This window comes from Platichthys flesus, chromosome 16 (assembly GCF_949316205.1).
Source record: "Platichthys flesus chromosome 16, fPlaFle2.1, whole genome shotgun sequence".
Taxonomy (NCBI): domain Eukaryota; kingdom Metazoa; phylum Chordata; class Actinopteri; order Pleuronectiformes; family Pleuronectidae; genus Platichthys; species Platichthys flesus.
The window spans coordinates 5,422,498-5,695,819 of record NC_084960.1 but is presented as its reverse complement, the minus strand read 5'-3'; the positions used below and the strand labels follow the sequence as shown (position 1 = coordinate 5,695,819).

The following is a 273,322-nucleotide window of genomic DNA, read 5'->3' as shown; positions in this document are numbered from 1 at the left end:
AATTTCTTCAAAATAAAACAAAACTACAAAGTGCTATAATTAAGTGCCATTTAAGTGCTACTAGAAGTCTTAGTTTCAAAGAGTTGTAAGTTTTTTTTTTCTTTTTCATTCATTCAAGGTAAAGACGGAAAAGGTATGTTTTTAGTTTTCGGCGGAAGATGTGTAAACTTTCAGATGTCCGGATGTCAATGGGGAGCTCCTTCAACCATTTAGGACTGTAAGTTGACAAAAATCTTAACTTTTCTCAATAAATGAAATGTATCATATCTGCTGATACAAAGCATGAGGAAGAAAAACTGAAGTTTTTTCTGAGATGTTTGACTTTCATGTTTTTCAGAGTAAAACCAAATTATGATACATATAGTTTATGCAATTTATCATAACAGAGTGAAAATTACTCTTTGCAGCCGAGTGTTGTTGTGAACTTTACGCCATCATTACCACATAGTGGTTGTTGAATTATGCACTTGTTAGAGCTCAGTCTGCATTACATCTTGCATCAATGAAAGTGACTTCTCTCTTATTGATTTTCACAATCAAATGTCATCTTTATTTAAACAATTAAATTATATAAATCCATTTAGAATATTCATTGACAGCCCTAATGTCTAATAAATATGGAAAATGTTGTTATTGTTTTTCCTTCTTTCTTGATAACAGTGCCTATGTGCCTCAGTTAAGTTTTTGTATTGCTATATATCACTGTGGCTACTCCCGTAGTTACACAGCTGTATATACTCATACAAAAACCTCTTCCTGATGGTGCATGCCCAGTATCTGTATTGGTTGCATTTATCTAGCTTCAGTATTAAAAATATGGAATCTTGAACATTGTTTTTACTTTTGTTTACTTCGCCAAGGAAGTCATGTTTTCATCCTTGTTTGTTGGCTTGTTTATTTATAAGTAGACAAGATAAAAAAACTAAACACTGAATAGATTTCCATGAAACTTTGTATAAGGAAGAACATGGACCAAGAAAGAAAGCATTACATTTTGGGGTATGTGCTATGTGCTCTAGCTTTTTTTTGTTTTATTTATTTTAAATCACATTTAAAAAACGCTGTTTTTTTATAATGTCCTTGTAGTATATTCCTGTAGCTAATAGATATCCATAGCACAGTTACAAACCATAAATGGTATGTTAATATCCAGCTAATGAATTTCTCTAGCATAGGTATAGATCATAATGACATGTTAATATCTTAAAGCGCCTTGAATCTTATATTCAGACCATTAAGTGTTATCTCTAGATGTGTTCAGTGTGTTTTTCCTTGTCTGAACTATCCTTGAACTGCCTATGGAATAATAAGAGCAGTATATAAGTTCTTGCCTTGCAGAGTCAAGTCAGATTTTCACTTATTTGCTTGTGTGTTATCTCCGAGTTTTCTAGAAACTCGTCCTGACCTGTAATACTCTTGTGTAATAAACATTATACTTGTAAGTACTTGGTCCGCGTCTCCTCTCTTCAAAACACCGACTTCGAAAAGACTCTAAGGCTGGAAAGATACGACATCCTCTTACAACCTTTATGTGAGAACACATTACTGTCAATCTTTCGTCTTCCCACGACGTGTTTTGTGAGACACAGACTGAACAGGCCTGCTAACTGAATTGTTTTGTATTTCAGCATCATACACAGTATTTTTTCTCTCATAGGAAGGAAGTTTGTGTAATGGGATGTATCACTGTGGCCATAGTTGTTGTACACAGTGATATCAACCTCTACAAAAACACATACACAGTGGTACATGTAGAAACTATGACACATATACTTTAATTTTATCCACAGATACCCTCGAACCATTCAATTACATAACTCTAAAGTTTTTCGGCATTATATCAGAATGTTATTATCACTGTTCAGTGAAATAACACACAGAACACCAAGTTATTCAACTTCAACATATCAGGGCTGGGCGATTAAAAAATATCGCTAAATATGGCTTTATACGTTCCACCAATAGAAATCAGTCTTTTAACGATACAAACTAAATAAAGATATGACATTTTTATTGATACATATCCTTATCGATTGATATGAAAACTTTTACATTGATATAATATATGGCCGTTCCACTCAGCCCTCATACATATCCATACTTTATTTGATTTCATAACAAAGACAGCCCATGTTTACTTTGGCTAACTATAAAAGGATGATTGCACAACCAACTTTGTATTGTAGGAACAGTAATTTTACAATTACAAATACAAGCTTTGATAATTACCCGATCATCTCATCAGTCATTTACTGGGGTATGTTGCTCACTAGATGATTTACAGCAGGAATATGCATATGTTTTACAGCATTATTTATTCCTGTATTTATATTTTAGGGCATTTTTTTATTGATCCTTCCCACCACTGACATAAAGCTATTTGGAAATATCATCTCCGAATTGAATCTTGAATGGAAGAAAGGCTTGAGGTACATTTTTTCTCCTCACAGAGAGGACAGTGCAGATATGAACCTCTAGATGGCAGCACAGACACAGTTATTTTATGCACTCCTGTACATTTGCAGAATGAACCTGGAAAGCAGAGCTGCTGCTCCGTCTCAAACACTAAGCAGATTGTAAATGAATGAAACGCATTTGATGTAGACCGGCATAATTCTTGTCCTAAAAGCTTAACAGTTAAATCATCTCTAAATATCTTGTCTCAACTGCTCATGACCTTGTTTGAAAACACAGTTATAAGGCCTTGTTGTCGTGGTTTGGTTTTCTCCGCAGACATGCGAAGGTGTGAGTGTATGTTTTAATTCTTTATCAGTCTCAGAGCTGAGTAGGGGACATTTCGAGACTAGTCTTACCTTGCTAGATAACACTAACTGTACTTCAGACAGATTCTCTGCAGCAGACTTTAGGAAACGTTTCAGTCAAGTCATCATGAAACTCAGAAGCAAATATCTTCATCTTCCTTGTTTTCTACTTGGTCAGGATCGAACGGCCTTTAGTGTCGAATGGCAAATGCCATATCTATGGCTTTTGACTGTTTGGAACGAAATCATGAAGACAACAACAAAAAATGGCCTGTAATTAATTTTGGTATACTATACATATTTATAAAGCCTGTAAAAAGGTGTGTAAAGTGTGTTAAGGACGTAATGATTGTGAGAAAACAGATGTTCCTGAGATCACATTGCTACTTGTGGTCTGTGGAGATTTTTGTTCAGCAGCTCCACTGTCCTCAGTCACTGTGGCTCTCGAGCACAGTAGTAAACAGCAGCATCTTCTGCTTTCAGACTCTCGACCTGAAGGAACTGAGTGCTGCTGGAAACATCCTCAGTCATGATGAAACGGTTCTGAAAGGAGCTGCCATAGCTGGCAGAGTTTGAACCTGCGTTCATCTGCCCGATCCACACCAAAGCTTCCCCCGGCCTCTGCCGTATCCAGTGTATATAGTACTTTGTCATGTCGAAACTCAGACATGACACATGACATCTTCACCGTCCCTCCAGGTGTTTTCACCTGCGATGGAGACTGGTCCATTTTGATCTCACTCCAAACTCCTGTAAGTGAACAAATGATGAACATTATCCAGCAAACCTGTAAACCACACGTTAGAAAAGTTACAAAATAAGTAAAACAGGATTGATTTTCTCACCATGAACAGTAACTACAAATAATAAACCCCAGACAAGTTTGTTTTCCATTCTCTGACAGACACTGTAGTTCTTTGACTGGTGATTAAAGTTGTGTATCAGCCGGTCTGTGTGTTCTGACAGTTGCTGGTTTTTATAAGGAGGGAAGAGTTTGCATAGACCTCCCTCTACAGGTCTGAGAGGGAACTTGAAACTGTTTTTTTTCATAAACCACAACAGCAGAGGAATATGTAAAAAACTGAGGTTCTGCTGTAACAATAATCTCAATCAAAGTCAAATAGATCAAATGAGTGGAATCAATGCACAGTCTCTTTGTCAGCAGTATGGCAAGTTGAACCTACTCTCTGTTTCTATACGTGACTGTATGCAGCTCCAGTTTTCATGATTCAGCCTGTTGGTCAGTCGACAGACAGGAAATGAAGTGAGTCTGCTGTAGCCTCTTTTTACCAGACCATCATTTAAGGTGGGCTAACTGATTCAGGGGAACAACTGTTGATATAACGAACAGAATCAGCCGTGTCACTGTCTGACTGTTTGTTTCTTCAGGGGAAGACAGTCAGACTGTTCTGTTTCTGCTGCACCACCAGTGTTCCTGACTGGTTGCTGCCCGCTCTAGGGATGTTATGCACTGGTGTGTGGATGCCCCAGCCCGCAGCACGGTCCACATGGCTTCTCCCAGTGGTCTCTCCACTGTTGAAACGACTCACTGATGCTCATGTCGGTCTTTGACCTTTCATTATTTGCATTATTTGCATTTCCAGCGGCTAACAATAGTTGTTACGTTCTGAAACAGTTGTGGCGCCATACAGTATGTTATTCACGGCCTCTTTAGCAGGTCGCCCTCCCATCCCTCGATAGTAGAAGGCAGAGGAACGATTACATTTTCTCGTTTGAGATGTTACAGGTGACGTTTCCACATGTTTTAATCAAAAATTGGAGATGAGATGATTATTCTCACAGGGAAGACATCGTGGGCGATTCTCCAGTTCACCTCTGCTGCAGGACAAATCCCATTTAGAAACCTGGTTAGCATGATGTGCATATAAAGGCCCTGGTTGGCCGGCAGGGACATTCTTCTTCACCATTGAGCCGCCTGACTATAATGTAGTATCCGACACATTTCACTTTTTAGTTTTGTTTTTGTAATTCATACCTGAAGGTTTTTTTTATTATCAGGGAATATCAGATGTGTAAAAGAAAAATGCTGTAGGATTTTGTTCAGCTGATGAACTAACTCCAGTCACTGTGACTCTCTCTAGCACAATAATAAACACCAAAATCTTCTGTTTTCAGACTGTTCATCTGCAGATACAACTGCTTTTTAGCTGTTGTCTCTGGACAAGCTGAACCGGCCTCAGACTGACTGAATGTAATAGATATTGCTACTGCCATCATTGATAGTAGCAACCCACTCTAGGCCTTTTTCAGCAGCCTGCCTGATCCAAGCGTCCCAGCAATCACCATTAAACCCAGAATATGTGCAGGTCAGTGTGTCTCCAGGCCCTTTAACCGCAGGTCAAGACTCAGTCTTAGCATTAACTCCTCCTCCTGGAAGAGAAATGCTAAAACCTGAAAGAAATGTTTCATGTAAATATATTTATGTGTGTGTGTGTGTGTGTGTTTTTTATATATATATACACTGTGAATTCAGATTATTACAAGTGGTATAAATAGTTCCTCTTTACAGTAACAGTGAACTGGTGTGAAATCACCAGTAGTCTTTGGGCTCCTCCTCTGGTGGCTTCGTGTAACTAGTGTTCAGGCACTGAGGGGTGTTTGTTCAGGTCGGCTGATGGTTTGTATCATTGTGTGTCTCTGGCACAGTAATACACAGCAGTGTCTCCAGGCTGCATGTTCTGTCCCTTTAGAGTCACTGTTTTTCAGGAAGTGTCTACGTCGATACTGAACTTGTTCTTAAGTGAATCTTTATAGTATTCGTGCCCTGCAACATGCTTCATCCCAATCCACTCCAGTCCTTTTCCTGCAGGCTGTCTGATCCAAGCTGTACCGTAGCTGCTAAGAGAATAAGAGACCTGGCAGCTGATGGTCAGAGTTTGACCTGGCTGCACAGTCACAGAGGCTGGCTGCGTCAAAGTGTCACACTTCACATCTGTTAAAAGAAGAATGTTTTGTCATAAATCATTAAGTTGTCCTACAATATAAAAAGTGGTGACTCTACGACAAATCCAGGGAGACTCACATGATCCAGCTGCCAACAGCAGCAGCACAGCTACAGGAAACATGGTTAATGGTGAATCTGACGTGCCGTCAACTCCCCTGTCAGTCTGTTGGGAAGTTTTTATAGTTGAGTAACAAGGAAGGTCTCTGAGTTTGCATAGAATCAAATATAAAAATCCTCAGTGATGGTGTCACTGGGGGTTATAGAATAGAATAGGCTGCTCAGTGTTACTAGATCAGCTCTGAGACAACATGTCAGGGAATCACCTCTGCTTACTATAAAATATGATGTAATTTGATTTCATTTTTTATTAATTCAGACACTTTAAAATCACATTGTAAGGCTGATTAAACAGTTAGCTTAGCTTTAAAGTAAACAATTAAGGACCATATTTATTGTTGTTATATTTCAGATTTGTACCTCATGAAACTGTATGATTTGATTTGGACAAATTTACCATTATCAGTATGAATACAGATTCTAGGGCCATTGCTACGCGCAATCCCGTCCTTGTATAATATGAAGTGATAATTTTGTCTCCTGTGTTCTGGGGAGGAACTCAAACTGAGCATTGACCTACAGGCCAAGGTCCCTCTTCACCAGCCCTGTTTGTGATTCACATGAGGTCAAGATGCAGCCAGGGGGAGGACTGTGTCCAGTTTGGGGGACTCAGAACTCCCTCTTTGCTATTTGCAGATGATCTGGTTCTGTTCACTTCATCAGATTGTGACATGCATGTGGTCTGGGATGGATTGCAGCTGTGATGACTGTCAGCACTGTTACGTGCTGTGTTTTGTCTCTCTCCCCCTCTCTCGTCTCCTCCAGGTGGGAGCTCCAGAAGCAACTCCACTGGCACAGCTGAGGCCACTTTGGCATCAGGGTGTGGCCAATAAAGACCCTCAGCTGTGCCAGAGAGTGTGGCAGCAGTTCTTGAGCAGACGTAGTGAGGAGACGGGCTGTGTTGACGGGCTGTACTGAATCAGATGTGTGGGCCTGCTGTGTGCTTTGTAGTACCGTATTGTAGTATTGGTTGTTGGTTGGTGTTTTGTTTTTCCCCTTCCGGTGTAGGAAGGATGATTTCTGTTAACTGAAAGATTGTTAATGAATAATTATTTCCTTGTTAACCCTAAATTTTCTGGCTTCCTTGTTTAGTGCCCGGTTTTATTTTCTAATCGTTTGTCCCTGTACCCTAGATAGCTTGGGGGACGTAACAAGCACCTTTATCTCTGAGGCCATGGTTCTCTGCTCGAAAACAACAGATTAATTTTTTGGGTTGGGATGGAGATTCTACACCAAATGAAAGAGTTTTATTACCTCTGGGTCTTTTTAATGAATAAGGTAGAATTCAGCAGGAGACTGACCGTTTAGAGCAATGTTTGAGGCTGAAATAAGTTTTCCTAATCCACTGTTGACTTATTTGCAACTTTTAGGACTCACTTCTGCAACATTTCCGTACATGACTCTCTAGCCTGTGTCAGAATGGATGGAAGTGTTTAGCTGCCACGACAGAACAATAAAAACACGTGTATCAAAGACCTGAACATGTTATTGTTATAAAAATATGTTTTTAATGTTATTTTTGCAACTTTCATCAGATAAAAAGGTACTCTTCTATTCATAAGAATGTTCTGTTATTGTCTAACATTGTAAAAATGTTTCACATCATGATGGCATAACTTGTATAATAGAATATAAGTTTGTGCAGAAAGGGGATGAATGGATGGATAAAGCTCATTTCATGACTTGATCAAGTTCTGCAACATTCTTGGTTTTAAGACATGGAGATTCTGCTGGTCTTGAGCAAAGTGGGTGATTTCTTGACATGTTATGCAGAAGGAATGAGTGAACTGATGAAAAGAGTTCCTGCAGTTATGAAACAGACTGATTCCTCTTTACTGTAACAGTGAACTGGTCTAAAATCACCAGCAGTCTTTGGGCTCCTCCTCTGGTGGCTTCATGTAACTAGTGTTCAGGCACTGAGGGGTTTTTGTTCAGGTCGGCTGATGGTTTGTATCATTGTGTGTCTCTGGCACAGTAATACACAGCAGTGTCTCCAGGCTGCACGTTCTGTCCCTTTAGAGTCGCTGTGTTGCTGGAAGTGTCTAATTCGATACTGAACCTGTTCTTTAGTGAATCTTTATAGTATGTGCTCCCTCCATCACGCCTGCTTCCAATCCACTCCAGTCCTTTTCCTGCAGGCTGTCTGATCCAAGCTGTGTAGTAGCTGCTAACAGAATAAGAGACCTGGCAGCTGATGGTCAGAGTTTGACCTGGCTGCACAGTCACAGAGGCTGGCTGCGTCAAAGTTTCACACTTCACATCTGTTAAAAGAAGAATGTTTTGTCATAAATCATTAAGTTGTCCTGCAAAAGAAAAAGTGGTGACTCTATGTCAAATCCAGGGAGACTCACATGATCCAGCTGCCAACAGCAGCAGCACAGCTACAGGAAACATGGTTAATGGTGAATCTGACGTGCCGTCAACTCCCCTGTCAGTCTGTTGGGAAGTTTTTATAGTTGAGTAACAAGGAAGGTCTCTGAGTTTGCATAGAATCAAATATACGAATCATCAGTGATGGTGTCAGTGGTGGTAATATAATAGAATAGGCTGCTCAGTGTTATTAGATCAACTCTGGGAAAACATGTCAGGGAATCTCCTCTGCTTAATATAAAATATGATGTGTTTGATATCATTATTTACTCAATTTTAACATGTTGAAATCACATTTTAAGGCTTATTAAACCGTTAGCTTTGCTTTAACAGTAAACAATTAAGGCACACATATAATGTTGTGACATTTCAGAAATGCAATGATCTCATTATCAATGGGAATACAGATTCTAGGGCCATTGCTACGACCAATCCCTACCTTGTATAATATGAAGAAATAATTGTGTCTTCTCTGTTCTGGGAGGAACTCAAACTAAGCATTGACCTACAGGCCAAGGTCTCTCTTCACCAGGCCTGTTTTTGATTCACATGAGTTCCAGATGCAGCCAGGGGGATGAGGTCCAAAAATCTTTAAAGTTGTGCTCATTTATTTCATTAAGGGAATTTTCAAATCTTATCTCATGTACAACTGACTTCTCCTGCAGTGTTTGTAACTGTTAGTTGACTTAACCATAGTATTTTATTGAATCGTGAAAAATGATTATTTATTACCTTTTCCCTTGTATTACTGTATATATATGCATATTTATTTAATTCTTATTCTTTATTTTTTTATTTCAATGTATTAACTCTTCATTGTACCCTCGGCAACATTGTAAATGAGGGTCTTATTCCTCAATGGGTTTTCCGAGGCTTAAATAAATAAAAAAGCCAAACATGAGTTCAAGATACAGCCGTGGGGTGGGGACTGTGTCCAGTTTGGGGGACTCAGAACTTCCTCTTTGCTGTTTGCAGATGATGTGGTTCTGTTCACTTCATCAGATTGTGACCTGCATGTGTTCTGGGAAGGATCGCAGCTGGGATGATGGACAGCACCTTTAACTCTGAGGCCATGGTTCTCTGCTAGAAAACAACAGATTCATTCTTTGGGTTGAGACGGAGATTCTTAACCAAATGGAGCTCAGCGTAAGTTCAATAAGGAAGACTTAAAACCCCATTCAGATCAGCTGACTGCGGGCGGTCCTAAATATCGGGAATGCCCATGGGAGGGCTTAACCTGTATGATGTCAGCTGATCTCGGGTGTTCCCAATCATCTAATCAGGCCAAGCTGTTTCCTTCAGCCAGTCAAACAGCAGCTGTCAAACTTTAAAAATCCCTTCTCTTCTCTTCCTCAGCAGTTTCAATGCAGTGACTCGCACAACCCCTCCTCCACCCCAATCTCGTCCAGTCCTGATAAGAACATTCATCACCTCTTCCGGATCCCGATGACAACCGATCACGGACTAAGGTGGCAGCTGACTGCCTGACAACAGACTTGTTACTCGTGGCATCCATTGCACTTCTGTCCATCCTGGAAGAGGGATCCCTCGCATGCGGCTCTTCCTGAGGTTTCTACGTTTTTCCCTCAGGAAGGGTTTTTTCGTAGTTTTTCCTTACTCTTGTGAGGGTTAAGGACAGAGGATGTCACACTTAGGAAGTCCAATAGGACAATGCTCATATATGGACCATCTAAACAAACGATTGACCAATGAACCACCACCAGTGTCTAGACCCCTGGGGGGTATTCCTGTACGACGTTCTGCTCCACCCCCTTCTAATCCTGATGACATCACACAGGGGTCTAAAATGCGAAAGACTATAAATATTCGCATTCTCTGTGCCCTATAAAAATAAAATAAAATAGTTAAATTGAAAACCAAGTCTCTCCTGATTGAAATGAAGGAGTTTAATTATCTCTGGGTCTTTTTGATTGAGTAAGGTAGAATTCAGAAGGAGACTCTCTAGTTTAAAGTCTAACATTGTAAAAAAGGGGATAAATGGATGGATGAAGCTAATTTACATGATTTGATCAAGTACTGCAACATTCTTTGTTTTAAGTCGTGGAGATTCTGCTGCTCTTGAGCAAGGTGGGTGATTTCTTGAAACGTTATGCAGGAGGAATGAGTGAATTGATGAAAAGAGTTCCTCTAATTATAAAAACCTTCATGAAACGGACTGATTCCTCTTTACAGTAACAGTGAACTGGTATGAAATCACCAGTAGTCTTTGGGCTCCTCCTCTGGTGGCTTCGTGTAACTAGTGTTCAGGCACTGAGGGGTTTTTGTGCAGGTCGGCTGATGGTTTGTATCATTGTGTGTCTCTGGCACAGTAATACACAGCAGTGTCTCCAGGCTGCACATTCTGTCCCTTTAGAGTCACTGTGTTGCTGGAAGTGTCTAATTCGATACTGAACTTGTTCTTTAGTGAATCTTTATAGTATGAACTTGATGTGTCTTTCATCCCAATCCACTCCAGTCCTTTTCCTGCAGGCTGTCTGATCCAAGCTGTCCAGTAGCCAAGAGAATAAGAGACCTGGCAGCTGATGGTCAGAGTTTGACCTGGCTGCACAGTCACAGAGGCTGGCTGCGTCAAAGTTTCACACTTCACATCTGTTAAAAGAAGAATGTTTTGTCATAAATCATTAAGTTGTCCTGTAAAAGAAAAAAGTGGTGACTCTATGACAGATCCAGGGAGACTCACATGATCCAGTTGCCAACAGCAGCAGCACAGCTACAGGAAACATGGTTAATGGTGAATCTGACGTGCCGTCAACTCCCCTGTCAGTCTGTTGGGAAGTTTTTATAGTTGAGTAACAAGGAAGGTCTCTGATTTTGCATAGAATCAAATATACGAATCATCAGTTAAAGTTAAAGTTAAAGTAGCTTTATTGTCAATTTCTTACATGTTCAGAACATACAAGGAATCGATACAACGTTTCCCACTCTCCCACAGTGAGACATATAAAGTGCACAGGCTCAACAGATAACACAAGACATTTCCTAATACTAAGTAAACATACAGAATTTTTTAAGTACGGCAGCATAAGGTTCTCTAAAAGTGTAAACGTAGTGATTTAAGTGATAAAGTGCAAACAGTACAAGAGACAGTTTGTTGCAGAAGTAAACATACAGAATTTTTGTACAGCAGCATAAGGTTCTCTAAAAGTGTAAACGTAGTGATTTAATTCATAAAGTGCAAACAGTACAAGAAGTACAAGAGAGTACTGAGTGTTTTTAGTTTTTTTGGGGGGGGATTTAAACCTCCAGTCAGACTAGAGGTATGGCTGGGGGGAGTGAGGGGAGAGAATTTAGCTTCCTGACAGCTTGGTGTATGAAACTATTTCCGAGTCTGGTGGTGAGGCAACGGAGGCTCCTGTACCTTCTTCCAGAGGGTAGGAGGCTGAACAGCCCGTGTGCGGGGTGGCTGGTGTCGCTCACGATCGAGGTGGCTTTCCGGGTGAGGCGGGTGTTGTAAGTGTCTTGCACGGAAGGGAGTGGGGCACCAATGATCTTACCAGCTGTGTTGACTATGCGTTGCAGTCTCTTCCTGCTGTGTGCAGTGCAGCTACTGCCCCACACAGTGATGCAGCTGGACAGGATGCTTTCAATGGTGCCCTGGTAGAATGTTTTCAGGATGGGTATGGGAGCTCTCGCTTTCTTGAGTTTGCTGAGGAAGTAGAGCGTCGCTGGGCTTTCTTCACCAGTGATGCAGAGTTGGTGGCCCAGGAGAGGAGGATGGTGTCACTGGGGGAAATAGAATAGAATAGGCTGCTCAGTGTTATTAGATCAACTATGGGAAAGCATGTCAGGGAATCTCCTCTGCTTTCTATAAAATATGATGTAATTTTGATCTAATTATTTACTCAATTTTAGCACGTTGAAATCACATTGTAAGGCTGATTAAACCGATAGTTCTGCTTTAACAGTAAACAATTAAAGCGCATATGTATTGTTTTGACATTTCAAAAATGTAATGATCACATTATCAATTGGAATACAGATTCTAGGGCCATTTCTATTAGCAATGCTGTCCTTTTATAATATCAAGTCATAATTGTTTCGTCTGTGTTCTGATGGGGGGAACTCAAACTGAGCATTGACCCACAGGCCAAGCTCCCTCGTCTCCAGCTCTGTGTTGGGACTGCGTATTTGTGAACATCACAAAGAGGCGTGAAAATCGACCGGGAACACAAGTTTCAACCACTATTGGTCACTCTGGGCCCCATGATCCATGAAGTCACCAGGCCACTATAAGTCAAGTCCACCATCTCTTCTGTCTTTGTCTGTGCAGCCCTCCTAGAGGAGAAGTGAGGCTGTCCAGCTCACTTGCTCATTCAGCTCCAGTCAACTCTCCGAGAGGAGCCCACCTTTCTTTCTGCTCAACTTCAATGGAGGAGAGGTGCAGCTTGCAGGTCACCTCACCAAGGAAACCTCCTCCCAATCCTAGCTCTACCAACCTTCAAGCAGGCCTGACTGGAGCAGACTATTAAAACCTTCCGAAAGGCAGCGACGCATAAGCCTGCCTGAGAACTTCAAACAGCACAAGAGCTGCATCGCACAACAGAAACACAACAGAAGCCTGCTTCAAAATATATTAAATGTTTTTTTATATGTTTACAATTTTAATTGGAGTTATTTTTAGATATTTATACCTTTTATTGTAGCTTACAACATGGGGGGGATCTTCAACGTTTTTCAGTGTTGGAACAGGAGGATATTTAAACACTCAATAAGTGACACAGGGACAGATGCAATGCTTTGTGTACAGCTCTGTGGCTTCCTGTGTTACTGTGGCTCTCGAGCACAATAATAAACAGCAGAGTCTTCAGTCGTCAGGCTGCTCATGTGCAGATACACCTGGTCCATGTCGTTATTTTGAACATTTTGAAGCGATTCTTGACAGATGCTGAATAATATTTAGAGCTAACTGAGGGAGCAGAAATGAAGGCAACCCACTCCAGGCCTTTACCTTCAGCTTGTCTGATCCAGCAGATAGCAGCAGAGTCATCAGATATCCCTGCATATGTACACGTCAGTTTGTGGGATTCTCCGGGCCGCTTCACCGCCGGTTCAGATTCAGTCAGAGTCTGACTGCAAACACCTGAGGAGAAAATCAGTTTGGTTATAGAACAGAGCCGAACATGAGCCTGGACGACAAAAAGGAAGAGAGCAGAGGTTTGGAATTCACCAGAAATGGCTGACAGCAGCAGAAATGGAGCGACGCCGGCGAGCTAGTTCTGGCAGGCAACTCGAGCTGCGCAGCTTCAATCACTTGACATACATCATATGACTAACACCGTGTGACATACATCATGTGACATACATCATGTGACATATTTCACTTGCCACAACCACCGACTTCATTAGGCGGTCTATATAAGCAGAGGGAATTCCCGTCACTCTCCCTGCTTCCTAACTGCTATTCAGTACAGCAGACAATTGCCTCAGCCCTCCACCACCCCAGCATCCACCTGTAGGCTCCAACGGGGGGGTTACAGTATTAGCTCATCACTCCCATCATTCCCGTGTAATCATTTGGTGAGTGATTAAGTTGGAGCCTGGACGCCAAACACTAAACTTGTTCTACTGTTGAATAAACATTCGAACGTGAGTTGTCTGACTGAAATGTGAGACATTTAGTTAAAGTCATCATGGTCGTTTGTTGAACGTCTGGTTGGTGGTTTGGTTTGTCATCAGGTTGAAGGGAGATTAATACAGATGGAGGAGCTCATGATTTGCATTGACTCCTCCTCACAATGATGAAATGGTATCGATCAACTGAAGGGATTTCATCTCATTTCTTATTTTACTCGTTAGAAGTTTTTGTTCATTATATTATGATGTTAGTCACAATGATTTATATAAATATATTAACATGTTTGGGTATACAAAAGGGTATATAAATATATATATGTAATATTGTCTCTGTTAGGACCAAATGAAAGTCAATTTTGGTTATTTATCATCAATTGTAATTTTTTCCTCTCATAAATCACTGAAACTTTATTTTCTTTATTAACTTTTTATCAGTTTTGTAAAAAAAAACTCTCAGCATGACAAATGTATTTGAGACCATTAGAATCACAATTTCTTGTATTTTTTCGTATTATTTATCATACACTAAAATGATACACACTGACATGACATTCTCTGTGATGTCAGAGTATTAAAAGTGGTATCAATATTTACTGCTAAATGACGTTATGACCCATGTCTGATTCCTCTTTACAGTAACAGTGAACTGGTCTGAAATCACCAGTAGTCATCGGGCTCCTCCTCTGGTGGCTTCATGTAACTAGTGTTCAGGCACTGAGGGGTTTTTGTTCAGGTCGGCTGATGGTTTGTATCATTGTGTGTCTCTGGCACAGTAATACACAGCAGTGTCTCCAGGCTGCATGTTCTGTCCCTTTAGAGTCACTGTTTTGCTGGAAGTGTCTGAGTCGATGCTGAACTTGTTCTTTAGTGAATCTTTATAGTATGTGTTCGACCTATATTTGCTCCCAATCCACTCCAGTCCTTTTCCTGAAGGCTGTCTGATCCAAGCTGTGTAGTAGCTGTCAACAGCATAAGAGACCTGGCAGCTGATGGTCAGAGTTTGACCTGGCTGCACAGTCACAGAGGCTGGCTGCGTCAAAGTTTCACACTTCACATCTGTTAAAAGAAGAATGTTTTGTCATAAATCATTAAGTTTTCCTGCAAAGGAAAAAGTGGTGACTCTATGACAAATCCAGGGAGACTCACATGATCCAGCTGCCAACAGCAGCAGCACAGCTACAGGAAACATGGTTAATGGTGAATCTGACGTGCCGTCAACTCCCCTGTCAGTCTGTTGGGAAGTTTTTATAGTTGAGTAACAAGGAAGGTCTCTGAGTTTGCATAGAATCAAATATACGCTGCTCAGTGTTATTAGATCAACTCTGTGAAAACTTGACAGGGAATCCCTTCTGCTTACTATAAATGATGATGTAGTTTGATCTCATTATTTTCTCAAGTTTAACACAATAAAAATCACATTGTAAGGCTGATTAAACCGTCAGCTTTGCATTTACAGTAAACAATTAAGGCACATATGTATTGTTGTGACTTTTCAGAAATGCAATAATTATTGATTGAGACAAATTTACCATTATCATTGGGAATACAGATTCTAGGGCCCTTGCTTCGAGAAATACCGTCCTTGTATAATATGAAGTGATAATTGTGTCTTCTGTGTTCTGGGAGGAACTCAAACTGAGCATTGACCTACAGGCCAAGGTCCCTCTTTACCAGCCCTGTTTGTGATTCACATGAGTTCAAGATGCATTCAGGAGGAGGACTGTGTCCAGTTTGGGGGACTCAGAACTTCCTCTTTGCTATTTGCAGATGATATGGTTCTGTTCACTTCATCAGATTGTGACCTGCATGTGTTCTGGGATGGATTGCAGCTGGGAAGACGGCCAACACCTTTAGCTCTGAGGCCATGGTTCTCTGCTAGAAAACAACAAAATCATTCTTTGGTTTAGGCGGGGATTCTAGACCAAATGCAAGAGTTTAATTACCTCTGGGTCTTTTTAATGAGTAAGGTAGAATTCAGCAGGAGACTGACCATTTAGAGCAATGTTGAAGGGTGAAATAACTTTTCCTCAACCACTGTTGACTTATTTGCAACTTTTAGGACTCACTCCTGCAACATTTCCATACATGACTCTAAAGCATGTGTCAGAATGAATTGAAGTGATTAGCTGACAAGACAGAAAAACACGTATCAAAGACCTGAACATGTTGTTATAAAAATGATATTAATGTTATTTTACAGATAATTGGTACTCTTCTTTTCATAAGAATGTTCTGTTATTGTCTAACATTGTAAAAATGTTTCACATCATGATGGCATAACTTATATAATAGAATATAAGTTTGTGCAGAAAGGGGATAAATGGATGGATGAAGCTCATTTACATGACTTGCTCAAGTTCTGCAACATTCTTGGTTTTAAGACGTAGAGATTCTGCTGCTCTTGAGCAAGGTGGTTGATTTCTTGACATGTTATGCTGGAAGAATGAGTGAAGTAATGAAAAGAGTTCCTGCAGTTATAAAACCTACATGAAACGGACTGATTCCTCTTTACAGTAACAGTGAACTGGTCTGAAATCAGCAGTAGTCTTTGGGCTCCTCCTCTGGTGGCTTCATATAACTAGTGTTCAGGCACTGAGGGGTTATTGTTCAGGTCGGCTGATGGTTTGTATCATTGTGTTTCTCTGGCACAGTAATACACAGCAGTGTCTCCAGGCTGCACGTTCTGTCCCTTTAGAGTCACTGTTTTGCTGGAAGTGTCTAATGCGATACTGAACTTGTTCTTTAGTGAATCTTTATAGTATGTGCTGTGTCCATTATGACCACTTCCAATCCACTCCAGTCCTTTTCCTGCAGGCTGTCTGATCCAATGTGTGCGGTAGCTGCTGAGAGAATAAGAGACCTGGCAGCTGATGATCAGAGGTTGACCTGGCTGCACAGTCACAGAGGCTGGCTGCGTCAAAGTTTCACACTTCACATCTGTTAAAAGAAGAATGTTTTGTCATAAATCATTAAGTTGTCCTGCAAAAGAAAAAGTGGTGACTCTACGACAAATCCAGGGAGACTCACATGATCCAGCTGCCAACAGCAGCAGCACAGCTACAGGAAACATGGTTAATGATGAATCTGACATGCCGTCAACTCCCCTGTCAGTCTGTTGGGAAGTTTTTATAGTTGAGTAACAAGGAAGGTCTCTGAGTTTGCATAGAATCAAATATACGTTTCATCAGTGATGGTGTCACTGGGGGTAATAGAATAGAATAGGCTGCTCAGTATCATTAGATCAGCTCTGAGAATACATGTCAGGGAATCACCTCTGCTTTCTTTAAAATATGATGTAATTTTAATCTAATTATTTACTCAATTTTAGCACGTTGAAATCACATTGTAAGGCTGATTGAACCGTTAGTTCTGCTTTAACAGTTAACAATTAAAGCGCATATGTATTGTTTTGACATTTCAAAAATGTAATGATCTCATTATCAATTGGAATACAGATTCTACGGCCATTTCTATTAGCACTGCCGTCCTTGTATAATATCAAGTCATAATTGTTTCGTCTGTGTTCTGACGGGGGGAACTCTAACTGAGCATTGACCTACAGGCCAAGTTCCCTTCTCTCCAGCTCTCTGTTGGGACTGCGTATTTGTGAACATCACAAAGAGGCGTGAAAATCGACCGGGAACACAAGTTTCAACTACTAGTGGTCACTCTGGGCCCCATGATCCATGAAGTCCCCAGGCCACTATGAGCCAAGTCCACCCTCTCTTCTGTCTCTTTCCATGCAGCCCTTCTAGAGGAGAAGTGAGGCTGTCCAGCTCACTTGCTCTTTCAACTCCAGTCAACTCTCCGAGAGGAGCTCACCTCTCTTTGTGCTCAACTTCAATGAAGGAGAGGTGCAGCTTGCAGGTCACCTCACCAAGGAAACCTCCTCCCAATCCAAGCTCTACCAACCTTCAAGCAGGCCTGACTGGAGCAGACTGTTAAAACCTTCTGAAAGGCAGCGACGCATAAGAATGCCTGAGAACTTCAAACAGCACAAGAGCTGCAACGCACAACAGAACCACAACAGGAGCCGCAACCCAGCAAGACAACTTCACTGGACTTCAAATTGCATATCAACCTTTTTTTCCCTTTCCATGGACGGGTAACATAACTGGGCTTAATAAATATACTCGATGAAGCAAAGATTGTTTATTAGATTCCGTGTGTTGTTTGTTAGTTTGATTTGTGTTGCTGTGATATTTTGGTTTGACGATAATTGAAAGTTAATGTAAGTTTTGCTCTTCACAGTCATGCATCTAGTAACTTTCTCTAATTTGACACCAACACACACACCGACGCATATCTCCTCACACATCTCTCTGACCCCTGCTACATGTCATAAACATACTAGGGGGGATGGTTTATTGCCCTCATAGGGGCCACCTGCCATTTTGGAAGCAAACTCACTCACACCGACACACAAAGGCATGCATACCCACAAACACATATTTGTATAGTAAGTACACCTTTTTTATTCGTGGATTCATCATTTATAATCTTCATAATAATTTTTGTCCCCCAAATGTTGCCTTAATGAATGTTGCATGAATTTGAGTTTGCCAACCTCTACACTGTCAAGAACTCTATCATTCAACTTTACTAACTATATATATGGTAATTTTGGTTGTAGTTATTTATTTTAATTGTTAATCAGAGTTCCAAATATGTTGTTAGTACTTTTGAGAATTAATCAATAAATTTGGCGGCAAGTTATGCAGGAGGAATGAGTGGTCTGATGAAAAGAGTTCCTGCAGTTATAAAACCTTCATGAAACGGACTGATTCCTCTTCACAGTAACAGTGAACTGGTCTGAAATCACCAGTAGTCTTTGGGCTCCTCCTCTGGTGGCTTCATGTAACTAGTGTTCAGGCACTGAGGGGTTTTTGTTCAGGTCGGCTGATGGTTTGTATCATTGTGTGTCTCTGGCACAGTAATACACAGCAGTGTCTCCAGGCTGCATGTTCTGTCCCTTTAGAGTCACTGTGTTGCTGGAAGTGGCTAATTCAATACTGAACTTGTTCTTTAATGAATCTTTATAGTATGAAGCTGATGTATGTTTCATTCCAATCCACTCCAGTCCTTTTCCTGCAGGCTGTCTGATCCAAGCTGTGTAGTAGCCAAGAGAATAAGAGACCTGGCAGCTGATGGTCAGAGTTTGACCTGGCTGCACAGTCACAGAGGCTGGCTGCGTCAAAGTTTCACACTTCACATCTGTTAAAAGAAGAATGTTTTGTCATAAATCATGAAGTTTTCCTGCAAAAGAAAAAGTGGTGACTCTATGACAAATCCAGGGAGACTCACATGATCCAGCTGCCAACAGCAGCAGCACAGCTACAGGAAACATGGTTAATGGTGAATCTGACGTGCCGTCAACTCCCCTGTCAGTCTGTTGGGAAGTTTTTATAGTTGAGTAAAAAGGAAGGTCTCTGAGTTTGCATAGAATCAAATATACAAATCATCAGTGATTGTGTCACTGGGGGTAATAGAATAGAATAGGCAGCTCAGTGTCATTAGATCAGCTCTAGGAAAACATGATGGGGAATCACCTCTGCTTTCTTTAAAATATGATATACAGGTCCAATCAAAAGTTTGGACACTCCTTCTCATTCAATGGTTTTTCTTTATTTTTATTTCTTTCTACATTGCAGATTATTATTGAAGACATCCAAACTATGAATGAACACATGTGGAATTATGTGGTAATCAAACACAAATGCTCAAAAAAACAGAATATGTTTTATATTTTAGATTCTTCAGAGTAGTCACCTTCTGCTTCGATCACAGCTTTGCACACACTTGGATTCTCTTAATCAGCTTCATGAGGGAGTCACTTGGAATGCTTCTCCAACATTCTTGATGTGGTCCCAGAGGTGCTGAGCACTTGTTGGCTGCTTTGCCTTCACTCTGTGGTCCAACTCAACCCAGATCATCTCATTAACGTTTAGGTCGGTTGGTTGTGGAGGCCAGGTCCTCTGACGCAGCACTCCATCACTCTCCTTCTTGGTCGCATGAGCCTTTCATAGCCTGTGATGTGTTTGGGGTCATTGTCCTGTTGAAATGCAAATGCTGGTCCCATTAAGAGCAAACCAGATGGTATGCCATGTTGTTGCAGAATGCTGTGGTAGCCATACTGGTTAATTATGCCTTGAATTTGGAGTTAATCTCCAACATTATCACCAGCAAATCCCCCCCACATCATCCCACCTCCAGCTCCATGTTTCAAGGTGGGAACCACAGACGTAGAGACCATCCGCTCAACTTTTGTGCGTCTTACAAAGACATGGTGGTTGGAAACAAAAATATCAAATTTTTAGTCATCAGAACAAAGTAAAGATTTCCACTGGTTTAATGTCCATTCCTTGTGTTTCTTGGCCCAAACAAGTCGGTTCTTCTTGTTGTTCTTCCTCAGTAGTGGCTTCTTTGCCGCGATTTGACCATGAAGGCCTGATTCACGCAGTTTCCCCTGGACAGCTGATGTTGAGATGTGTCTGCTACTTGAACTCTGTGAAGCATTTATATTGCCTCAGATCTGTGGTGTTGTTAATTTGCAGTTTCTGAGGCTTGTAACTCTAATGAACGTATCCTCAACAACAGGAATAGTTCTTTATCTTCCCGTCCTGGGGCGATCCTCATGAGAGCCAGTTTCATCATACAGAATGATGGTTTTCGCAACCGGACTTGAAGATACATACACAGTTCTTGAAATGTTCCGGCTATACTGACCTTCCTGTATTAATGTCATGATGGAGTGTCATTTTTCTTAGTTAGTTGAGTTTTTCTAACCATAATATGGATTAGAACTGTAGCTGAATAGGCCTTTTCACTGTATAGAACATGTGCACCAATCCTGCCTTTGTACAACACATCTGATGGTCTCAAAGACATTAAGAAGGCAAGAAATTCCACAAAGGAACTCTTGACAAGGCAAACCTGTTAATTGAAAACCATTCCAGGTGACTACCTCATGAAGCTGGTTGAAAAAAGGCCAAGAGTGAGCAAAGCTGTCATCAAAGCAAAAGTTGGCTACTTTGAGGAATCTAAAATATAATACATATTCTGGTTTGTTTAATACTTTTTTGTTCACCATATTATTCTGTATGTGTTCCTTCATAGTTTTGATCACTTCAATATTAATCTGCAATGTAGAAATAAAGAAAAATGAGGAGAAACCATTGAATGAGAAGGTGTGTCCAAACTTTTGACTGGTACTGAACACATGATATTGTGTCTGTTGTTTAAAATGAAAGTAAATATTTTTTTCTTCTCAAAAATCACTGAAACTTTTTTATCTTTATTAACTTTGATATCAGTTTTGTAAAAAAAGATCTCAGCATAACAAATGTATTTTGAGGCCATCAGAATCACAATTTCTTGTATATTTTTTAACGTTTATCATAGAGTCAAATCATACACACTGACAAGTCAGTCACTTTGATGTCGGAGTATTAAAAGTGGTGTTAACAGTTGCTGTTAAATGACGTTATGACTTATGTTTGATTGCTCTTTACAGTAACAGGGAACTGGTCTGAAATCACCAGTAGTCTTTGGGCTCCTCCTCTGGTGGCTTCATGTAACTAGTGTTCAGGCACTGAGGGGTTTTTGTTCAGGTCGGCTGATGGTTTGTATCATTGTGTGTCTCTGGCACAGTAATACACAGCAGTGTCTCCAGGCTGCACGTTCTGTCCCTTTAGAGTCACTGTTTTGCTGGAAGTGTCTAATTCGATACTGAACTTGTTCTTTAGTGAATCTTTATAGTATTTGCTCTGTCCATCACGTCCCATTCCAATCCACTCCAGTCCTTTTCCTGCAGGCTGTCTGATCCAATGTGTCCAGTAGCTGGTGATAGAATAAGAGACCTGGCAGCTGATGGTCAGAGGTTGACCTGGCTGCACAGTCACAGAGGCTGGCTGCGTCAAAGTTTCACACTTCACATCTGTTAAAAGAAGAATGTTTTGTCATAAATCATTAAGTTGTCCTGCAAAAGAAAAAAGTGGTGACTCTATGACAAATCCAGGGAGACTCACATGATCCAGCTGCCAACAGCAGCAGCACAGCTACAGGAAACATGGTTAATGGTGAATCTGACGTGCCGTCAACTCCCCTGTCAGTCTGTTGGGAAGTTTTTATAGTTGAGTAACAAGGAAGGTCTCTGAGTTTGCATAGAATCATATATGCGAATCATCAGTGATGGTGTCACTGGGGGTAATAGAATAGAATAGACTGCTCAGTGTTATTAGATCAGCTCTGGTAAAACATGACAGGGAATGACCTCTGCTTACTTTAAAATATGATGTAATTCGATCTCATTATTTTATTCAATTTTAACACTTTGAAATCCCATTCTAAGGCTGATTAAACCCTTAGCTTTGCTTTCACAATACATAATTAAGGTGCATATGTAGTATTGTGACATATCACATTTTTAGGGGAGAGCGGGGTAATGTTGGACATTTTTTACATTTGCTCCCCTCTAGGCGAGCTAAAATGATATATCAGTAAAATTGACACATTTCCCATTAATTCAGGATGTTTTCTAGCAATGGAAAAGATCAGAATGTCTTCAGGACAAAGGGCAGTGAAAATATGATTGTTTTAGAAATAGTGGTCTTGTTTCCCACTTTACCCCAGCTACGGGGTAAAGTGGTCCACTTACTTTTTCAACTTTAAACTACCATAACAACACATGCTGTAATAGTTAAAATCCCGACAGCTAGATTGACAACCACTATTATCGGACTAGTAACAGAATCATGTCGATTGGTCAATTAAGCACATTTATGATTATTATGATTCATGTGATCTCTTGCACACCCTAGCTTACCTGCACATTGTTTCTCTGTCCAATTGGCAGGGACAGGGATATTGTTTTTCTCTGCGTATTCAAATGCCAAGTCACGGCACTTAACTGGAGCAAGGCCATGGAACTGGTCAGCTAGTTGTTTCAAGTGTTTGGCAAGCTCCTCCTCCATCTCATCTGTGAATATTCTCTTTACCTCAGCTACTGCACCCCAGGCTACTGATTTTACTTCCCACTTCTCTTTTTTCATTATGAATCTTTTGAGGGTTGTCTTATCAATATTTCTATCACTTCCAGCTTTTCTTAAGGACTTCTTTTCTTGCATGACCTCAGCGGCTGCACTCTCCATCTCTGCGAGGGGTGTTTGGCCCCAGGTTGTCTTCCTGGTGTATAGTTTCTTGGCATGATGGCTTTTCTACAATGTTTATGACATTAGAAATAAAACATATATAATGTAATATAACACTAAAATATGTTTAAGACTAAACTTAGCTTGTGCTTCATGGTGCTTCACAGCATTTGTCCCATTTTACCCCACAGCCACCATTTTAGAAAAAACAACATCTCTTAGCAATTCAGGCTCATCTTCAGCTAGCATCAATCACATGGATTTATATGTTCGAAGTTCACCAACATGTATGATATAAGTTTTTCTACCTCATTCTATTTGTTTTGACAAAACAGTTGAATAAGTTCAAAGCAAGAAAATTTACTTTTACATGCAAAAAACATACTTTCCACAGCACCAGCACCAACTTCTCCTTCGTAGCAAGGGGGAAATGGGAGGGGCTTGAAAACATAATGATCAAATGACCACAAATGTGTTCTGTTGCCTAAATACAGGGGGTATCTCACATTACCCGATGTCTGACATTATCCCGCTCTCCACTACCAGATGAAATGCTATCATTTGATTTGGACAAATTTACCTTTATCGATGGGAATACAGATTTTAGGGCCATTGCTATGAGCAATCCCGTCCTGGTATAATATTAAGTGATAATTGTGTCTCCTGTGTTCTGGGGAGGAACTCAAACTGAGCATTGACCTACAGTCCAAGGTTCCTCTTCACCAGCCCTGTTTGTGATTCACATGAGTTCAGGATGCAGCCAGGGGGAGGACTGTGTCCAGTTTGGGGGACTCAGAACTTCCTCTTTGCTATTTTCAGATGATGTGGTTCTGTTTGCTTCATCAGATTGTGACCTGCATGTGTTCTGGGATGGATTGCAAATGGGATGACGGAAAGCACCTTCAAATCTGAGGACATGGCTCTCTGCTAGAAAACAACGGATAAATTATTTGGTTTGGGATGGAGATTCTTCACAAAATGAAGGAGTTTTATTATCTCTGGGTCTTGCTGATGAGTAAGGTACAATTCAGCAGTAGACTGACCGTTTAGAGCAATGTTGGAGGCTGAAATAACTTTTCCTCATCAACTGCTGACTTATTTGCAACTTTCAGGACTCACTCCTGCAACATTTCCATACAGGACTCTCTAGCATGTGTCAGAATGCATTGAAGTGTTTAGCTGTCATCCCAGAAAAAGAAAAACACATGTATCATAAAGACTTGAATAGTTTAATGTTATAAAAATATGTTTTTCATGTTATTGTAGCAATTTTCATCAGATGACATGGAACTATTCTTGTCATTAGAATGTTCTGTCTATCGTCTAAAATTGTAAAAACGTTTCACATCTTGATGCCATTTTTTATAGAATAGAATTTAAGTGTGCGCAGAAAGGGGATAAATGGATGGATAAAGCTAAATTTAGATGATTTGATCAAGCTCTGCAACATTCTTTGTTTTAAGTTGTGTATATTCTGCTGCTCTTGAGCAAGGTGGGTGATTTCTTGACATGTTATGCAGGAGGAATGAGTGAACTGATGAAAACAGTTCCTGCAGTTATAAAACCTTCATGAAACTGACTGATTCCTCTTTACAGTAACAGTGAACTGGTCTGAAATCACCAGTAGTCTTTGGGCTCCTCCTCTGGTGGCTTCATGTAACTAGTGTTCAGGCACTGAGGGGTTTTTGTTCAGGTCGGCTGATGGTTTGTATCATTGTGTGTCTCTGGCACAGTAATACACAGCAGTGTCTCCAGGCTGCACGTTCTGTCCCTTAAGAGTCACTGTTTTGCTGGAAGAGGCTAATTCAATACTGAACTTGTGCTTTAGTGAATCTTTAAAGTATGTGGTCCCATGACTATCTTTCATTCCAATCCACTCCAGTCCTTTTCCTGCAGGCTGTCTGATCCAAGCTGTGTAGCTGGTGAGAGAATAAGAGACCTGGCAGATGATGGTCAGAGTTTGACCTGGCTGCACAGTCACAGAGGCTGGCTGCGTCAAAGTTTCACACTTCACATCTGTTAAAAGAAGAATGTTTTGTCATAAATCATTAAGTTGTCCTGCAAAAGAAAAAGTGGTGACTCTATGACAAATCCAGGGAGACTCACATGATCCAGCTGCCAACAGCAGCAGCACAGCTACAGGAAACATGGTTAATGGTGAATCTGACGTGCCGTCAACTCCCCTGTCAGTCTGTTGGGAAGTTTTTATAGTTGAGTAACAAGGAAGGTCTCTGAGTTTGCATAGAATCAAATACACAAATAATCAGTGATGGTGTCACTGGGGGTAATATAATAGAATAGGCTGCTCAGTGTTATAACATCAGCTCTGGAAAAAATGTCAGGGAATCATCTCTGCTTACTATAATCTGTGATGTATTTGATTTCATGTTTTACTAAATTCAGACACGTTGAGATCACATTGTGAGGCTGATTAAACCGTGAATTTAGCTTTTAAAGTAAGCATTTAAGGCAAATATGTATTGTTTTGACATATCACATTTGTACCTGGTAAAATGTGATGATTATTTGATTGGGACAAGTTGACCATTATCAATGGGAATACAGATTATAGGGCCCATTGCTACAATAAATCCCGTCCTTGTATAATATGAAGTGATAATTGTGTCTTCTGTGTTCTGGGAGGAACTCAAACTGAGCATTGACCTAAAGGTCAAGGTCCCTCTTCACCAGCCCTGTTTGTAATTCACATGAGTTCCAGATGCAGCTAGGGGGATGAGGTCCAAAAATCTTTAAAGTTGTGCTCATTTATTTCATTAAGGGAATTCCCGAATCTTATCTCAGTGTACAACTGACTTCTCCTGCAGTGATTGTAACTGTTAGTTGACTTAACCATAGTGTTTTATTGAATCGTGAAAAATGATTGTTTATTATCTTTTCCCTTGTATTACTGTATGTTTATATATTTGCATATTTATTTAATTCTTTTCTTTTTTTTTTATTTCAATGTATTAACTCTTCATTGTACACTCGGCAACATTGTAAATGAGGGTCTTATTCCTCAATGTGTTTTCCGAGGCTTAATAAATAAAAAATCAAAACATGAGTTCAAGATGCAGCCAGGGGGAGGACTGTGTCCAGATTGGGAGACTCAGAACTTCCTCTTTGCTATTTGCAGATGGAATGGTTCTGTTCGCTTCATCAGATTGTGACCTGCATGTGTTCTGGGAAGGATTGCAAATGTGATGACGGTCAGCAACTTTAACTCTGAGGCTTTGATTCTTTGCTAGAAAACAACAAATTCATTGTTTGGGTTGAGACGGAGGTTCTTCACCAAATGAAGGAGTTTAATTATCTCTGACCGTTTAGAGCAATGTTGGAGGCTGATATATTCTTCCTTATTAATGCTGACTTATCTGCAACTTTTATGACTCACCCCTGCAACAATTCCATACATGACTCTCTAGCATGAGTCAGAATGCATAGAAGTTATTGGCTGCCACACCAGAAAAAGAAAAACATGTGTATCATAAAGACTTGAACACCTGAATGTTATAAAATATGTTTTTCATGTTATTGTAGCAACTTATATCATATAAAAATAAAATGTTCTTGTCATTAGAATGTACTGTTTATCGTCATTCCAAAAACTTTTCACATCTTGACGCCATAACTTATAGAATAGAATTAAGTGTGTGCAGAACGGGGATAATTTGTTGGCAAAAGCTAATTTTCATGATTTGATCAAGTTCTGCAACATTCATGGTTTTAAGACGTGGAGATTCTGCTGCTCTTGATCAAGGTGGGTGATTTCTTGACATGTTATGCAGGAGGAATGAGTGAACTGATGAAAAGAGTTCCTGCAGTTATAAAACCTTCATGAAAAGGACTGATTCCTCTTTACAGTAACGCTGAACTGGTCTGAAATCAGCAGTAGTCTTTGGGCTCCTCCTCTGGTGGCTTCATGTAACTAGTGTTCAGGCACTGAGGGGTTTTTGTTCAGGTCGACTGATGGTTTGTATCATTGTGTGTCTCTGGCACAGTAATACACAGCAGTGTCTCCAGGCTGCACGTTCTGTCCCTTTAGAGTCACTGTTTTGCTGGAAGTGGCTAATTCGATACTGAACTTGTTCTTTAGTGAATCTTTATAGTATGTGGTCGATCCAGCACCACTTCCAATCCACTCCAGTCCTTTTCCTGCAGGCTGTCTGATCCAAGCTGTCCAGTAGCTGCCAAGAGAATAAGAGACCTGGCAGCTGATGGTCAGAGGTTGACCTGGCTGCACAGTCACAGAGGCTGGCTGCGTCAAAGTTTCACACTTCACATCTGTTAAAAGAAGAATGTTTTGTCATAAGTCATTAAGTTGTCCTGCAAAAGAAAAGTTGTGACTCTATGACAAATCCAGGGAGACTCACATGATCCAGCTGCCAACAGCAGCAGCACAGCTACAGGAAACATGGTTAATGGTGAATCTGACGTGCCGTCAACTCCCCTGTCAGTCTGTTGGGAAGTTTTTATAGTTGAGTAACAAGGAAGGTCTCTGAGTTTGCATAGAATCAAATATACAAATCATCAGTGATGGTGTCACTGGGGGTAATAGAATAGAATAGGCTGTTCAGTGTTATTAGATCAGCTCTGGGAAAACATGAACGGGAATCACCTCTGCTTTCTATAAAATATTATGTATTTTGATTTCATTATTTACTCAATTTTAACACGTTTATTTAGTCATTTTTTATTATTTTATCTGTAAGCCATGGTTTACACATATCTCTCAATCTGATCAAGTCAAAGAAAAACTCATACTTTAGGTACCTTTTTTTCTTCGTATTTATTTTGTTGTATTGACTCAGCAACCATCTTTTCTTCAGATCATAATGTTGAATAAAACTGTTCAATCCTAAGCTTAGTTTAAAAAGCAGTATCAAATTCATAAATCCCAAATGTAGTCAGTGTTTTCTTATCTGTTTGAAATTTAAATTGGAGGTATTTTTTTAGATAATGATACTTTTTATTGTAGCTTAGGACATGTGTGGGGGGGGGGGGGGAGGCTTCAACGATTTTCAGTGTTGGAAGAGGAGGATATTTAAACACTCAATGAGTGACAGAGGAACAGATGCAATGCTTTGTGTACAGCTCTGTGGCTTCCTGTGTTACTGTGGCTCTCGAGCACAATAATAAACAGCAGAGTCTTCAGTCGTCAGGCTGCTCATGTGCAGATACACCTGGTCCATGTCGTTGTTTCTGGAAATTGTGAAGCGATTCTTGACAGATGCTGAATAATATTTAGAGCTGCCTGACGGAGCAGAAATGAAGGCAACCCCCTCCAGGCCTTTTCCTTCAGCTTGTCTGATCCAGCTGATATGAGCTGAGTCATCAGATATCCCTGCATATGTACACGTCAGTTTGTGGGATTCTCCGGGCCGCTTCACCGCCGGTTCAGATTCAGTCAGAGTCTGACTGCAAACACCTGAGGAGAAAATCAGTTTGGTTATAGAACAGAGCCGAACATGAGCCTGGACGACAAAAAGGAAGAGTGCAGAGGTTTGGAATTCATCAGAAATGGCTGACAGCAGCAGAAATGTGAAAAATTTAGTTAAAGTCATCATGGTCGTTTGTTGAACGTCTGGTTGGTGGTTTGGTTTGTCATCAGATTGAAGGGAGATTAATACAGAAGGAGGAGCTCATGATTTACATTGACTCCTCCTCACAACGATGAAACTGTATCGATCAACTGAAGGGATTTTATCTCATTTCTTATTTTACTCGATTTAACTTTTTCTTCATTATATTCTGATGTTAGTTACAAAATAATTCATAAAAATATATTAAAAAATTTCAGTTTGATACATGAATATAAAACACAAAATTACATCCATATATATATTTATACACTACCGTTCAAAAGTTTGGGGTCACTTCGAAATTTCTGTATTTTTCAAAGAAAAGCACTGTTTTTTTCATTGAAAATAATATTAAATTAATCAGAAACACAGAAAAGACAAGTGGGAGGTCCAGGTGCACGACTCAGGAAGAAGACAAGTATATAAGAGTCTCTAGTTTGAGAAATAGACGCCTCACAAGTCCTCAACTGGCAGCTTCTTGAAATGGTACCCGCAAAACGCCAGTGTCAACATCTACAGTGAAGAGGCGACTCCAGGATGCTGGCCTTCTAGGCAGAGTGGTAAAGAAAAAAAATCCATATCTTAGACTGGCCAATAAAAAGAAAAGATTGATATGGGCAAAAGAATACAGACAGTGGACAGAGGAAGATTGGAAAAAAGTGTTATGGACAGACGATTCAAAGTTTGAGGTGTATGGATCAAACAGAAGAACATTTGTGAGACGCAGAACAGGTGAAAAGATACTGGAAGACTGCCTGACGCCATCTGTCCAGCATGGTGGAGGTCATGTGATGGTCTGGGGCTGCTTTGGTGCTGGTAGAGTGGGAGATTTGTACAAGGTAAAAGGGATTTTAATTAAGGAAGGCTATCACTCCATTTTGAAAAGCCATGCCATACCCTGTGGACAGAGCTTGATTGGAGCCAATTTCCTCCTACAACAGGAAAATGACCCAACGCACACCTGCAAATAATGCAAGAACTATTTAGGGAAGAAGCAGGCAACTGGTAAGCTGTCTGTAATGGAGTGGCCAGCTCAGTCACCAAATTTCAACCCTATTGAGCTGCAGTTATAAAACCTTCATTTAACGGACTGATTCCTCTTTACAGTAACAGTGAACTGGTCTGAAATCAGCAGTAGTCTTTGGGCTCCTCCTCTGGTGACTTCATGTAACTACTGTTCAGGCACTGAGGGGTTTTTGTTCAGGTCGGCTGATGGTTTGTATCATTGTGTGTCTCTGGCACAGTAATACACAGCAGTGTCTCCAGGCTGCATGTTCTGCCCCTTTAGAGTCACTGTGTTGCTGGAAGTGGCTAATTCCATATTGAACTTGTTCTTTAGTGAATCTTTATAGTATTTGGTTGATCCACTACGTTCCATTCCAATCCACTCCAGTCCTTTTCCTGCAGGCTGTCTGATCCAAGCTGTGTACCAGCTGCTGATGGAATAAGAGACCTGGCAGCTGATGGTCAGAGTTTGACCTGGCTGCACAGTCACAGAGGCTGGCTGCGTCAAAGTTTCACACTTCACATCTGTTAAAAGAAGAATGTTTTGCCATAAATCATTACATTGTCCTGCAAAAGAAAAAGTGGTGACTCTATGACAAATCCAGGGAGACTCACATGATCCAGCTGCCAACAGCAGCAGCACAGCTACAGGAAACATGGTTAATGGTGAATCTGACGTGCCGTCAACTCCCCTGTCAGTCTGTTGGGAAGTTTTTATAGTTGAGTAACAAGGAAGGTCTCTGAGTTTGCATAGAATCAAATATACAAATCATCAGTGATGGTGTCAGTGGGGGTAATAGAATAGAATAGGCTGCTCAGTGTTTTTAGATCAGCTCTGAGAAAACATGTCAGGGAATCACCTCTGCTTACTATAAAATATGATGTGTTTTGATTTATTTATTTACTCAATTTTAGCACTTTGAAATCACATTATAAGGCTGATTAAATCTTTAGTTTAGCTTTAACAGTAAACAATTAAGGCACATTTGTATTGTTTTGACATTTCAAAAATGTAATGATCACATTATCAATGGGAAAACAGATTCTAGGGCCATTTCTATTAGCAATGCCGTCCTTGTATAATATCAAGTCATAATTGTTTTGTCTGTGTTCTGATGGGGGGGGAATTCAAACTGAGCATTGACCTACAGGCCAAGTTCCCTCGTCTCCACCTCTGTGTTTGGACTGCGTATTTGTGAACATCAAATAGAAATGTCAAAACCATCCGAGAACACAAGTTTCAACCACTATTGGTCACTCTGGGCCACATGACCCATGAGGTCACAGGGCCACTATATGCCAAGTCCACCCTCTCTTCTGTCTCTTTCCAGATTAAGACTAAGATACGTTTATTTATACCAAACACATGCGCAACACACTCATGCAATGGTAGGTAAATTTATCCTCTGCATTTAACCCATCTGGTGCAGGACACACAGAGCAGTGAGCGACCATGTACGGCGCTCAGGGAGCAGATGTTTGGGGAGTAAGGTGCCTTGCTCAGGGGCACCAGACAGGGTAGGGACAATCCTCTTGGATTTTTGGGCAGATCAATCCAGGTTTGTCTTTTGTTTTCTCGCCGTGGAGTCGAACCAGAGACGAAACCAGAAACCTTCTCTGCCCATAGTCCAAGTTTCTGCCACTAGACCACCGCCTCTCCTTTTCCATGCAGCCCTCCTAGAGGACAAGTGACAGTGTCCAGCTCACTTGCTCTTTCAACTCCACTCAACTCTCCGAGAGGAGCCCAGCTTTCTTTCTGCTCAAATTCAATGGAGGAGAGGTGCAGCTTGCAGGTCACCTCATCAAGGAAACCTCCTCCCAATCCAAGCTCTACCAACCTTCAAGCAGGCCTACTGGAGAAGACTGTTAAAACCTTCTGAAAGGCAGCAACGCATAAGCCTGCCTGAGAACTTCAAACAGCACAAGAGCTGCATCGTACAGCAGAACCACAACAGGAGCCACAACCCAGCAAGACAACTTCACTGGACTTCAAATTGCATATCAACCTTTTTTTCCCTTTCCATGGACGGGTAACATAACTGGGCTTAATAAATATACTAGATGAAGCAAAGATTGTTTATTAGATTCCGTGCGTTGTTTGTTAGTTTGATTTGTGTTGCTGTGATATTTTGGTTTGACGATAATTGAAGTTAATGTTAGTTTTTCTCTTCACAGTCTTGTTCTGCATGCATCTAGTAACTTCCTTTAATTTGGCACCAACACACACACAGACACATATCACCACACACATCTCTCTGACCCCCGCTACATGTCATAAACATACTAGGGGCGATGGTTATTGCCCTCATAGGGGCCACCTGCCATTTTGGAAGAAAACTCACTCACACCGACACACAAAGGCATGCTTACCCACAAACACATATTTGTATAGTAAGTACACCTTTTTTATTTGTGTATTCATAATTTATAATCTTCATAATAATTGTGTTTTTCACAAATGTTGCCTTAATGAATGTTGCATGAGTTTGAGTTTGCCAACCTCTACACTGTCAGAACTCTATCATTCAACATTGCTAACTATATATATGGTAATTTTGGTTGTAGTTATTTATTTTAATTGTTAATCAGAGTTCCAAATATGTTGTTAGTACTTTTGAGAATTAATCAATAAATTGGGTGGCAAGTTACGCAGGAGGAATGAGTCAACTGATGAAAAGAGTTCCTGCAGTTATAAAACCTTCATGAAACTGACTGATTCCTCTTTACAGTAACAGTGAACTGGTCTGAAATCACCAGTAGTCTTTGGGCTCCTCCTCTGGTGGCTTCATGTAACTAGTGTTCAGGCACTGAGGGGTTTTTGTTCAGGTCGGCTGATGGTTTGTATCATTGTGTGTCTCTGGCACAGTAATACACAGCAGTGTCTCCAGGCTGCATGTTCTGTCCCTTTAGAGTCACTGTATTGCTGGAAGTGGCTAATTCCATATTGAACTTGTTCTTTAGTGAATCTTTATAGTACGAAGCTCCTGTATATTTTCTCCCAATCCACTCCAGTCCTTTTCCTGCAGGCTGTCTGATCCAAGCTGTGTAGTAGCTGCTAACAGAATAAGAGACCTGGCAGCTGATGGTCAGAGTTTGACCTGGATGCACAGTCACAGAGGCTGGCTGCGTCAAAGTTTCACACTTCACATCTGTTAAAAGAAGAATGTTTTGTCATAAATCATTAAGTTGTCCTGCAAAGGAAAAAGTGGAGACTCTATGACAAATCCAGGGAGACTCACATGATCCAGCTGCCAACAGCAGCAGCACAGCTACAGGAAACATGGTTAATGGTGAATCTGACGTGCCGTCAACTCCCCTGTCAGTCTGTTGGGAAGTTTTTATAGTTGAGTAACAAGGAAGGTCTCTGAGTTTGCATAGAATCAAATATACGAATCATCAGTGATGGTGTCACTGGGGATAATAGAATAGAATAGGGTGCTCAGTGTTATTAGATCAGCTCTGGGAAAACATGACAGGGAATCACCTCTGCTTTCTATAAAATATGATGTGTTTTAAAGCCCTATTATTTACTCAATTTTAGCACGTTGAAATCACATTGTAAGGCTGATTCAACCATTAGCTTTGCTTTCACAGTAAACAGTTAACTGTAAGCAATTTCGTTTGTAAGTGTACACTGAACAAACTGACACTGTGTGGTAGTAAAATGAACGTATTAGATTAACTGTCACATTTTCTACATAGTTTTATTAAATAGATTTTGTGTTTGTTCACTGTAAGGTCTTCATTGTGACCCTGGTTTTAAAAAGTCTCTGTCTGTCATGTTTTTACAAGAGGGACTTTAACATATTCACATTTCACTTTATAGTTCACTACTAAGAGATGACCCTGCCTTTAAGCTCGTGCATGCTGGAAAACATTCCTGGATGTATAATATGTCCATGGATATGCTCAAGTGCTGAAGAGATCATTTGGAAAAGATGAAAATGAATGAATGGATCTTTTAGATGATGATTTTGTATCACAAATATGTGGTGATGTTTTTTTGACATGAGGAGGTGTGAGTGTATGTTTTATTTCTTTATCAGTCTCAGAGCTGAATAGGGGACATTTCGAGTCTACTCTTACCTTTCTAGATAATACTAACTGTACTTCAGACAGATTCTCAGCAGCAGACTTTAGGACCTTTTCAGTCAGGTCATCATGAAACTCAGAAGCAAAGATCTTCATCTGCCTTCTTCATGTTCAACAAAGAATGAAACATGAACTCGTTGATTAGATTTCTACTTGGTCAGGATCAATTGGCATTTAGAGTAGAACGACAAATGCCATATTTATGACTTTTGACTGTTTGGAACAAAGTCATGAAGTCAACAACAAAAAATGAACTACACTTCATTTTGATGTTCTATATATATTTAAACTTCTGTAAAAATGTGTGTAACGTGTGTTAGGGACTTAATGATTGTGAGAAAACAGATGTTACTGAGATCATATTGCTACTTGTGGTCCGTGGAGGTTTTTGTTCTGCAGCTCCACTGTCCTCAGTCACTGTGGGTCTCGAGCACAGTAGTAAACAGCAGCATCTTCTGCTTTCAGACTCTCGACCTGAAGGAACTGAGTGCTGCTGGAAACATCCTCAGTCATGATGAAACGGTTTTGAAAGGAGCTGCCATAGGTGGCAGAGTTTGAACCTGTGTTCATCCACCCGTTCCACTCCAAAGCTTCCCCCGGCCTCTGCCGTATCCAGTGTATATTGTAGGAAGTCATGGAGTACCCAGATATGACACATGACATCTTCACCGTCCCTCCAGGTGTTTTCACCTGCGATGGAGACTGGTCCAGTTTTATCTCACTCCAAACTCCTGTAAGTGAACAAATGATGAACATTATCTAGCAAACCTGTAAACCACACGTTAGAAAAGTTACAAAATAAGTAAAACAGGATTGATTTTCTCACCATGAACAGTAACTACAAATAATAAAACACTGACAAGTGTGTTTTCCATTCTCTCACAGTCACTGTAGTTCTTTGACAGGTGATTAAAGTTGTGTATCAGCCGGTCTGTGTGTTCTGACATTTACCGGTGTTATAAGGAGGCAAGAGTTTGCATAGACCTCCCTCTACAGGTCTGACAGGGAACTTGAAACTGTTTTTTTCCCATAAACCACAACAGCAGAGGAACATGTAAAATACTGAAGTCCTGCTGTAACAAAAATCTCAATCAAATTAAAATAGATCAAATGAAATGGTATCAATGCACAGTCTCTTTGTTAGCAGTATATGGCTAGTTGAACCTACTCTCTGTTTCTATACGTGACTGTATGCAGCTCCAGTTTTCATGATTCAGCCTGTTGGTCAGTCGACAGACAGGAAATTAAGTGAGTCTGCTGTAGCCTCTTTTTACCAGACCATCATTTACGGTGGGCTAACTGCTTCAGGGGAACAACTGTTGATATAACAAACAGAATCAGCCGTGTCACTCTCTGACTGTCTGTTTCTTCAGGGGAAGACAGTCAGACTGTTCTGTTTCTGCTGCACCACCAGTGTTCCTGACTGGTTGCTGCCCGCTCTAGGGATGTTATGCACTGGTGTGTGGATGCCCCAGCCCGCAGCACGGTCCACATGGCTTCTCCCAGTGGTCTCTCCACTGTTGAAACAGCTCACTGATGCTCATGTCGGTCTTTGACCTTTCATTATTTGCATTATTTGCATTTCCAGCGGCTAACAATAGTTGTTACGTTCTGAAACAGTTGTGGCGCCATACAGTATGTTATTCACGGCCACTTTAGCAGGTCGCCCTCCCATCCCTCGATTGTAGAAGGCAGAGGAACGATTACATTTTCTCGTTTGAGATGTTACAGGTGACGTTTCCACATGTTTTAATCAAAAATTGGAGATGAGATGATTATTCTCACAGGGAAGACATCGTGGGCGATTCTCCAGTTCACCTCTGCTGCAGGACAAATCCCATTTAGAAACCTGGTTAGCATGATGTGCATATAAAGGCCCTGGTTGGCCGGCAGGGACATTCTTCTTCACCATTGAGCCGCCTGACTATAATGTACTATCCGACACATTTCACTTTTTAGTTTTGTTTTTGTAATTCATACCTTAAGGTTTTTTTTATTATCAGGGAATATCAGATGTGTAAAAGACAAATGCTGTAGGATTTTGTTCAGCTGATGAACTAACTCCAGTCACTGTGACTCTCTCTAGCACAATAATAAACACCAAAATCTTCTGTTTTCAGACTGTTCATCTGCAGATACACCTGCTTTTTAGCTGTTGTCTCTGGACAACCTGAACCGGCCTCAGACTGACTGAATGTAATAGATATTGCAACTGCCATCATTGATAGTAGCAACCCACTCTAGGCCTTTTTCAGCAGCCTGCCTGATCCAAGCGTCCCAGCAATCACCATTAAACCCAGAATATGTGCAGGTCAGTGTGTCTCCAGGCCCTTTAACCGCAGGTCAAGACTCAGTCTTAGCATTAACTCCTCCTCCTGGAAGAGAAATGCTAAAACCTGAAAGAAATGTTTCATATAAATATATTTATGTGTGTGTGTGTGTGTGTGTTTTTATATATATATATATATATATACACTGTGAATTCAGATTATTACAAGTGGTATAAATAGTTCCTCTTTACAGTAACAGTGAACTGGTGTGAAATCACCAGTAGTCTTTGGGCTCCTCCTCTGGTGGCTTCGTGTAACTAGTGTTCAGGCACTGAGGGGTTTTTGTTCAGGTCGGCTGATGGTTTGTATCATTGTGTGTCTCTGGCACAGTAATACACAGCAGTGTCTCCAGGCTGCACGTTCTGTCCCTTTAGAGTCACTGTTTTGCTGGAAGTGTCTACGTCGATACTGAACTTGTTCTTAAGTGAATCTTTATAGTATTCGTGCCCTGCACCATGCTTCATCCCAATCCACTCCAGTCCTTTTCCTGCAGGCTGTCTGATCCAAGCTGTGTAGTAGCTGCTGAGAGAATAAGAGACCTGGCAGCTGATGGTCAGAGTTTGACCTGGCTGCACAGTCACAGAGGCTGGCTGCGTCAAAGTGTCACACTTCACATCTGTTAAAAGAAGAATGTTTTGTCATAAATCATTAAGTTGTCCTACAATATAAAAAGTGGTGACTCTACGACAAATCCGGGGAGACTCACATGATCCAGCTGCCAACAGCAGCAGCACAGCTACAGGAAACATGGTTAATGGTGAATCTGACGTGCCGTCAACTCCCCTGTCAGTCTGTTGGGAAGTTTTTATAGTTGAGTAACAAGGAAGCTCTCTGAGTTTGCATAGAATCAAATATAAAAATCCTCAGTGATGGTGTCACTGGGGGTAATAGAATAGAATAGGCTGCTCAGTGTTACTAGATCAGCTCTGAGACAACATGTCAGGGAATCACCTCTGCTTACTATAAAATATGATGTAATTTGATTTCATTTTTTTATTAATTCAGACACTTTAAAATCACATTGTAAGGCTGATTAAACAGTTAGCTTAGCTTTAAAGTAAACAATTAAGGACCATATTTATTGTTGTTATATTTCAGATTTGTACCTCATGAAACTGTATGATTTGATTTGGACAAATTTACCATTATCAGTATGAATACAGATTCTAGGGCCATTGCTACGTGCAATCCCGTCCTTGTATAATATGAAGTGATAATTTTGTCTCCTGTGTTCTGGGGAGGAACTCAAACTGAGCATTGACCTACAGGCCAAGGTCACTCTTCACCAGCCCTGTTTGTGATTCTCATGAGTTCAAGATGCAGCCAAGAGGAGGACTGTGTCCAGTTTGGGAGACTCAGAACTCCCTCTTTGCTATTTGCAGATGATATGGTTCTGTTCACTTCATCAGATTGTGACATGCATGTGGTCTGGGATGGATTGCTGCTGTGACGACGGTCAGCAGTGTTACGTGCTGTGTTTTGTCTCTCTCCCCCTCTCTCTTCTCCTCCAGGTGAGAGCTCCAGATGCACCTCCACTGGCACAGCTGAGGCCACTCTGGCATCAGGTTGTGGCCAATAAAGACCCTCAGCTGTGCCAGAGAGTGTGGCAGCAGTTCGGGAGCAGACGTAGTGAGGAGACGGGCTGTGTTGACGGGCTGTACGGAATTGGGCGTGCTGTGTGCTGTGTGCTTTGTAGTACCGTATTGTAGTATTGGTTGTTGGTTGGTGTTTTGTTTTTCCCCTTCCGGTGTAGGAAGGATGATTTCTGTTAACTGAAAGATTGTTAATGAATAATTATTTCCTTGTTAACCCTAAATTTTCTGGCTTCCTTGTTTAGTGCCCGGTTTTATTTTCTAATTGTTTGTCCCTGTACCCTAGATAGCTTGGGGGACGTAACAAGCACCTTTATCTCTGAGGCCATGGTTCTCTGCTAGAAAACAACAAAATCATTCTTTGGTTTGGGACGGAGATTCTACACCAAATGAAAGAGTTTTATTACCTCTGGGTCTTTTTAATGAATAAGGTAGAATTCAGCAGGAGACTGACCGTTTAGAGCAATGTTTGAGGCTGAAATAAGTTTTTTCCTAATCCACTGTTGACTTATTTGCAACTTTTAGGACTCACTTCTGCAACATTTCCGTACATGACTCTCTAGCCTGTGTCAGAATGGATGGAAGTGTTTAGCTGCCACGACAGAACAATAAAAACACGTGTATCAAAGAACTGAACATGTTATTGTTATAAAAATATGTTTTTAATGTTACTTTTGCAACTTTCATCAGATAAAAAGGTACTCTTCTATTCATAAGAATGTTCTGTTATTGTCTAACATTGTAAAAATGTTTCACATCATGATGGCATAACTTGTATAATAGAATATAAGTTTGTGCAGAAAGGGGATGAATGGATGGATGAAGCTCATTTCATGACTTGATCAAGTTCTGCAACATTCTTGGTTTTAAGACATGGAGATTCTGCTGGTCTTGAGCAAAGTGGGTGATTTCTTGACATGTTATGCAGAAGGAATGAGTGAACTGATGAAAAGAGTTCCTGCAGTTATGAAACGGACTGATTCCTCTTTACTGTAACAGTGAACTGGTCTAAAATCACCAGTAGTCTTTGGGCTCCTCCTCTGGTGGCTTCATGTAACTAGTGTTCAGGCACTGAGGGGTTATTGTTCAGGTCGGCTGATGGTTTGTATCAATGTGTGTCTCCTGCACAGTAATACACAGCAGTGTCTCCAGGCTGCACGTTCTGTCCCTTTAGAGTCGCTGTGTTGCTGGAAGCTACTAATTCGATACTGAACTTGTTCTTTAATGAATCTTTATAGTATGTGCTGTATCCACCACCACTTCTTCCAATCCACTCCAGTCCTTTTCCTGCAGGCTGTCTGATCCAAGCTGTAGGGTAGCCGCTGCTAACAGAATAAGAGACCTGGCAGCTGATGGTCAGAGTTTGACCTGGCTGCACAGTCACAGAGGCTGGCTGCGTCAAAGTTTCACACTTCACATCTGTTAAAAGAAGAATGTTTTGTCATAAATCATTAAGTTGTCCTGCAAAAGAAAAGTGGTGACTCTATGACAAATCCAGGGAGACTCACATGATCCAGCTGCCAACAGCAGCAGCACAGCTGCAGGAAACATGGTTAATGGTGAATCTGACGTACCGTCAACTCCCCTGTCAGTCTGTTGGGAAGTTTTTATAGTTGAGTAACAAGGAAGGTCTCTGAGTTTGCATAGAATCAAATATACGAATCATAAGTGATGGTGTCACTGGGGGTATTAGAATAGGCTGCTCAGTGTTATTAGATCAGCTCTGGAAAACATGCCAGCGAATCACCTCTGCTAACTAAAAAGTATGATGTTTTTTGATTTCATTTTTTATTAATTCAGACACTTTAAAATCACATTGTAAGGCTGATTAAACAGTTAGCTTTGCTTTTACAGTAAACAATCAAGGACCATATTTATTGTTGTTATATTTCAGATTTGTACCTGATGAAACTGTATGATTTGATTTGGACAAATTTACCATTATCAGTAGGAATACAGATTCTAGGGCCATTGCTTTGAGCAATCCCGTCCTTGTATAATATGAAGTGATATTTGTGTCTCCTGTGTTCTGGGGAGGAACTCAAACTGAGCATTGACCTACAGGCCAAGGTCCCTCTTCACCTCTCCTGTTTGTGATTCACATGAGTTCAAGATGCAGCCAGGGGGAGGACTGTGTCCAGTTTGGGGGACTCAGATCTTCCTCTTTGCTATTTTCAGATGATGTGGTTCTGTTAACTTCATCAGATTGTGACATGCATGTGGTCTGGGATGGATTGCAGCTGTGATGACGGTCAGCACTGTTACGTGCTGTGTTTTGTCTCTCTCCCCCTCTCTCGTCTCCTCCAGGTGAGAGCTCCGGAAGCACCTCCACTGGCACAGCTGAGGCCACTCTGGCATCAGGGTGTGGCCAATAAAGACCCTCAGCTGTGCCAGAGAGCGAGGCAGCATTTCGGAAGCAGCCGTGTGGGCGTGCTGTGTGCTTTGTAGTACCGTATTGTAGTATTGGTTGTTGGTTAGTGTCTTGTTTTTCCCCTTCCAGTGTAGGAAGGGTGATTTCTGTTAACTGAAAGATTATTTAATACATTTTTATTTCCTTGTTATCCCTACATTTTCTGGCTTCCTTGTTTAGTGCCCGCTTTTATTTTCTAATTGTTTGTCCCTGTACCCTAGATAGCTTGGGGGAGGTAACAGGCACCTTTAGCTCTGAGGCCATGGTTCTCTGCTAGAAAACAACAAAATCATTCTTTGGTTTGGGACGGAGATTCTAAACCAAATGCAAGAGTTTAATTACCTCTGGGTCTTTTTAATGAGTAAGGTAGAATTCAGCAGGAGACTGACCATTTAGAGCAATGTTGAAGGCTGAAATAACTTTTCCTCATCCACTGTTGACTTATTTGCAACTTTTAGGACTCGCTCCTGCAACATTTCCATACGTGACTCTGAAGCATGTGTCAGAATGCATTGAAGTGATTAGCTGACACGACAGAAAAACACGTATCAAAGACCTGAACATGTTGTTATAAAAATGATTTTAATGTTATTTTACAGATAATTGGTACTCTTCTTTTCATAAGAATGTTCTGTTATTGTCTAACATTGTAAAAATGTTTCACATCATGTTGGTATAACTTATATAATAGAATATAAGTTTGTGCAGAAAAGGGATAAATGGATGGATGAAGCTCATTTACATAACTTGCTCAAGTTCTGCAACATTCTTGGTTTTAAGACGTAGAGATTCTGCTGCTCTTGAGCAAGGTGGTTGATTTCTTGACATGTTATGCAGGAGGAATGAGTGAAGTAATGAAAAGAGTTCCTGCAGTTATGAAACGGACTGATTCCTCTTTACTGTAACAGTGAACTGGTCTAAAATCACCAGCAGTCTTTGGGCTCCTCCTCTGGTGGCTTCATATAACTAGTGTTCAGGCACTGAGGGGTTTTTGTTCAGGTCGGCTGATGGTTTGTATCATTGTGTGTCTCTGGCACAGTAATACACAGCAGTGTCTCCAGGCTGCAAGTTCTGTCCCTTTAGAGTCACTGTTTTGCTGGAAGTGTCTAATTCGATACTGAACTTGTTCTTCAGTGAATCTTTATAGTATGTGCTGTGTCCATTATGAAAACTTCCAATCCACTCCAGTCCTTTTCCTGCAGGCTGTCTGATCCAATGTGTGCGGTAGCTGCTGAGAGAATAAGAGACCTGGCAGCTGATGATCAGAGGTTGACCTGGCTGCACAGTCACAGAGGCTGGCTGTGTCAAAGTTTCACACTTCACATCTGTTAAAAGAAGAATGTTTTGTCATAAATCATTAAGTTGTCCTGCAAAAGAAAAAGTGGTGACTCTATGTCAAATCCAGGGAGACTCACATGATCCAGCTGCCAACAGCAGCAGCACAGCTACAGGAAACATGGTTAATGGTGAATCTGACGTGCCGTCAACTCCCCTGTCAGTCTGTTGGGAAGTTTTTATAGTTGAGTAACAAGGAAGGTCTCTGAGTTTGCATAGAATCAAATATACGTTTCATCAGTGATGGTGTCACTGGGGGTAATAGAATAGAATAGTCTGCTCAGTGTTATTAGATCAGCTCTGAGAATACATGTCAGGGAATCACCTCTGCTTTCTTTAAAATATGATGTAATTTTAATCTAATTATTTACTCAATTTTAGCACGTTGAAATCACATTGTAAGGCTGATTGAACCGTTAGTTCTGCTTTAACAGTTAACAATTAAAGCGCATATGTATTGTTTTGACATTTCAAAAATGTAATGATCTCATTATCAATTGGAATACAGATTCTACGGCCATTTCTATTAGCAGTGCCGTCCTTGTATAATATCAAGTCATAATTGTTTCGTCTGTGTTCTGACGGGGGGAACTCTAACTGAGCATTGACCTACAGGCCAAGCTCCCTCGTCTCCAGCTCTGTGTTGGGACTGCGTATTTGTGAACATCACAAAGAGGCGTGAAAATCGACCGGGAACACAAGTTTCAACTACTAGTGGTCACTCTGGGCCCCATGATCCATGAAGTCCCTTGGCCACTATATGTCAAGTCCACCATCTCTTCTGTCTCTTTCCATGCAGCCCTTCTAGAGGAGAAGTGAGGCTGTCCAGGTCACTTGCTCTTTCAACTCCAGTCAACTCTCCGAGAGGAGCTCACCTCACTTTGTGCTCAACTTCAATGAAGGAGAGGTGCAGCTTGCAGGTCACCTCACCAAGGAAACCTCCTCTCAATCCAAGCTCTACCAACCTTCAAGCAGGCCTGACTGGAGCAGACTGTTAAAACCTTCTGAAAGGCAGCGACGCATGAGAATGCCTGAGAACTTCAAACAGCACAAGAGCTGCATCGCACAACAGAACCACAACAGGAGCCGCAACTCGGCAAGACAACTTCACTGGACTTCAAATTGCATATCAACCTTTTTTCCCTTTTCATGGACGGGTAACATAACTGGGCTTAATAAATATACTCGATGAAGCAAAGGTTTTTTTATTAGATTCCATTTGTTGTTTGTTAGTTTGATTTGTGTTGCTGTGATATTTTGGTTTGACGATAATTGAAAGTTAATGTTAGTTACGCTCTTCACAGTCTTGTTCTGCATGCATCTAGTAACTTTCTCTAATTTGACACCAACACACACACCGACGCATATCTCCTCACACATCTCTCTGACCCTCGCTACATGTCATAAACAAACTAGGGGGAATGGTTTATTGCCCTCATAGGGGCCACCTGCCATTTTGGAAGCAAACTCACTCACACCGACACACAAAGGCATGCATACCCACAAACACATATTTGTATAGTAATTACACCTTTTTTATTCGTGGATTCATGATTTATAATCTTCATAATAATTTTTTTCCCCCAAATGTTGCCTTAATGAATGTTGCATGAATTTGAGTTTGCCAACCTCTACACTGTCAATAACTCTATCATTCAACTTTACTAACTATATATATGGTAAATTTGGTTGTAGTTATTTATTTTAATTGTTAATCAGAGTTCCAAATATGTTGTTAGTACTTTTGAGAATTAATCAATAAATTTGGCGGCAAGTTATGCAGGAGGAATGAGTGAACTGATGAAAAGAGTTCCTGCAGTTATAAAACCTTCATGAAACGGACTGATTCCTCTTTACAGTAACAGTGAACTGGTCTGAAATCACCAGTAGTCTTTGGGCTCCTCCTCTGGTGGCTTCATGTAACTAGTGTTCAGGCACTGAGGGGTTTTTGTTCAGGTCGGCTGATGGTTTGTATCATTGTGTGTCTCTGGCACAGTAATACACAGCAGTGTCTCCAGGCTGCACGTTCTGTCCCTTTAGAGTCACTGTGTTGCTGGAAGTGTCTAATTCGATACTGAACTTGTTCTTTAGTGAATCTTTATAGTTTGTGCTCCCTCCAGCTCTTCTTCCAATCCACTCCAGTCCTTTCCCTGCTGGCTGTCTGATCCAATGTGTCCAGTAGCTGCTGAGAGAATAAGAGACCTGGCAGCTGATGGTCAGAGTTTGACCTGGCTGCACAGTCACAGAGGCTGGCTGTGTCAAAGTTTGACACTTCACATCTGTTAAAAGAAGAATGTTTTGTCATAAATCATTAAGTTGTCCTGCAAAAGAAAAAGTGGTGACTCTATGACAAATCCAGGGAGACTCACATGATCCAGCTGCCAACAGCAGCAGCACAGCTACAGGAAACATGGTTAATGGTGAATCTGACGTGCCGTCAACTCCCCTGTCAGTCTGTTGGGAAGTTTTTATAGTTGAGTAACAAGGAAGGTCTCTGAGTTTGCATAGAATCAAATAAACAAATCATCAGTGATGGTGTCACTGGGGGTATTAGAATAGAATAGGCTGCTCAGTGTTATTAGATCAGCTCTGGGAAAACATGACAGGGAATCACCTCTGTTTACTATAAAATATGATGTATTTTTATCTAATTATTTGCTTAATTTTAACACATTGAAATCCCATCGTAAGGCAGATTAAACCATTAGCTTTGCTTTAACAGTAAACAGTTAAGGCACATATGTATTGTTGTGACGTTTCAGAAATGCAATGATTCCATTATCAATGGAATGGTTATACAGATTCTAGGCCCATTGTTACGTGAAATCCTGTCCTTGTATAATATGAAATGATAATTGTGTCTTCTGTGTTCTGGGAGGAAATTAAACTGAGCATTGACCTACAGGCCAAGGTCCCTCTTCACTAGCCCTGTGTTGGGACCATGTATTTGTGAACTACAGTTCGGCCTACATGTGTAGTCAGAAGCCTAAAGCACATGTTCTTTGTTCTGGAGAAACCAGAGCAACCAGAACTCAGTCTCCCATGTTGCTTCAACGTCATACAGAGGTGTGAAAACCGACTGGGAACACAAGTTTCAACCACTTTTGGTAACTCTGGGCCCCATGATCCATGAGGTCATTTGGCCACTATAAGTCAAGTCCCCCCTTTTTTTTTCTCTTTCTACACAACCCTTTTAGAGGAGAAGTGAGGCTGTCCAGCTCATTTGCTCTTTCATCTCAACTCAACTCTCCAAGAAGAGCCCACCTCTTTTTCTGCTCAACTTCAATGGAGGAGAGGTGCAGCTTGCAGGTCACCTCACCAAGGAAAACTCCTCCCAATCCAAGCTCTACCAACCTCAAGCCGGCCTGACTGGAGCAGACTGTTAAAACCTTCTGAAAGGCAGCGACGCATTAGCCTGCCTGAGAACTTCAAACAGCACAAGAGCTGCATCGTACAGCAGAACCACAACAGAAGCCGCTACCAAGCAAGATTACTTCACTAGACAAGGAACAGCATGTCTTATCTTTCAAGCAGCAGTGTCTTGTCGAAGTCGGTGTTTGAAGAGAGGAGACGCGGACCCAGAACTTGCAGCATAACAGAATTTATTACACAGAAGTTTCACAGGTCAGACGGGCACCATGAGAAATCACAAAGGCCAGATAGTGAAAATCTGACTTGCAGGGATCGGACACACAATATATATAGGGACGTTGGTTCCGCCCTGGACTTCAGGTAAAACACATCCCACATGGGATTTCTGACTAAATAAGGGCACGTTTTTGTGTCTGAAGATGAAGACACATTGGTCAAGAACACTCCCTCTGCATCCATCCACCAGCTGGTCCGAGACAACTCCCTAGGCCAAAGGATATCCCCAAAAAGGTAGAGAGGACTCTCTGAGAATGTCTGAGTGTCCAGAAGATAGGCATCATAAATGTAAGCCTGTCATTATGTGTTCTAAGCACATACCAACATGTTTTACTCTAACGAATACACGACAAGCACATCAACCTTATTTCCCATTTCATGATTGAGTAAAACAACTGGGCTTAGTAATTATACTAGGCTAAGCAAACACTGTTTATTCGATTTTGTGTGATGTTTATTAGTTGGATTGTGTTGCTGTGATATTTTTGTTAAAAATTATTTTAAAAGTTAATGTTAGTTCTGTCAGACAACTCATGTTTGATCATGTAATACATTTATTACAACAGATTTAGTGTTTGGCGTCTAGGGTCCAACTTAATCACTCCCCCATATGATTACACAGGAATGATGGGAGTGATGATCTAATACTTGTAACCCCCCGTTGGAGCCTACAGGTGGATCCTGGGCCTACAGGTGGATGCTGGGGTGGTGGAGGGACTGAAGCAACAGGTAGCAATACTGCAGCAGCAGTGCGAGCAAGAGGGGTTGATGGGAAATGTCTCTCTGGTTAAATAGACCACCTGATAAGGTGGGTGTGTATTATAGATGGTTGTGGAGATTGAGGTATGTCACATGATGTATGTCACGTGATGTATGTCACGTGATTGGCGCAGCGCAGCTCGAGTTGCCTGCCAGAACTAGCTCGCAGGCGTCGCCATATTTATGCTTTCACAGTCTTTCTCTGCATGCATCTAGTAATTTTCTCTAATTTGGCACCAACACACACACACATATCTCCACACACATCTCCCTGAACACCCATACATGTTGTAAACATACATTTTTATATAGTAAGTAGACCTCTTGTAATTTGTGTATTCATACTTTATCATCTTCATAATATATGTTTTATTTCACAAATTATGTTTTAGTGAATGTTGTATAAGTGTGACTTTTTCAAGCCTCTACACTGTCAAGAACTCTATATCCTTCAACTTAGCTGACTATCTATATGGTAATTTTGGTTAAAGTTACTAATTTAATTGTTAATCAGAGTTCCAAATTTGTAGTTAGTACGTTCATGTGACTTAATCAATAAATCTGCTGTCTTTACCCTTCCTTTGAAGGTTGGTGCCCCGAAGTAACTTTAATCAATTAAAGTTATTATTGAAGATTCATATTTTGAACATGAATATATAATATTTTTTCTCACAACCAAATTTATTGAATGCCGAAACGTAAACTATTTATTGGTGTCACGTTTTATGCATTATTGCACGACAGTAGAATTCAGAAGGAGGCTCTCTAGTTTATCGTCAAACATCGTAAAAACGTTTCACGTCATGATGCCATAATTTATATAACAGAATATAAGTGTGTGCAGAAAGGGGATAAATGGATGGGTAAAGCTCATTTAAATGATTTGATCTAGTTCTGTAACGTTCCAGGTTTTAAGACGTGGAGATTCTGCTGCTCTTGAGCAAAGTGGTTGATTTCTTGACATGTTATGCAGGATGAATGAGTGAACTGATGAAAAGAGTTCCTGCAGTTATAAAACCTTCATGAAACGGACTGATTCCTCTTTACAGTAACAGTGAACAGGTCTGAAATCACCAGTAGTCTTTGAGCTCCTCCTCTGGTGGCTTCATGTAACTAGTGTTCAGGCACTGAGGGGTTTTTGTTCAGGTCGGCTGATGGTTTGTATCATTGTGTTTCTCTGGCACAGTAATACACAGCAGTGTCTCCAGGCTGCACGTTCTGTCCCTTTAGAGTCACTGTGTTGCTGGAAGTGGCTAATTCGATACTGAACTTGTTCTTTAGTGAATCTTTATAGTATGAATCTCCTGTATATTTCATCCCAATCCACTCCAGTCCTTTTCCTGCAGGCTGTCTGATCCAAGCTGTGCGGTAGCTGCCAACAGAATAAGAGACCTGGCAGCTGATGGTCAGAGTTTGACCTGGCTGCACAGTCACAGAGGCTGGTTGCGTCAAAGTTTCACACTTCACATCTGTTAAAAGAAGAATGTTTTGTCATAAATCATTAAGTTGTCCTGCAAAAGAAAAAGTGGTGACTCTATGACAAATCCAGGGAGACTCACATGATCCAGCTGCCAACAGCAGCAGCACAACTACAGGAAACATGGTTAATGGTGAATCTGACGTGCCGTCAACTCCCCTGTCAGTCTGTTGGGAAGTTTTTATAGTTGAGTAACATGGAAGGTCTCTGAGTTTGCATAGAATCAAATATACAAATCATCAGTGATGGTGTCACTGGGGGTAATAGAATAGAATAGGCTGTTCAGTGTTATTAGATCAGCTCTGGGAAAACATGAACGGGAATCACCTCTGCTTTCTATAAAATATTATGTATTTTGATTTCATTATTTACTCAATTTTAACACGTTTATTTAGTCATTTTTTATTATTTTATCTGTAAGCCATGGTTTACACATATCTCTCAATCTGATCAAGTCAAAGAAAAACTCATACTTTAGGTACCTTTTTTTCTTTGTCTTTATTTTGTTGAATTGACTCAGCAACCATCTTTTCTTCAGATCATAATGTTGAATAAAACTGTTCAATCCTAAGCTTAGTTTAAAAAGCAGTATCAAATTCATAAATCCCAAATGTAGTCAGTGTTTTCTTATCTGTTTGAAATTTAAATTGGAGGTATTTTTTTAGATAATGACACTTTGTATTGTAGCTTAGGACATGTGGGGGGGGGGGGGGGGGGAGGCTTCAACGATTTTCAGTGTTGGAAGAGGAGGATATTTAAACACTCAATGAGTGACAGAGGAACAGATGCAATGCTTTGTGTACAGCTCTGTGGCTTCCTGTGTTACTGTGGCTCTCGAGCACAATAATAAACAGCAGAGTCTTCAGTCGTCAGGCTGCTCATGTGCAGATACACCTGGTCCATGTCGTTGTTTCTGGAAATTGTGAAGCGATTCTTCACAGATGCTGAATAATATTTAGAGCTGCCTGACGGAGCAGAAATGAAGGCAACCCCCTCCAGGCCTTTTCCTTCAGCTTGTCTGATCCAGCTGATATGAGCTGAGTCATCAGATATCCCTGCATATGTACACGTCAGTTTGTGGGATTCTCCGGGCCGCTTCACCGCCGGTTCAGATTCAGTCAGAGTCTGACTGCAAACACCTGAGGAGAAAATCAGTTTGGTTATAGAACAGAGCCGAACATGAGCCTGGACGACAAAAAGGAAGAGTGCAGAGGTTTGGAATTCACCAGAAATGGCTGACAGCAGCAGAAATGTGAAAAATTTAGTTAAAGTCATCATGGTCGTTTGTTGAACGTCTGGTTGGTGGTTTGGTTTGTCATCAGATTGAAGGGAGATTAATACAGATGGAGGAGCTCATGATTTACATTGACTCCTCCTCACAACGATGAAACTGTATCTATCAACTGAAGGGATTTTATCTAATTTCTTATTTTACTCGTTTTAACTTTTTCTTCATTATATTCTGATGTTAGTTACAAAATAATTCATAAAAATATATTAAAAAATTTCAGTTTGATACATGAATATAAAACACAAAATTACATCCATATATATATTTATACACTACCGTTCAAAAGTTTGGGGTAACTTCGAAATTTCTGTATTTTTCAAAGAAAAGCACTGTTTTTTTCATTGAAAATAATATTAAATTAATCAGAAACACAGAAAAGACAAGTGGGAGGTCCAGGTGCACAACTCAGGAAGAAGACAAGTATATAAGAGTCTCTAGTTTGAGAAATAGACGCCTCACAAGTCCTCAACTGGCAGCTTCTTGAAATGGTACCCGCAAAACGCCAGTGTCAACGTCTACAGTGAAGAGGCGACTCCAGGTTGCTGGCCTTCTAGGCAGAGTGGTAAAGAAAATAAATCCATATCTGAGACTGGCCAATAAAAAGAAAAGATTGATATGGGCAAAAGAATACAGACAGTGGACAGAGGAAGATTGGAAAAAGTTTGAGGTGTATGGATCAAACAGAAGAACATTTGTGAGACGCAGAACAGGTGAAAAGATTCTGGAAGACTGCCTGACGCCATCTGTCCAGCATGGTGGAGGTCATGTGATGGTCTGGGGCTGCTTTGGTGCTGGTAGAGTGGGAGATTTGTACAAGGTAAAAGGGATTTTAATTAAGGAAGGCTATCACTCCATTTTGAAAAGCCATGCCATACCCTGTGGACAGAGCTTGATTGGAGCCAATTTCCTCCTACAACAGGAAAATGACCCAACGCACACCTGCAAATAATGCAAGAACTATTTAGGGAAGAAGCAGGCAACTGGTAAGCTGTCTGTAATGGAGTGGCCAGCTCAGTCACCAAATTTCAACCCTATTGAGCTGCAGTTATAAAACCTTCATGAAACGGACTGATTCCTTTTTACAGTAACAGTGAACTGGTCTGAAATCAGCAGTAGTCTTTGGGCTCCTCCTCTGGTGACTTCATGTAACTAGTGTTCAGGCACTGAGGGGTTTTTGTTCAGGTCGGCTGATGGTTTGTATCATTGTGTGTCTCTGGCACAGTAATACACAGCAGTGTCTCCAGGCTGCATGTTCTGTCCCTTTAGAGTCACTGTGTTGCTGGAAGTGGCTAATTCCATATTGAACTTGTTCTTTAGTGAATCTTTATAGTATTTGCTTTGTCCACTACGTTCCATTCCAATCCACTCCAATCCTTTTCCTGCAGGCTGTCTGATCCAAGCTGTGTACCAGCTGCTGATGGAATAAGAGACCTGGCAGCTGATGGTCAGAGTTTGACCTGGCTGCACAGTCACAGAGGCTGGCTGCGTCAAAGTTTCACACTTCACATCTGTTAAAAGAAGAATGTTTTGTAATGAATCATTAAGTTGTCCTGCAAAAGAAAAATTGGTGACTCTATGACAAATCCAGGGAGACTCACATGATCCAGCTGCCAACAGCAGCAGCACAGCTACAGGAAACATGGTTAATGGTGAATCTGACGTGCCGTCAACTCCCCTGTCAGTTTTTTGGGGAGTTTTTATAGTTGAGTAACAAGGAAGGTCTCTGAGTTTGCATAGAATCAAATATACGAATCCTCAGTGATGGTGTCACTGAGGATTGTATATTTAGGCTGCTCAGTGTTATTAGATCATCTCTGTGAAAACATGACAGGGAATCACCTCTGCTTACTATAAAATATGATTTTTTTTATCTCATTATTTACTCAATTTGAACACATTTATTTATTCATTTTTATTTTTAATTTTTTTAGTGGAAGAGACAGTGACTACAGTCTGGAACTGGAGGAAAGTAGTGGATTCACATTTCTGGTCATGTTGTGAGAGCCCTATAACCACTCATCTATATATTTTTCATTTAAAATCTAGCACCAATGGTCATTTATGCAGAAAGCCATGGGTTACACATATCTCTTAATCTGATCAAGTCAAAGAAAAGTCTCAGAGTTCAGTTTCCCTTTTTTATTCGTCTTTTTTTAATGATATTTACTCAGCAACCATCTTTTCTTCAGATCACATTGTTGAATAGAACTGTAAAATCATGACCTTAGTTTAAGAAGCAGTATTCAATTCATAAATCCAAAATATATTCAATGTTTTTTTATATGTTAAAATTTTTAATTGAAGTCATTTTTAGATATTGATACTGTTTATTGTAGCTTACGACATGGGGGGGGAGCTTTAACAATTTTCAGTGTTGGAAGAGGAGGATATTTAAACACTCAATAAGTGACACAGTGACAGATGCAATGCTTTGTGTACAGCTCTGTGGCTTCCTGTGTTACTGTGGCTCTCGAGCACAATAATAAACAGCAGAGTCTTCAGTCGTCAGGCTGCTCATGTGCAGATACACCTGGTCCATGTCGTTGTTTCTGGAAATTGTGAAGCGATTCTTGACAGATGCTGAATAATATTTATTGGTTCCTGACGGAGCAGAAATGAAGGCAACCCACTCCAGGCCTTTTCCTTCAGCTTGTCTGATCCAGCTGATAGCAGCAGAGTTATCAGATATCCCTGCATATGTACACGTCAGTTTGTGGGATTCTCCGGGCCACTTCACCGCCGGTTCAGATTCAGTCAGAGTCTGACTGCAAACAGCTGAGGAGAAAATCAATTTGGTTATAGAACAGAGCCGAACATGAGCCTGGACGACAAAAAGGAAGAGAGCAGAGGTTTGGAATTCACCAGAAATGGCTGACAGCAGCAGAAATGTGAGACATTTAGTTAAAGTCATCATGGTCGTTTGTTGAACGTCTGGTTGGTGGTTTGGTTTGTCATCAGGTTGAAGGGAGATTAATACAGATGGAGGAGCTCATGATTTGCATTGACTCCTCCTCACAATGATGAAATTGTATCGATCAACTGAAGGGATTTCATCTCATTTCTTATTTGACTCGATTTAACTTTTTGTTTATTATATTACAATGTTAGTTACAAAATGTTTAATATAAATATATATTCACATGTGTGGGTGTGTTTATATACCTGATTTAAAATATATGTAAATTTGTCTCTTTTAGAACCAATTGAAGTATGGTTATTTGTCATGAATTGTATTTATTTTTTCTTCTCATAAATCACTGAAACTTTATTATCTTTGTTTAATCGCATATCAGTATCGTAGAAATATTAATCTCGGAGTAACTAATGGAACTTGAGACAATCAGAAAAACAATTTCTTCAATTTTTTTCATTATTTATCATAAACTAAAATTATACTCACTGACATGTCAGTCACTATGATGACTAGATATTAAAAGTGGAATAAATAGTTACTGTTAAATGACCTTAAGACCCATGTCTGATTCCTCATTACAGTAACAGTGAACTGGTCTGAAGTCACCAGTAGTCTTTGGGCTCCTCCTCTGGTGGCTTCATGTAACTAGTGTTCAGGCACTGAGGGTTTTTTGTTCAGGTCGGCTGATGGTTTGTATCATTGTGTGTCTCTAGCACAGTAATACACAGCAGTGTCTCCAGGCTGCACGGTCTGTCCCTTTAGAGTCACTGTTTTGCTGGAAGTGTCTAATTCGATATTGAACTTGTTCTTTAATGAATCTTTATAGTATGAACCTCCTGTATGTTTCATTCCAATCCACTCCAGTCCTTTTCCTGCAGGCTGTCTGATCCAAGCTGTGTTGTAGCTGCTGAGAGAATAAGAGACCTGGCAGCTGATGGTCAGAGTTTGACCTGGCTGCACAGTCACAGAGGCTGGCTGCGTCAAAGTTTCACACTTCACATCTGTTAAAAGAGGAATGTTTTGTCATAAATCATCAAGTTGTCCTGCAAAAGAAAAAGTGGTGACTCTATGACAAATCCAGGGAGACTCACATGATCCAGCTGCCAACAGCAGCAGCACAGCTACAGGAAACATGGTTAATGGTGAATCTGACGTGCCGTCAACTCCCCTGTCAGTCTGTTGGGAAGTTTTTATAGTTGAGTAACAAGGAAGGTCTCTGAGTTTGCATAGAATCAAATATACGAATCATCAGTGATGGTGTCACTGGGGCTAATAGAATAGAATAGGCCGCTCAATGTTATATGATCAGCTCTGTGAAAACATGACAGGGAATCACCTCTGCTTACTATGAAATATGATGTAGTTTGATCTCATTCTTTTCTCAAGTTTAACCCATTGAAATCACATTGTAAGGCTGATTAAACCGTCAGCTTTGCATTTACAGTAAACAATTAAGGCATATATGTATTGTTGTGACTTTTCAGAAATGCAATAATTATTAATTGAGACAAATTTACCATTATCAGTGGGAATACAGATTCTAGGGCCATTGCTTCGAACAATCCCGTCCCTGTATAATATGAAGTGATAATTGTGTCTCCTGTGTTCTGGGGAGGAACTCAAACTGAGCATTGACCTACAGGCCAAGGTCCCTCTTCACCAGCCCTGTTTGTGATTCACATGAGTTCAAGATGCAGCCAGGAGGAGGACTGTGTCCAGTTTGGGAGACTCAGAACTTCCTCTTTGCTATTTGCAGATGATGTTGTTCTGTTCACTTCATCAGATTGTGACCTGCATGTATTCTGGGATGGATTGCAGCTGTGATGACGGTCAGCACCTTTAACTCTGAGGAAATGGTTCTCTGCTAGAAAACCACGAAATCCTTCTTTGGGTTGGGACGGAGATTCTACACCAAATGAAGAAGTTTAATTATCTCTGGGTCTTTTTAATTAGTAAGGTTGAATTCAGAAGGAGACTCTCTAGTTTTAAGTCTAAAATTGTAAAAACGTTTCACATAATGATGCCATAACCTATATAACAGAATATAAGTGTGTGCCGAAAGGGGATAAATGGATGGATAAAGCTCATATACATGATTTGATCACGTTTGGCAACATTCTTGGTTTTAAGAGGTGGAGGTTCTGCTGCTCTTGAGCAAGGTGGGTGATTTCTTGACATGTTTCTTGACGACATAATTTCCCTTCGGGGATGAATAAAGTAATCTATCTATCTATCTATCTTATGCAGGAGGAATAATTGAATTGATAAAAAGAGTTCCTGCAGTTTTAAAACCTTCATGAAAGGGACTGATTCCTCTTTACAGTGAACTGGTCTGAAATCAGCAGTAGTCTTTGGGCTCCTCCTCTGGTGGCTTTGTGTAACTAGTTTTCAGGCACTGAGGGGTTTTTGTTCAGGTCGGCTGATGGTTTGTATCATTGTGTGTCTCTAGCACAGTAATACACAGCAGTGTCTCCAGGCTGCACGGTCTGTCCCTTTAGAGTCACTGTTTTGCTGGAAGTGTCTAATTCGATATTGAACTTGTTCTTTAATGAATCTTTATAGTATGAACCTCCTGTATGTTTCATTCCAATCCACTCCAGTCCTTTTCCTGCAGGCTGTCTGATCCAAGCTGTGTTGTAGCTGCTGAGAGAATAAGAGACCTGGCAGCTGATGGTCAGAGTTTGACCTGGCTGCACAGTCACAGAGGCTGGCTGCGTCAAAGTTTCACACTTCACATCTGTTAAAAGAGGAATGTTTTGTCATAAATCATCAAGTTGTCCTGCAAAAGAAAAAGTGGTGACTCTATGACAAATCCAGGGAGACTCACATGATCCAGCTGCCAACAGCAGCAGCACAGCTACAGGAAACATGGTTAATGGTGAATCTGACGTGCCGTCAACTCCCCTGTCAGTCTGTTGGGATGTTTTTATAGTTGAGTAACAAGGAAGGTCTCTGAGTTTGCATAGAATCAAATATACGAATCATCAGTGATGGTGTCACTGGGGCTAATAGAATAGAATAGGCCGCTCAATGTTATATGATCAGCTCTGTGAAAACATGACAGGGAATCACCTCTGCTTACTATGAAATATGATGTAGTTTGATCTCATTCTTTTCTCAAGTTTAACCCATTGAAATCACATTGTAAGGCTGATTAAACCGTCAGCTTTGCATTTACAGTAAACAATTAAGGCATATATGTATTGTTGTGACTTTTCAGAAATGCAATAATTATTAATTGAGACAAATTTACCATTATCATTGGGAATACAGATTCTAGGGCCCTTGCTTCGAGAAATACCGTCCTTGTATAATATGAAGTGATAATTGTGTCTCCTGTGTTCTGGGGAGGAACTCAAACTGAGCATTGACCTACAGGCCAAGGTCCCTCTTCACCAGCCCTGTTTGTGATTCACATGAGTTCAAGATGCAGCCAGGAGGAGGACTGTGTCCAGTTTGGGAGACTCAGAACTTCCTCTTTGCTATTTGCAGATGATGTTGTTCTGTTCACTTCATCAGATTGTGACCTGCATGTATTCTGGGATGGATTGCAGCTGTGATGACGGTCAGCACCTTTAACTCTGAGGAAATGGTTCTCTGCTAGAAAACCACGAAATCCTTCTTTGGGTTGGGACGGAGATTCTACACCAAATGAAGAAGTTTAATTATCTCTGGGTCTTTTTAATTAGTAAGGTTGAATTCAGAAGGAGACTCTCTAGTTTTAAGTCTAAAATTGTAACGTTTCACATAATGATGCCATAACCTATATAACAGAATATAAGTGTGTGCCGAAAGGGGATAAATGGATGGATAAAGCTCATATACATGATTTGATCACGTTTGGCAACATTCTTGGTTTTAAGAGGTGGAGGTTCTGCTGCTCTTGAGCAAGGTGGGTGATTTCTTGACATGTTTCTTGACGACATAATTTCCCTTCGGGGATGAATAAAGTAATCTATCTATCTATCTATCTTATGCAGGAGGAATAATTGAATTGATAAAAAGAGTTCCTGCAGTTTTAAAACCTTCATGAAAGGGACTGATTCCTCTTTACAGTGAACTGGTCTGAAATCACCAGTAGTCTTTGGGCTCCTCCTCTGGTGGCTTTGTGTAACTAGTTTTCAGGCACTGAGGGGTTTTTGTTCAGGTCGGCTGATGGTTTGTATCATTGTGTGTCTCTGGCACAGTAATACACAGCAGTGTCTCCAGGCTGCACGGTCTGTCCCTTTAGAGTTACTGTGTTGCTGGAAGTATCTTCGTCGATACTGAACTTGTTCTTTAATGAATCTTTATAGTATGTTGTCGATCCAGCCCTGCTTCCAATCCACTCCAGTCCTTTTCCTGCAGGCTGTCTGATCCAAGCTGTGTAGTAGCTGCCAACAGTATAAGAGACCTGGCAGCTGATGGTCAGAGTTTGACCTGGCTGCACAGTCACAGAGGCTGGCTGCGTCAAAGTTTCACACCTCACATCTGTCAAAAGAAGAATGTTTGGTCATAAATCATCAAGTTGTCCAGCAAAAGAAAAAGTGGTGACTCTATGACAAATCCAGGGAGACTCACATGATCCAGCTGCCAACAGCAGCAGCACAGCTACAGGAAACATGGTTAATGGTGAATCTGACGTGCCGTCAACTCCCCTGTCAGTCTGTTGGGAAGTTTTTATAGTTGAGTAACAAGGAAGGTCTCTGAGTTTGCATAGAATCAAATATACGAATCATCAGTGATGGTGTCACCGGGGGTAAAAGAATAGAATAGGCTGCTCAGTGTTATTAGATCAGCTCTGTGAAAACATGACAGGGAATCACCTCTGCTTACTATAAAATATGATGTGTTTTGATCTAATTATTTGCTCAATTTTAACACATTGAAATCCCATCGTAAGGCAGATTAAACCATTAGCTTTGCTTTAACAGTAAACAGTTAAGGCACATATGTGTTGTTGTGCCGTTTCAGAAATGCAATGATTCCATCATCAATGGAATGGTTATACAGATTCTAGGGCCATTGCTATGTGAAATCCTGTCCTTGTATAATATGAAATGATAATTGTGTCTTCTGTGTTCTGGGAGGAAATTAAACTGAGCATTGACCTACAGGCCAAGGTCCCTCTTCACCAGCCCTGTGTTGGCACCATGTAATTGTGAACTACAGTTCGGCCTACATGTGTAGTCAAAAGCTTAGAGCACATGTTCTTTGTTCTGGAGAAACCAGAGCAGCCAGAACTCGGTCTCCCAGGGTGGTTCAACGTCATACAGAGGTGTGAAAACCGACTGGGAACACAAGTTTCAACCACTATTGGTAACTCTGGGCCCCATGATCCATGAGGTCATTTGGTCACTATAAGTCAAGTCCCCCCTTTTTTTTTCTCTCTTTCTACGCAAGCCTCCTAGAGGAGAAGTGAGGCTGTCCAGCTCATTTGCTCTTTCATCTCAACTCAGCTCTCCAAGAAGAGCCCACCTCTTTTTCTCCTCAACTTCAAAGGAGGAGAGGTGCAGCTTGCAGCTCACCTCACCGTGGAAAACTCCTCCCAATCCAAGCTCTACCAACCTCAAGCCGGCCTGACTGGAGCAGACTGTTAAAACCTTCTGAAAGGCAGCGACGCATAAGCTTGCCTGAGAACTTCAAACAGCACAAGAGCTGCATCGCACAACAGAACCACAACAGGAGCTGCAACCAAGCAAGATTACTTCACTAGACTTAGAACAGCATGTCGTATCTTTCAAGCAGCAGTGTCTTGTCAAAGTCGGTGTTTGAAGAGAGGAGACGCGGACCCAGAACTTGCAGCATAACAGAATTTATTACACAGAAGTTTCACAGGTCAGACGGGCACCATGGTATGCCCGGAGAAATCACAAAGGCCAGATAGTGAAAATCTGACTTGCAGGGGTCGGACACACAATATATATAGGGATGTTGGTTCCGCCCTGGACTTCAGGTAAAACACATCCCACATGGGATTTGGACTAAATAAGGGCGCGTTTTTGTGTCTGAAGATGAAGACACATTGGTCAAGAACACTCCCTCTGCATCCATCCACCAGCTGGTCCGAGAAAACTCCCTAGGTCAAAGGTTATCCCCAAAAAGGTAGAGAGGACTCTCTGAGAATGTCTGAGTGTCCAGAAGATAGGCATCATAAATGTAAGCCATTATTTTTGTTTCAAATTATTTTAAAAGTTAATGTTAGTTATGCTTTTCACAGTCTTTCTCTGCATGCATCTAGTAATTTTCTCTAATTTGGCACAAACACACACACACACATATCTCCACACACATCTCCCTGAACACCCATACATGTTGTAAACATACATTTTTATATAGTAAGTAGACCTTTTGTAATTTGTGTATTCATACTTTATCATCTTCATAATATGTTTTATTTCACAAATTATGTTTTAATGAATGTTGCATGAGTGTGACTTTTGGTAAGAGGTGCAGACTAGTGTGTGGATCCAATTGCACGACTCGGAGACACAAGAAGGTGCAGTTAACCAACTTTACTGTTGAATGGCAGTACAAGTTAAGGCAGTCCAAACACGGGTACAATAATCCAACAGGAGGCAGGCAGTGGCAGAGTTCGTAATCCGTTAATTCAGCAGAGAGCAGAAACCGGCAGAGTTCGTGATAGTTTCGGTCCAAGGTCGGTACACGGGCAGGCAGTCGATCAAAAGGCAGAGTATCCGGCAGGGAAAAGGAAGAGATGTAACTCGTTAAGCAGGCAGTGATCGGTAACAGGAAGGCTATCAGAAGTAAATGCTGGAACGCTAGGAACATGTAGAAACAAAGACGAACTGGCAACGCAACACAAGAACACACAGACTAAATACACCGGGTGATGAGGACCAGGTGCAAACAATCTGGGAGGAGCTGACAATCACCCAGGTGGAACACACACACGAGGGAGGGAGTAAGGAATCTGAAACGAGAGGAGAGGTGAGTAAACAATAACACACAACAGAAGAATAAGTTATAAATATCCAGCCAACTTAACTTAATAATCAGGGCTGGACATAACACTTTTTCCAGCCTCTACACTGTCAAGAACTCTATATCCTTCAACTTAGCTGACTATCTATATGGTAATTTTGGTTAAAGTTACTAATTGAATTGTTAATCAGAGTTCCAAATTGTAGTTAGAACGTTCATGTGACTTAATCAATAAATCTGCTGTCTTTACCCTTCCTTTGAAGGTTGGTGCCCCGAAGTAACTTTAATCAATTAAAGTTATTATTGAAGATTCATATTTTGAACATGAATATTTAATATTTTTTCTTATAACCAAATTTATTGAATGCCGAAACGTAAACTATTTAATGGTGTCACGTTTTATGCATTATTGCACAACAGTAGAATTCAGAAGGAGGCTCTCTAGTTTATCGTCTAACATCGTAAAAACGTTTCAAGTCATGATGCCATAATTTATATAACAGAATATAAGTGTGTGCAGAAAGGGGATAAATGGATGGATGAAGCTCATTTAAATGATTTGATCAAGTTCTGTAACGTTCTAGGTTTTAAGACGTGGAGATTCTGCTGCTGTGGAGCAAGGTGGTCGATTTCATGACATGTTATGCAGGAGGAATGAGTGAACTGATGAAAAGAGTTCCTGCAGTTATAAAACCTTGCTTCTGATCTGAGGTGCTGTTAATTTGCAGTTTCTGAGGCTGGTAACTCTAATGAACGTTTCCTCGATAGCAGGGGTAGCTCTTGGTGTTCCGATCCTGGGGCGATCCTCATGGGAGCCAGTTTCATCATAGCGTTTGATGGTTTTCGCAACCGAACTTGAGGATACATACAAAGTTCTTGAAATTTTCGGGCTATACTGACCTTCCTGTATTAACGTAATGATGGAGTGTCATTTTTCTAACTTAGTTGAATGGTTCTTGCCATTATATGGAATAGAACTGTAGTCGAACAGGCCTATTCACTGTATAGAAATGTGCAGCAACCCTGCCTCTGCGCAACACAACTGATGGTCTCAAACACATTAAGAAGCCAAGAAATTCCACAAAGGAACTCTTGACAAGGCAAACCTATTAATTGAAAAGCATTCCAGGTGACTACCTCATGAAGCTGGTTGAAAGAAGGCCAAGAGTGTGCAAAGCTGTCATCAAAGCAAAGGTCGCTACTTTGAAGAATCTAAAATATAATACATATTCTGGATTGTTTAACACTTTTTTGTTTACTAAATAATTTCTTCATAGTTTTGATGTCTTCAATATTAATCTGCATTGAGAAAGAACGAAAAATAAGTAAAACCATTGAATTAGTAGAAGGTGATTTCTTGACATGTTATGCAGGAGGAATGAGTGAATTGATGAAAAGAGTTCCTGCAGTTATAAAACCTTCATGAAACGGACTGATTCCTCTTTACAGTAACAGTGAACTGGTCTGAAATCACCAGTAGTCTTTGGGCTCCTCCTCTGGTGGCTTCATGTAACTAGTGTTCAGGCACTGAGGGGTTTTTGTTCAGGTCGGCTGATGGTTTGTATCATTGTGTGTCTCTGGCACAGTAATACACAGCAGTGTCTCCAGGCTGCACGTTCTGTCCCTTTAGAGTCACTGTTTTGCTGGAAGTGGCTAATTCGATACTGAACTTGTTCTTCAGTGAATCTTTATAGTATTCGTTCCCATAACTATCTTTGATTCCAATCCACTCCAGTCCTTTTCCTGCAGGCTGTCTGATCCAAGCTGTGTAGGTGCCAAGATCATAAGAGACCTGGCAGCTGATGGTCAGAGTTTGACCTGGCTGCACAGTCACAGAGGCTGGCTGCGTCAAAGTTTCACACTTCACATCTGTTAAAAGAAGAAGGTTTTGTCATTAATCATAGTCATCAAGTTGTCCTGCAAAAGAAAAAGTGGAGACTCTATGACAGATCCAGGGAGACTCACATGATCCAGCTGCCAACAGCAGCAGCACAGCTACAGGAAACATGGTTAATGGTGAATCTGACGTGCCGTCAACTCCCCTGTCAGTCTGTTGGGAAGTTTTTATAGTTGAGTAACAAGGAAAGTCTCTGAGTTTGCATAGAATCAAATATACGAATCGTCAGTGATGGTGTCACTGGGGGTTATAGAATAGAATAGGCTGCTCAGTGTTATTAGATGAGCTCTGTGAAAACATGACAGGGAATCACCTCTGCTTTCTGTAAAATATGATGTGTTTTGATCTCATTATTAACTCAATTTTAACCTGTTTATTTCCTCATTTTTATATTTTAGTGTTTTATTTGTAAGAGATAGTGACTACAGACAGGAACTGGAGGTAAGTAATGGATATACATTTGTGGTCATGTTGTGAGAGCCCTATGACCACTCATCTTTATAGTTTTCGTTTAAAATCTAATGCCAACTTTCATTTTTGTAGAAAGCCATGGTTTACACATATCTCTCAATCTGATTAAGTCAAAGACATATCTCATAGTTTAGGTTTCTTATTTTATTTGTCTTTATTTTGTGATATTGTCTCAGCAACAATCTTTTCTTCAGATCACAATATTGAATAAAACTGTTCAATCATGTGCCTAGTTTAAAAAGCAGTATTCAATTCATAAATCCAAAATATATTCAATGTTTGTTTTATATGTTTAACATTTTAATTGGAGTAATTTTTAGATATTGATACCATTTATTCTAGCTTACGACATGGGGGCGAGCTTCAACAATTTACAGTGTTGGAAGAGGAGGATATTTAAACACTCAATGAGTGACACAGGGACAGATGCAATGCTTTGTGTAGAGCTCTGTGGCTTCCTGAGTTACTGTGGCTCTCGAGCACAATAATAAACCGCAGAGTCTTCAGTCGTCGACTGCTCATGTGCAGATACACCTGGTCCATGTCGTTGTTTCTGGAAATTGTGAAGCGATTCTTGACAGATGCTGAATAATATTTAATGTCTCCTGAGGGAGCAGAAATGTAAGCAACCCACTCCAGGCCTTTTCCTTCAGTTTGTCTGATCCAGCTGATACGAGCAGAGTCATCAGATATCCCTGCATATGTACACGTCAGTTTGTGGGATTCTCCGGGCCGCTTCACCGCCGGTTCAGATTCAGTCAGAGTCTGACTGCAAACACCTGAGGAGAAAATCATTTTGGTTATAGAACAGAGCCGACCATGAGCCTGGACGACAAAATGGAAGAGAGCAGAGGTTTGGAATTCACCAGAAATGGCTGACAGCAGCAGAAATGTGAGACATTTAGTTAAAGTCCTCATGGTCGTTTGTTGAACGTCTGGTTGGTGGTTTGGTTTGTCATCAGGTTGAAGGAAGATTAATACAGATGGAGGAGCTCATGATTTGCATTGACTCCTCCTCACAACGATGAAACTCTATCGATGAACTGAAGAGATTTGATCTAATTTCTTATTTTACTCGTTTTAACTTCTTCATTATATTATGATGTTAGCTACAAAATAATTCATGTTTTATGTTAATATATTAACATATGTTGGTGTATACTATATATCTATATCAAAATTATCTCTATATATATAATTTTGACTGTTAGTTACAAATAAAAGTAGATTTTGGTAATTTGTCAACAATTGTAATTTTTCCTTCTAAAAAATCACTGAAACTTTATTTTCTTTATAATGTTTATATCACTTTTATAAAACAAATAATCTCTGAGTAACTAATAGATCCTGAGACCATCAGAAAACACATTTTCTTGTATTTTTTTAATTATTTATCATAAACTAAAATTATACACAATGACATGTCAATCACTGTGATGTCAAAGTATTAAAGTGGTATAAATAGTTAGTTTCAAATAACGTTATGACCCATGTCTGATTCCTCTTTACAGCAACAGTGAACTGGTCTGAAATCAGCAGTAGTCTTTGGGCTCCTCCTCTGGTGGCTTCATGTAACTAGTGTTCAGGCACTGAGGGGTTTTTGTTCAGGTCGGCTGATGGTTTGTATCATTGTGTGTCTCTGGCACAGTAATACACAGCAGTGTCTCCAGGCTGCATGTTCTGTCCCTTTAGAGTCACTGTATTGCTGGAAGTGGCTAATTCCATATTGAACTTGTTCTTTAGTGAATCTTTATAGTATTTGCTTTGTCCACTACGTTCCATTCCAATCCACTCCAGTCCTTTTCCTGCAGGCTGTCTGATCCAAGCTGTCCAGTAGCTGCTGATGGAATAAGAGACCTGGCAGCTGATGGTCAGAGTTTGACCTGGCTGCACAGTCACAGAGGCTGGCTGCGTCAAAGTTTGACACTTCACATCTGTTAAAAGAAGAATGTTTTGTCATAAATCATTAAGTTGTCCTGCAAAAGAAAAAGTGGTGACTCTATGACAAATCCAGGGAGACTCACATGATCCAGCTGCCAACAGCAGCAGCACAGCTACAGGAAACATGGTTAATGGTGAATCTGACGTGCCGTCAACTCCCCTGTCAGTCTGTTGGGAAGTTTTTATAGTTGAGTAACAAGGAAGGTCTCTGAGTTTGCATAGAATCAAATATACGAATCATCAGTGATGGTGTCATTGGGGGTAATAGAATAGAATAGGCTGCTCACTGTTATTAGATCAGCTCTGGGAAAACATGACAGGGAATCACGTCTGCTTACTATAAAATATGATGAAGTTTGATCTCATTATTTACTCAAGTTTTACACATTGAAATCACATTGTAAGGCTGATTAAACTGTTAGCTTTGCTTTTACAGTAAACAATTAAGGCACATATGTATTGTTGTGACTTTTCAGAAATGCAATAATTATTGATTGAGACAAATTTACCATTATCAATGTGAATACAGATTCTAGGGACATTTCTTCGAGCAATCCCGTCCTTGTATAATATGAAGTGATAATTATGTCTTCTTTGTACTGGGAGGAACTCAAATTGAGCATTGACCTTCAGGCAAAGGTGTGACGTCCTGTCATTTAAGTTTGTTAATTTCAGTCTCATCAGTGTATTTTCTGTTTCCTGTTTTATTTTGTAGTATCTGTCCCTTGTGTGTGGTTCCTATCTTCACTTCCTTTCGGTGATTGTCTTCCCAGTCCTCATGTGTTTCACCTGTGGTTAATTGCTCCTGCCTTCCCTCTGTGTCTCTATTTAAGCCTCTGTCTTCCCCAAGCCCTTTGTCGGTTTGTACTAGTTGTTTCTCCTACTCGTGTCCACACGTCATGAGATATGGTTTGTCTGTTCTTGCTGTCTGGACCAGCTTCTCCTCGTTCCTTGTACTCCGTGCGCCTTGTCGCCAGAAGTTTACCAGTTAGTGTTAATGTTTATTTTTGTCTTGTTTAAAGACTCTTTTGATATTTAATACCTTTTTGTTTGCAACCTCTGCATCCCTGGGTCCATCTCCTCCCTCAAACCGTAACAAAAGGTCCCTCTTCATCAGCCCTGCTTGTGAATCACATGAGTTCAAGATGCAGCAGGAGGGAAGAATGTGTCCAGTTTGGGAGACTTAGAACTTCCTCTTTTCTATTTGCAGATTATATGGTTCTGTTCACTTCATCAGATTGTGACCTGCATGTGTTCTGGGATGGATTGCAGCTGTGATGACGGTCAGCACCTTTAACTCTGAGGAAATGGTTCTCTGCTAGAAAACCACAAAATCATTCTTTGGGTTGGGACGGAGATTCTTCACCAAATGAAGGAGTTTAATTATCTCTGGGTCTTTTTAATTTGTAAGGTTGAATTCAGAAGGAGACTCTCTAGCTTAAAGTCTAACATTGTAAAAACGTTTCACATAATGATGCCATAACTTATATAATAGAATATAAGTGTGTGCCGAAAGGGGATAAATGGATGGATAAAGCTCATATACATGATTTGATCAAGTTCTGCAACATTCTTGGATTTAAGAAGTGGAGATTCTGCTGCTCTTGAGCAAGGTGGGAGATTTTTTGACATGTTATGCAGAAGGAATGAGTGAACTGATGAAAAGAGTTCATGCAATTATAAAACCTTCATGAAACGGACTGATTCCTCTTTACAGTAACAGTGAACTGGTCTGAAATCACCAGTAGTCTTTGGGCTCCTCCTCTGGTGGCTTCATGTAACTAGTGTTCAGGCACTGAGGGGTTTTTGTTCAGGTCGGCTGATGGTTTGTATCATTGTGTGTCTCTGGCACAGTAATACACAGCAGTGTCTCCAGGCTGCACGTTCTGTCCCTTTAGAGTAACTGTGTTGCTGGAAGTGGCTAATTCGATACTGAACTTGTTCTTCAGTGAATCTTTATAGGATGAACCTCCTGTATATTTTCTCCCAATCCACTCCAGTCCTTTTCCTGCAGGCTGTCTGATCCAAGCTGTGTAGTAGCTGCTAACAGAATAAGAGACCTGGCAGCTGATGGTCAGAGTTTGACCTGGCTGCACAGTCACAGAGGCTGTGACTGCGTCAAAGTTTCACACTTCACATCTGTTAAAAGAAGAATGTTTTGTCATAAATCATTAAGTTGTCCTGCAAAAGAAAAAGTGGTGACTCTATGACAAATCCAGGCAGACTCACATGACCCAGCTGCCAACAGAGGCAGCACAGCTACAGGAAACATGGTTAATGGTGAATCTGACGTGCTGTCAACTCCCGTGTCAGTCTGTTGGGAAGTTTTTATAGTTGAGTAACAAGGAAGGTCTCTGAGTTTGCATAGAATCAAATATACGAATCATCAGTGATGGTGTCACTGGGGGTAATAGAATAGAATAGGCTGATCAGTATTATTAGATCAGCTCTGGGAAAACATGACAGGGAATCACCTCTGCTTACTATGAAAAATGATGTGTTTTTATCTAATTATTTAATCAATTTGAACACATTGAAATCACATTGTAAGGCTGATTAAACCATTAGCTTTGCTTTCACAGTAAACAGTTAACTGTAAGCAATTTCGTTTGTAAGTGTACACTGAAAAAACTGACACTGTGTGGTAGTAAAATGAACGTATTAGATTAACTGTCACCTTTTCTACATAGTTTTATTAAATAGATTTTGTGTTAGTTAGTGTATGTTCACTGTAAGGTCTTCATTGTGACCCTGGTTTTAAACAGTCTCTGTCTGTCATGTTTTAGGGACTTTAACATATTCACATTTCACTCTTAACCAGTGGGTGGTTGAGTTTGAAGGGTTTATAATTCACTATGAAGAGATTACCCTGCCTTTAAGCTTGTGCATGCTGGAAACAATTATTGATGTATCATATATCAATGGATACATTCAAGTGCAGAAGAGATCATTTGGAAAAGATGAAAATTAATGAAAGGATTTTTTGGGTGATGATTTTGTATCACAAATACAGTTGCAATCAGAAATATTCAACCCCCCAAAGATTTTAAGGATTTATCAATTAAAGTAGACAGAATCTTGTTCTTTGATCAAGATTCTGCTTCGGATTCCTTCTTTATGAGTTGAGTGATACAGAAAATCAACACGGAAAATGCATGATGTAGTATTTGTGTGTGGCAGTATATTTTGTTAAGATAGCCATGTCACAATTATTCAATCCCTATATAAAATTTTTGTTTTTAAAGCTCTCTGACAGTTTTCAACTCCTAAAGTTGAGTTGAAACATTATTAAGCCTTTGGGAACTCTATACTGATCCTTCATTTGCTTCAGCTGGGATGCATATATAAAACCCACCCATGGAGGTATTCAAGGTGAGTTGCAATCATGGGAAAGACAAAGGAGCTTCCACAAAAGCTGAGAGAGGAGATTATTTCATCACACCTGAAAGGCCTTGGGTAGAAGAAGAATTCCCCAAAAAATTATATTCCAAGAGACACAATTGGTAACATTATAAGGAAGTTTACAACTGATGGAGCAGCTTCAAAGATGCCTGGCCGTGGAAGAAAGCCCAGCATTTCATCAAGGACCCTTAGCAACTTAGTCAGAACAACTCAGTTAAACCCCTGTGTGACTACAAGACACCTACAGGATGACCTGATGAAGGCTGGTACAAGTGCTGCAGTGGCAACTATAAGACGTGCACTGAATAATAAAGGACTTAATGGCCGGCTCGAAGACGCACTCAGCTCTTGACCACAAGCAACATCAAAAGTCGACTAGAATATGCCAGGAAGAATTTGGATAAGCCTACAGAGTTTTGGGTGACAGTTCTATGGACTGATGAAACCAAACTGGAACTGTTTGAACGTATGGACCAGTGGTATGTCTGGCGTGTGAAAGGACAGGCTTATTACCAGATGAATACCATCCCCACAGTCCAGCATGGAGGTTGGTCAAAGATGATATTGGGCTGTTTTTCTGCGGCAGGAACTAGCAATCGTTATTGTGTACATGGCATCATGGATTCACAGAAATACCAGGCCAGTTTAAAGAGGAATGTGATTCCTTCTGTTGACAAATTGGACCTTGGTGATCATTGAACTTTCCAGCAAGACAATAATCCAAAGCAAAATCTCCAAATCCACCAAAGCTTGGTTGAGTAAAAGATCCTGGAACGTCCTGGAGTGGCATTCACAGTCCTCCTCATCCTCATCGTCATCCGCTTATCCGGGGTCGGGTCGCGGGGGGAGCAGCTCAAGCAGGGGGCCCCAGACTTCCCTTTCCTGGGCCACATTGACCAGCTCTGACGGGGGGATCCCGAGGCGTTCCCAGGCTAGTGTTGAGATATAATCTCTCCACCTAGTCCTGGGTCTTCCCCGAGGTCTCCTCCCCACTGGACGTGCCTGAAACACCTCCCGAGGAAGGCGTCCAGTGGGCATCCTTACCAGATGCCCGAACCACCTCAGCTGACTCCTTTCTAAGTAAAGGAGCAGCGGCTCTAATCCGAGTTCCTCACGGATGACTGAGCTTCTCACCCTATCCCTAAGGGAGACGCCAGCCACCCTTCTGAGAAAACTCATCTCGGCCGCTTGTACCCGCGATCTCGTCCTTTCACAGTCACCAGATTCAAATTTGATTGAAAATCTTTGGTGGGATTTAAAGAAGGCAGTTGCAGCATGGAAGCCATCAAACATCACTGATCTAGAGGCTTTTGCACTTGAAAAATGGGCAAAGATTCCAATCGAGAGATGTAAGAAGCTTGTCCGCACTTACCGAAAACATTTTTTAGAAGTTATAAAAGCTAGAGGATGCGCAACAAAGTACTGAATCTGGGGGGTTGAATAATACTGCACATGCACATGTGTTGAAAGAGTTACATTTTTCATTTGAACTTCAAAGTTAAGTCAACTTCTGTTGTCAAAATAACTTAAGACTTTAGGAAACTTTTCAGTCAAGTCATCATGAAACTCAGAGGCAAAGATCTTCATCTGCCTTCTTCATGTTCAACAACGAATGAAACCATTAACTCGTTGATTAGATTTCTACCTGGTCAGGATCACTTGTCATTTAGTGTCGAATGGCAAATGCCATATTTATGACTTTTGACAGTTTGGAACAAAATAATGAAGACAACAACAAAAAATGATTAAATTTGATATACTATATATAATTATAACTTCTGTAAAAAGGTGTGTAACGTGTGTTAGGGACTTAATGATTGTGAGAAAACAGATGTTACTGAGATCTCATTGCTACTTGTGGTCTCTGGAGGTTTTTGTTCAGCAGCTCCACTGGCCTGAGTCACTGTGGGTCTCAAGCACAGTAGTAAACAGCAGCATCTTCTGCTTTCAGACTCTCGACCTGAAGGAACTGAGTGCTGCTGGAAACATCCTCAGTCATGATGAAACGGTTTTGAAAGGAGCTGCCATAGCTGGCAGAGTTTGAACCTGTGTTCATCCGCCCGATCCACACCAAAGCTTCCCCCGGCCTCTGCCGTATCCAGCCTATATAGTGGGATGTCATGGAGTACACTGATATGACACATGACATCTTCACCGTCCCTCCAGGTGTTTTCACCTGCGATGGAGACTGGTTCAGTTTGATCTCACTCCGAACTCCTGTAAGTAAAGAAATGATGAACATTATCTAGCAAACTTGTAAACCACACGTTAGACAAGTTACAAAATAAGTAAAGCAGGATTGATTTTCTCACCATGAACAGTAACTACAAATAATAAACCCCAGACAAGTGTGTTTTCCATTCTCTGACAGACACTGTAGTTCTTTGACATGTGATTAAAGTTGTGTATTAGCCGGTCCGTGTGTTCTGACAGTTACTGGTGTTATAAGGAGGGAAGAGTTTGCATAGACCTCCCTCTACAGGTCTGAGAGGGAACTTGAAACTGTTTTTTTCCCATAAACCACAACAGCAGAGGAACATGTAAAATACTGAAGTCCTGCTGTAACAAAAATCTCGATCAAAGTCAAATAGATCAAATGAAATGGTATCAATGCACAGTCTCATTGTCAGCAGTATATGGCAAGTTGAACCTACTCTCTGTTTCTATACGTGACTGTATGCAGATCTAGTTTTCATGATTCAGCCTGTTGGTCAGTCGACAGACAGGAAATTAAGTGAGTCTGCTGTAGCCTCTTTTTACCAGACCATCATTTAAGGTGGGCTAACTGATTCAGGGGAACAACTGTTGATATAACGAACAGAATCAGCCGTGTCACTGTCTGACTGTCTGTTTCTTCAGGGGAAGACAGTCAGACTGTTCTGTTTCTGCCACACCACCAGTGTTCCTGACTGGTTGCTGCCTGCTCTAGGTATGTAATGCACTGGTGTATGGATGCCGCAGCCCGCAGCACAGTGCACAAGGCTTCTCCCAATGGTCTCTCCACTGTTGAAACGGCTCACTGATGCTCATGTCGGTCTTTGACCTTTCATTATTTGGTTGTTGTCTTTGGGTTAGCTGCTGTCTGTGGTGCTTCAACACTTTGCATTTGAAGCGCTACTGTGAAAATGATAGTGGTCATAATGTCCTGTGAGATGGCGGTGTTGCCACTCGCATTTCCAGCGGCTAACAAAAGTTGTTACATTCTGAAACAGTAGTGGAGACGTACAGTATGTTATTCACGGCCACTTTTCCAGGTCGTCTGGAAACCTGCTTTTTTGCTGTTGTCTCTGGACATGGTGAACCGGCCGCAGACTGACTGAGAGTAATAGGTATTGCTGCTGCCACCACTGATAATAGCTACTGATAGTAGCAAACCACTCTAGGCCTTTTCCAGCAGCCTGCCTGATCCAAGCGTCCCAGTAATCACCATTAAACCCTTAATATGTGCAGGTCAGTGTGTTGGGAATCTCCAGGCCCTTTAACCGCCGGTCCAGACTCAGTCAGTGTTTGCCTGTCAGTACTTAGAGTAATTCAAACAACTTGTTAGATACTGAAACACAGTCATGTTGACTTTAACTGAAGTTCCATAAGCAAAGCAGTTGCTGTTCTTACCATCCCATGCAATCGACAGGATTAGAAAAGCTACTAAATAATCAGGTCTGATCATTTTAAAAGCATTTGTAGAGATGAAAGATATCAGAGATTTGCATTAACTCCTTCTCCTCAAAGAAAAATGCACAACTAAAAAGTGATAGAAATGTTTATATGAATATATTTTACTTGTGTGTGGTATATAATTTGTCTCTGTTAGTTACAAATGAAAGGAGATTAAGGTAATTTGTCAATTTCTTCTTCTGACAAATCAGATAAACTTTATTATCTTATGTTCATTAGTTTTGTAAAGAAAAGACATCTCAGAGTAACTAGTGGATTTTTAGACCATCAGAAAACACAATTTCTTGTATTTTTGTATTATTTATTATCATACTATTAAATTATACATGCTGACATTTCAGTCACTGGGATGTCAGGGTATTAAAAGTGCTATAAATAGTTACTGTTAAATGATTAAATGACTTATGTCTGATTCCTCTTTACAGTAACAGTGAACTGGTCTGAAATCACCAGTAGTCTTTGGGCTCCTCCTCTGGTGGCTTCATGTAACTAGTGTTCAGGCACTGAGGGGTTTTTGTTCAGGTCGGCTGATGGTTTGTATCATTGTGTGTTACTGGCACAGTAATACACAGCAGTGTCTCCAGGCTGCACGTTCTGTCCCTTTAGAGTCACTGTGTTGCTGGAAGAGTCTAATTCGATACTGAACTTGTTCTTTAGTGAATCTTTATAGTTTGTGCTCCCTCCAGCTCTTCTTCCAATCCACTCCAGTCCTTTTCCTGCAGGCTGTCTGATCCAATGTGTCCAGTAGCTGCTGACAGAATAAGAGACCTGGCAGCTGATGGTCAGAGGTTGACCTGGCTGCACAGTCACAGAGGCTGGCTGCGTCAAAGTTTCACACTTCACACCTGCAGAGGGAAAACTTGGTGAATATTGAGTCAGTTTAATCTCAGTGGACAGTGAGTGAGATGTGTCCATGTTTCCTCAGTGGGACTCACAGTGTCCAGCAGCCAGCAGCAGCAGCACAGCTACACAAAACATGGTCGGTATTGATTGATATCCGATGGGGAACTCTCTTCTTCTGCTGCAGCTGACGGCACGACATCAAGTCTTTATAACAGACTTTGAGGAAGTTCACTTTGCATAGAGACAGACACTGACAAGCTATAAAGGCTGATAGGTTGCAGTTTGTGTTATTCATAAGTATATTTGTCTCAATCCTCAGTAATCTTTACTTTACATCTGTGTATTTGTAAAGGTGGCATGGAGTTAGTTTACGTCTGATTGTTATACAGAGACAGTCATTAAATCCGCTTTTGATATTTCATGCAAAGTACAAGTGAATGAAAAGAAGCATGCATATGTAAAAAGCCGCCTGCAGGCATAGTGTGTATAAAGTTCAAATCTGGCTTTCTTGATTTCAACAGCCCCCTTCCAGCCACATGTTTGCTTCCCTCTGAGACCTAATTTCTGTATTTTAACACACTCATCAAACAGTTATTAGGGTTAGGGTTAGCTAACTTTATGACAATGACGTAAATCTTTCATGTATCTTAAATAGATTCATTTTCAAGTAGTTTTCACTTTAGGCCCACTACATATATCAGCATATATCTTAACTTTTTATTCAATTACATTTTTACAGTGCTCTGCTTTTAATTGTGACATTTTTTTAAATATTTAAATAAATTAATAACGAGAAGGGAATTGGTCCTGAACTGGATTTGTACACCATCAAAATTCAGCCATTAAATAAAATGACAGGATTTCAGCAGAATCATCTTCAAGTTGCTTTAACAGAAAGAACTTACTTACTGAATACTCAAGTATATCAAATATTTGATTACTTCCTCCGATACTGTTTTATGTTTTTCTTTTATTCATTATGTGTGCGATTGGTGAACTTTGGATCAATACTTAGTGAAAGTAATTTCATCGTTTGGCAGATATAACAGAAAGTGCTTTACACCCGCCTTCGAAATAACCTGTGGGAATATTATTAACTACTGCTTGTGCAGAAAAGCAAAAACAAAAAAATGTAGGAAGTCTCAAAACCACAACCTCAGCTGGTACTTTCAGTGTGTGTTTTTCTTCCTACGTTGCAAGTACGGTGTCTAACAGTGGCCTTAATGAGGTGTCGTGTCGGATCTGCCCCTGTAACATACTTGTTTTGAAGTTATTGTACAGCGTCTCCGCTCTCTCCAACCAGAGTGTGTCTCTGGCGCAGTAATACACAGCAGAGTCCTCCAGCTTTAGGTTGGACAGTTTCAGATGCACAGCGCTGTTGCTGTTATCTCTGGTTATTTCTATACGTCCTTGAAGACTGCTAGTGTATTGTGTTTTGCTTGCATCATAGTAAATAAGCCCTAGCCACTCCAGTGCTTTTCCTGCAGGTTGTCTGATCCAGTGCATTCCATATTGACTGAAATCAAATCCAGTTCCCTTGCAGGAAAGACTCAGTGCTTCTCGGGGTGTTTTCAGCACCGCAGTAGAGGGAATGGACTCCAGGGCCTGGCCACTCAAACCTGAAAAAACAGCCAGAGATTTAAAAAAAAAAAAGAGAGGGCTGGTGAAGGAAGTAAATGTATATGTATTTCTTTGAGGAGTGGAAATGCAGAACAGACAGTTTGTCCATCTTCTTCAGACTTAAGCTGAGACCACAGTGGCTTCACACTTAATGGGAGTACGGCCAGGTGTTGGGAGGACTGAAGTATACCCTCTGAAAAGTATTAATTTGCATTCAGGATTTTACAAGGGAGGGACAAACATAATTTTTTTGGCTCGAATATAATTCAAATAAATATATAATATATCATAACATATGATTCCATACTTTTTTTTCCAGCACTGGTTCCCCTGACAAACATGATCTGCATAACACTTTAGATTTAATGAAAACTAAGTTTGGAAATTGATGAAAATTGTTAAATTAAGAATTATGTCTCTGTATGTTTGTATGTCCTTTTTCTAAACGTTATTTAACAACACTTCCTCAGCTGCTCCACTTTCACATAGATCATTGGGGACGTCTGAAAGAGAGTTTGCATCAGTATCACACAGCTGGTGGACGCAAAGCAGACAGAATTATCTCAGCAGAGCCTTTAACGCCACTTTAATCCCGCTCGGCTACGTTTTAATTTGGAATCTTTAGGCACAATTATGACGCCGGGCTTTTTCTATGCGTTAAAATCTCTACATCATTTTCCAGCCTTTGTTACCCACTGTAACTCAGTTCTATAAGGCCTATTTGATGCCAGTTTCTTTAAATAGACAAAACCTATGAGGCAATTCATTATTTTCAATATTTTCCAATTTTAAAAATCGTATAACTCTGTGTCAAATTCCAGTCTCTTTAAGATTTATTGTAACAACAATTCTCGTAAGTAGCAGGAAAGATGTGTCTCTATTTAATGTGGTGAATTTGAGCCGCCTGTATGTCGAGTACATATAGAACAGAATCGATGCTGTTATGTAAAAACCAAATGAAAGTGATTTCATGGAATTAACATGAAATGCTGCTCGTGCTGATCCTGTTTACATGCACCACATACGGCCCCAGCAGAGCCATTACATCTCAGATGAATTTACACTGGAAATGCTGCTTTAGTGTGATAAACTGGTCATGTGCTCATTTATTTCATCCTCTCATGCAATGCATCCACTGGTTTCGAATGCAAATGTAATGCTTGCGTGCACTTTGGAGCATATCGTCTTAGGTTGCACTAAACCTTTAATTTTGCACAAGCATGTATGGTTATGTAATGGCAGCTGATGTGTCATCTCAGAAAAGTATACAGTGAAGAAAGCTGCTGCGGCCATTCTTTAATAATCAAATCTTTGGTTTTTTTTTTATCATCGTAAAACAGCTGTGTGTGTGTGTGTGTGTGTGCGTGTGTGTGTGTGCGTGTGTGTCATTTACTCGTTAGCATCATGTAAAAGATAAGTGGAGTCAACACATGGGAAACAGTAAGAAACACGGATTTATTCAATATTATTTTTTCCATATGAATAAAGGCTGAAATCTACTAAATGTGGTGATACATCTATTTTTATCCTTGCTAAACAGAGTCGTATTATTACAATTCTTATTGCTGTAAAATGTATTCATTACATTGAGACACATTTGTTGTTTGTTTTTAAACATGCTTCTCAAAATAACCATAACCTTTGACATATATAAAATTCTGTATATGTGCAGCATTAAGCCTATCTCTGTGTTTCTAGACCAAAGCTGCGGAGATAATCCATACGAGACTCATCCCGCCTCTCTGGCATACACAGATCACCACTGGTCACGAGTTACACACACACACACGCTTGCACCACAAACAGAGACCAAATGATTCAGTAAAATATTGCACAGTGAGTTTAATATTTTCCTCGAGAAGGGACTTCACGAACACAAGTTGCTCGGGATCTCGACGAAGGCCGCCATCATGAGTGTTAAACAAGCCTGCATCTTTCTCAAAGGAGCACCGAGGAGAGTAAGTCAATGTGCTGTTATTGTTCTACTCTGCAGTTTTATTTGTCCTGGTAGTTTTTATATTGTTGACGTGTCTTTAGCTCGGGAGATTTTTAAGCTTCAAATGAGTTCTTATTCTTATTCTTATGTTCTTTTTCTTATTCCGAAACCAGGAATATAAATATTACTTTCACTTGTTATGTTGTATTTTTTTATGTTCATACTCGCATGGTGTTATTTTAAGGTAATGACAAAAGCAGCTTAAAAGCCTAGGGTCATTCGGGAGTAAGGGTGGGAGGGCAAACTTTTAAATGATGCATTAGGCAGCTGCTTTGGCACTGAGCATCACTTTCTGTGCTTTGTTCCTGAGTGCAAAGATCAGTATCACGCAAAACACAAACACAAATAGTTTTGCTCTTGTCTCTTGCGTTATATTTGCAAGATGATTAATTTGCATTTTTAGGAAATCTCTGCAGAAGTGATACTGAAATATGTAAAGTGTACATGTGGTCTGAGGTCAACCAGACAAGATACTTACTAGATTTAAAAAACGACTTTCAGTGTGGATTTAAGAGACAAATCTCAGACCAGTCAACCTGAAAGTATCAATCCTTTATGTAAAACATTTACAGATGTTATATTTGCACAAATATCATATAGTTAGAGATTAATTCCATTCTTGATTCCAAAAACTATACAAAATACTCCTTTAATTTCATAAGTGCTCATCAGTAGCTTTGGGCTGATTCATGTAAAATGTCATATTTATCCAACCTGAAGGATCAGAATAAAAAACAATTGATTAAAAATGTGTTGATGCTGCTGGTACGTTGTGGAATGTCATTTAAAGATCAACAGTTTGTAGGATGAAAGTGAAAATAGGGGAGCAATAGAACAAAGTACAATTAAGCACATCACACGACATCAGTTAAATATAGCACAGTGCGATATTTCATTAATGTAAATTTGAATATGTAATCTTAATGAAACTGAAATAAAACTACTGTAGAACAATCATGTTGTAATATTCCCGAATTAGACACTATGTATAGAAAGACATGAGAACTTTTAACACTTCATTACATTTATTTTGCCTGAGTCAAACTTCTTTTTTACACTCCTTTGCAGTCTTAACAGGTCTAAGCACTCATTCATTCTAAATGTTTAAAAACTTAATGGACAATTATATGTTAAATACATACCCACACACACATAATCCCACTGATATGGAACACTAGCCTGTATGTCATGATTTGATTTCACTTTCTACTGTGGTATTTTTTTATATCTATATTGTGTGGATACAATAGTTACACATAGATATATTAGATTTTTTTGTCATTTCACATTTGTATCATTGCTTTGCAGACAAGAGCTTTGACGAAAGACGAGATAGAAGGTAATTGTTTTCATCAAAATTATTAAAAAGTACTGTGTACATATTTGACCCTTTCAAAGCTTAGTCACATACCATTCTCAGTTTCCCTGTGTGTCTGTGCTCTCTAGAGTTGCGTGAAGCTTTTGTGGAGTTTGACAAAGACAAGGACGGTTTCATCAGCTGTAAAGACCTGGGCAACCTGATGAGAACCATGGGTTACATGCCCACGGAGATGGAGCTGATAGAACTGAGCCAGAATATCAACATGAATCGTGAGTAATGTCCTGTGATGAGATAAAGAAAAAAACAGCAACTAAATTAACGAGATATGTTTTTAACTGTATATCATGATAGCAAATGATGTTTATGAATAAAATAAACACATCACTCTAGATTTGTATTGAGAAAAATCCTTAAAGATTCATACTTTTGCTTTAATATCAATTAAAAATACATTCATCATGTTGATGTGGCACATTGCTGCACATGCAAATGGCCAGGTGCGTCTTTTATTCTGCATGTTTCAGGAAACACGTCTCACAGGCTCCACGTCCCCTGAGCCCTTTTATTTTGCATTTTCTATCTCACAGGAAAACGAGGGCGAACGAACAGTAACGTGAAAATGTGATCTGTCGGCTCACTGTATGTCAGCAGTTGAAATACACTTAAAGCAAAAACCCATTTTATCACACAGCTGTGAACCTGTAAATGTAAACTAACCCGACAGAACCTCACGTGTGTTTCACCCAATTCACATATTACAAATCGATAATTTAAAACAGAGAGTAGGAATGGCTGGAGTGAGCTTTGTTTTCTCCCTGCTAATAACCCTAGTTATATTAATTTGATTTTCCTTCTTATCACAGTGGGGGGACGGGTGGACTTTGAGGATTTTGTGGAACTAATGACCCCAAAGCTTCTGGCTGAAACTGCCGGGATGATTGGGCTGAAGGAACTGAAAGACGCTTTCAAAGAGGTGAGCTCAAAATACCTTTCCTCTGTCTCTTCTTGGTCTTTGGCACCCCATGGTGGACATTGAACGAACACACAGTAAAAGGTCTTCCCCCTCTCTTGCAGTTCGATATGGATGGGGACGGCAGCATCACGTCCGAGGAGCTGAGACAAGCCATGGTGAAGCTACTGGGCGAACAGACCAGCAAGAATGAAATTGACGCTGTGGTCAGAGAAGCTGACAACAATGGCGATGGAACAGTTGACTTTGAGGGTGAGATACAAGTCAACCCAAAAGTCCACACACACAAACACACACACAAATTGAATCATTCTTCTTTAAAGCCAAAAAGGGGAGATTTTCGAAATATTTTTTATAAATTAAAAACAAATTGAATTAATGTCACGTGCAGATTCAACTAATTCGGTGTGCTAGTAACAGGGCCCTGCAATTTGACATACTCAACGTCTGCCAACATAAAGGTCTATTAATGACTCATTGGTCATCTGTTTGATCACTTATTTACTCTTGAACTCCGTAACCTTATCATTGGGTCCGTCCTCAAAAAGAAAAACATGGCTTGATTGTATGAGCAGCTAAACGTCAGACAGTTGATGCAGTGTGGTTCTCCTTACTACGGATGTGTTGGTCTCAGTTTGCTATGAAACAACACAAATTCAGCTCATCGATGACTGTGTCCATTCTCTTTGCAGAGTTTGTGAAAATGATGTCGCAGAAATGAGGTCGACAGACAGCGTGGGAATGAAGAGGATCCATTTTTATTGAATTGTTGTTAATTTTCCTGTGATTTTAGAGGCGCCTGCTTCATATGTAATCCTGTTCATTCATCTTAAATGATCAAAGTTTAGCTCTTATAGTTCAAGTCGATGAAAATAGAATTACTCCGTTTGAGTAATTTATAACCAAATACTCCAATATACAATTAATCGTGGGCAGTCGTAAGGAAAGTGGTTAGTGATTATATCTGATTACTGTAGTACTAGCTGGAGTATTTATTATTGTCCCTACATCGTCTATACTGCATATATAGGCCACGTGTCTTATTAAACACAACTCAACTAAACATAGATAAATGAAATACTGTGTATACCAAGCAGATTTATAATAATAGAAGTTATAATAAGCAGAAATGTATTTTTCGGCCAATCTGTTCGTGTGACATCTTTAAATGAAAATAATCCCTCTAATGCTGCTAAAGCTGTTGCGTAATAAAAGAACAACATATTAAAAAAAATTGATACAATGACTTTGTGATGAATATGTATAATATGAACAAGGTGACGACCGACAGCTGCTGGGAAAAAAATGAAATGTATCTTGACCACAAGATATAAAACGACATATTGCTTCATTAAATTAATAAATTTGCTACGATTTAAACCTAGCAATATTATGTTTGCGCTCTTTAAATCCTCCACACCTCATTTTGCGCCAGTGTCGGACAAATCATACATCATGCGTTGACATGGAGCACATACAACTAAACAATCTCAGGAATAATCTCTCTCATGTGATGGATTAGTTCAGCCGGTGTAATCCTCATCATGGGACCCTCATCTGAGCAGATGGCAGATAAGACAAAAATCGACAGACTAATTCTCATCTGCTGACTGAAAAAGTAATGCAAAAAAAGGGCTATGGGACCCACAATGCATTTCTCCCCTTTCTATGCTGTAGGGTGTTTAAATCAAAAGTTGTCTTCACGACAAATGTAGATTAAAAGATTAGTTGTCTTTTTCAAAACAATAAATTAAATACATTTAATCAGTTTTCATTGTATTATTTTAACAAGCCAAATAATAACTGTGCAGTATTTCCTAATAAATGTTTATTTATTTGATTTTTCTCAACAAGATTTAAATAATGAAATTCCTCATAAAGTTGCAATTTGTATCGTACAGAACAATCAGCTCTGCTCTTTATCTACATTCATTGTCTGTATTTCCTTTTTGGTATTTGTAAATCCACATATCCAGCTTTTGTTTTTACTTATGCATTGTATATATTTTTTTCCTTTCTGTCCTTTTCACGACATTTATATTTACACAGAGTCAATATGGATTTATTTGCTTTTCCATTTATTTGGATTCCAAGAAAAATGTAATTGACAAAAACCCTTATCTTTTCATGTTGGGTAATAATTATACCACCATCAAACCCACCGACTGTAATAATAAACAAAGAAAAATATACATTTTATAAAGAAACATGTAAGTGCCCGCCGAGAGAATAATAGGAAGAGAAATAATAATCACAGTATGCAAAAGTTTTATATATTTTTGGCATTCATTTCAGAAAATAAAAATAAATTTAAATATTTTTCATTTTCGATTTAGATTTTTCACAGTTTTTTGGTTGACACATAGAGTTAATAATGTATATATATTTCAAAATAAATGATAGCCTCTTCTCCTGAAGGCATTAGTGCATGCATCAGCAGCTTCAAACTATCATGACAGATACAGGTTTCATGCAAGTAGCATTCATTAGCATATTACATGATGTCAATATGCTGTAATATTTAAAATAGTAAGGATATGATCAGCTCTTCTTAGGTTAGATCTCTTTGTGCTTTCAAATGCTGTCAGTTTATAGTTTGCAGCCAGACTGTCAACCATGTACAGTAGCAGTGTCTCACATCATCCATCAACAATGCATTCAGGTGGCACTTCCTGGTGTAGACCATAAATCCAACATCTTTTGAAAGCGTGGCTAATGGCTTGTGTAATTCTGAGGGCAAAACTCACACAGTGATCCTTCGATCTGAATTAGATGCAAGATGACCCACAACAACCGGGGCTAAAGTAAGGCATCCCCTGGATGTTGTCTGTTGGAAGTGCAGGGGTAAGCTCAGAAGTCGGGGCTGAACATGAAGTCCAAAGCTTGTCTCTCGGCTGCAGCCACATTCGGATGCCAGAGGTCCACGCTCAAAATGACGCGCGGTCCGGCATCTGAGGGACCTTGACAAATAGACCCATAATGTGTTAGTTAAAAATGAGCAGTCGTTCAGATTCTTCTTTTGGGAGCAACTCAAGAAATGGTGTAAAACAATGCTTTGTATTGCAGAAAATGAATGCCCCAATCTCACAAGGTTAAAGAAAGTGAAAGATAATTCCTGGATCTGCCCCCTTAATCCTATCGGCTCCAAAAGTTAATGGCTCCTTCCGTGGCCCATTTATACCCTCCACCTCTGAGTTTCAAGAAAATCGGTTCAGTGGTTTTTGCATCAACATGCTTCTAACACACAACATTGTAAACATAACCTCCTTGGTGGAGGCTGTACGAGCTGAAATCAGAGGGAAATTAAAGCGAGTGTGTGGAATATAAATGTAAATATAAAAATGATCATGTGTTTCGTTCCTATAAATTTAACAAAAGCTGTGTTTCCATTACCTCTGAGTTAGTCTTTTATTGGGAGTGAGTCCTCTAAATGTTGCATGACCATATTTCTGCAGAAACCAAGATAAACACAGAGGGCCTTTTGAACATCGCTGTATGTCCTCTTACATGCTCGGAAGGTGAGGGGCATTTTACTTGGTTGCATTAATACCTACAAACTGAACATTTACCGATAAAATCTTTAATTTGCTATACCACAATTAGACCAATTATCTGTTACATTTTTAAACCAATAAGTTGGCCAGAAATACAACAAATTACAGTAAACTCTGTTTTTAAAAAGCATTTGGGATTCACTGACCCTTGTGGGAGACTGTGTGGAGAAACGAGTCGTCGACCAGGAGGCAGTGGCCCTCTGACCAGCACTGCGGCTCCCCTCCCACCACCAGCTCACACAGCGGTGGAGTCTGCAGACCTACAAAAGTGAAATCTTTTTTTAAACAGAATATCATGTTTTCCATCAGCTAAGAAGGGCGTGCACTCCGGTCCTGTCCGTGTTTAAAACTGAGAGGATTATATCCAGACAGATGATAGCACAAAAATGGGCTTAGGGGAACCTTGACCCACAAAGTACCACATTATGCAATGGTTTAGTGTCGCATGGGCTTATTTTTCTGGGCTTTTTAGTTGAATTAACGTCAAACAGCAATTTATTAGTTGCACCAGTATAATTCCAAAGTGCCCCACAGTACACTGACCTGAATAAATAATACTAATTACTATGAATAGCCTTGATGGAGCCCTGATATGTATGTACTGTTCTGTTATAAAGTGCTTGGCACTCATAATCCTTCTATGGGCAGTGACTGGCATATGAATTAAGCCTTTTGACAGCCAAGGCACTCACCCCTGTAGCAGGTAATCACTTAAATTATCAGTCAAGTAAAACCCTTCAGTGGATCAGGGTTCTCCTAGCAAGTCAAAGAAAGGCAAATTATAGTTTTGAATTTATATAATGTGTGTAATGTGATCATATAAAGTTCATTTCCTTCTAATGTGGAGCAGATTCTGCATTGCAACACATTCATTATACTGTGTGAAGTATTTGCATGATTATCAAACTATCACCAGGTTCTGATTGGAAGAGCCAGATGCAGGTAAATGCAGATTAACCAAAACAAGTGTGATTGTTTTACTCACCCAGATGACAGCGGAGACGTGTGTTGGTGGGGCCGTACGAACTCCCCAGCGTAGCTCCGGGTCCCAGCAGCCAGAAACCAGCAGATCCCAATGAGTTGCTATTTATGAACGTTCTTAGAGAGAGAAGTGTGCGGTAGGTGCAGGGACAAGAGCGGCAGTTTCCTGCCACACAGACGCCAGAACTGTACAAGGGAAACACTGCCTGGCCCTGAAAGAGGCAATGATCCCAATTAGATTCAAATTAGATCGGTAATGTCGTTCAGAAACTTGAAAAGCAGCGTCTATCCTAAGATTTTGATACAAAGGATTGAAACGTTTCTCGGACTACTCTTTTCTCACAGTTGCCCCAAAGATTTAATCTTGTACCTTTGGACCCAGACTGGTCCAACCTAGTTTTGAGTCCACGCCCCGCTGGGAAACAGTTTGGAATTCAGCTAAGATTACAGGGTAGCTGGCTTCCAAGACCTCAATGTCATGTCGATGAGCATCACGTGGGAAGAAAGGAACACTTGGGACATCTGGCAGGAAGAAGAGATGTGGCTTCTGTATAGCAGAGTGATCATTTAGTTGAACCTTGAGTGAAGACGGAAAAGGGAGAGTGAGTATTTCTAGACAATGTTTACTTTCTCTGCAGTTTATCCTCCAATAACAACATTTTCATATTAGAACGGCACTCAGGAGAGCGCATACCTCTGCCAAGGCCCAACAGTCCCCTGAAATCAATCAAGCCGCTCACACTCATAGAAATCAGCTCCCTAAATTTGTCCTAAATATGATTTTTCTTTCATTAAGGTCCATGAATTATTCTCTGGGAAAACAGGAAAAATGTTGGGAAAAAAAGTCACGCAATGAAGGTGATTGATAAAAAACATTGGTTTCTTCCAAGACCCAAAACACATCCTTCCGCCAAGTTTTATAGAAATCAATTTAGTTGTTGTTGTGTAATTTTGCTTACACACAAATAAACACAGGGGTGAGAACATAAACTCCTTCACAGGGGCAGTAAGATGTTAGGACCTTTGCAAAGCATTATTCAGTTATTGTTGCCATGAAAACACAGTCTAGGACCACGATGCAATTGATTGCATTACATATCAAATATAAAAACCTATATACACGAGATGTACCTGCTCACGGAGGCCCTTGTGAATGCGGCCCATGCCCACCCAACTGTAACGTTTGGCGTACTCTTGTAGAGCAGCGTATAGTTTTTTGGCTTCTGCAGATGCCTGAGCTGGGAACAAGGCGTGACTCAGCACGGGGGTGAGGTAAGCCTGTCCCTGCTCCTCGTCCTCCTCTGTTTCCATCGGAATGAAGGGAGTCATTTGATCACTTCTCGACAGCTTGGATCGTGCGCTGCACTTTGTTCCAGCACAGCTACCGCCGCGGGACATCATGGACCGCCTTGAGCCTGACTTAAGCTTTCCGGCGTGTGTGTGACCTGGGATTGGCAGGTCGGAGCCCATTCGGTAACAGTGCCACAGAAACAGGAGCAGGAGAGTCCACAGGAGGCCACTCAGGGAATGGACACCCAGCTCAACACAGAGCGGCAAGGGTAGTGTGTTCATAGACCAGTGCATCCTTTCGATTGGTGGGACACTGAAATACTGAGACATAAAAAGATGAAGAGATTACAGAGATGCATATACATGTGTAGTATGGAGGGGAAAAAACCTGCAAAGCAATCTCAGAAAACAATTTTTCTACTGAACGTTTCAAAGGTGACTTTGCACTATTCGCCTTGATGGTGATGTTTTTAATTGGTGGGATTTTGTTCTTCATTTACACAACAGGAACCGAAGTGAGACGTCTTTGGGGGGGGCTTTTCAACATCAGACCATGTTATGGAGACGAGAGCCTCTGGGCCACAAAGCACAGCCCAAACAGAGCAGTGGATGTTCCTGGTTACAGAGAGCAAACTCATTAATGTTATGTAACTCCTGACCAATGCGATGACCTGCCACTACACTTTTTATCCAGAGATGAACCGGCCTTTTCTGTCAGGGCTCCCACTCTTTGGGACGAGCTTCCTGGGGAGATCCACCGGGCAAACCAATAATGTTAATCCTTTTATAATGTTTTGTTTTTGTTTTTGTTTTAACTCTTTTATCATCTGTAACATGGGTTATTTCCAGACCTGAGCTCTGTGTATTCTTCTATTTACATGTAAATTGATTCTTATTGTTTGCTTTAAATGTGTTTCAAAATGTGCTATGCAGATAAAGTTTATTATTTGTCATTATATTATTAGTTTTGGCTGCTAATACTGACAATATTAGCTTCTTCCTTTATTGAGCTAGAGTCTTTGTGATTTCCAAAACCAATCAACCTCTACCACAATATCTTATATCTTATTTGATTGTGTTTAATTGTAATTCCTGCCCTAATACCCAGCACTTGGTTGAGGAATGTAATTATAATAATGAAACAAATAATAATATTCTAATATATTATAATAGGCAAGGCAGGTTGATTTCGCAGGTTTCAAGGCACTTCAAAGTTCTTAAGATAAAATATAAAATGAATCACGACAAATTGTAAAAGCGGCAAAAGATAATAATAACATATTAACATCACGTGAGTAATTCTGTGTATACGTTCAAAAGTTGTGCATGTTGCATTGGAACATTGGAGCAAATTTGAAATTAACAGAGCATGCCAAGTGGATTTGGGGGGCGTGCACGTCTGGTCGCGCGAGCGCGTGTGTTGAAGGTGGGAGGGCTCTCTCCTAATAGGCTTATTCCAGCGGATTCGTTCTGCTTCAATTACAAACACCAGGCGATGATACTGTGTCGTCCGCGGGAACAGACGCCTCTGGGCAGCCTCGAGCATCCATGGCTCCTATTATTCCCGCACCAGTCCGCACCAGCCAACCCCAGTCCGCACCAGCCCACCCCAGCCCGCACAGCTCGCCTCTCTCAATGTCCGCATTTCATGTCAACACAAACCGCCCCCCCACCCCATCCCGTCCTCATGCATCTCCTATAACACATGCAGGCCTTCACAGTGATAAAAGGGTCTCGATCCAGCCGCTGTGTCGTTACCTTGAATGAGGCGTGCAGCGCTGCGTCGGACTCACTTCAGCACCGAGCCGCTGGACAGCTCCTCCCGCTGGAGACAAAATGAGCTCCGCTGCAACCGCCGCGTGCAGCCACTAGGGGGCGCCCGACACCTCATCGCAAATGCCCTCACATCGCAGGCGAATGCGTCAACCGCACGGCAACCAGCTACAGGGGCATCGCACCAGCAGCAGCAGCAGCAGCAGCAGCCCCGCCGCCGTGGTGTCGGATCCTAAAGCAACAGGACACAGTCCGGGAGGGAGAGGACGGGACGCAGCCTGGAGCACAAAGGTAAGACCCCCGTGAGCGCTGCAGACATGGATCTCATGCGCTGCTGGTTTGCCAAAATGATAAAAAATCAAATCTGCACAAAGAGGGCCGGGGGAGGTGCGTGTGATGCTGCCTCGTATAGCCCCATTATTTTGTCACACACCGGGATTTTCACTGAGGAAACGCCTCGAATAGCAGCGGAGGAGCCTTTAGACTCAGCTCCATTAACAGGTTGATGCTGGATCCAGCTATGAGAGTCTGGACCTGCGGGGGGGGGGGGGGGGGGGGGTTGCTCCTTTGCTGGATTTTTGGATAGCGCATTTTTTTTCCCGGGCATGTTGTTGCAGGTTTTGGGGAGAAGATGCACGATGGGGGTGGGGGGGGGGGGGGGGGGTCCTGGATGTTAAACATCATACCGTGTAAAAAAAATTACTGTTCATTTCCCCTGCATTGTGTGAACTGAACATTTTTTTTCATATCGGTGGAGCTGTTACAGTTTCACATCGCAATGCTCCTCTGCTGCGAGTCATTGTGGCCTGTGTGGTGTAAACATATGATCAGCAGGGGAATTGCGTGAGAATAATTGATATGACGGATAATTCATTAACTCACAAGGCAGTGCCTCCTGCAGTAATTGTAAAATACGAATGCATGCACCCACATGGCCGGAGCCTCCCAGATACTGTGACTGATCTATTTACATTTTTAATAATCTCCTGATCAGTCTGCTCACTTTAACCTTCTCAGGTCATTCACTTTCATCCAAAGCCATGGGGTTCAAATGCTTTGCCGTGATGCTGTATGTCACCATGATGCATCTTGTCTCAGGTAAGTGTGTTGGCTACTACTCCAACACTCAGAGCCTATACAGACTTTGTCAATCCCAAACAACACACTTCTTCTGTGTGCTCCTGACCAGATTTGTTGTCATTTTGTTTTTTTGCACATACCTGGCTATTTCAGGTATGCGCTTTATGACTCCTGAGCCGGATGCACCCCCAACATTAGCCCCAGACTCACCAGCTGACCTGATCCACGCTGCCCTGCAGAGTAAGGAGTACTTAGGACGAGCTTCTGCAGCAGCAGGTACACAAAGACGGGCTTTAAGTTCTACAGTTACAGCACAATGTGGGTGATTGCTCATGGGAAATGACACACACTTAATTTACCTGACTCTGCAGGTACGACCACAAACCCGACACAAGCTGTGCCTGGACTCGGGCGCAGCGAGTCTGCAGCGACAGCCATGTCACCAGGGCTCCTCACCACGGCTTTAAGCTCGTCTTCTGCTGCCGGCCAGACAGGATCAAGGCACAGCCTGTCTCTGCTGCCCATAGAGGAGGAGACAACCACCACTCTGATCACCACAACCACCATAACCACGATGCACATGCCAGGTACTGGTTTGACCTTAGTGGTCCTGTATTCGCGCTGTGGGGGAAAAAAATGCTTCCATGTCACCTGTGGCATCAGAGCTGCTCAAACTTTGCCGGCGACCGCAATGACGAGAAGTTCCAACTGAATCACTTTGACTCCGTGTGGCGACTTCAGTCATTTCTCTGCCTCCCTCTGAAGAACAAGAAGATGACTTGGCAGACAAGGTAACAACAAACAGTCCTAACATATTCAACATAAATCCACTGGCTACTTTATAATGTGAATTACTTACAAAGAAAAAAGATGCACATGTATTTTATGTTTGTCTTAAACAAATTCATGACATAAAAAAGAAGAAGCTATGGAGTCAACCTAGCTCCCTGCGAAGTAGAATATTGAGTAGCCAGTGTTTTTGGTTGTAAAGCTCACTGCTAACATAGGAAAAATGTTAGCAATCATTATGTTAAGTGCAGACATGTTGATGCCTCTGGTCCATTTGCTCAAAAATGCTTCCTCTACGTCTGTATTTCAGGAGGAGACACCTCAGAGGAAGTAACGGTGTCGAAGATAACGAAGTGCACTCCTGCTTTCCTGCTTGATGGTGCGAGATGTATCAGTTATATGTCTTATGGACATTTGCATCTGTGACGCAGACAATTGAAAAGAGATGCACATCCTATGTTGCCTGATCTGCTCCTTAGTGGAAGTCATGTAGCCGGATAACCTTGTAATTTATTACCTTCTAAACATATATTAGCAACAGAGGCTAAGGTTAATGGCTGAGAAGAGAAGCAGACTTATAACTTTGTACTTTTTACTATATGCTTTGTAACCAGTGAAGTAAAACACATAAGAGAGGCTCAGACTAGTATCTGGAACGGTTGCATGTCTCTTGTCCTGAGACACATTCACTGGTTTTGTTCTCGTGATCGACTTTGTCCCATGAAAAGTTCTCTAGGATCTTGACAATAAAATCTGAATTATTCCGTTGTCTTTGAGTCATTATTACCGCAAACAAATGGAAGTTTATCCGTGAACACGAAAACAATTTGTCGGCAGAACGAAGAGCAGCCAATCGAACCTGTACCACCGGCAACTCTTATTGTCTTAATATTGTTATAGTGAGAAGTATTAATTTGACAAATCTGCGGGAGTCAGTCAACATCGCAGTCATGAGCAGAATACTGATCAGGGGCTGGTGACGGTGGCATCCTGTATGAATGATTGTTAGGAATGCACTCAAGTGAGACAACGTTAGAGCGTTTCCATTTGCTCAGATGCCTGCGCGCCTCAGAAGGTTGATGAGAGTTAAACAGCGATAGCGACAAATGAGAATTAAGGAGATGTGATTGAAGGAGGAGGAGGAGGAGGGGGGGGGGGTTTCAGCTGATTTACACCAGATGTGGCAACAGACATGTCTCACAAGATGAACGATCAGTGAGATGTGTTTGTGTGTGTGTGTGTGTGTGTGTGTGTGTGTGTGTGTGTGTGTGTGTGTGTGTGTGTCATCTGCTTCCTCAAGGTTCTTTTTCTTCTTTACCGGGTATCCTGGTTTCAATGCTTTGTAAAACCATTTTCCAGATATAGTGCGATAATGTCTCAGACATGTTAACACTCGTCATGGCAACACGATCGTACCTTAAAGGGAGAAGTTGGACATTTTGCAAAATATGGTTCTTTATGGTCCAGGTTAAAGACGATTGGTTCAACTGGAAACTGGTTAGCTTAGTTTAGCATAAAGACTGGATTCAGGATGAAGCAAAACTCTGTATTTAACATGTAAAATCTAATTTGCAGTAAAAACAATATTGTTACATTAGGGGTGATACTCCAGGATTTAGTCCCTTCTATTATGACTTAAAGGAAATGAAAAATGTCAAGGTTTTCATTTGGATCAATTTGCTCAGTCTCATAACTATCAATCCCCAAACATGTCCGATTAATTTACGTAATTCTGCTAACTCTCAAACACACAATTGCAGAAGAAAACCTCCTATCAGCTCCTTAGAGGAGGTGATGAAGTCATTATATTACAAGAATAAGGTCATACTTTTGAGCTATATCTCTTTTCAGAGGAGGAATTTCTGAACATTATCCTGTTGCCTGATTTTAAATGATGTATGTGGAGCATCTTGTGAAGTTACACTGTAAGATAAGTGTCACAGATAATGAAATATTTAATCTTTTGGCACATCAGCACCACAGTCTTTACTCTAACTATGCCGAGCTAAACCATTTCCAATCAGCTGCCAGCTCCAGATCACTGCTCACATTCATTTAATATAATCAAAAACTGAATAAATTCTCTTCAGGAAATATGTTAAGTCATCAAATAATTCATTTAACTTCTTTGACAGAATCATACATTGTGTGTGACTCGATCTAGAGACATTTACTGATAGTTAGTGTTAAGAGTTTGTTTGTTGATGCCTCTGCCTCAGGTTTGTCTGTTTGCTGTTAGCCAGATGGTCTGTAAAAGCTTTTCCTCCTCAGACGCCGTTTGTATTACAAGCAGTGGTCAATAATTCAATGTTGCAGAAGGATTGCAGCAGTTTCTGTCACTAATGTGGTCAATGAAATCATTTAATGTGGGGAAATCCAATGCATCATCGCTTTACCCAAGGCGGTGATTCAATTCAGCCAATATTCACTAGTACACAACACTACTGATTTCATCTTTTCATTGACTTTTGATTTAATTTGTGCTCCTTACTTCCAACAGTACATTATCTAAAATGAAATGATTGTAGTTATTGTTGTTGGAAGTGTATTGCCTCACACCGAGTTGTAATTCTGTGATATTTTCTCCCGAAAACATAAAAAGGGGGATATTTTCCCAACATGTAATACAATCACTGCATGTACAAAGAAAATACACTTACCAAAGCAGCAGTGGACACACGTGGGAAAGAAAGGAAAAGCTAACACAAAACAACAGACCACATACATTAATAAATCATCAGTGGCCCATCTGCACCATTTAATTTCAAATAAACTTCCTATAACAGTGAAACCAAGCACATGTACAGATGCTTTAATTAATTCAGAACCTTGAATAAACCATCAGCACGCAGCGGCGGGTTTGTAAAATAACTCATCGCCCTTTTACATGTTTGCTTATGAACAGGAATCCTCCGTAGCTTCCCAGTGTGCGAGGGATCAGTGAGGACACAATCGACCCAGTGCGACCTCTCTCCCATCTTCACGGCACTGAACGCTTTCAACCGCACACGACTGCACAAAATCTTATCCCAAAAAAATACCAGGTTTACTGGGACGCTCCCTCCTTTACAAAGCTGTCAGTGCAGCGAGGGAACGCAGAGCTTTGAAGGGGAAGAAAAGAGACTGTGAAAATATCAAATGGGGGGGCGGGAAAGAAATTGATCTCTCATCACTCAGGAACTCTTTATTTCCGAATCAGAATCGGGGTTTATCGCCAAGTATAGGCTACAAAAGGGAATTGCTGTGGTGAATTACTGCAGGAGGACATTTAAAAAATGAAAAACATATTAAAAACATATACATCTAATAATATTACAAACTGGCATATCTAGATAAAAGATATGTGTAATATGAGCGTATGTACAGTATTAATCTGAATCATGATCCTGTTACTAAAAAGAAAGTGAAGTGAATTTTTCTTTATATGTATTTCCTGGAAGGTTCTAATTCTTCTCTTCATCTCCAACCTTTCCCTCTCTTCACAGTGCAGTGCAACGCGACTCTGTCAGCGATGGAGGATGTCGTTGAGTCACCACATCCTGCGTCATCATCATCATCGTTTGCCCCTCTGGAATGCACCTACAGCATCACCGTGTACGCAGGGTACGGCGTGGAAATTCAGGTAAGCTGCATTGTCCCCGATGAATCCAGACACAATCATCTTTAAATCTTTAAAATGGTCAAAGATCGCTTGAAACGAAGATCTAGGATTGTTAATTGCTAGAGATGCGAATACAAACGTGAGATAAGATCAGATAACATCAAATACGATAAGATATTCCTTTATTAGTCCCACACTGTGGATATCTGCAGTCGCAAAGGGCACACATCAGTAAAGTTACAATAAATCAAATGTATCTAATAATATAAACAGACTCTGTAAACATAACATTTAAAGTGTGAGAACATGTACAGTGAAACAGATTGCACATTATTTTGAAATAAGTAGTCAAATGTAGTTTAAGCATTTAGCTTATGGAGTTTTGCACATTTTGAAACATATTATCTGTGTCTAATATTTAAGGGTGGACTAATAACAACTGTACTAACATTTAGCAAAGAGCTTCAAGAGGAAAGTTCAAATTAAAGTGAACATTTAAAACCCATAATCTCCTTAATGAGAAAAGACCCAGCACAATATCTTAATTCCGTTTGCCCAGTGTCTTGAGTTGTCCGAGGCTGCAGATCTCTGATCCCCCCCCCCCTCCAGAGCAGGTCGCTCGCAATCATTTCTTCTTGTTACCCTCCAGGTGAGAAAAGTGAATCTGTCCAAGGAAGAAACTCTGACGATCACGGGGCACGGAGGCACGGCGCCAGAGCTGTTAGCCAACGAGACCCTGATGAGAGAGGGTCAGGTGATCCGCAGCACAACCAATCAGGTGTACATCCACTACCGCAGCCTCCGACAGACCAACCACGGCACGTTCAGCCTCCACTATCAAGGTAAAGGCCGCACCGGATATATACCTCATCTGTTATTATCTACTTGTTTGTTTCACACTGTTGTGAATGAAAAACCTGCCTCCTCTCGGTTTCTGCACAGGCGATAGAAAAGAAAGATAGATGGTCAGAAATATTGTGAAAACAGTTTGTACCTCTGCCAATGCTGATTGGCAACTTTGTCACCATGTTGGATTTATATGTATTGCATCAGATATGCTATATTTAAAAACTATAAACACATACATCTTCTACCAACTGTTTACATTTAACATAGTTGACATAGTAAAAAACTTGTTTTGATTTTCAAAATCCAGATCACTACCCAGTTCTGCACCATATGTCAGCTGTTCATAGATATTAGCTCTTTTTTCTTTTTATCACAAGCATATTCACATTTGTTTTTGTGAAAATCACAAAAATGTGGACAAATGCCCAATCTAACAACGTTTTAGGTGAAAGACATTTCCTGGATCCGCCCCCTGATCCAGACCTGCACCACAATGTAATCTGTTCTAAGTGTTCCTTCCTGTGAACTGTTCCTTCCACATCCTTCCCCCTCGTTTCGACTCGATCCGTTCAGTTGCTTTCATGCGTAATCTTACTGACAAACAAACAAACACAGATGAACACATAGCCTCCTTGCGTAATGAGGATAGCACCCAGTGGAACGACCAAGGCCAAATATTCCCTTTAGCTTTAATCCAGCGGCACCAAATTACACATTGATAACAGACCCCTGAATCTGCCTGATTTGTTTCATGAACATCTCTGTTTTAATTTCTTTTCTGTTCCAAAAAATGGGTTCTCTGTTGGCAGATACTACATCTTTCCACCGAGTTTCAATAACATTACTTCAGCAGATTTTGCTTGATGTTGCTGGCACACAGACAATCACACAATACGCAAAGAGAACATTCAGGACCACTAGCAGAAAACACTGAAACTGTGAGAGGATCCTTTTCTCACCGGTGTTTGTGTTGCATTTTACAAACTAAATTCCCCGTCCTTCCTGTTGCATCATCATCAACAGCCTTTCTGCTGTCCTGCCCTTTCCCCCTGTCTCCTGAGGGCGGCGGCGTGACAGTGACGGACATCCATCCTGGAGGTCAGGCGCACTTCCACTGCGATTCAGGCTTCCAGGTTCGTGGCCACGAGGTGTCCACATGTGTCAACACGACGCAGCCTCGCTGGAGCACCCGTGAGCCTCAGTGTGTCGGTCAGTGAACTCATACATTCAAATTAAATGAGACAGTTGGGGATTTTGGAAAAATCTAATCTTCGGGGCGTTACTTTTTTCCTTCAGCTGTGTCTTGTGGAGGTTGGATTCGTAATGCGACAGTGGGCCGGATCCTGTCTCCACCCCCGACATCCGTCAGCAACCACAGCAACGTCAATAACCTGAGCTGCCATTGGTTGATAGAAGCCAAAGAGGGACACAAGCTCCACCTGCACTTTGAGAGGATCGCACTGGATGAAGACGATGATAAGTAAGTCGACACTTGTGCGTTTCCATCATGTTGTGTGTCACGGAATCAGTTTTTTTCTACGATGCTTTAAAGGTCACGTTGAGTACAAATCAAAACGTTCTGGAAACCGGTTTTATGGTTGCACTATAAAATGCACAAACCCTCTTCATTTGGCTTTATTTTTATGTCTCACACCCACTAATCACTATCATTATTTCATGTAGGCCTATATTATAAGTACTTTTCCATTATGACAGCTCCTACAACAGTTTATCCAAAAAAGAAAAATAGGCCTTTGAACTTCAATCCTAATTAAAAAACATGCTCTTAATTATTAAAACGATAATGTATAGAACATTATTTACAGTTGACCAAAACAAAACAGTTAAGCTCTGAACATTTCGCCTTAATTTGTTGATGTTGATATACATTCACATTCATACATGAGGTGTGATCCATCATCACGTCACCGGACATCTCTGTGATTCTGTCCTCCTCAGGTTAATTGTGCGAAGTGGAAACAGTTCCCTGTCTTCACCGCTCTTCGACTCAGACCTGGATGACGTCCCAGAGCGCGGGCTGCTCAGCGAGAGCTCCACGCTGTACCTGGAGCTCACAGCGGACTCTTCCTCCATCCCTCTGCTTCTGGCTCTGCGATATGAGGGTGAGACTCTTTTAACTACTCAGCTCTGTGTCCTTATTCTCCACCACAAGGTCTTTTCCACATTCCAGAATCACCAGAACCACCCAGTCCCTCGAAAGCCTCTTAGGTGATCACTTGTTCCCCAAAAGTCCTTTTCAAGGTCGACCTTTCTAATCATGTTAAGTTAGATGTAACTAAGTTATATAAGGTTTAATCATTGTTGCATTGGCCTTCTTCTCATTACTTTGTTGTTTTGTGTAATGGGGCCATTATGAGCCACTTGAGTGCTCACAGTCTGCTGACGCTTCAGTAGGATTTATTTTAGGATTCCAAGATGCTCATTGCTTCAGTGTTTAGCCTCTTATGGCTTCTACTCGCCAAGAGAGCTTAAGATTTTCAGGTCAGACTGAGAGAAGAGCGAAACTGCTCCCACATCAGTTAAATTAATATAGTTTGTTAATGTGGTCGAACAGGAGAGCAAGTACTAGAATAAACTAAATGTATATCGGTAATAAAGAACCACTTTTTGTGATCAGTATGTATGCTTGCACGTAATGTGACTAATTACTTGTGTTGCTCTAGCTTTCGATGATGAGCACTGCTGGGAACCTTACATGCCCCATGGGAACTTCAGCAGCAGCGACATCACGTATCAGCTCGGCACCACTGTGACCTTCACCTGCTCTCAAGGCTTCGTCATGGAGCAAGGCTCAGGGTCGATCGAGTGTGTCGACCCCAGCAGCCCCCACTGGAACGACAGTGAACCTGTGTGCAGAGGTGAGGCTCTATCTATCTATCTATCTATCTGTCTGTCTTTCTATCTGTCTGTCTGTCTGTCTGTCTGTCTGTCTGTCTGTCTGTCTGTCTGTCTGTCTGTCTGTCTATCTATCTATCTATCTATCTGTCTATCTATCTATCTATCTATCTATCTATTTATCTATCTATCTATCTATCTGTCTGTCTGTCTGTCTGTCTATCTACCTATCTATCTATCTATCTATCTATCTATCTATCTATCTATCTATCTATCTGTCTGTCTGTCTGTCTGTCTGTCTGTCTGTCTGTCTGTCTGTCTGTCTGTCTGTCTGTCTATCTATCTATTTATCTATCTATCTATCTATCTATCTATCTATCTATCTATCTATCCATACATACATACATACATCTATCTCTCTCTCTCTCTCTCTATCTATCTATCTATCTATCTATCTATCTATCTATCTATCTATCTATCTATCTATCTCTCTATCTCTCGATATATAGATATAGATATACCAATATATAAATATAATTAAGTTTTTGTACAAACTTATAGCGTTTTATATCAATATTCACACTGAATTGTGTTGATACGAGTGCCAGGAGCATCAAGATGTTGTCGAGTGCATGAAGGCTGCAGCCGAGCTGTCTGTGTCATCTGCTGCTGTGAAAACTGAGAGTAGCACCGAGACTGTGGCGGATATGAAACTGTCACGGACTTTGGTCATTGACGGGCTGAAAACACAGGTGTGACCGTTTCAGCCGAGCTTTTCAAAAACATATGTGGTGCATTTGTGTGTGTGTGTGTTCACGTGTGAAAACCACAAGCTGGCTCATTCACAGCGAGGTACAGGGAAGTAGGCGTTGTTAGTAGGGCTGAGGAGAGCTTGTGTCTGTGATGAGCGTTATATATATATATTTATAGAGAGACATAGATTTATGTATCGATATCACCCAAGCAGAGTTGCTCTCAAGAGAAATGTGTTTCCCAGTGTTGAGTCCTGGTGGTCTTCTCCTCCCCAGACCATCTCACTGACATGTTTTTGATGAATGTTACAGTTAAAATGAAAGTAGCGTGTTTAGGAGGTTTCTGTCTTAATCCTCTTTTCCTTCACGTCGTTGTGAGCAATCCTGGATTCACTCCCCAACCGAGGCTGATTGCGGTTTCACAGTTTCCTGCCTCGGTTTTAATAGGAAGAGAGTAGCGAGTCCTGGAATTGGATGTGAAGTCAGCAGGATCCTTCAAACACAGTCAAATGAAATGTTTCAACTCTCACCGACAAACATGAGGCAGAAGCTCTGCATTTGGCTCCTCTCTGTTGTGTTTGTTGTCAAGGGGTGAAAGTGTTTGTGTGCATTCATCACCCTCCCCGTCCACATCCTCACCTCAGCGGCTCTCCTCTCCTCGGTTGTTTCAGCTCTGTGTGGAGGGGAGTTGACTGAGCCCGCAGGGACCATCCTGTCTCCTGATTGGCCCCAGAGCTACTCCAAGGGGCTTGACTGCGTGTGGCAGATCCATGGAAGTGATGACAAACGCATTCTGCTCGAAGTCCAGATGTGAGTGCTGCGATAAATAGTTTTTGGTGACTGTGTTTTAATAAAACCTTTTGTCTTAAAATGCTAATTTTATTATCACCATCCTACCTGCATTGTGTAGAATAATTACTTCATGCTGTCAAATGATAACATATGATTGCATATTATATGTCAGTTGCAGTTTGATGACACAGTTATATGAATGTGCTAAGATCCTTTTCCCCTTTATGGAAATGGTGGGTCACCAATCGCTTTATTTCCAGTGAATTGCTTTAATAGTCAAATTATTATGTGTGTACATCAAAATGTAATACCTGAGGCAAGTTGAACTTTTACATTTAAATATGAAGATAAGTTTTACTGTTCAGGGTTTATAATATGCAATTTGATTTTGTCCCTTTCAAAGAAAGAGAAAGAACAATGGCGTCATGTCGTAGCTTTATATGCAGTAATCCTCAGTTTCTCAATCCTCACTTCCTTTCTCTTTGTTGTATTCTTGTCTTTCCTTCTTAAAGCATAAATATCCGCCACACTGACGTGTTGACCGTTTTTGATGGACACGATCTCATGTCTCACGTGATCGGACAGTACCTGGGGTCGCGAGAGCGTTTCCAGCTACTGTCAGGGGGGTCAGTGGTCACCATCCAGTTTCAGAGTGATGCGGATGACTCCAGTTTTATCCTGAGTCAGGGATTCCTCATTCAATACCGTGGTAAGTAGTCTTTATAGCTATAGTAGGCGTTTTAAAAGATCTCTGTCAAAATTCAACAGGGCAAACTAGGCCTGACACTTTGAAAGACAAGATGGATTTTTCGGTTTGTGTCTCGTGCAGAGGTGGAGCCAAATGACACTTGCCCCACCCCCCCTCAAATTGAGTTTGGCTGGATCAGCTCGTCCCACACCTCCCATATGAGAGGCAGTGTGCTGACCTATCAGTGCCAACCAGGATATGACATCAGGGGCTCCGATATCATCACCTGCCAGTGGGACCTTTCCTGGAGCAGCAGTCCACCTACTTGTGTTAAAGGTGAGACAATTAATCCCATAGACTTTAAATAAGGATACAAGGAATGACATGTCTCCACTTGCTCCCAAGATCCAGAAATGAAGTTAGTACATAGTCAGAGAAACAACAAAAGACGAACCTGGATTGATCTGTCCAAAAATCCAAGAGTCTCCCTACCCTATTTAGTGCCCCTGAGCAAGGCACCTTACTTCCCCAACATCTGCTCCCCGAGCGCCGTACATGGTCGCTCACTGCTCTGTGTGTCCTGCACCAGATGGGTCAAAAGCAGAGATTAAATTTCCCTACCTGCATGAGTGTGCATTTGCATGTCTGTGCATGTGTTTGGGACTAATAAATGCATCTTAATCTTGCCCATGTCCCATCTGCTAACATGGAGGAGGCAGGATTTATGACCTGTGCTGCAGCCAGCCACCAGGGGGCGATCTAGACACTTTTGAGGAGCAGTCATGTCGTCCATCTTTCTAAACAGTCTGGGATCTTATGTTTGCAGTAAACGTGTATCTGGAGCCAACAGTTGCTTAGCTTAGCTTAGCTTAAAAACTGGAAACAGTGGGAAACCGTTAGCCTCCATAAAAAATATTTAGCAAAATGTCAAACACTTGCAGGATCACGTTTCATGCTGCCATGTGTCCCACCCTGTCCCCTACAGTCCAGCAGTGTCCCGACCCCGGAGAGGTGGTGAACGGTGCTCGCTCTGTGCGCCCTGAAGCCGGTTTCGCGGTTGGAACCGTCGTCCGTTTCTCTTGCAACCAGGGTTACCAGCTGGAGGGCCCCAGCCAGATCTCCTGCCACGGACGAGACACCGGCACACCCAAATGGAGCGACCGCAGCCCGAAGTGTGTCTGTAAGTGCCGTCTCTGAACCCGCTGTCCATGATGCACGCTTTCACACTAACTTCAAATACATGACTGTTCCCCACAGTGAAATATGACCCGTGTCCAAACCCCGGAGTCCCTGACAACGGCTATCAGACCTTGTACAAACACAGCTACCAGGCGGGAGAGACGCTGCGTTTCTTCTGTTACGAGGGCTACGAACTTATCGGGGAGGTCATTATCAGCTGTGTTCCCGGACACCCCTCTCAGTGGAACAGCCCGCCACCCTTTTGCAAAGGTAAAAGCTAAAACATTGTATATTGTATATTGTACAGTGCTCTGCCCTGGGCCTTCTTTGAACAGTAGCACAAGGCATTATGGTTGTTGTTGTCTTAAAACAGCTTGGAAATGGTCGTGAAATGTCTATGTCACTGTGACTTGTGAAGGTGACATATCAAGGATGCCCTGATTACAATTTGGAGGTCAAAGGTCATTGTGACCTGACACAAAACATGTGATCTTACCTGCCATTATTTTAGTAAGCGAACACAAATATGTTGGGAGCCTGAAGGTGCGTTGATTCAATGTGTCATGAATCATTTTGTTTCTCTTTCTACACATGGATTCACACAGTGGCGTATGAGGAGCTCCTGGATGATCACAAATTAGAAGGTGATTTCTGTTTCTGTCTCATCGGTGATGTGTAAAATATCTGAGGTTGTTCAGACGCTATATGTCAATCCACCACAGCTAGACTGCTTGGTTCCATCTAGTGGTGATATTCAGTACAACACTGTGGTGCACAGTTATTTTTTAACGCAGGAACTCTGACAATTAAAAGAGGAATCATCATCTAAAAGTCATCAAATGTAATAAATGTAATTAATGAATTTAAAATTTAGTTTCTCCAGAATTAGCAGCCTACTTGTCATGTTTTGACATTTTAGTTTTATAACCAAATCAATAGTGGAGTCTGAACACCAATAAGAAAGCATGTCCTGTTTCAGACGCCTGTTTAACTGACGACCTTTTGATTGTTTCACAGTGTCTCAGTCATTTGAGCCGTCCCATCAGATCCTGAGTGAGAACATTGCTTTGGCAATAATTCTGCCGATCATCCTGGTCATCCTCCTGATCGGAGGGATTTATATGTACTACACCAAGTGAGTGACATTTACGTGCATCCATATCAGCTGATGAGCACCACAGGTCTTACTTTTCAAAGATGAGAGCGCTGCAGCCTTTATTCATGAGGTGACATGACATTTTATTTTCTCACCCTCAGCATCTGCAGACTAGAATGGAAGCCGCTCTTCTGGAAGTCTCTGTCTCACACACACTCCTACAGTCCGATCACGGTCGAGTCCGATTTCAACAACCCTCTGTACGAGGCAGGGGTAAGTAAAACTAATACCCTCAGTAATTTATAAATATTTCCATCCTGAGATCTTATGTTATTTTATGAAATGTATGTGAAGATATTTCCTCTGTTCTCGGTATTTTTCTTCTCTTTCATCTGACTGGTTTCTTACTTTGATTGCAGGACACACGGGAGTATGAGGTGTCCATTTAAAGGAGAAAGTGTTTTTGGTGAGAAATAAGAACCACACAAAGATTCAATTATTTTCGAAGAAAAATTCCTGAATATTCTGAGGCCTCATCCCCCCTTTATCATATCATTTGAAAGTGTGTCTCAGTTTTACCACCACTGACTCTCTGGTTTTTCAATGGTGGAAGTGCTTTATTTGTGTCGGGGTGGTCTGCCAAACATGGGTCCTATTTCACGATCCAATTTTCTGTATCATTAGGACTGGTGCCTTAGGAAGGGTAAGAAATTGACAACATAGAAAATAATTTTTAAAAGTGTGGGAAGAATAAGAAATGAACGGGAAAGGGAGATTTATTCATTCATTTCGATAAATCATACCAGCCAAAATACTAGATAGCTTGGCAATACTTTATTTGTAACAATCAACGGTTACATTCATGAGTATATAATACACGCTGAATGTGTTTCTTTAGTTTTTTTTTAGAGTGACTCGTTTTACATTTTACAAAGCGTTGCGGTAAAGAAGAAGAACATTTCAAATTTCATCAAGAGAAAAGTAATGTTCTCTTCTTCACTTTGTCTTTCTCTCTGTGTAACACACACAAATTGAATGTAAATATCTGACTTAATATTTATTGAGGTTTATATATATACTTGGTTCTATATATACACATATATATACAAACATGGCTATATATAAGCCTCATATATACACTTATATGTGGTGGCGGGAGGTTATATATTTTCATTATATACGTATATATGTATGATGAAAATTCAGTGCCAAAATATAATGTTAAATACTTTAATGTCCCTAAGTGTTTCATCTGTTGTCGCAATAGTGTTTACAAAAGCAGTGTTTCTTTTATTCTTTGCTGTTTCTGGAGTGCACTTTCACCCGGTGTCACGTTACATATAAGAAGAGGCGAGGAGATGAATGTCATTATGCTTAGAGCATGCACTGATTGTAAATTATATTGCTTCTGCTCAATCTTGCCATTATCCTTATAGTTATTGACAGTTATCATTGTTCTCAGATTTGATGTTGTATGCACTATGTTGATGAAAACTTGCAAACTTGGCTGCTTGCTGTGATGCATTATGTATTTATTTACCAATGATTGTTTGGACAGTGGATGTCGTCCCATTCACTGTGACAAAATCAAGGATCTTCGGAGACTGTTGCTTTGTAGACTAAATTCTTCTCTTATCATCGGTAGCATTTTTTTGCTTCATATATGAAATACACTCTTTTGAAGGCAGTGGATTATTTGCTGAACTGGAAATAAAGTCTCTGTTGAATGGTGTAAAACTTTTCTTGTTTTTTTTTCAATTTACCCTGGTGACATCTATACTATTCATTATATTCATCATGCCTTGTCATGAATACACATAATATAACTCATAAAATGGAAAGAATAGTAGAGTGTTAATATACATTTTATTGATAATTTTAAACGTCTTTGATTGTGAAGTATTCAAACTTTCTAATTTCCCATAATAATACAGTAATAACCAGCATTGATGTTCCTGTTGTTATTAAACAGTCAATATATGTTTGTGTGTACAGAGATAAACATCTGTGCCGATACATCAGTGTGTATATAAGAGTTTCCAGTCATAATTCATCATTATTCTTATCTTTAACGAGGATGATGAATTTGGCGCAGGTTTTTTTAATGGTTTATTCGTGTGATAATCAAAGTGAACTTTAGCAGAACGAAATTGCATTTGTCCCCCATCTCCATGTGCAAATATAGAAAGGCAAGTAACTCACTCACTCATCGTCATCCGCTTATCCGGGGTCGGGTCGCGGGGGGAGCAGCTCAAGCAAGTAACTCAACACAACAAAAATAGACATAACAGACAAAACCTAAGACAAACTAAGCCTTGAAAGATTAAACATTTGCACGTCATCTCACAGTGGTGGGATTACTGCTCAGAGTGACAGTAAACGTAAACTTGACACTGGTGAATACAAATATGGGGAAAACACAAAAATATATAAATAATTAAACTTTGAGGGGAGCGTTATTTATTTGTTTAATAGGCAGTAAACACACGAATGTAAACGTAGTGATGCAGTTCCAGGCTGTGGCCACCGAGGGGCAACGCACTTGCAAACACAACTTGGAAGAAGGTAGAAGAAGACAGCAGCGGAAGTAGACGCTCCGGTTTCGTTTCCGATTGACCCAGTTAGCTTCTCACGTTAGCATCTGTTATTAACCCGTGTGTCAAACAATGGAATCGGCGGATTTTGTACCTTGCGTGTTATCTCCACGGCCGCTTTTCTGATTCCCCGCCCGAGTGGTGACAGGGGACGAACGGGCGTCGTCGGCCTGAAGCGAGGCGAAGCGGACTAGCTGTTGTTAGCCACTTTGATTTCAGCTGCGATTAAAATGAGCTGTCAAACGGCGGCTGGGTCGTAAACTTTTTTACGTTTCCTCGCATTGGCCGCTGACTTGATTTGTCTCAGCTCGGACCGGCTCGAATCCGCAGCTCCTCTTGGATGTTCAGTGTGGTGAGTACGGTTCGAATCAAGCTAGCTCTCGTGTTTACTTGACTTTACTTGGCTTTCTGTGCCACTGGTGCGTTCGCCTGTCATCGCAGGAAATGGACGCGAGGCGGTTGAAGCACGCGAGGCCACTGCGGCATGAGTTGTTGTACATTATTTATTGTACAACATATAAATAATATTGTGTTACGAGTTGTGAGCCTTTCGGGAAACGAATGCTTCCTGTATCTCGGTCACATCAGGGTGGGAAGGAAGAGCTCGCCGCTGACGCACTTTGCACGCAAGGGGAACAACGTAGTGAGCTTCGTGTTGTCATTCGTTCTGTAGTTTCCTTAGAAGCTGATCCAGGGCTTCATTCATCGTTAACAGCCCGTACTGGGTCTCAATTATCAGGCCAGATCCACTCTATTGTCCCCGTGGGGAAATGTGTCTCTGGCCAAAGTGCTGCTGCATCTGCAGAACAGAACATTGTGCAACTAACTACGAGACACAAGGACATATGGTGTAAGACCCAGAATGATAATGCAGAATACATTTGAGTTGAATATTGCACCTGCCATTAAAACACTAGAAGGATATAAGCCATACAAGATGACAAACTAATACTGGCTTTAAATCCTAAACACCAGAGCGAAAATGTGCCAGACAAAGTGCACATAAAATACTGTTTGTCTTTATACTTATAGCTATAACATATATTGTATATATACATGTAGATTTGGCAGTAAAACATTGTTGGTTATTTGATCGCAAGTTTTGACATTAGAAATATAATACAAGTCCATTGTAAAGCAATATAATGTTTATGCATTGTGCACAGTGAGGAGGTTGTTTGTTATGTTTTGCTCATAAAGAAGAGTTTAAATCCACAAACTTCCCTCAGGAGCAGAAGCCTTTAAACTTAAAAGAAATTATAATGTGACATTTATCGTGATGAAGATCGATACAACTGATATGAAAATGTTTATCCCGATAATATGTTCATTACCCATTTTTTATGCTATTCATTTTTACAATGGACACACAACGGAGTGCTTACTTCCACCAATATCATTCATGATTCCATTTTCTTAGGTACCTTGCTCCAGCTTCCAGCAATGGAGATATTTATGTTGTATATCTCGTGTGTGTGAATATAAATAATCAGAACAGTTCTTTGTCTGTTCAAGTTATAAACAAACCACCATGTTCTTCATAATCTGGGTTAATGAGGGATTGTGTATCTCATTGCAGTCGCGAAGTGACTCCTCAGCTCCATGTCTGCTGAGGCCTCAGTTGGCAGTCATGCTGCCGACTCGGCCCAGTTTGATGTTGCCCAGCCTGCCTGCCACAGCACGGACGAGCACAGAAGTCGGGGGCTGCTGGGGAGCAAGTATGTCAAGTTAAATGTGGGTGGCTCGCTGCATTATACAACTGTCCAGACGTTAAGCAAGGAAGACAGTCTGCTGCGGAGCATATGCAACGGAGGGACGGAGGTTAACATTGACTCTGAAGGTAGGTGGATCTGGCTGGCTGCTCAACACTGTTGTTTCTGTTGAATGAATGTCTTGAAAGCTGTGTCACTGATATCAGAATTTCAAACTAATGTTTCTAATATAACAGCTTGGTCAGGGGCTTTTGACTTTAAAATTGTTTCTAGGTAAAATTACAGCGCTAGTTTGACATCAGTGTCTTTAGTGAAACATTGCATTTCATTCAGATGTAAAACATTCTGTCAAATTATATGAACTTTAGTCTCACACTGTGTGTCTCATTCAGTTTTGTGCTATTGTCCAAAACCAACTTAAATTAGTGTGGATATAATGTTGCCTTGAGATTCAATAATAATGACATTAACTGAGGGTGCTCAGACAGAACCACATCTGTCTCACACACCATTGATCTACTAGAAAAGGGGGGAAAGAATATTGAAAAATGCAAACATTTTAAATATTTCCCCCCTGCGGTCCCAGGTTGGGTCATTTTGGACAGGTGTGGCCGACATTTTGGGCTTGTGTTGAACTTCCTGCGAGACGGTTCAGTACCACTCCCCGAGGATCACAAAGAGCTGGATGAGATTCTGAAGGAGGCCCAGTACTATCGGGTCCAGGGACTCGTACAGCACTGTGTTAGCGCCATGCAGGTAAATAGATACATTTTTCTCTTACACCTTTTTTTCTTAATTATTATTTGAGTATTTTCATCCAATTAATCGGTCATCTTATAAGTTAGGAAAACATTTTAAACTCATGCTTATGTGAATGTTCTTTCTTTGTTTACCTTCAGAAGCAGAAGGATGTCTTTGAAAGTGTGTGCCGCATCCCCATGATCACTTCAGCCAAAGAGGAACAGAGGATGATTGCTACTTGTAGAAAGGTTAGTCGCCTTTACCCAAATCCAATGGATCACTGACAATTAAGTGTGTATTATCCTAGTAGCTGTCAAATCCTAAATTAATGCAGAATAATCCAAATAATTTCTGATTCTTCTCTCTACAGCCGGTAGTAAAATTGCAGAACAACAGAGGAAACAACAAATACTCATACACCAGGTAAAAATAAAGGCTGGCTGAATGTACACAGACAATGTGAAAAACAATATAGCAAGTCACATTCTGCCACGGGAAATCCTCTTGGTGTATTTTTTCAGAGTTTGATGTGCTTGTTGTCTCCCCCTGTCACCAGCAACTCTGATGATAACCTGCTGAAGAACATTGAACTGTTTGACAAACTCGTGCTACGATTTAACGGCCGGGTCCTGTTCGTCAAAGATGTGCTCGGGGATGAAATCTGCTGTTGGTCGTTCTATGGTGAAGGCCGCAAGATTGCTGAAGTATGCTGCACATCTATTGTCTATGCTACTGAGAAGAAGCAGACCAAAGTAAGCATCAAATTATGCATAGTGCAGTATATAACTAACTAACCCTAGCCTTTTAGCTTAAATTAGCTTATCACAATGATTATGAGACAGGGAAACAACCAACCTGGCTCTGGCCAAAGGTAATGAATTCGAACCCAAAGATCACGCTTGCTTATTAAAACATTTCTCACTTAGAGGTAGGCATGCAAAGATTAGCTTCTAGCCACAAAACTTGACCACTTTTGTCTTCTTTTCAGGTGGAGTTTCCTGAAGCTCGAATCTTTGAAGAAACCCTCAATATCTTAATCTATGAGAATGGAGGCTTACACCTCTTAGATTCAAGAGGCTCAGGTTCATCGCTGGCAGCTGGCCAGTCAGAGGAAGAGGGGGCTGTGGGAGGTGAAAGACGTGTAAGACGGATCCACGTGAGGAGGCATATAATGCATGACGAAAGAGGGCCCGGTCAGCAAACTGTGTATAAGGACTAATAATGTGAAACCGCGAGTGACTTGATGTATGTTTTTTGTTTTTTTTGTTAGATGCTAGCAGAATGAAAGAAAGGTCCTTGATCATAGCAATAGCTTGGTAGTTGTTTATTTCCTGAAATGTCTCTAGGCAGAAACGTGGGTGTTGATGACTGATTTGGTAACAGTCATTTGGAGATGAAAGATGCTTCTGTTTACATGAACTGTCTGCATTATTTAAATAGGAATTATGTAAAATTGCCTGGGACACGAAACTGGCACACAAATGAATACATGCAATTATTAAGGAGCCCCTTGAAAGTTACTGAATGGGCCTCAAAGACCAACATCCACCCCAACAGTGGATTTATCCCTGGAGCAGAAGGCCGACTGTTAATGTTGGTGTTAATGACTTGCACTGGCAGCCTCCTCTGTGTTTGACTTGTAGGAAACACTGTCAGTTCATTCAGGTTGTGAAGCATCTGTTGCCTTTTCATAGGTTGGACTGAGATGCTGGCTGACAGTGTTGGAACAGAGGATGGTGAAGTTTAGATCAGATACGTTAACACTGGATGAACTGAGTAACCATTTTTCATGAGGATGTCCATGAATGAGATTGTTGAGCAGCTAAATTTTCTTTATTTAAATTTTTACAGCTGTTGCTTCAAGATGTTTTTTATTAATTAATTTATGAACCTAATTTATTGTTTGGTATTTAACTTTTGTATTGTATGCAATCTTTGTGTTAACTTGTGCTCAAGTGAGGTTTCATTTTTGGAATGATACGATGCACTCTATAGCGCACATCAGACTAAATGACTAAATGGTAAACTTACATTTCAGTTTTGTGTTTCAAGAGGAAGAGAGACCACTTATTTGAAACTGCATTTCATTCTGAGCCATGATTTTTCACTTACGCTTTATGTCTTATACCAAACCACTGGAATTTGTTCAAAGTAATTGGCCACACAGTGAAGATAAAAATATATTGGGTTGTATTTTTCCTTCCCTTAGGGAGAGAAGTGTTTTCTTTCTAATAGTCACCGGTGTCTTGTGTAAACCTAATCACTCTGAATTCTGAAAAAAACTCTGAATGAGATCAATACGTGTCTCAGACCCTTCATAAAATCACCTTGGAATACATGAAAATATGCACTACTTTAACTTCCGTCCAATAGTGGTCATGGGAATGTTCTGAATAAATGACTTATGAAATTCTGCTTTAGCTTTGTGGTCTCATTTTTCCCTCCTTTCCTTAAGTATAACAAGGAATGGACACAACTTGTTTTCCTGAAAACATCAGCAAGCTATACCCATTATTATTATTATTATGTAATACCCTGCTCACTAGATATGCAGCAAATCGTTTTCATTCAATCAAACAGCTTATAATTGGAAATATTATTCAGTTATTTGACACTATTGTGCTCTGTTATAGATTTCAACATTTATTATTGCAAAGTGTCCCTTGTTATTGATAGACAGAACATCAGCCATAATGTGTTTTTGGTGCTAAGAAAAAGTAGAATCATCCAGTCAAAAATAGAAAGAGCACTAAAATTAAAAGGTAGATTCAACTTGATATTTTTTCAACCACAAAAGCTATTTGTCGTTTTATTACTTTTCAGTTTCTGAGATATGTAACAACCTGGTGGAATGTTATTGATTACTATTATATATCTGCTAACGTCTACTTATAGTTGGTACAAAACGTACAAGGGGTATTCACCATCTAGACCTAGTTTCTAAAATTAAAAAATTAGCTAATAGAGCATCTTGCCATTAAAATAATCTCATTAATGGTAAAATATTGGAATCTAAATATAAATTTCATCTCTTTTAAAATTTTAAATTGTATTTATAATCTTTAAAGTTGCAAGTAGAATAAAAACGTGATTAAACCTTTAGATAAATGAGAAATTAGACAGTTAATTTCTACAAAAAATTAGTACTAGTTTTAAATAATTAACATTAGAAAGAATAAATAATACTCAATATATATAAATATCTTTGTTTTGCATTGTGACCGGATGTGGCGTGACGTCGCTTCCGGGTAGGTCAGGTGGTCGCGAAGCCGCCAAAAAGGAAACAAGCGGTGACACAAGATGGTTTCAGAGAAAGTGACGGAAAGAATCCGCAGGTTCGTTTGCGATCAACTCCGGGATCAACCAGACCTGAGGTGGCGGCTTTAAATATTTTTTGTGTTTGTGTTGAGTCAGTGCACTTTGAGTTACAACAATAACAACACGGGCGCGTCTCCTGTTGTGTTAAATCCGAGTGAGGTAAAAGTGTCGGAGAACGTCCAGTTAAACCGTGTTTACGTCGCTGGGACGGTGTTGTGGGCGCGTGCTTGTTTTGTTTGTCCGCAAACTTTAGCGACACGAGGCGCAAAATTAAGTTTGTGTCCTAAAACCAGTGTAAAGGTGACGTCTCAGTGCGAGGTGACAGCTGCCAAGTGGTGTTCACCATCGTGTTTATGGTTTTTCACGACACCTGCTGGGGAACAGTGAGACAGACGACAACTAAAAGTCAATTAAATGCTGCGCTGTTGTTCAAAACTTGTTACTACATTTGTATTTTTCTTATTAAGGGACATTTATTAGTATAACTAACACTTATTACAATAACTTGTTAGCAATTAAACAAAGACTAAGTATAAATGCATTGCACTACTAAAAGGTATAAAAATAAAGACAATGGTGTTTTAAAAACAATAAAATGGATTAAAAGCAAGATAATAGAAATAGTTTTTGAGTTGTTTCTTAAAACTATCGACAGAAGGAGCTTGTGTGATGCGTTGGAGGGAGTTTGTTTACCGAAGCTGCTCCCCCAAAACCTTTTGTAGTTTCATTTTGGTGATATTTAGCAAGCCTGTGCTAGAAGACCTGAGGGAAAGTTTTTTGGAAATGTATCAGAAATGTATGAGGTACCATTAAGAGACCTCAAAGTAATTTGGAGGCCATCCTCAGTGATACTGGAAGCCAGTATAAAGACGCTCAAACCAGAATAATGTGATCCCTTTTAAAAGGCTGTATATTTAAAATTATCTCAAAGAAAAATCTATTTCAGTCTTTCCGTTTCACACGAGTGTCACGTGTGTTTTTTCAAAAGGTTCGAGTGAAGAAAATCTGTTTCATTCCTGATGTAATCTGTGTAATGTCTTATTGCAGCACACTGACATTGGGAATTTTAAAAAAACGATATCTGGTGCTGTCGGGACTCGAATCATTAAGTCCAGAAGCCAGAAATTACATGAAGCAGGTGGTTCAAGAGGAACTCTTGAAAATGCAGGTATGTGAATTCTCCCCAAACAGCTTCTTTATAAATATTTAAGTGTAGTTATGTTGGGGGGTCATTTTCAGCCTGTTTCCCCCCTTCTTGTAGGAGATGGAGGAAAATGATGTCGAGCCGGAGACCAAGAAGCCCCAAAACAAAAGGAAAAGAGAAAAGGAAAATAATGATGATGAGAAGGAGAGCGGGATAGAAGATGAAGATGAATCCACGGCAAAGAAATCCCGTCGTCAGATAAGTTCAGGTAATTTGGATATATTTGTTATTTTCCTGAAAATGTTTTTAGATGCCTGTAATTCTAATGATCTGTGGCATATCCAATATTCTGGAGCATCATTAACAGTAGGACATGTGCAGTTCACAGTACTAGTATGTGTTGGCATTTACCAAACCACAATTTATACCCTTTTGTAATGGATGATATCCCACTGTTTACACAGACAATTATTCAACCCAGTTATTACATAACTCTGACATTGTTTGAATTATAGTGAGTTTAGTTGCTTCTTTATAAGCCAGGAAATGTTTTGTCTTCTTTTGTGGGATGAATGACAGAATCTGAGGATAGCAAGGGCCACAAAACAGGAAGTGAGGGGAGTTCAGAGGAAGACAACAAGGAATCTGGATCTGAGGATGCGGAGCCAGAGATTGAAAAATCAGAGCCAAGGAAAAATGGAAATCGTAAACGTAAGAAGAAGGTTGAGGATTCTCCAGTAGAGGACCTGAGTGAGTCGGGAGAGTCAGACAGTGAAGGTCCAAAAGACATCAGGATAAAGAAAAATAAATCTACAAAGAACGAGCAAGGCAGCAGCAGTACACGTCCTGGAAAGAAAACTGCACAGAGTGATGAAGAGAATGAAACTGACACGGAGAGAGAGTCGGAGACAAGTGACAAGATCAACGAGTCCTCAGACGATAGTGACAAAAGTGAGAATTTAAACTTTATTCTTCCAGATCACACGTTTAAATGTTCAGTCATTCATTTTGTATTGAGATTTTTTGTGATACGACTTTCTGTTACTGTGCAGAAGAAAAAGTCGCAGTGAAAAAGGAAATCAACCAAGACTCCGATTCATAAAGAGACCTCAAAGTATAATCATTTTAAAGGTCATCCTCAGTGATACTGGAAGCCAGTGTAAAGACGCTCAAACCAAAATAATGTGATCCCTTTTTGAAGGCTGTATATTTAAAATGATCTCCGACAAAGAAAATAAATGTTAGTCTTTCCTTGTAATATGAGTTTCACATGTGTTTTCCAAAAGGCTTGAGTGAAGAACATCTGTTTCATCCTTTATGTATCTGTGTAATGTCTTATTGTAGTGGCTGATATCCCACTGAGTACGCAGACAATTTTTCCTTTTCTTTTTCAACCCAGTAATAACGTTTGTCTGACATTGTTTTAATTATAGTGAGTTCTGTTGCTTCTCTATAAACCAGGAAATGTTTTATCTTCTTTTCTGTGATTAATGACAGAATCTGAGGATAACAAGAGCCACAAAACAGGAAGTGAGGGGAGTGCAGAGGAAGAAAACAAGGAATCTGGATCTGAAGATGTGGAGCCAGAGGTTGAAAAATCTGAGCCGAGGACAAATGGAAATCGTAAACGTAAGAGGAAGGTTGAGGACTCTCCAGTAGAGGACCTGAGTGAGTCTGGAGACAGTGAAGGTCCAAAAGACATCAGGATAAAGAAAGATAAATCTACAAAGAACAAGCAAGGCAGCAGAAGTAAACGTCCTGGAAAGAAAACACCAGAGAGTGATGAAGAGAATGAAACTGAAACAGAGAGAAAGTCGGAGACGAGTGAGAAGATCAACGAGTCCTCAGATGATAGTGAAAAAAGTGAGAATTTAAACTTTATACTTTCATATCCCACCTTTTTTTTCATATTTATTCATTCATAGTATCTTGAGTTTCTTTTGCTGATATGACTTTCTGTTTCTGTGCAGAAGAAAAAGTCCCAGTGAAAAAGGAAAACAACGAAGACTCAGATTCAGCGTCACTCACCTCTATGGAAGATGATCAGGAAACTGGGAGGAAAAAAAAAGAAGAGGATAAGAAAAAGAAGAAAACTGTGAAAAAAGATGAAAAGACCAGCGGACAAAAGGTGAGACCATGAGTTTTCATTAAGTCCTCATCATCTTATAAATTATGTTATAACTGGCTTCTATTCATAAGTATTTTCAAGGGATTTTATGATGTTTATTTTGTTAATAATAGTTTTAATTTTAATCCCTTTTACAGTGGTCATGTGATTTGGAATAACATCAATTAAATGAATTTAAATGCAGGCAGATACAAAAAAATATTTTGGTTGCAGTAGTGTAACTGGAGCTCTATTGATGTGATTTTTTAAGGGTCGATGCTGAGCCCAATTTATACTGGTGCCTTTATCAGAAATCCTAAACTGAACCATATAATTGACTACTGAAACATAGCTTTGTGTATTGGGTCATTATGGAATAAAATATGGAGTTAAGTCTTATCTTCTAAACCCCTCTGACCCCTGCAGGATGACCACAAACAAGTTGTGAGGCTCAAGCGCTACATTGCTCTCTGTGGTGTGAAGCGGAATTACAAGAAGCTCCTCGATGGCTGTAGCTCTGTGCGCTCCATGGTGGCTGTTTTGAAGAAGGACCTGGAGGATCTTGGTGTCCAAGGTCATTAGATATAAATTCACCTTTTTAAAAGTACACAAATTCATGCCTAATAAGTCGGGTGAATAAATGGTTATTTGCGGTCTCCCGAGCAAGATTTCAGATGTATTGATGGATTTTGTGTCCCCAGAAAGCAAATCTAGTTATAACACATGTGTGTGTTTTCACACAGGACAACCATCTATTAAAAAATGCAAAAGTGTCAAAAAGAAGAGAGAGCAGGCTCAGGAAATAGCTGAGCTTGATATCAGCAACATCATTCCCACACCAGGTAACTATTTGTCTCCGTTTTTTGTTTGTTACCACTTTCTGCTTTTCGTATTACTAAGTAACAAAGCAAGGTTTCTTACAATAATTCACTGGCCAAATTTAGAAATAATCATCAACAGTCGCCAACTGAAAATCTTATTTTGGATAAACACACACTAAATATTAATAATAATAAATGCAGTTCTGTAGCTAGAATCCACACGATCAAAAAATCTGAGCAAAATGTTAGTGGAGGCAGATTAACCATGAGCATTTGTGAAAATTGTAGGACATACAAGATATGATTTGCATTATTATACTGTTCCTTGGTTAAATGAACAACTTTAGACGTTTCCTGTTCCTCTCATGGAAATCATACATGTATCACACATACTGCATACAATACTGTGATCTTATTGTACCAGATTATGAACAGAACACTAATAGCAATGGTGTTATTCAATACGTTTTGAATTGACTTAATCACTAGATTGTTTATCACTTTATTGCACATTCTAAATAAGAAAATATTGATTAACGATAACCCGTTGTGTGGACACTTCTCTCAGGTCGTCCGAAACGCAGAGGAGCCTCATTGATGCGGGAAGGACACGACTCTCCGTCCTCTACGTATAAGCGCAATCTGAACTCCGCCTCTGATAGTGATGAAGAAAACGGAACACGCAAAGGGCAAAAACGAGCAACAGACTGGACCAACCTGAAGGGGATCATCAGTGATGATGCAGACAGTGACTGACAGGGTCACTTCCTGTTCCAAGGACATTACGCTTTTCTCTGTACAAGTTGGTTTTTGATCTTTAGGAACTACTTAGTCATTGTTTCGTAGTGAGGGCCGACATGGTGGTGCATTGGTCACCAGCCTCCCAGCAAGAACGTCTGCCTTTGTGAGTTCTCCCCGTGTCTGAGTGGGATTTCTGCAGGTACTTCAGCTTCCTAGCAGAGTCCAAACACATGCAGACTGGTGTTAGGTGAATTGGAGACTCTAAATTGACTGTTGGTGTAAATATGAACTAATGGCTATTATGTTATGTCATGTGATGCCCCCCGCCCCCAGTTAAATGATGATGCATACTTTTTCATGTTCATATATTTTCAATTTCTAATAAAATATTTCAAATAATATTGTGTTCTTGTGGAATAACCGTTTATATTAACCTGTTGAGGCACAAACAAAGCAGATTTACTTCATGTAACAGGAAGGGAAATACTGTATAAAACAGCTAAAGATATTAATTACAGGCACAAGATAGCACAGTAATAGACGTGTTCCAAAATATTATTTATAATAGCGTTTCATCTCCGGAACTACTGTAAGCAGGCTCTCGGATTCACGGACTATTTCTTAGACGGACCGGTCCCACGGGCTAATGTGTCCGCCAGCACTCCTGCAGGTATCTACTGATAAATACGCTAATACAATGTCATTTCCGGGCGTTTGTGTTTGTTAAATCTCTAAATGAAGTAATGAGTCAGTGTTGACGTTCTTAATCACAGATTGTCACTAGATTAGGATCCAGTGACGATCCTGGATAAGAACTCCAGGTGACCCTCAATCTCCTGCAGAGATCACGGAGCTCTCTCAGTCATTAACTACAATATGCTCCAACTATATCTGACTAACTTACACCGACTCAATAATAAACAAACAGCTGAGTTAAAAACGCTTGCATTAAATTGTCTTCGTTTCCATGTTAGTATCCAAGGAGCTTTTATATTATCTGTGGATACAGAGAGCCTATATGGTAGATTGGTATTTCATGTTTCATTATGTCCTTTCACCGTGATTCTGCTGGTTTTAGTATAGTCTTTATTGCAGTGGTGGATGTAGGAAATTTTAAATTTTGTGGGCCAATATGTCCAACATCTGTGCACAATTCCAGATTCAGTAATATGCACGTTCATTGTTTCATTGAATATATTTAGAAAAGTTTTCTTTTTTCAAGCACATTGTTTTCTTCACAAAATAATATAAACAAATTGTCATATTTGTTGTTAGTTTCTTTTAGTGATTTTTTTTAAAGACTACTGACAGGACAGGGGCACGTCATGGTCCAGTCAGATTTTCCACCCCTGGATCCGGCCCTGCCTTGTTGTTTGTATTAGTATTTTCTCTGCTGTCACATTTACTCAGATCTTACACGACTCGTTCCACACAGGAATGAATGATGACGCACCAGACGAGGTCCTTGACGAGCTGAGGACCAGGCCCATTGGAGGATGGGGCATCGCTCAGATAGCTGCTGGCACTGGGCTGGCTGTGTACACCATGTGGGTGGTAATCGTCCAGCCAGGTTTTAGAAAAGTCCCTCTGAGGCTGCAGGTAAGATCAACATCTTCGTAACAATTTGAATGATTGATAATGTTACGACACCTGTTCCAATTGTACCTTGTCAAGCATCATTCAAAAATGCCTCCAGGTTCCCTACATCCCAGCAAGCAAAGCTCAAGTAGATAATGTCATGACACTGGTGAGAGGTCGAAAGGGAGGCCTGGTGGATTTGGGATCTGGTGACGGTCGCATTGTGAGTACAATCAGGATGTGTGAGATCCATTTGTCTTGCACTGGTGAACCATAGGTTTTTGACTGTGGTCATTTTTAAAACTTCAGGTCTTGGAAGCCCATCGGCAGGGTTTCACTCCTGCTGTTGGTTATGAGCTCAACCCTTGGCTTGTTCGATTCGCCCGCTTTCATGCATGGAGAGCAGGCCTTCGTGAAAATGTATCGTATCGGCGGGAAGATCTCTGGAAGGTTTGACATTTTTCATTTGAATTGCAGCATTAGTAACAATTCTGTTCAAATCTGTATGTTAAACAAGCCGCCATTGAATGACAACAGTTCACTGTATTACTGTAAGTGATCTTGACAACATTGTAAAGTATTGCAAAAATATGATAGTTTGAGAGGAAATGTTCTCATGCCCAGAAGTAGAAGATAACAAGACTGACACAACCAGCAGCCCTCCATCTAAAGCAAAGATTGACATGACAACTCTCTTTAAGATTAAGATGCATTTATTTGTCCCAAACACATGTACAGGCACACTCATGCAATTGTAGGGAAATTTAACCTCTGTTTTAACCCATCTGGTGCAGGACACACAGAGCAGTGAGCAGCCATGTACGGCGCACGGGGAGCAGATGTTGGGGGAGTAAGGTGCCTTGCTCAGGGGCACTAGACAGGGTAGGGAGAATCCTCTTGGATTTTTGGACAGATCAATCCAGGTTCGTCTTTTTGTTGTTTCTCCGTGGAGTTTTACCAGAGACGAACCAGAGACCTTTTCTGCCCATAGTCACATAAGTTTCTGCCACTGAACATGACATTTTACAAGTTACATGAATACTTACACATTGTGTTTTTTCAAATGTGATTATAATATTTATGTGAAGACAGATTCTTAATTAAACTAATGGCAAATGTTTACCTCCTGCATTGTATCTCTTCACAGGTTGACTTGACAGAATGCATGAATATCACTGTGTTCTTGGCACCCAGCGTGGTGAGTAACACATTGAACGGTTGCCTAAGTACCAGAATAAGAGGTTATCTCAGTGAAGCATACAGCAAAGCAAAATTCCCTGATTAAGAAAAATGTAAGGTTTCCTGGTTGAAAGGGAGGTGAGAGGAGTTATGATTGGTCACCTGCAGACATTATAGAAACGCCTTTTCTGTCTTAAAACGGGAACCTTTCTTTATGTCAGGTTGAAGGAGTTGCAGTGGTTTTAATAACACTGGAATAACATAGGTGAAAACAATTAAAAAAATACTTGAATCTCTAAATGTCCAGGTGGCTAAGACTCAATAAAAGGAACTTGACCACTATGGTCCTGCATCGTTTTATAAATACCAGCCTAATAGAAAACCATCAAAGAATAATCTTTCAGCACTCGGATGAAGCTTCATTGAATTCAGATGCATAGTTTCAGGTGATTACTGTTTTACTTTTGAAGTCGTTTTTTTATTGTGCTCTCGTGTTCGCAGCTTTCATTATTGCAGGAGAAGCTGCAGGCTGAGCTTTCTGATGATGCCTTAGTTGTGGCCGGACGTTTTCCCTTCCCTGACTGGAAACCCTGCAGGATTGAGGGCCAGGGTGTGGACAGGGCCTGGGCCTACAGCATGAAAGCACAAAGACAGCACGCTCTCAGGAACAACAACAACCTAACAGTCATGGATAGCGACAATGTTACAAACTAACCAAGGAGAAAATATTCTCTTGAAGCTACTTAGACACAACAAATCTTTTTCCCTCCTGTAACGGCAACGTGGAATCATTCAATTATAAAGCTGCTGGTAAGATGTGAATATCCTTTATTGGATAAAGGTAACTTTAAGGACATATTACATAAATACAATTTAAGACTTTTTGATTACATCTGCAACAGGATGTTTCCGAGAAGCCGTGAATGCATATGTTTGTGCTGCTCTACTGTTGTACTGAAGTGAAAAATTGCAATGATTTTACAGAAATTAGCAGAAATGCTCTCTTCTATATTTTTGATGGCTTGATTGTCTAATTTCTACATTAACAACAATGTCTGAACATGCGTTTGATAGTTGTTTTATCTATAGTTTTGTGTTTTCTGTGTCCACTATATGCCACTATGTACTTAGTGTTTCTTACCACTAAATATTATTAGACATCTTCAGAGAATATTTTGGAATTCATGGTGCAGCTTGATCCAGGATTAAGAGGAACTAAACAATGGATAGCTTCCTTGTGGTTTCGTGGGCGGGTGGACTTTGCCCTTCATGTTCTGTAAGCTTCATTGTTAGATTCTGCAATCTCACGGACTGTAACCTTTGGACTAATGGTGTCCATAGTGTATAGTACTTTTGATGGTACTTCGTAGGTACATCTGTGAACATATTAGTAGAATTCATGATTCTTTCCAAAATGGTAAATAATTATCTAGTATCAGTTTATTTTTGACTGTAATAGCTTTGATTCTCTTGAATGTATAGATTTGTACCAAGCTATGATAATGGCAGCTGTAGGTGTGTAGTATATGAGAAAAGACAGTGTGAAGTGAAAAATGTTGCTTTGTAAATGGAATTTGTATAATAAGATGTGATAAACTTTATAGAGCACACACTGGCGAAATTCACTTGTTACTGCTTATTATTATCACTGTAATGCAAAAATGCTCATAAAATAATAATAATACAACAATTATTATTATTGGTAGTAGTAGTAATCATAATATTAAACTGTATTTTACACCATTCATACACGAAATGCAGGGGCCTAATACAACAAATATAAGAATGAAAACAAATGATCTAAAGTAAAGAAGTAAAAACCTGTTAAAATGACATATAGAAGAAAAATAAGTAAAATAATATACAGTTTTGAAAAGCATAATAACAGAAAAGAAAGTGATACAAATTATAAAAGCGCAGGGGGCATGCAATGGCAAGATCTAGTTAGTAGCATTACAGTATTACAGAGACATTTGCATTTAAAATAATTACCTTTTCTCTCGTTTCCTAGTATTTCTTTATTAGTTCCAATTTTTAAAATGCTGTAATTTGAAGGCATAACCGGATGTGGTGCTGTTATTGTCGTAACCATCTTGACCCCGGGGCCGCTGTGATTGGTTGGTTTCTGCAGCGAAAGAGGAAGTTGCGAAGCCTGGAGCTGTAACAGGAGGCTGTTAGCTACTGAGCCGCCCTGAGCACCGACACCAGCAATAACAGGAGCCAGCGCCTTAAACCACCACACACTCAGTGCCGCCGCTCATTCGTCCCGTGTGCGGGGAGCCTGTGCGCTGTCCCCCGCTATAAAAAGAAAGAAAAGCACCGAGGCTGGAGGTGCCCGACGCTCGTGGACGCGTGTCTCCGCTTTTGACAGCAAGCTAACGAAAAACGCGATGTCTTCATCCCTGTAGAGAAGCTAACGCGTTAGCCATCCGCTGCACCACTTTTTGGGGCGAGTGATTAGCCGCGAGACGTTTTAACTTCGGGGGCTAATTAACGGATCTCTCCGGTGGTGGATGTCCCGCAAACCCCGATTTTACAGAATAATAAACCCAGCGGAATCACGCGACGATGCAGCCGAGCCCACCCGACTCGAGCTAGCTGATTCGCTGCCTGTGTACTTGTTCGAGCGAGTACGCGTTTTTAACGCGGGCGAGATCAAAAACATAACGTGTTATTGCTAACATTTGCTAGCTTGACGCGTGTGAGTGAGTTAGTGAGTTTGTGTGTGTGTGTGTGTGTGTGTGTGTGGAGGATCGACCCACGATGAGCCCCCTCTGCAGCTTCGTTAGCCAGCAACACCGTAGCTAACGTTAGCTACAGATCTGGCTAGTCAGGTTGCTAATGTTGGCTCATTAGTGTAATTGAGCCGAGACTTAAGTAAACCCGAGGAAGCATCTGAGCCCGCTGAACATGGTGAGTACGATTCCACGCGTCTCCCCCTTCACCCTGTCTGTCACTCGCCGTGTCTTCCTGTCCCATGTGCTAACAGCTAACCTGGTGCAACGGCTTCCCACAGGAACACATAACGTTTTATTAATACTCTGTTAACACATGGCGCTAATGGCACATGCCAGTGTGTGTGTGTGTGTCTGTGTGACAGGTCAGGTAACGGTTTGGTGGGCTCCAGGCCGCTTGACGGGACGTGACGGCTCTTCAAGCCATTTCACGGAACTAGACGCCCATCTTGCAAACGCGATAATTTTGCCCCGAGTCGTGTTGAGCCTCGGCAAGTTGTGGCGTATTTGAGGAATTCAGAGCCGCCTGCCACGGGAGCTGCTGCACGGAGCCTCATTTCCACATCGCTCCTCTCTATTCGCCAGACGAGCCCAAACCTCCTCCAGCTGCCAAAAGCCCAGTGTTTATACCTACAGCTATTTGATTACGTTTATCACCGAGAGCCTTCACCAGGAACTGTGTACTTCCACCAGGCCGTGCCTAAACGTGCACGCCACTGATACATGTGCAGGGATCCAGCTGTATCCGTCTATATACTTCTGAAGATAGGTTCAGTCCACCTCAGTAAGCCTGAGTAAGATGGTGACATACATCTGCAAATGCCAACTGATGTCTGTTAAAATTAGTCTGCGAGACGGCTTGATGAAGTTCTCTGCACGTGCACACTTTCATTCTTTGTGAGCAAACGAAGAAGATAACATCATAAATGCTGGAATGTTGTTATCTTCACGGTGACAATGGGATTTTTGGACACGATCAGGTGTTTGCTGTGACTTGTGACTGGTTTGCACTTCAGCATCTAGTGTGCACTTACAATGCAAGACATGCACTTCCCTGAATTTCACCTGTCAAATGGACAGATATTGGTCTCGGTTTGATTTCTCTCACGCTAATGTGTAGATCCTTATGAGAAAAATAGAGCCTCCACTGCTTCGGATCATGCATGTTGTTAAGTAGCTATCCTATGTGTGCTCACTTATGTTTAACTTTATCTCCTATTATTCTCCAGGCTTCCGAGGAGTCATCGCTGCGCGCACTGGAGAGCCTCATGACGGAGTTCTTTCACAGCTGCACGACCAATGAGCGAAAGAGAGAAATAGGTAAGTCAGTAGGTCAGTGAAGTGGGAAACAAGAAGTTAAAACCTTTAAGCACCCTCCCGATCTGTGTCCCGGCACAATCTTGTCTGTGACCTTGTTGCTTGCTTTTTATTATGATATGCTTTTTCAGCTGTGAGACCTTTATATAGACTGGTGTGTGTGTGTGTGAGCCTTTTCCAGATCATGTCCAACCATTGAAGTGTAGAACCGACTTAAAGATGAAGAATGGAAATGGGAAGCACCTGATCAAAGGGTTTTAATACTTATGTTAATGTTATGTTTACGTTTCTTTTAAGAAACGTACAGACTTTTCTTGACTCAGTTTTCACTTTTTAATATTGGGTTGCTGAGTGCAGATTGGTTGAGGGACAAAATCAGTCAAATTATTTCAGTATAGGGCTGCAAACATCACAACATGAAGGGCTCTGATTATTGTCTAAATTCACCGCTGGACAGTTTCTCACAGTGGAGCATTTAATGTGACCCGGAATAATTTGGTGTCACTTTTTTGTCTCACTTTTTTTTAAGACACTTCCTGTTTTGTGATGCGTTACTTTCGATCTGTCTGTAAGTGAAGTACTACATTGTCGTATACCTCTGTGATCATACCTACTTCCTCTTCTCTGCAGAGGAGTTGCTGAATAACTTTGCGCAGCAGACTAGTGCTTGGCGGCACTGCATGTTCTTCCTCTCCAATACTCGGAATGAGTATGTAATGATGTACAGCCTCACAGTATTTGAAGTAAGTCCTGTAGGTGGAAGATGCATGTTCTGGATTTATGTATCCCTGCCAGGCCTTTTTTTTACTAACATTTTACACAGAGATATGCAATGCTTAATGGGTAATGATCGTATGACATTATTTTTTTTTAGTTTTTTGTTTCCTCATTTGCTTAGTTCTACAAAATGAGTTGGTTAAATGTATCATCCATTTTGTGGGAGATAAGTCTGACCCCAATGACATGATGATTAAATAAAAAATTGTTTTATTTATATAATTTTCTTGATAAATGAATTGCAGGAATTAGTACTCAAACAACATCTTTGACCATTGCTTGTTCCCTTTTACTTTCAGAACCTGGTGAACAAAATGTGGATTGGTGTAGCTTCACAAGACAAGATGGAGATTCGCAACTGTCTACCCAAACTCCTGCTGGCTCAGCACAAATCTGTGCCCTATTTCATACGTAACAAACTGTGCAAGGTCATCGTGGACATCGGACGCCAGGACTGGCCGATGTTCTACCACGATTTCTTTACCAACACCCTTCAGGTGAGCCCCACTCTCATCCTTTATGCAATTAAAGTGTGTTGTGCTGTTGGTTTTTATCATTATCAGCTTTGTCAACTGCTGTACATAGTAAAAATTCAGTAATCTCTATCTCCATTGTCTCTGTTGTGAACTACAGTTGATCCAGTCCCCAGCTATGGCTCAGTTGGGTTTGGTGATGTTGAAAACGACATCAGAGGAACTTGCATGTCCTCGAGAAGATCTGAGTGTTGCGAGGAAAGATGAGCTGCGTAAACTGCTGCTGGAGCAGGTACCGACTCTGCTCGGACTGTTGACGGGTGAGAACAACCTTTTTGTGCAACATGATTTCCTGATATGAATAAAAGTGCCTGGTGGTAGTTTGTGGTGGGCCACTTGTAGTGTTCTGCCGTCATAGAAGCATAACAGAATGTCCTCTTTTACAGTTTTTTTATGCTTTTACTTTGAAGGGGTGGACCATTTCAATGTCTTGTCTCCACACGAGTAAATTATAATAATAATAATACGACACTATTGTTCAGCAGCACCAGTCGCTGCATTTTTGAATCAGCCCTGTTCTGGGTGACCTCACTGTTGCGTCCCATATTGCAAACAATGCAAAGGACTTCAATTCCCTTTGCACACTGAGGCCTACCGTCAACAGAAAAGCTTAAACCACCAATATGGCAACCTGCAATTTTGGTTTAATTCAATTTTTAATTGCAAAAAACTTAAGATCAAATCTGCCTGAAGTAGAGTTAGGCTGAGGCTCAGATGTATTGGTGGAAAGCCGTCAGCATATGTGGTTTTAAATATGCCTGACTTCTTGTTTTGCAGGTATCCTGGAGACCTATTGGGATAAGCACAGTGTCATCGCCTCCACGCCACCTCCCTCACCCACCTCAGGGGAAAGTGGTGAGAAAAGAATTCTTAAGCTCCTTTTAAAATGCAAAGATTTGATTTGAAATTTTGGGATTTAACCGGACCACTTTGTGTCTCTTTAATCCATCTAGTGGAATTGCTGGGCAGTTTGTTTCAGGGCAGCCAATACTCAAAGCTGCTCTGCCAGCCCATGGCAGCGTTGGACAGTGAGAGTCAGCAGCTCTGTTGTCTTGTTTTGGAGTGTTTGGCCCACCTGTTCAGCTGGATCCCTCTCTCCACAAGCATCACACCCACCCTGCTGGCCTCCATTTTCCATTTTGCACGTTTCGGTTGTGATATTCACACAAAGGCCAAGATGGGATCCTTCATCTCCTCCAACTCTTCCTCTTCTAATGGCCAGCTTAACTCTGGGACAATGGCACCAACATCGAACGGGGGAGGGCGAAACGGACAGCAATGTGAGGGCAGCAAGGTGGACCGCGCCCGGCTTGGCATACTCGCCATGACTTGTGTCAATGAACTGGTGTCAAAGAACTGTGTGCCAATGGATTTTGAGGAGTACCTGCTGCGCATGTTCCAGCAGACATTCTTTCTTCTGCAGAGGCTGACGCGAGAGAATAATGCCCATACAGTCAAGAACCGCCTAGAAGAACTTGATGAGAGGTATGGACCTTAGTCTACTGGTGCTTGTGCGTGCATACCTGTTAACAGATGATAGTTCATGTGTAAGGTAATTTATATAAATGTAAGTGTCAAGCTTACAGTATGACGTAGCAAATTACATCTCCGTACGTGGCAGACTGGCAAAAGCACCAAATTAGAACACAATCTAACTCAGTAGACTTGTGAAACATAACTTTTATGTTGACTGTGCCTGTAACACATCACATGTGAAGATATTTCCTGCACTGTTTGTATCATTTAACACAAAATGAGCAAAGTGTAAACAGGAACTGAAGTCGCCCTTCAAAAAGACCCTTTGCAGACATCATACGGAAAAGCATGTATCTAAGGTTATGATACGTCATTATTGACCAGTGAAGTAACTTCTGAGTGCAAGATCTTCGTGGTGTATTAACGGTTTGTTTTGTTTCCTCTTGCAGTTACCTGGAAAAGTTCACTGATTTTCTGCGCCTGTTTGTCAGTGTTCATTTGAGGCGGATTGAGTCCAGTCCTCAGTTTCCAATTGTAGAATTTCTCTCCCTTCTTTTCAAGTACACCTTCAACCAGGTAATGATAATAAGTCGGTTGTTTGTGCACTAAACCACATTGTGTCGATTCCTTCAGATTCCCTGCAGGCTTGCCTCTCATTGATATAAATATATATTTTATATTTTTTCAGCCTACCCACGAAGCTTATTTTGCATGCTTGGAGATTTGGAGTGTGTTTTTGGATTTTCTCACAACCAAAATTAAAAGCAGACTATCCGACCGAGACAGTGTCCTGAATAGGTAAGTGATTCAGGAAGCATGTTTATACCTATTAAACCTCAATGGTTTTTCTCAAACGCCAAGTGAACTGAAATTTTTTAATCTCATAGGGCAACTATATACAATATAATTAAGTGTACATGATTTCTGATGTGTTGTTGTTGTTCTAAATATAATCATGTGTGGTTAAACAGGTACAAAGATGCCCTGGTTCTTCTGTTAAGGGAAGTTCTGAATCGCATACAGTTCAGATACAACCAGGCCCAGTTGGAAGAGCTGGATGATGAAACGCTGGATGATGATGTAAGAACATTTCCCACCCAGTAAATTCCAGTCTGTCATTTGCAACTTTTTATTTAATATTTCCGGTGTCTCTTTTAGCCACAGGAAGTCTAAAGTAAAATTAGGAAGTTGTTTATAGTTTTCACTTCAAAGACTAAATGTATTTCTTCACTTGGTAACCATAGAAACAGACCGAGTGGCAGAAGTACCTGCGTCAGAGTCTGGAGGTGGTTGCCAAGGTGATGGAGCTGCTCCCATCCCATGCATTCTCTACTTTGGTAAGAGGTCGCTGTTGGTGTCACATTGACATATTGTAAGGATTTGAGGCATCTACACAAAATGTATTAGTATATATTTATTTTGTATTATTCCAACTTGAGCAAGTGTCCTTCAACAGGAGCTTCAACATTAATTCCAAACCTGATTACACACTCCAGGTCGCCAAAACATTAGAGCAGAAATATTGACTTCTGAAGTTTATAAGATTGTTTATCAGCTCACACGTTTTCACAGGTCGGAAACTGTTAAACAAACCACAACAACAATACACATTTCCTCATTTTATTTGACCCGTTAACTCATAGTGAAACAAAATATCAGTCATATGACTTCAAACTAACATGAGTTCCTAGAAGGATGATCCAGCCACGTGTTGAGCATTTCTACAGATCTGACTAGTCTTGTGACCATGACACTTCATGTGTGGAATGTAGAATTATGAGTTTCACTTTTGTCTTGATAGAAAATGGGTCTTTCTTTCTTTCGATAGACACTGAATTATTTTCACATGGCTGCAGATTTTATTGTTTCATGTTGAGAAATGTAGAACCAATCTTTGACGGTCTTCCTCCTTGTTCCTCTTTCCGGTCTCAAGTTTCCAGTGCTTCAAGAAAATTTGGACGTGTACCTGGGTCTGCAGCAGTTTATTGTCACCACTGGCTCTAGTATGTAATGCTTTTGCTTTTGGTACAGCCACATGTAATGGTGCTACTCGCATAGATTCAAATGTTTGAATGTTCTGTTGTGTTTCAGGTCGAAGGCTGAATATCTCTGCGGAGAACGACTGCCGCCGCCTTCACTGTTCCCTCAGGGACCTCAGCTCCCTCCTTCAAGCTGTCGGACGCTTGGCCGAGCATTTCATCGGGGATGTTTTTGCTGCACGTTTCAGTGATGCCCTGGCCGTGGTGGAGAGGTTTGTGCTTCTATATAACATTGTACCTACAACATGAGACCAGATTTATATCTCAGAATGTTGTTAAACCTCCATTTTCTTTTTGCCGTTCATTTTGTATAATTGAAAGACCGACATGTCATAATGAGCATTTCCTTTGTCTTCAAGGTTGGTTGAAGTGACTTGTTACGGCTCTCGGACCAGCCTTTACGACCTGGAGACCGCTGTGCCTTCTGTGCTCAAGCCCGACCTCACTGACGTGTGAGTATCACATGTTTTAAGAAGAAATGAAACCCTGTCTTTTACCATGGGACTCAATGGTTGTAAAATACAATACCATTCAGTTATAGAGCACAGTGTCACAAAGGGGACACGTGCGTGCGTGTATGTGTGTGTGTGTGAGAACAGTTGCGATGTTTGTGTGAATTTAGAAACTCAACAGTCGTCTTTCACTGTCAGAATAAAAGCAGCTGGAAAGCTGTTTGCGGCTGTTTGCATAGTGCTGTTGAAATTGCCTTCCGTTGTTTGTCTTTACATTTTGCATAATGAAGAGAGAATAATTTTGACCCTTAGAGCAGCAAAGCGGTAGGCCATTAAAATATATTTAATTCCGTCATGAATAAATTAAACATTACTGTCAATGAAAATTCAAAACAAACTGGGAGAAGCTTTTACAAAGAAGAAAGAAGAAAGTATGTTTTATCTACAAAAATGTCTGTGAATTTGGGTCCACACACTTTCTGGTTTTCCTTTCTTATATGAAGACAGCAGGAGCTTGTCTGTGTCAGAGGGCTTCACGTCAACAGAAAAATGTCGATAGCGTTCGGGGAGGGGGGGTGGAGCCTGGGTAGAGCAGCAGGATGCAGGAAATGACGCATGAATTCTGCGGCAGAGCGCACCTGTTTTTGAATATAGCACAGGGTTGTGACCCTTATCCTGGCAAGCTCTTGAATCGCATCGTCTTTCCAAGTTAACATCTTTGTGTGAGTCTTCGCTCATTGCTTCTATTTTTCACCCTGAGACATTTGTAGTCTCCCTATTTCATGTCCGTTGCGTGTCAACACTGTTATTCTCACATGAGCTCACGCTGACATTTTACTATGGGGCTACTAGAAAAAGTCAGACATTTTCGTTCTCACGTGTAGCCCAGGCATTTCAGGAAACTGTCCAAGTTTCAGTGCATGTCTCAGAGCAGCACATGTTTTAACCCTGTGTCATGTTTTGTTTGTTGCAGACATGCACAGGCTCTTGCTGCTTTGCAAGCGTACTCTCACTGGCTTGCACAGTTCTACAGTGAAGTCCACAGTCAAAACCAGAGCCAGTTCATCAACCTCATCACATCCACAATTGAGGCCAGCAGTCCACTCATCACAACCAAGGTAGCTTCTCTAACTTTCTCTCTGATGATGTCATTGGTGGCTACTAGCGTACATGATAAAGAAGAAAGTGTAGAATGTTGTTGCCAAATGATTTTATAAACTTTATAATTCTGCTTTTATCTCCAGGTACCTGAGAAATTGCTGCTTTCATCGTGCCATCTGATGGTTTCCATCACATCTACTGTGCGGCCAGTGTTTCTGGTCACTTTGCCAGCTGTTCAGAACATCTTCAACCTCATTACCACAGAGAGTCGGACCCGCAGACTTCCCCAAGAGGTAAATGTTTGTTTCTTTTATCTTGAATTTTTTTTTTTTTTAATATTTAGTCCACAATTTCTCTTTAAATGAAAGACTTCACTACACAAGCCAAACATTTTCAGAGGTTGATTTAGAAAGAATCTAAAGGTTTCAATGTTCTTAATACTTGAAATGACTGTTGTGTTTTTTCTGCCCACCCAGGCGCACATGCTGGTGTGTCGGGCTTTATCCAACATGCTACTGCTCCCGTGGCCAAATTTACCAGAGAATGAGCAGCAGTGGCAAACTCGCTCCAGCAACCACGCCAGCCTGATGGCAGCCCTGACGCGGGAATATTGTAATTTAAGAGGAACAGTGAACATCACTCCTCGGCAACCCGCAGTGGATGACAGTCAGTTTAGATTTTATTTATCTTTCTCTTTCTGTGTTGTTCCTCCTGGTCTGATTATTTGATGCCCTGTCGTTCCTTTTCCTCCTCTAATTGTGTTTTGCCCACGCTCTTCTCACTCCAGTGAAAGCGCTGATACAGCAGACCCTGCCTGTGCTCAGAGACATGGTGGACAGCGTCTCCGGGGAATCCACCAAATCACGTCAGATCTGTTACCAGAATCTCCAGGAGTCTGTCCAAGTGTCCCTCAGCCTTTTCCCAGTGTTTATTCAGCAGCCAGGTCAGTGTCTCATCTGTAGTTGTCCTGCCAATCTCAAGGTTAAACTTGACAGCTTGATTTAAGTGGAGCTCCGTTAACTTACATTTCACAAGGAGACTTTCTGTAGTTGCTTGCAATGAAACTGTAATAGTAAACACATTTTAATATAAAACATGTTCTCAACAAACGACAACACATCTGACTGGCCAGCTTGTTAATGGTCATTTGTCTTCCCCAGATGTGACGGATGAGATGCTGGCCTTCTTCTTGACGCTGTTTCAGGCGTTGCGAGTCCAGATGGGTGTTGCCTTCACTGGACAGATCATCCACACTTTTCTCAGCATGTTCACCAGGTAAAAGAAACTGGTCCCAGCAGTATTACATCCTGTTTGGATGGATAAAGACTCTTAATGGCTTCAGGCATAATGCTGCTATCACTCTTTAACACAAAAGAATGTTTATCACTTGTGTGTGCTGCAGGGAACAGCTGGCCGCCAGTATTTTGCAAGAGGGCAGTGCCGGGTGTAGAGTGGTACAGAAGTTCCTGAAAATCCTGCAGGTGGTGGTGCAGGAGCCCGGTCAAGCTTTCAAGCCCTTCCTACCCAGCATCCTCTCTCTGTGCATGGAGCAGGTTTACCCGGTGGTGGCAGAGGTCAGTTAGTGGTCACATCAAGCTAAGACAGTCAATGTGAATATTGTGGAACAACATATATTATCAAAAAGATAAAAATGTATTGTCTGTGGAAACCAGACACTAGTCACTAATCTGTTATTTGGAAAAATCGGACAATAAAACATGTCACACTCATAATGATGTTGTTTTGATGGTGTACATTGAAACCCGTTGACAGAGATCTTCACCAGACGTCAAGGCAGAGCTGTTTGAGTTGCTTTACCAAATACTTCACCAAAACTGGAGGTACTTCTTTAAAACGTCAGTCTTAACAAGTGTCCAAAGAGGAGCTGCCGAAGATACGATGGAAAATGAAGCCCAGTTCACAGCTGCCATGCAGGTCAGTGTCCACAGCATCGAACCTTTATACCGCTGTGTTCTATATTTCTTTGACTTCCTTCCCTGACTTGTGTTGAAATATGGTCTCCAGGCTTTCGGACAGTCGTTCCTGCAGCCCGACATCCACATCTTCAAGCAGAATCTCTTTTATCTGGAGTCGCTGAACAGCAAGCACAAGCTGTATCACAGAGTGAGTTGAGCTTCTGTTTTGGTAGATGTGTTGTATATCATCATGCAGCATCGCTTACTCCTATTTTTGCACTCTTATGGTTGCTGTTTGTAAGTTTTGCCATCCAGTATTATATTGAGAAAAGTATATTTGCTATAAATTTAGATGTTTTTCTCTTTTGGCGTTCGTCTCCCTTCTTTGGCAAATGAAATCTGATTAGTAATCAAACGAGCAAAACAAAAACAACTACTTTTCTAATCAATATAACCTTTACACTGTTATTATTAAGAATGTTCACAATATAAATCCTCCATTGTCATTCATTTTCTTTTTAATGTGCTTCAGAAGCTTTTCCGGACTTCCATGCTCTTCCACTTCATCAACGTGCTGCTGCAGGTCCTTCTCCAGAAAAGCCACGACCTTCTTCAGGAGGAAATCGTCCTCGCTATTTACAACATGGCCTCCGTGGACTTCGATGCCTTCTACTCTGCCTTCATGCCAGAGTTCCTCAACAGCTGCCAGGGTGTAGACAGCGGCCAGCGAGGTGTTCTTGCACGCAACTTCAAGCTTGAACAGGTAAGAAAGTCGTTACTCAGATATCTTGTCCACCAGTCGTTAACCCTGGCAATGTATTTAACTGTATTTATTTATATTTTACTTTTTTTGGTCATGGACATGAATCTTCATAACAACTCAGCACTACAGTGGCATTTAAAAGATTGTCTGCATGTCAATACTGTACAGTATTTTACACTGCTGTAAATAAGCAACACATTCCAGCTTTGAATTGAAAATTATTTTCATCCTAATCTTTTTAGCCCTCAACAACTTAAAAAAAAAAAAGAGCCTGTGGTTTTTTTTATTATTCCATTTATTGTTCATTGCTGTGAGACTGTATGTAATTTAACGCTGACCAGTCTCAACTCGTGTCCCCCTCCAGGGCCGGCCCTAGCACATTTGGCGCTTCCCCCCCCAAAAAAAACTATTTTCCAGGAAAACTTATTATAAAATTATTTCTTTCTTCGTAAAAGTTGCTCGGACACACACACTCTAACCATATGCCTCAATGTGCTAGCATGTTCTGACAACACCAAGGAGGTACGTACCTCGATTTTTGCCTCATTTTACCCTATTGTTGGAATATTTTTTTTAATATCAAAATATTGGTTGGAGATATATGTAATGGGTCCCAAAATTGATACCACAGCAACAAAGTATATATGTAGAATACAGCATGAATGCAGCAGCAATAACGACACGGAGCCTTCAGTTCCTCATCCAGACTGCATCTTATTCAAATTAAACACAATTTCAAGTACAAGCATTTCTTTGAGTGTAACTGCATTTTTAAGTGCATAAAACATACATTCAATTATTATGGTGTCTCTTTCCTCCAAACATCTTAATATACATCATCACTCATAAAGAAATATAAACATTTACAATATAGACCTATTGAACATTAGCTTATAACTGGTCTTTCTAAGGGACAATTACAATACATGACTTAATTACAGAGTCTGTGTGTGTCGGAGCTTAACTACACACTGTAAAGTAAACAATATACTATCGCGACCCGCCTGCAAGACGACGTGCAGGTAAAATAAACACCTATACAGAAAATGTAGCCCCGCCCACCTAGTGCAGGAGTGTCTCCCCTCACTGCCCAGCGGAGTTCTTAAGTTTCACCAGTCTAAGTAGACAATCAGAACAATATCAACACGTCTCAATGACATGGTGATCAAGCGAAGCTTTAGGAGCTAACGTAGGTGACTCTCACCCACTACTAACCTGTAGGATACAGGATGGAAGCAGCAGCAGTAAAGATACGGAGCATTCAGTTCCTCATCCAGACTGCATCTGACAGTACGGGGTGCAACTGCTCCCTTGCCAAACGTTCCTCCTGAGTGCTGCTGTCATTTACTGATTTCTCTAATGAAACTACTTAAAACACTTTAAGTAATTAAATACAATATTTTGGGTCATACCACATATAGAAGGGGGCGCAAAAAACTCTGCCCAGTTTTTTGCGCTTTTTTTTTTTTGCTCTGCGCAGTTTTTGGCGCCCCCCCTCTGAGTGGCGCCCTAGGCAACCTCCTATGTCGCCTGTAGGAAAGACCGGCCCTGTCCCCCTCTGTAAATTCATATCTGATAAACCTTTCTCTTCCCTCTCTAGGACCTGCCCTCGTTCACTCAAAGCGTGCAGCGGCTGGTGAACGACCTGCGCTACTACAGACTGTGTAACAGTAGCCTGCCCACTGGCACCATCAAGCTATAGCACAATGACTGAACCACTCCACACATCATCTATGATCTTCAAGGACTGCCTGTGCTGACCACTTTGCCCCAACACTCCTTTCCAGCTCAGCGTCGCTCCTCCTATTCAGAGTGATAGGACGGAACCACATACGTTTCATGGTTGAGTTACTGGAGGTTGAGGATGCTGCTGATGTTTAATTTCGTTGATTTCTACTGTAGAAGGTTGGCACGTAATTTTTTTTTAAAGCAGTGCCCTCCTTATATATTGCCAATGATAATTTGGCAAGAAATGTAAACCTGGTCTGCAGTCGGCAGTCGCCCAGACCTGGAGCAGTCTGAGCCAGGCCTTCTCTCCCACGCCTCTGCAAACAGGCCGAGCTGGGACTGAGCACTTTCAACTCATTTTGAGTTTTTTAAAATACCTGCTTTTATTCATTTTTGCCTTCAATTGTTTTCATCTCCAAAGGAGACGGACTCTCAACTTAAGATCTTTCATATCATTCCATTCTGACAAAGATAAAACCTGCTTGATTTAAATAAAGTGCTTTTTTAGTAAAACTCAAGTGTTGGATAATTCATAATTTATTGCCCGATGTGCTCCGACAGTGTTACAATCGTTGACACTGTTGAATTTCATATTAATTGGAATTCAACTATTTCAAATGCTGAATCATAATAATAATTTTCACATTTTAATTTTGTAGAGATGTATTGTACAGTATAGATTCATTGTAAAAGTTGACACTTCTTTCTAGGGCTGAGTGAACTTTTATATGAGCCTGAATGTCTTAAATACTGAGAATCTCTTTCATGGGATTTAATTTAAAACAAATGTATTGGTCACAGGGAAAGTAGATTGTGGTGTCGAGCACGAAAAACAATAATGTTAACTTGCTTTACTTTAGAGCTTAAGAGAAGTATGAAGTGTGTAATGAAGACAGGATGGAGTTGCATAATGTGAATATTTAGGATCCAGCTGTTTTAGGGATTAAGAAAGATCATAAATGGACAGACGGTCAGGCAACATTTACTTTTTTATTAGCTCCTGCAAGTCCAACAACTTCATAAAAATACTTAATTCACTGTGATAGTCGTGTATTATGAAGAACTTTCTCGTGCTGTATTTGTCGGAACTGAAGATCAGGGTCATTACCAATTTCACCTATTAAACATCTGCTGGTTAAGGACACATCTGTGTGTTTACAACTTCTGACATAAAAAGAACAAAGGCTACTCTTTGACATATTGAACCGTTTCTGCAACAGATTTTATAGTGGGAGGCTTAGCCACGACCGCAACATCAGAACTCTTTGACGTGGGCATTGTGACATGTCATTCTTCTGAGACAGGAAGCTCTAATAGTGGCAGCCGCAGCTCGTAGTGGCACTGCCGATGTCAACAGAAACTGATTTGCAGCTGTTTGTGACTTATTCAGGGATATTTGATGTAGTTTGTGAATGTTTATCAGCTAGCTACTGTTCTGTATTTCCCCACTTGTATCGTGAAACATGCTCGTTTATGTGGATTCATTATTTGTAATATTCTTATTCATTCTGCTTAAATGCTGTGAATGCTTTGCCTTTGTTGTGTGTCATTGAACTGAAGCTTGAGATCACTACTGTTGATTGTTCCGGGGCATGGATGGTTGAGACGCTGCGTACAGTTCTGGTGTCATCCCTTCATCTGTTTTATTGTTTTTTACCTTCTCTGCTCATATGTACTGTATTTGAATACGGCCAATTTCCAAAATAATATTTTTTTTTTTCAAAATAAGGTCTAGTTAAACTTGAATAAGATTTATTAAGCCTTTTATGGGTCCAAGCCATTTTAATTCCTTTATTTTTGTCTACTGATCATGTATAAGATGGGCCTGTGCCACACTTCAGGACTGATTCTTGTGGAATTGGGAGTGTGACATTACATTCTCAGCATGTTTGCATTTAAACGGGGAAAGTTTTTGTGGACAAACAAGAGGAGAAGCTGACGCATGGGCCATCACTGGATTTGAGTTTGTTTCAGTGGGAGCTACAGTCAGGTGGGACAGACCCGTGAGTTGTGATTGAGCAGCATTGACTTCTGTCTCTTGAGGGGACACGGGACACAGACGCAAACATGAACGTGCTGGCGAGGTGCGTTCTTCAGGGAACCACCCGAGCGTTTTATTGGAGACATGGAGAAACCAGTAAAGAGCTGGTTTGTAGGTCTGCAGCCGCTCTGCTGTTCGGACTCAGGAGCAAATCAAGTAAGTGGCTGAACTTCTATTCGAGAAAGGACCGAAAAGCCTTAGAATTTGCTTTTGTACATTTTCCAGTCGTTTGGGCACTTCAGTTAAATACGACCCTAACTCCTCTTTAACGGAGGGAAATCCTTCTAATTATCAATTCTTCCAAGACATAGATACAAACTGGATTTATTTAGATTCAAATAAATATATCGCTGCTGTTAAACGTAATTTCCACCACAGAGACGCAACGTTTACTCCAAACACCGCAGGGCCATTTGCAAAAACAAATTATCTTGCCAAACTCACGGGGTCATGAACTGGAACTAGGTTAGGGGGTGTGCAGAAGATAGTGATGGTCATGTGGGTGACGGCGCTGGTGGAGAAACTGGGCCCTGCGCTGTGTCTAATTGGGCCAAAGCCGGCGCGCATTCAGCGCGCAAGGCGCAGGATCATCCTGACTTCATTCTCAACGTGAAACTATCACCCAACCAACATGTAACCCACAGCACAGCCCGGACAGACCCAGAGTCAAACTCCATCAGGACTTTTCCTGGCAGGTCACGTGTGTGTAATTGATCGCATGCTGTCATTCATTAGCTCGTGCACCGTGTTGTTGCTGATCTGTGCGTAACTCACCAAAATATCTGACGTGCCTGTATCACTTTGTGTTTGTGTGTGTGTGTGTGTGTGTGTGTGTGTGTGTGTGTGTGTGTCTGTGTGTCTGTGTGTGTGTGTGTGTGTGTTTCTCTGCTGTGAAGTGAAGTGTGTGAATATGCATCAACATCCAGTGTTGTGCAAGTTCACACCTCTCATGAACTAGTTCAAAGCTCAGTTCATACAAGTAAACATGAATAGTTCACGGTCATAGTTCACCATTTAAATTCTGAACTAGTTCAGTTCATGTCATAGTTTTCAGATGGAAAGTGAGAATGAAAGGCTTACTTGTTAAAGAAAACCTTATCCATCACTACCCCTTGCCTTCTCTGTCGGAATCTTTATCAGACAGTGTGTAAAAATCCCTCTCTGCTTTCTCTTGCCATCTGTATATGAGACCGAGAGCTGTTGTGCAGGTATGGCCTGCCCCTTTAAGGAAAGTTTGTAGTGTGTGACGTAGTGCATCTGGGTATTGTGGGTAAAGACGCTAAAAGTGTGTTTATATAACGAGAAGTGACAGACCACCTAGAGGTGATGCAAGTGTTGCTCCTGCTGTATATCCGAGAAATAGAGTGGCTGCATTCCAAGTAAAGAAACATCTCCTCCTCCTTATTCACGGAGCGGTCCGGACGGCTGGTTACCGGCCAGACAGCGAGCCAAGATAACCAGTGACAGGGGCGGCTCCTGGTACAGGCGATATAGGAGACTGATTTATCATGACGTAACACATGCAATGTTAAACAATACATTAACGTCACACCATCATCCTCTTGCCCCGGGGACGCACCGGAGGTAGAAGTGCTGCGAAAAGCGGTCCGCCTCCTTTCCTCGCTCATGTTAAATACTTGGGCTGTTCGCGGGAAGAACCGGAGGCTCCGCGGCCACACACACACACATAATCTCCTGTGTAGACCAGCATCATTTACCCCTGAACCAGCGTGGAGAAATGATGATGATGATGAAAAATAAAATATAAAAAAAATAAATATAAAATTAAATATAAAAAAATAAAATAAAAAATAAAATAAAATAATTTAAAAAAAAAACTGCGCAGAAGCCCATTGCGCACATGCTGTGCAGAAGCCTACTGCGCACATCTGTGCAGAAGCCTATTGCGCAGAAATTGCATGTGCAGTTTTTTTATTGTTTTTTTTTCAATGATTGTTTTACCCTGTTTTAATATATTTAATTAAGTTAAATTTACATATTGTAAGATAGTTTGCAATTAATAAATTATGTCAAACCAATTTTAAGAGATTGGTATATTTCCAGCTTGAAGATGGGAAGGAGAGGGTTTCGAATCCGGGTCCTTCTTGTCGGAGAACGGACGCTCTACCAACTAGGCCACACAGCCTGATGGTTTCCATGAAGAACTAAACACATTAAGAAGATGGCCAAATTATCATGTGCCTGTGTCCTTGTCATGTTATGCTGCTTTTGATAAACACTTAAATATTTTGTACTTTACTACATATATTTGACAGCCTTACTTAAAAGTTACCTTTAGATTTTTGCCTTTTAGATACTGGATGATTGTTAGAGAATAACCCAGTATGTTTTCCAACCTTGTCTTTGAACGCCTACAAGAATCACAGTCTGCTGTGATGTCCTGAGGCTGCCCCTGCTGGTTGCTGGGTTCCTCTGCTGCTCTAGCTTGGTTTGTGCAGCTTGTGATTAACTAAAGTTGTCCATAAAAGAAAATCTTTAATATCCTTCAAGGGCAATTTGATGTACAACCAGCAATCAGTGCACGACAAAAATAAACAAATATAAACAATGTAAATAGAACACAATATAAAAACCCTATAGACTAAGTAGCAGGGGAAAATTAGCTTTTAATAAATTAATTGATAAGTCGACCAACAGAAAATTACCTGTCAACTATTTAGATATTCTCGAAACATTTCATTCTACTTTTAATTTCCTGTTGTGATTCTAATAATTATTAATGCTGGTGACATTTCCTTGATAAATGGGTGGAGGTTTTATTATCTCTGCTAAGGAGGTTATGTTTTCATCTCTGATTTGTCAGTCAACAGGTTTATGTAATAAACTACTTCCAATAACCACACTTGGTAGAAGGAAGCTGCATGGATCAGAGATGAACCTATAGGCTCTGTTGAGCTCTACTGAGTACCAGTCTAGTGAATGAATCTGGAATCTTCTCTCAAAAAACATTTCCCCAGCCCCATAGGGTTTGTGGTGTTAAGCTAGTGAGGTGTTTTATAAAGATGTGATCAAAAACGTCAGAACAAGTGAATCCACTTTATTTCAGCATGAACAGAAAAAAAGGAGTTTCCTTTCACTTCACAACAGTTCCTCATAGAAGCATGCTGCATACAAAGAGATGTATAAAAACCTACTCATTTTGGCAGCATCGTAGGGACATTATAGACTGCGGTTAGAGTCAAAGATGAATCAAAAAAAGATTAAATTAACAGATGCACAATTCAGAAAGCACCGCAAAGTAGAGGAGGAGAAGAAAGAACAATATAGAGGTAAGTATTACCCCGATTGTGGACATCATTAATGTTTATTTATATCGACATGACATGATATGCTATCAGTACAGGACTCTTTTGATATATTTTATTATATATTTTTATTGTTTTTTTTTAACTTACAAATTTGTCTGCCTGTGTGCGCATCTGCTTACAGTTCAAAAGTTCTTGGGGATGCATGACAGTTTGCGTGTGTATGTTTGGGGGGGCGCCAATTTTAAATCTCGCCTAGGGCGCCAACATTACCAGGGCCGGCCCAGACCAGTGAACTGAGCTCCCAACTACGGAAACGTTGCTTGATTGGTCTGCATATGTGTGCCATGAGTGATGGGTAATGTAGTGCGGACGTCTACATGCGAGGACTCTACAATATGAACATGTTCACCGTTCAAATTCATTATTTCTGGTGCTGCTGATCAGCTCCTGTTCTGTCCCAACAGGTTTGCCAGATGTCAGGGAGCAGACCCTCATCGCTGTGAAGCCCGATGGAGTCCACCGACGTCTTGTAGGACAAATAATGCAGCGGTTTGAGCAGCGAGGCTTCAAGCTGGTTGGTCTGAAGATGTTACAGGTACCAGAGTCTGAGGGAACCACGTGGAGCGATGCTTGAGTAGAGTGCAACATCTGACCTGTTTGTGTGTTGTGAAGGTGTCTGAGGATCTCCTTGCTCAGCACTACTGTCACCTGAGGACAAAGCCCTTCTACCCCAGTCTGCAGGATTACATGACCTCAGGGCCCGTGGTCGCAATGGTGAGGACATCATTTCTATCTGTTGCATTGGGTTGATGGACGTGAAAGTTTTGTTTAAGCAAATGATTCACACCTAGTGCAGAATGTTTGAAGAAAAAAAAACCCTGCACACTTCTTCTTTTTAATGTGCATTCTCAGGTGTGGGAAGGGCACAATGTCATCCAGACCTCACGCATCATGGTGGGACACACTAACCCAGCGGAGGCCCAGGCCGGCACAGTCAGAGGAGACTTCAGCATTCATGTCAGCAGGTAACCTGATGGGATTTTAAGCTTCATGATTTGGTAATAACTTCATGACACAGAGACTTTCCAGATATTGAAGCTGTGGGTAATCTTCTCTGTGTCCGTCTTGGAGTAACGATGTACTGTATGTTTTGTCCTTCATAGGAACGTGGTCCATGCCAGTGACTCCCGGGAGGGGGCTGAGAGGGAGATCCAGCTGTGGTTTCAAGGTGAAGAGCTTCTGAACTGGGAAAGCTGTGACCAGACCTTCACCTGTGAGCCGTGAAGACAGAGCTGACAGCAAAGAGAATCACCCGTGGTACCTCAAAACAGTTCAGTGTTCCTGCCCAAAAAAATAAATGCACTAACTATAGTAACAAAGATTTTATTATATAAAATAGATGAGTTTTTACTAATAACTTTCAAATTCCAGCTATGGACTCAGCTTTAATATATATTTATATAAAACAATTATATGAGACTCGCTGTGGAGGAATAGTGAGTAAATTGTAATATCCTTTGTATTATTATTTAACAAATGATATCTGATACGTTTGTGTTTAGGGTATTAAATAGAGGAGTAATAAGTGTAATTATAAAGAGCAATTTATTGATCTTGAGAAGAATATGAATAATCAGGTGAACAGCAGATTGTAAACCAATGTCAGGAATCGTGTGTTTACACTGGAACAGTTAACCTCAGGTGAATGTTATTGGTTGAGATGTACTCACACACACACACCGACACACACAGAGCCTACATCTGCAGTGTCACTTTTTAAAATCCCTTTAAAGGGCTGAAAAATTACTTTAGCTTTCATTTTGCACTGTCTCACTGTCATCTGTGAAATAAATAATTCATAATAGAATTCTTCACATACATTTTTATCATATATTTTAATCATAGAAAACACAGCTGTTATACAAAAATATATATATTGTTTAAGCTGCCACATCCACAGCAACGTATCCCTTATATCCCTCGTATACATGCTGATCAGATGTGTACCACAAGGCAACATTTTTAATCTCATAGATTGAAATTGTGTTTTAATGACAAACAATAATTTAAGTGTATTTGTCTGCAGCAAGAAACATTGTCTCAATGCAGGTTGACGTTAATGCAATAAAAACTATGATTCACTCAAGACTGTCCGTGCCCTGTTACTTTTCACTGAAGTAGTCTGGTCCCAACACAGTCATGGATTCCCTCAGTGGCTCGGTTCGGTAAATGCCACTCGTCGATTCTCCGACTCGGATCACAGAGTTTCATAAGACGCCATGGCATACATGTGTCCTTCTTTCTGTTTGTGGCCTGTGATGTTCTTCCGTGGCATAAACACGTAGGTAGTGTGTTTCCATTTCGACTCCCTGCGTCCGTGCCACTGTCTTTAAGGTAACAGTAAAGCTGGAGCCACACCAACAACCCTGCGAATAATAGACAACCTGCAGTTCTCCCTCAATGCCACAGCTGCACCTGACCACCCTCACACTGTTTCTACCTTAAACTGAACTGAAGTCGGGGGGGGGGGGGGCGAATGAAGTCAATCTTTTGCATCTGAAATCCAGGAGTGTCAGAATAAGCTGAGTGTAAATTGTATTCCGCATTTTTTTAACTGTTGAAATTATTCGTTTCTTCTTCGATGTCACTGTGAGCAATGGCTGCATACTGTAGAACTGTATGCATCTGTTATATTAAATTATATATTTCACTAAATACAAAACAAAAATAATGTTACTATACTGTCGAGGAGTTTAAAGCTTGTTTGAATATAAGAATATTAGTAAGAGAGTCTTACTTTGAACATGGCTCGTTCCTGTCCATGAATCTTTGGCACAGAAGAGACACAACAACACGCACGATTAAAACGTGCCTCTGTGCCACCGGCTGTGCGAGCAACACCACGTGTACGTCCACTGATGTTTGATGCCGCATCTGTATCTGTGGATGTGGAGGGGCTTGGTCAAAATGCACCACCCACCGATTTCACGCCGATCTTCTGCTTTTGCTTCTCCATCACAGCCTCCAGTTCCGTGGCTTTGTGCACATCCTGAGAACCAAAGGAAACATTTCATTTGAATCGTCAACCAGTGTCTGGAGGGTAAAGGTCAAATGATTAACACACTGTTTGTGATATTCCTTTGACGTCAGACCAAGACCACGAATGCTCTGACCTTTAACCTGTTAGGTATTTACCACTTATTGTGTATTTAGGATTAGTAAACAGGAAGGTAAATAAAATGTAGTCAATTTAGGTCAAAGGCAGCGTGCTGAAATGATGTAAGTCTATCAGTCGAGGCTGAACACACAAGTGGCTCAGGACACATCGACCCAAGCTTAACCACACACACACACACACACACACACGCACACACACAGTTCACCTACAATAACACTAAACAAACCTCGAGAAGCGACTTCTGCACCATTATCTGGCTGTAGACTCTTGCACCATCGTCCGATGCCACTAGGCGGAGCTCCTCCTTGTTCAGAGAGAAAAGCTGCGCTCCAGATAAAATGCCCAGACCCTGAATCGTCCTGACGGAGGAGAAAGAAGCAACACAGTCACTGCTGGGGTCGGATCACTTGTCATCGTCAAAACATCACCAGGTTGAATAATAAGATTAAGATCCATTTATTTGTCGAGAAGAAGCATCCAGTTACTGTAACTAGAAGATTAGCTTCAATTTTGAAATTACAAATTTTAGATTCTCGTTTTATTAAGATTCACTTTTGGTTTGTTGCACTTAATGCTGCAATTATCCTGTTCACTGTTTTTGCTTTGTTCATTCTCGACATGTGAGGGCGCTATTGTGCAGATTAGCAGCAAGTGTAATGCAATGTACTGGTTATAAATAAACATTTCAGCACATGAATGTCCAATCACCACCTCCATAAATCTCACTCCCATTTAGACCAATAAAATCAGATTTGCTGGTCCATCTCACAACTTGATAATCCTAATTTCAAAAACCTTTGGTGAAACAAAGTCATAAGTTTGATTGATTTTGATACACAACCGATGTTGGACGTGATATTTCTCATGATTAAGGATCTTGAGGACAGGATTATGTGGCCTTGTGCTGAATCAGCCTCCAGGTGAATCTCCCCGAGCTGGAGACGTCTCCTGTGGGGGGGACACTCACTGTTGATTGAAGCCCTTAGCGTTGAGCCAGGCCTCCACCTCAGCAGGGGGCGAGTGGTAGTTGAGGGAAGTAGAAGTGTCCGGGGTGCGAGGGACCACCGGTGGACGGACAGACTCTTTTCTCCCAGCCAGCCGCAGCAGAAGCTCATCGTTTATTATCAGGACTGCAAAGACACACACAACTTCATACACATGCAATACACACAGCAGCAAGGTGTCATTTACATCATCATACAAAATGAGTTTGGTCAAAATGTCACATTTCTCCAATTATAGAAATCATAAACAGGCCTTCTTTATATTTGTATCCTACACATGACGTCCGTTACCTCGGTCACTTTCCTCTCCGCTCCGTGGGCGCGTCGTTGGACTGGCAGCAGTAGGACTTGTCCCATCAGGGCTGGATGGAGGAAATGAGAAGTAGTTTGTTGGAGGGGAAAGGGCAATCTGTGGAAGAACAGGGATGGAATAAAAAACGTCAAATGGGTTAAAAACACACAGTGTGTGAAGTGTTTCGGGCATTAAACCGTGAGAGTAGTGCTGTGTGTGTTCTTGTACCTTTGACTCCCTGCGGACCAGTGGATTGTCCCTCCCCGTGTTGTTCAGAGCAGACAGAGGCTCCAGGATGTTGTGGGGAACAAATCCTATCTGGTCGAAACGATTCCGACATTTCCACCATCGCGCTGCCGACTCAACCACCTAAAGAGAGGAGGGCTCATGAATCAACTGAGGTTCGTGGTATATTCCAAGAATATATATTATATATAGTAAAATGACCTCCACCAAGAAGTTACCCCAAGATTTCATAAGAACTAATACTGGGATTGTTGTGAAACACAGATTGAAGGATGGCATATGGGCAACGGAAGTATCCATTAACATTTTGGTGTGGATCCGGATCAGAGGGCGGATCCAGAATCTTTAGCTTTCTTAAACTTTGTGAGATAGTAGATTTTCAATATTGATTTCTCAGAGCACATTTCATGGATCTTGAGGGGCCTGATATGAGTGTTGGTCCAAATCAAAATCCGGACCTAGTGAATTTAAACGTGGATTCATTAGGGGACGGTTGGGCCTTCAGTGCCTGTCTGCTTGTGTGTGTGTGTTCACCTCCAGTGTTTCTCCCTGTAGCACAGACAGCTCGCTGCTGTTTCTGGCCACAAAGTCGTAGCTGCAGCAGTAGAACCTCTCTCCCTCTGGTGGGAGCCCGTTCCCTTCTCTGAAATGAAAATGGAGTCAGATATCAGTAATTTGAATCTGTTGAGAGACACATAAATTAGTAATATTATCATTCAATGGCGTTAATTACAGCCATTTGGAATTTGCCTGGCATTGTGTAGTACATTATTACACATCTACAGACTCACACTTCATCAGTGCCTTCACCGGCGCCCTCCGCTGCTTGTCGAGCTGGTTTCTGCAGAGTCTGTGGCTGTCTCCTTTCTCTGAGGGCATCCTGCTTGTGCTGCAGCGCGATGGGATCTTCCAGAGGCTGCCCAGCTGAGTCGCGGGCCTGCGACTGCCATCCGTCCAGGAAGACGGGCGAATATGGACCAGCAGACACATCAAGGTTCGAACTGGGAAAAAGGGGGAAAGAGCGTTTGGTTAGCTCAACACAACACAGTCTCAAACCCACATTTAAACACAGAGACATGAACACTCATACCATGAGGAAGTCCAGTTAGACCCTAATGAAGTCCAGAGTTCCTGTTCCCCTCCAGCCAGATGCTCTTGGAGCAGTGAAACGGCGCCGCTGGTCATAGCAGGACTGACCACGGATGCTGCTAAGGCTGGGCCTCCGGTGGTTTTCACCATCTGTGTAGGAGAAGGTCACCAGCATCGGTTTCACAGAAAGAAAAACCACTGAATCAAATACTGGAGAGACTCACTAGTCCGAGAGGCACAAAGATGTGATGCAGCAGGTCGGAGGCATCAGGCTGTGAGATGGACGACTTGAGACGGTCCTAAACACACAAAGACAGTTTCATTTTCATTTCCTGTGCAGTTACTCAGTGTTTGGTTAAAAGTAACTAGTGCAATCTCACCAGCAGACTGAGGGAGTACTTGATTTTCTGAAAGACGTCCAAGAAGTCCTCCTCTGATGGAGGAAACGCTTTCATGGTCAACAAATCATCTGCACAGGGGAGAGTACAACCAACACAACTTAATTAAGTGTACTTCTACACCACTACACACCACACTCACTGTTATTGTTACGTGCATATGATATACTGTGGTTTTCGGAAAGTAAAATATAACGGAACCTATTTTCACCACTGGTTACATCCTTCCACCAAGTTTCATAATAATCATCAAGAGTTTTTTTGTAAAATCCTGCAAATAAACCAGTACAGATGCTGATGAAATCTTATTCTTTTCAATATTATGCTAGTTGTGCTCTGAATCTTCCAGAATCGACTTGGCTCCAGCTTCAGTCATTCCATATTTTTTTTAAGAATATTTGTTGTAGGGAAAGATTTATCTGAATTTCCAAAGCCTGCCTGTTTATACTTCGCCAATATTCAGCCTTCAGTTTCCTGCTCCTACTTTCCTTCTGTAGCCTGCATCCCTCTCAATCTTCCTTTATGAAACCATGAAAACCACAGCTGGTTGGTAGGATCCTCTCACCATCGGGTCCCGGCTTCTTCTTGCTCTTCCTTGACTTCTTCGTCCTTTGGTCGAGAACACTCTGGGCCTCGGCCGTCTGCTGCAGCCGCCCCATGAATCTCTCCACGTCGTCAAAGCAGTGGTTCAGAATCTCCTGATAAAGACACAAACAGTTTTATCCTCTACGCAACTCATAGCGGTTTTCTTTTTCATAACGCAAACACATCCCAACGATTTAAAAAGCCACAAGTTGACACTAACATGAAAGTTACACACATCTATGCATTCACTATGTAAACCAATGCTCTAAGCCGGAGGTAAAATAAGTAATCCTATAGTTTGTAATTTGTGATTTGTAAGATCTGTAATACTTTTAAATGTTTATTGTTTAAAATAATATTGATTAATACACAAACTTCTTAAATTTTGTCGATTAGAGTAACATCACATCTGCATGAACCTAAAATAAAATCTAATAAAAGAGCTTAACCATAAGCTGAGCAGACATGATGAAAGTTACAACCTGTATTTGCTGTGTTGCAGTAGCAGATCGTACAGTTTGATTTATTTACTTGCTCGGCTGAAGATGTTGCATTTACACTCTCTTTATATCTTCCCTCTGTGATACATTTTGTTCCGCAACGTTTTAAAACAAAGCAACATAACACCCTTGAACTCTCTCTCTCTCGTGTGTAGACAGTAGTTTCTGTCAGGGAAGTGCCGAGGTGCTGTACGAGGGCTACTGTCATAAACCTGATGGGACTACATACTTTAGCTGAGATTCTCTGAAACAGGAGATGAACTCATTTGACTTTAAGATAATGACACTTACAATGAGTCTCTGTGTGTGTCTCTCTCTCTCTCTCTCTCTCTCTCCCCCCTCTCTCATTTATATAAGAATAACTAATCTATAACTAAATAACTGTTTATGCGAGTACATACCACCTCGCGCTCTGCATTCTGTTGAGTTGCATGATTTGATTCCTCATGTGCACCATTCTCTGAGCAGAGGGAGAACAAAGAAGATACTATAATGAAAATGAACACGTTTACAGAAACACCTTGGCTGCCGCAGTGAGCTCCAAGGTAGTATCCAGAATTCCACAGTACATGGTCATGCACATTGATCAGATGAGTGTACCTACCAGACACTGTGTACATGGACATGCTGCCGGGAGGAGGCCGCTCTCCTGGAGGCATCACGAGCCGGAGGCCTGAGGTCTTTCTCGGGGCCACCTGAGGTGGTGTAGACATCTGGTGTGTGCAGGTGCAAAGAGGAACATCAAGCATATACAGACATACATCCATGGAGCCAAAGACAGCTGACATTTTGGGCAAAGCCTGCACCCTACACGACATACCACAGGGAGGACACATAGAGACATCCAACCAAACAGTGTGTAGATCATTTACACTCACACACACGTGGACAATTTAAAGTCTACAATCACCCTAAGCTGCATGTCTTTGGACAGTGGGAAGGAGGAAACCCAACCAGATAGAGAGGGAAAATCCCAACTCCACACAGATTAAAAGAAACTGATCCTTCTAGTTGTTAGGGATCACTTCTAACCACTGTACCACTCAACCACCCAACAGAATTAACACAGGTAATAATGTGTGGGTAATAAAATAAAACCTTTTTAGAGAAATGTTTGCCGACATACCAAATTTATTGTTGCCTAATTGTTGTATCAGCCCGATGTAACTATCCGGACATTGTGTCACTTGCAGTTAATGTGACACTTTCTAAAATCTTCAACTTTTACAAATGAAAATAATCTTATCTGATAGACTTTAAACACTCAGCTCAGCTTCACCTGAATATCGTATATTGAAGATGAGACGAGCGAGGGCTTGATAGTGACACATTCCACACGCTGATCGTAAGAATGCAGAGTATTCTCACATGCTCTTGCATTTAAGTGACGGATACAAACAGTATGACAGGAAAAACCACTGTGACCAGGTGCGTGGTATGCAGATGACACAACCACCAATACTTGATAGAGAAACTCCTTAAGCTGAAGATGAAACCCACAGAGTTTATACACATCTCAGCTCTTTCCCCTCATCTTCCTCCTCCTGCCATTTCTTCTCCTCCAACATGTGGATAGAGCAGAAGATAAAATGCAGACTTTTTCACATGTTCACAAATTATAATCAATTGCAAAGTCAAAGTCCTTCATGTAATTGCAAGTGATTGGATGTTGTAATGTGTGAAGATGAAGTTAAGCTTCTTGAAAAGTCTCCACGTATTACTGACATGAAGCAGCTGTCCTTCACACAACAGGTGCATCATACTCTCTCTCTCTCTCCCTCCCTCTCCCTTCCTCCATCTCTCCCTCTCTCCCTCTGTCTCTAACAAACACACACGCAGAGATACACACACACACACACACACACACAGTTTTTACAGAGTTACGTCCTGAAATCTCGACCCATCACTGTACCTTCTGGTGCTGTTTGAGCGTTTAAATCCAAGGGACAGAAACCAATCCTCGTGCTGGGTTGGTTGTGCTCTGATCTGAGCTGTTTACATGCACACGTCCCACCTTCCAGAGATATGCAGGAACAAGAAAAACAAGTCGGCCTTTCCTTACGCAGTTAATCTGTCTCGCTGCTTTCACTCTCCTCTGACTGTCTCATGCACCTATGAGGGCTGCGGCCCTCCCACCTCTCTTTGCATCTCTGTGGGCCTCTCCTTCCTGTGACCTGCGACAGGCGTTTCTATCAGCAGCTGCCTGGGGCTTGTGCCAAGGGGTTAATGGAATCTGCACCACATGCCAGCGCCGACATGTCATCAAGTCGCCACCTCCACACAGTCAGTGACGTCAAGTTTCATTTGAGACATAATAACAAAAGAGGTGAAAAATGTGATGAGTAAATAACAATAAAAGGAAATTAATCATTTATTAATTCCTTGGATTCTTCTCAAAGGAGAAATTATATCAGTTCTGTGAGCTTAACTTAATAAGCACTTTGTGACTGCTGCTTTGAAACTTATATAAATAAACTTTAAAATTAATTTTGAATGTTCTTTCTTAGAAGAACTTTTCTTTGTGACTGTGCAGCCACTAACCAAACATAAATTCATTGTGAAACTAGATTGGCACCAACCTCCACTAAGGCCCAACAGACAATCTATGAAACCACATTTAGATTCACTAGATCTCTGTTTATTTTTGGTTCTGCACCAAATTGCTCAGACTCATAAATATTAGTACCCAAAACAGATGTGATTTTTCTCTGAGAAATTAACAACCCTAAGATAAGAACATCATATCGAAATGTTAAAGAAAGTGAAAAAAACATTCCTGGATACAACTCCTGATCCTGATCAACATCAACATGTTAATAGATTGTATAGATTCTTCCCTGACCCATATTGCAGCCGTCCACCATGTTGCATGGGTTCTGTCCAGTAGTTTATGTGTAAATCCTGCAAGAAAACATAAACATAACGTCCTTGTTGGAGGTAATAATTCATAATGAATATCAAAATCTTTTATAGGTTATAATATACAGTTATATAATATAATAATATCTGTGTAGCTCTCAGAGGAAATAGTTTAACTGTGAAACATTAGAATCATTGAAATAAAGTGAAGCGAATGAAACATGTGTTTTCATTGTGATTTTTCTTTTTTACTGTATTCTCCTGTAGACAGTAAGAATTTAAAGTTTGCAGGATATGACACGGGGAAAGAGTGAGCTGCTGGTGAACAGTGACACCTACTGGTCACGGCAGGTCAGACCCCTGACCTGGCCTAGTTTCACAAACTAGGCCAATGAAAAGACAGAGAGAACCTTAAACTACTGTGGGGACCACTCTGATAGTGGGTCTTGAGTTGACATTTTACTTTTGTACTTTTAACGAGTCAATTTGGCTCTAATTAAGGGGCAGATTGAGTAAAAAGCAGGTATTCATAATAAAATATCAAAATCCATGTTCGCCTAGCATGCATAGAGAGCTAACCACAGACATCCATCTGCACATATCTACAACAATTCGTTATCAACTGCACAACTTGACATCAGGCTTTTAGCTCATGTGTAGACATTCTGGAAAGAGCAGTGTCTAGGCCGGTTTAACTGCAGTAAAGAGCAGAAAGCACATTGTGACCACACAGATACACATCATTTAGTCTGCTGGGGGAACTCCCATCAGGCACTGAGGACTTCTCCCCCTCTCTCTTTCTCTGTCTCTCTCTTTCACATTTCTGCAGGCATCTCCAGAGCTGCAGGACTCTACTCAACGACAACATCAAATACTATTATTATTATTACTATTACGAATGTTCCTGGTCTTCCTCACCTCTTCTCTGCCCTCTTTCCCCCCATTGTCCAGGCCGATTTGTTGTGTTTGCTTTTTGTTGGAACTTGTGTGTTTCTCAGGAATTAAAGTGGCTCAAGATTACATGTGGTACAAATTGGCGAACGCAAATAAAACCGAACTGAATGAGTAAGTTGACTGTTTTCCCACAGGCTGTAGCTCAGGGCACATGGGGCCGGACAGGGGCCGGACACACACATCACATCCAGCAGTGTGTATTTATGTTGTCAAGGGGAAGGGCAGCTCAGCCCCCCCACTTCTCCTATTGGCTCCAACTTCTCCTTCACTTCTTCTTGGGCTGTCGACGGCAGGATCTTGTTCCAACAACCAGAATCGTGGCCACGAGGGGTGAGAAAACAACTGGATCCATTTTCCCTGAGCAAAGTTTTTATTTTTTTATTCCAGTCATATTATTGTCAAAACCAAAATAGGAAGAGTTTAAAAGTAGCGAGGGAAGCCACACCAGCTACTGGAAACTGGAGCCTGCAGCGCGCTGTCAGCATGGTATGTGTTGATCTACCCTCACACTCCGTTAACGGGACTCCACGAGCACCAGGGTCGCACCATTGTCCGCGTCTCGCTTTTGACCGTCCCCGTTTTTGGGGTTTAACAGTTTGTTCCATAAACTCCTCTGTGCGTAATGACGCGTCGTGAATGTGCGCTGTGCCATGACTCCGGAGAATCTCCCCCGTGCAGCAGAGTGCATTGTGTTACCAGAAGGAAACATGCAGCTCCATGTGTTCGGTGACGGATATGTGTTCCAGCACATATCTGTCACCGAACATGTGATTTCAAAGCCAAACTGTCAACATGTGACTTAAGAAATATAACTTTTTCCTCTACCTGTTCAATAGGTGATAAAGTAGGATTTAAGATAAACATGCGTATGTAATTCAATTATCATGATATCACAAATTCTATTAAATCGAGAGACAGAGTTTTGCTGCAGAGTGAAGGTTTTAAACTTTTCTATATATGTTTCATGAGATTAATAGAGTTGATTAAGGTGGGCAGGGTAATGTGGTTAAAAATTATATCAAATATTCAAGTCAGCTGACATCGATATTAATCATGATTTCTTTTAAGTTTAAAGAGTGGATTGTGCTAAATGGTCAACAATGATATCAAGATAACAATGTTCATAACAATGTTCATATCAGCTGATATCCTCAAACCTCCACACTGCTGTGCTGCCTGAATGTTTCCTGGAATACATTTAAACGATTCACGTGGGAGATAAGGAGTGTAAAACCTAGAAGTAGTTTGATCCAATATGGTTTTGCAGACGTCAACCACAGTGAAGTGGGCAAAATCACTGTGAGAGACAGATACTTTCGTTATGTAATACTATGAGTTGTATGTTTGTGTGTGTGGTTGTGTGTGTGTGTGCTAGGGGAGCAGTGTTGAGTGTGTATTTGCTAATATCTGTTTGCCTGTGTAGGGTGTTGGCCCTTTTTCTGACCTGAAAACATGGCAAGGCAGGGGTCGAAAAGTGAGAAAATCAACAGCTGATTATAAACCGCAGCTCCTGCTCCGCAGCTTCTTCCCAGCTGTGATTATTTTCACCCAGAATGCCTTGTTGGGATTTTGAGAGCTGCTTTTATCCCAACATTAAGGTTTGAAAAGACATTTTATTTAGGTTCAGGCTCTCTCTTCGCTCACATGCCAGCCCTGCACACGACCCTCGGCCTGCAGCAGCTCCAACGACGAAAGTGTGGAAAGTTAGTGAATGGCCTGATGAGTGGGATTGTTGACTTTACTCGACTGGGAGTGTTACAGAAATCTTACTCGGCCCTGAGTTGGCCCATTGCCAAAGATACATTTATAAGAAGGGTTTTGAAAAATGACTGCTTCCTTTTTAAACATGTCGACATGTAGGAGAGGAGCTGTATTTTGGCAGTTTGCGGAGAGTTGTGTCAGTAAACTATCACAAATCGTATATGCTGCTCAAGACGTTAACTCTCATATGTAGAAAAATTCAGGATTTTCCACTTAATTTTAAGTTTAACAGACATTTCATGATTAGGTTAGAAAATAATATAAACTGTCATTCATGAGAGGCTGTTTTTAAAGGTTTTGGTTCATTTGGCTCGCAACTGCTGAATTTCCAGACCGGAGAATCGAGGCCTCACGACTGAGAAGCTCGAACCAGAGCAGTTGTTTTTTATTTGCCTAAAGAAATAACATGTAGCATGACTTGATTATCATGAGGCTGCAGTTTTTATTCGGTGACCAGTTGTCAACAACGTTAAAGTCAATGGTAATTGCCCTTCTCCTGCCCTGTGAACAACCATAACCACTACGGTCTACCCATGCGCCTCAGTACCACCCCCAGTGTGAACCAATACAAACTTAACACCTCCCAGTGGATTCTCACTCTCACCCACACGTCACTGAAGACCCTCACCCTCAGGTCTGTGCAGCAGCGACTCCCCCACCCCCCCACACACACACACACTCTATTTGTACACTCATGCACTCTTGTGTCACTCTCTCACACTGCTCTGAGTATGTGTGGAAACCCATTTCTGAAATCACCTGCACCATTTGGCCATGTGTCTTGGCCCTGCCGCAGTTCTCCTCTGGGTCATGCGCCTCTTGTAATTTTCCATTCTCATGGCAGGCACATGGAAATAATCCAGGCCGGGTCATGTTCTAAGCCAGTTTGGCTCGAGCTAAGTCATTTTTGGATCCGGCCCACTCATCGTAGCAAAGTTGATGAGCAAGAGTTCATAGTGGGCTCATCTGATGTGCATTTTCATAACATGAATGGCAGACAACTTCGATAATCGACTTTTTCACTTGGGTTCAGCTGTAGCTAAGGAGCTGGAATGGGTGTTCCACTAACCAGTAGGTCAGTGGTTTTATCCCTGGCCTCTTCAGTCTGCATTCCTAAGTGTCCATTGTGTTGGGAAAATACTGGACCCCACATTTTCCCCTGACGTGTGTGTGATTTAAAAAAAAAAAAAACACCTCAAATGTGTGTGTGATTGGTTGAATGTGACTGTGAAACGCTTTTAGTTTGAAAAACGTTGTATAAATACACTCTCTTTATCCCTTGACTGTTTCAGATTCAGCAGATCCACGTCTGACCCCAGCCCTCATCATACACACATCTGAATGTTGTGTTTGCTTTTCTACCGAGCGTCTATCCTCCATGTTTATTTATGAATCCGGAGTGCAGCATGAGTTACAGCACATGTGTGTCACAGTTATGTTTTCACATGGCAGGTCAGAGGTGGCCCCCTTCCTGTTCCCTCTTCGAAACTGTCAGTGGTCTGTGGTCCCCTCGTACACCTCAGAACACGTTTACTGTAAAGAGGCAAACTCATAGATAATCATTGCTTCAATTTGGTGAAGCCGGACACACACAAGCTTTGTTTGCTGGGGTTGGTGCAAAATTTCCCCTTGACAATGTTTTCATTTGCAGCTCTTACCTTAACACAGCATATTTAATTTAATAAATCAGTTTAACATCAGGGAGGTTTTACTGAAGCTGCTTTTCTCCAACCAGACGGAAAAGCCTTCCCTGGACACGGAGGACAGAGCCTGGCTGGGTGAGGGTCAGTCTGAATCTCAGCTCACACCAGGTCCGGATGCAGTCGCGACCAGTGATGGAGACCGGCCCGCATGGGACTCGAAGCTCCAGTACGTGTTGGCCCAGGTGGGGTTCAGTGTGGGCTTAGGGAATGTGTGGAGGTTTCCGTACCTGTGCCACCAAAATGGAGGAGGTGAGTGTCTCAGTGTTCATTAGTTTCAACTTTGTATCTGTTTTAAGGGGCAAACATGTAACTTCTTCAAATTTGGTGCAAAGATTAATTTAGTCTTGAGGGGGAATTGATTGGATTTGGGTGGTCAAAGGTTAGAAGTCTAGGTCCCGGTGACCTCCCAAAACAATTTATTGGCCTCTTGAACGTGAAATCTTAAGATTGTCTAGAGGGAATTTCTTCCGATTTGGCACAAATAGTCACGTGGACTCAAAGATGAACTGATTAGATTTCAGTGAAGGTAAAGGTCAAAGTGACTTTGTCTTTCTTTATTTCCTCCAGGGTCCTTCATGCTGTTGTATGTTTTTCTTCTCGTGATTGTGGGAGTTCCACTGTTCTTCATGGAGCTGGCGGCTGGCCAGTGCATCCGACAGGGAAGCATCGGTGTGTGGAAGCACATCTCCCCAAAGCTGGCAGGGATTGGCTACTCCAGCTGCATGGTGAGGATTTTTATTGTCATATTTATAGATTTACTCTGTTTTTAGTTCCTCTTGGTTTGAAATTGAACTCTTGATTTAGATCTGTCAGAACTATGCAATTCCTCATCCTATAAGGCTTCTACAACCTTCACATAAACTGTATATAAAAATTGACCACATGATTGCTCCCCTAAAAGGGAAGCCAGAGCATCTCTATCGCCACCTGGAGGCTTGCTGCAGTTGAGGTAGCAAATTCTGCCTCCTCCATGTTAGAGGATGAGACTTGGGCCAAAGTAAAATGTCAAAGCACAGGTTGAGTACATTTTTCATGTGAGAGAGTCTTGGTGCTGCAGTGCTGTAACGTAAACATTTTCCATCCGAACGAGACGAGACGAACAGATTCAACAAGAACTTTCTATGCACATAAAGCACACAAACACTAATTTCTCCTTTAGTTCCAATCAATGACACTTACACCTCACACGCACACACATATTTACTCACACAAATGTACACAAACGCGTCATTACATTAAAGCTAAATTTTGTCTTGGGTCATTTTAGATTTGCTTTTCTCCGCTGGTCATATTTTTGACCTTCAAGATGTTTTTCCAGAATGTACTATATACAAGTCTGCACACACTGTATCATACTGTATATCTCAAGTACTTGCTGCGTAAATATTGAGAATTCCCTAGGTAAATCATTCACAAACGCTTTCTTCTCCTCGCAGGTCTGCTTCTACGTGGCTCTGTACTACAATGTAATCATTGCGTGGAGCCTGTTCTACTTGGGGAATTCTTTTCAGTTTCCTCTGCCGTGGGAGCATTGTCCTCTCGACGTAGCCATTAACAGCACAGGTACTCCCGTAACGCAGAAATTCAACAAAACGAAGTCACACTTAAAGGTCATAAAGTTAAAATCTTGGTCTTGTCCTCCATCGACAGTGAAAGAATGTGCGGCCAGCTCCCCGACGTCGTATTTCTGGTTCCGGAAAGCACTCAACATCACAAACTCCATCGACGACTCCGGAGAGTTGAACCCCATCATGACGGGCTGTTTGTTGGCTGCTTGGACCATTGTCTCTCTGGCCATGATCAAGGGCATCAAGTCCTCTGCAAAGGTAACTTAACTTCTCGTCTGGTTTTCACCTCTCCCATATCAACAACCAGTTCAAATGTCTGGTAAATATTGTTAAGATAAGGCTGCAGGCAGAGATTCAGTTGGCTCGACTTACCACAAACAAACAGAGACGGATGTAACACGTACAGATTTGTTTTGAACTAATCATTTCAAATGTTCTGGCACAAAAATCATCCTCCGCTTCTTTTTCCAAATCTTAGGTGATGTACTTCTCCACAGTCTTTCCCTACCTGGTGCTCTTCATCTTCCTCATCAGAGGGTTGATGTTGGACGGTGCGATTGACGGGATCACCTATATGTTTTACCCTAAAGTAAGTTCATCATATTCTTGCTGTCCCCTTCTCCTTCTCATATGGATTTTGTTTCCTAATTTAGAATTCTAATACGTTTTCACATAAACACTGAATGGGACTTTTGAATCCGTGGTCTCTTTCAGCTGGAGATCTGGGCTAGTGTGCAGGTGTGGCGACAGGCTGCCACACAAGTCTTCTTCGCCCTCGGTCTGGGCTACGGCTCCGTCATCGCTTACTCCTCCTACAATCCAATCAACAACAACTGCCACAGGGACGCGCTGATGGTCTCCTGCATCAACTTCATGACATCGGTGCTGGCCTCGCTGGTGGTTTTCGTTGTGCTGGGTTTCCGGGCCAAGAATATTGCACTGCGCTGCCTGACTAAGTACGAGCGTGTGTGTGAAAATTAATTATTGAGTTCCCTCAGGCCGTTATGGCATATTTTGTAGAACTACCTTTTACATGATGCTAAAAACTACAGAAATCTGTGAGATTGGTAAATGATTGTTGAAAGTAATTATAGCACAAGCATGGAATAGATAGTAGAAATACATCAGTGAACCCAAGAGGGGAATGTTCTGTAAGTTCAGTGTTTTTTTAATGTTGTCTTTCTCTTATCGTATTTTCTAATTTCCACCTCTTGCAGAAATCTTGGTCTGCTCAGCTCCATGGCGTCGCATGGATCTGAAGAGCACTGGTGGCCCTGGTTCAACATGTCAGATCCGAGCTCTGTGTCCTTACCGGAGTACAGAGAGTGGTACAGTCACTACAGCTCCAGTGTGGGTCCAAACATCACCGACTGCAGTTTGGAGGAGGAGATGAATAAGGTGAGCGGCATTTAACGGATCCTTTGTAGAAAAGTGTGGTGTTGGGAAAGATGGCATAACAGGCAGAGGGTTGAAGTGGGAAAGACTCCACATGTCTGAAGAGCAGATGTGTGTAGCCAGTAGCCAGTGGTTGCTATTATTTGAAATCTAAATCTGGCATGTTTAGGGGACTGATATTTATGAGGGTATGAATTTTGGTGCAGCTGAATTGAATTTAAGGGGACCTGCCATTCTAGTTGAGTGCCGTTAGAATTGCTTTTGTAATGTAGTTTATTGCAATAACAGTTTTTCTTCAGTTTGTCTTGTTTGCCCATTTTTCTACTTTCCCTCGTGGGAAACGATGGCCCAACCTCTATCTTACAGGCCCATCCAAAATATTATTTCTGCCTATTCTACTGATTCAGAGAATATAATTAAATCCATGTATTTGCCTTGTATGAATCTCCGCTGTACGAAGAGGGACAGTGAAGGATTTCTTCACATGGTGCTGACACATGGCCTTAAGAAAATCATGAGGCTCGGCCAGAGGTGAACATTCAATAGCACAGTATGTAGGTGGAGTGCTGCGTTTCCCAGGACCCCTGAAGAATCCGGGAGGTGCCGTAAAACATCCAGTCTACAAGAGGAGGAAAACACATGTGACACTGAATCTAGTAGGTCCCCTGGAGAGATGGGAGCAAGCTGTGATATAGGAGTGAAAGGAGAAACTAAAGAAACAGAGGAGGAGGCAGTAAAACTCATGGTACCTCACAGTGTTTATTTTATCACAGAATTCTATGTTCTACTTGTAGGTTGTACTCGTAGGATACAACTGGAAACTTCAAAAACACATTTTTCTCCGTCTCTCCTGGTGTGTGGAGCCCCTACGTACTTTCTCCACCATCAGTCGACATTAACAAATTCTCCTTTTGGACGTATCGTCACTTTCCTCTGTGTTCTTTGTGTGCCTGCAGGGGATTGAAGGGACGGGCCTGGCGTTCATAGCCTTCACTGAGGTGATGGCCCTCTTCCCAGCCAGCCCCTTCTGGTCCACACTGTTCTTCCTCATGCTGCTCAACCTAGGCCTCAGCACCATGTTTGGGACCATGCAGGGAATCCTCACACCTCTCATGGACAATTTCAGCCTCTTGGGGCGCCACAGGACCGCACTCACTGGTAACTCAGCCCCCTACAAAGAAAAGGGTTCAAACGTTTCTCTGGGTTACATGCGTTTACAGTATTTTACTTAAATTATTCTGCAGGAATGTATGATTACATTTTAAGTCTAATACATTTGGAATGTAAAATAATTCTCCTGTGCCGGGCCTTGGGCAGGTTGTGAGGATGTTGGGATTGTTGAGACATAAAGTAAAAGGATTTGGAGCTATCTCGTTAATCCAGGAAAAATGTTGATCCACATCAATATAATACACGTCTGTAGAATAGACGGTCATTTTCTTTATTCAGAAAACAAAGCATCACATTGCTCTAACGTGTTTCTGACAACAGTCTTCACATTTGTTTATTATATCACCTGATGTAATACTTTTAGTTTTGTACCTTTCCTATCGTCTAACCCTGTCCACATCCTTTGTTTTTCAGTGTCCAGCTGCGCTCTGGGTTTCTTGATAGGAATGTTGTTCACCCAGCGTTCGGGCAACTACTTTGTGACGATGTTTGACGACTACTCGGCCACCCTGCCGCTAGTCATTGTAGTCATCTTTGAAACGATCAGTGTGGCCTGGGTTTATGGAACCGATCGGTAGGAAACAATATATACATGACAGATGTTCATTAACTTTGTCTTTGCTGTTTCCTGGTCTTTATTTGTTATATTGCCTTTTTCCTCCCCTGTAGCTTCCTGGATGATATTGAGGTCATGCTCAAATGGCGCCCTCCAGTGATCTACAAGTATCTGTGGAAGTATGTGTGTTTACTGGCGATGGTGAGTCTGCTGGCGGCCAGTTTGCTGCGCATGGTCTTCAAGCGTCCCACATACACCGCCTGGAATCAAGACACAGTAAGATATTTTATGCAAAGAAAGCAGTCAAAATAGCATGTTTACTGCATATGTGATTGTTTTATTGTGACACCTTTTTCCACCTAAGAAAAATAGCACATAATAATGGTTTGAGTCTTGATTAAAATGTATATTATAACTGGTATAAGCTCCACAAAGATATAATGATTCTAAAATCAAAGTTAATCTCAACTTAGATTTCATCAATAGTCTAACTAAATAGTTATTTCACTACTAAAGTATTTTGCTTTGTGCCTACCTGCTGATGTCTCTCTCTCTCTCTCTGATGTGCTCTGTCCCTCCGTCTCTTCAGGGGTCGGAGATGACTCTGGAGTATCCTGGCTGGGCCCTGGGGATGATTGTCATGCTCATAGTCTTTGCCAGCCTGCCCGTGCCAATCGGCTACATCCATTCCACGTGGAAAAACCGCCAGCTCCGTCACGCTCGCTCCGAAGAGGGAGCCGGCCAGGAGGTGCACCGCGAGTTGTACACCAAGTGCAACTCCACCGAGCAGCTGGACTCCGGCTTCCACCGCCGAGCCCCCTCCGAGGAGGACGAGGCTCGTCCCAGGACTGTCTTCCCGCCAATGGGCAGCGAACAATACCGGCTCCTTCCCCAGCAGCTGGAGGAGGAGGAGGAGGAGGAGGAGGAGCAAGACACAGGAGTGTGAGCGCAGCTGAGGGAGGATAGTGGATCGTTTGTGACAGACACTCAAACGGACTTTATCAGAGAGAGAGTCTTTGGGCTGTATCCTGTCATCATACTCAAGCAAGCCATGCATTGCTGACAAGCCAAATTAATTTTATTTATATAAGTGACGGTACATTACACAGTCAAATCAAGGCTTTTTATTTTCTATATTTGTGAATTAATGACCTCAGCTTCATGTTCTGATCCACCCTAACTGTTCAGAACATAAAAACACTTGTAAATACATGAAACAGGACAAAAGCCGCACTGTTGGTGATGCAAAGGATTTTATTTTTTAGATGAGGACATTTACCAGCTAACAGTCTGTCTAATTAAACTTTTGTCTTGTTCCTGCCAGCCTGTTTTCACGCTGGGTTTTAAACTGACAGAAATGTGCTTCATGCGTGAAAACATTTTCTCATGAGAAACTGTGATCTCTGTTTATATGTGTGTGTGTGTGGTGTGTGTGTGTTTGAGCATTTATTTAGCTAATTCCGTTGTTTATAAAATGAGAGATGTTAAATGTGTTTATATTACTTTGTATTGATATCGTTTTACCTCATAAGAGAACAGCAATGTTTTGGTGTTCGTCAAGTGTCAGTTGTAGCCGAATAAACCTCTAGATGGCAGCAAACTAACTCGTGACTTTCTGTGATTCACTCAGTTTCACTCACAACCTCAAACTCTTAACAAACCTTTAAAGTTCAACTGATGTTACCTTGTTTTAGAGTAATAAATAAATAATAAACCAATCAAATGTTGGTGACGGTTTTTTTATTAATTTTCAGTGAATTTGTGCAAAGGATGGGATAATACAAATAAATCACACCTTTATCATTCAAATGCATTACTACATAATCATAGTTCCTATATGTTACAGATGTGTGCCGCAAGCAAACATTTTCAGTGATGCTCTGGAACTTCCCTCAGGCACCAGTTTGGTTTTTCTATGTATCTTTAAGAAGTATCTTTGAGCCTTGTTAAAGTGCTCTACAAATAAAATGCATTATTATTCTCATATCATTAGCGTTATTTCATATGATCATTATTATTACGGATACTTATTCCAAAGAGGAGCCCAAAACACCATACAGCATATTACAGATGTGGGCACTTCTGGCATTGTGTCCCAAAACAAATATGGGCCTCTTTTTGGCAAACGTGGTGCTCTAAGGAAGCTGCAATCTGGATATGAACCTAAAGTGGCTCAAGTGGTAATTGGTGAATATGGCATGGATAGCACAAAACAAATTCGGCCACCTTTGGTTGGCATGAGGCCCTGCTATGGCTGACTTGTGGCCCAGATCTGTAGAAAAAAAACGGAAGCGGACGATCCCATGTGCCATAATTCCATCCATATGGTATTTGGGCCAGATGTGGAATGTGGGCCAAATCTTTGCCAAAGCAATTTTGCTATATAAGCACAGTAGTGCAAAGAACCAGGTCCGTTTTTGCATCTGTATATTAAACAAGAGACCACTCCCAATCAAGAGAGAGAGAGAGAGAGAGAGAGAGAGAGAGAGACTTAGCGCACTCGGGCGGGACAGGAGTGCGCGGGACATCGGCACACCGGGGCCGGGTCAGGGAGCTGTAAGGATGGAGATCCGACCGGACAGGTTTAAGGCGGCGGCGGGGAAAACTCTGGGGAAAATTCACAGGTAGCTACACACCCTTCTTCAAATGTTCCCGACCCCACGTCTCACTTTTAACCCCGTTTTTACGCGTGTGTTGGGGATGGATGGATGTGGGTGTTCTCTGCAGGATGCTGCGGTTCGTCACGATGCGGGTTCCCATCCTCTCTCTCTCTCTCTGTCTCTCTCTCTCATCCAACCAGGAAGTGTAAAGTAGAGGAAAAGTTTGTTCCTTATTGATCTGAGCGGAGGAAAGAGGCGACTGTTGGGTCTGAGCAGCAGATCGTGTTCGAGGCTCAGCTCCAGCTGTGCGCATCACTGACAGAGGTTATCTCAAAAGGCTGCATTTGGATGAACGGATTATTTGGCTCTGATTTCATGTTTGGTTTTCCATTTGTTTGTATTTCATTTTGTGACTTTTGTATGTTGGAGTGGATTCTCTTTTCACTGTGGTTTCATGCTTTGGACACTTTTCTTCCAAAAACTAAGATTGATGCTGTTTGTCTCTGCACTCGCTTCATCCTGTTTGTTTGTTTGTTTGTTTGTTGTTTGTTTGTTCTTGTCAGATTTGTTCCAAGTCGGAGTGGATTGAGCGTGTTGGTTTGTCAGACGGAAAGTGCGGTTACATAATATTTCTATGCGTTATTGGCACGACCTGGCTGGATGAGAGCACTGAGCAGATGGTGCCCAAGTCATCAACTACCTATCTATCTATCTATCTATCTATCTATCTATCTATCTATCTATCTATCTATCTATCTATCTATCTATCTATCTATCTATCTATCTACAACGTTAAAGCCATTGTTATCAGTCTGTGTACAGTGAGCTTTAGCGTTTATAACAGTTTAAGAAAACTCAAAGAGTAACGTTTGATCAGTCTACCTCTGAATAATTAATTCTAAAAACCTCAGGTAACCATTTCAAAATAAATAAATACAAGATACAGGTACAAGGATAAAACAACGTTTAAAATAATGAATAATAATTAGTTAGGATTAAAGTATTGCATAGATTAATGGATTAGTAAATCATCACAAACATCATCAGAGACTTATTTCTATAATCGTATAATATGATATCAATCATTCAAACTTAAATTCCCACTATTAGAATTGAATTATTCAATGATTTACAACAACACTCCAGTTCGAGTGTATTTATCAGTCACTACACAATAAAAAGGCAGACTGACAATATTTCATTCAATGACTTTTCCCAACTCCAACATCTGAACATTTCACATCATATTCAATCGCAGGCCTATAGCGATAAAAGTAAACCAGTGCATTTTAAAAGATAAGAACAACATATAAAACTACCTCTAACAGCTAATGTGATAAAGTGCTGAATAAATTGTATAAAAATTGCAACACAGATTGGTGTGCAGACAATATTTCATTAGAAAAGAGATTAAAGACACTGGTGGAACCTCATGCAATAACCACTGCTCTAAGCTTTCACGCTCTCAGGATTTGAGGTAGCAACCAAACGTATAAATCCCGTCCTGAAATAGCCTGTTTTTCAGTCCAGCTGTCGAGCCACGCAAATCCCTGAACTCTCCCCTCCCACTCGCTCCATCCCAGCCCCATGTCACTTCCTGTAGCTGCTCCATCCTCCATCCATCCATCCATCCATCCATCCATCCATCCATCCATCCATTGAGAAACCAGCACAGACAACTTCCCGCCTATCAGGGTCTCCCAGATTAACAGACATGCAAATCCCAGGCTTTTACTCCCTCACTGGTCATGAGCCATGCGTGTTCACGGATGCTATGAGAGATGTGATGCAGCGGATTGGAGGTCTGATTGGTTGCAGTGGGCATTTCCTCAGCTTAGCTACAGTGAACCCATGGTTTTATGTGGCCTCAGTGCAAAGTGCAAGCAACAATCTATGTTTCATGTTCTACGTGTGTGCATAGAAATGTGATCATTTTCTAGAGCGGCGAGGTTCCCTGCGCAGTGTGAATATGTGAGTGTGTCTGTGTGCAATCTCACCATCTCACAGACAAAACCACGATCCCTCCTGATGAAAGCAGCCAGGCGTCCATCTATTATTTAAACATTTTCTCCATCAGAATGCATCTCCTGTTTCTATATTAAACTCCACTAGCTAAGCATAAACTCCAGCACTGTAGGTCAAGTACACTCCGCATCGCTCCACAGTCTATTTCACTCTGTTAACATCACTTTAAAGAAACGCCCAAATATCCTTTGTTTATCCTCTTGTGCCAGGGAGCTTCTCCACGAAATATAGAGTCACAGAATTATTCTACAACTTTTGGTAGAAATTGTAAAAGTGTCTGTTGGACAGCTTGCCTTTCAAAGAAATGAGATTGCAAAATGTAGTCATTAAAAAGACTTTAAAACGAATTTACCACTTATCTGAACCTGCTGGATGGTATGGCCACACAAGGGGAACTTATTTTTTCTTCCACAAAAGGAAACACAATAAAAATGCCCATTTTTATTCAACCTTTTTATTTTTTCGTCACATTTCGCACAGGACCAAGATATTCAGATAATAATGAGATTAACAGATACCTGCCTTTTTTCAACCACTATGAAAGTTAGCAAACTACAACAATTTATGTGGGGTTTATCACAGCCTTCTAATCAATCTAAAAAAAAGATGTTCTTGAAATGTATTCATTTTTTATAGAAATGAGCAGCTTTGCTATTTAGCTCCACTTCTTTGTGCTAATGCAAAGTCAGAAGAGTTTTCCTGTAGCTGGTCTGAAAGAAACCCATTCTCAGGGCAGTGAGAAACATCTTCTCAAATAAAAACATATGGATGCCTCACATCATTGTGATGCATATCATCCCTGGCTTTATGATTGAGGCAGCGATAATGTTAAAGCTGTTGGTTGTTTAGATGAATCATAAAGGTGATGACTCTGTTGACAGTCATTACACACTGGGACAGGGCAGGAAGTGTGTTCTCTGTCTTTACCGCCACCAGGGAGGTGATGCTTTAATCCTGGTCTGTGTGTTGTGTTGTTGTAGGCAAGTTTACACAAAAACTACTGAACAGAGTTCCACAAAACTTGGTGAGCATGCAGGATGGGTTAGGAAATAATCTATTGAAGGTTGGTGTGGATCTGGATCAGGGGGGATCGCAGGAATTTTATTTCACTTTCACTAACATTGCAAAGGAGGGACAAATTGGATCTTGAGGGAAGTGATATCTCTGGGTTTCTGAAATGTGATGCAGCCTGATTGACTCTAAAGGCTCTGCCGGGCCTTGGCTGTGAGTTTTCTGTCAGTGTGTCCCTCGGCCTGTGTTGTCATGTGTTGGTGAACCAACATGTAGTCATGTGTATGGAGGGGTCTCAATAGTGAACCTGTGAGCAGTTTGGAGAGTCAGCTGCAACCGCTCAGCGTGCGTGGTTATTGGCAGCAATGCTTCTCATATCCATGACGTTAGCACAGATCCAGTATTAAGTGTTCATGCAGCCTCCGTGTGTTGCTGCAGCTCAGTTTTCAAAACATTGTGGAACACAGCAGAAGTGGAAATCATCTTCATGTGTAACACGATGATCGTTTGGTGGAACAGCTCAGTTCATCGTCTACTGTCTGACAAAGGTAGAGAGAAGTGTGTGTTGGTTTCTGAGTGCATTTGCAGGGATTGAGTTTTTCACTTTTATTTCGATAATACGACTTTGAAGGTCATGTGTGTGCTGTTCGTGTATGTGTGTGTGTGTGTGTGTGTGTGTGTGTGTGTGTGTGTGTCCACAGGAGAGAGGGGGGGAGGACTGTGGTGTGACAGGATGGGGAGGAGGGTGTCTCCCTGGGTGACACAGTCCCACCGAGACCCAATCTGTTCACTTCAGGGACGGTGAGAGGCTCGTGGAGGAAGGGGGAGACACCACTATCAAAATTACAAAGTATCTGCAGACATTTTCCATTTAAAAATTAAATATAAAATCCTACAGCTACCACTCATAATAATCTGACCCCTAACGAGAGGTCAAACAAGGGTGAAATCTTTTCCATACAGGAGGACTGAGGTGGGCTGGGGGGAGTACAGGTTTACATGCGGCACAATGGAGGATCAATGGGTGCACAGATGTGATGACCAGGGCGTCTGGCGTTATGTAATATTTTTACCGTCAACCTCCATCGCTGTCTCTCTCTCTCTCTCTCGGCCTCCATCATCCTCTTATGGGAGGATTATGCTGGACGCTCTGTGAATTGGTGAATCTAACATCCAGAGAAAAGCAGAGGCACCAAGCAGCACGTGTTCCTCCCTGTCACCATTTATACATCCGTCACAAACAGGGCAAAATTATTTTTCTCACAATATCAAAGCAAGTGTGGAGAAATGTGTGGGCTCCAGGAAGATCTTCCATTCAGTTCACCTCCTTCTTAGTTGTGTGTTATATTAAATTTGTTCAACATTAGTATATTGTGCAATATCCCATATTATTTACTACTTTACTAGATATAAATGTATACATTTTTTCACTGTATTTGGTTTTAATATATATGGTTCTGTAGTGTAGACTTGAATAATTTTTATTAACAAAGACTAATAAATATTTGTTGATAATATGGAAGTATTGAGTTTTCTTATTCACATTCAGCAACTAATCTCGCAATGTTAGAGAAAGTAAAAAAAACTTCCTGGATCCGCCCCTTGATCCGGATCCACACCAAAGTTTGATGGGGTCTTCCCTGAACCCGTACCACTTGCTTCCATGAAGTTTCATGGTAATCTGTGGAGGACTTTTTGCGTAATCTTGTTCATATTGATGTAATTTTACATTATTTTCAGATTTTCAAGGTAAATCTTCTCAAAATATTCCAAAAATAAATACGTCAACTGAATCAAAGAGTTGAAAAAACTCGAAGCCTGAATCACGTTGTCAGGTTTTACTTTCGACATTTCGGACGTTGCAGCAGCTTCCTGTGCTCTGGTGAACGGCTCAGACACATGGCTCAGTGTAACGTGAGCGGTTACTCACACTGAGCCTGTTACTGTTGTAATTATGATATTTCAGCAGGCCCGGGGTCACAGGGCTCCCGCCGGCTCGTGCTCTCTGCCTCATTAATCGTTGCCAGCTGAGAGCAGTCAGGTCCTCGCTGCATGCTAACAAGAGAAGCTACGTCACCTGAGTGGACGTGAGCGTCTCACACGAAGGCCAAGGTCCCGGGACGACTCTTCATTTCTTTGTGTCTCTCATTGAACCTGCTCAGCGACTGGGCCTTTCTCAAAGTTTGAGATTTTAAAGTTTATTTTACCTGTTTTTAAAGCGAAAATACCAATTAAATCCTCCTCTAGTACTATAAAACACTAGAGGAGGGAGACCCTGAGCTAGTGAGCTATTTTAGGGCACTTACACACACACACACACACATATGCACACGGGCCAGATTGCCCTTTAGTGCGAAGCATCCGTGTAATTAACAGTAATTTCTGCTGTGGGCTAGCCTCGTTAGCTGGTAGCATATGTGTAGGTGTCAGGCTGCAATCTGTCCGGAGGTTTAATGAGGATCCTCCTGCAACCCGCACTAACTCTGAAGAGGGAGGACGAGCTCCACTCAGGGGCCGAGGCAGAGCGATGGTTTGGTTCAGAGACGACAGTGATCTCAATAGAAAAATAATTTTGTGTCAGATCGATCTTATTGGTGGGAATTACAGGATAATTGTCACGAAGGCATCTCTCAGTTTCCATGTCCAGAAGTGGATGCATGTGTTGTAGCTGAAACAAGGCCGAACAATCCCACACGTGATTGTGTGGTTCTTATAGTAGAAATATATTATATGTATAAATGAATCTTATCTATTTTAAATCTGAAACTACATGTATCTGCTCATGAGAAATAAAGTTAGCAATATATATATATATGTTAATTAGAACGTTTAACCTTAATAATCAAAAATAGACGTTACATCCACACCAGATTGTACACACTCTGTGCTTAATCCCTGAAAATATATGAAAGTGTTGAAAAAATGCCTAATGTTAATAAATAATAAAGAGAGCAGGAAGAAAAGTTCTTGTATTTGCCCATTAACCCTCAGGCTCCTTAAAAAAAAACTCCTATCAGCATCTTTGGGGACAAAATGTCCTCTCCCTAAAACTGCTTTAAAATAATATATATATTAATATTGCGTTGTATGTTTTACCTTAAATGACCCAAAAAACATTACTTACCAAATATTCATTAATTTTCAGTATTTAAATCTTAAAATGACAGTTTTCAAAACATTAATTTACATAAGAAATTAATAATTTCCATATACTACATGATAATGGGATTAATTTTTGCTGGTTAACACAGCCTGGCATATGTCACTGATTAGCAGCATCATTTACTTTTATTTATTATGAGAATATGTCAAGTAGAACGTTTAACAAAAGATGTGGAACTAATCAGTCTAAGATATCCCCCCAAAATATGTATCTCTGCATTATTTCCTGAAGAAGACATTTTTTCTTGTGTCTGCCCCTTAATCTGCATCCACACCCATAATTGAATGTTGGAAATCAGTTTATTTGTTATGGCGTAATCCTGCTAACAAATCAGCCAACAAACAAACAGACAAACAACCTCCTTGGCAAAGGTAAAAAATGAAATTGATCATTTAGAATATAAAAATATAAAATTCAAACGAGAGACACAAAACTGTGATTTTAGGAAACAATTTTGTTTTGAATTGGTAACAGACAATTGTGTGTAAATGAAAGTTAATCTGATTCACACAAATGAACCAAAGAGCAGCGGGAACTCAACAGTGTGTGTCGTGATAAGAGAGAGAAGCCCGCTGCACCAAGCCCCGGCACTGGCCTGTCCTTCCATATTCATTTCCGGAAGTAAATCATTTTTGTAATCCTAATCTGAATGTTGTAACAGATTAAGAGAGGGAGGGAAAGAGGGAGAGAGAGACAAAGAGAGAGAGAGGGAGAGAGGATGCATGCAGCAGCCTCTCTAATCTCTTACAAATTCAAAAAACGTTGCTTTACAAAGTATTAATGCTTTGTTGTCCTTTACGTCTTACTTAACAAAAAACAAATGAATCTCATGATGGACCCAGGCTTATTTCAGAGATAATTTGACTGGCATATCTTGGTCCTGTTTTTCCATATCCACGATGGCATGAACCTGTAAAGAGATTATACAGACAGGGCTGTGTGGAAATGGGGGAGGGAGAGGAATCCATGAGCAAAAACGAAGAAATATAACGAACGCACACATGCAGAGAGGCAGACGGACAACAGATAGATGGGTAGTGACAGATCACGGTGTAAAAGCTGGATTCAATTATTTATCTCATCCAAAAACACATCAATAATTAACCAGTGTTAGAGCCTGACTTGCCTTGTGTGTGAATAAGTTCTTTTTGCAGTTCCCTGTTGAGAGGCTGAGAGCAATGAACTGTCTGGAATTTTTCCTCGGAAAAAACAGAGGAGCGTTCGACGCTTAAATTTAAAAACACCTTTTGTGTTTTTAAATGCAACGATCCTCATCACATGGTGCAAATCCTCGTGGTGATTGTGCCTTTCTCCTGTGCACGATTCTCCAGCTCACTGACTAACAGGATCAGGCCAATGGAAAGTGGACGGCTGACACACAGGGGCGCTTCACTGTGAATTTAGAATTACGCAAAAACACACTTATGTTAAATATACACATTGTGTTTATATATGTGTGTAGCTACATTAAAATCCGTTTTAGTACGTCTTGTTTAATTGTAGAAATGAGTATCTGCTGCAGTGTGTGTGTGTTTGTGTTTGTGTGTATACACAGATGGTCGCTCTCCTGACTTCTCTGTTGGACTCCTGTGGAAAAAAGGGACAAAAATGGTCTTGTACAAAATGAGCGGTAGCATGAACAAACAACCAATAACAATACTCCACCCACTCACCCCCCCATCCACACACACAGAGCAAAACAATGCTGACAGGAACTGAGGATACATTTTAAATGAAGAAAACTCCAAAGACAAATAAAAGGAGATAAAATTATAAAGATGACACAATAAAATACTAAAAAAGATGTGAAAAGGATCAAGATAAAATACAAAAAATTTTTTAAAGGGAAATCAATCCTGAGAAAGTAAATAAGTGAGTAAATAAATCAATAAATTAGAATAAAAGTCTGTAAAAAACAAGTCTAAGTTGTATGAATAAATAGAGCGATAAACAAATAAAGGTCTTGAGTTTGCTCAGACTTTATTAAGATGTCTGGTTTTTTCAATTCTGAATTCCCAGTATTAACATCCGAGCCTGTCCGCTCACTGGTATCATGGGGTTCGGTGTCGGCCTCCTGTTTGTGTGTGTGAGAGAGAGAGTGGACATCTTGAGCAGCACCAGCAGGTCCCAGGCGTCGTGAAGCAGAGGACGCTGGGAGCATCTCTGCTCCTCATCCTGTGACAGCTGCTTCCACACACTGAGTCAGACAAGACCCTGACCGGCTGCATGTTGTAGGTGAATGTACATCTGAAGAGAGCAATCACGGAGAGTGGACAAATGTCATAAAATTTGTAAAATACATGCATGAAGGAAAATGCATGTACTCTCAGGGTTTCTGCAGCTTTAAGTTTAATTTAACACTTCTTAGGATCATAATGAATGAGATTCAATACCATGTCCAGTAAGACAGATACTGGAGTTCAAGAAGTATTTATACTTGAAGTAGCTGAGTCTGGATTAAGGTATCTCACAATATACAGACATGTGATCACTTCTGACCAGGGTGTTTGTAGACTCAGTTTGAAGAGCTTGCAAAAGCCTTGATTCTTTCCATGGTCTCAAAGTAAAGGGATGACTCTCAAAACCAGTTTTCATTACGTGGTGCTGCTGGGATGAATGAGGAGGAGACTGCTCAGAGATGGTTTACTTACACCAGGACACAGTGTTTGCAACTTTTTAATCTTTTACAATCCAAAGTCCCCTGAACTGGAAATGTTCCTCACACTCCCAGGAAAATCGCCACTCGAGCCACAGTTTCCATGTTATGCAAGTGTTTGTCCCTGATGGAGGTGTACATCAGTGTGTGACCTCGCTCTCAACTCTCCCTCTTCCCCTCCGTTCAGATTTTTTAAATGGAAATTGAGCTTTGAGCCCTTTAAATCATCAGCAATAAGGAGCAGCATTTTTCCAGAAGATGTCCTTGCAGCATTAGAACAGATCGACAGAAAAGAGGCAGGCTAACATCTGCGTTAGACTCACCTCTTGGTCTGTCACTGAACTGTTGTTAAAACCTGCAGAGCTTTATTTTAAATGTCAAATTCTACTGTTTTTTATGTATTTATCATTGCATCTCGTGTAACTTGTCTCTTGATGCATGGATATCTTTGTTAAACCCTTATTTTCTGAACTCTCCGTGTGTCCTCCTGCAGGCTGATAGAGAAGCGGCAGGCCAATGGAGAAACCATCGAGTTATCAGCGGAGGGCCGCCCTGAGCTGGTGGAGGAGAAAGAGCTGCCGGTGGTGGACTGCACCTGCTTCGGTTTGCCCAGGCGCTACATCATCGCCATCCTGTCTGGCCTGGGGTTCTGCATCTCCTTCGGCATCCGGTGCAACCTGGGTGTGGCCATCGTGAGCATGGTCAACGACCACACTGTCTACAAAGGCAACAAGGAAGTTCTTGTGGTAAGTTTAACATGAGAAATTCAAGCCGTTCACTTTTCGGCAAATGTGTTTGTATTGTATTTGTTTTCTTTTTTTTCAGGACACAGTTCATGCCAGTAAGAGTTATTTCAAAGAACTTCATTTTATTTATACGGATAGCTTTACAAAGTATATGTAGAGGCAGAGAGGTGAAAGCTGACTCAAAGGACTGTTAGTTGTTAAACTCATAAAAATGTTTCTTTCTCCAGGCTGCACAGTTCAGCTGGGACCCTGAGACAGTGGGGATGATCCATGGCTCCTTCTTCTGGGGCTACATTGTCACTCAGATCCCAGGAGGCTTTATATGTCAAAAATTTGCAGCCAACAGGTGAACATTTTTTTATTCAGTAAATATTTTTCCAATATGGGCCCAACGATTCGACGCAATACTATACAAGATACTTCTTTAATCCCTCAAGGGGGAATCTAAATACAAGTTATACACACTCAATTTGTACCTTGCTATAAACTATATTGAGTAGCTTGTTGTTCCAATAATGTCACTCAGTATAGTGTCAATCTCTGCCAAGGTCCATCTGTCCAATTTATAAAAACAATTCACCAGAACCAAATTTGTATGTAGATCATCGTCACCAAATTACAAACACTCATGTCCCTTAAGTATTGCAATAATTCATCCAGTAGTTTTTGTGTAATCCTGCAAACTAACAAACTAACAAACGAAACAACACAACCTCCTTGGCTGCAGCTGTTACCATTGAATATTTGATCTGAGGCAGCTTGTGTGTGTTTTGTGTCTTTAAGAGTGTTCGGCTTTGCCATAGTGGCCACCTCTGTCCTCAACATGCTGATTCCATCTGCCGCTCGCTGCCATTACAGCTGTGTCATACTGGTCAGGATATGCCAGGGCCTTGTTGAGGTACAGCGGGTTTCTGTGTGTGTATGTGTTCTGGAGGTGTGTGTGTGTATGTGTGCTCTACCAGTGCGTCGCTGACTGTGTTTCGTCCATCAGGGTGTATCATACCCAGCCTGCCACGGGATCTGGGCCAAGTGGGCGCCGCCACTGGAGAGAAGTCGATTGGCCACAACAGCCTTTTGTGGTTAAGTTTCAACACCCTTTTTGAAAAATTTTTTCCAGAATTCAATATCTGTGATCATTGGGGTCTCTGGGTTGTAAAATGAGGTTGTGTAAATATCGAAAGAATCCAATAAATATCAGTATGTTTTAAGAGCTTAAGGTCACAAACAGATTCAGACGTAAAACTAGAACATTGAACATTCCACCACGAAGGCTCAACAGTTAAATTCAATGAAGCTACACAACATGTCCCACACCGTTAGATACCAGCTCCCCAAATGTGGCTAATTTTCTTAATCGAAATCCATGATTTACTCCCTCGAAATATCAAATACACAATGTTGAAGAAAGTGAAAAATACTTCCTGGACCTTCCCCTGTTTCAAATCTGCAAAATCCTGACCAATACCACATCCTTCCAATAAGGTTTGTGGTAATCCCTTTAAAAATGAGATGAAATCATAAGTTCTTTGCCCGAGGTTAGCCACAAGAATTAACTGCTAATTTTAGAGATTAGAAGACAAGTGGGTTTCAAAGAATTTATTTTACCTGTTTTAAAGGAGACATTACTTCACAGCTACAAATGGAAACTAAATGATCTGTTGTTTTCTCTGTTTGTCTCAGGATCCTATGCAGGGGCTGTGGTGGCCATGCCTTTAGCTGGGATACTGGTGCAATACACTGGGTGGCCTTCGGTATTCTACGTCTATGGTTAGTATCCTTATACGTTAGCACGTGTTGGTTTACTGCAGTAACATGACTGTTCAGCCAGTAAAAGACTAAGATATGAACATTATCAGTATGTTTCTGTTTCATTAGAAGCTCAATGACTTAATAAATGTGTCAGTTGCATTTACAGAACTAAGTTTTTTGAATTGCTATTTATTGCTATAGTTTGAGTGGCTTTGTTTTTCATCATCTCTCACTCTCTGTGTTCCCCTGTGTGTCTGTTGCCCCCTCTTCCAGGCTGTTTTGGGATATTCTGGTATTTGTTCTGGATCCTGGTGTCGTACGAGAGTCCTGCAGCACATCCCACCATCACAACAGAGGAGAGGAAGTACATCGAAGATGCAATCGGAGAGTCTGCATCATTTCTCAACCCTCTGCATGTATGGTTCATGTACAGCCTCGCAGTCAAACACCAAAAAGCTCTTAGAGTGCAGATCTACACACACACACACACACACACACACCTGACCCTTTCATTCACGAGTCAGTGAATCCAAGTGATACCTTTTCTTCCTTTCGGTGGCAGAAATTCAAAACCCCGTGGAAACACTTCTTCACCTCCATGCCAGTCTACGCCATCATTGTGGCCAACTTCTGCAGGAGCTGGACCTTCTACCTGCTGCTCATCAGCCAGCCGGCCTACTTTGAAGAGGTCTTCGGCTTCGAGATCAGCAAGGTGAGACCATATCGTCCCCATGTAGAGACCATCACAGCTGTAGAAACTGTAACTGTGCCCAAAGCACCTGCACCGCCTGTGTTGTCAAAGGTCCGGGTCATGGACTGTGTGTAAAGCTCATATCTGTGATATTTTGGCTTCATGTCTGGATACTGAGAGGAAGTAGAGAAGTGTTGTCCATCTTTATAGACTGAAGAAACCAGGAACAGCCTAAAACATGTGTTGATGATTATGAAATGGCTTTATTACAATATAGAAATATAGGGTGTGTACAGCGTGCATGCAGGGTATTGGCTAATGTACTACTGGTACTTACAACTTGGCACAATTAGTTGCTAGGGCCTTGCTTATGAACGCTTAAGCTTAAGAAAAACATTTTTGTATTTATTTTTATTTCTGATTGATTATAACTGTTTCATTCCTGATACTTTCCTCTCATAATTACTCTTCTACCCTTATCTTTTTCAGGTGGGCATGGTGTCCGCTTTGCCCCATCTGGTGATGACAATCATTGTGCCAATTGGAGGCCAGTTGGCCGACTACCTGAGAACCCACAACCTGATGTCCACCACCAACGTCCGGAAGATGATGAACTGCGGAGGTGAGAGTTGGAGGACGGTTAGGAGATGAATAAAAATGATCTTGAATATAAAGATCTTTCTAGTTTAACTGACCACTCAAAGTGCTTTACAGTACATGTCGCATTAACACAACAATCATTGACAGTCTATAAAGCTGTAAAGGGATTTTGTTACATTTCAAAATGTGTGCGTGTGTGTGTGTGGCTGTGTTTCAGGTTTTGGGATGGAGGCGACCCTCCTGCTGGTGGTGGGATTCTCTCACACTAAAGGTGTTGCCATTTCTTTCCTGGTCCTCGCGGTGGGCTTCAGTGGATTTGCAATCTCAGGTTAGAGAGCTTAATCAGATCTCATCAGCCGTGTCACCTTTCATGTCTGAGTTAGTTCAGTCGAATCAACAGTTTTTGTCCGAGATGTTGGAAACTGGGTTGTTGCTCCTGTTTTAGAGGATCAGTTTGGCATTCGGGAAAAAACCTTGAGAAATAAAGGAGGTGCTTGTTTTTGTGTGTTTTCCTCTCAGGGTTTAATGTCAATCACTTGGACATCGCCCCTCGATACGCCAGCATACTGATGGGCATCTCAAACGGGGTGGGAACATTATCAGGAATGGTTTGTCCTCTCATAGTCGGAGCCATGACCAAACACAAGGTACAAACATTCACTGAGATGAACCTAACAATTTGAAGTTGTATTCATGTTATTTTAATGAGATTGAGAGAAGATTAACTCAATCCTGTTTTTTACCTTCTTCCAGACACGTGACGAGTGGAAGTATGTCTTCCTTATAGCTGCCCTCGTTCATTATGGAGGAGTGATTTTCTATGGTATGTCTCCACTTATAAATACAGTGTCATTTTAGGCAAATGTAGAAGACCCCAGAATAAACAATGATTTATTTTTTTAATAGGAATCTTTGCGTCAGGAGAGAAGCAGCCATGGGCGGACATAGAAGACACCAGCGAAGAGAAGTGTGGCATCATCGACGAGGATGAACTGGCCAATGAGACAGAGGAGCTCTACCGTGGAGGCGGGCAGTACGGGGCCATGAGCAAGCCCGTGGTGGGTTCTAACGGGGGCGGAGGAGGAGGTGGAGGAGGAGGGGGAGGAGGAGGAGCCGGAGCCGGGTGGGTGTCGGACTGGGATAAGTCTGAGGAGTATGTTCAACCGCCTGGATACAACTCTTACAGGCACGGCGGAGAGGAGGAGAGGGAGCAGACACCGAAGAGCAACGTGATCCAACAAATAATCAATAAATAAATCAATCAAATCGAGATAAAGGAAAAGAGGAAGATTCTAAGAGTCACTGCAACACTGAATGGACCTACTGTGTGCTTGTGTACAGTATTAACTGCTGCACATATCAAGAGTATGCATTCAATTAATTCCATTGTGCGTGTGTGTGTGTGTGTGTGTGTGTGTGTATGTGTTTGTGTTTGTGTGAGTGTAAGCATTGCATGAAGGTTTTAGTTGTTAACGTTCACAAACACATCCAGTATTCATCTGCAATAAATCTCCCAGACTTCCTTCCTGCTCTTGGGCTCTTGATGATTGGTCGGGAGCATTGTTTCCACAACTTTGCTGAGGAGATTCTGTGTGTGTGTGTGTGTGCTGGTGGGCTTTTTGCGTATACAGCAAGTCTCTCAAGCCACTGGAGTTGTGTGGCATTTAAATTTGTATGTGTAAGCCACCATCCTGCTGGTTAAGCACCTTTGGGGCCTTGGTTTCTAAACGTAATTTTCTTCAGCTGACAGCAATATCAATTTAAATTTAAAAAACAGCAAATTCTCTCTTCATCTCAGTCTGTATTACTGTCGAGGTTCTCAGATATTATAGAAATGATAAAACAGGCTGCCCTAAATGTGTTTTTGTATGTGTGTGTGTGTGTTTGTGTGTGCAAGGGCGCGCGCACGAAGCTGCAATGTGGTGTATCGCTGAATCTCACCTGGGCCTGACCTAACTAGGTCACGTCCAGCCAGGCCTGTGGGTCACAAAGCACACGTTACGACTCATTCATCTGACTCTTGTGACTTTTCCATTTAGTGTGTGTCTGTGTGTGTGTGGTCGTGTGTGTGGTCGTGTGAGTGGGTGTGTGTCATCTCTTTGGAGAGTTGGCCCAGGATGACAAGTAGAGAGTGATAGTTCCACCACTTAACCAGTGTGAGGAGCAATCGTTATAATATTCCCGGGCATCACAGCTCGTGCTGCCTCTGCTGCTGCCTCTCCCTCCGTTTACCTCCCTGTGTTTTCTTCTTCTCATCCTTTCATCTGTCTGTACCGTGTCTCTAAATGTCATGTTTGAGTTGGTGGGTCAGAGTGTGTATGTGTGTGTGTGTGTGTCGTGTTGGGTGCAGGTGCTGCAACATTGTGCGGTGAGCATGTTTTAATGGGCACAGCAGCGCTTTACGGCGTCATCTCTCTCTTCCTTTTACTCATGTAACACATGTAGGTTGCAGATTCTATGCCAGCACAGTCAAGTTGTCCGTGTGCCGTGTGCGGAGGGAGTGGTGGCACAATATGTGACGTGGCAGTGAAGAGCATTGAAACAGGGTGGTCTCGGCAAATATTCATCATCATACATCATCAGAGGGTGGGGTTTAAGGTTCGCTGACAATCACGGCCAATCACATTAGCTCATCTCATGCCCTCAATTTAAAAGTGTTATCCTTGTCACCTTAATGCAGCAGAGGTGAAGAGGTCAGAGGTGCAACAGCATCCAGGAGGGAAACCAAACTGTGCAACAGCTTTTTGCATCTGCACCTAGACAGAGCCAAAGTGCATTCCTCCACCAAGGACCAAGACGATTTCACACACTCATAGATATCCTGTCCAGTATTTATGCTTGATTCTTTTCATCACAATCATGAATTATCCCAAATGGTGATAACACAATGTTAAAGAAGGTGAAAGAAATTCTTGGATCCGTCCTCGATCCATATCCAGAATAAATATTTAAAATCTAAATTCAAAAGGTTCCTCACTGACCCATACTGCATCCTTCCACCAAGTTCTGTGCTAATCAGTCCAGTAGTTTTTTGCGTAATCGTGCTTTCAGGGGTGAAACCTCCTTGGCAGAGGCAACAACTTGTGCATGCACACAGACACACAAACAAGTTATGCTTTCTGCTTGTTCTCACAGGTCATGTGCTGACACTTAATGTTTTACTTTTAAGATTAAAAGCATATTTGCAGGCAGCTCTTTCTCAGACCGGGAATCCATTTCTGTTTAACTTTAGGTTTGTGATATGAGTGGAGTGAAAGTGGAAGAGTGGAATGTTAAAATATCCAGAATCATCTGAATCAAATGAGGGTTTAATGGGAAAATGTGTCAATAAATTATCTTGAAACGTGACAAAGGCAAATCACCATTGAGTTTTGAGTGACACGTCTCAAAGACATGAATGATCATTCCTTTTTTAAATGTCGTATCAATGTATTTCTGATCAAGTTTCTTCTGTGTCTCAGTTTTTGGCTGTTCCAGTGTCGTCCTCCCTCCTACTTGATGAAATGTGTGGTTACCTGGTGGGAATCTCTGTAACAAAAAAAAAAGTTATAAAAAGGAAATGATGAAATTTAAACATGCAAAAATATTCAAAATATTCTCTGTATAAAAGATGTACATGTGCGATATCCCAGTGTATAATAAAAATTGAACTAATTTAAGGAGATGCCACTGTTTCAGCACGATCGTATTATCAAGGTTTGAAACCCAAACAGTGCGATGACACGTTAAATTATTGATTCTATCCTTTTTCTTCTACACCGTGAGCACAATGTCAGCTCTCTGTCGCTCTCTCTCCTCCTCTCTCGGGACAGATGGATGCAGGATTATCTCGGTGATTTTAGGCAAAGATTAGATGGGAGAGCAGATGCACTCGGTGGGAGAGGGAGTGAGAAACATGGACGTCACAGACAAGGGAAGTGAGGATGATGGACCAGAGGGTGGGGCATGATGTTTGTGTGTGTGTGTGTGTGTGTGTGTGTGTGTGTGTGTGTGTGTGCGTGTGCGTGTGTGTATGTGTGAGCATGAAGACATTGCATTCAATCACTTTTCTTTAAGTCTTTCATTTTGATCATTTGGTCTGAGGATTAATTCCCTTATTTGTTAATTTATTTAGGACCTTTTTAGTTAATTTTGAATCACCTGATTCATCCCATGATTTGTGTTTACATACTTTCATGTCATCTTGATGGGATCTGTAGTAAAAGCGATTGTTTTCATCTAGGTCAACAATAAACATGTGTTGGCCTCAACAGCGGTGAACTGCTAACTTATTGTCCCTGCTGTCTTCTTGTTAATGTTAGTATATTATATTGTTTTTATTATTGTTATATCATATTCAACTATTCTATTGATTACTGCTACTAGTACCACTGTACTACAGTGTGACCGCTAGAGGGCAGTAAACACACAAGTGACACCTGGAATTCACTCACAATTCACTAGAGTCAAGAGGACGGACATAACACCACACTTCACTTCCGGTAAAAGCTTTCAAAATAAGATAAAGAGAACTGATATCTGGTTACAGTGTTAAAGACACTGTTTGTATGTATGTGAAGTTCAACATTTCTTATCATTTTATTATTACCCTCAGTATTGCTTTATTATGATCCTGTTATTAATATTATTAATATTTTCATCATTAACCATTATAATAACTATGACAGCTATAATAATTACAATAACTATGGAAATAATTCACATTTTTTTCTGTGACGTGAAGTTTGGAGGAAGCGAGGTTGTCTGAGAGGCCACGCCCGTCCATAGCAGCTCTTATTTGTGATTGGACGCAGCTGCTAGATATGGGCGGGCTCAGTGAAAATCAGAACTCAATTATGATTGGGCCTTCGCGACGTCTGTCTGCTTCCGGGCGTGTGATTGGCTGCGCGAACAGGGGATTAACGCGAAGCTGCTCTGTCTCGCAATGAATCACAATGGAGACTAAACAGGAGCCAGGAAAGGATTTAAGTCTCTAAACTACTTGTAGCGCAAAGTTACGTTTTGACAAGTAGCGTCGGAAGTCGAACCCGCTCCCGTCTCTGCACGTGGCCGCGACCCGGAGAACAAGTTGCGGGGCCAGTTGGCGAAGTGTTCCCACAAGTGTTCGAAACAAGGAAACCCGTCGCAGGCTAACGTTATGTAGCAAGCTAATCAGATTTATCCAGACAGTGAAGTGTGTGACCGCTCCTCGCAGACCGAGCATCCATCGACCCCCCGCTCGCTGAGGTAAGAACACGGAAACGGCTCACGTCGGGTGGGGAAGGGAAGGGCTCCAACATGGAGGAGCAGCAGGAGGAGCAGTCGTTTAAAAAAAAAAATCTGGGGCCAGTGTCCTCGCCCGTGGCCGCGCAGGAAGGGAGAGGAGCAACTGGTGCGGATGTGTCCACGGTCCCTGGTTAAACTGGTGTGTTCACCACCTCTTTTGTTTTTTCTTCTCCCCCTCTACCAGGCATGACCGAGTACAAGCTGGTGGTGGTGGGGGCTGGAGGTGTGGGGAAGAGCGCTCTCACCATCCAGCTCATCCAGAACCACTTCGTGGACGAGTACGATCCAACCATCGAGGTGAGACACCAACAACCAGCCAGACCGCAGAGGAGCGACATGAGGAAACACTGTGGAAAAGACAGTTTCGGTGTTATTCTTTATCTGCGTGTTGAGTCACTGAAAAGTCAAACCATTGATAATGATCCTATCCAGCAGTGACTTCCAAACCCCACTGAAAAGTTCTATACCATGTAAAACTTAGTGAAGATGTTACAGATGAGAAAAGAATAAAAACAAAATGAAGTAGAGCAGTCAAATGTGATTTTAAAATAGTCTGTAAGATCAGAGTAAGACGTTAAAGTATTCAAATAATAATAATGAACATTGTCTATGTAGTATAAGATTAACAAGTTATTTAACAAAAGGTTGACGGTGAAACCAGACCTCAAGTCCTGAAACAGCAAACTTACAATTACAAAAGCAGCAAGTATAAAGTCCATCATGAATTCCTGGGGAAATCTGGGAAAATGTAAAAAAAGAAGCTTTGCAATGTTAAAGAATATACAAACTGATCCAGATCCTCACTATGATTTAATGTGTTCTTCCCTGGCTCAGTACTATATTCAGTAGTTTTTGTGTAATGCAGCTCAAAGTCAAACAAACTCATGAAAACCTAACTCCTCTACTGCAGAGGTCAAATGTGTATTTAAGAGGGATTTAAAAGTTTCTATGGAGCCTGCCAGACGGCTAAATATATATTTACGTGTATACATACATACATGCGTAACACAGTAAATACATGAACAAAATGTGATACTTGGTCTTTAAAAAAAACAATCTTAATGTTTCAGCACGTTCATTGCAAAACATTTGATTCCGCAAGGTCTTGTTGCTACACGACGGAGCCGTGTAACTGTCAAAAACAAGCAGAAAAAGGAATCGACATGATGCAATCCACTGTAGGTTCATGTTTAGCCCTAATTGTTGTAACCATGCTCGTGCTGCGTTGCAGGACTCGTACAGAAAACAGGTGGTGATTGACGGAGAGACGTGTCTGCTGGACATCCTGGACACGGCAGGTCAGGAGGAGTACAGCGCCATGAGGGATCAGTACATGAGGACAGGAGAGGGCTTCCTCTGCGTGTTCGCCATCAACAACATCAAGTCCTTCGAGGACGTTCACCTGTACAGGTACAAGATGGCAGGTTCTCAGTCAGTTTCAACTGTTGCACCGCACTGTACCATGCAGGTTCTGACAGTGAGTGTAGCATGACGAGGCTACTTACTGACATAATTTAAGGGAAGGTGATGTAGCAGGCCCAGATCTGCGACTGTAACCCAACGTTCAGATAGAAAGATGGCTTCAGCCTCTGAAGTACATGTGTGTCCTCCTCAGAGAGCAGATCAACCGGGTGAAGGACAGTGACAGCGTCCCCATGGTGCTGGTTGGGAACAAGAGCGACCTGGGCACCCGCAATGTGGAGTCGCGACAGGCGCAGGAGCTGGCACGCAGCTATGGCGTGCCGTTTGTGGAGACCTCTGCCAAAACCAGACAGGTGTGTAGGAAAGACAGAGACGCCTATGTTTTAGATTGCATTGAGGCATGTTTCAGCAAGTAAGTCATTTTGATTTTACTTATTAACCTACTTAACAATATAACATCATTTGTGTGTTTTGCAGGGTGTGGAGGAGGCATTCTATTCACTGGTACGGGAGATTAGAAAATACAAGGAGACCAACCGCAGCAACAAGAAGAGCAAGAAGAACACTCAGAAGAGACGTTGTTTGATACTATAGCAAACCACATACACACGTACAGCATTCTTTATGGCACTTGATTTCCTCCTCCCTCACCCACTGCGCCTTCTCTGTCACTTTGGAGGCTTCCATCTTAGCTCCAGTCCAGACAGGGTAGCAGGCCAAATCCATCTTTACAGCCATCCCAGTTTCTACTAACAGCACGCTGCCACGAGTTTTCATCCAATGTGCAGTTTGTTTTGATGACCAAACTTCTAGACGCTCTAGTTTTTAGTTGAATGTTGTTTTTTTGGGTTACATTTGTGAAAACTAGATTTGAGTCTATGGTAGAAGGATTTATTTCCCAAGAACCTGTGAGAAGTTGTTTGTATAGGAAATTCTCATTTTCTAATTACGTATAATCCGGCCAGTGTTTTCTGCTCCTGTTGACTCCAGGTGGTCACGGGTTCACGGCAGTGCGTCACTGCACTTTGCACAATAACAGGTGATGTTTCTAATGCATCTCACCAGGACTCAACACAATCTGCAGGTGAACTGTTGCATGTTCGTCATGAGAAATGGATCCTGATGACTTGGATGCTTTTTGTTCTTGTGGAAATGCTTTGCTTCCAAGAAAAATGTTTGTCTCCTCTCTCTCCCTTGTGTTTATTGATGGTTTTGTCATCTGGGGCTTGAAACACAACAGAAATGTAAACAGTTGGGTTCTTTTTTTTGTCCCACAAAGTCCATACGTTAAAGAAAGAACTGTAGCAGGATAGCATGAGTGACAAAAGCTTCAAAGTTGTGTTCCAGTCTCCAAGGCGCACTTTATCCATTCCATGTTTTGTTTATTAAATTAGACTTTAGGATTAGTGGTAGTGCCAGTTCAACTCAATGAGCGCTGTGTCAAGTCTGTCCCCTGCTTCCATAACTCTTAGTCATTATTCATTTATCATCTGAAGTGCTAGCATGGTCCAAAGTCACTCTGCATTCCAAAGTCCCCTTTCGGAATGCAGTCCCAGTGTTGGTGGTGGTTGTAGTTGTAAGTCACTGTCTCCAAGCTCAGCCTCTGCTTCACCACACTCCACCAGAGCATGTAGTGTGTGAGCAACTGTCCACGTGGGGACATGAAACCAGTCAAACCAGTGGTGTAACTCAGCAGCCTCACAGTGACTGTCATGGTATCCGATCCCACCGGATGCTGGATCAAAACATTCAGTGGCACAACATTTTTCTATTGCAGCGTTTATCTTTTTTTGATAATTACCATCGCTCTTAAAATGTAATGGATTAAATGTTTGTAGCACAATATATCGTCCCGGTTTAAAGAAAACATCTGTATTGAGAAATGTCTGCCCACACAGTTACTGAAATTATATCAAAGGTAAATGAGAGAACTTCAGCCAAGTGTTTAGAATTAAGTACAGAATTTAGCCATCATGCTCCAAATGCCCGACTCGTCACTTTGACGTGATGTAATGCCACTGTAAAAAAAACATGTAACGTGATTGGATCTGATACTGACAGCTATGTAACATCACTCTGCTGTAATGAACAAGTAAACGTCTGTAGCTCTCACATCGCATCCTGTTTATCTGAGGTGGATCCTCAAAAGAGACAAACTTATCTCAAACTGAGAAGCACTTTTCACTAGGGGGCTATACTACGATGCAAGCTCAACATATCCAGGGTATCTTCACATTGGCCGCCCTGATAAACTGTATGAAGCTGGTTATCAATTGTCTCAGTTAACCCTGGGTGTCCGTATCCAGGTCTAGATCTCAAACTTAACCTACACTGGAGCAGGTTGGCCATTCACCATAAGTTACCACGATGATTAAGCACAAGGACTAAAAAACCAGAGTTACACCTGCAGTTATCTCGCTAACACAAATCCTGCTTCGTAGTACAGGCCCCAGATCTGATTTGTGACATTCAATAATGTCTTATTTAGAAGAACAAACAATACATCCAGTATTCTGCCTCAGTTTGTGTCATTAAAAGTTCAATCTCATCTTGTCAGATACTAAATCAGTGAAGAGGAGGGGTTGTGGTTTGAGGTTGACCCTGAAGAGGATGGCAAACACAAATGACTTCAAGTAGATTTTATTTTACAAAAAAAACATACTACTCAATGTATTTTTTAATCATATTAGAAAATATAGAAACAGTGTGATATATCACATTTATACAAGCACAGAAAGACGTAGAGAAAAAGAAAACCAAGAGTCCATAAAGAGGTAGAGGAGGAATGAGGGCGTGTGTACCTCTTCCTCACCATCCGAAACGAGACACTAGCTTGCTCTGGTCATCCAAATCTTTCTGAACCTTCTTCCTCATGTAGAAGATGGGACAATCCCGGCTGCAGAGGAGAGAGGGGGACATTACTAAATAAAAAACAACTGCCAGTGTGATTCTGCATTAAACACAGTAATATTAAACGTGCTTGTGTTTCTACAGTATATGTACCTGGTACAGAGCACATCCTCATGTAGGGACCCTTGACACCGCTGACATTGAGTCCACAGGCGAGAGAAACGTTCCTCCAGTGTGTTCATGTGAAAGATCTGTAATTTACAAGCTAAATGTAAGCAACACTTAAATAAATTTGTTTGCAGATACTACCCCTTGTAATTTATAGTTATTTGATTCACTAAAACAGTCGATGTGGAAAAACAAAATCAAAGCCGCCTGGTCTACAGCAGCAAAAAGGAAATAACCGGTCACAGGGACTCAATTTGGTTTGATATGGAAATGTTTAACTCAATGTACCAAAATTACATTTGATATAAAATTCTCTTATTGATTTAAGCTCTGAAAGGCCACCTGATGGAAAAATGATGACCCTAACCCTAACCCAAAGACAAGAGAGACTTTTCTTCTACCATTTTCAGAGCTGGGACTTAAACCAAATCAACCTCAAACCTTGTTAGTGAAAAACAAATTAAGTGAAGACTATTAGCATCTTGCTTACCTCCTTCTGGTAAAGTTCAGACTCCTTCTTCTTACAGAAATCACACACAGCCGCTGCAATAAACACACACACGTTAAATCTTTCAGAAATAATATAGACATAAAATTATTAACCAACAGCCAAACATCCTCTTTAAAAAAAAAGGAGACACCAAAGTAGAGAAAATGACTGAGCACACATACTGTCCGCCTTGAGCACAGCCTTGCAGCCGATGCAAGTGTTCCTCTTCGTAGCAAACGCCATGAGTCCCCCGACCTTCGAGGTCAACACGGTCTTGCAGCGTGTGTGATCGCCCTCTGACAGACACAACAATAACCACAAGTGATGTTAAGATCCCCAAAAACTTGATAACATTACTTTTCACAGTGGAATCAGTAAGTCTCTGAACAATAGCTGGACCCAATCTCCCAGAGTTTGAGAGGGAGTGTGTGTGTGACTCACTGAGCAGGACGCTCTCTGCCTTGCTCTCTCCCAGGATGGGCTCAAATATCCTCAGCAGGGGCTTGGACAGCTGCTGTTCCAGGTAGTATTGTGTGTCGATGGGAATGGTGTTCTCCAACACATAGATTGGGTCCTGAAGAATCAATATTAACATGTTTGTCATGAGGAAAAGAGATGTGGAGGTGAAGCACACATTTAAAAAAAAAAGAAAAACCAAAAGGTGCCAGTACAGACCTCTGACTTCATGTAAGCTGCTGCTCCCTTTGCCGCCTTGATGATGACGTATGGAACTCGGTCTCCCAAGTTGGGAGCGCTGCCGGCATCTCTTTTCCTCATCCTGTAGAAGCATCCATGTTAATGAGATAATAATCACACACAATCATTTTCCATTGAAGAGCCATGTCAATTAAAACATCTCAGTATAATCAGACCTCTCTGCCAACTCCACGTGTGCCTGTTTGGCAGCGTACTCCTGGGCGGTGCGCGTCAGCTCCTTAGTGATGACCAGCTGGCTGATGTCGATGCGGTTGCACAGCAGGTCTGAGATCACCTCTTTGGCATGAGCGACTGCACCCTGCGGATCCCTAACACCACAGCACACCAGCTCCAATTAGTTCTACTATTCTACGGTGAAATCCTGAGAAGCCACATCTCTGATGTTGCCATAAAAACTCAAAATGCGTTTAGTTTGTCCACTTTGGGCCACTGTAAAAAACAAACAATCTCGAAAGACCAAATATGTGTGTACCTGTCAATGAGGATTCTCTGCAGACAGGTGCCGATGAGGTTTGCCACCAGAGGGCAGTTGTCTCTGCGGACGGTCTCAATGCCTTTACAGTCCATCTTTTCATGCGTGTCTGCACTGGAGGAGAAATACAGGCCGGCATATCGCTTCTTGTTGATCAGCAGGTATGGGTAGTACACCTGTGGAGGTGATGAAAATAAACTTGTGAGCCAAGAGGATGTTCCATCTCTCCTGTGGTCCCCGAAAAACAGCTGCCTGTTCCTACAGATACACTTTGGCAGAAAGTGCTGGTGCATGTCTACTTCATCCTCCAAGTTTAGATTAAACACACAAAGATCTACAGAGCTTTTACATAAAGTCAAGGATGTAGAATCGTATAACTGGGGCTTTACCTGACAGTTTATGCTATAATCATATACAATTCATATAATCATAAGTAAAAAGGAAATTGAGACCTTTCTTTTAAAGGAATTTCAGATTTTAAAACTTAAGAGCCGACAAGGGGTTATAAGCGTTTAAGACCTACACATATTCTGCTGGTTTTAAAAAGGAACATATATTTCCAAAGGCTTTAAAATGTTAGTCTTTATAATAAAATGAAATATAAACAAATGTGTGAGAGAATAAACACTCACTTGAACCATCTCTTTGTCAGAGAAACAAATCAATTAGCAAAGTGTGCATATAAACGGATCGGACAGGAACTGTACCTTCTCAAACTCCAGTTTGATTGGTGGTGTGAAATGGGACGACACCCACGCCGCTGCCTCCCTCCCGATTTCCATGGCCTCCTTTACTGTTGAAACCCCGAGTTTGACCATGACAGAGTCTGTGTCGCCATAGATGACCTGAACAACAAATAAAAGAACACAGACACACATATAAGTGTTTAAATTACAGAAAGGAAACTAATCTGATTTGTTGAGAGCATGTTTTCCTCACCTTGGCATCACCTGGGTACCCACTGGAGATGGTGTACTTGGACTCCACCAGCTGTTTGGTTTGCTCGATCATCTGCCTCCCAAAACCTGTGACGCTCTAGATGAGATAAGAAAAGTTTTGATTCAGTTTATAGGTAAATTGCCTGTTGCTGGATTAACCTTTCACTGACCACGGAGCTGAAAGCCATGTTACAGGTCATGAGTTTCAATGATGATACATTTTTGCTACTTATCAAAACTCAGAGTTTTCTCATCTGTCTTTGAGAGTGATGTGAATCTAACTAGGTTAACATCACAGTCTGTAGCACATCCTTGTTTTTCACCTAGACTAGATGTTTGTGCCTGATTCTTTGTTCTACTTTTCTTCCTCTGCCTGTTCTGTGGTCTCCGTCTCAACTCCAATCTTTGCTCTACATCTGTGTTGTTTCGCGCTTGTGCTCCCACATGTGCAGCGGAAAGAGCGACACGGAGTCAAATTGTGATGACTTAATTTATGACAATTTAAGACCTAGTATAATATTTGAAGACTTTTTTAAAGGCCTTAAAATCACATTGTGAACCATAGTGTGGGGCCAGAACTTTAAAAAGTGGATTTGAAGCACAATACAAACATGCAACCTTTGACCCTTCTTTTGTGTGTGTGTATGCAGATTACTCCCATAGTTTTATGGATTTTTTTCCCCGGTTTCATTTAAAAACACAGCCCCTTACCAATGAGATAGAAGAGGATCTAATGCCACAAAGCTCTCTAACTGAAGTTTGTTCACACTAATCAGAGTATACACATATATCACAATATGTAAGCATGTTAACCTATAATTCAGTCAAGTGCTCACCTGGGAGATCTCCAGACAGGGCAGCTTGCCCACCTGGGCCCCAGTGAAGCCATACACAGAGTTAGCACTGATTTTGAGAGCCAGCTGACGGCCATCCAGCACCTGCTTCTTGAAAGGGTCAGTTTCCTTCTTCAGCTCTGTTTTGGCCCTGTGGCAAGACGAGGAACAGCATGAGAAGGGAGGCACATTGGGCTGATTCATGATACATTTTGTATGTTAAGTTAATCAGAATGTGATCACAGCAAGAGGAAACATATTAAAGTTGGGCTTTGGCAGCAAATCAAGGCTCCATGGTACAGTAGCTGTGTACTCAAATGCTAAATACTGACTCGAGTTCAGCTCAAGTTGTTGTGATTTATTTAAACCAATTCAAACCTCTTTCTGGCAGTCAGCAGGTTCTCCAGGATTTCAGGTAGAAGTCCTTTCCTCACTGAGCTCCTCACAAACAGGTCACCAGTTGGAGTCTTGATGAAGTCCTCAGCTGACAGGCTAAAGAAACACAGCCACCTCAGTTATTAGTTTGCTCTGTTAATACTAGACAGATAAATGTGATGCATTTAAGTGTTTAAGGTGCGAAAACAAATGCTCACCCTAGTTTCTCTGATGAGCCCTTCTGCAGCAAGGTGGTGTAGCACAGATTGTGAGCCATCATAATGGACGGATACAAGGAGGAGAAGTCCAGGGTGGTAATGGGAACGCTGTAATACCTACACAAAGAAGAGGGTGGTCATGGGGAGAAAGATGACAAGACCAAGGCAGGACCAGAGGAGTCAGAAGCCGTTTTCAGATATGAACTCCAGAAAATGTCCACACAATGAGGTCCGGACTTTGTCTTATGAAGAATGCAGGAGGAGGTTCTCCAGTCAGACACATTTGCAACAACAGATCTCTGAAAAGCTACAGTCACACAAACAAACATCAGACATACACACCCTTTCTCTGGCTCGATGACAGTTGCTCCAGTGTAGTCTTCTCCTCCTTCTACCTTTATGACAGGCATGACCAGGTCCTGCTTCATGGCCTAAACATGTAGAGAGTGTTGCTTTTTTCATCTCCAAGTCAACGTGTATCTAATATCTGTGCCTTGTGTCTGCCTTTATTACCTGTCGCAGCAGCTGAGAGACGACCTTGATCTGCTGTCCTCTTGACAGCAGGTATGTGAGAGGCACACCTGTCACTCTGGCCATCTCCATGTAGTTAATCACACACATCAGCTTCTGCAGCAGGCGCAGCGGGAGATAGGCGTCCTTCAGGCAGTAGACAGCCAAACGTCTGCGAGTCTGTTCGTTGCCGTTCTGAGAGGAAGGACACGGGGAGCAAGACGGATGAGCGACAACTCAATGTCAAATAAAAAAAAAATATCCAGCTCTCGTCCAGGTGCAGAAAGGTTACCTGCAGATCAGTGATGATGGAGTGCTGTACATCCTCTTTCTGTTCTTGCAGGAAGTGGTAACTCACAGCGTTTAGTGTGTATGAGCGCAGTTTATAATCCCGCAGGAGCACCTGATAAGACAGACACACCAGTCAGTGTATACTCAACATATCATCTCCTCAAATCATTCTAATCTAAGCAATGTCTTGTCTATTGTTGCATTATAATGCATAGGGTGCTGACCTGCAGCAAATCGAACTGGACGCGGCCCTCTATGTTAGTGATCTTGTTCTCTCTGCGTCCCATCTGCTTGCTCTGGAAGTTCAGGTCTCGCAAGACTGACTTGATTCCTCGCACTCGGCCCAAGTAGGGAAACAGATTGACCTAAACACAGAAGGACATATATTACTGAACAGAGGGGGGAGACATGAACTTAGTGCAAACATAAAAAGGAAAACTTAACTATTTTTGCAACATATACATTTTACAATGGTAGTTAAGGGATTCTTACTGACGTTTAATCTGTCAGGAACATTTTAGTCTTTGGTTATGGATGAAAGTTGTACATTAAAGTGGCTCCATCTAACCTTAAGAGCAGTGGCTCTGTTGAGCAGGTAGGGAAAGTCAAAGTTTTGAATGTTGTATCCAGTGATGATGTCTGGATCCACTGTTCTCAAAAACTCCGCCCAGCTCTGCTCACACAGACGGAAACAAAACAGAACATTACAAATCGAAACAAAGAAATTGTCAAAATACAGTTTATTTGTTTGTCAGGTCATTTTTAAATCTGGTAGATTTACCTGCAGCAGCTGTTTCTCCTGTGTGAAGCACAATATCTGAGAGCCTACAATGCTGGCACAGGACTGGAGGGTAAACACAGTGCGAATGAAGGGCTCCGAGTCACCCTGACGCTGGACCATAGACGCTATCTGAATCACAGGGTCTTTATCAGCTTCTGGGAAGATTCCTGGAGAGAAATGAGGTAACGTCCAAATCAAGATCTGCATTTGCTTCTGATCAAATTATGATCAAGCCCTGTTCACGTTTGTAATATGAAAATCCCAGAGGTAAAGAAAGAACCTCACCTTTTCTTCCTGCACACTCAATGTCAAAGCTCAGGACCCTGAGTGGTGCGATCCTCTGCCAGTCTCCCTCCGTTGGGTGACTTATGAAATCTGTCCATCCCACGTCCACCTCATACTGACACAAGGTCACCTGAAGGACAGAAAAGGACAGATAACAGCAGACCCATGTAAAATGCCGGCCATTTGGTCAACCACTGAGCAGCATAAAGACGAGGCAGATTGTCTCTTGTGGTTAAAACGTAAACAACACCTACCTTGCTCGGGTGCTGAGGATTCGTTTCCCCCAGGCTCTTCTCCTCACGCACTCTGAACTTGCCTTTGGGAAGTTCAATCCAGCAACATCCCACCACAGCGCTGTCCACCATAAACCTGCGTTAAACAGAGAGGCTCACTAAGCTACTTGTCTGCTTTTTGTTCATGTGGTACATGTAAAGATGGGGAGAGCGTGGCCTAGGGGGAGAGAGCGGGTGTTCTGCAACAAGAAGGTTGCCGGTTCGAATCCCACTCTTTCCCATCTGCATGCCTAAGTGTCCTTGGCAAAATACTGAACCCCCAAAATGGCCCCTCGTAAATGCTGAGTGTTCCGAAAATGTAAGTCGCTTTGGACAAAAGCGTCAGCTAAATGACATGTAATGTAATGTAAAGAAGAATTTGTAACACACATACCTAATCTCAAAATCTATATTGGCCTCGTAGGCCTTGTAACTCTGGTGTGGGAAGGGTCCAAACTTTATGCCCTGCTCCAGAAGTCTCTTCGCTGGGGCAATGAGACGAGGCATCGCCATTGTTATCCGCAAGAAACTGATACTGCGTTGTCCGTGGTATCCATACATGCCTGAAGGAAAAAGGAAAAAAGTGCTAGATGCATAAAGGCCAGTGAAAGCGTTATCACAGCTTTTAATTAGTGTATTAAAATAGCATTGATTCATAATTGTTCATTTATCTATTAGTAACTGTTCTTTTAAACCAGGATCCACCCTGTTATCGTATAACAAAGCATTTTGTAATCACTGGTCCTTACTCTCTTTTTGGGTGATGTCCACAGCCAACACTGTGATGGAGACGTTGTCCTTATTGGAGCGCATGTCCTTCAGCACAGCAGAGTTCAGTTCTCTTTTAAATTCACCCAGGTTATCAGACGTGAAACCTTTTCAAAGAAAGTGGGGGAAACATTGTGGGATAAATAAGAATTACATGATCTTTTCTCCTCTAAAAAAGGGTGAATCATTTAGAAAAGTGACAGCTCAGAAGAGAGAAATGTGCATATATTACATTTATACAATGTACAGAGTTCAAACTCAACATTGCATTAACAAGATAATAATAACTCACCATTTGGTGCAGGAACATAGAAGTAAGGCGCAAAGCCGTGAATATGGCAACAAACACTGTTGCCGCTGTCTGTCACCCCAAACATGCGGATGATGGGAACTGTTCCCTGCGACTGACCGGGCATACCAGCCACCGCGTTCCCTGCAATAAAGAGAAGAGGAAATCAAGTTTAAAACCATATTTTCTCACATGTGCCGTTGGATCATAAGAGTAGTCTGATAAGTAGGTCGTTATTATCTTAAGTCTGGCTTCTACAAGACTCCTCTGTGATAATTACCTAAATAATAGTCGAGATCAATCTGCTGAAACACCAAAGTATCAGATGATGGTTCCAGCGGGGGAGCAGGAGGCCTCGGCCAGCGAGGGTTGAGGTTTGCCGAGAATAGTTCACCTGACACAACAAGGAAACAGAAAAAAGAAACAGAACGACATTTTTATATTATTGTGGCGATTAGTTCAAGTGGATGCTGAGAGCATTATCAAAACTGAATGAACACCAGAAGAGTATATTCCTGGGACGATCAGTTATTGGTACGCACTTACACTATTTAAAATGAAAAACATAAATTACTTAGTAATACTTAATCTATCCATTCAGACTGATTTGTAAGAGCTGCCAAACAGTTTACTTACCCTTAAAAAAAGATAAACATGATCTTTAAGAAAAAATTTAAGGGAAATTCTAAGAATCAGTGAATATGTGATTATAAAGTTATGGCGATGGTATAGGTTAACTTTTAGTTATATTGGTCAGATGTGAAACTGGTCTGCATGTCATTTACACAACTCCATCTTTACCTGTACCAAGAAAATAATATGAATCATTCCACCTACGTCTGTCTTGATTTCCTGTGCATCACTCACCTACGGGAATAACGTCATGACCTGCCTGTCCCTCCATCGCCTCTGAATCCATATCTGTTTCATCGAACATGGACAGTTCCTCTTCGAACTGCGATGGACTGTCCTCCCACTCGCCGGCCGGTTTACCCCGTTTGGCCTGAGGTGCACCGCCCCTGAAGGCACCACCATTGCGTCTTTTAAACTCCATGGCGTGCAACGAACTTGGAGAGCAAAGGACACGGTAGAGAACATGATTAGATAGAGACACATTAAATAGAAGTGCAGTGATGGGAGGGAAGCAACAATCCAATAATGGTTAACATCACAGTCTGTAGCACATCCTTGTTTTTCACCTACACTAGATGTTTGTGCCTGATTCTTTGTTCTACTTTTCTTCCTCTGCCTGTTCTGTGGTCTCCGTCTCAACTCCAATCTTTGCTCTACATCTGTGTTGTTTCGCGCTCGTGCTCCCACATGTGCAGCGGAAAGAGCGACACAGAGTCAAATTGTGATGACTTCATTTATGACAATTTAAGACCTAGTACAATATTTGAAGACTTTTTTAAAGGCCTTAAAATCACATGGTGAACCATAGTAAATAGAAGTGCAGTGATGGGAGGGAAGCAACAATCCAATAATGGAGGCGGTTCACAAATATGTTCAGAGTAAGGCACAACAATCAAAAAGGTCACATTATACTTCTTTCAGAGCTTATTGCAACCTGGAAATAAAGCTGAGATTATAACACCACCAAGTTTACATACAGTTATAACTTTATCAAATGTGTGTGTGTATTTATAATCCTTGTAGTGTCAGAGACATTTGCAACATTGTGCATGTGCTAAGAAACAATGATGTGTGGTGGACTCACTCCTAATTACAGTGGTGTCAGTGATAATTATCTTGAAGTAGATATTACAAGAAAACACTTCAGGACAATATAAATGATAAATGATAAAAACAAATATATCTGATCAACAAAATCATATATTATGAGAGATATGTATTAAACTTGATGTCATGCCCCAGCTCAGGAGAGACACCCCCATATTCTGCACATAGTTTAGTCCATTAGCCTTTGTCTGAACAGTTTATGTCCATTAGGGGTGAAACTAGTTCCACACATACACTTGGTAGAATCACAACGGCGTCACCTACTTTGCCTACAAGTGGTCACATCCTCTTACAGTTGTGTTATATCAGCTCTGTGCGTTGACAGCTAACGTTTGATTAGCGTGTGACTGCAGCTCGGTGAACATGCCTCTGTTGGAAGTGACGCTTCCCTCCTTGTGTGTGTCTGTGTGGAGCTACAAGCAGCGAGCTAGCAAAACACGATTGTAAACAACACGCAGCATAGTGTGTCCGAGCTGCGTCGTAAACAAAAACCGTCCCACTGACCTGTTTGTCTCCTCGCGACGATATAAACACCAGCGTCTGACCGTCGCTTCCGGACAACAGCTCCCGCCACTCGGCTTTAATTTGGTGAACTTTCACCGAAGGGGGGCAGAGCGCGGGAAGTTTCCTGCCTGGTAGTGAAGGACGGGATAGTGACGTCACGGACGAGCCGGAAACTCTGTCGCTTTCAGGAGGAAGTCGAGCGCGGGCTTTTTGACTAAACCTTCAACATTGACAGGACCGTGTGTTCCCGGCAAAATGACGTAAAAGCGTGCGCAACAGAGAGGGAAGGGAATAGGAATCTGAGAAAAGATGTTTGAAATTAATTAAATGTATATATCACTTATTTCCTGGTCAAAAACATGTAATTATTTATAATATCATATCATATCGGATAGAACGATAGATAGATAGATAGATAGATAGATAGATAGATAGATAGATAGATAGATAGATAGATAGATAAATAGATAGATAGATAGATAGACAGATAGATAGATAGATAGATAGACATACAGATAGATAGATAGATGGATAGATAGATAGATAGATAGATATATAGATAGATAGATAGATAGATAGATAGATAGATAGATAGATAGATAGATAGATAGATAGATAGATAGATAGATAGATAGATAGATAGATAGATAGACAGACAGACAGTTAGATAGATAGATAGATAGATAGATAGATAGATAGCTAGATAGATAGATAGATAGATAGATAGATAGATAGATAGATAGATAGATAGATAGATAGATAGATAGATGGATAGATAGTAACCTACATCTACGAGCATTTTTCAAACTGCAGCAATTATGTTAGCAGAACAGGAAGCGTCCAATACAGTCTTAATGCAAGGTAAACAATATCATCATCTGAGTTTATCTGCTAATTTACTAAATATTCAAACAATTAAATAACCACAGATTCAAATCAAGTGCCTCCATTGGCTCCAGGGCACGTGCCCAATTTTGCCCAATGGGGTATCTGTCATTGGAATTCAGGGGCCGAGGACAGTGGCGCTGTGACTGCCGGGCCACTCACTTATTCTCAGGAGCTTTACCAATATAAACCTGAATGGTTTAGCCCTTGTGATCAGACCACGGGTGGGTGGTGGTCGGGTTAGCCCTGATAGCAGCCAGTGGGATAATAGCTATAAGGTCACAAAAGGAAAGAGATCCCAGAGATATGAAGAGGGGTTGGGTGTCTTAGAGTCACGCTGTATTCTCCAAACTATGCTCCTTCTGACCCTTAGAGGACATTATAAATATCTCGTTCTCCCCCCCCCCCCCCCCCCTCTATGGAAGCTCATTTCTGCCAAAAAAGAATCATATATGTAATTATAATAAGGAACTTTCTCAAAAAATAACTCACCAACTCCAAATAGTGACTGTATATTTCAATAGCATGATTTAGTTTCTCAAAATAACAATTTATAATCTCAAGATTTCAACTCAGTTTCTTATAATTCTGATTTAACATCCCCTTATTTCTATTTATATAATTTTAACTAGTTAACAACTTAATCATGACTTAATGTTTTATATTTAGCAACTTAATGTCTACAAATTCTGACTTACAATCTCATTAATTTGACCATCTGTGTCATACTATGAGTTTACTGCCTAATGATTTTGACGGTTATCTCATGATTGTGCTACTTCATATTTTATATTTTATATATTTGTATAAACTGTCTCATCATTTCGACTTTTTTCGCAATTTTATGGGTTACAATCTAAAAATTTGGACTTTTTATATCAACTTTACTTAACTTTGACTTGCCATCTTAAAATTTTGTGACTTCATATTTCATAATGTTGACTTTATTATATAATTTTCACTTTTCTTATCGTATCTTCGACTAACTATCTTTACAATAATTCATATTTCATCATTTGGACGCTATCTCGTATTTTTGACTATTCATCTCCTAACTTTGACTCATTATCTTAAAGTTTTAAACTTCACATTTCATAATTTGGACTTACTACCTCACAATTACGACCCAGCATTCATCTCTTTTTATTTTTATCTGGCAGCAATGAGCTTCCACACCTCCTCATATGAAGAGAAAGAAAAAAGTTGGCACTGTTTTATATGGATGAAACAAATGAATTCCACCAACTGTGGCCCCGCCCCCTCTCACCGCTGCCCAGCCAATGGCGTTGCAGCGTTGAGGAAAACACCCAGTTCCCCTAGCGCTGCTAGCAGGGTAGGAGCCAGAAGAGGAGAGCGGGACCAATGAGAGTGGAGCTCGCGAATAATGTGACAGCGGGGACCTCTCACCAATCATCTTCTCGCATCACGGGCAGTGGGCGGGGCTTCTCCCTTCATGACAGTGAACGCACCACACCAATGTGAGCCGCAGGCATTTAACTGAGGCCGCCGCCCCCTTCTCCCCGCCCCCCCCTGTACACGGTTGTCCGGTCTCCTCGCTCTTCTTCGGGGGGGAATGACTGCAACAGCTGCTGATGTGTAGTTCATCTTGTTGAAGTTTGGACAAACCGGAGGGTGAGTGCACGTCTCTGCGTTTCTGTCCTCCATGTTCACAGGAGCGCACGTCCTCCTCGACGGACGCGCATCAGGACTCGGTGTCCTCTGCGCGTTTCCGCTGCTGCAGCAGTATGTGCCTGATGTCACGTTCGCACCCAAAACACGGAGGATGCGTGTGAAAGGAGCGTGCACGTCCAGCCCAGAGTTCAGCTTTGTGATTTAATGACAGTGTGCAGGGAGCTGCTGGCCCCCCCGGGGATGGACGAGCAGCGCCTCCTCCATAGCCTGGCGTTCGGGGGTTCAGACCTGTGGGCCCACTGGTCAGCTCACAGCTAAATATAAATGTGCACAAGGTGGTTATTGTGTTTGCATGGCCAATGGTCCCCACACTGAGCCCTGAGGGATCCCAACAGCGGTGGGGATCCTTGAAGAAATAACCTGTAGTTCAGCTCCAGCATTGTGGTATTCACTCATTATAGGATTTGAAATATGCTTGGTGTTTCCTCAGGTGGATGTTTGAGCTTCTCTGTGAAGTTTTACTCTGTCGGTTCCTCGTTCACATACAGGAAGAGGAAGTTTTCTCTGTGTTCATCTTGCGTCTGAGTTGAAGTCGTGCATGGGGGAGCGGGGTTTTCTCACAGGGTTTGGAGGCAGTCATGGTGCAAATGAGATGTGGAAACTTTGAAACCTCCAGAGCACGTCCTGTGAGAGTAAGTGCCTCCAGTGGAGTGGGAGAGGGCGTCCGTCCAGCAGTTACTCTCAATTGGAAATAAAGAATGTATATATATTTGCTTCTCCATAAAGTAAGTGTTTTCTAGTGAAGGAGAAAGAGAGAGCTGTTTGAATTCAGATTAAAATGATCTGATGTGTCAGTGGTTCTGGTTTTCTGATATATCAGGTTTTGGTGGTGATTGACTGAAAGTCGTAAAATGAGTGTTTCAATTTTAACCACTTCTATCAGTAGCAGCTCAGCACGGCCACTTTGGACTTCTCATGAGCAAGGTACACTCAGATAAAATGTCTATTGGGTTGCTGTACAGGTAGAAACACATTCCTCTATGTCAGTTTGTCAGTGTGTTGCCCAATTTGCCTTCTCTGTTGTGGTTTTATGGGATTGTGACATATTTGTACACATCAGCAAGTAAGCGGCTGGATCATGTTTGTACCTGATCAATGCTCTTATCTGTGGTTTAACCTTTTCTGGCTCCTGGTATTAAATCAGAAATGGTGAAATGGGACGTGAGTCAGTCAGTGAACCAATGGGAACCATTTCTGGTTCAGTCAGTCACGAGCAGGATCAGGTGTGAGCAGAATCTTCTGACATCCCGACTTCTTTGGAAGCCAATCATTGTGCGTGTTGTGAGTCGTTGCTCGTGAGTCAGGAGCAACGACTCCTCTCCTATGCTTTATAATGTCTCCACTGCTGATGGGCGGATACTGAGCTTCTCTTGCAGTCTTCTCACAGTGGACCCCTGGTGCAGAAACGTAAGATGAACATTTTACTCTCACAGAACAGCTTTGTAGAATCATAGATAAAAGCTTGTGTTTTTATGGGATATGCGTGTTTGTGGATGTGAGTTTAGAAGGATCCCCATTAGCTCTACCCTAAGACAGAGCTACTTTTAGTGGGGTCCACATTTAAAACATACATACAGATATCAAACATCTAAAACATACATTACCATACCAATATCAAACATTTAAAACATGTGAGTGTTATGTGGCTACATGGGAGGTCAGTCAGAAGAAGCCCTTTGACCATCACAGATTTTCAACACAGCAAATACTTGAGACTTGCTCATGTACTGAACATACGATGGAGTGTCCTTTTGAAAACACAATTTCTCCAGTTGTGACCAAATTAACGTTATCTAATTTCTCAGTGTTTCTGAAGTTTACCTCATCAGGGAATTGTGGAATAATCAATCCTGAAATAATTGAAATTTGGACTCATACAGCAGCTACACCCTGGTTGGGTTACCGGCTTAGGAAGAACCTTTTTAAATTGTGGAGCAGATCATGAAAAATGGGCAAATCGTTGGGGAGGTATGCGTCCTTCTATAGTTCCTCTATATTTTCTTGTTCCCTGGAATTAGTTGCACTTGTGCTTTGCTTTCACCTTCTGTCCAGTTCATACAGATCCAGCTCCAATGGGTTTTAGCGCAGCTCCTCCGTCATGTGAAGCCTCCATCTTGTTCTTTTTCGGCTCTTGTTCTGAATCATTATCTTTTTAGAAGCTGTACTTAGTTTGTACCAACACTGCCTTTGACTGAGTTTGTAAGTCATCATAAAGTTGGAAAACTCGTGGGAAAGGTTTGAGTTAATGTTAAAGACGTATTTCACCTGTAATGCTGCTGGTAAATAAATTAACAGATCTCCTAATCCCTGACAAAAAATTTTTTTTTATTAAATTTACATTATTTTGCACTTTTCGATGGTGTACTTATTTAACCTTGGGCCGTCTGCCACTTACCTTTGTACCATTTGAGGTTCACTGGACTTAAATTCCCATAAAAAGCGTACAAGTGGGAGGTTATATTTACATTTCCAGAGAGTTTATTCAAACTGTAGAAGAGCTGAGATTGAGAAACGCTGTGTTTGCATCACAGTAGTATAGTGTAATAGGGTAGAGAAGTAAGTCATCGATGATTTACTGGTTTTGTAGGTGTGTGACGAAATGTTGGTTGGGAAATAGTTCAAAGTAAATTCCACTACACTAAATCACACTTTCTCTAACCAATGCCACTTTCTCTAGTAAAAGTAAACTGTAAGTAAGTAATATTAATTGTAAATAGCTTAAAATCCCGGATCCAGTTGTAAATATTGTACATATTTCATCTTAAAGTCGATGATGTCTGGATGAATTACTTTACAAATTATTAGAAAGGCTGAATTGCTTGCACCTCTAGAGACTTTAGTGGGGTGTTGAATAAGTACACGTGAAAAAGGGAGAAGACATCATCTGAGAACATGTACTGTGTATATGTGGTTGTGGGTTACTCCTGTCTCAAGAGTGCGCTCTGTGTTTACCCAGCATGCCGCTGGCTCGCAGCCTATCTGTCACGTCCCTCTCAGGACTGGAGGAGTGGGACGAGGAGTTTGATTTGGAGGATGCTGTCCTTTTTGAAATCGCCTGGGAGGTTGCTAACAAAGGTATGTGTGTGTGTGTGTGTGTCTAATTTTTACGAGAGAGTTATAATTGGAATGTGTTCTATACATGCATGTATATATCGGGCTGAATCACTTTAAATCTTTGTCTGGACTCTGTGTGCGTACGTGTGGCATGTTTGCTGCACATGTGAAGTTGGAGGCATCTACACCGTCATCCAGACCAAAGCCCGTATGACCTCAGAGGAATGGGGGGAGAACTATTTCCTGGTCGGGCCCTACGTGGAAAGCAACGTGCGCACTCAGGTGGAGCTGATCGAGCCCACTAACCCTGCACTGAAGAGAACCATTGACAAGATGAACTCCAGTGGGTGTAAGGTACTACCACACGAACGCAGTAAACACACACAGGGCTGAGTCAGTTTTGCGGGTTCCGCTCAAGGAACACATTCTCACTACACACGGCCAGAGATAGAGAGAGATCTGTGAATATGCACCACACTTAAAAGCCCATTCAGAGATCTCTTCTATATCCGACCCGCCGGCGTTCTGTCCCCGACCGCCTCTCCAAACACCATGACATTTCCCTGCAAAGGTTAAAGGTTGTATTACTGTCTCTCTGTCTCTCACAGTTACACAACTACACACTCCAGAAATAGATGAGGGTGTGTGTGTGTGAGTGAGATATTTTAATGCTTTGTGCTGTGGAATTATGGGTCAAGGCCAAGGCTGGCGATGCTGCTATTTTAAAGGGATAGTGCAGCCTTTTCAGTGAAGCCTATCTGAATGACCTTTGCATCAGATAACTTGTAGTCCCATGACAGGCCGACACCAGAGCCCAGCTATTTGTACTGAAAATCAGATTTTCTTATTTAGGTGGTGTTCTTGTACATTCCGCCGGCCAGTTACACTACGCCATACTTTGATAGTGATTCAAGGTTAATCTTATGAGATTTGAGACAGAATGAAGAACCCATTTATCTACATATATAAATTATATTTAGATATCCGATCAAAGCATGGCACCAAATACAGAAGTTGCGCAGTTGCAGCTGCGAGAGTTGAAGTTAGAGCATGTTTCATGAGATTTGAGGGGTTTGTACTATTTTTATTGTAAAATGATGGTTCATCAAGTTTTCCTATATCATCCTATTACAGATTATTCTATTAAAGTACATTCTCCACCTCTCCGCCTTTTATCGTTTCCCCTGCAGGTCTACTTCGGGCGCTGGCTCATCGAGGGCAGTCCCTATGTTGTTCTGATTGATGTTGCGTTCACTGCCTGGTCGCTGGACCGGTGGAAGAGCGAGCTGTGGGAGCTCTGTGACATCGGCGTGCCGTGGTTCGACCGCGAGGCCAACGACGCCGTGCTGTTCGGCTTCCTGACAGCCTGGCTGCTGGGAGAGGTCAGCGGCTCACGGCAAATGACGAGAACCGAAACACACACATGAGTTCGGCTGGTATTCGAATGTGTGTGGTTATCACTGACCCCGTGTTCTCCTGTGTCACAGTACGCCGCTCAGAGTGAGGAGCCTCCACACATCGTGGCACATTTCCATGAATGGTTGGCCGGCCTGGGCCTGGTGTTGTGTAGACACAGAAAGCTGCCGGTTGCGACCATCTTCACGACTCACGCTACGCTGCTGGGCCGATACCTGTGTGCTGGAAATGTGGACTTCTACAACAAAATCGAAGACGTGTGTACATAAGGATTGATATCAAAGGGTTGTAATGAAATAAACGTGGACGAATTGTTGATGTAACACATGTGTGTCTCCTTCAGTTCAACTTGGACAAGGAAGCAGGCGACAGGCAGATCTACCATCGCTACTGTTTGGAGCGGTCGGCCGCCCACTGTGCTCACGTCTTCACCACTGTGTCACACATCACAGCCGTTGAGGCCGAGCACCTGCTCATGAGGAAACCAGGTGTGTGTTTGATTTTTCACACTCCTCTTATTTACTACTGGCTGAGAGAGAGACGCTCTCTCTAAATGTCGATTTTAATCTCGCTGATTTTCACTGAATGTCTCAATGTTTCGTTGTTTTAATCGATGTAGAGACTAAACTAGAATTCAACTTATTTTCTCTGTCACACGCAGACATCATAACTCCCAACGGGCTCAATGTGAAGAAGTTCTCAGCCATGCACGAGTTTCAAAATCTCCACGCTCAGAGCAAGAACCGGATTCAGGAGTTCATCAGGGGACATTTCTACGGGTCAGTGACCGACAACAAACACTTTACCAAACACTAGAAGAGTCGAGTGAGGACGACTGTTGAATGTCCGTGTGTGCTGTCCTGAAAGAGTAAATAATACAAATCTGTGGGTAAATGACATGAAAAGTATTTTTTAATAGTCTCACTATATGTGAAATACATTTTGTTTCTCATATATTAAATACAATTTTCCACAAATTAAATTAATTTAACAGTATTTCTAAAATATAATTTTGAGTGTCTACACTTTCAAACACATCTCATCATTATTTATTTTTATTATTATTTAGTGGTTGTATTTTGTTTTTCCTGTAATTTAAGATTTTTGCATTCTATTGACCAGGTATTCAGTAACTTTACATTAGAAGACAGAAAAATACTTACACAAACACACAAATAACTGCATTAATAGAAATAAACAGTTTTTTTAAAGAATAAGCTTATTGTTTATTGCTCATTTGTCAGAAATCGTATTAATTGTCAGCACTGTCTTCATCCACGTTATGTGACCATTAGGCACCTGGACTTCAACCTGGACAAGTGTTTGTTCCTCTTCATCGCTGGAAGGTACGAGTTCTCCAACAAAGGAGCCGACATCTTCTTGGAGGCTTTAGCCAGACTCAACTATCTACTGAGGGTAAGTGTGTGTGTGTGTGTGTGTGTTTGTGTTAACAGATGTAGTGGAAGCGTTGGTTTGTTTGTCTGTGTGTGGGAGCGAGGAGGAGAAATGTGGATCCCAGGTCAAGAACTGTAACTTCTATTTTCGGGTGGCATTCTTGTCGCAGGTCAACCACAGCGATGTGACGGTCATCGCCTTCTTCATCATGCCAGCTCGGACAAACAACTTCAACGTGGAGACGTTAAAGGGCCAGGCAGTCAGGAAACAGCTCTGGTGAGATTATGTTAAAAACAAAAAGAGGTGCCATAAACGTAGAGGACGCCGCTCTTAAGAGCTTTTGGTGCTGAGGGCCGGTGTCGATGTGCTATAAACGAACACGCAGCTGAATGTACACACCATGTCCTGCCTCGTGCTGCTCTTCTCAGGTTCCACCCCTCACTTCAATTAACCAGTTGTTGTGAACACGCTCTTCAAATGTGAAAGGCTAACTCTGGAAAATATTCTCCAGAGTTCATGTCTATAAACGGCTAAAGTAAAAATGTGGAATTTTAGTCGGACAACCAAAGAATTTGCTTCAACTTGATTTCAACCTGGAAAGGGATTTGCAGTTGTCTCATGATCGTTGTACTCTGTTTGTTTTGTGTGTGACAGGGATACTGCTCAGACTGTGAAGGAACGCTTCGGAAAGAAACTTTACGACTCACTTCTTGTGTAAGTCGACACCTTTCAGTCCACTGCATAGACATCAAATCCATGTTTCCCATCAGAAGTGGGTGTTCTATATAAAATTCAAATGTCACAAACCACACTTCTTACAAATATTCAAGCTTATCATTTTACATCTTTCCTTTTAATCTTAAAGTCTAAAACATGTTTACTTTGCTCAGTGGGCAGCTGCCAGACATATCAAAGATGCTGGACAAGGAGGATTTCACCATAATGAAGCGTGCCATCTTTGCGACCCAGAGACAGTGCCAGCCTCCAATCTGCACCCATAACATGCTGGAGGACAGCAGCGACCCCATCCTCAACTGTGTCCGCCGCATCGGCCTTTTCAACAGCTCTGCTGACCGTGTCAAGGTATGTCATTTGTTGATAAACAGATTAAAAAAAAAGATTTCTTCTAAACATTTGACGTATTTGTGTGTTTTTCAATTGAGACACATGAACACAACTAATATGCAATATGCGGTGTTTCAAAATATGCCAATCACAGTGTCTGTTATGGTAAATACTCTGATAATAGATTGTATGGAGATGGATGACTCATCTCCACTTCCTCCCACTATTGAGAAATTAAGCCAAAATGTCCTGGGTAACGAGCGCTGCCATCTTGCACCGATGCATTTTGGGCCAGAGTCTGCACCGTAGTGATAGGGGGAGGGAGCTTTGATATTTAGGATCCCTCGATGTGCAAGCTTGTCCAATACACAAGTGTGTCTCAGCTGTCAATCATTACGTTTCAACCAGTTTTTCTAGAGCATAACATTTCTAATTAAAACCAAATCTACCTGAAAGTGTGATTACAACAGCCTAAAATAACAGAATCCATATTTATCATTGATTATTTTGGTACATGTCTCCTCTACTATCATGGAAGAGACAGGGTTTATGAGTTATGCTGCAGCCAGCCACCAGGTGGTGATCAAGACACTTTGGCTTTGCTTCTTGTTGGAGCCATCCTGTCATCTATCTTTTATGGCACTGATATTACACAGCATCTCTGTCCATTAGATCATTTTCCATCCAGAGTTCCTCTCGTCCACCTCTCCTTTACTGCCCATGGATTATGAGGAGTTTGTCAGAGGCTGCCACCTCGGCGTCTTTCCTTCTTACTACGAGCCTTGGGGCTACACACCTGGTATGACCCATGCATGTTGACAAGGTGTCTGTACACATATGTATGACATTAAAATGTTAATCGGACTTTTCTGCTTCTGTCATTGTCAGCCGAGTGCACGGTCATGGGAATCCCATCGATCTCGACTAACCTGTCAGGCTTTGGCTGTTTCATGGAGGAACACATAGCGGACCCCTCGGCGTATGGTGGGTTTCTTTTTACATTTTCTAACCTACTCTCAGTTTTTCTTAAATTTGAAAGATAAACGATTCTTTCTTTTGCATCACGCTGTTCTTTTGCAGGTATTTACATCCTGGACAGGCGGCATCGGGGGGTCGATGAGTCGTGTAACCAGCTCACCTCCTTCCTGTTCCAGTTCTGCAAGCAGAGCCGGCGCCAGCGGATCATCCAGAGGAACCGCACCGAGCGCCTCAGTGACCTCTTGGATTGGAAATACCTCGGCAGGGTGAGATTGCAAATCTCAAAGATGAAGAAACTTAAATCGTGCAACAGCTTCGGAATGTTAATGTGTTTTCTTCTGCTCTGCATCAGTACTATGTAGCAGCTCGTCATATGGCCCTGGCTAAAGCCTTCCCTGACACTTACCTGTATGAACCTCAAGAGTCAACCTCAGTAAGTCGGCTTATGTTTCTTTGAATGGGAGATTTACACAAATTATTATTACATATAGAGGTAAAAAATCTTTTCAGCTTCCTCTGATGGAATATCCGGTGTGTTTGTTCTCATCCTCAGACCTCAGGCTTCCGTTACCCGCGACCTGCCTCCGTGCCGCCATCTCCTGCTCTGTCCCGCCACTCCTCCCCGCACCACAGCGAGGCCGAGGACAACGATGAAGACGAGCGCTACGACGAGGACCTGGAGGCGGAGAAGGACCGCGTGAACATCCGCCAGCCCTTCACCCTGCCAGTCAAAAAACCATCTCCTGCAGGCTCTGGGGCCAACGGGTCCAGCAATGGTGCCTCGGATTAGACAAACTGAGACACACACCCTCACACGTAACTACAGTCATCAATGTACTCACAGACGTATTAGATGAGGAAAGCTGTAAATGCGAGGGGTACATTTAATATTGGCTTGACGTGAAAAGCTGTATTTGTGTCAGTGTCTTCCCAAACTGTGCATACCTCAAAATTTCCAATAATCTGTCAGTTTGATTTGCTTTGGATTTTTTTCTCAGTTACACCAGCAGGGAAAGCAGTGGTTTGCTCTGTGGAGAAAATACAGCAGCAAGAAAAGAGCCAATCAACAGCTCAACATGCAAAAAAAATCAATAAAAAAGAGTCAGGATTGCTGGATTTTGTAGATTACTAACACTGGATAACACCGATAGGTCGAAATCATGGAGAAAAATAGCGTAGGATTATTATGAGTCTCTGGAGGAGGGTTTTAAAATCCTGCGTGAACGGTCGGTCGGAGCAGAACTCTCCTTTTTACCAGCTTGTCATCTTCCACATTGAAAGCAGGATCGGCTACTTTCCAGGTAATAGACGGTGTCTGTTGTTGTGAGGACCCACAAGTAGCAGCCATTCTTTTTACCCGTGTTTGGCTTAAATGTGTGATGGTAATTCAGTGCTTCAATCTCCACTGTTTTATAGTAGCATATTGTTCTGTCTTTGTAATGCCTTGTTTACCACGAGACCTCCCAGAATGGAAACATAATGGAAAAAGCACACAAACGCAACATTGCACGAATTGTGTCTGTGTGTTTTCATTTTGTTTCCGTGCCTTATTGTATCACAGCCTTTCAGTGACGATCATCGATGACCGACCTCACACTCCCGTGTATGTCTGTGTGTGTGTGTGTGTGTGTGCTTTTTGTGGGGGGGGTGGATACTCCTGGATTTGCTTGTTTCCGAACGTATTTATTTGTGAAAGGAAAAGAGAAGAGAAAAACTGTGTCCTGTTGTGGCGGCCATGTTTCTCATGTGAGAGACATGAGACGACTGGAGGAGCTTGAGTACGTATTCACTGTTTGTTATGGAAGAAGGAAAATTGTTTTACCAGCATATACGCCGCACTTCCTGTAACAGTTTTATCATTCACAACATGCACCAGATGAACTTCTAATAAAGTTTGAATATATATGTGTATGCTCTGTATATACCTGTCGGTGTTTTACACTGGCTCTGTCTTTGTGTGCTTACAGTTTATTGGAACACAAAATATCAAGTTCTTAAGTAACATATTGATCCAGTGATTCACTATCACAGGTTTCTGAGTGGATCCTCTTGTTGCTGACGATCATCCGGAGTCGTCCTCTGCTTCAGCACAAGTAAACTCGGCCCCCGTGACCTTTGCAAGCTGAGAAACACAAGAAAATCAGGGTTGAAATCAAAATCTCCCTCACACGTCACTTATTACACACACATAGAAACTACAGTGGACAGTGCACGTGGAATGGAGAGAGAGAATAGAGGAAGACACGCAGCAAAGGGCCAGGTCCGAACCGAGGACTCAAGCATCTTCTCAAGTTCTGTGTTTAAATAGAAAATTGAGTTGGCATTGATATGAGTCCTTATAATGATGCTACATTATACCTCCACTCTTCTACATCTATTTGAAAGCTGAAGTCACTTTTCAAAGGTTTTACATTTTTGATTATAAAAAATGATCTTATAAAGTGTTATGTACCTCCTTTTTTGCTCGTGACCCCATAGAAACAGTATGTTGTCTAGTTGGGACCCATCACAGATGTTCAGTTCTACTAAGACGCACATTTTCATCTTTTAAATAACTTCAGGGCACAAAGAGGTAAACATATCCAGTTGTTCACAAAAAATCTTTAGAGAAAAGTTAGAAAATACTTCAAATATTTGCACCATAACCTATTTAATAATCTCACAATCACTTAGATGTGACCCTTAGGAGGGAGGGACCAGACCCACAGGAATAAAACAGTCATAAAAAGTCACCTCACCTTTAACAGCTACACCATGAAAATACTACTGCACGACGATTAGTAATAAATCTGTAGCAGTGGTCATTTTCTGCACAGTTTTTACTTTTGACATTTTACAAAGCAAAAATGTATAAATGGATCCAATAAATCCACAACAGAGCAGCTGGCAGTAAGAGTTCCCTGCAGTTTGCATTCACTCCAACCCTGTGAGACCAAAGTGATCTGTTTGTTCTCAGGATCTTTGAGACTCACCAAGTAAACTGCTCCAGAATGAGTTGTATGTTGCGCTGCCAGTGACAGCCCCGAGCCTGGCTGGATTTCTCCTCACTGTGTGCACTGAGAAGCCATTTGGCCCCGTCACCTCCACCTCCACCACGTGGTAGTCACTCAACCTGCAGAATAGAGGGGGCAGAGGTGAGATGTGAAAGGTTCTGTTGGGTCAATCAGATTTCAGTAGAGGAAACTTACGCTGTGTCAGACACAATCTCTCCCTGAACCCCTGTGAAGCCCAGTGATGCTGCTGCCACCGCTGCTGCCGCCATGGTGTTCACATTGTTAGGAGCCAGTGGGCACAGGTCTGCCACTGAGCCACTGAACAGAACCCGCCTGCCCTCTCCCTCCGTCCAATCAGAGAGGACGTCCCCTGTCAGCCGGAAGCAGGATGGATGCTTGGACATTCTTATAAACAACGCCTGAGAGGAGGCACAGAGGAGAAACACAGTCAGTTTAAGACTCTCACGACAATGTGCTGAGGCCCATTTAGTTAAGACTGGATCCTGACTTTCTGTCCAGTGTTACCTTTAAGGCTCCACTGTCACTCAGCCTCTGGATGTCCTGGCCTCCCCACAATGCACCACTGGGGACGTAGAGTGTTCTGCCGTACTGCTGAGCCGCCTGACGCAGCCTCGCGTTCAGATCTGGATCAGCTAGGGCCGAGGGAGAGCCCACCTGAGAGGAGGAGAAACACGGGCACAACACAGGACCAAGCATTTAGATGTCACTTCAGCAGCCGTTCATTTACACATCTGGGTTCACAGTGGAAATTTAACAACATCAATGACAGATATTTGCAATAATGATACATATCTGTGGAAAGTGAGCCGCTCTCTCCAGGTTGATTGAATCTTTATTTAATCAGACAAAGAATCTTACCATGAAATGAGACTGAGACAGGAAGTGGAGTCCGAATTCTGTCACTATCTGAGGATGGCACACTTCTACAATCACATCACATGGCCTGCAAAGCACACACAGATTATCCATTCAAGTTAAAGGGAGACTTCAGCCAGCACCACACACTGTCTGTATCTTACAGAGCGATTACATGAAGATGCTTAGTGTGTGTATTTGTGTTTGTATTTGTGTGTGTTTTTGTGTGTGTATGTGTGTGTGATTGCACCTGTCTGTAAAACACGATAGATCGCCAAGTATGAGTTCATCGGGGACTAATCCTTTGAGTTTGTCAGAGTTTCTGTTCCAAACAAAAGCCAGAGTCAAACCCACAGCTGCTCCATCTTTAAGGATCCTCTCCACCAAGTACTGCCCTAAAACACACACACAAACACACACACACACACACACAGAGAGAGAGATTTAGACAATTTCATGGCAGATAACAGATCATTAAGTGAATAAGGATTTATGAATTGAATGAAAACAGTGTCTTGAGTTTGGAGAAGCAGTTCCAACCTAAATGTCCAAATCCTACAACTCCAATCCTCAGCAAAGAGCCGCTGGTTTCCATGTCCTGTGCAGGGAAAGCAAACTAATAAAAGCACCATCACACACACACACACACACACACACATACACACACACCTGCATTTGACCTTACTTTATATCTCATCTCCCTCAATCGCCTATTCGACAGCATAACTACATTTATTGCTCTACTCACCTAATAATCTCACACGCTTCCCGAGCTCCTGAGTCTCTCAGTCTGAAGAACAGCCACTGGCCCACGACTGCAGGGAATGGTGGGAAAGCAGAGTGCAAAGTTTGACTCTGAGAAGCCGTAGTTAATTATTGTCCGTTCTTCAGTTTGTAGAATTCTCTCACGCACGCAGGGTTCCTCCTCCACATGCTCTAACAATTTCAGAACAAATCCACTTTGTGTGACTCACATTCTTTTATTCTTAAATTAAACATATTGCATTTTGATAAGCATGTTTGCCTTTTTGCTTAATTTGCCCCTCTTGCACAATTTGAAAGTGTTTGATTGGGAAATTATAATAACTTTTTATCTATAACTCTGATTCAAAAAACACCTAGTGAACAAAAGCAATACAATATGAGATCATTTTTATTATTTTGTAGAATCATCCTACAGAATTCAACAAAACCCTAACAAACATGTCACACAGTAACTCTGTACAGCAGCATAATTCTAACAGATTATCTTTTGATAGTTTGACAACGTTAGAATTTCAAGAATACGGGCGTTTCCCACATTGACTTATTAAAATCCATGTATGCATGTTTTCATAAAGACCAATCCAACAAATGCCAAGCTAGAAAACTTTCTTTATCATATGTGACAGTTTCCTATTCCCAGTTATTCACCCAGTTCAACTTTGCCCTCTGCGTGTCGATGTAATTGTATTCAGCCCGGAAAGGTCAACGGTCGGCAGTTTGTCCATAGGAAAGCAAAATGGGGAATTGATTATCAGAGAGCAATCAGACAGGAAGCACCGGTCTAAAGTTCAGTGCTGTGAAATACCAGCAGACTGAAAAACACAGATACAGAGACGAAGGGAACAGGAGAACGAGGAGAGAACAATACGGATTATAGGTGAAGAAGAAGAAAATAACAAGTTCATTCACTTGTTCACTTGATTGGCTGAGAGCCCACGTCAGTGCTGACTCTGAGAAGATGGACATCCTTGAGACAGCAGCATACGACAGGCGGCAGAGGAGAAATACGGTACCACAGAAACCATTTACTCTTTCTCACAGTCTCTAAACATTAACTTATTTAATCGTCTTTTCAGTTGTAACGTGTCTCCCGCTCTCTTTCTCTCTCTACTCCTGCCTCCCTCTCAGTCCTGTGCCCTGCTCTTCTCTCTCTTGCCTTTCTTTTTGTCCACAGCTCTGTTCTTCTACCTGTGGACTCCTGACTCGCCGGCCTCCATCGTGTCTGCAGCTGTCAAAACGGCACCCACTGCCCTCCTGGCTGCCGTCGTGCTGAGCTGGAATGGAGGTCAGAGTGTCCTGGGTGTGGCGGGAGGCCTGCTCTTCTCTGCTGTTGGTGACTGCTGCCTGGTATGGCCGGAGCTGTTTGTGCATGGTAAGAGTCTGCTTTGTAAGCAAAGGTGTAAAATGGCAATTTTCTAGATACAGTGAACAATGGCAAGTTCATCACAACTCTGATAAAAGCTGCTCTTTATTCCACTCGTTATTTATTGTCCTTATCCGTTTCAGGAATGGGTGCATTTGCTGTGGCTCATCTGATGTACTCCCTCACCTTCCTCTCCAGTCGTTATCCGACACGTTCCTCTTCCTCCTTGACTATTGTCCTCTTCTTGATCCTGCTCACGATAGGAGGAGGCTACTACATGTACATATATCCATTCTTGCAGAAGGCACCGGACTCAGAGCTGCTCATTCCCGGTGTGGGGGTTTATATTGTCCTGATAACTCTAATGGGAGCGTTAGCTATTAGAACCCGCCATGCAGCGACACTGCTGGGAAGTTTGTCTTTCATAGTGTCTGACATTGCACTGGCCCTGCAAGTTTTCAAGGTCACACAGCTACAGCACGGAAACACTATTGTCATGGGGACATACTATTTGGCACAGCTACTAATTTCTGTGGGTGATATAATGGCAGCAGCGGACAAGGAAGATTTTGGAAAATGGAAGAGGTCCTAGACAGCATCCCTGTGGCATCCCTAAAGTGTGAACCATCATCCGCACATTTACTTATTGGGTAAAGAGCTGATGCTACCATTGAATACTTTTTATAAATATAGGAATTATTTTTAAATAAAGGAAAAGAGGAAGATGAACTGATTGAGGACAGTTTACTATCGACAGCTCCTTGAGTCAAAAGGTTTAGAATTGGAAACGATAAAGCAAAAGAGCAACTGGCAACACAAGATAATTTGTGTTACTAAATTGAATTTCAATGATCATACAACACAAATGTCTGCATGTTAACAATAACATGTACTCTGTGATTTGTACCAATATTTTAATCAGTGTATTAGTGTAAGTTATGCATGTATTGGCAATTGTTCTCCACTTGTGAAGGGGCCATTATATGTAGATAAATACTCCCATTTGTTTTGCTAATAATAAATAAATAAATATGGTATAAAAAATACAAATGTGTCTGTACTTTTCAGTCAAGTTTTTGAAACAAAAATTGAAAGTAAATGGAAACACTTTGACAAAATCTGGATTTAAATGTGATGTACATTTAACTACAAATATCATCATGATACTACTACATGTAATACAGATGGTTGGTGATACATGTAAGAGACGAGGAACTGAAAACATTACACTGAAGTGACAGCTGACTGGGAAAAAAGTATTTTATACATGATTTACACAGTGGAATCCGTAGAGAACAGGCAAAGTATGGACAGCAACTGTGGCAACAGACAAGGATGTTGCTCAACATGATCTAGAGCAGGGAATAAGTTCTGTTACTTGAGGTGAATCACACTTCAGCGATCCATCTCACTGCCATCGGACCGCTATCCACGGAAACATGTCATTTCCAAACTCTCGCAGAAGTCCAGCTCTTCCTGTTGTTAACAAAAATATGACTTTAAAACATATTCCATTGACAAATATGAAGCCTGCCTACTATCTATATCTTTTTATCAATATTTTCTTTCTAGAAAGATGACATCTCCCCCAAAGTAAAACTAAAGCGTCTCCATCTCCATATGGTGGCTGGCAGCTGTATAGGTTTTATATAACTTCTCCATGTAAGAGATGGGGACACGGAACCAAACTAAAAGTAAAAATCACACTGATGTGTATTCAAATGTTCATGTTTCTGGTAAATTTGGCTTAATTACTTAATTATTTGAAGCTGTGAAAATGTCACTCATGATTGGACCTCACTACTGTAGCTCTATCCCCCTACTGCACGGACTCCTCATCCACTAGACGGCAGTGTTTGTATAAGGGATATTTTGGCTTCATAGTGGGAGGAAGTGAAGATGCGTTGTCCATCTTTATATAAAAAGGTATATGAATTATATACTCAGTATATGGTATTTGGCTACTTCTTCGCACACTTGTCTATAACATCTATTCTGCCTAATTTAGAGAAGAAAAAAACTCAATAAAGAAACACGTTTAAAGTCTGAATCATCATTTTTTTTTTTTACAGTTTTCAATATGGTATTGTTCGAAAGTCTCTACCTGCCACTCCTCCTTTCCACCGAGCTCTTTGATTCGCTGTTTGAGCAGCTCCTCCAGTGCGAGAGTAGGATTCCTGCACTCTTTGAGCCCCTTTGGACAGTCCTCCACCAAACTGCATGGACAGAAACACAGAGAGAGGCCGTAATCAACAACGTGAAGAACAAAGTCATGTAAACATCTCAGTGCTGAGGCCCGTCAGGTCGACAGTGTTTCTTACCAACAGATGGCACCAAGAATATGTTCATGGACAGATGAGTGGGGTGTGCGGAGAACAGCCACCAGCTGCTGTACCATTCCCATGGAGATAACCGTGTCTGCAGGATAGATAAGAGCAGAAATAAGTTTTCCTTTTTATTAAACAAAAAGGAAAAAGACAGATACTGCACACAACTCCATCGTATACATTTTTGAAGGAGGTCTGGATTCAATTGTGTATATAAACATACACACACTCAAACATATATGCTTTCACTGCATTTCCCATGGATTAGCATCAGGCTGAAACGTTGATTCATCTGCTTTTTAATACTCGCCGCATAATAAATAATTTGAAGATAGTTACAAATATTGTCCCAGAGGCCCTCTTCTTTTGTGACCTTGAAGAAATGCTAAATCTCGTCGTAGGAATGTATCATTTTGTATGATTTGTATGATTTTCTGATTATCATCAGATTTTGACAACAAGATCATAAAATGTGTGATGCCAATATCTATATCTAGTGCTATTTCACCGCCTCTCTCCTTCATACCTTTCTCCTCAGGATGTGACCTCAGCAGGTTGAGCAGAAGGAATGACGACTTTGTCCTGAGCCTCTCGTTCTCCGACTGCATGCATCGCGTCAGCACTGAGAAACCATCGAGGGTCAGGAACGCCTTGAGTCCTGCCTCCTGCTCTCGGACAAGACCTAAAGTCACAACACGATACAGTGGGTTACATTCTGGGGTGTAAAATTAAAATCAGTCTGCGAAAAATCCACAGTTAGCATTTCAATGTACTTCAAGTGTTCAGTCATGATATGCTGCAGCACTGTCTACCTGTGTGTGCCAGAGCGAACATGAGATACTCACATGAGACAGCATAAAAGGCTTTTACTCTGGCGGTGGGGTCAGGGTCTGAGTCTGTCATCTGCAGCAGCTTTGGCAGAACCCCAATTTTTAGCAGGTGGACCTGCACCTCCGGCATGTTCTGGGCACAGCAAGCAACGAGCTCAGCAGCACGCCACCTCAGCCCACTTTTGACATGACCAAGATACCGGGAGAAGCACAGATCCAGTCCACCCAGAACCATCAGGTCTGTGAGGCAGAGAGAGGGCACACGGTCGGAACAGCTTCTCCAATTCCAGCTCCGTTTGGAGAATATCAAATTTTGTAGTGATTATAACGAACCTCTGGCATTGTCCAAATTCTCACACAACTCCGTTATAACCTTAAAGGCTGATTCCCGCTCAGCTTCATCCTCTGCGTCCTCTCCCTCCTTCCCACTTTCGCTCTTTTCCTCTTTGTGCAAGATTTCCAGGCACTGCTTGATCTGCTCCACTTCCTCCACCTGCCCTCTGCAAACTTCTGCCAAGGCTTCTTTCAGAAACGCTTTCCTCTGGAACAAAAGGACAAGAGGGAAAATGGTTCTCAGTTACCGGGTTAAAATAAAAAATAGTAATCAACCTTAAGAGGAGGTCGTCTTTAGTGTGACACGTGCAAAGGCCCAGAACCTTCGGCCAATGCAAGAGGATTCAAGCCTCTGTATCTCCCCTGACTAGTTTCAATCATGTGCGAGTCCAGTGACTTTGATAGGCAATTTGTAAACAATGGAAAAGCACAGGTTGAACTATGCTGGAATGACAGCTCCAAATTGATTTGATCACTAAAATAATTCTTGTGTTCAGTGCCACAGCTAAGGATTGTGTTTATTACCATTTACAGTCAGAGAATTTTTGTCTTTTACAATTGACCAAAGGTCAGTGCCTAAGGAGAAGTGTGTGTGTATGTGTGTGTGTGAAGCCTTATCAGGTTTGAAATATATAATTAGCAGGCATCAATTCACTAAATGGGTCATCAATCCATGGCTCCTTTATTTACACTTGCTTCTCGTGTATTTAATCGTGTTCCGTATTGATTCTGTGTTTGACATCCACAGATATATGTTGTGTTTTTCTGGGGGGGGGGGGGGGGGGGGGGGTTATGTGTTGTGTTTCTTTTCTTGTTATGCGTAGTGCTGTGGTTTTTGTCTCGTTGAGTGCACTGAAGTGTTGAATCTCACCTCCTCTGTCATCGGTTCAACGGGAGCAGCTCCCTCTGCAGCGACTCCAGCATCCATCGCCATCTTCAGGACGCCCCCGAGGTTTGGGGGATATCTCTTGTCCTGGTTGTTTTCTGCCATGATGAATATTCCTGAGGAGCGAGAGAAATAATTAAAAAAGATGTTTAAATGAAGTCAGCGTGTGACCTCAGTTCCACGAGGTTCGCCTGTTTGCTCCAGAGGTCAATAATTCACCGCATCCTGCCAATTCGAAAGCGTCATTAACGATCCTCACTACGAAGAACAATTGAATGCTGTTAACAAAACGCACTTGTTTTCAACTTACCTTACGCTGCTTAGTGAAATTAATGGACACACTTTCTCTGTCGACTTACAAACAAACCGTACAAACTGCGTTAGCTCACGGAATGAATGATCCAGAACATTCTGGCTAGCTAATCTCACGAGTGGCCTGGAGGCGGCCATATTTTACCGTAAAGACTAAAAGCAAACACGCAAATAGGAAATGTTTTTCCCATGTATTCTGCCTCATATCAGTAATTTCAGTCTTCACGTGTCTGTGTTAATGAAGTCACTCATAATTATGATAATAATATTAAAATTCAAGTGTAACACATTGGAAATAAACTATGTCAGCGCATCTATTCGCGCAATTATGGCATATTTATGACGTTTATACGAGTGACGTTCAAAGAGTGTCAGTAAAAGTTAGAGAAAAATCTCACGAGACCTTCGAAGGTTCAGCATTACACATAAACTACTTTAAAACGTTTGTCCGCTATAATAACGTGCGTGACACTTTACATGTTATCATATAACAATGGGTGATCGATATATAGGATTAAATAGATTCCAAAGTAAAAATTCAAATTTCCTCTTTATGAATACAAATAGAAACGATTATAAAAAGATTGTCTCCTGCTTAAATATAATGTAAAATTGTATGTCATAATAAGCAACATATGATCGATGAATTGTGAAAAGTCCTTCCTATGCAATGTCACAGATAAATTCATCTTTTTTAAAAAACATCTACAATAAGCTCTTGCTGTTATTAAGTGGTAAAAGTCGTAAGTGCATTGGAAGTAGTGTGAACCGGAAGTACGTTATTTCCGCTTCAGAGTCGTCTGGGATTTCTCTTGATCCTTCCTTCGTCTCTGATTTGTCTCGTCGATCCAAGATGGCGTCGCTTGTGGGGTTGCGCGCATGTTTCTCCGGTAAAATTGTTTAATTTTGTGTCTCTGTGTATATCTCCGTCTCTGGGTCGATTCCTCGCGCTCAGTGTGGTTGTGTGTTTGTTATAAACATGTTGTTGTTGTTGTTGCTCAGTTGAAGAACACAAGTGAAGGAAAGGACGGAGTGATGCAGCCTCTTCCCGACAGCAAGGTCACGTTACATGAGTGTTAGCCTCGAGCCGAGGAGGATGAACTGATGACTCTTTGAATAATACTCTTATTATTAACAGCTGGACAGACGCATAAGTATTAACGTGATGTCAGGTTGTCTGGAGGAGAACCACACTGAGAGTCTCTCCTTCAGTCCGGTTGGCTTCATTTCAGCTGCTGCTTTCTATCTGCAAATCACCACCTGTGTTATTGAACTGTGACTGTACTCTGGAGGACGTGAGTCAGTGCAGGAGCTGCTCGTTTGAAAAACGTTTAAATGACGCGACAGTGATTCTGTTTTAACCCTGTTGCTCATTGGACTCATTTTGGAGAATCTCTGTGTTATTGAGGTAATCTGGGGATTAAATGTGATTTGAAAATGGGTAAAATGTCCATAAGGTTACAGTCAAATCTATTTATATTTCAATTGTAATAGTGTATGGACAGGAGAGGGAATCGCAGGGTACGATATGATACGAGGCCGTGATATCGAGGATATCATGATACAGTGGTTCTGCGATAATCGATAATCATGTCACAATGTCTAACTGAAGAAGAATACAAAATGCCCCTGAAGAGGTCAACCTGCAGGATTTGTGTCTTAATTCACTGCAGATGAAACGATGTATAGAAAACATCTCACTGAATACAAATATTAGATTACATGAGAGTCATATACCATAATACCTTCACTGAGTTTTACTTCCTGCACTCTGACAGACACATTTTATTTTGAAGACATAAGGTAGGTAGGTAGATAGATTTAGATCATCCAGTATCTTATACAATTAAGCACATCATTGACATACATACATAAATCACATATGGAGACATTAGGCTTGAATCAAACGATGGTCCCGTTAACTAATCAGCTGTTATCTAATTTGACATCATTCTCATGTTTGGATCTTTTCTTCTCAGCCCTCCAGCTCTCGCAGCCAAGCCTCCTGCACGGCTCCCTCAGATTGGTGAGTGTGCGCCCGAGCTGCAGATTACACACTGTTTCACGTTGTGTTTTTTTGTTAATAGCTGAATTCTCTCTGCCTTTGTAGAGCGCTGTGCCCCTGAGCCGGCGGACCTTTGCTGCGGAGGCGAAGAAGACGTACTCCCGCGACAAGCCTCATGTGAACATTGGAACAATTGGCCATGTTGATCACGGCAAGACCACCCTGACTGCGGCCATCACAAAAGGTAGAGTCAAAGTTTAGGAAAATTCTCCTATCAACTGACTGGAAGGTTTTAGAAAACCGTTTGTCTGAAAGCAGCTTGGGAAGCTCAGCCCTGACGTGACCTCTCGTCCTCAGTGCTCGCTGATGCTGGTGGTGCTAGCTACAAAAAGTATGAAGACATCGACAATGCCCCCGAGGAGAAGGCGAGAGGAATCACCATTAACGCCTCTCATGTAGAATACACCACGGCCAACAGACACTACGCTCACACAGACTGTCCTGGTCATGCTGACTACGTCAAGGTAATCTCCATTTCTCTTCCCACCTGCGTGCAACAAAACACTGAACATGACGCTGCCTCCTTGTCACGTGAACTTATCTGAGTAACGCCTGCGTTTCTCCTCTAGAATATGATCACAGGCACAGCTCAGATGGACGGCTGCATCCTGGTGGTGGCAGCCACTGACGGCCAGATGCCGCAGACACGCGAGCACCTCCTGCTGGCCCGGCAGATCGGCGTTGAGCACGTGGTGGTTTTCATCAACAAGGCAGACGCCGTGGAGGACAAGGAGATGCTGGAGCTGGTGGAGATCGAGATCCGCGAGCTGCTCACAGAGTTTGGCTACGATGGCGACAACACGCCTGTTGTAATAGGCTCCGCCCTCTGCGCCCTGGAGGTGAGGAGTGGATATCTCGTTGGGGTTAGATCGATTAGCTCTAAACGTTTTAATTTGTGACTGACCTACTTCTCTGTCTTTGCTCCACCTCAGAACAAAGATCCCGAGCTGGGTGTGAATGCAGTGATGAAGCTGCTTGAGATTGTGGATTCTTACGTCCCTTTGCCCAAGAGAGAGCTGGACAAACCTTTCCTCCTGCCCATTGAAGGGGTCTATTCTATCCCAGGTAGGAGACAAAAGGACATGCGGCTCTTACTAGCACCACTCCAGTTACTTCAACCTGATCAATGACTAATGATGGTGTTATATTTGATCTGTAGTAGTTCACTGTGTTTTTAAGTATTTAACCCTTTGAAAACAATCTTGTTCAAATCCATCTAAAATAACCACCAGAAAGGCAAACTTCAAATAACAAATGGAGCGCTACGGAAAATGGTCTTCATGTTTCTATATTTAGAAATCCTTTAGATTAATAGGATTTGTGTTTTTTTTTATTTTATTTTCATTTATAATGCCAGTTTATTGCTCTTATCATTTATCATGGTTTATTGACCTGCATAATCTTTCAGCTTAGGTTGTACAGATTTTATTGATATGAAGCATTTGATAATAAGCTGAAGAATGAAATCATCGTTACCACAAATACCATTTAGTAGCAAAACATTATTAACTGTAAAATGCTGTATCTCAAGATTGCAGATTGTTTACTCCAAACATCGTTTTCTCCGATCGCAAGAGTTATGGATTGTGTCTTTCAGGCAGGGGCACAGTGGTGACGGGCACTATGGAGAGAGGTATCATCAAGAAAGGAGACGAGACTGAGTTTATGGGGCACAATCGCAGTTTCAAGTCTGTGATTACAGGTGAGTGAGTGACCAGCGCACTGGAGATCAGTCATTATCTGTCATTGCGCACTGCCGTGACCTTTGACCTTGCTGTTTCTGTGTCCTGCCCGGTCCTCAGGTATCGAGATGTTCCACAAGTCTCTGGCTCGGGCCGAGGCGGGAGACAACCTGGGCGCTCTGGTCCGAGGCCTGAAGAGAGAGGACATAAGAAGAGGGATGGTGATGTGTAAACCAGGATCCATCATGCCTCACCAGAAAGTCCAGGCCCAGGTCTCAAAGCACTAAGTTGATTAATCTGTTGTATTTCTAAACAGTCAGGGAATCTAAATGACTCAGTCTTACCTGGAGGTAAAGGCAACCTGGTAGCCCGGCCACATGCTGCCGTGATGACACTGAGGTCATTCACTGAACTAAAGTTGCTGCTTCCTACATATAAGGAGTAGTTTAGAGTTTGAATTTCCAGTTAAATTTTTGATTGATTTTATTTTATAAGGAAGGAAATATGAAACTTGCACTGTGCGGTAACGGAATCATTGACGTGTTTCCTTATTATCACAGGTGTATGTTCTGAGTAAGGAGGAGGGAGGACGACACAAACCGTTCGTCAACAACTTCATGCCCGTCATGTTCTCTCTGACCTGGGACATGACCAGCCGAATCACTCTCCCTGAGGGAAAGGTGTGTGTTTGTGTGTGTGTCTGTGTCAATGAAAGCTTTGTTGTACTTGTTGTAACTTCACAATGTTTCAGGTCAAATCCTATAAAAAGAAAAACAGCCTCAGTTGAGTCATTGACTTAATAAAAGTAGAGATTAAAAAAAAAGTAGTGCATGAGTAACATGTGCTTTTTCAGTTTAGCTGTATTGTGGTACATCAAAGTTGTGAAAATGTAAAGTCTTGGTTTAGTTTTCTGGTCTTTCAATATTGATTGGTCCCAGTGAGGATATCATGTATTTTCTAAGTTTCTCATGTTTGTACATTATTTTGAAGGATAGTGATCACTCTCCTGTTGTTCTCGTCCTGTTTCAGGAGATGGTGATGCCAGGAGAGGACACGTCCTTGACTCTGACGCTCCGTCAGCCCATGGTTCTGGAGAAAGGCCAGAGGTTCACCCTGAGGGACGGAAACAGAACGATCGGCACCGGCCTGGTCACAGACATCCTGACTTATACAGATGAGGACCAGTGCAACTGGGGCTGAAGGGAAACGCTATAGAGAGCTGGGGAGGGGGGGTGGGATTCTTGGAGAGGGTTAATCGATGAATATCAAATTACAAATACATAAACCCATGCAAAGAGAGGACTCAAAATCATGCATGGCTCTGTGGTTCACTTCCACTTCAACCAAAACACCTGTTTAGCGCTGTCATTGTGATGTGACTGTCAAAACTCAAATGTCATTTATGTAATAAAATGTATTTAATAATAAAAATGTCTTGTTTGTTTTGTAGATATTTTTAACAACATGATTCTCCAAAACCTCCACAAAAATCATGGGAAATTCATTGTTGATTTTCTTTTCAATTCATACAATTTGTTTCTGAATCTGCATGTTACCTAGTTTGCCACATGAGGGCAGCAAAGAGGTTTCTGTTCAGGCCAAGATGATTTATTGTGATGGCAACAATAATTAGTACTGGTTATTTGGTTACATCTCATTTAAAGAAACAATGCCAGTTAGTATTTTCCTTAGGAGGGGATTCAACCGATCTGAAGATGTGTGTATTTAATGTGCACTAACGTGTGTTGTCAAGATGGGAAGTTTTAGAAAGTTATCCACCAGTTATAGATGGAAATAAGATTTTTATTTAAAATAGATCAAAATTTGAAACAAATAATCATTTGTTTATTTAGGGATGTGTTGACTATATAATAAAAATTAAAGTAATATAACAATATTCACACAAAAATAAACAAACGGGGCATCTCTGTCAAACAGCATCAGTCAGAGAGAGCAACAAGCTTCAAGTGAAGGATTGAGATGTTGCTGGAGGTTTTTTTGATCAATGTCTTTCGACTGAGACCTTTTGACGGAGGGTGTCAGTGTGTTCAGTCGGGCTGACAGGAAGCTGCTCTGTGTTTGCTGCAGGTAGCTGAGTCGGTGCCTCCTGTAATCCAATCAGCCTGTTGCTGTAATCAAATACTGAAAGTCTGCAGGACTCCACACTGCAGCAGCAAGTTCGACTGAGTGACGAGCTCAGCTGGAGGACGAGGGTCTCCACCAGCAAAATAACAAGTACAGACTTGTATGAGCTGGTAGCCAGTGGAACCAGTAACTGCTTCATAACATGGGGTTCAAACCAGCTTGCACATCTTTGAGACTTGTTTAGCGTGAAACTGCTCTGTTCATATGTTTGCTCATTTGAAAACCTCACTGTCTGCAGAGGGATAAGATACATTACACTGTTTGCTCATAACATTATTAGTTTGACTAATGCCTAAATAATAGAAGAAAATGCACAATGAACAATATATATTAATAAATTACAAATATTCCTACTGTGACTATTATTACAGTAGCTCATTTAAATGTAGTCACAAGCTAATATGGGACATTGAAGTGTTAATTAATGTCAAAGACTCTAATGTCTCCTGTGAATCATCTGTAGCAAATAACAGATTAATGTAATCAGTGGTGGAAGACGCCATAAGATCATTTGATTAACTAAGAACAACAGCGCAAAATTATACTGGTGCTCATCTATGAGGAAAAACCCAGGGCAAAACTATTGACTGTAAAAGTTTATGTAATGTTGTTGTAGATTCTTGTACTTCTGATTTTCCTGCATGTTTGAAAGTTATGACAAAGTTCACACGCTCTTCATTCACTTGAGGCCGTCGGACAGTCGTTTCAATTACACTCCAATCCACCCTGATTTCATAAAACAACTTCCCCTCGGCTTTTTCCTAGACAGGGCTGTTTTTTTCCAAACAGAGATCTTCCATTCACAAGTTCCCTTCTCTAACCTTCAAGCTGTCCGCACCCCTCTGAAGAATAACACGCGACCGCCTCAGCTATCTGGTTTTGCTTTGGATGGAAATGAGAAACTGTTACTCGATATCAAGAAGATGCTTGGAGTGGGTTTTCTTGACGTGCTCTGTCCCGAACAGATGTCACGGCCCCAGACCGAGGAGGCCTGCATTTGACACTTGTTTCCCCCTGAACACGACGACGATCAGTTTTGCCCGAATGAATGAGACGTGTGGCTGCGTTCCCACATGAAACACATACATTGATAACAGTCCAGGTCTTTAAAGTCTATCCACGACAGTTATGAAGCACATCACAGAATTCAGACGGTCTTAAGCAATAGATAGCAAGGCAGATAGGTAGGTGGGTGGGTGGGTAGGAAGGTACATACGTAGGTAGAGAGGTAGGTAGGAGGTAGTTAGGTAATGAGGTTTTTAGGTGGGTAGGTTTGTAGCTAGGTGGGTAGGTAGAGCAAAAAGAAGGAAGCCATAGGTGAATAGGTAGGTGGTAGGTCGGTGGAGTTAACCATAGGAAGGTATATACATACATACATTGGTAAACAGGCATTTTTAAACCATTATTTATTTTTTGTTTATTTCCAGTTCAAGATGCAACATTTCCCCCCATCAACAGCAGAAAGAAGTGAAACAGCTGATAAGGTTTTGGTCCAAAGCGACTGTTGATAGAAAAAGCAGCAATAATACGATCTAGGCCCGAAGCGTCTGGAGTTACGGCTCCAGTCAAAAGACGCGCAGCTGTTGCATCATGTTACTTTCTTTTTCCACCCTCCACCTCCGTCTGGCAGCTGGGAGGAAAACCAGAAGAAGAAGCACGCCGCCGCAATTAAAGCCGAATTTGCCTTTCAACAACCCACTCTGCATGTTGGAGATGACTGACCCTCCACGGCTTCTCATCCTCCAACACTGCAGAGTGGGTGAGAAGCATCCCTGTTTATTCTCAGCGCTCCTTTCATCAAACAGCACAACTCAGAGGGAAGCAGCGCTCTCACAGTGAGAAATTATACTTTCATTTGAAATGAGATAAATCCCTGAAAACTAAAGCGTGATGATTCTCTTAAATGTCACTCTGATGAGCCGGCCGCTGCCAGGATTAGAGAATATCTCGCACGCCCACTCTCTGGCAATTTAGCAAACAGGTCATCATTTAAATGGTAAATGAATTTAACGAGATACGGACAACATTATGCTTAGAAAGGTAAAAAATATATAGAACTGACAATACAGTATTTTCAGTAGAAACACTGATTGTACCTTTGAGAGAGAGTTTGTTCAGTTATTGATTATGTGTTAAACTTTCTCTGTTTCTAAATCGACAAAAAAACAAATTTAGTATCGTGTTGCACAAGTTGTTTGCCCACACGGATTTCTAATAATATTTAACAAAGCTATTCTAAGTTCTCTGAGTGTGTGTGTGTGTGTGTGTGTGTGTGTGTATGTGTGTGTGTGTGTGTGTGTATGCGTGCGTGTGTGTGTGTGTGTGTTTTTTCCAGTGTTCAAGGTTACTGGGCAGTGAAATCAAATGAGTCCGCCAAGTCTTGTGTGTACATTTGCAAAGACGTGCCTGTATGGTTACATAAGAGTGAAAGAATACACCTCTGACCCCAACCAGATACCGTCCCACCAAATCACAGCCACATATTACAGTCCATTCCTCTGTGTTGATCAAAACCGCTCCTGCACTGAGTTCTAACTCTATAACAAATGCATTCTGATCTATCCCTGTACTGTCATGAAGGGGTTAAAAAAAGAAAACCTTTGGCTTTGTGAAATATATTTTATTGTGGCAGTCAACAGGAGAATTGTTGTCTCACACGACAAACAAGGGGAGAAGGTTAGGTCATGATTGCTTCAAATGCATTGAGCGGAAGACAGCAAGAGGAGGTCAAAGTCATTCAGTTCAGTGGATGTTATTTCTGTCAATCAAACAAAGAAAAATATGTATTTACAATAACGTCCGGACAACTGTACAGATCAGAGTTGTTCATTCCCCTTGGCAGTGAGGTCCTGACCCCTGGTGGAGCTTGTTTTCTGGAACAAGCCTCTATTCTGATAATTCCAGCACAAGTCAGCAAGAGATATTAATACAAACATGTTGAAATCGGCTGAAAAGGCAGACCAGTGTGATAGATAACCCACATGGAGCTTTTACTTTGAAATGCTTGGGAAAACTGATTCATCTCAGCTGGGATACGTGAAACAGTGGTGCACAGTCTGACCCAATAACTCCATTACTTCTCCTATTAATAATATCTATCCTGACATCTTCATTGTCATATGCTGCTTCTAAATCTGAGTCCGAGCTCGTTTAACTTTCCTGATATTGTGCTCAGAAATACCTTTGATCCCAGACCATAGAAATGTGTGTTCCTTCCTGGCTGTGTTTTTTCCTCTCAGGTTCCACCATAGCACTGTATATAAAAGGTGGACGATGCGTTTTGTGTCATTGGGTATTTTTAGACTCAAACTGGTCGCGATGATGACTTTATGACCACGTTTAGAAATCACATTTCATCTGAGAAGAAGTGAATTTGATTTCAGTTGGCGGTTTGCTGATCGCTGTGCCCCGGGAAACAGTGTGAGAACAGTTTAGCACAAACGTAACAATGCACAGCAGGCCTGTGAAGCTTTGGATTTCTCCCACTGTTCCTTTGTGGAGGTTGCTGTCTTTATTCCCTTCTTCTCTCCATGACAAAAAATAGCGCAGTAAGTGTTCGAGGGATAGATAACCAGTTGTCAGCTCATAATTAATCTGCTAACATTATTATCTCTCTTTTAACCGACAGTAATAACCTTGAGTTTGCCTTGTTCCCGAGAGGAGTCGATGTGATCACAACCTCGGGACCAACGTGTGTGTGGACATTTTCAGAAAATGGCATCGTTTGGATGATGAGTTGAAAGATTGGACAGTTTGGAATTTTCCAACAGGCCTTGTGTGAGGAAAATGTGGATATTCTCAACTTCTCTGAATTTCTTTCATCCTGGTTTAACCTCTTTCGGCTTCTAGACGCCGGCAGAAACGCATCCATCTCAACCACCTGATATCAAAGCATATGTGTTCACGACTATAACCACTTGCTCGTATAATGCCATTTGAATACATGTGTTTTATATTTGATTCTTATGCCTTCTCATGTGTCTTCCATAATAACATGTTATCCATATTGTTGTACACCGGCTGTTGCCTGACATTGTAAGATGTAGAATACTTAGTCTTATTGTTATATCACATATAAGATTAAATCCACTGTCGGCCTGGAGGAATATTCCCGATGTCATCTGCAAAGGATCAGTTTCACTCCATACTGTAGATCGTGTATGTGTCAACACCACCGGTCCAAAAATATTCATACAAAACTATGCTATTGTCATGCATTTAATTTTAGGATCTGCAAAGTGAAACAGTTTTTCTTTGCATTTGATGAAGCTCAAATATCCATGTCAGGGAAGTCAAACTCTCATCTCCTCCACTGACGAGTGTCCCCTCTTGCTTGTATGATGGAGATTGGTTCTGAGGCTCCTCCACCTGCAGCAGTAAAGTCTTCCGTGGTGTCCTCATGTCAGCAGAGTGACAGTCAAAGGGCGCTTCACATGACAACTGCATTACCCTGCATTCAGAAACAAGCACAACAAGCCACAGCCCACGGTTAGATCTCTGATTCTCGAACAGAGGACGTTTGCTCACCTCTGGAAGAGATCGACTCATTCACCAGTTCTGATGAATACTTCCTGACTTCCTCTTTCTCTACATCGCCCTCGTCCTCCTCATCCCTGCCGATGAAGGCCAGCTCGTTCTCATAGCAGAAGGAGTTGGCACCCGATGTCTGGAATTTCCTCTGCTCCATTTCCTTGGCGCTGCATCTCGGGGTGGAGGGCACCTCGAATGTTTTGTTGAAGTAGGCGTAATCTATCCGGTACTGGTTCTTCTCCTGGAAGATGACCGGCTCAAAGCGGTGGCCCCACAAAATCTCAGAGGACAGGTAGGAGGAGCGCGCCTGCGTCGTCATGGCCGTGGCCTCCACCATCCCCTCCAGTATGATCACTATCTCAAAGTCAGACGTCTCCAGATCCTGCTTACTTATGCCAAACAGTGGACTCTCTTCATCGATCTCATGTATGACCGTGAGGGGTGCGACCAGGAAAAGGCGGTCTGTGCCTTTGTCGTAGCCCACGTTCATGTCGATCTGATCCAGGGGGATGTACTCGCCCTCCACTGTGTACCGGTGCTTGACGAGCTGGGCGCGCACATGAGCCTCCACGATGTGGCTCTTCCTCAGGTTAGCGACTCGGAACAAGAGGCACAGCTTCCCGTCACGTAGAGCGATGACTGCGTGGTGGCTGAACAGAAGGGTCTCGGCGCGCTTCTTTGGCCTCGCCATCTTGGCCATGATAGCACCAATCATGAAGGCATCGATGATGCAGCCCATGATGGACTGAAAGACCACCATGAAGACGGCGGCGGGGCATTCCTCCGTCACACAACGAGCGCCATACCCAATGGTCGTCTGGGTCTCAATAGAGAACAGGAAAGCTGCCACAAAGGTGTTGACCTGCAGGACACAAGGAACAAAACTGTCGTCCCCTGCGGGATGGTCCATGTCCCCATGCAGGAGGCCAATTACCCAGAATGCCAAGCCGAATGTTAACCAGGACACCACAAACACCAGGCTGAACAGCAGGAACATGTACCGCCAGCGAATGTCCACACAAGTTGTGAAAATGTCCGATATGAATCGCTGCGACTTCTCATCCATGTTTGAGGAATGGATGTTGCAATGGCCGCTCTTGGTGACAAACCGCCCATGGCATTTGCGTCTTGTGTGAATCTTGCAATTGCCAAAGTTGCCCACGGCGGGCATGGTCCCCAGTCTCAGGCCTTGTTCTTCACAGGACACGAAGCTGTGGTGGTGGGCCCTTCCCACACTCATGCCTCAGTGGGGCACGTGGCTTCACACTATCAGCCCAGCTCATACAGACCACGCTCACGGGAAATGCACGGCGCCGTGAACTCGACGTCGACTGGAATCGAGAGCTGAGGCACAATCGTTGTTTCCTGAAAAGAAAGAAATATAAATTTGCAATCATCTGTCCACACTGTCATGTTCTGAGTGCATGAACGTTAAAGGAAATGTGGATAAAAACATAAATATAGCTTTATTGCAGTGTATTAATCCTTATTATTTTAGCAATTTTGATTGAACATCTTTCCTGTGGTACATTGGCATAGCTCGATATCCTCAGAAGATATTCTGGCAGTGCCACAAAGCATGTTGAAAACTAAAGGGGACAGAGCCTTGCATTCTGGGTCCGGAGGCTGTGGAGCAACCTGTCAAGAGAGTATAAGTCTGAGACATGGTTGTCTTTTAAGTATCAGAATAAAACTCACTCCTACCTGATAAGCTTGTCCTGATTTCAACTTAAGTGTTTGTGTATTGCATTTTTTTCCCCTTAAATGAAACTGTATTTGTTTAAATCACTTTTATTATTATTATTATCATTATTATTATTATTATTATTATACTTAGAGTATGTTGCACTTTCCTTCTCAATGCGACATTACATGTATCATGTCATAGCAACTTACCTCCACTTCTCCCTGGCCTCTGCTGGAAATACTCGGGTATAATAAGATACATTTTTCTATGATCAACAAGGTACAGAAATAGCCGGCTAATCCAATACCCTGCCATTTTGTGTGACTGATCTTCTGTTTCCTCCAGCTGGTACAACTATCAGAGTCTGTGGAGTACGGGGATGAGGCTGTGTGTGATTCCCCTGTGATACTCAATTGGATAATAGTATGGGAAGGGGGGAGGGGGGGAGACAGGGCACCGAGTTGGGTATCATGGAGTAAACAACCTCAGACACAAATGTCATGAAGGTAAGAATCGATGGGATCACTCCAGCCACATTAATGGAAATAATATTCAGAAAAAAAGAGGGAACTTTATTGTGATTCTGTTATTTCTAATTCATGCTACTTTAGAAATTAACGTTTCCAAAATAATTTCCGGCTAATTAATTGGAAACTATAATTTGTCACTCATCAAAACTGTGTTGAAAGAATTATAAGTAGATATAAATTAAACAAGGTATTTACAAATGATAGTAAGAAAGACCATTGATGATCAATTTTCCATGTGTTCTTGTGAACGTGTGAACTTTGTCCCATTGAGTCCCATTTCTAAAAACGATAAAAAATGTATCTTCAAAGTGAGAGATGAATAAAGTTATAAGAAATCCTCTCAGCAGCATGAATATTTGAAATGAATCTGAAAGCAATGATATAGTTGTTGATATTTGTTGCTTAAACTTCAGGAGGTTGCCAAAATCCTCTGGGGACCATGCATAGCTACAGCAATAATTTCATCAAAATCCAGATCTAATATTTCTCAAAACATTTGACTAAAAGCTAAAAATGTCGACCTGCACGTCTGTGGGAGTTTTCCTGTGGGAATCCTGTGTCTCACTATCTTGTAGCTGTTGAGGCCGACATTTTCATACAGAGTCACGGCCAATTTTAGCCACATTATATATCAAATATCCCACACCTGCATTAGTGACATAATGAGAAAACATAATAAAAGATGCTGAATTAGTCCCTGGTTCATGTGCACTAACCGAAATGTGTCTCCCATCATTGGTTACAAGAGAAGTTTAGTTTCATCTGTCGAGAATCTGTCTGCATTTAGCTCTGATGGAACTTCACTCATTTCATGTCATAAAATATTCACAGCCGCAGCATCACGCTGCCGACTCCAGGGAGCGGGAGGGAAGCAGTTCAAGGGTACGCCTGGACGTCAGCTCAGGGGGACATGCTGGTCAGCCACTGGAAATAAGTGGATCGGACATGACGTGTTGAAAATATTTTTATTGACTTGTGCGTTTATCTAAACTTTACACAGTTAAACAATCATCGGATTTAATTAAATTTTTTTATGCAGCTCTATCGACTTTATTTGTATTATTTTACTTGTTTGTTTTTATACAAATCTATCCTCTTTATTTCTTTTACCTCTTTTATTCTAACTGTGCTTTCAGATTTAAAAAACATATATATACAAAATATTTAGCATTTTTGCAACTTGAATCTTCTTCCCTGTATGAAATATGCTTTATGAATAAAGCTGCCTCTGCTTGCCTCGGATGAAAGTTAATTGCTGTGAAAAACTGCCGAGCAAACAGGATGTCATGGGCTCAGAGAGGCTGCCCTGCAGGTGTCCCACCATGACACCTCTATGAATAGACAGACATTAATTCCCTGTATACACAGCAGGTAATCAAATGGTAGATGATTCATTCGATAAACGTGTCCTGTGCAGATTCAAGCGTCGCAGGGGAGGTTCAATTAGAGGTCTGTGTGACAGTGAAAGAGTCCAGACTGCAGCAGGACAATAACTGAGATTGTTTGTTTATTCCTGGGATGTTTGTCTTTGCACTTTTGTCGTCACCGATTATTTGCTCTTTCCCAGCGTTCTGGTTGCTAGGAGCCAGGATGTTAAGAGATATAAATATCTAACATTCAGTGTGATCACTCCTCAGTTCTCTCTGGAGCCACGGCCGCTCTGCCTGCTGGGCTGACATGTTTCCCTACATGAAAATACAATGTATGGAAGGTTTTGAGTTTCAAATTGAAAGGCTTTCTCTTACCTTGAGTGCAGGTGATTCTGGATCCAGTTCTCCCGGAGCTTTCAGCCAAACCGCCTCATGTTGTTCCTCTGTTACGGGTAGAGCCCCTCCATCCTCCTGAGGCGTGAGAGTGGACAGCTGCAGCGCTCCTGCATGTCTCCGTCTCCACTCAGAGAGACCATCACAATCACTCCTGCTGTCAAATCCCTCAAGGTGTTGATTGAGGTCAGGTAGATCAGAAAGAGAGCAGAGATTGGAAAGAGAGGGTCTGCAGGGTCCGATTGGATCACATAATCACTTCCTCGCAGCTCATTCTGGAGTCATAGCAGTCTGTCCTCTTCCATGTCTCACACTTTCCTGGTATATGTGCTACCTGATCCCGCTCTGCTGCAGATCCCACTCCGTATCCCACATCAAGTGAACTCTTGCTCACTGCTCGGCTCTCCTCCTCCCCCTCCCTTCCACAGTGTCACTGAAGATACTTGGCATTTGGAGACTATGTGCTCTTCCCCGACCGGGTTGTTGTTGATCAGCTGTGCCCGGAGCAGACAGAACCAACCGGGTCATTCTGGGCTGATGTGCACGGGACGGACCAGCGGTGACCAGAGAATAAACACATTGGTTGAACTGAATTCTCTGGGGTTTCTTTTTATGGAATAGACAACTGCTGGACCCGTAGACCAATACTTTTAATTTAAACTTTAACTTCCAGGTATAAAAATCTACCCAATACTCATTTACACATCCATGGAAATATATATTTAGACTGACTCTGTCACGTTGCCTTTATCTTCTGACTGACACTGCACTGATCACAGAGTGGGTGGTGAGCTCTCCATTTTGACTCATTCAGAAGAGAGAACCAGCTTCTGTTGAACACGCCGGATGATGAACAAGCCCAATGTGGGCACTTTTTAGATGAGCATCACTCATCTGTCTTGTGTAAGCCCGAGTGAAGGAGGGAATCTGTGGATTTCACATGTATCACGGAACCAATCGCTCCCACGATCAGTCGCAAAAAGACGGTGAGGAGCCGAGAGCCGTGCTGGCGTCCAAGAGAAATTAAACGTAGGCACACGGTTGGTTTGGGGATCTTGTGAGTTTTGCAGGTAATTGCAAAAAAACACAAATGTCAAGTTATAAACGATTATCAATGACCCCAAATGTCGTGGACGACCTTTTTTAAGTCTTCAGAAGACAGGAAGGGCCCACTCTTCCTCAACCAGGGAGGGGGGGAGGTAGATATCATGGCTTCTGATTTGGAGTCTATTGCCCCTTGGGGGATGAATAAAATATTATGAAATGAATTGAATGGTGAGGTAAAGTGTGGCCTGCTGGTGTTACTATAAAAAGTCAAGAGGATTAATCATCTGGTTTCTACAAATATCTGAACTAAATATCACTTCATCCAGTTTATATGTCAAGAAATGCCCTGCTCGGGAGTTTCTAATTCTTTCCTGAGACAGCGCTGATGAATAGCTCCAACACTGTGCTGACCCAGATTCACTGGAGGCCCCTGTAGAGAAAAGACACAGGCGAGAGTGACACTGCAGCACGACGGCCTCCGAGGAAGCTCAGCCACGGGAGTCTGAGTATCAGCTTCCTGTTGTAGGTAATAGAAATAATGTTTGACCTTTAAGAGTGTTTGTGCCGTCGGTTGTGTGGATATTTGCAGCCAGTGAGATCATGCATTTGGCTCATTTCAAAAACAGTTGTGTGTTTGCTCCTGTGAATGTTTGTGCCGCCTTGCACTCCCATGAGAGCGCCTCCCTGTGGACAGGAGTGTGCCACACAGCATCTGGTCCAAAGTAGCAGCTGATCTCAGACGCTTGTCTCCTGTGAACGTGAGATGACTCCAGCACGGTCACGGCTGCTCACTTTACTTCTGCTACTAGACATTTGTTTCAGAAAAATTAGTCACTAGTGGAGGAAAAGCTGAACTGACAGAGGTGAAACAGGAGCTGAGATCCTCTATGGTTTTGTATTTGAAATAGAAGGATTTGAACTGTTTATCACTGAAAAAGGTAACTCACAGGAACATGAAGAAGGAACTACAGTGTTAAATGTTTAACTCTGGACTTTTTGCTGTGTTTGTTGCTGTTACTCTGGTGTCAGGTCTGTAAGTGGGTTATGGGTTCAGGGGATGGAGGACCAGATGTGAAGTGTGCCATCAGGACAGAGAGAAGCCGGAGTCCAGCCGATACATCGCACCAGCACCCGGTTATTTAAAGGCCGCCTCAGTGCGGCAGCTCAAAGTGGGCCACTGCTCCGATGCACTCAGGACACGAGCTGCAGTGTTTGATCCCCTTTCAGATTGTCAGCAAACACCCTCCTGATTCATTTCAAGTGTTATGTCATCTTGTGGGGAACACTGTGTGGTACAGGAGACACCAGGGCACCAGGCGTTTTACTCGAAGCTCAGTGAGAAAAACATGGTTCTGGCAGGACAGTCAGGAGCAGGAGCAGGTGCAGGAGCAGGAGCAGGAGCAGGAGCAGGAGCATGAGCAGGAGCAGGAGCAGGTGCAGGAGCAGGAGCAGGAGCAGGAGCAGGAGCAGGAGCAGGAGCAGGAGCAGGAGCAGGAGCAGGAGCAGGAGCAGGAGCAGGAGCAGGAGCAGGGCTAGTACTCTGATCAAGCAACTGTTTGACCGTCTGTTTCCTTCCCTCTCACCAGCTCTCCTGCTGGTCACTCTCACTGGGGGTCATTATTCTATTAGATACAGATCTATACAAAGATCTATGTCTGCTGCTGAGGTTTTAAATGACCTCTTCTGTTACTGAACTCGACAGAAACACGTAATCATAATCATAATACCTTTATATAACACTTCTCATACTTCTGTAAAGTATTCCCTCATGTATTATTTCATCCAGCAACAGACTTACAGACAGATATTACTTGATATCATGAGCAGATAGCTGCAAGTTTATTCTCGCATAATTATGAGTTCAATATTATAATAGTACTAGAAAAAAATTCCACCTTACAATATTATCACCTTGTTACATCTAGGCTGTTACATTGGTTCAACTGCTGCGGTAATATTAGTTTAAAATAACAACAGGAGAAAACTAAAATCCATTTTAGGAATAAAGCAGGAACCTCAAACAAAATGGTTGCAGGCCTGTAACACAGGAAACACAGAAGTGATCAAGGAAGATGGAGAACAAACATAAAAAGTTTAGAGATAGACTGTTGGCACTCAACTCCGATAAAATCAGCCTGTGAGTGGGGAAGAGAGGCGTCGTGCACCCACCCAGCACAACTTAATATAAAATACTGCGCGTGCACAACACACAGGGTTTTATTTTTTGTATTTGTTTGGGAGTGGTTCCTATCGTCCTGCTCCAGTTAGGGAATATGCTCCAGAGCAGTCTCATCAACATCCTGCATGTCTCATGATAATGAAGTGCTCGCGCCATGTGGGATGACCCAGGGAGGCCATGTTAGCTCCACACTAGAAGGACTGGGGTTGGATTCAGGTCCGACAGAAACCACACAAACAGTGTTTCCACTCGTCATCCAGATAAAAAGTGAAACACGGTCTGATCCTTGTGAAAAAGCTTTTTTTAGTTACTAACACATCTGTTTTCCACGGTGGCAGAAGTGTTATCGGGTTTTATCCCCGTTTGACTATTTCCCCCACTAAGTGATTTGCAGGGCGTGTTCAGGGTGTTATTATCAACTTCACATGTATTTTTGCACATGCTGTCCTAGATGCTGACACATTTTTTCTACTCATAAGAGAGGTGACTGTGTTAAACTGGCTCCAATCACCTTCATCCTCATCATCACCCTCCAGGGCAGCGGCTGGTGTTGCCTGATTGACGTTGGTGCCAAATTTATATTTGTCTCAGATGAAGGATTCATCCATCGTCATGGAAACGCTGACAGATTTTTGAGTTTGATGCAAACCAGTTGCATGTAGGTCACACGCCTCTGGACCTGATTTTGTAACAGCGTGATCCAAATCAAGCTGATAAAGAAAAAAACAGCTCCTGGTCACCGGGACGTGAAAACACAAACACACACATGTGTCACGAGTGAGATGAGGATGAATCAGAGCTGTGGTTGTGTCAGGCCCCGGTGCAAACTGAAATCTGAAGTGTATCTGAGGCAGAGTGTGCTCGCCGATCAGAGCGGCTCCACCGCTGGCTGCTGTAATTGATCTTTGCATGACTCAAGGGGGCCACTTATTTTTACAGCCTGAGCAGGTGCACCTGTGTGCTGGTGTTTTCACATCGCCGTGGATCAGTCATGAGCATTTGTGGGGCAGCTCAACTCAGAGAGAACCTTGCAGGTGCGCACACACACACACACACACACACACACACACACACACACACACACAAATACACGGACACACACACAGAGAAATACAGAAACAAACCAAAATCACTCTCAGTAATCTGTTTAAGAGAAATAAATTTAAAAGAAAATCCAGGAGAACCAGACCTGGATAGTTTATTAACATGTTGATAAAAGGTTTCATCATTGGTTTCACCCATATTTCACTTAAAGTCAACCTAGTTAACTCAGTGTGTGTATCCACTTTATCTCTCCATTTTATTGCATCAAATAAATATTTAAAACCAAACTCAACTGACGATTAAACACTTGAACAAACATTAAAGTGATTGAAACTTCCTGAAATGACAGAAAGCATCTCTGAGAAACGTTTGGCTTTTTAGTTTTGTCCCATCTGCGAACATGGAGGAGATTGGGTTTATGACCTGTATTGTAGCCAGCCACCAGGGGGTGCTCGAGACGCTTTGGGGAGCAGTCATGTCACGTCCATCTTTTATTAGAATCTGTGGGCACAGCAGTATGAACTTTGCTGTTTGAAGACAGATGAGCATGATGGAAAAAACACCTGAAGAACTGATGTTTATTCTGTTTCAACCGTCACTGGGAGCCAGTATAACCTGGAAGGTGCAGAATTAAATCCAGGATGAAAAACTATGAAGAATCAGCTCTGCTCTTTCAAAGTGTCGTCTCGTGACAACACACCACGAGAGTTTCACACACTGTCGTCACAGGGAAGAAGAGATGAGTGCTGGGGTTTAATGAGGTGCAATATTCCTCCTCAGGAATGTGACTCCACGGCTCCGAGGACACCGGGAGCTTATATTTATAATTTACACGGATCTGTGGAGGATAACTACACATATTACACGTCAGGGGTCGTCTGCAGTAAACTGGGTGAACAGTGTATTCAGAGAAGACAGAGGCGATGGTTAATGATAAGAGGGTCATTCAGAAGCTGTTGCAGGAGGTCTCTGGCTCTTCCTCCGTACGACAGGTGGTAAAACGTTGGAGACCAGGCTGAAGTGTGTTATCACTTCCACAGACTTGATGCCCGCCAGTTAACAGTGTGTGTGAGAGAAGAAATCAGTGTTTTACTGTTCCTGTCTCTTCAATTGTAAGGAACATGACCATAATAAATTTAATTACTGTGACTGCAAATATCATTTATTTACTTAGATACTCACAGGTACTGTTAGGGGGTAGCAGGGAAGCAAAGTTAGGTTTTTCTCTGTGTTCAAATAAATGCCTAATTTCAAAATACAAAATCCACAGGACTAATGTTTTAAGTTCAGTGATTATAATTATAAGAACAGATTTGAAAGGTGGGAAAGTTAAAAGAGAGTAAATGTTTCATCACGCTACATCTAGTGGTAAAAAGTGTTAATAACAGCTTTTATGCAACTGATGCAACACTGATGAGTTTTCAATTGATAACAAACACAGACCTCAGATCTTTACCATCCTCTAGTGGTAGTCGGAGGTTTGTTTTTTCTTTTCGTTTTCACAGCTTGAATTTTTAGCCAATAAAAAACATTATGCAACACATTTTTGTGTAACAACCTAAATTACACACACATTACAGATATATACACATATATATAGACACTCTCTAAACTGCACTCGACAAACAGCCGTCTTCCTGTGATGTGCAGATTCCATCGTGTTCGGATCAGAAGGACTCAAACAGCTTCAATCTCTCTTGGACAGAGAGGCCGTCTTTCAAACTCTGCATGACAAACACACATTCAAATAAAGAAGAGACAAAATCGTTATTCATATTGACACACTTTACTGTTGGGTGAAGGTTAGAAAATGGTTCAAACATCCTCTTAAACTCTTGCTTTATAATCTACATTCTACTCAACATTTAAACCAGCTTTAAATCCAGGTTTACCTTCGATCTTGCTCTGATCTGACGCGTGAGCGATGACTTCTGAGTTTTCTTCTGAAAAGCAGCGCTACTTGTGTTCGGCGTGGAGTCCTCTGGGAGAGAGTGCAACATCAGAGAGGGATGGTATTAATGGAATGAATGGATATTATGGGATTCCCTGTTTAGCCGTGGTCTCGCTGTGTGGGGTTTTGCATGTTCTGTTCCCCAAATTATTCTCTAACCAACTAAAGACACTCTAGATTATGTGTGTGACTGTAAATCTCACTGAGGCTCTTTCCCGGTGTGTCTCTGTTAGCAGACCAAGGTCCCATCTTGAAATGTTCAGCGTTGTGTTTGTTGACGTCTTGCTGCAGCTCCTCCTGGCTGCTCGTGTAGAGCGTCTTCAGTTTGTTCTGGGCATAGATTTTGTCCTGTCAATGTGAAACCACACTTACACAGTTAAATCGCGGCTCTTCTCTTGTAAATAATAAATATAGGAACAGACAGAAACAATTTGATATGTTTTTTTAAGTTTGCAATTGCTTCTGTTAAATACAGTAAATAATAATGTACCCTTCAAACAAATGGAGAAGTCTGTCTGTCTGTCTGTCTGTCTGTCTGTCTGTCTGTCTGTCTGTCTGTCTGTCTGTCGGTCTGTCGGTCTGTCTGTCGGTCTGTCTGTCTGTCTGTCTGTCTGTCTGTCTGTCTGTCTGTCTGTCTGTCTGTCTGTCTGTCTGTCTGTCTGTCTGTCTGTCTGTCTGTCTGTCTGTCTGTCTGTCTGTTTGTCTGTTTGTCTGTCTGCCTGCCTGCCTGTCGGCCTTGCTGTCTGCCTGTCTGTCTGTTTGTCTGTCTGTCTGTCTGACTGTCTGCCTGCCTGTCTGTCTGCCTGTCTGCCTTGCTGTCTGCCTGTCTGTCTGTCTGTCTGTCAGAGTATTTTCTCTAATCAGATCTTGTGATCCAGGAGGTTCAGAGACTTCAGTACCATTCGCGCGATCTTCAACTCCTCCTTGAGTGAAGAAGCTTCCTGACGGAGGAACTGCATCTCTGCCTCCCTCGCCCGCAGAATCACCTGTGGGGTGATGGGTCAACAGAGTGTGTTATACAGAGTAAATATTCAGGTTCTCTTGAGTAATAAATAATATGTTTCTTGGCAGAACGTTTTAGGAGGGGGACTTTGAGGAGACGTCATGATGCTCACCTCCATCTCATAGAAGTCAGTTGTCTGTGCCGCCACATGGGAATGTTTCCCATTCATTGAGAACTGTAGCTGCGACATTGCATCCTTCTCTCTCTTGAAGGATCACAAACACACACACACAGACACACACACACACACAAATACAACGTTTATATTATGATTTTCTAATATCCAGCTACAGGACCCGTTTAAGAAGAGACTGTTTGTACCTGCTTCTTCATCAGCTCCTGCTTTTCTTGTCGGTGCTGCATCAAGCATGTCCTCTCGCTCTGCAGCTCGTGGCTCAGCTTGGAGTTCTCCAGGCATTTCTGCGTGTGCTGAACTGACAACACCTCCAGCTCCTTGTGCAGCAACTGGATCTCCTTCCTGCAGAGGGGAGATGATGTGGAACAGTCAAATGCAAAGCAGCGTCCCTGGATCAAATGCTGTAGTGATAGAGTAAGACATTCTTTGCTCGTCAGTGTCTAAGAGTACTACTGACGCGATGGGATCAGTACTCACTCGTATTCAATGTGCAGTTGTCCGATGTCAGCACTTTGCCTGATGTGCTGAGACTGCCTGCTTTTCTCCAGCTCCTGTTTATGGGCTCTCCTCATTGCCACAATTGCTGGGATGAAAAAGTGATAAGATATAAAATGCCTGACTCCAACACTTACTTTCGACTTTTCCTGATGGACAAAGCTTCTGTTCCCATGTTTCCTTTATTTGTCGTGATAAAACTACAGCTCTGTCAAACTTAGCCAAGTAATGCATGGATTCCCTTGACTGGCCTAGAGTGCTTTTACTTTGACATTTCCGCCCTGACTACTTCATGTACCTGCCATGGTGGCAGCCGTCTCTTCCTGCAGCAGCTGGTCTTTCTCCTGCAGAAGGGCCGCCACCTCCATCTGATGCTGCTGCTGCAGATCTACGAGCAGCTTCCTGTGCATTTCCTCCGCAGCAGTGACGCCGTGATCCTACGTTGAAATTCAGGAATTAGAAACTCTATTTATATACATCAAGTCAATCCTGTTTTATTCATGCAGCTCAACATAAAGAAGATTACCTCCATGTGCACAGTAAACAACCCTTTGCACAGCTTTAACATCCATGTCTGTTAGAGGGGATTATATATACACTGTTATATAGTTATTGTATGTGCTAGTTAATGCTTTTGATCACACAAACAAATACATATCAATAACCTTAAATTATAGTTTTATTCATTTTACATATCTCTCGTATAAAGACAAACAAACATGTGATCACACTACAATTTTCACAATGTGAAAACTTGAGGGATTCTGATAAGCCTCAATAGTATGATAAATAAATCAAGTCTTTGTTACCTGAGGCTGGAGATGTTTCTGGTGGACTTCTCCCGCTGCCAGAGCATCACAGTTACTTTCACTGAAAACAGGCGCCTCAGTGCAGCTTCTCTGTTTCTCTTTGGTGTAGTATCCATGCAAGTGTTTCATCTCCTCCTCGTGGATCTGTTGAAGTTCTCTTATCTTCTCTTGAAAGCTGCTTTCCAGTTTTTGCATCCGCTCCTCGTGATAATCTTCGATTCTCTGTATGTCTTCCAGGAGCCTCTGGTTCCCAGACTCCACGGATATGATCTTTTGCTCGGCACGCTCCAGCTCCTCCCTGAGCACGCTGTTGTCCTCCTGGAGCAGACACAAGGTGTGATTTAACGCCTCCTGCTCATCCATCGCCGTGGTGTCTTGCTCTTTGCACAGAGCCTGCAGTTTGTTCTGCTGCACCTCACTTTGCTGCAGCTCCTGCTCTAAATGCAAGTGCAGCCGGTCCGACAAATAGATCAGCTTTGCCTGCTCCTGCATCCAGTCCATGTCTACGTAGGAACCATTTTCCCCAATGTGGTCCACATCACCCTCACTGACGGGTCCGTCTGAGATGTCCTGGCAGAGCTGCTTTAAGAATCTGGCTCTTCTTTGCAGCCGGGATGTAAGTCTCCCTAACCACTCTGGTTCCTTCTCCTCCTCCACCTTTTTATCATCAGACATTTTTTTTCCAGCTGGTTCTGTAGCCTCCTCAGAACCTCTGCCCTCTACCTTCACTTGCTCCTCATACGTTGCCAGCTCTGGAGGGCTGGTATCTGCCAGATCCGTCTTTTCACAGTCCACCTGTTGACTCTCGTAGCGCTGCTGAAATTTCAAGGCAGCGCAAATGAGCTCAGCTTCGGCACAGCCTCTACCAATCACACTTTCCAAATGCTCTTCACGGTCACATCCCATTTTCCAAGACTGAGTTATTTTGTCTCTTCTCAGGGCTAATATTTGGGACATGATGCTTTTGTACTTGTGTGCCACATTCCCCTCATCGTCTCTCACTGCTAAGGTTATTTGGCCGATGCCACGTTGACTCTGAAGGACAGACAGCATTTTTCCTATGACAAATGTTTCCCTCAATAAGCACTTCCTCACACTTGTGACACCATTCTCCGCTGGAAACGTATTAGTGAGTTTGCTTTTGGCACCAAGGCCACTAAAAGCTCCAGACACTGTCTCATCGTGGAGGATTTTCTCCTCTCCTTTGCTGGCATTGTGTGACTCGTGCTGATGTTTCTCTGCGTCTCTCTCTCCTTGCTGCAGGCAGGCTGCAGCGGCGGCCAGCTGCTTCTCTAACTGTGCAACATTAATCGGGGTGGCTTGGAGCCTGTCCCTGCAAGCTAGCACGATGTTCAGGGAGAGCTGGAACCTGCCGAGCAGCACCCGGCAGCGGTTCTCGGACTCCTGGGCGAAGCGCTGACTCTGCCTGGCCTGGCTGTGGAGCAGCAGACTGAGGTGCTGGGCCGTGGCTCGGCTCTGGGTGAGCTGGGAGTAGAGGTGTGGGTCCTGGCAGCTGAGGTGACCATGGTGTTCCTCCAGGCGTTGCGTAATGTCCTTAAGCTTCTCCTCTGTCACATAAAGCTTCCTCTCCAGTAACTGGATCACAGACATAAACCTGTCTGGGTCATCTCCAGCCGTGACGATGTGCTGGTATGACGGGTCGATGGAGCGAGACCTGATTCTTGCACGTTTATCAGAGCGGTGAAGAGCATCTGTGGTGTTTGAGCTGTCAAAGAGCTCATCACTCTCTGCTCCATCTTCTCTTCTAGCATTGAGAAGATCAGTCACCTGCTTTTCTCTTTCACTTGACTGGGAAACCTTCAACACTTCATTCAGCTTCACCTCTGTCTCCTCCAAACTGTTTCCCAGGACCTCCATCTTCAGCAGAACTTCACTCAGCTCTTGCTCCTTCCCGTCCAGGAGTCTCTCGTATCCCTCTCGCATGTCCTGCGTTTCAGACTCCCTTTGCTCCGCCTTCCCCAAAGCCAGCTGCAGTTCCTCGCAAACTCTTTCATATGAGTGCTCAAGATTGTAGTACTGGGTCTCATCTGTTTTCAAGCGGCTCTGCAGCCTGCTCACCTCCCCTTCCGCCTCAGATAACTGGTTCTGCAGCTCCTGACAGCGATGGCCAAGTTGATCTCTCTCCTCTTGTAGTTTATGTACAGCAGATACCGTACATGTAAGCTCTTCTTGGAGCTGCTGCTGAGCCACCTCAATTTCTGTGGTCCAGGCCTGAGTCTTGCTCAGGCTCTGATCCTGAGCCCTGTCCAGCATCTCCTGAAGGTCCTGTGAGTGTTGCTGGGCCTGCTCCAGACTGGCAGCCAAGCTCCTCCGTTCTCTGTCCTGACTTGCTTGAAGGAGCATGAGGTGCTTCTGCAGACGAGACTCTTTTTCAGCCTGTGCTTCCTCGTTTGCACAAAGTTGGCTTTCCAGCTCTTGGAGATGTTTCTGCAAGAGATCTGCCTCCTGCTGGTGATTGTGATGACCCTGCAACTCCTGCTGCAGCTGCGTCAGCCGAGACTCGGCCTCCTTCTTCTGCTCCTCGCTGGCACTCAGCTGGGACTTCAGGGAGGACACACGATTCTCCCACTCCTTCTCCTGCTCCAGAAAGCACCGTCGATCTTGCTCCAGATGAGCTTGTGCGAGAGCTGTGGCGTCGCCTGTGACCAGTAACTGAGCCTGTTGAGCCAAGAGATCTACTCTTCGCTGTAGCTCGGCCTCTCTGGCCTCCTCGTAGCTCCTCTTCTGCATCTCCAGCTCAACGCGGAGGTCGTGGTTCAACTTCTGCAGTCGCTGTAAAGTCACAGCTTGTTCCGAAGAGTTTGAAAGAAGATCATTCTAGAAGGGGACAGAGAGCTTTAAATAGGACGAACTGTTCTGTACATGCTGAATTTAATATTTATATATCTTCTACCTGTGGAGGAACCGATTCTGTTGAATGTGTCTCTCGCTCATGTTTCAGTTCATCCTGCAGATTCCTGTTTAACTGCTGGAGTCGAGACAGTTCCTTCTGTGTTTGCTCCAGCTGTGGTATAACGGCAACAATATGTGATCATGTGTCTCATATTAAATATTCCTAAACAAAACAAAATTCTTCTGATTCTTAGATGGTTGAGCTGCTTGTTAGTTCCCTGCATGTGACACTATGTTCACACAACAACAAGGGTTTTTAGCATATCGTGGAATTTGAAAAAGATCAATGCACAGGAAGTCTCACCTCTTTGACCAGCTGCACAGTTTGCTGCTGCTCACACTGGGTTTCCTCCTCTTTTATTGAGACATCTATGTCTGTGAAGACCAGGACAATAGAAGCACCATTAACACAAAGCAAAAAGATTTGAATCCTCACTGACTGAAACATCTGGGATCTATTTTCCATTGGGACGTTTTATTTAAAAGTAATAACTGAAAAAAGTACTATTTATCTCAGTTCACTCACCAGTTTGTGACGGACCGGGATCAGAGGGAGCAGCGTGGTCGTCCTCCACCTGAGGACTCACAGGAGGTGGAGCTGAGTTACTACCACTGCAGCTCTGCTCCTTCTCCGGCTGCAGCTCCTTCTCCTGTTCACTGTGCTGCTGATGTGAATCCTCGGCCTTGTGGCTGGTTTCCTGCCAACAGCTGTCAGGGTTTTCAGATTCACACACAGCCGACTCTGAATCCGCTTGGTACAATCTTTCTAGAGTTTTCTGCCCTGAGAGGGAGCTGTGAGCACGAGGAAAGAAACGTCTTCACACGGGGAGATGATTGGAGTCCCTAAGATTTGATACCAGGTGTGCAACAACTCCAGTTACCTTGTGACTCCAGCTGTTATACTGGGCCTCACGTTCTTCAACACAGCTTGCACCCAGTTGCGTCTCATCCCAGAGGTCATTGCACAGAGCGCGGCAGACACCCCATCTTTGGTCTGTGCGGAAAACAACAACAAATCTACTTCTGCCTTTATCACACATCTGATTGCCATGATAACTCAGAGATTGGATGATTACAGCCACTGAAACATCCACTTTTATATAGAAGAACCATGATGATTGGTTAAAACAAATATAGACTTTAGACAAAAGCAGAAAGGGTCCAAGATGTCCTCCTGATGTCTGTGGCAACTGTAGAACATCAGTTATTAATATAAAAACTCAACTTTTAAGTACCTGTTCCTTTACTCTGTTGCAGTGATGATAACGTGCAGCGGTAGACACTGAAGAGGAGGAAGACATCTTCTCCACATCATCACCATGACACTGGTCTTCGTAATAACTTTATGAAAAAAACATAACGGACAAACTCAGTTTGGAAGGAATGAGCATTATAACCATTTGTAATTCAGTTGGATTAAACCATTTATCCAGTACAACATTAGATGAAAAGTCGGACAAACCTGATTTGCTCCTCAGAGGTCGACCGTCGGCCAGAGTTCAGGATTTTCTCTCCTGAGTTTGGTCCTTTGTTATCTTGTGAGTTTGGAGATGCATGGTCTGAATCTGTTCAAAAGCGACGTTAGAGAAACAGCTTTAAATGAAACTGTTTGATGAGATTCATCACTATTTGCTTTCAAATCAAATCAATCAAAGTCCTCTTTACATTTTTTTGTTGAGCAGAATGAGAAAACCCCCGCAAATAGCATAATAAAAATGAGCCATTAGATTTTCAGAAACATAAAAGATTCATGGCTGAAATATAATTTAAGTTAGCTTTATGAGATATAATCCTAATGACACTTGAGGGACTCCACCTCGTCTGGAGGATCTTTGGTCGAGTCGGCTGAGAGAGCGGCTGCTCCTCATGAACGGAGCGGTCTTGAGCGAGGGCGTGTGGAGGGACGAGAAGCTCCGGCTGCTGCAGAGGCGGAGAGCAGGTCTTCTCGGCTGAGGTGCCGGTCCGGTCCCCGGGGGGCCAACACTGCCATGGTGGCCGAGGCTGCCTCTTTTCAAACTGCCTCCAACTTTAGCGATGCCTGCCGTGAAGTCGCTGCCTCTGCCGCTTTGGCTCCTGCCACAGCCGACGCTGGGTTTAGACACACCGGTGCCGGGCTTTTCAGCACCACCAGATGCCGGCACTGTGAGTTTGTCCTTTAGGAGACAGAGAGACTGTGAGCGACAGCAGACACTTAACAACGACAGGTAATAAGACGGTAGAAAGCTCCATCTGCGTCTCAGGTATGGTGATGAAAAAATAAAGATGTCAAACATCACACCTCCTGCTCACCCCCATCCCAGCTTGGACTCTTTAACACAAACAATCCAATCCCCACTGGAGAGAACCCTGTAATCCTCGCAAGAGCTCTTAATTTGCTTAAGTACCATCTGACCGACACTGTGATCGAGGACACACACACATTAAACTTAATCACACTTGAGCATCGGGGGAGTCATCAGGCATACACAGTCTATTCTAGTCTATTCCAGTCTGAGCAGGCGCAACCTCTCCGACTGCAGAGGCTATCAATCTGTGGCCAGTGCCGTGACGCAGAAATCAATTGGAGGAGGATGGAAGAGTCCTGACTCAGTGACTTGTGCAGGATTTAACTGCACACATTAGATTTTCGGTCATCGATGGTAACATAAACATGCCCCGACCCTGAGGAAGCTGCATCCACGTTAAATCAACAGTTCAGGACATCGCAAACGAAGCCTTATAATGATGAGCATGTTCTTACACACAGTTTATTTTAGATATAATGCTGGAGGAAACTGTTAAAAATGTAAGATGCTGTACTTCAGACCAAAACCTCACAAAATAAAACAACCCTATCCCTAAACCTTATTTCTTAGTGTATTTGTTGTGTTAATGCCAAAAGTTACTTTGTGAATCTTATTTTGGGATCAGATCCAATAATCGATCAGAAACAGAGTCGGATAGGACCTCATAAATGCAAATCTTTATTTTGTATGTCTCAGTTTTATTACGAAAGGTGTTTGTGTAAATCATGCTGACATAGGGTTAGGGTTGGGTGCGTAATGCTAGAAACTTCAACACCCTTTTAGTCTTTTCTTCAGAAGTTTATTGTTGTGATAAAATATGTTTTATATCTTTAACCAGTTTTTAAGCATCATATAAGTCATGGGTTTCCTCAATCTCATGACTTTGTAGGAAATTACATAACAATCAGGACAATTATAATAAGACGGAAGACCTTCTCATTTCAAGAATGTTTTCAAATCAACGTAATAAATAAGTCAGACTCTTGAGAGTCAAAAGCATTTTAAATAACCTGAGATCAAGTCTGTCTCAATTTCCTGCCGGGTTTGGGTCTTACCTTTCCTCCTTTCTTCTGTGCAGGTGTGTTGGTCCTGGAGTTCCCCACGAGCTCCGGCCACCTGTTATTGATCAGACTGAGGCAGCTCAGCAAAAATCACTTCAATTAAATTCTTGTGTTTTCACAAAGGTTAGTTAAATTGATGGAAAAAATTTGTAACATCTCTGTAGCAGCACATTTATTTATGTGCACTTCATAACAGCAACATTTTCACTGCATCAAGCTTCTTAAAGGGAACTTGAGATTCAGCCGACTTTGGATAAAGTGCTAAAATTCTGTTCTCCTGTTAACAAGCCTATATCAGCACAAAAAAACAGCAACACAAAATCAATGGTGCTTAAATGAAAGGGTTTTGTCTGGTTAAGCTGGTAATGACGCTGGTAGAGGTTTGATTACTTTGTTAAACCAATAAAATCATGGATTGTGTCAGGAAATGTTTCCTACTTATGTGAGGACATTTCACATTTCACTTCTCTTTGACACCAGGAGGAAATATCATAAGCACACATCAAACTTTTAGAAGTCGATAAAGAAGTCGATTTTTTTTTACATCTTATACATAAACACATATGTCACCTTTAATAATGGCTTCGAAATTCACAGAAATAGTCAACCTTTTAGTTTTTTTTTTTTAAATTGAAGCACTGCCCTAATGTGTCCATCCATCTGTACAATAGCTTAACTAAATCAGTCACCTGTTATATTTAGGGAATAACCTGATAACTGGACTTACCTTGGCGACTTGGACATCATCTTTAACAATAATGAGAGAAGACTATTTGACACCACTGAGGAAATACTGCAAATTGAACTATCTGTCTGCGAAAAGAATTGTGCTCCTTCTCAGTCTGGAAAAAACCTGCATATCACAAGCACGTCTACACAAAAGTGTCCAAAAGAAACACAGACAGAAGTAATCCAACAGAGTTGACTAATTTAGTTAGAGTTTTGTGGGATTAGGGCGACAGCTTAACAGGATTACTACACAGTCGTTTCAGTGAACTCAACGTACCTGTCTATAAGGTCAACAAATTCTCCAAATGTATATAGGGTTTATATCAAGATGTTATATTTGATTTACATCAGCACAATGCAAACAGGTCTCAGTTAAAACATGAACTAATGTGAGTCTGAGAGGAATCTGACCACTGAAGACACACAGCTGCCACCATGGATCTGTGAGCTGTGAGCTGTGACCTGACCTGACCCATCAGAAACTGTGTCTGTTCATTAACAGGAAAAACAACTGTACAATGTGAGTTCAGAGGGAGAAAGATCATATTCTTCCATCTCTAACATCACATCATGCAATTACAGCGGAAATGTCTTAGATAATATTATTGTTATGTGGCCCAGGCAAAACATGTAAAGCAGATAACTTCTATACCACGGGTATAAACTTTATTGATCCCACACTGAGGATATATACTTGTTACAACAGCAGATAGTCCAAAAAAGTTAGACAAGAGAACATATGAATGTACAAAATAAAAACTAAGAATAGGTGATAAAAATCCAAAAAGAAAACACACTAGAGAGAAATATGTACATAATATAAACATTTCACTACAGATGGTTATGGGTTGTGAAAAGTGCTTTTACTATCATCTTGTTCAGTGGCATACAGCGGCTATGGCTGAGAGGTAGAGTGGTCCTCTCCCAACCAGAAGGGGAGTGGTTTGAATCCCTAAGTGTCCTTGGGCAAGATGCTGAAACCTGAATGGCCCCTCATAGATTTTGAATGATGTGTCCCTTTTGATAGTCACGTCAGCTAAATTACATGTAATGTAAAAGATGATTATGTTAGGATGTAGAGGGTTAGTTTTAAATGGTCTGTGGGTGTGTATGTATGAGTGTGTGTGTGTGTGTGTGCATGTGTAACTTATCGTATAAATGACTAACTAATATTGGATATGACTAATTCATATATTGATGACTAACTTATATTATAAATGATTACTGACTAACCTACTTAAATGATTAAGTAATACTATCGATGAGTAATTACGATCACAAATGATTAACTAATATCATAGAAGACTAACAAATGTTATATATGACTAACTAATGTTATAGATGACTAACCAGAGATTACCAAAATTTTGTATTTATATTAAAATATTATATGTATCTTGATCCCGACGTTAGAGTCTCTCCAGGTCGCTGGTTGGCTGCGGTTCGTCACGTGACCTCACAGCTGATTTCCTGCGGAGTGTTTTGCTTTGACCCTTCATTATTTCTCAGTTTAGCCCTTTCTGCTCCGGAGCTTCCCCCCCTCCGTGTCCTCCCGCCGGCCACCATGGCGCAGGCAGCCCCGGCCAGCGTTGCCCCCGACGCCGCTCAACCCCCGATGCAGGTGGAGCACGACAAAAAGCGTCGGCAGTTTGTTATAAGACTGAATGGTGAGTTCAGCGTGTAAACATTAGCATGCTAGCAGGCTAACGCTAGCCCCGGACGGCTGCTGGGGGTTTGTCTCTGCTGCTGAACGTCGCGGCTGTGTGGCCTCGTCTCTTCCTTCCAGCGGCACTTTGGGGCATTAGCAGTTTTATTGTTCCACATATGTTTGAAGTGTCATCGTGTTCGATCAGATGCTTTTCCGGGTCAGGAGCTGAACACAGGCCAGTGCTTCCCCCTGACTTCTCCTCCAGCTGCTGGTTTGTCTGTGTGTCGCGGTGGCAACTCTCTATCTCTCTCTCTCTTCTCCCTGACGTGTACTCAAACATTCAGCCTTTAACAGCCTCCAGCCATGAATCTGTGTGATTGACGAGTGTGGAGTAAAGTTAAACTTCCAAGTTCATCTCGTCCAACCTGTAGAAGTTCAAAACACAGCTCGTCCACATTCCTGGAATATAAACGCTGTGTGTCGTTGAGTTCAGGCCCAAAACGAGGCCTGCGGCACCTCCTCAACTCCCTGGGATCCTTCTGTCCGTGACAAAGCAGAGCACATCGTATGTTTTGCTTTTATGGAAATACGATTTTGCATTACAAATGGGTTTACAGCGAAATGACGTCTGCCATTGTTCCCTGTACTGTGTGAAGATCTATCTGTGTTCTGTCTCTCCACCCAGCTGCTGCACAAGCACTGGTCTGTCTGTACCTGTCCAGGCCAAGTGTTGTTTTCCACTGTGGTACACGGAATCAAACCAGCGATCCCTCTTCTTTTGAGGGGGCTGAATGCAGGGCGGCTGAGAAAATAAAATGTATAAATCAATCGCAATCTATTTTAATCCCAATAAACGTCTAATTATCTCTTCTAAGTTTAATTGGAGCAGCCGGCTCTCACAAATCTTTAATGCTCCGACGTTACAGTTAATCGACCATCAAATTCTGTAGCATGTGTAGAGTAGGTATCATTGTGGTTGTCAGTTACATATTATCTAGAATCCACTAACAAGTTACCACAACCTGAGAGCCGTGACTTGTGTCTTTCCCTCAGGGTCTCACGATCGGGCAGTTCTCCTGTATGAATATGTCGGCAAAAAGACGGTGGATTTGCAGCACACCGAGGTTCCAGACGCTTACAGAGGGAGAGGAATTGCCAAGCACCTGGCCAAGGTAAAACTCATTAAGATGCCGAAAGAGCCAGTATATAATGCTTTGACTATATAAGTTTTAGGCATGTCCACGTACATGTAAATGTGTATGGGCTGCAGGCTCAACCAATCACGACTCAGTCTTTTTAGCACAAACAATTTAAACTACACTTGCAAAATCTGATGGGATAGGAACAACATAAATACGACAGAAACCATCTTTGAGAAATATTGAATGTGTACTTTTTTTTTTTTTCGATCTCCCATCCATTAACAAGCCACCAGGTGGAGATTTAAACACTTTTCAACATGAATCTTAATTTCACTAATGATTAGCTGAGGGGTCAACTTAATTATTTCATTTAAAAAAGTACCTACTTATGATGATTATAATAGTCATGTTCGTGTTTGCTGTATATCTGGCAAACATTCACAAGCACACCTCACGCAACTGAACTTTGAATGTACAAAACAAAGTGTTCATTTGAAAATGTGCTTGTCAAATCATTAACATGTGGTTGTATGCTTGTGTGATGGCAGGCCGCCATGGATTTTGTGGCGGAAGAGGACCTGAAAGCCCACCTGACCTGCTGGTACATTCAGAAATATGTCAAAGAGAACCCTCAGCCTCAGTACTTTGAACACATTTGTCAATGACCCCACGCAGCTGTGGCCGAGAAGGAGACAGAGACTCCCAGGAGATGAACTCGATGTGGTGGCGGCAGCAGCAGCCACAGCATCTTTTGAAGATGCAGGCTGATATACAGTAAAATACCTTCCAGGCACATTGAGTGAATCCAGAGACAGCGGGGAAGTCGTCTGTGAGCTGTACGTTAAGTCTGGGGTAATTGCCATAACGTGTGGGAGGCAGTTGAACCAGAAACAGGAAGTGAATCATCTGGTCGTTACATGTACACACGTGCAAACGAATCAACCAAAACCGAAGCCTGTTACCTCAGACAGAAACCTGCAGGTTGTCGAACCATCACTGACACTGAGCAAGCGTTGGGTTTATCATGAGAACGTGTGGGAAAAAAAAAAGACTGCAAATGTTCTGTCCTGCTTTGGACTCGCTGTTTGTGATCAGCCCTATGAAGATGGACCAACCCCGGGTCTTTCTCTGTGAGGACTGGGACGGAAGCAGTTACGGCTTCACTGACGTCCAGATGATCACGACTTTTATAATTCAACTCCCTTTTGATATTCTTTGAGTTTTTATTTTTTATTTCCGTTTGTGTTCCACTCTATAAACTTGTGTCCCTTAGGGGCTGAAATGCTAATATATTAGGTTTTGAATACTAAACACATCCTTGAAACATCAAGCTATTACAATTTCGTTTTCTATGTTACTGCAAAAAGGTATAAGAGACATGTCGGTAATGGGTAATTCAAAAATAGATATAATCTGTATTTTGAAAACACTTATTTCTCAAATTTTCAATTGAGTTCCACTGTTACTCTGTCCGCTTCCATTCTTCCCAGTAACAGACACTTATTGTCCACATTGAAAAGTCAAAGGTGCAAGAATTTGTAAACCAAAGAACACAATGTGAGGATGTCTAGCTCTGCAGGTACAACCATTTTCTCCATTGTAGGTGTTACATATCTCACACACACATAAATTAGGTGTGAAGCGTGTCACTATGCAGCGCATGACTTAAGTGTGTATTTGGATCAATATCTCTGCTGAAACCAGCATTTCACAAACAGCAGTGCTATATATTCAGGGCATTTACATTCTGTGGTGTGGTTGAGGCGTGTGTTTTCTCGGCATTTGTTGTTTCATTGATGATGAAGAAGGCAACAATTTACTGACAAAATATGGTTTACTGTTATTTCCCTTCTCACGGCTCCTCTGGAGTTTTTTTGCAGGTGACAATCTTAAGTGTTGAGGAGAAAAAACCCTCAGGTTACGCAACACACACTGGCAGGACGTGCATCAACGTGCGACGCAGACTATCTGCTTGAATAAGGAAAAACTTTCCCTTTGTAAAGTTTATTTAAGGTGGCACACACCTATTGGATGGTTAAGGTATTCAAAGCATTCTTTCATTTTGTAGTTTTGTTTATATTTGTGTGTTTTCTTGAAAGGAGTCAGATGCTGATGAAACAGTGTTTAGCGGATGGTTCTTTCAAATCAGCATGTGGTGGATGTACCAATCCTTTATATGGTTTTGTGCTTGAGACTTTTCTTTTCTGTTACTGTTGTGTGTGTAAATAAATTCATCTAATACTCCCATCATTGTCAGAGTATGTTTGTATAACAAAAAAAGGATTCACATACAGCCATTTTTATGAGCATGAACTAGATATGTGTTTATGGCAGCCAAGATAAACGAGTGAACTGAGCTCTTTCATGGACTGAGTCAGATGAACACATTTAAATTTTAGCAAAAGTATGCAAAGGGATGTAAAACTTCAAACTACTACTTTTGACTAGATATTCATTGTCTCCTTGATAAACTCATGCTCACATTCTGCAGCAAACAGCATGAAATCAAGAAACCACTGCAAGTGTTAAACATTTGAAGTTACAGACTAACGTTCAAACTCAATAACAGCACATGCACTGTGTTGATATGTGTTGCAGATCTAGTTCATGTATAATTTGACCTTGATCAGTGATGATCCAGTCTGTTGGGGAAGGTTTTTAAAGGGTCATACTTTGTCACCACCTAGTGGCAGTATCCTGTATTGTATTTCAAGCTGCAGTATTTAGATTTTTGTCTGATATTGAGCTATGTTTGGTGATTAATGATTTACTCAGGGAGACTATCTATCTATTCATCTATCCATCTATCTATTCATCTATCAATACATCTATCCGTCTATTTATCTATCCATCTATCTATCCATCCATCTATTCATCTATCCATCTATCTATGTATCTATCCATCTATCCATCCATCTATTCATCTATCAATACATCTATCAATACATCTATCCATCTATCTATCTGATCACTAACATATATCTATCTGATCACTAATATATATCTCTATGTCATTAATAATAAATCAAGGTTTTTTTTTTAAATTGACACACCAACAGGTGAATACTGTTACTTTTCATCTTCACACACACAGACACACGCACGCACACACACACCGACACACACACACAGAGCACGTGAGAACTCAACATGGGTGAGTACCCAGAAGTCTGCACAACACACGTGCTATTACAAAACAACACATGTACGTTGTGTTACATACTCCACACATGATGCTGCCACTGACTCAGGAACTATATATATATTTTTTTTATTTCATGTGGTTATCTCATGTATTTATTTAATGACCTTTAAATCAAATAATTATTATTTTCTACACAAACACACACCTCCGTTCATCTCTTTCACATTTATTCATAATTCATTCTGACCTCTCAAACTTGTACGTGCTGTAAAAGACGTAAAGTCAGGCGCTCTGTCCTTGTTGCATTCTGGGACATGTGGTCCCCATTCCGCTTCCGAGCCCCGCTCCCATTGCACGGAGACACTACATTACCCAGAATGCTCAGTGCTTTCATACGTCAACCGCAATCACGGTTGTCTGTCCAACATGGCGTCGCTGGGAAGGAGGCGCGGTGTCCCAGTGAGCAGGGAGAGGTCAGTTATTCCACATATTGGCCACTAAACGAGATTGTTGTGTTGTGAAGTGTCATTTTGTCGATTTCTCTGTTTGTGTGACGCAGGCGGTGCTACTCGTCCGGGCCGCAAAGTTTAAGAGCCAGCGCGACAAGTCAGAATTGTGTCCCCTGGTTGGCTAACGTTAGCGGGCTAGCGCGTACAGCTAGCTAGCGTTAGCGGGGGAAACGAACCAGCAGCTCGTGTGGTGTTATGATTAATTTCCCACAAACCGACTAACTGCGTTGGGAGGAAAGCTGCGTTTAACCGCAAGCTCGGTGCGTGTTAAGGTTGCGGTGTGGCCCCGCAAACATGCTGCCAAGCCCCGGCAGGATGTTAGCGTTGTCCGCTGCTTTTTTTTTTTTTTCTTTTTCGACCTGTGCCGAAAGTGAGTCGCTTCTCAACTTAACTGCAACTTTCCAGCGCCAGCTCTGTAAGCGCCTCTCAGGTACACGGTGTTCCCTGATCCCTGATCCTCACATGACTTTCACCGGTGTCCAGTCTAACGTCAAGTTCTCCCCCCACCCCTCCCCTCCTGCCTCAGTCCACGTCCCGCTGTCTGTGAGGCAGAATAAGCCTGTTATCTGTCAAGTGGTTAGTTGGCTTGTGAACATGCACTGCGAGGCCTCAGATGATCCACTCATGTATGGAGGGTGTACATTTCATAAGGGTGAAGAACTAACATATGCTGAGGTGCTGAGATAACACACGATCAGAACAGAAAGTCAAAACAAAGGTGTTAAACAGCAAGCGTTTAGTTTGCAACCTAAAATATCCAAGGGGTCTGGATTACCATTTTAAACTGCAGTGTTTTAAATGTCATGCTTCTCACGATGCAGGTTTTTGTTTGTAGATATCATTTCCCCTATGAAAGCTGACTTTGGGTTTTTTGATATTTTGTAGCTGGATAGTAAGGATGGTGATGTAAAAAAATATAGGAAACTAAATTAAAACGTGTTTCTTTTTTATGTGACTGTGAGAGATGACTTCATCCTGATATAAAAGTGGGCTCAGTCATTCACCATATAGGCTAAAGGTCACACATGACCCTCACTAAGTAGCTTTTCAAATAGGTGCTGAACAAAATGCAGGTTTGCATTGAAATGTTTGTCTATAAATACAATTTATCTCATGTTGTAAGTATGAATATGTACAGATTAAGAGCAAATATAACTATTCAATCAAATCTTGCACTGGCACTTTTTTAGTAGTTGCAGATAATATATATATATATATATATATATAGCAGGAATATTTGTAGTAGTAATAAATGCACTGAAAGTTAAGTTGAGTAACTTGAGACAAAAATAACCTCCTTTGAAAGTTTTCCTTTGCATTAAGATGTGGCCACAAAAATGATTTTCTCTGTTTATGTTCAGGGGAGTGATGGCGGCGACCGACTGCTACATCGTGCACGAGATCTACAACGGGGAGAACGCACAGGACCAGTTCGAGTACGAGTTGGAGCAAGCACTGGAGGCCCAGTATAAATACATTGTTATTGAGCCCACACGTATCGGAGACGAGACGGCCCGTTGGATTACAGTTGGCAACTGCCTGCACAAGACGGCTGTGTTGTCAGGAACGGCTTGCCTCTTCACGCCTCTTTCCCTGCCCGTTGAATACTCGCGCTACGTGGCGCTGCCTGCTGGCGCCCTCAGCGTGGCCTGCTCTGCCCTCTACGGGATATCTTGGCAGTTCGACCCCTGCTGCAAGTACCAGGTGGAATATGACAGCCAAAAACTCTCACGGCTGCCCCTGCATACGCTCACCTCCTCGACGCCCGTGGTGTTGGTACGCAGGGATGACGTCCACAGAAAGAGACTCCATAACACGATAGCACTGGCTGCCCTGGCGTATTGCGCCAAGAAGATCTATGAACTCTATGCTGTATGAGTGCAATCTGAAAGGGTTTAAGAACCAACCGAAAAAAGGAGAAAAACAAACAAAAAAACAGAACCTATCCACCCCCAGATGTAAGAAAAGTGGAAGTCCGGATCAGGCCCAGCAGTTAGCTCCGCCCGTGTGGTGGGTGCTTCCATTTTGAACTTTGATCAGAGGGATATAGTTAAAACTAGAAGGAATTGTTTTTTTCCCCAATTACATTTCCTTTACTTCTTTGTGACAACAGCAGTACGTTTATCTCTGTAGTTCCCTTGCGCCTCCTCCCCTGTGCCCTCCACCTGCATCCTTGACACACAAGTTAGTGCACAAGGGAATGGCCGCAGTTCCTCTGGACTGAATTGTATTGCTGTTCAAACGGACAGATATGTTCTGAGTACCGAGCTTTTCCCCCCCTTTCCCTCGTAGTTTTACTGTACCCCTTTCTTGCTGATCAGTACATCACCCTTTCATTAAACTTTAGGATATTTCAAACTCACTTTTCTGTATTTTATTTGACTGTTTTTATTAAACGGATTCGACATCATGTCCACAAAGGAGTAAGAAGCCTAAATTTGAGATTGTGTCTTGTCCATGTAGATTCTTTGGTTGAAAGAGAACGACTAAGATCTTTGGTGATAATTATGTCCTTGTTTCAGACAAGCCAAACCAGTTATTATGGAAATTTCAGAACAGAAACAAACAGATTAATCTTTATCTTTATTTTGTTTATCCAGTCATGCTTGTTTTGAGTTATCGTCTACATCGGCAATTTAACAGTTTTAAAGTAACGGAATTCGACTGATGAACATTAACATGTATGGATGAAGTGAAGGATGATTTGTGATCTAACAAGACTCACGACAGTTTAACAATAAAGTGGATTTTAGGTGTAAATCAGATAAATATCAAATGTGACAATGAGGGCTTGTTTACTTTCCTGACACACTTATTTTCTCTGCTGGAAATTAAAAGATTCAAAATATATGATACGTTTATCGATGAAAGGTTTCCTGGAAATAAATGGTTAACTTTCTCACGGTAATGTTTCAATAGGTTGTTTACACAAAATGTCAACAGACAAACACAGTAGCACACACGTCTTTCCTGCTAACACAATATATTTTCAGTTTATGATACCATAACAGGGAAATTACATGTTTACAGGGATTTAAAAGGACGAGTAGATTGCAAAACATTTAGTAAATAAAAATGTTCAACTGTTTGCAGTGTTGAACAGATTCTTAAAAACTGTGTTCAATGTATAAAAACCGCCTCGGATGACTTGAGACGACAGCCACCGGCTTTAACTTGGAGAAGAACCTTTGCTTTGCTCTGTATTCACATTGACTTTGTGAGCTGCACCTGTGTTTCACTTAGAAAACCACAGGGACAACCTTTTGTTTGAGCCCTAACTCAGTCATTTTGGAACTGTATTAAATAAATTGCATTAATGCTCACAGAGCACGGGAAACCCCCCAGCGCCCTTTGTCTCTCACTCTACATGTAGATGTGCTGGACTGACGCAGGGAGACGGAGACACTTGAAAAAGACGGATGAGTGCTCAGAGGGCCACCCAAGATAACCTCATTAGTTTGCTGGTCCAGGGCCAGTGCTGGCTAATCATCTGTCAGCTGACGTGATGCTCAGTGCTGATCCACAGCAGTGTGGCTGCTTATCACACTTTACGGGTGACCACAAGGTCTGTTTGCATTAGGAAGCCCCATCATCACAAAGAGGACACTGGTTATAAGGTTGGCAGGATGAGGTCACTAGTTGAAGTTAGCAAACCTGCAAATTGAGAGAGAGATTCAGGAAGAAGCACAACTTTAGATTTTTCAACCATCCAGAGGTTCACATCTGCTTTCTACTCCAGATGTGAGAAGAAGTCTTAAAAGTATTAAAAAAGATAAAACTCTTTTTAATGTTCCAATTCAACACAAACTGGTCCGATCAGAGAACCTCTGAGAACCTGGCAGCAAAGACTTTGTATCTGTGTGAAACGAGACACGAGCACATGAGTCCAAAGTCCACTGGATGACCCCAAACTTCAAGTCCCACAATTCCAAGCGGTGAATGACCGTGACCCTCTGCGTGCTTCCGGTCGTCGGGTTCCGGAGAGGTAAACCCGGAAGTTCTCCCGTCACCCTGTCCTGCTGCTGCGGTTCAGAACAGAAACACAGATCAGGTGAGACTTTAAACTTAGAACAACTCTTGTGTCTGAGTCAATTTGTCGCACTGCTGGAAACGAGCTAATGTTAGCATTAGCATCCCTGCTAGCCTCCAAGTGCAGTGGAGTCAGTGTGGAGCTCCTTGTGTTGTGTTGTGTTGTGTTGTGAGGTTCTAACGTGTAGTCAACATGGTTCTTTCGGTGTGTTCTCAACACTCGTGTTCACCGACACAAACCTGCTGTGCGTCACTAAATGCTAACTGTGTTTCCAATGCTATCACTAAGGCTAATAGTAAGTACTGCGGTCATGTGCAAACCACCGACTGCAAATAAACCTAACCTGCTCATATTAAACATTATTTTAATAAGAGGCCTTGAGAGGTGACACAGATAATTAAAGGAAAACTTGGCAACGTCTTCATTATGACGCTCACAACCTGCTCATTTTGAATATTATTTTGAAGAAATCCTTGATATTTCACCTCATTCTTGTTTATGGTGACTCCCCCTATCCGATTTTACAGTAGTTGGCTTCTCAGGACCAGGGGTCGAGTGGAAGATTAAGATTAAAATACATTTTTCCCAAACACATGCACAGACATGAACAGACACACTCATGTTGCTTTTGACTCCTCAGCTTTTAAACCATCTGGTGAAGGACACACAGAGCAGCCATGAACGGAACCCGGGGAGCAGATGTAGAGGGATTAAGGTGCCTTGCTCAGGGGCACTAGACAGGGTAGAGAGACTCTTGGATTTTTGGACAGATCAATCCAGGTTCGTCTTTTGTTTTTACTCCGTGGAGTTGAACTAGAGTCGAACCAGAGACCTTTTCTGCCCATAGTCCAAGTTGCTGCCACAAGTCCACCGCCTCACACTTAAAGATCTTAACATGAAAACACCCACTGTCACTTTGGGGCGAGACATCTTAAGATCTCACTGTGTTCTGCTGAAACAATCTATTTGTGAAATTATAAATGTTTGCCCTGCAGGCTGTCAACAGATTTTCAACAGACCTTTGTCCACTGACTTCTCTCCACAAGAGTTCTCTGAGTCTGAATGTTGTGATAATGCAAATCAGAAGTTGCAGCAGGAAGAAGCTCCTCTGGACTAAAGGATCGAGTTTCTGTCTGCAGGTCTTGGGGGGGTCTGTGAGCCATGGAGAGGGTCACGGGAGGAGGGATGCTGCCGCTGGCTCTAGCGAGTGTCGGGGTCTGGGTGTTGTACCGGATCCTTTCCCGCCTCAGACCAGGAGCCGCTCTGCAGGACGCGGTGGTGGTCATCACAGGGGCCAGCTCCGGACTGGGGAAAGGTTCGACTCCCACTCGTCTCTTCCTCTCTTCAGCTTCACATGCATGTGTTCTCCACCAATCTAGTCACACTGATTCACAGCAGTTAATTTCCATGGGTAGTAGTGAGATAAGTCACATTTTAGTGTTGAGTTGAGCCAGCTTGTCACGCTCTTAATACTCAGCTTGAACCGGAGGTGTTGTGTGTTTTCGCAGAGTGTGCACGGGTGTTCCATGCTGCAGGGGCACGGCTGGTTCTGTGCGGTCGAGACGCGGCCCGTCTGCAGCAGGTCGTCCAGGAGCTCACCGCAAGTTCAACAGGCGCCCAGCAGAAGGTGTTTACACTAGAGCGGAGATAAAAAGGAAAATGAATTGCATAGTCAATAGATTTTAAGATGTTCCATTAGAGGGAGGACATTACAGAGAGAGAGCGATGCATAAAGGATCAGCGAGGAAGCCGCTCAAATGTGAGAGCAGCTTCGACCTCTTTCTTAAAGTGTGGGAGTGTTGGTCCGAACAAAGAGGAACATTTGACAATGTCTCTTGTTCGGGTATGAAAGTAACGTGAGATTATTTTGAGAAGTCTGAATTCTTTTCATCACTTTCTTTGCTGAGAATCCAACACGGAACTCCATTAAGAGAGAAACTGTTTATCTCATCTGTGCAGATCAAACTTTCATTAAAATACAGGAATTATATTTTGATTTGATTCTACTGTTTTTTTTTCTAGCAACAGACTCACGTTCCCAGAACGGCCGTGTTCGACCTGGCTGCCTCGGGCACGGTGGACAGAGCTGCAGAGCAGATCCTGAAATGCTATGGACAAGTGGACGTCCTCATCAACAACGCCGGAATCAGTTATCGTGGTAACATCCTGGACACTCATCTTTCGGTTCAGAGGGACGTCATGGAGACAAACTACTTCGGCCCTGTCGCTCTGACTCAGGGTTAGTGAGGAGCTGAGGCTTTATAGCATTTGGTTTGCAGATGTGAGTCGTTGTGTATAATGTGTGTTTGCTGCTGTGGTTACATTGATAGGGAAGAAACATTTACTGATTGCCAAGGATTTGAAGTGTAAACAGGACCACACAATGTTTTTTATATTGAATTCACTTATTCTTTTCTGCTCCGTTCACAGCTCTCCTGCCCTCCATGGTCCTCCGGCGTAGCGGCCACATCGTGGTCATCAGCAGCGTCCAGGGCAAGATTGCCATCCCATACAGATCCGCTTGTAAGTGGCCTCTTCCTGTTCAGTTACACAAACTAAAAGTCCAGGAGGCTTTCAGTCCGTCGGGTTGATGGGAATGAAGCAGTCCTGTGTCTTTCCCCCACCAGATGCAGCCTCTAAACACGCCACCCAGGCTTTCTTCGACTGCTTACGGGCAGAGGTCGAGTGCTACGGGATTCCGGTGACCGTGATCAGCCCCGGTTACATCCGAACCAGCCTGTCTCTCAATGCCGTCACCGGGGACGGCTCCAAGTACGGAGGTGAGGCACTGAAAATAATTGCAGAAATTCTACTGTTGTCCTTTTGTTGTTGGAAATTGTGTTTCCCCTTTTATAAAACACGACAACCTCACATGAACCAAACTTGTGCAGCATGTTTATTTTCTGTTAGTCAAATTTGAGTAAAAACAACTAAATGAAAGAATTACGAGAAGTAACAACAGTTGTCTAAAGAAGCTGAGTGAGGCGTCACTCATTGTATTCCTTGTTTGTGCGACCCCGCTTTCAGTTTTGGACAAAACCACAGCTATGGGTCGGGATCCCAGAGACGTGGCCCTGGCGGTCCTGAAGGCCGTCCGTCAGAGGAGCAAAGATGTGGTCTTAGCAGAACCTCTGGCCACCCTGGCCGTCTACCTTCGCACGCTGTGGCCCGCGCTCTTCTTCAAACTCATGGCCTCTCGAGCTCGCAAGGAGCAGAAACCGAAAGACGGATGAGGAACGATCGCGGCTGCGCATAAAGTTTGTGTCACACGGACCAAAACTTCAAACTGACATCACAGCACACGGAGGCCAAATGGACATGTTTGAAGTGCTTTTGGCAGAAAATCTGAAACTTGACCAGACTGTGTTGTCCATTCATTTCAGGAATTAAGCTAGTTATCAATAACGCTGCTTTAAAGTCAACTGGTAACTCTCCTGTGACAACATTGAGGCCGTTTCCTGAACTGACCCCATTACATGGACGTTACATGACAAGGGATTATTTGGGTTTACTAGTTGTATTGTTTTGATGGAAGATAACTTTTTTTGGTTATATGCAGACCACAGAGAAGCCACTCATCTCTCCCTGGAAGCGATGACAACACTTAACGTTGATAAACAGAATGGAACTCAGTAAAGCGCATACCTCCACCAAGGCCCAACATTCCCCTTAAATCCAATTTGATTTACTCAGTTTGCACACACACATGGATATCACTCAAATTCCCTATTTATTTTGAATCAAGCTCCATGGTGGAGGTAATGACCCAAAGGCTTCTCTGTAACTTGTAACATTTGAACTGGTTTTATCACAAATTAAACACAATGAATACAAGAAACAATGAGCAATAATTTTTATAACTATCTTTATACAGAGAATAAAAACACCTTTTACAAACGGAACATTTTAAACAACAGGTTTTTTCCTTTTTAGACGTCGTCTTATTAAGTTAAAGAGAAAACATTTTTTCAGAAATGTTTCCAATAAATAGTCCAAATAACAATTTACAATATGTTACAAAAGCGCAGTCAATACTGGAATTGCCATTTGTACAAATAAATCCTTGAACAAAACAAAAACCAAGAAAAAAGCCAGATTCAAAGACAAAACCTGCTGTTTATTTCTTCATGAAGAACATCTTCGTTTCTTTTCTGGTGTGAGGAGATGAAACCTTTTTCAAACGTCTCTAACAAATCAGCGCCACGACAGGTTTTAAAGTGAAGGGTCAAAACCGTGGAGGGAGCTTGAAGGAGACCAACATTCTTTTTTAAATCCCATTTGTGGAATGACCAGAATTCTCCCAACAATTCACACGAACAGAGACGAAGTTAAAACCTGTTGATGAGGCAATATGTTATCAATACTGCATATCGATGATGCTGGTAATTGAAATTCAGAGTCTGGAGTTAACGTGGTACATGTTGTAGTCCCTGTGAACAACAGAGAAACTACATCAACGGAGTAAAACACCCCCAAAAAAAAGAGCATCAGGTTCAGAGCGGCCTGAGGTGAGAGCGACGATGGCCCAGTATCAACACTCATCGATGGACAATGTAAAGTCAAGAGTGACTTTAAAACTTAGTATAAGCAGAGTGTCCACTACAGCCTCAGTGTTTGATTTCGTAATATACTAATTATTTCAACTGGAGTGTGATATTAACTGAAAAGTCAGTCAGACATTTGAAATTTAAAATGAATGCAATTCAATTTAAAACAAATATCTAAAAGTGAAAATTACAGTTGCTCATTTTATGACTGCAAAATAGTAAAATGAGCAATGTTACTTAATCTGTAGCTGAGTCCAAACGCCATGTTATTCAAACTACAATGTCTGAGTATATCAATATGTAAAACTGAGACACCGCAGCTGCAAGTTAAATATCTGAAAAATGTTATTTCTTAGCGACCTTAGCGAACAACAAACAAACCTAAAGTCTGTTGTCTTCATTATAATCTGGAAACACGTTAAAATCTATGAAAATGTTATGGCAGCATCGGACAATGATGTTTTAAACTCCACTGGAAATTCAGATAAAGAAATTCAAGGAAGCAGCTGCAGACGATCAAATCTTTAGTGCTGCCAAAAAAATGTATCCAAGCGACAGAAGCTGCCATTTTGCACGTGGCTGAAATAAAAAAAAAAAAAACTGACTCCAAACAAACACAGCAGGCTCTGCTCCTCCAATGTAACCAATGATACCTGAACTGACTGAGATGAAGAGCATGTAGAATGTAGGGCAGGAGCAAAGGAATTTACGTCTTCATGCTCCACTTTCCCCCCAAAAAAGATCGCCTTCCGGCAGCTGTTTGCCACCGACTGGGACCTCAACTGCACATTATGGAGGATTTACACATTTTGGAGGTCGAACTGAGAGAAAAGATGACAGAAGCACACACACACACACACACACACAAACGCTTGCACACACTCAAAGATCATGAGCAGACGTAAGATCAGTGGAAATATTTTGTTCAGATATGGCATTGTATCTTCCTGTACATGAGGTTGTGTTTTGTAAACGCGTTTTTTTCGTTTTTTCTTAAGTGTTTGTTTTTTAAAGGGCGTTTCACCTTAAAGAACAGTCCAGTGAAACCAATGCATTTTTTTTTTTTTTACTTTGAACAATGGTCAAGGTTCACTGTCATTATTGCACTTAAACAAACGGGGCAGGGATGGCTTTAGGGGCTGGGCTTTTTCTCCACAACTGCCTTTTCCACAATGTAGAAGCAAGAGAGGAAACAACAGTCTTGCCATCGGGGAGAGACCCGTTCCTGGGCCACTCTGGGACTTGTCCTCCAGATGGCCGTGGTGTGGTGCTCCTCTCCTCCTCAGGGCGGCGGGATGGAGCGCTCGGTCACAGCCAGCTCCTGAGCCAGGTCACTGAAGCGGGCGATGTAGTCCACGCTGCTTTCACTCATCATACAAGCAAGCTGAGAGTCCATCTGCAAACAACCAAAGAGCATTTGAAGATGGACTCCACGGGGAATTTGAGATAGAGGTAAAACTGCATATAAGGCTAATTTGAGTGTAAAATTCAAAAGAATAAAACAAAGATAGAAATTCCCTCATCCTCACATATCCCTGATGGTCAAAGGCCTGAACTCACCTCTGCCACGTCAGGAAGACCCCGGGACTGAAAGGAATCATGGGAGTTGCAGTCCAGGAGGCTTGGACCAAGCAAAGCTGTGCCACTGGAGGGGCCGGAGGGGGTGAGCGTGGTCCGCCTCCCTTTATCAGGCGACACCATACTGGCTGGATGAACATGAAGTACATGTCAAACAATGGCAACATCCATGACACGTGGAAGTATGTGAGCAGTGACGGTTACATTGTTTGAAACCTCAACTCGTTTCAAACAACTAATTCAAAACAGAATTAGAGCAGAGCTACGATTTGTAAAATGATAGCTATCTATAGTAATATCTGTTTGATGGTTCTGTAGGGGAGAAAAACACTTACAGAGGAGGCATCCCAGTGCGGAGTCAGAGGAGTCGCTGGGGTACCACTGGGGGTCGTGGCTGGGGGATGGGATCCAGCCTCGGGACGGGCTGACTGAGGGAGAAGAGGCCAAAAGTTTGGAGCCGTCGTTGCTGCTCAGCTTGGCTGGAGAGAGAGTCGCCTCCTCACCTGCACCACAACAGCCATATTAGCTTACAAACACACACTCACAGACACACACAGAGTGTCTCTAATCCTGACGGGTCAGAAGCTTAATTGTCGACAGATTCCTTCACATAATTTAAAATCTCTAATGAAAAGACAAATAAAATTTTGCGGTCGGATTTACAAAACCTTTTTCCTGTTCAACAAAAATCTTTGCACAAGACACAACATCCACACATCCTAATTAAATGTTGATGAAGTTTGGAAACAGGCACGTACCACCGTAGTGACCAGAGTTGATGGCGAGCTCGATGATGGAGTCACTGATGTGCGTTTGAGGGCCTCCGGGGGCCAGAGCCTCTTCGGGGGGCCCAGGCAGCGAGATGTCCAGGAGCGAGGCGACACTGGGTGGAGAGAGGAGCGAGTCTCCCCCACCAGTCGCTCCAGGAGATGGTGGATGCAAACCATTCTGCTGAAAGAACAAGTTCAACAACTGAAAAAGGGGGAGAAACTTGGACAATACTGTACAGATGATAAGATTAATTCACTAGTGAGAGGAGTGATCCAGCTCTGTTATCATTCCAACGACAAAAAAGGGACTAATCATAAATAAATAGAGTTCGGAGCGTGTGTGTGTGGGTGCTGACCTCTGGGACGTTTTCCTGGAGGAGCTGAGAGTCTGGTTCAGCCTCTGTAATGGGTTCGCTGGAGAGCAAAGTGCCGTTGTCGAGAGTGGGAGAATCCAGATTCCGACAGGGGCTGCCGGGGATGATGCCTGCAGACTTGGCTGCCAGGTCGATGGCACCTGTAAGAATAAAAAACAGTTAGGATAACAAAGAGGATTTGTCACATCTGCACAATTACTAACCACAGTGGACACTAGTGTGCAACTTAACATTTCAGGAATCAAACTCAACAACAGTTTAAATTTAAGAATTTAAAGCTGGTGTAGTGGAAAAAGTCGTTTCATTCAGAGAGCAGAAGAACGTTCTTTTGTTCATTGAGCTCTCCACAATGGATTATTTGTTCAAAATCAAAGCGACTGCTGGAGATCATGTGGGAGAAAAGAGGCCAATCATTTCTCACATACATTCAAACTAGGAATTCATTTTACATAAAAACCAAGCGCATCAGGGAGCAGTTTCTCGCATTCAAGGAACAAAAGCATGATGTTCCATCTAGAATTTAACAAAATGTCAATAAAACATGTACAGGTAACAGAATATACATACTGGAGAGTTGGCTGGCTGCTGCAGAGCTGGGGGAGACTTTGGAAACAGGAGGGCGGGGGGTAGGAGCAAGGCGAGCATGGATTGGCCGGAAAGATCCAGTTCCTGAGGGAAGAAACAGGAAGTGAGACAGCAAATGGAAATTTTTTAACTTCCCATCCTCTGCTGACAACATGTTGTGTCATTATTCTGTCCTGACGTGAGGAAGCGTACCTGTCGCAGAGGAGTTGGAGAGGATGGAGAAGGAGCAGACGTGCTGAGGAGTGTCCCCTGTAGTTCGAGGCAGCAGTGTGCGCTGTGTACGAGACAGAAACAGACTTTTAGCCCAATGTAAGACAGCAACATGTAGAGTACAAACAGACAATAAGAGTACAAACCAATAGAGAGTCAATACAACTGCATATTCTAATGAAACACCTTCTTCTCTTACCTGAACTACGAGGGGTTTGCGGAGTTGCCTGTTCCGAGGTTTTCTCTGTCTGGAAAGGAAAAGATCTGACTGCATCTGCGAGGGAACAAAGGGTCTATTAATATTTGGGCATAGATAACTGTGGACAATGTACCAGTTTAATGATGCTTTGCCATGTCTTACATTGATAGAGTCCAGCTGCTGTCTAAAGGCTAGTTCTGCTTCCTTGTTGGGGGAGAACATTCGGTTGTGGCGCGAGCTGTTGGGGGGCAGCGTGGTGGGAACCGCAAACACGCCCCCCTCAGAGTCGCAGCCGGCTGTCGACCCCAGCAGAGAGCGGGGAAGGCTCCGTCCGCCTGGAGAGGGGAGAAACAAGAAGGACTTGTTAAGTGAGGGGGAGGAGCGTTTCCTGAGAATAACTTCTGAACCCACTGAACAGCTTCTGGGAGAATATGGTGCGAAAAGTACTTGAAATATCCAATTTCCTATGAACCAGGAAGCATTTGCACTGCATAGTTATTTCTCATCATCAAACAAACAACAGCATCATCCAAAAAACTATTCATCAGGAAAAAAAACATACTTGCATAGGATCTTATCTAAGGGACAGAGAAACTGTGATGCATGCTCGTCTGTTCTAAGGTTTACAAATACAATTGGATAAACTACACTGAAGATGAATTTATATTTAATGCCTGTAGTAATGGCTTAGGAGTATAGGAAGAGAGACCTACAAATACCTGAGGTTCCAGCATTTGCCGGGTTTAACCGGGCCCCTCGGACAGACGCCTGCTGCCGGCCACAGCTGGGGCTGCGCACACCTGTTGCGAGCCCCTTTCCTGGAGGAGTGAGGGCCTGGTTCTGCTCCTCCTGGAGGGTCTTGAGCGGTGATGTGGCAGTGGAGCACAGCTCCGGTGCCTAGAGGAGAGGACACAATAATGACAACATCTGTTCATAATGTACAGTTCTAAATAAAGATTTCACTACAATTTGAAGGTGGCACAGGGTACAGCCTGTTCCCAGTCCTACAATCACCAACACTGCACCACACTAACCGTTATCTCTCCATGTAAGATCTGTTGTAATAGTTCTCTTAGCAATGCAATTTTGTAAACATGGAAAATGCATGTAGCACATGAGAACCACTTTAAGTCTCCAACCATGGGTCCTTGTTTGATCAATTTAAGTTTTCCAAAAACTAAACCATGACATTCAAACATTTTGTCAACAAATATATTTTTAAAAGCATCTGGCAACCAGCAACAACACTGAGAGAAGTAAAAACGATCCCTACCAAAGGTTTAGGATTGACCTCAGTGGTAACCAGTTTGAGCAGGCAGCGCAAAACACGGTTTGTCTTGTTGGGCTTGGCCTGAGCCAAAGCTTGTCCATTTTCCTGGCTGTTAGAAGGAGCTGCCACAGGCTGCCAGTCGTATTCAAGCTGCAGCTTGCCAGGTTTTCCAAACATCAAGTAGAGCTCAGCCAGGGTGACGTTCTCTGCGTCACGGGCACTCCAGCCTTCCTCTCTGATCTGCTCAATGGTCCGCTCTTTGGCTGCTGGTGCAGAGCCCTGCAACACTCCTTCCTCTGAGCCAGTCATCGGACTTTTGGCTAGAGGAGACTGGTTTGCCTCAGGGGAAGGAGCACTGGTGATCTGCTCCTCCTTGCAATGCTCAGATGAGCTCTCTACAACACTACACAGCTTCTCCGTGATCATTGCTAATCCACCATCGGCCTCCACACTAGCACAGGTCTGCCCCCCCTCAGAGAGCCCCAGCCCAGTGTCCTCTTCCCTGGGAGCCACAGTCGGTTGAGAGGAAGCAGTTTCAGAAACAGACAGAGGTCTCTTCTCCTCTACCTTTGCAGAATTGTCTGGTGAAGGTTCAGGGTTAAGGGGCTCAGTCCGACGAGAATCGCCCAGTACAGTCACTGAGGCACCAGCACCAGAGGCAGTGGCAGCAATGGAACCACTTCCCCGTCCAAATTTGGTGCCAGTCCGAGGTGGTGGAGCAGTGTGGATGCCTAGGATCTGAGCAGTTGGTAATTCCTTGGAATTAGGGCGGTTCTTGCCACTCTCCAGCCAGTGTACGGTGCAGGAGGCCTTGGAGTGAACCACACGTGCCACACCAGGCATCATGGTCAGGGTGCTGGTCTCCGCGGGGAGAAGAAAAAGTTCCTCAGGCTGTGATTTACTAGGAGACGTTGTGCTGGACTGGCTGCCCTCCAACGTCTCTCTCTCCATGAGACTCTTGAGCTGAAACATCAGTGTTAAGGACTCAGTTCACACAGGTTTGTCCTCCCCAGCTGTGCAGGGATGAATTGCAATACCCAGCTCAAACTCACACACATAAAGATGATTCTAACAAATTGTTAAAAGGATACGATCCGCTGGTCCTGGTGCGCCCACTTCTGTTTCAGATAGTCAATGAGACTGGAAACTTTCCTGTGGAGCTCCACCACCATCCTGGGGGAGAAAAGACAAAACAGTTTGTTGACAGCTGCTGTGGAAAGACAGAGCAGCACTGCACTGGCTAACCTTAGTTTTATGGTCCTAACATATCAAGTAATTCTAGGTCTGATGCTAAATAATTGACTTATAAAAACGAAGTCTGGGAGACATGTTTTGAATCCTCCCGGGCATCAGCTGAAGCCTGACTGACCTGAGGCGAGGGTTGTGGGCTAGATTCTGAACGCGGGCCCAGGAGTGGTTACTGCGTGGTTGGAGCTCTACTGCCACCTTCAGGGGTAGACGCACTGGCTTCTGGTCCTCTTCGTCACTCACTCCTGCACGGACACAGAGACATAGTGAGACTGACTGAGACACAACAAAGCGCTTTTCTGGGACAGGTGTTTTTAGAGAGAGAAAGTGTCCAGCCGGTGGGATTATGTGATGGTAATAAATTTCGAAAAACCAGCAGTCACAAATGTACAACAGGTAAACCTCAAAATTCACAATGACAACACTTGAACAGGAAACTACCGTTATACGTATTTTATCTTGCAAACGTTCATGCCCAACGGATTAGCAGGCAATGAAAAGAGTGTAACTAGAGCAATACAGGAAATGAACCAACCAGAATGAGGCTGGTTTGCCAAGAAACTTTGCAAAGCACTGATACAGCTATGAAAAGACAGACTTTAAGAGAAATGGTAGATACAAGCGGCGAGATTCATTTATTTCTATAAATGTGGATGATGTTGAACCGAGGGGTCGATGGCAGCAGCCTGCCGGACCAGTCATCTCCATCACCTCCCTCCTGTTCCTCCTCCTCCTCACATAGCTCCCACAGAGTCACCATGGAAACGCCACTAGCCCACACTGTTATTGTTATTGCCAGGAAAAAAGCCCGCCCCCACAAATCGCTGTGCCTCGCCATCGTCACAGTTTGTATTTTCAGCACCGATGTTTGTTTACTCTGCATGTGCAGTGCGTTGTGGAGTGTCTCACCGTCGGGGTCGCAGAGTTTCTTCAGTGCACGGCACATGGGTGCTTTAATTCGCAGGTTCCTCCCTTTGGAGCGTACGGTGGTAGCCCTGGTCAAACAAGCAGAACAGCAGAGAAATCTTCAAGGAAAACATTTTGGGATCAGGTTGCAATTTTGAGTGGAGAGGAGGAGGCACATGCTGGCAATTCAGATTTAACATAGACATGTACAAAGTTAGCTGAACCCTTTACAATACAGCAGCCGTGCAGTATGAAAGGCCCCTGTTCAGCCCTGGTATTAACGTTTTACGTTTGATTCATTTTGAAACTGTGGCGGGTCAGAGGAAGTCAGTTGAAGTCATATTTGGCCCAGGATGTAATTGTGTTGACACAGCAGAAAGAATGTGGCAACATGCATCCCAGACCACCTTTGAATGTGGTCTGAGGGATGCGATCTAAATGAAGATGCATTTAAGTACGTTCAGACTTGTACTTAGCGCTGACCACTTGTGAGTCGATCACCTTGATGCCAGGTCTGAACAAGATATGACACATTTTGATATCCTATACAATCCCTCCAAGTGATATAAGTGGCCTATGTGGGATGTGTTCCTGCTGCTCATCTTGTATTTGGTATTTGTCATCTCGAGGTCAAACTGAGTTTATTTCTTATACAGGGGTGAAAGCATATCAGGGTTTTTGTTCTTGCTAAAAATCTAAAACTGCATAGTGACAGGGGGCTGAGCATTTTATCACTTTAACGACAGACTTACCCTTGCTGGATGAGTTCATTCAGCTTTGCCACGTTCTTATCGTCCATTACTGTCAAAGACAAACATAAAGCCAGAGAGTCATTTATGCCGTCTTACAGAAGGAGCAGCTGTCCCCCATGACATGCAGCATTTAATCACGTCCCATGTGTCACAATCTAACAGCATGAAAACAACTTCCACAGAGACATGTCTTCGTACGTGTGTGTGCACAGCCTTCACTTACATCCCCCAACTTTTTTGCGCAGCTCAGCGTAGCAGATGAGACCATAAAGTTCCTGGGAGGATTTCTTCAGCACTCGGGAGTACACTGAGAAGGAGAGGAGGGACAAGTCACAACACTACGTTAAGATAACACGGCAGTGACACAGAGCTTTTTGTAGGAGAGTGAGGGTAAAGCTCGTCTGGTGAGATTCTTTCACGCATGTTTTTGGACTGTCAGTCAAGCTGTCTAACAAGGGGCGACATAAACATTAAGAGTAAGGATTATTAAATTGATATCATAGTTTTTCTCCATGGCAGCACCGTTAAAAACCAAACCAGCCTCGATTCAACATGAACAAATTAAGATCTCTGAAATGAGGGATTAGATTGAACTATTAGGCCGTGGTGCTCCAACCCTCCAGCTGTGTTGGGGTGACAGAGATTATGGGCAACTCACCGTTGGCAAAGTCGATGTGTTTGGAGATCTTGTGCCAGGTGCGGTAGTAAAAGTGGCGGACTTGCTCCTTGTTCTTCACCATGTTAGCTGGCTTCCCTCTCTTCTTGTACTTCATTGCAATGTTGTTCTGGATTGCCTCAAAGTCCTTACCATGCTAGAGAGAAGCAGATGGAAGGAGAGTAGATGAAATTGGGTTTTTATCTTGATTTCATGTGTCCTGTGATGCATAACATAAAGATAAGACAAATGGCAGGTTGTGTCGTATAAAGTGTAAATACTAATTCGTACTCAACGTTAGATACAGATACAGAAACAGAGTGTGCACATATTCTGAAAGCATACAGATATGGAGGAGACTAAATGGTACCACTGGAAATCATGGCGCCATTACTTCAAGCTAGACGAGAAAGAGAAAGTGCAGAACTTGTTGTGGAGTTTGTAAGAAACTACAAGCTGATGATGTTGCTTCGTCTGGGCACAGGGACAAAAAGACGCTTTTGCTGCTGTCTTAATTGGTACATTATCGCAACCTCCTCCACCATTAACATGTTTGTTGTTGTAAGAAACTCTCCACTCTGTGCTGCCCTCTAGTGGGTGTATTGTTTAGCAACCATGCCAACATAAAGGACACGGAAATATGTGGGCAGTGATGTTTACATCATTTGAAATGTTAAAATCTCACAATTGAGCCTAAAAGCTATGTGGTAATAACAAATTGATTTTCACGCTTTACATCATAGAGCCCTTCAAAAAAGCTGTTCTTGTCTTCAGCGCTCCAAGACTCCCACTGCCGACGGGCCCTTTTCTGGTTGCCAGCTTGCTCCTCTTTCTCAGCAGACCCTTGGCCCTTGGAGGCCTTGGACACTCCTCCTGTGGAGCTGGCCATCGGCCCCGACTGCCCCACTGCACCCTGGGAGGACGAGCCATTCTCTGCGCCTGAGTTGCACAGAGTCAAGGAGTGCACAAACCAATCAGTAATGAAACATTTATAGGGTCAAAAAAATTCACATTCAAAGATTCAGCCAAATGTTTTTGGTTGACCAACCTGGCTGCTGCGAGGAAAATAAAATACATTGTAGTTCTGAGCTGTGCGGCTTGGAAGAGGTAGGACACGTGCACACAAAGCCACCCACTGGCATTACAATGCACAACCTGCAGAGCCCACCCCCCCTGCTGTGGTTCAGTTTTGGCAAGGAGGCAGGAAAAGCAATCAGTCCATACGGGCAGATCTACAGTACACAGGTCCAAAACCAACTCGTGGTGGGCTGCAATGGCCAAGTTTACCCCAGCACACAACACAATGCCAGGAGGCACCAACACAAACACTAAGACTGTTTGTTTGTACGTGAAGGCAGCTATATTTTCAGCTAAAAAGAGGACTCACCTATGAATGCAAACATGTGTGTGGCTCACAGAGACTAACCTCGATGTGTCCTCTTCAAAATAGATGCACATATTGAAACAAGTAGGTCACTATAGAAATCTAAATTTACAGAGTGAAACAATTACATCTGTCAGATTTAAGTCTGATTCATGTATAAAACACATTTTCTATAAATACAATGTAGAGCAGGCTAATCATACGACCCCAACAAAGTCAGGCGTCATTTCAAAAATAATTTTGTATGAAAATTTAGAAGGAAATCCTTCAGCAAAGAATGAAACAGGTGCGAGTTTCAGCGACAGGCTCGTCAAGGAACAGAAGCCACCTCAGCTACTGTGAGTTTCTTACATACAGGATATTACCGCTCTTGCCCCACCCCACTGCCCCGCCTGTCTGTTACTCTTCTCGGGGTATGGAGGACAGGAAGATCCCTCATTTACATGGAAGCACTGAATTGGGCCACCTGTCAGTTTAGTGTTTCTCATTGGGCTTCTTGTGATCCTGAACTGCTAAAGCCTGAGAGCCTCTTTATTATAATGTCAATTCACCAATGACAGCTTCTAAAGGCTTCTGCAGAAATCACACACAAAGAGTCACCACAGAATCGGCTGAGATAAGTTGGAAAGACAAATTTCAATTTGTGTCCGATTTTTTTGCTGTAATGAGAAAGCACCACTAGAGCATCTTCAGTTGCTTCTAAACAATATCAGATATAACAAAAACCTGCACTGTTTAAAGTATCTATGAACAAATACAATTATATGTAAGGAACTGTGTCATAATAATGTGGTTTCTTTCTGTCCTGTGTTTATTTCCATGCAGGAAAAAAACTGAAGTCTTAAACCTGAGATTTATTTCTCCCGCTGTCTGTTGATAATCATGGTCATAAAAGTCCCAGTGAGTTCAGCTGGAAAGTGAAAACTTTCCAAGAAACTGAATAAAAGAGTCAGGTGACATATGAATGGTAATTCAACATCATGTCTGTAACTCTGTCTTTTTTAATTTTAAACAAATGTGTTCTGGGATGTTGCTGGAACAGATCAGACCTCCAGAGGCAGTGGCCCAGAGGGACAGCAACACAAACAGCATCACTTCAGCTACCACACACTCTCACACATGTAAACACACTGACAGTCCAAACGGATAGTTGACCCTGTTGTTAATCCCATCACACACACATACAGACAGACACACACACAAACACACACGTTCCTGGGTCACCTGCAGTACCTTTCGACTTGGCCACGCCGTGTCCATTGATGGCTGATCCGATGGAATCCTTCCGGATGCGCTTGCTCGGAGGTCGAACGCTCGACCGGAGAAAATGATGCTGGTCGTGACACGGGGCTGCGGACTCCGCGGAGGTGTGGGGCTGCGGGCTCGAGGCTAGCCCGGTCCGGTTCGGCGGAGAGCCGGGGAGCACCGGGGCTGAACCGGGGCTGAGCGCCGTGGCTGATGGATTAAGAATTTCCACTCCGTCGTCTCCCTTTGTACTGCGCTCCTCGCTCGCCTGCTCTCCGCTCTCCTCCTCGTCGCAGCCGTCGGGCTTCGTGGTCGGATTCCTCGGCCCATCGACACCGATCCCCTCCCTGGAGCCCGGTGTCATGCTGCCAAAACACAATCGGGCACATTCGGTCACATTGGGAGCAAAGCGGCGTGAAAAATTAACTTCTAAAGACGACGTTCACTGTCTCTCAACATGGCCGCCGCTGTTTGTTTCAAATCCCCTCTCCAGTCCCGACAAAACAACACCAAATATATGCAATTACCGAGCCCAGATAAATTATATCCACCAGCCAGAACAGTTCGCTAAGTGACGGCGGTGGTTTACCGAGTGTCCCTCGGCTCGAATGTGAAATATTTCGGGTTGAATTTCAACTAAATTCAAATGCGAGCGCTTTTCAGTTTAGCGCCCTGTACAAACGACAACGCGAGCACCTCGGTGCATTCGACCTCTGAATAAAGTGTGAATTTCGAATATTATTTCACCCATTCTCGTATTCCTCGGTGCCGGGCGACGTCTTCTTCCTCTTCACCATGGATCCGATCGGCTAGGTTGGCAAATACTGAGCGAATCGAGCATAATAGAAGCGACACCGATCCCTCCGCTTTCTGCCCTCTCCTCGCTCCTGCTTCGACTGAGCTGAACTCTCTGCGCAGTTCAACTGTTTTCTATCTGCATCCACATTTAACTAAATGCTTCTTTACAAACAAGAATCAAAGATGGACAAACCAAGTGGGCACAGACACACACGAGACAGTCAGTGCGTGCACGCGACATGCATTTGCCATTAAACGTGTCAGTTGTGCCCCATTTGAATTGGTAAGCACAGACGGTTTCTATTCACCCGAGTGTGCAAGTGGACTTTGCTTGTTACTACGTCACCCAACGCCTGGAGAAATTATGTCTGCAAAAACTATTTATTTCATATACACCCTGCGTTAGTAAATCCTCCAAACAACAGGATCTTTGCTCACATTATTATTGGCCTCATAAGGAATATTATACATCAGGAGCATAGGCTGTGCGTGTGTCTGTTGCACATAACAAGACAACAGTATATGACATTTGTATCAGTGTTGTGTAAGAGTCCCCAAATTTGTAATTGTGTGTTTGATCCACTGTTACCCACTGATTTGTTTATCTCTGAGTAGTCAGGTGTGGGTCGGTGCAGTGGTGTGACAGCTACACAAAGCTACACAAAGACATGTTAGGTGCACAAGTGAAGCTTGAACCCTGATTTACTAAGAGCATCCCACTGTATATATTAACTCACAGCCTTTACTAGTGCTGTCATCTCAAAGTTAATTCTCAGACACATTTCCAAAATATATAAGTGATCTAACAACCGTGAGACATCGACACCACTGGTAAAGTTAGTTTATGTTTACATGCGCTCATATGGGTCTTCCACCTTCAAACTACTGCGAGGGTATCAGCCGGGTTAAAACCAACATTTAGCGAAAATTCAAAAGTGAAGATGTCGTTTGGTATTTGATAAGTTTGATCTAAAATCTTACAGCAACACACTAAGATAAGTTCCACGGGGTTTCATTGCATATCCTGGGTGCAATGTTACAGCTCCAGTAGCTTGTTGGTTCTCTACCCACTGGTCTTTCACTGAAAGGTTCACGTGACGATGTGAACTGTGATAACATATTTACACTAACAGCTATCGATAAGTTTAATATCGTACGACGTGTATATTAAATGAATGCACGAGTCCTCTCCTTCCATACAGCCACACCGAGGGAACTAGCATGGCTGCTGTTGTCGGCTAGCTAACGTTAGCGGCGGAGCTGTCAAACAAGCCCACACCGTTACGAAAAGTGCTCGAAATGTGACGGCTCTTTACACGCGGTGCCTTGAACACTTTGTTCGACGTGTGACCTGGTCAGAAGGCTGTAAATTACCTGAAGCAGAGGCCTGTTGGTGGTTTTACCAGTCGGTACGCGGCCTAGCATCGCTAGCTCCCGGCGGCACTGCAGCTCGTCGCCGATGACAGTTCCCGGATTGAATGACCATGCGCGATGGCACGCCCACCACAACTCGAAAACAAAGCCCCCGATTGGCCAGGGATACACGAGGCGACCTGACTGACAGCAGGCTCCACCAATCAACGGCGGATCTTGCCCAGCAGAGAAACCAATTGCGGTTTTCTTCCTGTCACGTCGTGTGAGTTTACGGATGTTATATATTTTTTTTTAATTGAACGGATTCGCCAAAGATAAAAGTTTCGGGTCCGTTCTCAAGCTTTTATATCAAAAAGATTACATCACTGCTACGGAGTTATTTTAACATCATAGAAACAAGTCCCATCCATACAGAGATTGACATGTTAGAGAGCGAATCAACAGGCGGTACAAAGGGGGAGCGCTTGGTTTCTAAGCTTGGCGTACGGCGATAATCACCCGGATGAGTGGAGTCAGAGTTTAAGTTTCAGACTTTGTGATAAGGTGCTGAGGGAAAGTAACCGAGGCTTGAAAGGAACTTAAACAGAAAACCCACGACACGTGCTACAAATTTAGTTTAATCTAAATGAATTGTTTACAAATTTAGGTTAATCTAAATACATTTTAAAACAATTGTAGCTTTATCTAAATTAGTTTAATTCAAGGGTAAATACGCTTTATTTTGGTTTCCTCTGTTGTACTATTCCAATTAATTTCATAAAGTATTCAAATATGTATTTTGAAACCTCAAAATCGCATATTCCATGGCTGCGTTCAGAAAGTCCACATAATCTCCTTTCCTAACAACTATTCCTTGACCCTGACCTTTCCTTACATAAAGGTTGGTCCGATGTTTCCTATGCTGAAGGAGATAAGTTAGGAAGCATTGGGCTCCTTTCCTTGGCCTTTAAAGAATGGTAACAGCTCTCATTGTGACGGCTGCTGAAATACTTCCGGGTCACTCCTCTCTGATATGAAGGCTCATGAAGGCTCCTAAGCAAAGTGTAATTACTCGAACGCGGCCCACTCAGTCACGTAGTCGCAACTTTTCACGGATGCCGGGTGCCTCGAATCGAGCGCACCCCGCCCCTCACTTATATGGCTGCGTGTGGGAGGGCGGAGACATTCCTCACTACACAGAGCGGCGGCTGCAGGAGGAACTTCGCTGGTCGTCCAGTTGGCAAAGTGACGAAGTTGTGTTCGGAGGGAGAAACTGACTGAAACTGTCCGAAAACAGAGAGAAAAGAAGAACCATGACTTCGACCAACGTGTTCCAGGGGCTGGAGAGCGGCTCCAAGCCGAGCTCGAGGTGAATACGTGCTGCGGGTGGTGGCGGGCGGTGCGGGTGAAGATGTGGCGATTTCCCAGCCGCTGCGTGAAGCTAGTGGCTGAATGTAGGTTAGCGTCGCCTGACAGGTCTCCGCGGGGTTTGATCACACAACCCGTGCATCTCCGTGAAGTCTCGTTAAGGAACTTTAAGTCCCCGAGGGTGCGTTCGCTTCGGGGAGGGTTGTCTCTGTCGATGTTAGCTAAACTTGGGTCGTGTAGCTTCGAAGCTAGCACACCAGGCGTTGTCTGTCTGTCTGCGGAAGTGCGGGAGCCTCTTCAGCCTCTGCTCCTCTTTGTGTGTCCGCCACATTGTTCCCCGTTGTGGTCAAGTTCCCTGTGGCGGACTCGAAGGCGTCTGGTCATGGGGTCAGATCCCACACACACACACACACACGTATGTATGTCGTGGCTGCTAAACCGACGTCAGGAAGTTTAGCTTAACACATGGCGCCACTCCCGGCTCTATAATCAAATAACATGGTGCTTGGCTGAATCTGCTGTTTGTGATGTCAGTCAGTTCTAGTCACGTTGTTAGTACATGACCCCTATGTGTGTGTGAGTGTATAATAACATGAAGTAGTATCCTGTGTCACGTTTGACAAGGGTTAACACAACCTATGATGACAGGTCACTTTCTTATTGTGTGTATATGGAATGAATAAATGAAGAGAAGTCTGTATTTTGTGAAAGGGCTGTTTCTGCCAAGTCACTGTAGAAAGACAGGCCTGGATGATGTGGCTAAAAATTGTACCAAGATAAAATGGGCATTGGTGAATATTTGCAATGCATACTGGGAATTTGACCGTGCACGGTTTTATTTGCATAGATAAGCATACAAGTAATAGCAGACAAGAAGAAATTTGCAGATCAACAGAACTATGTGCATGTAGAGTTAATAATTATCACTGTCACATTATTTATAGTTAAAACACTTCTCTTTGCTACTGAGTGAAGGTTGTAGGACAATTCAATAGCAGCTGGACTGAAATGTGTTATACTCTCATCCATATGTAATATATATACATCTTTATCTTAAGTCTTTATCAGAAAACCTTTCGGTAACTATTGATATTGTTTTATGGCCAGCCCTGGTACATGGTAATTGATCTGTGACAGCATCCTTTATAAGTTGTCCTTTATTGCTTTGTCTCTCCCATAGGGTTCTGCAGCCTCCTGGAGGTGGCTCTAGTAACCTGTTTGGGGGCTATGAAGACGATGGTGCAGCATCGAGAAGACCTAATAAAATGGCCTCCAAATTGTTTGCTCCACCAGAGGAAACCAAGACCGTAACCAGGCGCTCCAATCCTCCAGGTCAGACCAGCCTGTCAGGGCTAATGGATATGCTGAGGCAGGGCAGTCTTACCATCTCTCAAAGTCCAGGGTGTGAAAGCAGATACTGTAATGTGATGATTTCAGTATAGTCACTGGCCTGTGTCTTAATGTAATCGACCTCCAAATGAAGTACCCTGTTGATTCGTGTGTGTCTACTGACTGAAAATGACCTAATTCAACACTATCTGTGTAATCCTTTGTGTAGGTGGGAAGAGCAGCGGAATATTTGCGGAAGCTGAGCCCCGTGCTCAACCCCAGAGACCCAAACCACCGGGGGGATCCACTAGCATCCTATTCGGGGCTGAAGACAGAGCACATGTGTCAAGCCCAAACAGAAACAAGCCAGTGGTAGGCCAAGCATCTGCATTTTATTCCCCCCCTTTGTTTTAGTTTATTTAGTTATTTTTTATTTGATTACTCAGACTCCTGACGATATCCACGTCAGCTAGTGACTTTTTAAAAGAATAGTTCACCCCAAATATAAAACATAATGGTTTTCTTCCCCTCAGGGTCCAAAGGCCTGCTAGTTATCCAATTAATACTTAACAAGCAACTGTGTCAGGGCAGCATTTGACACAGTTGTGTGTATCAAGCAATCCTCTGCACGGTTCTGTAGTGTTTGTGCAACTCGAACATTGCAACAGCCTCAGAAGGGACAAAAATAGATTCCCTCAGAGGTACCAAGTTTCAACAGCAGCTAATTAGCTTTTTTGTAAACGTGATGGTATTTTATAAAGCTGTTTGCATAAGACATAAAAAGCCCAGTGTCATAGGGTCTCTTGAATGGTGCTATATAAACTCAAGTTGTTATTATTATGTCAATTTACTGATTATTGGTTCGTAGTTGATAAGAGTGGAATATTTTGAGCTGGGGTTCATTTGGAAGTGCCTCTCTGCCGAGAAACGGGGGGGTCTCTGCATTATCAACTGTATTTATGGTAATCTCCCTGTCATTAAGTTCAAAGTAATGATGGGGTCTTACCCTAGACTGTTATAAAGTTATTGTTAGTTATCGTTTACTGTGCGCAAGTAAAAAATAAGCTTTTCTTATTATCTTCAAATAGTACAGTCTATGCTGGGAAATAATACTTTTCCTATGTTGATGAAAACAAAATGTATATGCATAATTTTTGGAGCTGCCAACATGGTCAGTTAACTCGCTGTATGTGTAATGGTTTCCATCTTTTACACAGAATATTGTGTGTGCCTTAACTAAACCCCCCCCCACACACACACACACACACTGATAACAGAGTAAGACAACCTGTATAAAACGGCTTTGTTGTCCTTTCTTTACAGGACAATCTATGTGTGGGGCCGGAACCTAAAACACCAGGTGAGTTTATTTAAAAGGAAAAATGTTGCTCTAAATCTGTAACAACAGTTAATATGGAAACTATGATACATCCATGTTGCAATAGTCATCAACAGGTGAACTATAATTCTAAACCTGGTCTGTAGTGTACATAGTGGATTCTCATTGCTTTCATTAAAAAGGAAAAGGGGTTTATTAAGTATAGGGACTGGTACGGAGTCCACACAAGTGTATCCATCCACTCTACACTTTCTTACTTTCCTAAATGTTTTCTAAGTTGAACTAAATGCTCCTATTTAGTCTGTTATTTCTGTTAAAATGCGTTATTCTCTCCTCAAGCGCCCAATGTCAGCCAGCCGGTGGTGAAGGAAGAAGTTGTCCGCCCGGCTCCCGTGCCAGCCAAAGAAGAGTCTGCTCCTGCCCCTGCCCATGCTCCTTCTCCTGTGCCCGAGCCCAAACCCGCTACTTCCTCACCCTCTTCCTCACCTCCTGATGATGAGACTTCACTGAAGAAACATGAGCCTCACCTTGGCCCCAGGCCTCGCTCTCACAACAGAGTCCTTAACCCACCCGGAGGAAAATCTAGTGTGATGTTCTACTGATCAGCTGAACATAGCACTCCTCCCTGTTTTGTGTCTATACACTCCTTGTCTGATACCCCGCTAATCTTCTCTCATTCCCTCACGCTTCTACTCACCTGTACATTTAAACACACCAGGAATTTTGTTTCCATGGTCAAATATGTTCTCCCAAACTTCTTGCACTTTCTTTACCATTTCTTGCTCCCTGCTCTTTGTTCAAGTTGTGTTGTCCTTCACTGAAACCTGCTATCGTACAATCACCAACCAGTGAGCTGTTAGTCACTTGGACTGTATCAATATTGCGGTTCCATTCTTCTGTGTTTGACCAATCTGTAAATGAAGTTTGGTTTATATATATCAATCTTTAAATCACGTATTTTGCATCTCAAGAAAGGTTGAGACAGCTGAAGAAGCTTTAAATGACTGGATTCAAATGTTCTGGTGTGACCACAATCATTGCAAAGTGTCATTGCAGGCCCTTCCTCAAATTTCCCAAAAATTAATTCAGACATGACTGGGTGAATGGATCTTTCTCCATTTGTAATATGTGAAATGTTTCAGGGAGTGCCACCTTAATTTTTGCTGCCAGTTCCAAAACAAAACCAATGTGTTTGGCAGTTATTCCAAATATTGCATGTTAGAATTTCACAAAGACTTAATATGAAGAAGCCTTAAATTGCATGTGTTAGAATTTCACAACGACTTGATAAGCAGAAGCCTTAAATCATCCAAGTGTTCTTTCTTGCCTGGTTCTGAATTTCAATGTGTCTAGGGGAAACACAAACTGTGTTCAGGGAGAGATGCCAAAAAAAAAATTGACCCCCAAAACAAAGACGAATGCAATTGTCTTAAAGAAATTCCATTTAGATTTCAATGCGAATGTATTGTGTGCAGGTACTTTCTGCTTTGTCCTCATTGCGTGCGTCATCTGAGAACATGCCTTTTCTTTGCTTGGGGTAGGCCTCTGTTTATGTTTTAAATTAAAACGGCTGAAGACTGAACTCTGGACAAGCTCGTGGCCTATACCTGAGTCTGGGTGGGCTCATTGATAATCACCTTTTTCAATCACTTCAAAATGCACATTCATGCTATTCTGGTGCCAGCCTGTCCCCAGTGTGTCCATGTGCCTGGCAGGCAATGAGCGCAGCGGAAGAAAGATAACCTCTGTACTGCAATAAAATGTTGTTTTGCATTTAGAGTGTGTTTATGCTGTTTATTTTCCTAAAATTTGAGATTCAATAATAACTGAAACTTGAAAACACTAACATGTGAGCATGCTACATACCTTGTTAAATGTTTGTGTGGATCAGTTTGACACGCTAACTATGTCTTGTGAGCTCCAGAGTTATTTCTTGAATCACTGACACTGATGCTTTTGTTCTTATTTGCCCCGTGGTAGTACTCTGTGTGAGCCCTATGCTCTACAAATGGCCATTTCATGCTTTGGAGGAAATTGTAGTTTAAGCTTTGAAACTACACAATGGAATCTATGGCACTATTTCATTTCCTCCTTTGGGCAAAAACCTTTCTGAGTATATACAGATACTGTTATGGAAGAGGTACCGGGGAATGCATTTAAAAGATTTTACTTGCCAGAGAGAAGAGGTAAGAGTGGTTGTGTGCACTCTGTA

At 42.0% G+C, this 273,322-nt stretch overlaps 25 protein-coding genes and 12 gene segments (V, D, J or C); 17 read left to right on the top strand and 20 right to left on the bottom strand.

The window, feature by feature from the left end:
• Window positions 1-14,504: 14,504 nt before the first annotated feature.
• Window positions 14,505-15,017, bottom strand: LOC133970645 (immunoglobulin heavy variable 4-38-2-like). The segment is given in 2 exon segments: window positions 14,505-14,865; window positions 14,956-15,017. Coding segments are annotated over 2 exon segments (348 nt in total).
• A 6,405-nt stretch (window positions 15,018-21,422) lies between these two features.
• Window positions 21,423-21,896, bottom strand: LOC133970643 (immunoglobulin heavy variable 3-30-3-like). The segment is given in 2 exon segments: window positions 21,423-21,745; window positions 21,837-21,896. Coding segments are annotated over 2 exon segments (351 nt in total).
• A 4,999-nt stretch (window positions 21,897-26,895) lies between these two features.
• LOC133970646 (immunoglobulin heavy variable 3-23-like) lies at window positions 26,896-27,392 on the bottom strand. The segment is given in 2 exon segments: window positions 26,896-27,242; window positions 27,332-27,392. Coding segments are annotated over 2 exon segments (348 nt in total).
• A 6,659-nt stretch (window positions 27,393-34,051) lies between these two features.
• LOC133970952 (immunoglobulin heavy variable 7-4-1-like) lies at window positions 34,052-35,181 on the bottom strand. The segment is given in 2 exon segments: window positions 34,052-34,368; window positions 35,172-35,181. Coding segments are annotated over 2 exon segments (327 nt in total).
• A 1,020-nt stretch (window positions 35,182-36,201) lies between these two features.
• On the bottom strand, window positions 36,202-36,737 carry LOC133971174 (immunoglobulin heavy variable 4-38-2-like). The segment is given in 2 exon segments: window positions 36,202-36,583; window positions 36,674-36,737. Coding segments are annotated over 2 exon segments (351 nt in total).
• Window positions 36,738-40,793: 4,056 nt separating this feature from the next.
• Window positions 40,794-41,444, bottom strand: LOC133971194 (Ig heavy chain V region XIG14-like). The segment is given in 2 exon segments: window positions 40,794-41,294; window positions 41,385-41,444. Coding segments are annotated over 2 exon segments (351 nt in total).
• Window positions 41,445-43,248: 1,804 nt separating this feature from the next.
• LOC133971160 (immunoglobulin heavy variable 4-59-like) lies at window positions 43,249-43,733 on the bottom strand. The segment is given in 2 exon segments: window positions 43,249-43,583; window positions 43,674-43,733. Coding segments are annotated over 2 exon segments (348 nt in total).
• Window positions 43,734-52,089: 8,356 nt separating this feature from the next.
• LOC133971173 (immunoglobulin heavy variable 4-38-2-like) lies at window positions 52,090-52,546 on the bottom strand. The segment is given in 2 exon segments: window positions 52,090-52,394; window positions 52,485-52,546. Coding segments are annotated over 2 exon segments (348 nt in total).
• Window positions 52,547-53,825: 1,279 nt separating this feature from the next.
• LOC133971170 (immunoglobulin heavy variable 4-38-2-like) lies at window positions 53,826-54,282 on the bottom strand. The segment is given in 2 exon segments: window positions 53,826-54,130; window positions 54,221-54,282. Coding segments are annotated over 2 exon segments (348 nt in total).
• Window positions 54,283-55,558: 1,276 nt separating this feature from the next.
• LOC133971190 (probable non-functional immunoglobulin heavy variable 3-38-3) lies at window positions 55,559-56,013 on the bottom strand. The segment is given in 2 exon segments: window positions 55,559-55,863; window positions 55,954-56,013. Coding segments are annotated over 2 exon segments (348 nt in total).
• Window positions 56,014-67,940: 11,927 nt separating this feature from the next.
• Window positions 67,941-69,058, bottom strand: LOC133970950 (immunoglobulin heavy variable 1-46-like). The segment is given in 2 exon segments: window positions 67,941-68,245; window positions 69,049-69,058. Coding segments are annotated over 2 exon segments (315 nt in total).
• Window positions 69,059-70,015: 957 nt separating this feature from the next.
• On the bottom strand, window positions 70,016-70,782 carry LOC133970644 (probable non-functional immunoglobulin heavy variable 3-38-3). The segment is given in 2 exon segments: window positions 70,016-70,548; window positions 70,639-70,782. Coding segments are annotated over 2 exon segments (348 nt in total).
• Window positions 70,783-73,887: 3,105 nt separating this feature from the next.
• On the top strand, window positions 73,888-77,663 carry cabp5b (calcium binding protein 5b). Its single transcript, XM_062408685.1, has 6 exons — window positions 73,888-74,124; window positions 75,471-75,501; window positions 75,609-75,752; window positions 76,347-76,456; window positions 76,558-76,705; window positions 77,146-77,663. Exons 1-6 carry the CDS (start codon window positions 74,077-74,079, stop codon window positions 77,172-77,174), a joined length of 510 nt encoding a protein of 169 aa, XP_062264669.1. The 5' UTR covers window positions 73,888-74,076; the 3' UTR covers window positions 77,175-77,663.
• A 699-nt stretch (window positions 77,664-78,362) lies between these two features.
• Window positions 78,363-84,115, bottom strand: asphd1 (aspartate beta-hydroxylase domain containing 1). Its single transcript, XM_062408683.1, has 6 exons — window positions 84,037-84,115; window positions 82,120-82,599; window positions 81,359-81,565; window positions 80,993-81,200; window positions 80,154-80,267; window positions 78,363-79,413 (listed from the first exon to the last, which is right to left on the bottom strand). The coding sequence occupies exons 2-6, from the start codon at window positions 82,570-82,572 to the stop codon at window positions 79,304-79,306; spliced, it is 1,092 nt and encodes a 363-aa protein (XP_062264667.1). The 5' UTR covers window positions 82,573-82,599; window positions 84,037-84,115; the 3' UTR covers window positions 78,363-79,303.
• A 99-nt stretch (window positions 84,116-84,214) lies between these two features.
• Window positions 84,215-99,460, top strand: sez6l2 (seizure related 6 homolog (mouse)-like 2). The gene is made up of 19 exons (XM_062408682.1): window positions 84,215-84,342; window positions 85,069-85,149; window positions 85,285-85,407; window positions 85,503-85,718; window positions 89,406-89,542; window positions 90,171-90,363; window positions 91,394-91,579; window positions 91,667-91,850; window positions 92,330-92,493; window positions 93,055-93,249; window positions 94,650-94,788; window positions 95,283-95,479; window positions 95,600-95,794; window positions 96,444-96,638; window positions 96,716-96,907; window positions 97,243-97,281; window positions 97,655-97,772; window positions 97,895-98,006; window positions 98,153-99,460. Exons 2-19 carry the CDS (start codon window positions 85,092-85,094, stop codon window positions 98,180-98,182), a joined length of 2,673 nt encoding a protein of 890 aa, XP_062264666.1. The 5' UTR covers window positions 84,215-84,342; window positions 85,069-85,091; the 3' UTR covers window positions 98,183-99,460.
• An 844-nt stretch (window positions 99,461-100,304) lies between these two features.
• Window positions 100,305-105,195, top strand: kctd13 (potassium channel tetramerization domain containing 13). Its single transcript, XM_062408538.1, has 7 exons — window positions 100,305-100,679; window positions 101,907-102,167; window positions 102,626-102,795; window positions 102,939-103,028; window positions 103,151-103,203; window positions 103,337-103,532; window positions 103,769-105,195. Exons 2-7 carry the CDS (start codon window positions 101,930-101,932, stop codon window positions 103,997-103,999), a joined length of 978 nt encoding a protein of 325 aa, XP_062264522.1. The 5' UTR covers window positions 100,305-100,679; window positions 101,907-101,929; the 3' UTR covers window positions 104,000-105,195.
• An 819-nt stretch (window positions 105,196-106,014) lies between these two features.
• Window positions 106,015-111,312, top strand: hirip3 (HIRA interacting protein 3). Of its 2 annotated transcripts, none has more exons than XM_062409022.1 (9): window positions 106,015-106,115; window positions 107,146-107,266; window positions 107,360-107,510; window positions 107,822-108,193; window positions 108,740-109,105; window positions 109,213-109,370; window positions 109,776-109,923; window positions 110,093-110,191; window positions 110,739-111,312. In XM_062409022.1, exons 1-9 carry the CDS (start codon window positions 106,081-106,083, stop codon window positions 110,924-110,926), a joined length of 1,638 nt encoding a protein of 545 aa, XP_062265006.1. In that variant the 5' UTR covers window positions 106,015-106,080; the 3' UTR covers window positions 110,927-111,312. The 2 variants fall into 2 exon arrangements, with proteins under 2 accessions (XP_062265006.1, XP_062265005.1); XM_062409021.1 differs by having other exon boundaries at window positions 106,033-106,154.
• Window positions 111,313-111,541: 229 nt separating this feature from the next.
• antkmt (adenine nucleotide translocase lysine methyltransferase) lies at window positions 111,542-115,278 on the top strand. The gene is made up of 6 exons (XM_062408943.1): window positions 111,542-111,581; window positions 112,347-112,510; window positions 112,608-112,712; window positions 112,799-112,939; window positions 113,637-113,687; window positions 114,170-115,278. The coding sequence occupies exons 2-6, from the start codon at window positions 112,349-112,351 to the stop codon at window positions 114,380-114,382; spliced, it is 672 nt and encodes a 223-aa protein (XP_062264927.1). The 5' UTR covers window positions 111,542-111,581; window positions 112,347-112,348; the 3' UTR covers window positions 114,383-115,278.
• A 547-nt stretch (window positions 115,279-115,825) lies between these two features.
• xpo6 (exportin 6) lies at window positions 115,826-130,036 on the top strand. 3 transcript variants are annotated; one of them, XM_062407961.1, is made up of 24 exons: window positions 115,826-116,581; window positions 117,633-117,723; window positions 118,351-118,463; window positions 118,797-118,994; window positions 119,131-119,290; window positions 119,808-119,885; window positions 119,984-120,515; window positions 120,956-121,082; window positions 121,195-121,304; window positions 121,478-121,586; window positions 121,751-121,843; window positions 122,440-122,509; window positions 122,598-122,757; window positions 122,905-122,997; window positions 123,971-124,115; window positions 124,242-124,391; window positions 124,575-124,764; window positions 124,886-125,041; window positions 125,259-125,373; window positions 125,501-125,672; window positions 125,872-126,033; window positions 126,124-126,222; window positions 126,547-126,777; window positions 128,378-130,036. In XM_062407961.1, the coding sequence occupies exons 1-24, from the start codon at window positions 116,579-116,581 to the stop codon at window positions 128,477-128,479; spliced, it is 3,459 nt and encodes a 1,152-aa protein (XP_062263945.1). In that variant the 5' UTR covers window positions 115,826-116,578; the 3' UTR covers window positions 128,480-130,036. The 3 variants fall into 3 exon arrangements, with proteins under 3 accessions (XP_062263945.1, XP_062263946.1, XP_062263944.1); XM_062407962.1 differs by lacking the exon at window positions 115,826-116,581 and adding an exon at window positions 116,612-117,187; XM_062407960.1 differs by lacking the exon at window positions 115,826-116,581 and having other exon boundaries at window positions 117,223-117,723.
• Window positions 130,037-130,456: 420 nt separating this feature from the next.
• Window positions 130,457-135,961, top strand: nme4 (NME/NM23 nucleoside diphosphate kinase 4). The gene is made up of 5 exons (XM_062408098.1): window positions 130,457-130,702; window positions 134,280-134,410; window positions 134,488-134,589; window positions 134,728-134,840; window positions 134,979-135,961. Exons 1-5 carry the CDS (start codon window positions 130,573-130,575, stop codon window positions 135,097-135,099), a joined length of 597 nt encoding a protein of 198 aa, XP_062264082.1. The 5' UTR covers window positions 130,457-130,572; the 3' UTR covers window positions 135,100-135,961.
• Window positions 135,692-143,209, bottom strand: eps8l1a (EPS8 signaling adaptor L1a). 2 transcript variants are annotated; one of them, XR_009924344.1, is made up of 15 exons: window positions 143,020-143,209; window positions 141,712-141,820; window positions 141,509-141,567; window positions 140,588-140,720; window positions 140,005-140,093; window positions 139,849-139,923; window positions 139,626-139,774; window positions 139,327-139,536; window positions 139,070-139,178; window positions 138,518-138,658; window positions 138,289-138,406; window positions 137,961-138,123; window positions 137,220-137,352; window positions 136,613-136,864; window positions 135,692-136,241 (listed from the first exon to the last, which is right to left on the bottom strand). XR_009924344.1 is itself a non-coding variant. In XM_062408097.1 (14 exons), exons 2-14 carry the CDS (start codon window positions 141,818-141,820, stop codon window positions 136,778-136,780), a joined length of 1,575 nt encoding a protein of 524 aa, XP_062264081.1. In that variant the 5' UTR covers window positions 143,020-143,209; the 3' UTR covers window positions 135,692-136,777. The 2 variants fall into 2 exon arrangements, 1 of the variants encoding a protein (XP_062264081.1); XM_062408097.1 differs by having other exon boundaries at window positions 135,692-136,864.
• A 2,008-nt stretch (window positions 143,210-145,217) lies between these two features.
• Window positions 145,218-154,207, top strand: slc6a16a (solute carrier family 6 member 16a). Of its 2 annotated transcripts, XM_062408096.1 has the most exons (12): window positions 145,219-145,406; window positions 148,417-148,633; window positions 148,952-149,109; window positions 149,821-149,947; window positions 150,035-150,210; window positions 150,431-150,541; window positions 150,667-150,908; window positions 151,170-151,350; window positions 152,304-152,505; window positions 152,932-153,091; window positions 153,187-153,349; window positions 153,663-154,207. In XM_062408096.1, the coding sequence occupies exons 1-12, from the start codon at window positions 145,404-145,406 to the stop codon at window positions 154,017-154,019; spliced, it is 2,097 nt and encodes a 698-aa protein (XP_062264080.1). In that variant the 5' UTR covers window positions 145,219-145,403; the 3' UTR covers window positions 154,020-154,207. The 2 variants fall into 2 exon arrangements, with proteins under 2 accessions (XP_062264079.1, XP_062264080.1); XM_062408095.1 differs by having other exon boundaries at window positions 145,218-145,406; window positions 149,821-150,210.
• A 1,374-nt stretch (window positions 154,208-155,581) lies between these two features.
• On the top strand, window positions 155,582-171,767 carry slc17a7a (solute carrier family 17 member 7a). The gene is made up of 13 exons (XM_062408093.1): window positions 155,582-155,697; window positions 165,022-165,274; window positions 165,502-165,620; window positions 166,058-166,172; window positions 166,266-166,353; window positions 166,955-167,041; window positions 167,297-167,439; window positions 167,586-167,735; window positions 168,204-168,336; window positions 168,532-168,642; window positions 168,834-168,961; window positions 169,068-169,137; window positions 169,221-171,767. The coding sequence occupies exons 1-13, from the start codon at window positions 155,636-155,638 to the stop codon at window positions 169,568-169,570; spliced, it is 1,809 nt and encodes a 602-aa protein (XP_062264077.1). The 5' UTR covers window positions 155,582-155,635; the 3' UTR covers window positions 169,571-171,767.
• A 1,431-nt stretch (window positions 171,768-173,198) lies between these two features.
• zgc:55558 (GTPase KRas) lies at window positions 173,199-177,113 on the top strand. The gene is made up of 5 exons (XM_062408094.1): window positions 173,199-173,540; window positions 173,764-173,876; window positions 174,811-174,989; window positions 175,195-175,354; window positions 175,479-177,113. Exons 2-5 carry the CDS (start codon window positions 173,766-173,768, stop codon window positions 175,593-175,595), a joined length of 567 nt encoding a protein of 188 aa, XP_062264078.1. The 5' UTR covers window positions 173,199-173,540; window positions 173,764-173,765; the 3' UTR covers window positions 175,596-177,113.
• A 512-nt stretch (window positions 177,114-177,625) lies between these two features.
• On the bottom strand, window positions 177,626-187,781 carry pold1 (polymerase (DNA directed), delta 1, catalytic subunit). 2 transcript variants are annotated; one of them, XM_062408090.1, is made up of 27 exons: window positions 187,503-187,781; window positions 186,126-186,325; window positions 185,539-185,652; window positions 185,262-185,402; window positions 184,951-185,076; window positions 184,596-184,764; window positions 184,184-184,298; window positions 183,930-184,059; window positions 183,645-183,811; window positions 183,432-183,536; window positions 183,088-183,228; window positions 182,865-182,975; window positions 182,576-182,767; window positions 182,405-182,493; window positions 182,063-182,179; window positions 181,848-181,961; window positions 181,473-181,620; window positions 180,638-180,733; window positions 180,406-180,543; window positions 179,699-179,874; window positions 179,382-179,534; window positions 179,185-179,287; window positions 178,951-179,083; window positions 178,692-178,805; window positions 178,510-178,562; window positions 178,005-178,102; window positions 177,626-177,897 (listed from the first exon to the last, which is right to left on the bottom strand). In XM_062408090.1, the coding sequence occupies exons 2-27, from the start codon at window positions 186,310-186,312 to the stop codon at window positions 177,810-177,812; spliced, it is 3,318 nt and encodes a 1,105-aa protein (XP_062264074.1). In that variant the 5' UTR covers window positions 186,313-186,325; window positions 187,503-187,781; the 3' UTR covers window positions 177,626-177,809. The 2 variants fall into 2 exon arrangements, with proteins under 2 accessions (XP_062264074.1, XP_062264076.1); XM_062408092.1 differs by lacking the exon at window positions 187,503-187,781 and having other exon boundaries at window positions 186,126-186,624.
• A 2,104-nt stretch (window positions 187,782-189,885) lies between these two features.
• On the top strand, window positions 189,886-199,898 carry gys1 (glycogen synthase 1 (muscle)). 2 transcript variants are annotated; one of them, XM_062408675.1, is made up of 16 exons: window positions 189,886-190,019; window positions 193,036-193,154; window positions 193,306-193,487; window positions 194,324-194,515; window positions 194,621-194,806; window positions 194,893-195,037; window positions 195,211-195,328; window positions 195,845-195,965; window positions 196,114-196,220; window positions 196,599-196,658; window positions 196,835-197,027; window positions 197,682-197,808; window positions 197,898-197,993; window positions 198,090-198,253; window positions 198,340-198,420; window positions 198,541-199,898. In XM_062408675.1, the coding sequence occupies exons 2-16, from the start codon at window positions 193,037-193,039 to the stop codon at window positions 198,775-198,777; spliced, it is 2,127 nt and encodes a 708-aa protein (XP_062264659.1). In that variant the 5' UTR covers window positions 189,886-190,019; window position 193,036; the 3' UTR covers window positions 198,778-199,898. The 2 variants fall into 2 exon arrangements, with proteins under 2 accessions (XP_062264659.1, XP_062264658.1); XM_062408674.1 differs by lacking the exon at window positions 189,886-190,019 and adding an exon at window positions 190,834-191,486.
• A 41-nt stretch (window positions 199,899-199,939) lies between these two features.
• aspdh (aspartate dehydrogenase domain containing) lies at window positions 199,940-202,727 on the bottom strand. Its single transcript, XM_062408677.1, has 8 exons — window positions 202,605-202,727; window positions 202,397-202,454; window positions 202,107-202,251; window positions 201,860-201,944; window positions 201,506-201,655; window positions 201,176-201,399; window positions 200,960-201,099; window positions 199,940-200,109 (listed from the first exon to the last, which is right to left on the bottom strand). The coding sequence occupies exons 2-8, from the start codon at window positions 202,449-202,451 to the stop codon at window positions 200,072-200,074; spliced, it is 837 nt and encodes a 278-aa protein (XP_062264661.1). The 5' UTR covers window positions 202,452-202,454; window positions 202,605-202,727; the 3' UTR covers window positions 199,940-200,071.
• A 631-nt stretch (window positions 202,728-203,358) lies between these two features.
• tmem86b (transmembrane protein 86B) lies at window positions 203,359-205,034 on the top strand. Its single transcript, XM_062408678.1, has 3 exons — window positions 203,359-203,630; window positions 203,750-203,993; window positions 204,128-205,034. Exons 1-3 carry the CDS (start codon window positions 203,580-203,582, stop codon window positions 204,574-204,576), a joined length of 744 nt encoding a protein of 247 aa, XP_062264662.1. The 5' UTR covers window positions 203,359-203,579; the 3' UTR covers window positions 204,577-205,034.
• Window positions 205,035-205,226: 192 nt separating this feature from the next.
• Window positions 205,227-208,802, bottom strand: hspbp1 (HSPA (heat shock 70kDa) binding protein, cytoplasmic cochaperone 1). Its single transcript, XM_062408676.1, has 8 exons — window positions 208,671-208,802; window positions 208,346-208,476; window positions 207,475-207,682; window positions 207,157-207,381; window positions 206,838-206,993; window positions 206,306-206,402; window positions 206,089-206,200; window positions 205,227-205,460 (listed from the first exon to the last, which is right to left on the bottom strand). The coding sequence occupies exons 2-8, from the start codon at window positions 208,463-208,465 to the stop codon at window positions 205,410-205,412; spliced, it is 969 nt and encodes a 322-aa protein (XP_062264660.1). The 5' UTR covers window positions 208,466-208,476; window positions 208,671-208,802; the 3' UTR covers window positions 205,227-205,409.
• A 645-nt stretch (window positions 208,803-209,447) lies between these two features.
• On the top strand, window positions 209,448-213,868 carry tufm (Tu translation elongation factor, mitochondrial). Its single transcript, XM_062408382.1, has 10 exons — window positions 209,448-209,562; window positions 210,652-210,698; window positions 210,783-210,921; window positions 211,035-211,201; window positions 211,307-211,576; window positions 211,670-211,802; window positions 212,335-212,439; window positions 212,540-212,691; window positions 212,980-213,099; window positions 213,449-213,868. Exons 1-10 carry the CDS (start codon window positions 209,526-209,528, stop codon window positions 213,617-213,619), a joined length of 1,341 nt encoding a protein of 446 aa, XP_062264366.1. The 5' UTR covers window positions 209,448-209,525; the 3' UTR covers window positions 213,620-213,868.
• A 3,295-nt stretch (window positions 213,869-217,163) lies between these two features.
• kcnj12b (potassium inwardly rectifying channel subfamily J member 12b) lies at window positions 217,164-223,460 on the bottom strand. Of its 2 annotated transcripts, XM_062408384.1 has the most exons (3): window positions 223,057-223,460; window positions 219,117-220,459; window positions 217,164-219,014 (listed from the first exon to the last, which is right to left on the bottom strand). In XM_062408384.1, exons 2-3 carry the CDS (start codon window positions 220,332-220,334, stop codon window positions 218,994-218,996), a joined length of 1,239 nt encoding a protein of 412 aa, XP_062264368.1. In that variant the 5' UTR covers window positions 220,335-220,459; window positions 223,057-223,460; the 3' UTR covers window positions 217,164-218,993. The 2 variants fall into 2 exon arrangements, with proteins under 2 accessions (XP_062264368.1, XP_062264367.1); XM_062408383.1 differs by having other exon boundaries at window positions 217,164-220,459.
• A 4,021-nt stretch (window positions 223,461-227,481) lies between these two features.
• Window positions 227,482-235,643, bottom strand: LOC133970484 (trichohyalin). Its single transcript, XM_062407311.1, has 13 exons — window positions 235,533-235,643; window positions 235,178-235,443; window positions 234,956-235,026; window positions 234,653-234,763; window positions 231,739-234,576; window positions 231,228-231,366; window positions 230,912-231,017; window positions 230,620-230,776; window positions 230,411-230,503; window positions 230,195-230,281; window positions 229,499-229,643; window positions 229,237-229,325; window positions 227,482-229,068 (listed from the first exon to the last, which is right to left on the bottom strand). The coding sequence occupies exons 1-13, from the start codon at window positions 235,610-235,612 to the stop codon at window positions 229,012-229,014; spliced, it is 4,239 nt and encodes a 1,412-aa protein (XP_062263295.1). The 5' UTR covers window positions 235,613-235,643; the 3' UTR covers window positions 227,482-229,011.
• A 4,562-nt stretch (window positions 235,644-240,205) lies between these two features.
• natd1 (protein NATD1) lies at window positions 240,206-243,763 on the top strand. The gene is made up of 3 exons (XM_062408703.1): window positions 240,206-240,393; window positions 241,428-241,546; window positions 242,065-243,763. The coding sequence occupies exons 1-3, from the start codon at window positions 240,291-240,293 to the stop codon at window positions 242,179-242,181; spliced, it is 339 nt and encodes a 112-aa protein (XP_062264687.1). The 5' UTR covers window positions 240,206-240,290; the 3' UTR covers window positions 242,182-243,763.
• A 1,219-nt stretch (window positions 243,764-244,982) lies between these two features.
• Window positions 244,983-247,580, top strand: tmem11 (transmembrane protein 11). Its single transcript, XM_062408687.1, has 2 exons — window positions 244,983-245,134; window positions 246,532-247,580. Exons 1-2 carry the CDS (start codon window positions 245,088-245,090, stop codon window positions 247,046-247,048), a joined length of 564 nt encoding a protein of 187 aa, XP_062264671.1. The 5' UTR covers window positions 244,983-245,087; the 3' UTR covers window positions 247,049-247,580.
• A 1,498-nt stretch (window positions 247,581-249,078) lies between these two features.
• dhrs7b (dehydrogenase/reductase (SDR family) member 7B) lies at window positions 249,079-253,041 on the top strand. 3 transcript variants are annotated; one of them, XM_062407510.1, is made up of 8 exons: window positions 249,154-249,221; window positions 249,841-249,980; window positions 250,340-250,515; window positions 250,709-250,827; window positions 251,223-251,439; window positions 251,631-251,723; window positions 251,828-251,980; window positions 252,228-253,041. In XM_062407510.1, the coding sequence occupies exons 3-8, from the start codon at window positions 250,362-250,364 to the stop codon at window positions 252,431-252,433; spliced, it is 942 nt and encodes a 313-aa protein (XP_062263494.1). In that variant the 5' UTR covers window positions 249,154-249,221; window positions 249,841-249,980; window positions 250,340-250,361; the 3' UTR covers window positions 252,434-253,041. The 3 variants fall into 3 exon arrangements, with proteins under 3 accessions (XP_062263496.1, XP_062263493.1, XP_062263494.1); XM_062407512.1 differs by lacking the exon at window positions 249,841-249,980 and having other exon boundaries at window positions 249,079-249,221; window positions 251,229-251,439; XM_062407509.1 differs by lacking the exon at window positions 249,841-249,980 and having other exon boundaries at window positions 249,080-249,221.
• Window positions 253,042-253,051: 10 nt separating this feature from the next.
• On the bottom strand, window positions 253,052-267,187 carry cramp1 (cramped chromatin regulator homolog 1). 3 transcript variants are annotated; one of them, XM_062407508.1, is made up of 20 exons: window positions 267,096-267,187; window positions 264,912-265,288; window positions 263,031-263,233; window positions 262,298-262,451; window positions 261,863-261,946; window positions 261,640-261,688; window positions 260,891-260,976; window positions 260,103-260,226; window positions 259,825-259,906; window positions 258,737-259,696; window positions 258,183-258,360; window positions 257,626-257,798; window positions 257,464-257,538; window positions 257,247-257,328; window positions 257,037-257,138; window positions 256,452-256,609; window positions 256,084-256,276; window positions 255,661-255,828; window positions 255,308-255,453; window positions 253,052-255,143 (listed from the first exon to the last, which is right to left on the bottom strand). In XM_062407508.1, exons 2-20 carry the CDS (start codon window positions 265,285-265,287, stop codon window positions 255,030-255,032), a joined length of 3,507 nt encoding a protein of 1,168 aa, XP_062263492.1. In that variant the 5' UTR covers window position 265,288; window positions 267,096-267,187; the 3' UTR covers window positions 253,052-255,029. The 3 variants fall into 3 exon arrangements, with proteins under 3 accessions (XP_062263492.1, XP_062263490.1, XP_062263491.1); XM_062407506.1 differs by lacking the exon at window positions 267,096-267,187 and adding an exon at window positions 265,671-266,001; XM_062407507.1 differs by lacking the exon at window positions 267,096-267,187 and adding an exon at window positions 265,671-266,000 and having other exon boundaries at window positions 256,084-256,273.
• A 1,061-nt stretch (window positions 267,188-268,248) lies between these two features.
• jpt2 (Jupiter microtubule associated homolog 2) lies at window positions 268,249-272,889 on the top strand. The gene is made up of 5 exons (XM_062408613.1): window positions 268,249-268,443; window positions 269,623-269,774; window positions 270,001-270,143; window positions 271,095-271,131; window positions 271,450-272,889. The coding sequence occupies exons 1-5, from the start codon at window positions 268,388-268,390 to the stop codon at window positions 271,710-271,712; spliced, it is 651 nt and encodes a 216-aa protein (XP_062264597.1). The 5' UTR covers window positions 268,249-268,387; the 3' UTR covers window positions 271,713-272,889.
• Window positions 272,890-273,322: the final 433 nt, after the last annotated feature.

Bases quoted from the DNA above. Each gene is read 5' to 3' on its own strand.
- tufm (XM_062408382.1), top strand. From the start codon at position 209,526: ATGGCGTCGCTTGTGGGGTTGCGCGCATGTTTCTCCG. The intron at 211,577-211,669 runs GTGAGGAGTGGA...GCTCCACCTCAG, and splicing joins CCGCCCTCTGCGCCCTGGAG to AACAAAGATCCCGAGCTGGG. The intron at 212,440-212,539 runs GTGAGTGAGTGA...CCCGGTCCTCAG, and splicing joins TTTCAAGTCTGTGATTACAG to GTATCGAGATGTTCCACAAG.
- hspbp1 (XM_062408676.1), bottom strand. From the start codon at position 208,465: ATGGCAGAAAACAACCAGGACAAGAGATATCCCCCAAACCTCGGGGGC. The intron at 207,683-208,345 runs GTGAGATTCAAC...CTTTTGTTCCAG, and splicing joins TTGAACCGATGACAGAGGAG to AGGAAAGCGTTTCTGAAAGA. The intron at 206,403-206,837 runs GTATGAAGGAGA...TCTATCCTGCAG, and splicing joins GTCACATCCTGAGGAGAAAG to ACACGGTTATCTCCATGGGA.
- kctd13 (XM_062408538.1), top strand. From the start codon at position 101,930: ATGTCTGCTGAGGCCTCAGTTGGCAGTCATGCTGCCGACTCGGCCCAG. The intron at 102,168-102,625 runs GTAGGTGGATCT...CTGCGGTCCCAG, and splicing joins GGTTAACATTGACTCTGAAG to GTTGGGTCATTTTGGACAGG. The intron at 103,204-103,336 runs GTAAAAATAAAG...CCCTGTCACCAG, and splicing joins AACAAATACTCATACACCAG to CAACTCTGATGATAACCTGC.
- hirip3 (XM_062409021.1), top strand. From the start codon at position 106,081: ATGGTTTCAGAGAAAGTGACGGAAAGAATCCGCAGGTTCGTTTGCGAT. The intron at 109,371-109,775 runs GTGAGACCATGA...TGACCCCTGCAG, and splicing joins AAAAGACCAGCGGACAAAAG to GATGACCACAAACAAGTTGT. The intron at 109,924-110,092 runs GTCATTAGATAT...GTTTTCACACAG, and splicing joins GGAGGATCTTGGTGTCCAAG to GACAACCATCTATTAAAAAA.
- dhrs7b (XM_062407509.1), top strand. From the start codon at position 250,362: ATGGAGAGGGTCACGGGAGGAGGGATGCTGCCGCTGGCTCTAGCGAGT. The intron at 251,440-251,630 runs GTTAGTGAGGAG...CTCCGTTCACAG, and splicing joins CCCTGTCGCTCTGACTCAGG to CTCTCCTGCCCTCCATGGTC. The intron at 251,724-251,827 runs GTAAGTGGCCTC...TTCCCCCACCAG, and splicing joins CATCCCATACAGATCCGCTT to ATGCAGCCTCTAAACACGCC.
- aspdh (XM_062408677.1), bottom strand. From the start codon at position 202,451: ATGGAAACCAGCGGCTCTTTGCTGAGGATTGGAGTTGTAGGATTTGGA. The intron at 201,656-201,859 runs GTAAGATTCTTT...TCCTCCTCTCAG, and splicing joins TGTCTCAGTCTCATTTCATG to GTGGGCTCTCCCTCGGCCCT. The intron at 200,110-200,959 runs GTGAGTCTCAAA...TGTGTTTCTCAG, and splicing joins ATTCTGGAGCAGTTTACTTG to CTTGCAAAGGTCACGGGGGC.
- xpo6 (XM_062407960.1), top strand. From the start codon at position 117,567: ATGTTGTTAAGTAGCTATCCTATGTGTGCTCACTTATGTTTAACTTTA. The intron at 124,116-124,241 runs GTAGCTTCTCTA...TTTTATCTCCAG, and splicing joins GTCCACTCATCACAACCAAG to GTACCTGAGAAATTGCTGCT. The intron at 125,673-125,871 runs GTCAGTTAGTGG...ACCCGTTGACAG, and splicing joins TTTACCCGGTGGTGGCAGAG to AGATCTTCACCAGACGTCAA.
- LOC133970484 (XM_062407311.1), bottom strand. From the start codon at position 235,612: ATGACCTCTGGGATGAGACGCAACTGGGTGCAAGCTGTGTTGAAGAAC. The intron at 229,644-230,194 runs GTACTGAAGTCT...TCACATTGACAG, and splicing joins AGTTGAAGATCGCGCGAATG to GACAAAATCTATGCCCAGAA. The intron at 229,326-229,498 runs GTGAGATTTACA...ACTCTCTCCCAG, and splicing joins CACACCGGGAAAGAGCCTCA to AGGACTCCACGCCGAACACA.
- slc6a16a (XM_062408095.1), top strand. The intron at 149,110-149,820 runs GTGAGGATTTTT...TTCTCCTCGCAG, and splicing joins TTGGCTACTCCAGCTGCATG to GTCTGCTTCTACGTGGCTCT. The intron at 150,542-150,666 runs GTAAGTTCATCA...GGTCTCTTTCAG, and splicing joins CCTATATGTTTTACCCTAAA to CTGGAGATCTGGGCTAGTGT.
- slc17a7a (XM_062408093.1), top strand. From the start codon at position 155,636: ATGGAGATCCGACCGGACAGGTTTAAGGCGGCGGCGGGGAAAACTCTG. The intron at 165,621-166,057 runs GTGAACATTTTT...TGTGTCTTTAAG, and splicing joins CAAAAATTTGCAGCCAACAG to AGTGTTCGGCTTTGCCATAG. The intron at 168,962-169,067 runs GTACAAACATTC...ACCTTCTTCCAG, and splicing joins GAGCCATGACCAAACACAAG to ACACGTGACGAGTGGAAGTA.
- tmem11 (XM_062408687.1), top strand. From the start codon at position 245,088: ATGGCGTCGCTGGGAAGGAGGCGCGGTGTCCCAGTGAGCAGGGAGAG. The intron at 245,135-246,531 runs GTCAGTTATTCC...GTTTATGTTCAG, and splicing joins GTCCCAGTGAGCAGGGAGAG to GGGAGTGATGGCGGCGACCG.
- cabp5b (XM_062408685.1), top strand. From the start codon at position 74,077: ATGAGTGTTAAACAAGCCTGCATCTTTCTCAAAGGAGCACCGAGGAGA. The intron at 74,125-75,470 runs GTAAGTCAATGT...ATTGCTTTGCAG, and splicing joins TCAAAGGAGCACCGAGGAGA to ACAAGAGCTTTGACGAAAGA. The intron at 75,502-75,608 runs GTAATTGTTTTC...TGTGCTCTCTAG, and splicing joins GACGAAAGACGAGATAGAAG to AGTTGCGTGAAGCTTTTGTG.
- pold1 (XM_062408090.1), bottom strand. From the start codon at position 186,312: ATGGAGTTTAAAAGACGCAATGGTGGTGCCTTCAGGGGCGGTGCACCT. The intron at 182,768-182,864 runs GTAACCTTTCTG...CCTTCCTCTCAG, and splicing joins CCATCATCACTGATCTGCAG to AACGGCAACGAACAGACTCG. The intron at 177,898-178,004 runs GTACATATACTG...TCTCCTCTGCAG, and splicing joins GAGGATGTGCTCTGTACCAG to CCGGGATTGTCCCATCTTCT.
- zgc:55558 (XM_062408094.1), top strand. From the start codon at position 173,766: ATGACCGAGTACAAGCTGGTGGTGGTGGGGGCTGGAGGTGTGGGGAAG. The intron at 173,877-174,810 runs GTGAGACACCAA...GCTGCGTTGCAG, and splicing joins AGTACGATCCAACCATCGAG to GACTCGTACAGAAAACAGGT. The intron at 175,355-175,478 runs GTGTGTAGGAAA...TGTGTTTTGCAG, and splicing joins CCTCTGCCAAAACCAGACAG to GGTGTGGAGGAGGCATTCTA.
- cramp1 (XM_062407506.1), bottom strand. From the start codon at position 265,720: ATGGTGAAGAGGAAGAAGACGTCGCCCGGCACCGAGGAATACGAGAAT. The intron at 257,799-258,182 runs GTATTTGTAGGT...TCCCCTCTCCAG, and splicing joins GGCAAATGCTGGAACCTCAG to GCGGACGGAGCCTTCCCCGC. The intron at 255,144-255,307 runs GTGAGTTCAGGC...GGTTGTTTGCAG, and splicing joins GTCTTCCTGACGTGGCAGAG to ATGGACTCTCAGCTTGCTTG.
- nme4 (XM_062408098.1), top strand. From the start codon at position 130,573: ATGAACGTGCTGGCGAGGTGCGTTCTTCAGGGAACCACCCGAGCGTTT. The intron at 130,703-134,279 runs GTAAGTGGCTGA...CTGTCCCAACAG, and splicing joins CGGACTCAGGAGCAAATCAA to GTTTGCCAGATGTCAGGGAG. The intron at 134,411-134,487 runs GTACCAGAGTCT...TGTGTTGTGAAG, and splicing joins TTGGTCTGAAGATGTTACAG to GTGTCTGAGGATCTCCTTGC.
- jpt2 (XM_062408613.1), top strand. From the start codon at position 268,388: ATGACTTCGACCAACGTGTTCCAGGGGCTGGAGAGCGGCTCCAAGCCG. The intron at 269,775-270,000 runs GTCAGACCAGCC...TCCTTTGTGTAG, and splicing joins CAGGCGCTCCAATCCTCCAG to GTGGGAAGAGCAGCGGAATA. The intron at 270,144-271,094 runs GTAGGCCAAGCA...CTTTCTTTACAG, and splicing joins CAAACAGAAACAAGCCAGTG to GACAATCTATGTGTGGGGCC.
- gys1 (XM_062408675.1), top strand. From the start codon at position 193,037: ATGCCGCTGGCTCGCAGCCTATCTGTCACGTCCCTCTCAGGACTGGAG. The intron at 193,488-194,323 runs GTACTACCACAC...TTTCCCCTGCAG, and splicing joins TGAACTCCAGTGGGTGTAAG to GTCTACTTCGGGCGCTGGCT. The intron at 196,221-196,598 runs GTGAGATTATGT...TGTGTGTGACAG, and splicing joins GCAGTCAGGAAACAGCTCTG to GGATACTGCTCAGACTGTGA.
- antkmt (XM_062408943.1), top strand. From the start codon at position 112,349: ATGAATGATGACGCACCAGACGAGGTCCTTGACGAGCTGAGGACCAGG. The intron at 112,940-113,636 runs GTTTGACATTTT...ATCTCTTCACAG, and splicing joins GGCGGGAAGATCTCTGGAAG to GTTGACTTGACAGAATGCAT. The intron at 113,688-114,169 runs GTGAGTAACACA...TCGTGTTCGCAG, and splicing joins TGTTCTTGGCACCCAGCGTG to CTTTCATTATTGCAGGAGAA.
- asphd1 (XM_062408683.1), bottom strand. From the start codon at position 82,572: ATGCACTGGTCTATGAACACACTACCCTTGCCGCTCTGTGTTGAGCTG. The intron at 81,566-82,119 runs GTACATCTCGTG...TCTTCACTCAAG, and splicing joins ACAAGGGCCTCCGTGAGCAG to GTTCAACTAAATGATCACTC. The intron at 80,268-80,992 runs GTGAGTAAAACA...TCACTTTTGTAG, and splicing joins ACGTCTCCGCTGTCATCTGG to GTCTGCAGACTCCACCGCTG.
- eps8l1a (XM_062408097.1), bottom strand. From the start codon at position 141,820: ATGTCTACACCACCTCAGGTGGCCCCGAGAAAGACCTCAGGCCTCCGG. The intron at 138,659-139,069 runs GTGAACACACAC...TCCTCTCTTTAG, and splicing joins TACAGGGAGAAACACTGGAG to GTGGTTGAGTCGGCAGCGCG. The intron at 136,865-137,219 runs GTTTGTTTAGTG...TTTGGTTCTCAG, and splicing joins TGCAGAAGTCGCTTCTCGAG to GATGTGCACAAAGCCACGGA.
- tmem86b (XM_062408678.1), top strand. From the start codon at position 203,580: ATGGACATCCTTGAGACAGCAGCATACGACAGGCGGCAGAGGAGAAAT. The intron at 203,631-203,749 runs GTACCACAGAAA...CCTCCCTCTCAG, and splicing joins GGCGGCAGAGGAGAAATACG to TCCTGTGCCCTGCTCTTCTC. The intron at 203,994-204,127 runs GTAAGAGTCTGC...TATCCGTTTCAG, and splicing joins GCCGGAGCTGTTTGTGCATG to GAATGGGTGCATTTGCTGTG.
- natd1 (XM_062408703.1), top strand. From the start codon at position 240,291: ATGGCGCAGGCAGCCCCGGCCAGCGTTGCCCCCGACGCCGCTCAACCC. The intron at 240,394-241,427 runs GTGAGTTCAGCG...TCTTTCCCTCAG, and splicing joins GTTTGTTATAAGACTGAATG to GGTCTCACGATCGGGCAGTT. The intron at 241,547-242,064 runs GTAAAACTCATT...GTGTGATGGCAG, and splicing joins TTGCCAAGCACCTGGCCAAG to GCCGCCATGGATTTTGTGGC.
- sez6l2 (XM_062408682.1), top strand. From the start codon at position 85,092: ATGGGGTTCAAATGCTTTGCCGTGATGCTGTATGTCACCATGATGCAT. The intron at 85,408-85,502 runs GTACACAAAGAC...CTGACTCTGCAG, and splicing joins ACGAGCTTCTGCAGCAGCAG to GTACGACCACAAACCCGACA. The intron at 90,364-91,393 runs GTAAAGGCCGCA...CATCATCAACAG, and splicing joins GTTCAGCCTCCACTATCAAG to CCTTTCTGCTGTCCTGCCCT.
- kcnj12b (XM_062408383.1), bottom strand. From the start codon at position 220,334: ATGAGTGTGGGAAGGGCCCACCACCACAGCTTCGTGTCCTGTGAAGAA.